This window comes from Rhineura floridana, chromosome 16 (assembly GCF_030035675.1).
Source record: "Rhineura floridana isolate rRhiFlo1 chromosome 16, rRhiFlo1.hap2, whole genome shotgun sequence".
NCBI classification, from domain to species: domain Eukaryota; kingdom Metazoa; phylum Chordata; class Lepidosauria; order Squamata; family Rhineuridae; genus Rhineura; species Rhineura floridana.
In genome coordinates this window covers 36,615,989-36,888,167 of record NC_084495.1, presented here as the reverse complement: position 1 = coordinate 36,888,167, position 272,179 = coordinate 36,615,989, and the positions used below count along the sequence as shown (strand labels likewise).

Below are 272,179 nucleotides of genomic sequence, written 5' to 3'. Positions count from 1 at the left end.
TTTGGGAACAGGGTCCCAGCAGGGCCTCCCCTTTCATGCTGATTGGCTCCCCTTATTCTTATTATCTGTATTTATACCCCGCCCTTTTTCCAAACTGGAACTCAAGGCGGCTTCCAGACAAAAACAAGTACACATCATGAAGAACCTATAAAAATATAAAACATATAAACATATAAAATCAGCATTTCCCTCACTAGGGAAAGTGAGAAGTGGGCTTTGTAGCAAAGCACCTTGGTCTCCCAAATTCTAGTCCCACACTGGGTTTCATTTCAGAATTCTTAAAATCAAAACCTTTCTGGCAATGTTTAGCCCTCAGAGAGGAGAGAGAGAGATGCGGGTGGGGAAAGCGTAGGCACATGGCAGTTTTATTCTGGTTCTGTCATTCTGAAATTGCAGAAAGGACGGTGAATCCTGGGGGTGTTGCTCTGAGGGGGCATGGTGTGACTCTCATGAAAGGATCCTGCATTTCTGAATTTGCCGCTACACTAGTGTTTTTACACCACAAAATGTCCAGGTTTATTTTTTGTCTTGCTTTTGTTGTGCTCTTGCACAATATACCCTCCCCATGTGGCAGTAAAGTGGCACCATCTTGTAACTAAATGTGGAATGTGATGTGTATAAATCCACCATGAATGCACAATGCACCAATGACATTTTGCAGAATGTACCTGCTCAAATACACCCATTGAGATGGGCCCTAAGAGGTCACCTGAGAGCCACCTTCCGGTCTTTGAAGGACTGCCACATACGAGATGGGGCAAATGTGTAGTCTGTTGCCCCAGAGGATAAGACCCAAATCACTGGATTCAAATTACAAGAAAGGGTTGTTGGGGGGGGGTTGACAAAATATTAGGAACAACTTCTTGACAGTACCAGTTGTTCAGCAATGGAACAGATGTGCCTCGGAAAGTGTTGGGCTCTCCTCTGTTGGAGTTTTCTAAGCAGCGGTCAGGCGGCCACCTGCTGGGGGACATGGATGCAGTGCATTTCCTGCATTCGTTGGGGTTGGACTAGGTTAGCCTTTCCCAACCTTTGGTTCCCCAGATGTTGTTGGACTACAACTCCCATCAGCCCCAGCCAATGGCCAGGAATGATGGGACCTGTCGTCCAGCAACACCTAGAGACCCCAAAGTTGGGAGCGGCTGGACTAGATGATCTCTAATGTCCCAATCCAACATTTATGATTCTGAATAACATTAAAAGCAATTTAACAAGGCACCCCCCAATTGGCAAAAAGATGGTCGAAATAAGGATCTTGACTTACCAAGGATGGACAACAGACAATAGGGACTTTGCCTGGTAAATGGTTAGGGACATTCGGAGCATATGCAATATTTTAAGTCTGGTCTTCTGTTTACTCTCCCCCCCTCATTCTTAAAAAAAATCCCATTGCTTTTCATTGTAATCTGATTACAGCCTCTCTTTTGATGTGTCCATCAAAGGGAAACTGCACCTGTCACATACGAAAGCCTGTGAATCAAATGCCTGCAAAGCGTCATCATTCACCTAGTAAATACCCAGTCCTCTGCTTACAAGAACCCTGTTTCCAGAATGTGGATCTGTTCACATTAATATTAGCAGTTAGGAGAGCAGGAAGGATCTGATTAAAAGCAGATGGTATTAATTTTCTGGCAAAAAAATTCTGGAGGCCCCCCCCAAAAAAAATTCATTTGTTTTTTTAAAGAGAGAGAGAGAATAAAATGTAGTTTGAAGCAAGAAAGGAGGGGGGAAAGGTCACACTAGGACTTGGCCAGCATAAAACAGGAAGATGCTTTTGCTTTTATTTTCTCACGAGAAACTAAACGTGCTCCACCTCACAGGGTTGGTGCGCCAGGACCATCTCTTGTGGCTTGAAAATGTCATTTGTGCACTTAAAGCAAGGACCACCAGTGAGGCAAAGGAAGACTTGATGGGAAGCAGAAAGTATTGCCTACATCTCCACCAGCCCCTTTGGTCTTCCAGAGAATACTTTGGCAAGAGTCTGGTTCACAGGGCCCAAATTGGGAAGAGAAAAGGAAGCAGAGTGCTTTCAAAGTGTGTGTGTGGGTGGGAGAACTGGGATAGTCGAGCCAGACTTAAGAAGGCAAGAAGAGCTTCAACCAGGCCATGTAGGCCAGGACTGTGGTCTCACAGTGGGCAACCAGATGCCTCTGGGAAGCCCACAAGCAGGATTTGGGTGCTCTCCCGAGCTGTGATTTCCTGCAGCTGGGATCCAGAGGCACCCTGCCTCCAGCCATGGAGGGAGGACACAGGCATGGTGGCGTTGTGTTTGAAAGACATCCGTGCTGGAGGCCACCACTCCCATCTGCGAGGGAGGGGAAGGGGCCACAGCAAAGTGGCTGAGCGTCTGCCTTGCATGCAGAAGTCCCAAGGTTCGATCTCCAGGTGGGGCTGGGAGAGCTTCCCTGCCTGAAACCCTGGGCAGCTGCTGCCAGTCAGTGCAGACAACACTGAGCTAGCTGGACATGTTCCTGTCTTGTGAGAGCAAATCCCACAGCTTAATTGTATGCTGTGCAAAGAAGCTCTTTCTTTTGTCTGTCCAGAATCGTTCAATGTTCAGCTTCACTGGATTTCCCTCCAGGGGTTCCTGAATTATGAGAGAGAAAAAGTCTCCCTAACCAATTTCTTCACACCATCCATACATCTCTATTAAACCTTAACAACAAAAAGATGTTTTTAAAGGTTTTTTTAAAGTGTTTTTAAAGATGTTTTGTTTTAACATATTTTAAAGTCTGCTTTTATGATGTTTTAAAAGTGTTTTTAGTGCTTTTGTTTGCAGCCCTGGGCTCCTGCTAGGAGGAAGGGCAGGATATAAATCTAAACAAACAAATAAATAAATGGTCCTCTTTCCTTGCCTTTTTTTTTCTAAACTAAAAAGTTGCAGACATTACAACCTTTCTTCACCAGAGAGCTTCTGAAACCCTGGGATGACTTCAGCGGCACTTTCCCCCACTTTCCCCAGCTTTACAATATCCTTTTTGATGTGCCCCTGACAAGAGATGGGAGCGCCCCTTCCTTCCTCTCCAAGCACCGCTGTGGTTGTCTGGACCTAATGTGAGACTTCACATGTGTTTCTGTCTCATGTTCAGGAGCTCCGACGGGCACACACAAGATTTCTGCTCAGCTGTCCTGAAACCAGATTTTACACAAATTCTAAATTTGGCAACATTTCAGAGATTCCCTCCAAGCCAACATTGGGCTGTGTGGGTTGCATCATTAATAGTAAAGTAGTAATTAATTAAGGCTTCCCCTGCCCTGCTGATCCGGGGCCTGATCAGGGAGTTCGGATCAATCCTAATGGAATATGTGCTCTTCCCCGCTCCCCTCCCAAGCAAACTGCAGTAAGCCTGAATGAGCCCCGCACTCATCAGCTGCAGAGAACATGCTGGCAGATCACACCCCTGCAGCCAGCAAGACATTTTGGGGCGGTCACACTGCATCATTCCCAATCAGTGCATATCCTATAACTTCCTGCTGAAATCCTGTAATTTTTTTAATATGTCAAAAATATTCCAGTTTATTTTTGTCCCACTTTTGTTGTGCTGTAACCACCTGGACACCAATCATGTGGTAGCCCTGGGGAAGCACTGCAGAACAGCTAAGAAAGCAGACTCAGTCCAAAGTCAGGCCAAGTTCAAGATGTTGGTTCTGGTTTACATAGCCCTACGCAGCTTAGGACCAGGATACCTGAACAATCGTCTTACCCCTTATACACCCAGTAGATCACTGCGCTCTGCAGGTGATGAGGGCCACTTGCAGACACTATCTTATGGGAGGTCCATTCTGCACAACATAGGAAGCGGACCTTTAGTGTTGTGGCACCGACACCTTGGAACCCCCTCACGTTAAATATTAGACAGGCACCATCTCTGTTGTCTTTTCGCCGCCTGCTGAAGGCCTTCCTCTTTCAACAAGCCTTTTAAGTAGAGCCCTGATCCCAGTCTGCATCTGTGCTGGAATTGCTGGCTGGTCAATTGACCGTAATAAATCTAATGAATGAAAAAGTGCTGGAATTGCTTTTTAATATGTTTTTAAAGATTTTTTATTTTTAAAATGTTTTAAAGATGTTTTGTTTTTGAGGCGTTTAAAGATGTTTTTAGTGTTTTGTCCCTTGTTTGCTGCCCTGGAGGAAGGGTGGGATAGAAGTTTAATAAATAAAATAAATAATAACTAAATCCACCACTAACGCACTATTATTGTGTGAGAAGAACATGATGCAGAATACGCCCGCAATCAAACACCTGTCTAGAAGGGACCCTAGTTGCTTTATGTGGCTCTTTGCATATCTGTTACGCTTTGCACCCACAAAGGTGTTCCCCTGAGTTTGCAGCTGCTGCAGCTGCAGTCAAGGTAAGAGTACGGGTGGATCATTTTCCAAATTCTTTCTCTGCAGTTCTGTGGCTAATTGCACAATCCTTCATATTATCACTCATGTGTCACTTGCTTGGAATGCAGCATCCCTTTGCAATTTGGGGGTCTTCTGATTGAACGCCAGGCACCCGTCCTTCCTGCCATCTCCCAAGACAGACATCATTTCTCTGTTGGCGTCTCTTTGCTCGGCTTGAGTGGAATCCAAACAGCTCAGTGTCACGAGATCAGAACGATAGGCGGGTGGAGAAGAAAGTCAGCCTCACCTGTTAGTGGTTAGTGCCCTCCCATCGCAACTCGACACAGTCCATTTAGGGTTACCAGAATGTAAACCAGAGCAGGCAGATATACTCCCTTTGCGCCTCTAGGTCCCCAAAACTGGAATGGAATCCAAAAGAATATGGTCTGTTGTTTAATTTAATGAACCCTGCATCAGCGGCTTTGACAGATGTTGGGGTTTTAGCTTATATGGACCAGAATGGATTCGTCTGAATTATTCCTTTGCTGTCCATTTGGTGAAGGGCTTCCCACCAACAGCAGATGGGGGAGAACTTGAAATTCCTTGGAGATGTTTCTGAAGCGGGTCTGTGGTGTGCTGCCGGGTCATGAGAACGGTTAACACAGAAGAGCGGCATAACTCATTGCAGGCTAGTTAAAATTAGGGAAGAGCTCTTGAGAAACAGATGGAAGGGAAGTTGCCATGAACGCTTTGCAAAGTGTCGTCTTGATTTCCCATTACGTACAGACTCTCCCTCAGGAAACGTGATAGGGGCTCTGAACTTCAGCAGGGAGATCAGACCACACTGGAAAGAATTCAAATGCTCTTGTTTGTTGAAGGAGCCTATAAGCATCTCCTCAGGCCCCCCGAGGATCTATTGTGTGCTAAATATATTTGTCACTTTCCACACACAGAAGAATGTGCCTCCTCTTGGGGAATATTTCACTCACTTTGTATCTGTATGGAGTTATTTAGCCATCAGGTTGTGGAGGGCCAGCATTTGGGTCTGTTTTAGATTCACTGGAGTGCTAGTTCAAGGTAAACTATCCTCAGAAATGTAATTTCCACCCCATAAAATGCAGCAAAAAACCCAACTTTCCTCTGGATCCCAAAGTCCATTTTGGAAAAGCAAAGAGTTGCCCCTTCCCACACGTTTGAACCAGCTGCAGACTGGGGACAGGACTTTTAATGGCCACCCAGAAGATGCCCCTGTTCACAAAATGAACTGTTAATTGACAGATAAATCTTCCAAAAAATTAGAAATATATATGATGACTCCATCTGGAATGCTGCTGCCCTGGGCTCTTTTGGGAATAATGGTGGAATACGAATTTAATAATTTGGGAGGGGGGACCCAGGAGGAGTAGAGCTTGCCTTCTGAAGTTCTTGCATCTCGATTGAAAGGAAACACAATGACAACTAACAAGTGTACTGGCGCAGAAACTTTTGCGGACTGCAGCCCATTTCATCAGATGCCAGGGAGGGCATTGGAGGCCGCTTTGTGTGCCAAGTTCAAGCACAGTATTCACACACACGTTGTCATCTTTCACCTCCACAGTTCTATATCTCCATTGTGCTGCTGCCTCCTTCTACTTCATCCATGTTCTTGCTCTCCGACTCCTTTCTCCCTCCACTCCATTCTTCTCCACCACTGTCCATTTTTTTGAACAATTGTTTTCTCCACTCCACCCCGTCTTGCTTTCCATCTCCTCCCTCGTTGCGTCCTACCCACCCACAGAGCACAAGGGAAGAGCAACACTGCACAGAAGCTCAGTTTGAGGCACATGAATTTCATCCACAAATCAGAGGAGCAGAAGACTTCCCCTGCTTCCCCCCCGCCCAAGTAATGCTGGAAACATTGCAATTACTCCACAAAAGCAATCAAATTACTCCTATTACAATTAAAATGTAAAGGAATTACCCACTCATTCCTCAAAAAAGTAATGAATTACAAGTAATTCATTTATTGTAACTAATTACTTCCAAGCTCTGAGTAAACCACCATGTAGATGAGCCCTTTGTCTACCTAGTCTACCTTGTCTACTACTACTGACTGCAATGAAGTTACTCCTGGGCAAGTAGGGTTAAAACTACAGCCTAATTAGCCATGTTTATGGAAAGAATGTCCCCTTGAGGTAAATGGGGTGTTTTCCCCAGTAAGGGGGTGCTGGACTTGGACGTGAGTGGGAGATTTTATTTATTTATGCAGCATACTCACTGTGCAGTCTTACCTACACTTCGTTGGTGAGTAAGGCCAGTTTGTTGGAGCTTGCTTCTGAGTAACCATGCAGACGATCGGGCTGTCTGAAGCAGCAATTCTATGCATGTGTAGTCCATAAAAGTTATGCCATAATACATTTGTTAGTGTTTAAGGTGCCACAAGGCTATTTGTTGTTTTTGCTGCAACAGACGAACACAAGGGCTTCCCCTCTGGAAATTTAACGGAAAGAATTGGAAAATCTGTGCGTGTGCCTGTCGATGGGGGAGAAGAAGGGGAGGTGGTCTAGCTCAACAGGGTTTTAACAGAGGCTGCCCTTATTTTGCTCCGTGCCTTTGCAGATACTGAACTGCAGCTGTTGTCGATGTGATTTGTCCAGTCTATCAAACATTAAGCCCATTCATTTAGATCAGAAACATAACGGTTCCATTCATATGAAGGAAATTCTGGCCGAGAGGCTGAAAGGGAAAATATATCATGTCATCAAGCAGGGTAGGTGATGGGCCGGGGGGGATGTCAGTGCTCCCGTCTGCCCCCCCCCCATCATTGGTCAGATTAACAGGAACTGGCAAACGTTTGGGACTCTGGGACCCCTTTCGGAGATCCTCCCTCCTTTGCCCCTGAGGTGACAGTTTGACCTCTTGGGTTGCTCTCCATGAATAATAGGATTTGCTGTTTAAAACAGTTCCGAATTTGTATGCGTGGGAACAAAAAAATGCAGTGAGCAGTTAGCATGTCAGAATCCATGTAGGCTGGTATACCCTTTTGATGTGTCACACTGCAATTGTACATTCCTGTGGCAGAGAGAGGGTTAAGAGGGCTTCTTGGTTTCCACTGAAAGGAGACCTGTTCTGCTCTGTTTAATGAATGGCCTGCCGCTTGGAATGTGAATGGCTCCTTCTTTAATGGATGCGTCACCCATTCATGGAAAGTTCATGTTCGTGGCACTGACTGAGTGCCTGGGCAATGATGTCCAAGGAAGCATCCATTTGGAAAGTGTTATATTGGGATTGATCGGCCTTGTGGATTTCTTTCTTTCTTTCTGGAAACCTCGGTGAGCAAGATACTGTATTCCTCTCTGTTTCCTATTTTGGGTTCTTCTCTGCAAAAGTCCCTTTGATTTCCCAGTTCTGGCCCAAGTACCTCATACGGTTATTTCCAAAAGAGTGCCTTGTGTGCAATTCCTATGTTGAAATTCACACAAAAGGGATTCGGCTAGAATTGGTGCTGCTTGCAGATGCTGGAAAAGGAATTTTCAAGGGGTTTTAAGGATCCTGAAGCCTGGTGGACATCAATGGGTCTTAGGCTGTTGTGTTTCCTTCCACAATCTTGATTTTAATTAGGGCTGAGATAGTGAGTTGCTTCCGGATGACTGGTCTATTGAGCATTCATCCTAATTTGTACACAGTTTGCAGGGACATTAGATGATGTTGGCTATTTAGAGAGCATTCATTCTGGGTTGTTTTTTTTTTGTGGGGAGGTTTTATGAAGTTGCAATAACAACCTGAATTTGCTGGTACAAATCCCACCCGAGAATGGAAACTGCCTAGAGGCCCCCAGTGATCACTGGGTCAGAGCAATCCATTCAAAACATGTTAATCAACCGAAAAGGTGCTCCTCCGGTTCAATAAGATGGAAGATTAAAATTTTAAAATTAGTTTTCATACAAGTGCTCAGAAAAACTGCAGATGGGAACTACAATCGTTAAAAAAAAAAAGAGGTATTCCTGCCTGTGCAAGAGAAGGGAATGCCTCTTGTAGTTGCAGGACAGCACATGTATTATAGAATTAAAGCATTGTAGAGTTGGAAGGGGCCTGTAAGGCCATTCAGTCCATCCTCCTGCTCAATGCAGGAATCCAACTTAAAGCATCCCCTACACGAGCCTGTCCAGCTGCCTCTTGAAGGCCTCCAGTGCTGGAGAGCCCACCACCTTCCTAGGTTATTGGTTCCATTATCATACCGCTCTAACAGTTAGGAAGCTTTTCCTGATGTTCAGTCAAAATCTGGCTTCCTGCAACTTGAGCCCATTATTCTGTGTCCTGCACTCTGGGACGATCGAGAAGAGATCCCGGCCCTCCTCTATGTGACAACCTTTCACGTACTTGAACAGTACTGTCCTGTCTTCCCTCAGTCTTCTCTTCTCCAGGCTAAACATGCCCAGTTCTTTCCGTCTCTCCTCATAGGGTTTTGTTTCCTGTCCCCTGATCATCCTCGTTGCCTTCCTCTGAACTCATTCCAGTTTGTCTGCATTCTTCTTAAAGTGCGGTGTCCAGGACGTAATACTGGAGATGAGGCCGAATAGAGGGGAATCAATCCTAATTTTAATGCCACTCAGGAGTTCTTAACCTCAGACCCACAGTGTAAAATGCAAAGAAGTTGACTGTTAAAGAGATTTAGATTTGGGGTGTCTTTCCCTTCTTGATGCTGGGATTTCATCATGGTTTAAGGAGACAGAAGCCCTCTCATGTTATGACACAAGCACTGGCCTCATCCAAGGCAGTGGCTCTGTTGTTGCTTCATCAGTAGCCAGCCTTAGATGGAGACTTCTATGGGAGCAGCAGGTCTATTCCAATGGCCTTCACTGCAAGGAACCTCTTCAAATAAAGGGATCCTGCCTGCTCCGAGGGAAGAGGCTCTGTTTGTCCTGGGGGCTTCTGCGATGGGAGGCCTCAGAGTCAGAGGATGGCAGTGCGACATCATCGAGCCAAAGGGGCACTGGTGCCACCAGGGGCTGATCTTGTTAACTTGCTTCTGGGGACGCAGTAGTGTAGTGGCCAATTCAGGAGTGCAGGGTCCCTTCATGATAGTCACAGCCATGGCCCCCCTTTTTTGCTGCTGGGTTGAGAATGAGATCCTTTTTAATGCCTTCTCCCACAACAACAGACATTCCTAGGAGCCAATAAGCATGAAAGGGGCGTGTGTTAGCTGCTGAGAAGAGTCTTCTCAGTAGCTAACTCACCTCCTTTCACTCTGATTGGCTCCAGTCAGTAGGAGAGGACAAAGAAGCATGTTAGGAGACTCCTCTCAGTGGCTAGCACACTCACTTTCAAGCTGATTGGCTCACAGGATGCTGGAGACATAGGGACCCTGCTGGGATGCTGCTCCCCAAAAAGTAAGGGGTCTAAGACCCCCCAAGACCCTGGATGACTATGCTTCTGCTGGAGAGTGGCCCTGTGTGCGATTCCCCTTCTGACTCATCTCGTTGACCTCATGCCGAGAAGAAAGGGGAACCAATCCCGGGGTCGTGATGACACAAGGCTTGATTCTTGTGTCTGGACCTCTGCCTGCTGCAATGGCTCATACACATCACTAGCTCAGTGAGTAGGGATCAGGGCAGGAATCTTGCCTCTGCCGTGAACATGCGTGGTGGCCTCAGGCAGACAGTTCAGTTGTAGTTCAGTGGGAGAGCACCAAAAGTTCTCTGGTTCAATTCCCGGCAGCATCTCCTGGTAGGACTCGAAGAGACTATTGTTTGAAACCCTGGAGAGCCCCTGTCAGTCAGTGTGGATAATATTGAGCTAGATGGGCCAACTGGGTATAAAGCAGGTTCCTTGGCTGCATGACTCTCATTCAGCCTCTGCTTTCTCCCCATCTGCAAATTCAGGATAATAGCGCTGTCCTACTTTACAAGAGTGTTGTCATTAGCTCAAGAATTACTGAGCTATGCATATGAAATTCTTTGATCACACAAAGTTCCTGTAAATTCTGCAATATATGTGACCTCATTACATACATAGAATTTGGATTGTGGGGGGTGGGGTCTCTAGCCATGTGCGTTGGAGACCTTGGGAGAAAAGATTTGGGAACATTTGTTTCACTTGTCTGGTTTCTGTGCCTTCGAAACCTAAGCTGTGATGTCCACCCTGAAGGCTGTCAAGAGGATTTGTTCACCCACACCTACCATAGATGCTTGATGACAGTGGCACAGCAAATTATATTTGATTCACCTGTCAAATCAATTTACTTGCCTTTGACCAAACCAGTATGATAGTGAGACATTTTGCTTTCTGGGGGGAATGAATCCCCTAACAATATTGACTGCGGTGCTGGTGATTTATTTTTTTTAAAAGACTTTCTTTTCAACAGTCTTCCATCTAGGAAGGAGTATTTTCTAGTGACAAATTTTTAAAAACAATGCAGAAAAGAGTATTGTAAATATATTAAAGGAACTAATAGAATAACTGATTAGACCAGTATGACAATGGTGCCAATGACCTGGGGAGGTGGTGGGCTCTCCAACACTGGGGGCCTTCAAGAGGCAGCTGGACAGCCACCTGTTGAGGATGCTTTAAGTTGGATTCCTGCATTGAGTAGGGGTTGGACTCGATGGCCTTATAGCCCCCTTCCAACTCTACTATTCTGTTTCCAATTGGGGTGATAGTCAACTAAGTCATACTCAAAGTAGACCTATTGAAATCAATGGACTTATTTTACTTAAGTCCATTGATTTGAATGGGTCTACTCTGTGTATGACTAACATTAGAAATCACCCATGGGGTGTTAACGAGAAGTCAAAACCTTTGACTACAAGCCTTAATCAATCAACTGATAAAATTAATTTATATTTATGTATTTATTTAAAAAAACCTTTCGATCAACTAAAAAGGTATCTTGATTAATCAAGCAGCATTTAAAAAAAAACTTAATTTTTAACTCAAGTAGTTGCAAAACCTGGAGATGGTGGACATCGTCTTAGAAATGGCCTGTCCCTCCCATCTCTCTTGCACAGGAGGGAAGGCAACTTTATGCCTGTTACAACACAATTATTTGTTGTTGTTTTGCGCCTTCAAGTCGATTACGACTTAAGGTGACCCTATGAATCCATGACCTCCAAGAGCATCTGTCGTGAACCACCCTGTTCAGTTCTTGTAAGTTCAGGCCTGTGGCTTCCTTTATGGAATCAATCCATCTCTTGTTTGGCCTTCCTCTTTTTCTACTCCTTTCTATTTTTCCCAGCATTATTGTCTTTGCTAGTGAATCATGTCTTCTCATTATGTGTCCAAAGTATGATAACCTCAGTTTCATCATTTTAGCTTCTAGTGATAGTTCTGGTTTAATTTGTTCTGACTCCCAATTATTTGTCTTTTTCACAGTCCATGGTACGTGCAAAGCTCTCCTCCAACACCACATTTCAAATGAGTTGATTATTCTCTTATCTGCTTTTTTCACTGTCCAACTTTCACATCCATACATAGAGATCGGGAATACCATGGTCTGAACGATCCTGACTTTAGTGTTCAGTGATACACCTTTGCATTTAAAACAAGATGTGTACAGTCAATTAAGGCTTATACAAATACTTGTTCAAGATTTCTACAGCCACGTGAAAGCCTTAGTTGAAACACTTCCCAGAAAATACTTCCCAGCTTTAAACCACTTAATTTCTAGATGCATGTTCCCTTAAGCAGGAGTGAGACTCCCCTTTGGCTGTGGAAAATTCTCCAGGCATGCCTGAGCAGGCATGAAGGTGTCTTTGAAGCCTCAAGGACTGGAAACGTGTGCCTAATTGTTTCTCATGCAAGCTGAGTTTCTTAAGATTCTGCACATCTGCTACACAATTCTGTGCTTTTTCTACACTTCTGTGGAACCACAAACTTATGTACAAGAACCTGGGAAGAGCCCAGCTGCAGGATCGTACCAAAGGCCCCTCTAGTCCAGCATCCTGTTCTCTGAGGGGCCAACCAGATGCCCCAAGAGGAAGTCTGCAAGCAGCACACAAGCACAACAGCAACTCTCCCCACTTTTATTTATTTATTATTAGTTATTTATTAAATTTATATCCCGCTCTTCTTCCCAGAAGGAGTCCAGGGCAGCAAACAAATGACAAAACACTAAAAACATCCTTAAAACATTTAAAAAACAAAACATCTTAAAAATATCTTTCTAAAGAATTCTTGAAACCATTTCAGCACAGTCTGGGATAAAGTCTCTACTTAAAAGGCTTGTTGAAAGAGGAAGGTCTTCAGTAGGCACCGAAAAGATAACAGAGATGGTGCCTGTCTAATATTTAAGGGAAGGGAATTCCAAAGGTAGGCACCACTACACTAAAGGTCTGCTTCCTATGTTGTGCGGAACGGACCTCCTGATGAGATGGTGTCTGCAGGAGGCCCTCACCTGCAAAGCACAGTGATCGACTGGGTATATAAGGGGTAAGACGGTCTTTCGGGTATCCTGGTCCCAAACTATATAGAGCTCTATACATCTAAACGAGAACCTTGAACTTGGCCTGGCAGCAAATTCCAAAGGGTAGGTGCTGGAAAACTTGCAATTCCTAACCACTGGCATTCAGAGTCATACTGCCTCCAACAGTGGAGGTAGTAGATAGTCAGCTTGGCTAGTAGCCACTGATAGCTTCATCCTCCATTAATTTCTCTAATTCTTTAGATTCCAAGTTGGTGGCCATCACTACCTGTTGTGAGAACAACTTCTATACTTTAACTACACGCGTCGGTGAGTGAAGATGTACCTCCTTTAATCTGTCCTGATTGTATAACCTCTTGTGAAAGGCCAGGAAAGAAATCTAGCTAACACAGGCCGTGGGCACACTTGTTGCCTACAGCAAAGCATTTCCCATTGGCCGCACCTGGAAGGGCAACAGGTTGATCAGCCAATCAGTTGCGAAATCTGTCTGAGACCAAAAAAAATCCAAAAATACCCGAGCTGATCCGACCAGGTTTTACAGTAAAAAGGGGCAGGGCAGGGCATGACTAGCGTTGTGTCATGCCCCTGTTTTCAGAAGAGAAACGTGCTGCTGGAACCAGCAGAACAGGGAGTTTGAGGCAGACTGATATGAAGTACAATCCTGTCTTTTGCTATGCCACACAACAGCTTTCCCCAACCTGATGCCCTACAGATGTTGCTGGATTCCAGTTCACATCAGCCTCAGCCACCATGGCCAACAGCCAATGATAATGATGGGGAGTTGCAGTCGAGCAGTATGTGGGGGGCTCCAAATGTCTTCGTCCTTCACAAGGTTTAAACTATCAGGTTTAAACTATCAGCTCTTGAGACCCTTCCTGAAACACTGCTAATGGTCATAATGATTGCCAAAGAACAGGGCTGGAATGATGGGATTTCTGGCATATTCTTAGCTTTACGAATCCAGGTTTCCTCTGTGCAAAGCTGCAGGGCAATCAAATGAAAGGTAAACATTTCATCTTCCGAAGAGAGCAGCACAATCTGTTCCAACAAGAATGCAAACGGCTATTGGACGCCAAACTAATCTGTGTGTTCATTAAAATTCATACAGAGTGAACTATCACAGAAGAAGTGGCTTACCTGGGCATGATTCTGAGCGTGCCATAGTCTCACCAAGCAAGCTGTCCTCATCCTTTTATTCAAGACCATTGGCCTTTGGATTTAAATGTGTGTTTTTATTAAAAGCTGCGCCCTGTTTGGGGGGTAGAGGCCTCTCTCTCTCTTTGTTTTTAGTTTTGTTTTCCATTAAACAGTGAGATTGTGCTTTTAAAAAGCAGATTAATGGAGTAAGTTGAAATAAAAATCGCTGGCCTGGTTTTTGAAATGTGAAGTCAGAATGAGATGCAACTGACCTTTGGAAAAACCTGTGGTGTCTGACATATTAAGGCACATTTTAATTTTTAGATATTAATTTTTCATAACAGACAGGGTTGTCGTCTGCAGTGAGCATTTGACATTCCAACACATCTGAAGGCTAAAGTGCCAACATTATAGAAGGGAGAATAATAATGTTAGCAGGGCAAGATGTTGCTCTCTTTCTCCCCCAGGTTGTGCATGCGTTGCACTTTAGAAAAACACACACGCAATTCTGCGCTAACAAAGGCTGAATTCTGCAACCTGCATTCCGTATGCAAATTAAACATATTTGCATAAATTCTCTCACATAGCGGACTCTGCAGGGGAATTTATTTTGCCCAGCTCTGCAAATGTCCATCGTGGGGAAGGCACTTACTGAAGCCCTGCCCGCTGGGAATCTTCTCCTTCAATTAGTGAGCCCCAGGAGGGGGCATGTTTTGTAGTGGATCCCCACCTTGGGAAAGAGCTAGCATTTGGGGTCTGCTCCCCATCATACAAGTCTTTAGGAAAGCCTTCAAGACCCATTTGTGGTCCATGGCTTTCTCTTGAGTAGTTACGCTATTGCAGGGACAGCATCCCTCAAGCCTGAGGGAGAAATGTCCCTCAGGGGGGCTCTCCCCAGGCCACACACCCTCTTCAGCCACACCCATAATTGGCCCTGCTTTACACATGCCCCCTCCACTGTTTTTGCCTGTGGCCTTGAATTCTGATCATGCTTCTTGCGTAACTGGGTGAGAGACCACCTTGACTGTAAGTCCTACAAGACCCTCTCCCTGCTTGCGGGCCTCTTTCCACCTGGCTCCAGTCAGCAGGAAAGGACGAGGAAGCATGTTAGAAGACTCTTCTCAGTGGCTAACACACTTCCTTTTCATGCTGATTGGTTTGTAAGATGCTGGAGACATTGGGACCCTGCTCCCCAAAACGTAGGGGGACTAAGTCACACACACCCAAGATCCTGGATGAAAACACCCCTGATGACTATTTTTTAAAAGTCCTCATGACTTGCTTGATATACCCATTTTTGCAAGCAGTTTTCCCCTGTATTGTTGTTATGTGCCTTCAAGTTGATGACAACTTATGGTGCCTCTATGAATCAGTGACTTCCAGTAGCATCTGTTATAAACCACCCTGTTCAGATCTTGTAAGTTCAGGTCTGTGGCTTTCTTTACGGAATCAATCCATTTCTTGTTTGGTCTTCCTGTTTTTCTACTCCCTTCTGTTTTCCCCCAGCATTATTGTCTTTTCTAGTGAATTTTTCCCAGTATAATGTATTTTAAAGGTATTTTCACAAGCATATGCATTTTATGCACACATCCCCTAATATACATACATTTTTGTATATATATTTGTATACATTTTTGTATACGTTTGCATTAAAATCTGAACCAATATATGTTCAATATATGCATCTACATATATATATATATATGGCAGTAAGAGCATCATGTACAGCCCATTTCCTTTTATTGCTCCAACACTGCAGAATCCTTCCCCCAAATCCTTGCAGAAAATGAACCTTGTGCAATAACGTCCCTTCCCCATCCACGGCCCACCGCACTAAAATAGCTCTTTACAATTGATGGATGAGCCACAGCCAAAGAGAAGGGCTTCTGGCTCTTTCAGCTTGTTGCCACTAAGTGGCAGTCAAGGAATTATTATCACCAGTGCCGAGAACTTCCCCGAATAGCGAGTTCCCTAATCATGATAAATGGCAATGCAAAATGTTAAACGGATGGCTCCTGCACCTGCAACTGCTGAAAAAGTAAAAGTGATGACAAGTATTATTCGCCAGTTTGAAACGGTGTGGTATCAAGTCTATCTATACAGAAGTTTTCTCTTTTTTCCAATGTTCTTGGATTGGATGGTATCTCTCTTGCGGTAACAAGCAGCCACTGCATCAGGTGATAGCACAGGGAGACAGGTGGGACTGCAGGGCCTCTCCATCGACTTTGCTGTACGGACTACAGCTCCCAGCAGCTATAAATGAGGGAAGGACAAACAAGCAAGCAAACAAATAAACAAATGATATGTCTTCTAAGTTATACCTTCTTGGATAGGGATGGGTGAGAATTTCAATTCAATTCGCATTTCAAGCAGAATTTATCAAATTTGCAATTTCCGAAACAGAACCGAACCACAGCCATCCTTTGAAATTTGTATTTATTAGAATTTTGGGATGCAGTTCATGAACTACAAAAATGCATATATTAGGGGAAAGTATTAAAGTATTTAATAAATGTATTTATTAAATACTTATACTATTTATTAAATAAAGTATTTAATAAATGTATTAAAATGAATACGTGAGTGAAAATAACATGGGAAAAGGCAAGAAATGTTAAGCAATGGCTTGCAAAAATGTGTCCCTTTGTGAAAACTGCCTACAAAAATGTGTTTATTTGGAGAAATTCACACTAAAAGGGTGGAGAATTTTCACGAGGATTGTTTTTTTAAAATTGCAGATCGCTGTAAAAATGTAGAGAACTGAATTTAACACTGGAAAAATGAGAAACTGAGAGAACTGAGACAGCAGATCTTTCCATCCCTAACCTTGGGGGAGGAGAGGGTAGATGGCATTTTCTCTTAGATACGCTGAATACTTAACCAGTAAAAGAGTTATATCTATGTGATTTAGAATACCTGCTGAATGCTATTGAGACAAATATGTATTTTATTTTGAAAACCAATAAAAGTGTTTATATATTCATAAAATAAAACCAAATCTATCAAACTTGCACTTTCTGAAACAATAAGAGAACTGAAACACAGCCATCCTTTAAAATTTGGACTTATCTGAATTTAACAATGCAGTTCTCCAACCCAATAATGTTTACAAAAATGTGTATATTAGGGGGAAATGTGCAAAAAAATGCATATATTAGTGAAAATAACATACAAACATTTATTTATTTATTTTATTTTATTACATTTTTAGACCGCCCTATAGCAATAAGCTCCCAGGGCGGTGTACAGCATTAGATCTAAACATGCATTAGATTAGGAGAAATTGCTTGAAAAAATGAGTACGTTAGTCAAAACTGCATACAAGAATGTTATTATTAGAATTTCCCACTAGAATGCTGAAGAATTCCCATGAGGATTTTTAAAAAAATAGCCAATTGCTGCAGAAAATTGAGGAACTGAATTTAAGATTTGAAAAATGAAAAATTGAGAGAACTTAAATTGACAGGATTTCCATCCTTACCTTCAAGAAAGTAAAGTAGACGGTTTTTACGTCAGAGGATCTAAATATGTAAACAAGAGCACAGGGTGATCATTTTCCATCCTGGTGTGCATGCATGCGTGCGCAATTACTGAGCCCAAACTTTTCTGCACTTCTCTTCTCTGCAAGTCAAAGCCCTGGACACTTTCTGCCCGCTGTCACCTCCAGCATCTTTAATGAACAGCCATCCATGTTTTTAACCTTGAGTAAAACTTCTCGTCATGGTAAGGCTTCAGATAACTCCCCTGTTCGTCTGCGGAGCTGCATCGGAGATGACCTCTTCAGGGAGAAATGATAATTGGAAGTGCCATTTATCCTAAACCTTTATCCTGAAAGGCATGATCCCAGGCAGGAAGCCAAGATCTCCATCTATTCTGAATATTTTAAATTATTTGAAGAAGGCAGCACAATGGCATACATATTAATGTTCACGGGACTTGAGAGAGAAAGAGACAGGTGCATATATATGGAACTCACTGGTAACTATGGACTACCATCACCTCTCTTTTTTTTCTTTTTCTTTTTCTCTTTGCTACCCATGGCAACCATTGTGTGCCGGCACTCACAACACTTTTATCAAGATATGTGTACTGGGACCTCATTCTCCCCTCCCTCCAAAAAGACACACACACACACACATATAGTGTCTCATTCCAATCTCATCGCACACTCCATATATTGGGGAAACAGCAAGAATCAAGGTCTAAACAGACATGATATGGTTAAAAATTGAGAATGGATAATAGAGCATATACACATAACTAGTAGTTGACAGAATACACAAAATTGCCCAGATAAAGTGCACAAGCACTTTAATAACAGGGTGTGCTATAAAAGGTTAACTCTGAAGGCAAAATATGCACATACCACCTGATATTACAATGGAATGTAAAAATGAACAATTACAAAAATATGAAGATAGCATAAATGAAATGTACACCAAAAGTCAAATAGTATGCCAAATATGCCATACGTAGATGAAATGCACAATAAAAGTCAATTGGTGTGCCAATTGTGCCAAACGAGTTTCGACTTAAGTTCAAGTCTTCATCAGTGGCTTTTCTTTGTGAGTTGGTTCAATTTGTGCAATACAGATGAACTATCCTGCTACTGCAGATGGCATATATCAATATTACAAGGCAATCCTTCTGTAAGGCAGCATGACATAGGCCCAATGATAATAAATTCTTGCTTATATAATATACAGCATCCAGTCAAAGGTCCATGCTCCATATATTACCCAAGACAAAAACAGAGTGGAGAAGGTAGCTAAAATGAGGCCCTTCAGATGTTGGGCTCTAGCACTCATCAGCCCCAGCCATCTGGAGGGCACCCTGCTGGCGACCCTTGAAACAGAGACTATGGTTTACCAGGGATAGGAGTCAGAAAAGTGGGGCTGTCCCCAGTAGGTATTGGGCAGCTTATTCTCCTTGTGGGTCCTCCTGACATCAGAACAGTTTGTGAAGTCTGCCTTCCCACCCTCCCTCAACTTGGCACCCTCCAGACTGCCAAGTTAGATTCCCGCTCCCATCATCGGTGGCCATGGGCCATGCTTGTTGGGGCTGCTGGGAGTTGGGTGCCAACCCCATCTGGAGGGCATGCGGTAGAGGGCAGCTGCCCTAGCCTAACTTCAGACACCACGTATTGCATTGATCATGCGTGGATTGTTCTCTTCCCCTCCCTAATCTACACTCCACGCTGTGCTTCACTTACGCAAAATGTATACACATAATTACACTTTCGCAAGAACTCTCCCACCCCATTTGCCCCCCTGATAGTAAATAGCTATCATAAACAAGCCAAACGAGGACAGCCGCCGTGCGCCTTTACCCTGACACTACGATTTCTTGTAACGTGCTTTGAAAAGGTCACACTGAGCGACTGTGTTTTCAGTTATAAGACCATTCATTTCCACCACAGTAATTACTTAACTTTGATTTCTTTTTTTATTTGACTTCATTTCAGAATATTACTTTCTTGGAGAGATTAAAATAATGCAACAGCAAACGTGGTATGGAATGAGTAATTAGGCTCAATGGAGCAGCAGGCATGTTCTCAAGGTCTTCAAGCTATGAGAGTTCCCCCAAGCGGTCAAGTAGGCTATCTGCGGCAAGTGACATTGGGCCTTTCCCAGCCTCGGAGTGGATTGGTTTGGACTAAGAACATAAGAACATAAGAAGAGCCTGCTGGATCAGACCAGTGGCCCATGTCGTCCGGCACTCTGTTCTCACAGTGGCCAACCAGATGCCCAATGGGAAGCCCACAAGCAGGATCAGAGCGCTCTCCCCTCCTGCGGTTTCCAGCAACTGGTAGTCAGAAGCATCCTGCCTCCAACAATGGAGGTGGAACATATCCATCAGGATTAGCAGCTGATAACCCTCACCTCCATGAATTTGGCTAATTCTCTTTTAAAGCCACGTACGTTTATGGCCACCACTGCCTCTTGGGGAGGAGGCAGATTCCATAGTTTAACTCTATGCTGTGTGAAGAAGTATTTTTTGTTGTCAGTCCTGAATCTTCTAACATTCAGCTTTAATGGATGTCCACAGGATCTGGTGGTATGAGAGAGGGAGAAAAATGTTTCTCTATTCACTTTTTTCCATGCCGTGTATAATTTTATACACTTCTATTATGTCCCCTCTGATAGGCTAAAAAGCTCCAAATGCTGCAACCTTTCCTTGTAGGGGAGTCGTTCTATCTCCTTGATCATTTTCTGAACCTTTTCCAGTTCCACAATATCTTTCTGGTGGTGAGGTGACCAGAACTATACACAGTACTCCAAATGCGGTTGCCCTGGAATCATAGGGTTGGAAAGGGCCTATGAGGCCATCGAATCCAACACCCTGGTGGCTGTCCAGCTGCGTCTTGAATGCCTCCAGGGCTGGAGAGCGCACCACCTCCCTAGATCATTGGTTCTCACAGTTAGGACTTTTTTCCTGATGTTCAGTCAAAATCTGGCTTCCTGTAACTTCAGCCTGTTATTCTGTGTCCTGCACTCTGGGATGATCAAGAAGAGATCCTGGCCCCCCTCTGTATGACAACCTTTCATGTCCTTGAAGAGTGCTATTATATCTCCCCTCAGTCTTCTCTTCTCCAGGCTAAACATGCCCAGTTCTTTCAGTTTCTCCTCATAGGGCTTTGTTTCCAGTCCCCTGATCATCCTCGTTGCCCTCCTCTGAACCCGTTCCAGATTCTCTGCATCCTTCTTAAAGTGAAGTACTCAAGAGGAGGCCTAACCAGTGCCAAACAGAGTGGAACTAATACTTCACGCAATTTGGAAACTATACTTCTGTTAATGAAGCCTAAAATAGCACTGGCCTTTTTTGCAGCCAGATCACATTGTTGACTCATATTCAGCTTGTGATCAGCAAAAATCTCAAGATCTTTCTTGCATGTAGTATTGCTGAGCCAAGTATCCCCCATCTTAGAACTGTGCATTTGGTTTCTTTTTCCTAGGTGTAGGACTTTGCACTTACCCCTCTTAAATTTCATTCTGTTGTTTTCAGCCCAATGCTCCACCCTATCAAGGTCCCTTTGAATTTTGTTTCTGTCTTCCAAGGTATTAGCTATCCCCTCAAATTTGTATCATCTGCAAATATGATAAGCGTTCCCTGCACCTCCTCATTGAAGTCATTCATAAAAATGTTGAAGAGCAAATGGTTTTCACTCAGATTAAAACAATTGTCAAATCGCCCTTAGACATGACCCCCCCCATTAGTTTTACTTAACATGTTTGATGGTAATATTGCAGATTAAAGATGCAAAGAAATGGTCAGACATTTGTTAACAACAGCATGGTTAATGATGACCAGGTTTTGAAGAGATCTTAATGGTGCCAGCTGATTACTGGCCCAAGAAAATTTGACAATTGGCAATGATGGAAAAAATCACTGCCAAATTAAAGGCACTAAGGGGCCAAGCAAAAAATGATTAGTTTGTAGCAGATTGGTATGATTTTATTTGTTTTGTTAATGATGAAATTAATAATTTGATTTCCCTAACACAATATGTATGATATTGCATGATATGCATGATAACGCATGATATTGCATCAATCACACCTGTCAAACTAATCCCTCAATTGCAATAATATGTATTAGGATGTATATGATGATTGGATATATCATGTTTTACTTTACTGTTTGGGATATAAGACTGACCCAGCATATATTAGAGCATTTGTCACATTGTAATCATAGGCTCTGATACTCAGTTGAATATTTACCTGTAAGGCTTCCTTTGCATGGTTTAGTCAGTTAGTTTTTGTTTTGTTAATATATGAAGAAAATTGGGAGGGACTCCAATTTTTGAAAGCAGTATTTGGAACATGGATTTAAGCGAATTGTTACCTGTGCGTGGCATATTCTGTAGAAATATGTCATGGTTGTTTGATGCTCTCCTGGAGTTAATGTACATCTTCTTTCTGGAAAAGAAAAAAATTAATAAAAAGTAATATAATTTTTCCCCCCGAAGAGCGCTGGGCCCAGGACAAAGCCCTCTACTAAGCCGACTTATTTCTTTCCATTTCCAATTTTCCCAATCTTAAGTTTCGGTTCTGCATATTTCCATATAAGTTTGCAGTTTTTGGGGGGGGGGAAGTCATCATGAGAATTCATCAGTATTTTAGTTCAAATTTATTCTAATATAAATATGTTTGTATGCCATTTTGCTCAATATACAAAGCAATTTCCCCTAATACCATGCATTTTTGGGGTATTTATTTTCAGTCATGTATGCCTTTTTATATGGGCACTTTGCTCAAGTGTACACATTTTTGTACACATTACACATTCAGAGAAGTGCAAATTTTGAAGGAAGGCTGTATTTTGGTTTGTGTATCATTTCGGAAGTACGAACGAGGTAAATTTGCCTCTAATCTGAATTTCTCCGCATCCCTAGCCTCCCTGCCGACACCCCCCCACCGCCTGGCTGTCGCTGCTCTGATGGATGGTGGTCCTCCCCTCCAAATGGCACCTGGTGCAACTGGAACTGGGAAACTCCTGTGGGTGTTGCCACCTGCTGCGCTCCAGGCTGTGGGGGCGCAGGAAGCAGATCTTCTGCAGAAGCTCTTAGGTTTGCACAAGACAAGAGTCCACCTATAGCAAGGATGGGAGAGGCCCAGGGGCCAAATAGGGCCATCCAGGTCTCTCTGCCTGGCCCTCAGGACTCCTCCCAGACCACACCCCATCCCAAGGCTCCTCCCTCATCAGCCCTCCTTTGCACACTTCTTAGCAACAAAGGAAGTTGCCTTATGCAGAGTCAGACCATTGGGTCTATCTGCCTCAATATTGTCTACACGGACTGGTAGCGGCTCTCCAGGGTTTCAGGCAGGAGTCCCTCCTAGCCCAACCAGGAGATGCCAACGGGGATTGGACCTGGGGCTATTTGCATGCCAGGCAGATGCTCTCCCACTGGGCTGCAGCCTGTCCCCTTGAGTGGGTTTGCCTGGCTGGAATGTGTCCCTTGCATTCTGCTCATGCCTTATGCTCGTCTGCATGGAGGAGAGAGAGGTGTGTGAGCGGGTGTAGAAAGCAGCCTACTGTGCAAAGGTAAAATCCACATGCATTGCTCTGACCACTTTTGCCTCTGCCCCCCCTCCATTGGCATGTGGCCCCTGGAAGGTTGCCCAGAAGGGAATGTGGCCCTTGGGCTGAAAAAAGTTCCCGACCCCTGACCTACTGATTGATTTGTTCTTTATTTGGAGGATAAATGATAAAAAAACCCACAAGATAAACATCATGCATTTAAAAGCCAAAATCTCCACTTCAAGTTTCTAGTCCTCATGGAAAGCAATATCAACATGCTAAGGCCACATCACAGCAAGAGCCACCCTGCCCCACATGAAGATTGACCCCGCACTATCAGATACGTCATAGAGAATCGCCTTCTCCACCCCACCAGACTGTGGGCCAACTATTTATTAGGACCTAGACAGTCTGAACCCAGTTCAGGGACTCAGCTGTTCTAGGACACTTGCTAAGGTGCCAAGTCTCTCTGCCTCAGCCTTCTTAAGTGGCATTTGGATTTTTATAGAAGGAGCTCAGCAATTTAATGAGAAGAAATAAGGTTTATTCGCTTAATGATCACCTTGGCGCTGGAATTTCTGGCAAGCTGTCTGGAGGTAGAGGGGAGATGAGCCTGTCTGGCTTCAGGAAGGGCTTGTCAGAAAGAACCGGGGTGAACATCCATGCCAAGGCTGATGGTCCAGAGCCACATGGAAGATGCCAGGCAGGCTTGGGCACAAATGAAGTGCCCCGTAGCCCAGTTCCCAGGGGCTGTCCGTCCAAGTGGGCAGAGGCAGGGACATGGTGGTCTGAAACCGACAGGAGGTTAGACTCATGAGAGGCAAGAGGCAGATGCCCAGTCTGGGAAGGGCCAAGAGCCAAGAGCCAGGGCACAGGATGGGGAAAGGGGCTTAGATCAGTCAGCCTCCAGGCACTGTGAGTGAGTCGTCGCCCAGACAAAAGACCACGCTCTGCAACAAGGGCTTTATAGGGCCGGCTGGGCTGGGATTGGCCCTGTGTGGGGTCAGCTGACGGAATGTTCAGGCAGGTTGGCGCTGCAGCCGAGGTGACGCCTTTGGGTGACAGAGCTCCATCTGCCGGGGAGGGACAGAGGCAGACAAGCTGACTGGCAGGAGTCCTGGTGCGCAACACACATGAATGCACGCACACACACATTTTATTGTTTTATTTATTTATTACAGTTATATCCCACCTTTCCTCCATGGAGCTCAAGGTGGTGCAGATGGGTCTCCTCCCTCTCCATTTTAGCCTCCCAACAACCCTGTGAGGTAGGTTAGGCTGAGAGGCTGTGACTGGCCCAAGGTCCCCCAGCGAACGTCATGGCGGAGTGGGGATTTCAACCCTGGTCTCCCAGGCCCTAGTCCAGCCTGACCACTACACCTGCCTCCTCTCTCACTTCCATCATCCCCTGCCTTTCCCTTCAAGCCTTTGGCACCGCCCCTTAGTCTCCACACCCCATTGCAACCAAGTCTGGAATAACTGCTGGCACTGTCTGTTTGCAGGCCTGGCATCAGCACCTGCCACCTTGCAGCTCATGGCCTGAGGAGGACTCGCTCCCCTTCCAGCGTGGGTGTCTAAGTTACACCTTGGTGCTCCAAAGAGCAGCCCTGGGCAAGGCAGCTACCATGGCCACCACTTTAATTTCCCCTTAATGCCTTTGTCTGGACCTCTGCCTGGCACTTCTCCTGGGGACCCAGGGCTGTGCACCCCGGCCCATCCCCATTGCTGTTTGCTGTGGGGTTGCCCCCTGGCAAGCTTATGGGGTGGGTGGGAGGCAGCATGCTGGGGATGCCCAGGGGCCCCCCAAACCTGGCACTGCCTTGTGTCTGCCCTTCCTTCTGTGTCCTTCTCTTCCGTGCATTGCCTCCTGTTTTGGATTCCGGACTGTAAGTTCCTCTGAGTTTGCCTTCGCATGCTTTGTAAAGGCTCGTGCACATCGATTGGGGTGCTGGTGGTGGTAGCATAAATGGTGCTGGGCTGGCATTGCTGTTCTTCAGGAGGTGCCCCCCTCCTCTCCTACTTTGGAGAAGGGTCCGTTGATCAGGTTTAAGGCCTTTCTGGCATTTACTCAGGGTGCATCTCAAGGTCGTGCTGATCTCTAAAGGACCGATCCGTTCTTAATGGAGCGTGTCTGCACTATGTGTCAGACTGCAACTGACTGCTGCCTTCCCATGCACCTCTGTGCAACAGAGACATCTTTTTTTCCCCCTCACTGACTTCTCCTCACCCCGCTGGTATTTATTGTGGTCCACTGTGCAAGGCAAATCCTATTCTCTGGCGCGTTCCTCTTCTGCACCCGACTGTGCCTATTGATGGATCTGAAGAATCATTGTACGCTGCCAGTCTTTGTTGATGCTATTAAAAGAAAAAGGTCCCAGTCAATCTGCTGAGGCCACTGAGCAAGTGGTAATGGGAAATGACGTTTTCTATCACATGAGGCTCTGAGCTCCAAAACAGATGTACTGTCTTCGTCTTGGTGCTGCGGCGTGGCAAGCCCTCCTGCGTTGCTTTGATGCCCGCAGCCACTGCGGAGGCTGGGAAGGTGTGGGGGCCATCGCCGTACCCATAGGGTCAAGACTGTTGTCAAGGCTGCAGACCCCTCTTCCACTCCTATAAAAAAGCAAATTCTTTTCCAGCGGCCCAAATGACAGAATGGAAAATAACAGAAGCCTGGAAGTTTTAGGTCGAGGAGAGTATTGTGCTGGGCCAGAAATCTGCATCTCGTACTGAGGCCTGCATTAAGGCCCCAGAAGTTCTTCTCTGGCCTAGGCAGTAGTGTAGTGGCAAATTCAGAAGTGGAGGGTCCCTTCATGATAGTCACAGCCATTCCCGCTCCTCCCCCCCCCCTTTTTTTGCTGCTGGGTTGAGAATTAGATCCCTTGTTCATGCCTTCTCCTACAACTACAGACATCCCTTGGAGCCAATAAGCATGAAAGGGGGAGTATTAGCAACTTAGAAGAGTCTTCTCAGTGGCTGACTCATCTCCTTTCACTCTGATAGGCTCCAATCAGCAAAAAAGACAAGGAAGCATGTTAGAAGATTATTCTCAGTGGCTAACACACTCCTCTTTCACACTGATTAGCTCATCAGATGCTGGAGACATTGGGATCTTGCTCCCCAAAAAGTAATGGGTCTAAGACCCCCTGAGACCCTGGACCACTACACCCCTGAGGCAGAGCTTGGAAAAGTTACTTTTTTGAACTACAACTCCCATCAGCCCCAGCCAGCGCTGGCTGGGGCTGATGGGAGTTGTAGTTCAAAAAAGTAACTTTTCCAAGCTCTGCCCTGAGGTTAAATTAAAACCAAACCTGGAGGGAGGCATTCCAGCCCACCCACTTGTCTCCCTTTCACTCACCATCCCACTTCACCTCCTTGTTGCTCCTCCAAGAGTGATGGAATGAAGGAAAGGAAGGTCTCGCTCTTGCTCTCTCCCCCTTCCTTCTTGGACACTTTGCAGACTCCTGTGGCAAAATGACAGGACGTGGAGAGCAAGGAAATCTTGGTTCCCCAGTGCCAATGACTCCCTCCCTCCCTCCCTTCCCTTACTGTGGCCACTGGAGCAGCAACAAAGGAAAGGGGGATTTGAGGAAGGAGGTGAATTGTTTAGAAAGGGTTGCCATAACTGGAGTTGTGGCAAACTAGGCTCAGAACAAGAGATAAAGCAAGCTCCCCTCAGAGGTTTGGGGAGTTACTTTGGTTTGTCTGAGTTCAGATCTAAGCCTGGCTGAGAGATCTTCCCATCGCTAAACCTGGTAGCATCCAGAGAACCGCATTAGTTCCTTAATTGGCACGGCACCTTGTGGTACCTACATCAAAGGGTCTTCAGCCAGGAGCCTGCCTGGGGGCAAGAAAAGACCTTGTAAGCCATGGGTGGAGAACCTGTGGCCTTCCTGATGGTGCTGAACTCCCAACGCCCGTCATTCATGATCATTGGCCATGCTGGAGTTCAGCATCTGGACAGCTACATGTTTCCCAACCCTGTTGTAGTCTCTGGGGAGGGGATGGATTGTTCACTGACCGTCCAACCATTGCACACTTCTCATAGTAAGAGAGAGAGAAGCCTGGTGTTGAAGAGTGATCTCCAGGAGCAGAAGACAGAAACCATCATTTTCAGAGTGATGCATAATCCCCAGGGCCTAGACCAGCACATCCTGCATCAGTCACTGTCTTCAATCTTAATTTTTTAAAAAAGAGATACATTTTCTAAAAGTGGTATTTCTGCTACAGAAATATTGTGCAGCTGGTAGATAGGTAAAGGCAGCCTTTTCTAACCTGCTGCCCCCCAGCTGTTTCTGGACTCCAGTTCCCATCAGCCCTAACCATTGGCTAAGCTGGCTGGGGCCAATGGGAGTTGGAGTCGAATTGCATCTGGGGGGAGCAGCAGGTTAGGGACCGCAAGAGTTTGCCTACACAACCCTGATGCACTTTCTGATTATTTCAGCATCACAGGAACGCCTGCTCTTGACCCCTTGGGAAGGGGGGGGCATGTAGGCTGCTGGGATCAGATGAAAGCCTGTTTTGATGCTAATTTGGTCAGGGCATCCATGCTCGGCTCCCTCCTGCCTCTCAGCTCTGTCAGTCCCCTTCCTCGAATCGAGTGAAATTTCTTTTTATTTTAAGGTACAATTTCCCCTGCAAATAGCAGTGTTAAAAGAGAATTCCTGTGTCTGAAGGACAGTCTGTGATCCAGTCCATTGACTCCTGATTTCATTTAAACTGCAATTCATTATTTTCTTCCTCTGCTCATTCAAGAATCCATTGTTCATTACTTTTTCATCACTGTATGATTGGAACAATTTGTATCTGTCGCTTGTACATTGGCCAGATAATGAAATAATAATTTGCACATCTACAATAGCGTCTTACATTTATTTTTCACAGTGCAATTCACTTCACTGGGTCATTTTATCACTCCGGAGCAAATTGTGATCTTGTTTTAGCATCTAGTAGTTGGTAATGGCTTGCAGCCGCCTGTGTCATGAGGACACATCGCTGAATGTTGCCATCCCTTAACCGTAAAATTGTTGTTGATGTTCTATTCAAGGAAAGCCGCAGGTGCCTGATCAACACACGGCATAGGTCGTTCTAGAGGAGGGGTGAGGGTGGAGGTGGACAATGGGAAGACCACTGATGACTTGAACACAAGGAGGATTGTCCTCTTGGAGAAAGCCCAATGAATGGATTGAGCAAGGGAGGAATAGGATCTTGCCTCTGCCTCAAACAACCCTCCACTGCTGCCTCAGGACTTCATAGAATCATAGAATCACAGAATAGTAGAGTTGGAAGGGGCCTATGAGGCCATCCAGTCCAACCTCCTGCTCAGGAATCCAAATCAAAGCATCAGGAGTCCAGCTGCCTCTTGAATGCCTCCAGATGCCTTCATCTGCTGCCTTTTCCTCTGGCTCTGGCCCTATGGTCCTTACCAGGCTGACATGGTGCCTGACCTCCAGCCCATCCATGACCACAACCTTGTGCCCTTTTGATCCTCATTCACCAGCACCTGAGCTGGACCCCACCTCAGAGATAGGCCAAGACCTGACACAAGTATGAAGAGCAGTAGAACTTTCTGCTAGGGATAGAAGGATCTGCCAATTTTAGTTCTCTAGTTTCCCATTTTTTAAAATATTAAATTCAGTTCACCATATTTCTGCAGCAATCTGCTATTTTTTTAAAAAAATCTTCATTAAAATTCGTCGGCATTTAAGTGTGAATTTCTCCTAATAAACACATTTTTGCATGCAGTGCTGATGATTGTGCACATTTTTGCAATGTCTCCTAATACAGTGCATTTTGCATGTTCTTTTCACCAATAATATTAATTTTTATGCAGGTTTGCCCCTAGTATATGCATTTTTGAAAATATGGTTTGGCTGGAGAACCAGGAGGATGGGGGGGGGATGCATCCTGGTTCCCCCCCCCATCCTCCTGTTTCGTTGGATGCCATCCACTGCTGCTACTTGGTTGGAGAATTGCATTGCAAAAGTCAGGTAAGTGTGAATTTTGAAGTATGTCTGTGTTTCAGATCTCATGTGAACTAGATTGAACTTCTCCCCCACCACTCATGCTTGCCAACTGCTCTGTCCTGTTTGCTCATGTCTTGACTTGTACCTGGGAGTAAGAGAGAGCATTCATAGACAAAGAACTGCCCTTGCTGTTCACAACGGAGGACAGAGTAAAGCACAGCGGGTCCTTTCTCTGTGTTGTGGTATTCGAGAGTTCCATGCTGACTTCACCAAATGTGGATTGCATCCGCCTTGCTGGTTTTGTAGATTCCCATAAGCCTGAGGTATCACCTGTACAGCCTGAACAGGGCTGGGCTTTGTACTGACAAAGCATGATGCACCATGGATTTACAACAAACTGCGGTAGCCACCAAGCCCATATAGACATGCTTTTAATTAATGCTCTTGGGTCGCCAGCTGGTAGCCCTCTGTTTCTGCTGCTAGAGGACAATAGAACCTGCAACAAAATGTTGCAGTGGGTTCCCTGGTGAAGCACCTTTGGACCGCCTCCCTCGCCCCTTTCAACCTTTTATCTTTAGCATGTACCTGGCCTGCTGACTCGTCAGTTGCCTTTATCTCTGCACTGCATCCTTGCTCTGAATGTGTTTTTCCTTGAGCTGCTCTCTCTCTCTCTCTCTCTCTCTCATTTGCCAATCCCTGGGTTGCTCTAGAGTGGCAACACACTCACTCCTTTTAGAGGTTCCAAACAGCTGGGACTCTGGAAACTTTCTTTCTGGGCTATATTCAGGCTCAGGCTCTCCCTTATTCCTTGCATATTCAGTCATTGTGTCATTTTTGACCCCCTATTGGAGGTACTTTAAAAAAAAAGGGTTTATGCTTGCATAACCAGGGGTTCACTCTGAGTATATCTGGAAAGCAAGTTCAGTACTAGAAAGGATGACTTGAAGATGGGGGCACGCAGGCACCCTGCAGAAAGCGCTCACACCCCATACCATAAGAAGATCCATGTGCACTTTTCCCTTAAAAAAAACTGAGTTAAGGGAGACCTATTTTCTGCATCAAGATTCTGCTCAATTCTGTGAGCTGTACCAATTATGCAAATTAAGCAATCTTCCTTGCATTCTTTTGTTTTTGCATAACTTATTCCGCCATTTTTATTGTTTGCTTTTGCTAGTCGCAGGGATGGGCATTGAAGCCATGTCCTAGGGTCATTGGAAATGTTTTTCAATTACTCTCCTGCCTTTCCAGATTTCACAGTGTCCACGCACTTTCACGGTTATCTTCGTAAGCATAAGGACTACTCTGGTTTCTCTTCAGATCGTATAAATCTTTCATAAGGACTAGTAACTTGACATTGTTTCAAAACAGTGGTTCCCAAACCTCCCCCCTCCCACACACAGATCACTTGAAAATTGCTTGAGGGTATTGGCGGACCACTGAATGATTTTTCCGGCCATTGTAGCAATTGCAATGTGCTGTGCTAGATGCTGCATGATTTTTTATTTTATTCTTATTGCTTCTTTTATTTCATATATATCCATGGAATTCAAACTGTAATGCAATAAAATACAATATAAGAAATGAAAGAAGCAATTAAAATGCAAATAAACATCAATATGAATGTTTTAAGCTATCAAAGTGACATCTCCCGTTTTCAGCCACAAACCTATCACTACGTTGCAGAACACTTCAATGAAGCTTGCAGACCACTGGCGGTCCGTGGAGCACAGTTTGGTGTTTTAAAAGAAAAGGTGATAGTCTCACGAAGCTGAATGCTCCCAGTATCCCACTCCATGGATTTCCTGCCACAGAATTCCCTGCAGAATTGTGGCAGAATCCCTTCACTGCCCAGAGGTGTCTGATTCTGTGCAGGAACCCCTGGATTTTTGTAGCCCAGTTAGGTTGCGTTTATAGCAAAGTCAACAGTCTAGACAGCACCAAAGCTGATGATTATGACATCAAACAGATAAGACGGTAGCACGCGATTGGCACATTCATTTGCTTCTGTAAATCTATTTCTAACCAATTAGTTAAAATGGCACCCTATGCGATGTTCTCCAAATATCACATGTATTATTATGTAAAGGTTGAATTAGTCATTATGTTCGAAAAGGTCAGGCCTTGAATTTAATGCAGAAGGGAGACAGTGTCTCCCATCAGCTCTCGGTAATTACTATGCGGCACATTAGCCGGACCTCAGTTCAGAAGGAAGAGGACATCCCCCTTGTCACAGGGACCGTCAGCCAGTTGAACTCAGTGTTCTGGAACCCTCTGAAGGGCAAGAAAAGGCAAAGGGTCACCTCCCGGCTGCATTTAAAGCACAGCATTAAAGCTGGCATTTTCTCTGGTCCATAAATAATTCTAAATAATTCTGTTACTAGTCAGAAGAGCAATAGATGGGAGTGAAGAACCCTCGATCTTGAAAAGAGGTGGTGGATTCCCTTTCAGCGCTGAGGGCCATTTCATGCCCGAGATATTTTCCAGTACAAATGCAGAGTGCAAGTTCAGAATCCACCATCAGGGGAGACCTGCCAGTCTGTTTTTATGATGTGTACACACAAATGGAAAAACCAGAGAATAAAAAACTCACACGCATTCTTTTGGGAAGCTCTTGCATCCCTCTGTTCCCGTTCTGTCTCTGGGCACCTTCCAGATTACTTGTTGATTGACATATCATCCTAATTTGTTTGCAGGGAGATTATACAAAGTTGGCTATTTAATTAGCATTCATTCTGATATGATTTCAGGGAGGTTAGATAGCATTGTACCAAAACAAGAGTTATCCCACACTTTCCAATGCATTTTCACTTATTGCCTGTGGGCTGAAACAGGTTTATGAATAACCACATGCAGAATTTACATGGACCACAAATAGACTGATTCATCCAACACTACATCAGCCTCCCCCCCCAACCTTGGCCAAAGGGAGTTGTAGTCCATCATCAGGGCCAGCACCAGAGGGTGGCCAGGTTGGGCCTTGACGAAGGGGTTCTGAGGCCCAGAGAGGCCCCTGAAGGGCTCCTCCTCAGGGTGGGAGGTTGGTGCTCCCTCTCTGTCATCTGCTGCAGCATTGGCTTCTGCAACTTAACCCTGCTGTGGACTGCGGAGAGGAAGCTCCCAGGCAGCCCCCTACTACAAGCAGCACAGGCTTCATGCTCCCCGCCCCACCTACCTCTCCTGTCAGTGTGAATGACATGCTCACTGTGCACACATGTCTGCCATCACCCAAGGTGGTGGGGGGGGCTTCCCTAAGGGGCTGATGCCCCCCATCTTGGGTAATGGCAGGCATGCACACTACATGTGCACATCATTCACACAACACGAGAGGTAGGTGGGACATGTGGTGGCCTTATTAGCCCTGCGCTGCCTGTATGGGGGGGGAGTTGGGCAATGATGCCACAGGCCTGGGGCAGGCTGGCACCTATGGGCACAGTAATGCCTGGCACAGACCCTATCCCTCATAACAATTGGAGGGGCCACATTATATGTGTGTGTGTGTGTGTGTGTGTGTTAAAAAGAAGAAAATGGGGGGGCTTGCACAAAATCCTTTCAAGATCACTTCTTGGTATAGCTAGGCAGAGGTTGTTCTTCACAGTGCAATCAATCATTATACATTGCACTCTACAGAGTTCTATTATACAACAAGGGCCAGAGAGACCCAGAGACATACCAATATAAACTGAGAGAAAATGTAAGGTTGGGATTACATGCTACTTCTGGTGTATTTTCCAAATATGTGTTTGTGAAGGTATCATTAATGCAGGGGTGAGAAGGCGGGCAACCATAAGGGTTAACTGGCTAGGAGGAAGGAAAGGTGTTCATGGCCCCTGAAGCCATGTTTCCCTCATTACAGCATACTTCTGGCCCATTTGGGGGCTGTGGGAACTGTTTGATGGAGGACAGCAAGGGCTAGTGGAAATGTGAAGAAAGTGGTAGGTCGGGTATCCAGAATGACTTGGAATTCAGCTGCTGTAAACTGGGTTGCATTGTCAGTCACAAGTGCATCTGGAAAGCCAAAGCGAACAAAAGGTTGTACAAAAACCACTGTGGCAGACAATGGCAATGTACCTGGAATAGTAGTCCACAGTGACTAAATAGTGTCAACCCCCCCCCATTCACACAGGTCAAATGGCACATCCTCTAGTCACCATTATGACTGTTCTCAAGCATAGCAACATTACTCATTGGGAAAGGATCACACATAAGCTATAGGCTGCATGAAGTGTGTGCGTTCGTGCGTGCGTTGGTCTGACATAGTTGAAGAATTGTGCTCCTTTTCCTTGATGTTAGCAATTTTCCATCATGCAATATTGTCAGTCACTGTAACTAATATACCACAAAATTCAGTTGCATAATGCAGTGTATGACCCAGCTTCCCATCTCAAAGGTTTGTTACCCATAATCCTGTATGAGTCATTACCTGTGTCAGTGAACAGGATGAAATTCTTTCAGTTCTGCCCCTGGCAAATAACTGACATATTACACCATGCCAAATTCACCGGAAATGTCTGATTGAGGCATGGTGAAATATATTTGCCTCCCTTATGGGCAATTGGTCTGCATGGGGATCGCCTAACAAGTTCATTGGTCTTGATATGCTTAGCCAGTTCCCATTTCTGGGACCTCCTGTTTAACAACCCAACGCTTTGACCAAGCACTCTTCTGAGAAAAGTCTCCACAACATCATTTTAGGAAAACATAACCTCATCATTGCTGCTGCTGCTGCTAGCATTGGCCTAGAAAATCTTGGAATTTGGTCCCTTGGTGTCACTTATCCTGGCTTCATAAAACCCCTTAAATGAAATAGAAAGCAACATTTCGGCTTAGGTATTGATTTAATTCAGAGCATGTCCTATCCCGAAGGCCCTTCCAAAAAAAGAAGAAAAATCCACACAAAAATGCATGCATTTCAGGTTGTGCTCAGGAAGTGTGAACTAGGGCAGATCTGCAAACCAAAGGAATGCCTTTCCCATCCCTCTCCAGACCCCCTACAGAGGGCACTGCAGTTGCATGCCTTTAAAGTGGGGTGTAGTAGTTGGACCAAGGCTGGAAAGAACTGAGTTTGAATCCTCATCCGACCACAAAGCTTATTGGGTTGCCTGGGGTCAGTTATTCTTTCTCAGCCCAGCCTACCTCACAGAACTCTTAGGAGGATGAATTGGAGGGGGAAGGAACTACATAGGTTGCCTTCAGCACCTTGGAGGAAAAGAAGGATATAACTGTAGCTAAATAAATATATATGCTCCAACACCCTCTACTCTTTACTGGGGCTACTCCTTAATTTCTATTATGTGTTCTTGATGAATCGCTCTCCTTATTTTTTGCCTTTCGGGAGGATCTCTCTCTCTCTCTCTCTCTGTGTGTGTGTGTGATTGAGGCTCACTAGAGTCCTCGTTCTTCAGCTTCTCACCACCACCACCGGAAGTGGGTCTGTGGTGCCTGCCCATATAAATGCATGCACACTAAAGTGCCGTGCAGTGCACAGCCTGGCCTTCCACGTACATGCGTTTGGGGAACCTGCTGGACTGCAAAGCTCTAGCCTTTGAGCCACCTAGATGTCCTTTGCTGGGGAGGGAGGATAACCCAGTGGTCGCATACCCCCTTTGCATGCAGAAGCTCCCAGTGTCATTTCTGAAAGGCAAGGGTCGGAATGGTTGGACGTCCACTGACAAGAGCTCTCTGGACCTGCTGCTGCTGCTCCTCCTCTTCACCACTGCAACCTGCTTGCTTCTTCAACTGCCTCTTGCGCTGGCCCAGGCAGGCAACGATGGCGAAGAGGAGGAGGAGGTGCTGGCACATTTTCAGCTCTCTTCCTGGCAAGCAAGCAGGTGGCCGCTGGTGATGAATGGCGTTGAGGAGGTTGACTCACTGGGAGAAGGGAGGCCCACGGAATGTGCCTTCCCCCGCCCCAAACCAGAAGACAACACTGATCCCTGGCATGGTCAGTTAAGAGCAGGTGATGGGAAAGGCCTCACTCTCCTCAAAGCCCCAGGAGGCCACTGCCATTCAGAGTAGACAGTACTGGTCTAGATGGAGCAATGATCTGACCTGGTACAAGGGCGAGAGGAGGAAGGAGCATCAGGGTTGTTTAAGAAAGGAAAACGGAGGAGCGACTGAACCATCCTTCTGCAACATCTGTTTTGTTTAATTATTGAACGTTGTTGTTATGGTTTTATATTGTATTTTATCATGTTATTGTACGTCGCCTAGAGTGGCCGTTAATTTGGCCAGATAGGCGACTCACAAATAAAATTTTGTTATTATTATTATTGTTAGAAGCACAGATTTGCTGGGAATATTTCCTTCTGCAGGTCTCTGTTTAACCAAGATCTCCACTGCTGCCATATAAATCTGGTTCTGTTGGTGGTAGAAATAACTTCTGTTGTGTGTAAATAAGATTTTGTGGCACGTAAATATTTGCTCTGAAGTCCTCTTACCATTTGGACTGTGACACATTTGTTCTCCAAAGAATAAGAAGCAGGAACACACACACACATGAATTTTTAACGTGTGATTTTCACAAGACAAGGATTCTTCTGCACCTTTTCAACACTCAACAAGACAGGAAGCAAATTGCTCAGCAGCTGGGCACCGTGCTAATTGGAACTAATTATAACTTTTTTAGCCTCCTCTGGTGGATTGAAAAACACTTCACTAAATACGTCTGGTTCAATCTCAAAAGGTGGCTGGGGGGGAGGGATTTGGTCAGGCTCCTGGGGGAGCAAGACAGGAGATGAATTTGTGTAATAGTGACTTCCTCACTAAGGTTACTGGGCCTCAATCCAGAGGATGTGTGTGCTATATACTGTGTTGGGGGTGCAGTCCAGATGGAAGAAGGGCTGGATCCAGTATGGGGAGAAGCCACGTCCATCTACCTCCTCATTAGGGACGGAAAGATCCGTCTCTTTCAGTTCTCTCACTTTTACATTCTTCCAATGTTAAATTCAGTTCTCTACATTTCTCCAATGATCTGTGAATTAAAAAAAAAAATCCTCATGAACATTCTCCACCATTTTAGTGTGAATTTCTCCAGATAAATGCGTTTTTGTAGGCAGTTTTGACAAAGGTACTCATTTTTGCAAGCCATTTCTCATCACATCATGCCTTTTTGCATGTTATTTTCACTCATATATTCCTTTTTATGCACACTTTCCCCCAATATATGCATTTTTGTAAATGCTGTTTAGTTGGGGAACTGCGTCCCAAAATTCTAATAAATGCGAATTTCGAAGGAGGGCTGTGTTTCAGAAATTGCAAATTTGATAAATTCTGCTTGAAATGTGAACTGAATTGAAATTCTCCCCCATGCCTACTCCCCATCTCCTTTAGGTGGAAGGCTGTGGCTCAATGGTGGAGCAGCTGTAGAAGGTCCCAGGTTCAGTCCCTAAGGCCATCTGTGGGTCAAGCTGGGAGAGTCTGAAACGCTGGAGGGCTGCTGCCATTCAGTGCAGAAATTATTGAGCTAGGTAGATCCGTGCTCTGACTCGGTATAAAGCAGCATTCTATGTTCACTGGTGAATTTAACGATTAAATAGACCTGGCTGTGTCAGCACATTAGCGTGCTGCATGCGCATGCTTGCCATCACTCAAGATGGTGGTGTGGGTATATTGATGCCTCCGCTGCCATTTTGGGTAATGGTAAGCATGTGTGCACAGTGCAGTGATGCACCAACAGGGAAAGTGGTGTGGCCAGCCCACGCTAGCGGTGGGGAAGGGTGTTGCCTGGGAGGGTGGCTCCCACTCCGCAATCCATGCCAGCATCACCCGCCCAGTCCCAGCTGAAGGGACCTGTCAGCCGCAGGGGCCCTCGGCCAGTGCCTAACCTGGCCACCTGCAGGTGCCAAGCCTGCTCTTGGTCTATCTAGCTCAGTATTGTCTACACTGACTGGCAGCAGCTCTCCAGGAGCCCAGGGCAGCAAACAAAAGCACTAAAAACACTGAAAACATCTTAAAAACAGGCTTTAAAATATATTAAAAGAAAACATCTTTAAAAACATATTTTCAAAAAGCTTAAAAAACATCTTAAAAAGCAGTTCCAGCACAGATGCAGACTGGGATGAGGTCTCCACTTAAAAGGCTTGTTGAAAAAGGAAGGTCTTCAGTAGGGGCCAAAAAGATAGCAGAGATGGCGCCTGCCTAATATTTAAGGGGAGGGAATTCCAAAGGGTTGGTGCCACAACACTAAAGGTCCACTTCCTATGTTGTGCGGAACAGACCTCCTGATAAGATGGTCTCTGCAGGAGGCCCTCACCTGCAGTGTGCAGTGTTCGACTGGGTATGTAAGGGATAAGAGGGTTTTTCAGGTATCCTAATCCCAAGCTGTATAGGGCTTTGTACACCAAAACCAGCACCTTGAACTTAGTTAAGAACATAAGAAGAGCTCTGTGCTGGACAGTAGTATAGCAGCCAATTCAGAAGTGTACAGTCCGTTCATGATTGTCACAGTCTGTCTCTCACACACTCACACACTTTTTTTTTGCTGCTGCTGCTGCTAGGTTGGAAACAAGATCCTAGGTTGAGAACAGACATCCCTAGGAGTCAATAAGCATGAAAGGCGAGAGTTCTGGCTACTGAAGAGAGTCTTCTCAGTGGCTGACTCACCTGCTTTCACTCTGATTGGCTCCAATCATCAGGAAAGGACAAGGAAGCATGTTAGAAGACTCTTCTCAGGGGCTAACACACTCCCCTTTAAAGTTGATTGGCTCATAGGATGCTGGAGACATTGGGACCCTGCTTCCAAAAAAGTAAAGGATCTAAAACCCCAGAGATCCTGGACCACTACATCCCTGGGGCTAGATCAAGCCAAATGCCCATCTAGTCCAACATCTTCTAGCCAACACACTGTCTATGTGGAGACAGAACATAGCCATCATGGCTAGTAGCCATCATGGCTAGTAGCCATTCATAGCCTTACCCCCCAGATTCAGTTCAGATTCTAACTTCTTTCTACCTCTAGAGCACTTCCTGTTGGGAATTATTGCAAGAGTATGGCAAAGTCCATGCCCTTAAACTGATACGGGAAAGATTATGGCTTTTGAAATAAGTGGCTTTTGTGTAATTAAAATCTAGATCACAAGAGCACAGCAGTGATTCTAATGCTAATTGCCAAAGATTCTCGGGAGACACAGGGAAATCAATGCAGTTGATGAATCCTCTTTTAATCTAACTGTTAAGGACAATTTCTTCTTAATGGTCCACAGTAATTTTTGAGTCTACAATAACCGAGGGCTCAGTCATTATGCCAAACGTTGTTGTTTACAAATAACAGGCGGCTCCAGGAGCATGATCTGTGCGGTTTTCATTCTTTGCTTTCCACTTGGGTGAATCCAAAATGGAAAATGTGGTGGTCATGACAGCTAGATGGAATCGGCATGCTTAGAGGCAGTTGTTGATGTTAGTATTATTTACATTTCTATCCCAACTTTCCTTCAAGGAGCTCGAAGTAGTGTACATGGTTCTCCCCTTTTTATCCTCACAACAGCCCAGTGAGGTAGGACAGGCTGAGAGAGAGTGACCTGCCCAAGGTGACGTGATGAATGGGGATGTGAAGCCTGGTCTCCTAGGTCCCAGTCAGACACTCTGACCACTACACCACACTGGCTCTTGTGCCCCTGAGAAGCAGCTGATTGGGTGAGACAACGGGAGCGGGGTGTTGCTTTCACGCCCTGCTTGTGGGCTTCTTGGATGCATCTGATTGGCTACTGTGGGAAACAGAATGCTGGCCTAGACGGTAAGTGAGAAGTGGGCTTCATGGAAAAATACCTTGGTCTCCCAAATCCTAGTCCCATGCTTCCCTTCATGTCAGAATTCTAAAAATCAAAACGTTTCTGGCCACATTTAGCCCTCAGAGAGGGAGAGACTGAGTGTGTGTGTGTGTGTGTGTGGGAAGCCTATGCACATAGCAGCTCTATTCTGGCTCTATAATTCTGCAATTGCAGACAAGACGGTGAATCCTGGGGGTGTGGCTGTGAGGAGGCGTGGCGTGGCTGTCATGGAAGGACCCCGCACTTCGGAATGTGCCACTACACATTAGGCTGGCTTTTGGGGCTGGGGAATCGGCTTTGGTGGGGCAGAGCAGTCCTCCCTATACAACCCTTTAATGACAAATCACTGCTGCTCATTTCTGTTATGATCTCCGGCTGCACACTGTCTTTACACCATGGAACCTGCAGCACGCAGCAGCTTTCAGGAACCTCTTTCTCTCTCCCCTGCCCTCCGCCCACTCCCTAGGCCTGGCTGTATTATCTCATTGAGAGCTGAAGTGGACATTTTCCACTTGAGGGTCTCTTCTAGAGCCTGCTGGGTCCCCACTGCTGCCGCTGTTTGCTGCCCCTTGAAGAATTGAAACCACGTTTGCATTTCCCCCCTCCCCCCACTTCAAAATTTATTATAAACACGGTGCAACAAATTGTACCTGTTAAAACACACACATTTTGAAACAAATTATGCTCCCACAATAGCTAATAATGCTGCTGCAGGAAGGCAATTGAAAAAAGCTGGGAAACTCATCCAAAGAGCTAAAGCGTGGGAAAACAGGGAATTCTCTGTGTTTGCCACAGTGGCCTCTTCCAATTATTTTGGCAAGTATTTGAGTTCGGGGAAGGGGGCGGGGAGAGATTTTTCTATGGACAGGCTCTCCTACATTACCAACAGGGGTAATTATAATAACAACAGCAATAAATTATAAAATAACATGGACTGCCTTCAAGTCAATCCCAACCTATGGCGACCCTATGAATAGGGTTTTCATGGTAAGCAGTATTCAGAGGGGGTTCCCCATTGCCTCCCTCTGAGGCTGAGAGGCAGTGACTGGCCCAAGGTCACCCAGGGAGCTCCATGGCTGCCTGGGGATCCAACATTCTAACCACTACGCCACACTGGCTCTCTATAAAACAACATAATTACTATTTATTAAAGGAATCCAAGGCGGCAATCAACACACTAGAGATAAAACAAGGAAAACTTCTAAAACCATTTCCAATACAGATGCAGTAATAATTCCGTAACAAGTCCAAATACAGATCAAATTATTATAATTAGCAGTAGTAATATAATACTTAACATTTATAGAGCGCTTTCAAAGGCTCAAAGTGCTTCACATGCATTATCTATCTGTGGACCTTACAACAGCCCTGTATGGTAAGTCAGGATCAACAGTGGCTGGTTCCCACTGGTGGGACTGGTAGGGCGGGTGGCAGGGAGGCCCAACTGTAGATAGAGCAAGAAGCAATGACAGGTGGAGCCAGCTCCTTCTAGCTTTGGCCCCATCCTCCCCCCCCCTGCTGAGTTCTGCAAGGGCGACACGCAGACTGCAGAGAATGGAGCTGGCATGCGGGCCACCGCCTGGAAGTAAGAATCAGGCAGATGAGGGTTGACTGAGGGCAGGCTGAGGCTGTTGGGCAGCACCCCATTGGCCCTCCTACAGCAGCCGTTCCTGGTCAGTATTATTTTCCCTGTATGACACCTGGAGTGGATCCCCTAAAGAGGCAGAGCCCCAGCCCGGAAGGACCAGCTCAAAGGAGGAAGGACCCACAGGCAGAGGGTGACTCGGCACAGAGGAGGAAAGGGTTAAGCCCCCCCCCCGAGCGTGGCCAGCCTAGGGGTAGAGATGGCAGTGGATGGGGAGATGGGAAGGGCAGCGGCCCCTGCTAGGATGGAAAAGGGAGGCCCTGAGCTGGAGACAGGCACAGGAGCAGGAGCAAGGAGGCGGAAGGGTGGGCTGGGGGGTGGACACTTGTGCACCGCACAAATAGAGGGCACCCATCGCCCGCCCACCCAAAAGGGCCAAAGCAGACACAGATTCGCCTTGCATTTCAATAGCTTAAGTGACATGCACACCATACATTTAAAGCAAATAACTCCCCCCCCAAGGAATCCTGGGAACTGTAGTTTACCCCTTGCAGAGCTACAATTCCCAGTACCCTTAACAAACTCCCGTTCCCAGGATTCTTTGGGGGAAGCCATGTGCATTAAATGTAAGGTGTGTATGCAGCCATGCTTGTACATTTTTATATGGGTCTGATGGTTCAGATTTAGTTAGAGATATAATCCACAGTGAACAGGCATCCTTTGTGTGTGCTCAGCCTGTTGCCCAGATACCGTTGACAGGCAACTTCAAAAGGCCCACCACCCTCTTTGTGTCCTTGAAATCAAAGTTGGGCTGCTTATATGCCATATTCCGAAAGCACGTTAAAGGATTATTCCCCCCCCCCGCAAATAATCCTGGAAACTGTAGTTTGTTTAGGGTGCTGGGAATTATAGTACCGGGAGGGGTAAACTACAGTTCCCAGGATTCTTTTGGGGTGGGGGGAAGAATATGCTCTGAATGTGCTTTAAAAGTATGGTGCGTACACACAGCATTAGACTGGAAAGCCCCTCAAACAGAGGATGTCTTCAAATAGAGGACTGTCCTCTGTTAAATAGGACGCATGTCATCCTAGCCAGAGAGTGGGATGGCGTCAGGAGGTGCGCAGGGGTGGGCGGGCACTGAAGGGAAGCTCAGGATCAGGCCTTGCTCCCCTATAGGCCACATTTACCATCAACAAATATGTGCATTATTTATTATTTGTTTATTTATTTATTTATTTAAATTTATATCCCATCCTTCCTCCCAGAGGGCGCCCAGGGTGGCAATTATGCCCTCTCTTTCAGGTTTTGAGAAACACCATGAACCCATCTTTTATTTCTTTGTTACTCAGTGTTTATTTGTTAATTTTCTTACATTGATAACCCACTTTCTTTCATCATGGAACCCAGAGCGCCAGAGATGTGATTCCCAAGAAATCTTCAGAGCCAGACCAGCATAGCTTCAGCAAGGAGGTGGCTTCATGTGCCATGCTCAGCTCTTAGCATCCGCAGCAGCTAACTGCCTCTTAAAATAAAAGCAACTTAAAACACTCCTGTCCTGTCTGACAATGAACAGCAAATTAGTCCATAAAACCTTTTTAAAATGCAATCAACTACTTTTCTTCCAGCAGCCCAAAGCTCTGAAGAGGCAACCCTTGGCTCTAGGCGTGACAGTCATCATTATTAGTGGTAAATGTTTATCTTACCCTTCATCTAAGGAGCTCAGGGTAGTTTAAGGTTCCGCCACAACATTCCTTTGAGGTAGACCATGCTGAGCGATAACAATTAGCCCAAAATCATGCAGTGAGCTTCATGGCTGAGTGTGGATTTGAACCCTGGTCTTCCCAGTTCTAGTCTGACACTCCTAACCACTATGCCACACTGACTTTCAGTCACACTTCCTGAGCAAGGATGTTCAAAACAGTAGGAGCCTTTTCCCCATTCTGCTCACTCCTTTAATTCATTGGGGGGGGGGAAACAGAGCACCATATTAACGTTACTTCAAGGAGCTTTGCAACTAAAATAGTTTGGCCTAGTTCCTAGCGCTTCCTCTCTCAGCAGGCGAAGTCTGCACAATGCCACAGATCTAGGGTGCGTGGGTTGCGGGTATGCACGTAGGAGTGCACAATGCAAGCAAAATTTATTCCTTGGGTCTTCTGTGTTCAGAGACCCTTTGCTTTCCTGAACAATTCCGCAAGGATTGATGGCTTCGGCGTGGGATAATTCCTCCAGATTCTATTTCTTGTCCAAATGCAAAGAAATTAATTTTCTGGTCATAATTTCAGGGCCTCCGGGACATTATCAGGAGGAGAGTAAAAATAGAAGATCATTACGGTGTCAGGTAATGCGGACAAGTGTGACTAATAACCGGAGTGTCATTGATTTAATAATCTAATATAACGTCTTTGCACACTCAGCGCTTGAGCAGATAAAGATTTAAGCCTGGCTGCGGCAGCAGATTAAAATCACCACCTCAGCTTACGGGTTTACTGTCAGATCATGGTGGGCGATAAGTAGCCTGTGGCCAGCATCCAAAATGAAGTATGGGGCAAAAGAGGAGTCAGGTGGCCCTTGCCCTACAGAGCTGCAAAGGAGAAGGGTCACAGCCCTCTTCTGCAGGCGCTTTTCTGAGATGTGTGGGGAGCATTCACAAGAACAAGAGGCTGCCTGCTTCAGCGGTTCTCCCTCCAACCCATGGAGGGCAACAGCATGGTTATGGGGTGTGGAGCTGGTGTGCTCGTCCCCACTACCCCCTCCTCACCCAACTTCACACCATGTGTTTACAACTCAGAGAAATGCCTCAAGAGGGTTCTTGTTTGCCAGTGTGGATCTGCAAGTTACTTTCCCTCTGCCGTGATGATGTGATGTCTGAATACGTAAACAGTGGTTAAAAGTTGGCTGCAAATCCTGGTGCAAGACCTCTAAGCAGAGGCATTTTTGTTTTTCATTTTATTTAAATTGCAATGAATTTTCAATTAAAGGGTCTTTGAGAAGAGACCATAGGCCTTGGTCAAACTGGTTTGAAGATGTAACTTAAAAAAAAAAGAAGACCACTTATTCCCTAGCTGTTAACCCTTTAGTGTGGTGGTGTCCGACAATTTTTTCACACTTGCCAAACAATGTGTTAACATTTTCACCACATGACAAAAAAAACCATTTTTGATTGTGTTTGAGATCAGAAAAATACACGTTTTGAATTATTTACTGATAGAATTAGAAATCTGACATATTTTTCCATTAAGTAGTGCAGTGAAATCAGGCGTAACATCAGTTAGACTGCATCTCATCTCCGCCTCCATAATTTTGTCCAATATCTGCAACCTGCATTTTCATTTCAGCATCTTTACCGCAGGAAAAGTTGATCTGCAGAGCCATGTTGAACCAAAAGCTGAAAACAGTTTTGGAACAACTATTCAGAACTGCGAACACATTTCAGTTTGAAATACGAGTCCACAGCATAAAAACTGAATCATCTATGAATGTTGAGTGTTTGAAGTAAAATTACATCCACCTCGAAAAGGTGCCTCTCCAAAGAAAGAAGTCTCACAAGCTCTTGAGGTAGTTGAGAATTGTGGATGTCAAAGTGCTTAGCTTATACTGCCTTCAAGTCGATTCCGACTTATGGCGACCCTATGAAGAGGGTTTCCATGAGGCTGAGAGGCAGTGACTGGCCCAACGTCACCCAGTGCGCTTCGTGGCTGTGTGGGGATGCGAACCCTCGTCTCCCAGGTCATAGTCCAACACATTAACCACTACACCACACTGGCTCTCTCAAAGTGCATTTTGCAGCATATAGAATCCAAGGACGAATCTGCGATATTAAAGGGTAGAGGGTGGATGCTTTTATGAATAGGTTAATAGCCATTTTGCCACATGTGGTGAATGGCAGCCATGCTGGACAACAGGTCTTTAGTGTTTTGACATCGTATTTTTAAACTTGTAACTACAAAAGCTACAAATGTATACATTTAAATGAAAGCCTGCCTGCATTCTTAGGGGCACAACGACAGCCCAGAGGCCCTGCAATGTTGCCTGTGAGCCAGACGCTGCCCACTTCTGCTGTCAAAGGTTGTTGCCATGGCTGGCTTCTCAAGAGAAGAAGACAGAATGGGTAGATAAAGTGCTGATCTATATTGCACAGGTTGGTAGAAGAGTCAACCACGACTCGGCCTTTCTTTCCCATATTCCTGTGGAATTAGCTCCCCAAATGTAGCAACTTCCAGTTTGTCATTTGGCCATTCCTTTCTCAGGCCACGTCCGCACTACACACTTAAAGCAGTGTCATACCACTTTCTCCAAAGAATCCTGGGAACTATCGTTTGTGAAGGGTACTCAGAGTTCCCAGGAGACCCCTATTCCCCTCACAAAGTTACAATTCCCAGAGTTCCTGGAGGAGAGGGAATGACTGTTCAGCCACTTGGGGAATTGCAGCTCTCTGAGGAGAATAGGAGTCTCCAAACAACTGTAGTTTGTGAAGGGTACTCAGAGTTGTTAGGAGACCTCTATTCCCCTCACAGAGCTACCATTCCCAGGGTTCCCTAGGAAGAGGTAAAACCACTCAGGGAATGTGAGCTCTGTGAGGTTTGCGTAATCTCCCATCCAAATGCCTGAGTGTGCCTTATCTTTCAGCGTAACCTACCCCACAGGGTTGTTGGGAGGATAAAATGGAGGAGGAAGGAGAGACATTAAAGGCTGTGTATAAATGGAGATGTAAGTGTAAAACAAAATAAACAGCCTCACAGAGGCCTCACCCATTTTAATTCCATGGCCAGCCTTGGGTTAAAATGATACAAAGAGATGTTCAAGAGACAGTGGAGAGAGGGACTGGGGGTACTAGAAATGCAAATGATTAAGCAGTATTTAAAGGTTTTAAATAAATACATTTTAAACAAATTTACAGTGCAGTCCTAGGCATGTCTGCTCAGAAGTAAGTCCTCTTGCATCCAGTGGGGCTTACTCCCAGGTAAGTGGGGTTAGGATGGCACCCTAAATCCTGCCATCCAAGCTGCGCTCTGTTTACCTCCCTGACAGAGCAAACTTACATGTGTCTACTCTGAAGTAAACACCACTGAGTTCAACGGGACTTACTCCCAGGTTAGCCTGTATAGGATTGCAGCCTGAGAGACTGGATGGAATATGAACATGCTGGCATTATCTAATCTCCTAATTTACCTGTCAGCTCCCAGCTTTCAAAATGATTGCCCTGTAGTTCTAGGAAATGAGCCCACGGGAAAGGAACTAATGCCATTATAAATCTCCTGGACAGGAGCAGAGATGCAATAGTAAAATAAACCTGGAGTAAATAACACCACCAGAACTCTGCCTCTGGTTTCCTTCTCCGCCATAAACTCAGGTGATGGAACAAGAGGCAAGTCAACATTTAGGGAGAGGAGAAGAGTAGGGGAGCCAGTTTATATATATATCTATATATCTATATATCTATATATATCTCTCTCTCTATATATATATATATAAACTGGCTCCCCTACTCTATATATATATAGTCATGTAAAGCTTATATGCTGTGTATATCACTCTGAGGGTAAAGTTATGGAATGGCAAATGGAAGCCATCCACCTAAATCCCAGCAGGCTGAGCTTGCCGTCTTTCTCAGGTTAAGCTAGTACTGTAGTTCTCAGGCCCCATCTGCACTAGACATTTAAAGCACTATGATACCACTTTAAACAGTCATGGCTTCTTGCAAAGAATCTTGGGAACTGTAGGTTGTTAAGGATGCTGAGAATTGTTTGGAAACCCCTATTCCCATCACAGAACCACATTTCCCAGCCCTGCGGTACCCCATTCGTTACCTTCCCCCAGTTTGAGAAGGAACCATTTATAAGCACTCTTTGAATATGATTCTGCAGCCAACTGTGGATCCATCTGACAGTTGTTCCATCCAGCCCACGTTTAGCTAGCCTGCTAATCAGAATATCATGGGGCACTTTGTCAAAAGCGTTGCTGAAGTTGAGATATATTATGTCCACAGCATTCCCACAATCTGCCAGGGAGGTTAACAGATCAAAAAATGAGATAAGATTAGTCTGGCAGGATTTGTTCTTGATAAATCCATGTTGTCTTCTAGTAATCACTGCATTGTTTTCAAGGTGCTCAGACTGACCACTTTGTAATCTGCTCCAGAATTTTCCCAGGGATCAATGTCAGGCTGACTGGTCTGTAGTCCTCCTTTTTGCCCTTTTTGAAGATAGGGACTACACTAGCCCTCCTCCAGTCATCCGGCACTTCACCTGTCCTCCACAATTTCGCAAAGATAATAGACAACAGCTCAGAGAGTTCTTTAGCCAGTTCCTTCAATAATCTACAATGCAGTTCATCAGGCCCTGGAGATTTGAACTCGTTCAAAGTGATTAGGTATTCCTTGACCATTTGTCTATCAATCGCAAGCTGCAATCCTGCCCCTTCACCTTCACATTTGCTAGGAGGGTCATAGACCCTCTTCTGGGAGAAGACTGAGCCAAAGTAGGAATTGAGGATCCTCAATTGCCTTTTCTTTGTCATCCGTTATCATTTTGCCATCCTCATTGAGTAGCTGTGCCACCATTTCTTTTCTCTGTCTTTTACTATGGATGTACCTGAAGAAAGCTTTTTTGTTGCTTTTAGCATCCCTCGCTAACCTCAGCTCATTCTCAGCTTTAGCCTTCTTGACACCATCCCTGCAATACCATGCTACCTGTCTGTACTCCTCTTTTCTGGCCTTCCACTTCCTGTGTGTGTATCCAATTTTAATTCAGAAAAAAGGTGTTCCTTAATTACTAGATGTTTGGGAAATATGGATTTAAGCATACCTTGCTGTGGACCAGTGCTAAATAGGAGCAAATCTCATCCAGCAATCTGGCTGCTAATCAAACACTGCAGCACTGCAAAGTCTATTTTGTAGAAAGCTCCCTGAGGGCCATATCAATATTGCATTATGTTGCATTTAATTAGCATGATTTGCATGTCATTTTCATGAACATGGCAGATACCGTGCCTTTCTAATGCAAGAAACATCATTGTTTAACTAGACACATCTGGGATGTACAATGTTTCCGTTATAGGTACAAATTGGGTACACAGCTGAAATGGTTCTCTGTAACTTGACAAAAAGTAAACAGCATACAGCAGGCACTTGTACATGTTTAGCCAGTGCAATTGATGGACATGATGCTACTTACCAGATCATAACCATGTTGCAACAATGTTATTGTTAAATCTGAAAAGCTCTGAAGCATTGAGAACTTAAAATTGCAGCAAGTTGGAGGCTGCAGGGTGTTCTGTTCACATGATTGGGAACCCTGCAAAAGTAGACCTCCTGATCATGAGGACAGAGCCTTCCACATGTACTGCTATAGGCCGGGGAACCCTGTTTAGTTGCTCAGTCAATGTACATAGACTGAGAATCCTGGTTCACACATAATGCTATGTTTGTTAACCAGAAATTGTCCTAGCTGACCAAACAAACCATGGCTTATTACTCCAGAGTTTGGTTTGTTTCCCAGCTACTCTTCCCTTGTGCCTCTGTAGCTTGGTGAGCATCTGGGGAGGGGTAACCAAACAAACCATGGTTAAGGGAGGGTGCTGGGTTCATACATTACGCCAAGCCATAGTAAAAAAAACACAAGATTTATAAGCCAACAACAAACCATGGTTTCAGATTCTGGTTTGTTGGCATGACACCAGGTGCAGGGAAGCTTTGGGTGTCACGTTACTGAACTAAAGCTCCCGTTATACCCTGGGTGGCTTCCCCACCCCTGCATGAAACAAACCATAGTAACCTGCTGGGCAGAGTTCGCACTTAATGGCTTAGTGTTATGTGCGAATCAAGCCTAGAGAAGCAACACCATCGTTCCAGAAAGGGGTGTTTTGTCTGTGAAATCAGGAGGATGGGCCATAACGCCTTCTATGTTACATTGTACCCTTGTAGTCCCCTTTAGTACCACTCCCTATATATACGTACACACACATAAAATACAATATACAAAACCACATAAAATACTATATTTATATATATATGGAGAGGGAGAGAGTATTTTATGTATTTTAATTTATTTTAATGTTTTTGTGATTTTATTGTTTGCAATTTTATTATGTATGTGTTTGATTTTATTTTTGTAAGCCACCTTGAGTGCACTATTACAGGGTAGAAGAGCAGAATAGAAATATTTTAAATAAATAAATAATGCAGAGGTAAACACCTGCATTGTATGGATGCATTTTATTAAATGTGTTTAATTTCCATCCGGGCAAGCAAAAGGCATGTTCAGAGTTTGACATATTCCAGCCAAGTGAAAACACTCAAGGGGGTGTGCAAAGCAGGGCTAGTGAGGGGTGTGGCCAGGAGAAAGGGGCGACTGCGGCTTGGGAGATTCCCGAGGACTAGATCCAGAGGGCTGCATTTGGCTCCCAGATCTGAGGTTCCCTATCCTGGTCTAGCAGATATAGTGCTTAGGAAAAAAGCAATATTCTAGTCCTCATGGTGCTGAATATGGGGGGTGAATTATACAGGAACGCTGGCCAGACATCTGGGCCATCTAGCTCAGTATTGTCCACTCTGAGTGGCAGCAGCTCTCCAGGGCTCTTCCCTGGCTCTACCTGGAGACTCCAGGGGTTGAACCTGGACAGTCTGCATGCACAGCAAGTGCTCAACCCTCGAGCCACAGCCCTTCCCCAATAGTCTGACAACAGCAGCATAAGGCACCTGCCTCCGTCATAAAGGACATCTCATGTGCAGCTCACAGGACCCCGGCAGAAGAAGCATCTCCTTTCTGCCTTTGGCAGGATGGGCTGCTGCTCTCATGACACCCTCCGCACAATCTGAAGGGACCGTTTCCTGTACAGGCGGCTCCAGCAGATTTTCCTGCATGTCAGGCAGTGGTGGCTAAGGCTGTTGTTACATCCAAGAGAGTTGGTAGCAGAGCCCCATTGATTGCAAGCGCTACTTAGCATCAGGCTGCCTAAAGTGTTGCTTCTGTACTACATGATGTGTGATTATCTCTTCTTCTTCCCCCACCCCCCACTCCAGTGTGTTTGTCTAAACCCCTCGGAGCAGCACTTTCGAAAGCACGGAGCTGCCAAAATGCTGATAGTCAGGTCTGTTCTCTCCAAGCCTATCGGATCTGTAACAAATGGCCCATGTACGGCAATTATTCCCCTTTATTCTTACTTATCTCACACCGACCACATATTAGGAAAATGGCACTCCCTTGAAGACAAGGATAATATCCAGAGAACCACTCTGGGATGGCTGCCATCCTCCCTCCCTCCCTCCCTCCCTCTTTCCACCACCTGGGTCTGTGTCAAACGTCTGCGGCTTGTGGCAGAGGTGCAACATTTATATAGGAGGCCTTCCTGCCAGAGCGACTGCAGCCCACATTTGTTTAAAGGACAATTTTGAGCCATCTCTTCACATTTTTAATAGTTGAAAATAAATTTTGCATACTAATCCAGCTTCACTCCACTGCCTGTAATCGTTATCTGCATGTCTCTGACGGATGCCTGTATTTGTTTCTGATGATTTACATGCCCTGACATCTTTTATAATGAGCTTGCCGGCACCAGACCCATCTGTGATATTCGAGGCTACGCTAATCTATCATGGGCTGACCTTACAACAGTTGGGGTCATGGATTCAATCAGTGAAATGTTTCAGGGTGTAATTAATTACATTTCTCCCCCACTGCTCTACAACTGTTCCCTTAAAACTTGATGAAAGCAATATTTTTGTTCCCTCGCAACATTTCTTCAATATGTACAGTGCTTTGTTTAAGATAATCAATCATAGTGTTTGGTTGTTGTTTTTATTTTGTAGCATTCATGAGTTTACCTTGCTCAAAACTTCCAAATGTTTATTGGCTGACATAATTTAATAGTTTAATTAGCTCAACAACAACAGAGAGTTGGGAAAGTACTCTCAGACCGTGATTTAATCATGCTTTTGCAGACAGAGATTTCTACCCTTTCCAACTGTTAAAAACATGACACACAGCTATTTCCAAGGCCTCGAGCAGGACCTGAACCTCAGGGATGGACACATGAAAGACACCACCATTTAACTGCTTTAATGAGGCCGTGGTAATGGCTTCGCTGGGAACCTGAGGATGTGGTCTCTCATCTTCCTGAACAGAACTATTCACATGTGGCCAGGATGATATTTAAGAAGCAGGTGCTTAGGTGAAGGATGGCTTTGAACACAGGTCAAAGTTCAGCATTGCCAAAAATAGTTGGGTTCTTGCAGGGAATTGATCTCTGCAAGGCCCTTGTGCCTTCCACAGAGGTGATGAGAGAGCTACAGTGGCCCTGAGCCCCCTTTAAGTGCCAGCTGAGAGCCCCGCAGCTAGTTTGCCAAGGCAAGGGGTTCAGTGACTCCAGACAAGAGGCCTTTCTTTCTTTCCTTCTCATTTTGGAAAATGCAAAAGAATTTACTGCTTACAACATAGCATACCAAGTCGCACGCAAGACGACTAAAAATTGAGCAACTACTCTCCGTGGTGAGAGGCAATATGCTTCTGAAGAGGAGAGTGCTCTTGCGCTCGGGTCCTGCTTGTGGGCATCCCATAGGCCTCTGGCTGGCCACTGTGAGAACAGGACGCTGGACTAGATGGGCCACTGGCCTAGTCCAGCAGGCTCCTCTTATGTGCTTATCTTCTTAAGAGATCCCAGAGGTCTCAGCACATAGAATCATAGAGTCATAGAATAGTAGAGTTGGAAGGGGCCTATAAGGTCATCAAGTTCAACCCCCTGCGCAATGCAGGAATCCAAATCAAAGCATTCCCAACAGATGGCTGTCCAGCTGCCTCTTGAATGCCTCCAGTGTCAGAGAGCCCACTACCTCTCTAGGTCATTGGTTCCATTTTCGTATGGCTCTAACATATCTTGGGTTTGGCTTCCTTTGAAGGAAAGTCCCCCCCAAGCTGCTCAGAGCAGAGTGCCAGGGCATCTTCCACTGTTGCAGAGCTGGGGGGACTCTAATCACAAGCTGGAAGAAGATTCACAACACAATCCTACGCTTGTCTCAATATAAGACCCACTGTCTCCCAATGAGGTAAGCAGTATCCCAGGGATGGGGAACCTGTAGCCCTCCAACTGTTGTTGGACTACAACTCTCATCATCCTTGACCACACTGACCACCTGGCTGCTGGGGCTGATGCAGACTGGACTCCAGCAGCATCTGGAGAGCCACAGAGGACTGCAACATGAGGAGCTAAATAATAAAAGGAAGAGAGTCTTTATCAATAGCCCCAAGATTCATTCCAGAGGATCCTGGAGATGTTGTTATTATGATGCTAACAAGATGCCACTTGCTGTTTTGCAAAGATGCCCAGGAGTTCTTGTACTGTCCATTAAGGCAAAGCTAGTGGGAAAACCATGTCGTGAAGCAGTGAGCTAAGTGTTCCCTGATGGAAAACCTATAATGTTTAAGTGAATCAATTTCACTTCAGGTGAGAGAGATGATTGCTCCAACAAAGCCGGCTGTGTCATTAAACTCCTGATGACAGCCCTTAGCCACCAGAGAAAGTAAGGTAACTGCCTTGCCGTCACTCTTGGAAGTGGTCTAAAAATGACACAGCAAAAGTCTATGGATGGAGGGGGGCGTAGCTCAGGAGTGGGACACCTGCTCTGTGTGCAGAAGTCCTAGGTTCAAATCCCAGTAAGTCCAGGTATGGCTCAGAGATACCCCCCCTTTGAATTCCTGTTGGTGGTTGGAATCCAGACGTGGGGTGCCTGGGGGTCTTGTGTGACCTCACCCTGTTGCTGAAAATGGTTTGATAAAAAGGGGCGTGCTGTGCTTTTAGCAATTTCATGTCATGCAAAACTCAACAAGTGAAGCTTCTCCCAGCATGGGGATGCAGCAATGGGCAGAGCTTTCCCTGTTGCCTTGAGTCTGTGAGGCAGTTGGATCCTTTGTCAAAATTATGCCAACCCAACACTCTGTTACTTTGTGATGACATATGGTATTTTTGCTTGCAATGTCTTCTGTTGTTCATGCAGTTTGCCTTACAGTAATTAGTGTGTCTTCACACAACCCACATTTTTGCAGGAGATGCTGCATTAAGCTAAGCCTCGAAAGGAGTTTTGGCTTATGGCATAGCACAGGAGTGGGAACCTTTGGCCCTCCAGATATTAGTGAACCAGAACTCCCATCAGCAAGCATGGCCGATGGCCAGGGATCATGAGAGCTGTAATTCAGCAACAACTGGAGGGCCAAAGATTCCCCATGCCTGGCATAGCAGGAAAAAGATAATTGATTAAATACGTAAATAATAAATAAACTCTTTTCAAAATTCTAGACTGCCCTTGGACCTACAACAATTTGTACAGTCACACTGACTCTTGCAACAGCCTGCTCAATGCCCACGTTGTGAGTTCATGGAAAAATTGGGTGTTGGGGAACCTTGGACTGCAAGGTCCAACATCCAATCTGCTGAATGTTGAAGTTTAGCTTAAGAATGGCTGATGCTGGCTTCCTCCCATTTTTACAAATATTAAAAGCCAAGAATGGTCCAACAAAGATTTAGGGCTTATTGGCAAGAACATAATTTTTCTATAGCTGAAGAACGGAAGAAATCTCTAAAACCGGAAAAATGGGATTGCTGCTCTTGCTAGATCAGCAAGCTTTAATGAAATGTGAAAGCGAGTTGGGGGGGGGAGCGGAGGGAGACAGCCGTTTCAAGTTTTGAACAGTGAGAAACCCTAAAGCATCTTCCAAGTAACCTTTGAAACAAGGAAGGAGCTGTAGAGCCTCAAATGGTATCTTAATGGTATTTAGCATTACAATATAAATACCCACAAATTTGCTTATGTTGGAGTCATTACAACAAAGATGGAAAGCACCCAAAACCCGCAAGATAGAAAAGTATTTAAGCTTTAAGGACAAAATCAGCTCTGTTGGAGAAGGAGGGAGCTAAGCATTGTTATGTTAGCCAGTTCAGTAGCCATGTTTGGATATCATGGTAAACCATAGTTTAGTGTAATGAGAATGAACCACAGGCTTGCACATTCCTCTGTCCCTTCTCTTTCTCCAGGGCTGCAGTAATCAATTAACAACAGTTTGGCATGTCTGAAACCTAAACTGTGGTTAATATTAAACAGCTGTGGTTTGTTTCAACAGCTCAGCTTCATAACCTGTGGTTTCGAGTTGGCTTGTTTCAAACAGACCATAGTTACAGTTTGTCAGATATGGGCAACATGACAAGCTGCAGTTAATCTAAAATGGATGCTGAAGCTTCCAAACTCCTTCTCATGAGCATGCACAAGGCTTGCTATGGTTTATTCTTATCATGCTCAACAGTGGTTTAGCATGATGTCCAAATGAGGCTGCTGTATGTTCAACTTAAGTCCAATATTATTTCTTAGAATCACAGAGTTCAAAGAACATCTAGCCCAACCCCACGGCTGATACAGGAAATCCATCACTACAACACCCCTGCTAGATGGCCATCCAGCCTCTGCTAAAAGGAAAGAAAATAAATCTCTAATAAAAAGAAACCTCCGCCTTCTGAGTCATGCCCATCCCCATGTTAAACAGGAAGGTTTTCCTAACATTAAGTCTAGATCCTTTTCCTGTTAATTTGTAAATGTTTTTAGATATATGATTTTTAGATGTTCTTATTTTATTTTTAATTGTATTGTTTGATGCTTTGTTGTTTGCTGCCCTGGGCTCCTTTATTTATTTATTTATTTTATTTATTAAATTTCTATACCGCCCCATAGCCGAAGCTCTCTGGGCAGTTCACAACAAGCAAGACAGCAAAAAGGAAGGAAGGGGGAATAATAACAATAACAACAACAACAACAACAATATCCGTTGTCTTTAGCCCTACCCTCTGGAACTCCCCCACTACCAAATTTGCTCCGGCATCTACGTGACAGCCCTTAAAATATTTGAAGATCACTCTCTTATCGCCTCTTAGTCTCTTCTACAGCTGAAACATACTCAACTCCTTTAAACTGTACTTGTAGGATTTTGTGTCCAGGCCCCCTCCTCATCTTTATCACTCTCCTCTGGACACATTCCAGTTTATCACTAAACTTCTTAAGCTATGATCCCACATCTAGACACAGTACTCCAGGTGAGTGGAACAGAGTGGCACCATTCCTTCTTGCGATGTTGACGCAACCTAGAACTGCATTAGCCTTTTTTGCTGCTGCATCACACTCTGCTGACTAATATTTAGTTTGTGATCACCTAAAAAAAACACCACAACCTTTTTGTATGCTGTCAAGCCAAAGTGCCACTCAACCTGTAATTGTGTATCCTACCTAAATGTTAAATGTTCAAGGGTCCTGTTTTCCTCCCAGTCTGATTAAGTCTGCATCTGTGTTGGAATTGCTTTTAAAGATTTTTTTTAGCTTTTTAAAAAAAGACGCTTTAAAAGATGTTTTGTTTTAATATATTTTCAAGTTTGTGCTTAAGATTTTAAAGTAATAATAGTAATAATAATAATAGCTATACAGGTAAATGGATTCACAGAATCAGTGTCAACAGTCACAAGAGATGCTCTGCTTAAATCACTTTGCTGGCACCCTGTCTTCCGTGCTGCAGAATCAATTTGGGGTGTATACCCCTACTATCAGAGTGATGGGGGAGAGGGGACCTTAAAATGTGAGGTGCTGATTCACCTGTGACTAAGCTGCTGATGTCCTGGATGCTTGCTGAGGTGATATTCATGGGATGTATGAAAATTCTCCCCAGACTGCACATGATTCTTTGCACCTTACAGAGACCAGCCTTTGATTGCCATATTCCATGTACCTTAAGAACTCAGCAAGGAGAAATTAAACAGAAAGGCACCCTGCCTATACAATCTAGATATTTCAAAATGCCCTGAGAACCTCCACCATCTCTGCATTTATTTTTATGTGTTCAGAGCAGAACATGGCGAAGGCGGAAAAAGACAGGACATGGAAGGTTGTGGGTTTCATTGTGCAGTTACTCTGTGTGTGTGTGTGCGTGTGTGTGTGCGCGTTCAGCCTTCAAGCCTCTTAAGAACAGTGTAGGAAAGTAATCTAGCAGATATTCCTAAGCAATTATACTTTCCCCTCTACATCTGGGTTTTCACAGAACAATTGCAAATACAGAATGCCCTGTGGTTTATGATGGGCATACGTCTCTCCCTGCTTTTGCTTTGGGTGGGGAGCGGGAGGAACAGAAGATGCCGTGGACTGAAAGGGCAAAATGAAGCTTCTGGCACTCATTTCAGGCATTCAGAAAAAAACAGCAGAGGGCAGTGTTGGTGTAATGGAGCCCCTGAACAAAGCTTCCACTCTGGATCACAGCCTGGCGGTGGATCTGAAGCCAATACATCTCTCCAGATGAGGCAATATTTGGGACAATTGAATTGTGTTATCGCACAAGAGGAAAAACCTTTGAGTTTCTCCTGCTCATAATATCAAAGAGTCTGACGAAGACATGCACGCGCACATGCCTCCCACATACCATAAGGAGCCTAGAATCTACAGATAACAGGGAAAACACTAAAAGCAAAGGCAGATGGCGGAAAAACATAAAATCCACATCAGGGTGATACCTTTTATTGGGCCAACCAAAGTGTCACAAAATAATGTGCAAATTTTGAGTTTTCCAGAGTTCTTCATCAGGCTAGATGTTAAACAGAACAAGGTTTGAGGAGGTGGTAGGTGGGGAGGACGTTGGACTTGTGGAGTCTACAGCTGCATTTACACATTTGACTCTAGAATCAATGAAGACTGAGTACTTGTTTCATTTTTTTCCCCCTATCTAGTCCACACACAATCTGGGCCTATTGCATATTTTATGCCCCTGGAAAACATTTCCCCACAAACTAGTTTCATTTTGAAAATAAATGAAAAGCTCAGTGCAGATGGAGTCTGCATTAACACCCCCCCCCAGTGTGTCCTTTGAAAATGGATATAGTCCGTCCCAGCAATGGGAGGGGAGGTGTATTCACACCTGCCCAATGATGTAGGTGGGCATATACCACTTCCTTCTTCATTTGCCTGGGGCATGTGTGGGGAGGAAAGGCATGGATGACCTAATTAAACTTCCCTGTTAGTCGTGACTTTAGGGGGTTTGTTTGCCATGCCCCACCCCCCGCCGAATGCACTGGATGCTGGATGCTGAGATCAAGAGGGGTTATTTTTTCGGTCTTGCATATGGACTATCACCCACACCGGTCTTTGTGCTAGGGTGATGAGCGACTAAGGAATCGAATAAAGAAATAAATAATCAAGGGGAGGCTTTTCAAATGTGTATTAAGTAACCTCCCACACACTTGTGGATGGCAGGATCTAGAATCAATCTAGACAGCGGCAGCTGGCGGCTCCATTATTATTATTTTATTATTATTATTATTAACACTTATACCCCACCTTTCTTTCACCATGGAACCCAAGGCGGCATACATGTTCCCAGGCAGTCTCCCATCCAGGCACTGACCAAGCCCGAACCTGCTTAGCTTCAGCAAGGTGGTGGTCTTATGCGCCTTCAGATCATAGCCTGGGACTATAGCCTCCATGGCAGTAGAGCAGTGGAATCCACTCTGGGTTTTAGTCCGAACTTTCAAGGTGCTGTCCGAGATGCTCTTGGACAGCTCCTTGAAATTTGGACTAAAACCCAGAGTAGATTTCACTGCCCCACTGGCATGGGGCCACCAGCCACCACTGAGCATGTTGAGGACAAGCATGAATGATTCCAGTTTGAGAAAAACTACATTTTGTGTTCCACAAAAAGGTTAGTGCTTATGCACCCTGCATCTGGCCAGAGTTTTAAGACGGAACATGGAAGGAGGTAGCAGACGTTAAAATGAGGCTGTTTAGGTGCTATGCAAGTTTCCCCTTGCAGAAGAAGGAACATGCCTCCTAATCCCTCATCTTTGGGAATATAAAATCCAACTGTTATTCAGGTCTGTCTCCATCCTCTGGTAAAACAGACAGGTTTCTTGATAGGTGAGAATCAGGAATTAAAAAAAAGTAGGCAGTTTTTATATTAACAAAGCAGGAGATTAATTTTAGGTGGTGTGCTATATTTATATCAGACACCAAATTGAGTAGCTTTGTCTAGCAGTTGGAGGGAATGTTCTCTCAGAGAATAAAGCAAACCTTGAAGCTTATTGAAGTGGTTGTTCCCTCTCTGAAGGCCATTTTCCCAAACCAGCACCATAATTAGTTGAGCTGCTGAGTTGTCACAGAATCTTCACAAACATCCTGTGCTTGGTACAAAATCCTTGCACTGACTCATTAGCCAAATAAAAACCCCTTTGACTCCCTCACTCTTGTGCATCATAACTAAGGAAGTGTTTGTAAAGGACTGTTCCAAAATACATAATCACAACATTCAGCCAAAATGTTGTGTTTAAAAAGACAGAAAGAAGGAGAGCATCCGACTTACACTGAGACAGCTCTAGGTGAGGTCATCTTCAGTAAAATGCCTAGCAACAAGGAATAGTCTCTGATGAAGATATTTATAGTGTGCACACCTCAGATCTTGTGCCAGCTTATTTTCTTTGGTGTTGATGGATTTGTATTCTGCATTCTGCCTTAACACTATGGTCACCAACCTGTGGGAGGTTGCCAGACCAGACTTGGGTAGATGCTGAGGAAATAGGTCGAGTCAATTCCGCCTGCATTTTAAAGCCTGTCTTGATTGGGCAAAGAGGCAGCTGGCCACCCTTTCCTCCCAATCAGCAATGTGGTGAGCTGATTATGGTGCAAAGGGCTAATTACTTCAGCAAAGAAGGATGCTGTTTTGATGAGGGCAATTTATTAGAAGAAGGGAAGTATTCAGTACCCAATACCTCGCTGGTGCTGACAAGTAAATAGAGAATGCCAGGAGGAGGAAGAAAGTCTTCTGTTTCCGTCGTAGGACAGGTTGTCTTTGGCATACAGTGCAAACTTAGCCAGTGGGGATGGGGTGATTTACCTAGGGCAACCTTTGTCTATGTGGTGCCCTCCAGATGTTTTGAACTCCAACTCCCATCAGCCCCAGCCAGCACGGCCTGTTCTCACCGGGGCCAACCAAACGCCAATGAGACACCCACAAGAAATTTGCAGTTTCCAGCATCTGGCATCCAGAGGGAGACTGCCTCCTCCCTTGGAGGAAGATCACAGGTTGCCGGCACTTTTGGCCTCGCTTTGAGAGAGTGGTTGTAGGGCTGTCATGATGAGCTCCTGCATTTCAAAAGGTACCACGACACACACTGCCTGCCACTTGATCAACGCGATCTGAGGCTGCAAACCTGTTCCCACTGACCGGTGAATAAGCCCCATTTAACTCAAAGGGATTCGCTTCTGGGCAGGCATGCATAGGATTGCACTGTAACTTGATTCACTTTATAGGTTTTAATTTTGGGGGTGGGGAAGCAGGTCTGTCCAGAGGGCCAAATCCAGAACTGGCCTACCCTCCGCGGTTCATTTTGCAAGGTGGGCAGGCCCACAGTGCTAAGATCAGAGATAACCCTCTGCTTGCTCTTTGAGGCTAAAACTCAGAAGCAAAGTCTCACTGTTGATCTTAACACTGTGATCCCACAGAGCTGAGATGGGAGAAGAGGTTTATCTCCAGGCTTAATGCCAAGCCCCACAGCCCTTAGGTTGGAGATAACAGATCCGTGTGCCTGACATCACGTGACATCAGGTGTCTCAAGTGGTGGCTGATGTCAGGGAGCCCAAACAGGAGGAGCCAAGCTAATTCTAGTCCCCCCCCCAATCCTCCTCCATGCTGATTGCTACAAGGGTCACAAGGAGATTGAGGAGGAAGAAGGCAACAGCCAGGGCCAACCCCTGGGCTGGTTGTAAGAAGGCAGGCAGGCAGGTGGAGGTTGGCTGAGGGCAGGCTGGAGTTGGTTGGACACTGCCCCCATTCACCCACAAGGACCAGCCTCCACTGGGTGAATGACAAGTGAGCATGGTTTACCCAGAAAGGCCTGGTGAGCTGAATTAGAGCCACAGCCAAAGGCTCCCCTCCTTGTTTTAACTGATTAAAATATAGGACTGTAAGGCGGGGTCACATCCACACCAGCCATTTAGAGAACTCTTATGCCACTTTAACAGTCATGGCTTCCCTCAAAGAATCCTGGGGACTGTAGCTCATTAAAGATCTCTGAGCAACTCCCAGCACTCTTAACAAACTGCAGTTCCCAGGATTCTTTGGGAGACGCCATGACTGTTAAAGTGGTCTAAGTGTGCTTGATTCATGGCCAACCCTACGTCTTAACTCATGGCTTCTCCATCAGATCCTGGCTTATCTCAGGCCACTACCCATTGGCCCTGCTGGAAACCCCAATGAACCCACTAAACTAGAGATGAGGAAATTCGTGCTCGCCAGATGTTGCCAGACTCCAGTTCCCACTGTCCCTGACCGTTGGCCATGCTGCCCGGGGCTGGTGGGAGCTGGAGTCCAGCAATAGCTGGAGGGCCGCAGATTCCCTGTCCCTAAACACTGCAGAGGTGAAATTCATTTGGCTACCACTTCTTTTTGTAGGAAGGCAATTTTTGTAGGGGGGTACTATGCAAACAGAGCAAAACACAGCTGATCTTACCTAACTTGGTGCCAGCTTTAAAAATGTCCGCACGTTCTCACACACCTCCTTTCTTCATGGGCCAGGTAAGGTTAGCTCCCTGATAGCTTTGACCTTCAAGGCTCACAAACCCCATAACAATTACGTTTTGACAGAGCAATTAGGAGGAATTAGATACCACTGCTACTTCTGATCCAGCAGGAGGAAGCCACAGAGGTCATTTCCAATCTAGGATTTTGTGAAGCATGGCCATCAGAACTACCTGGGGCAAGTGAATCAAAGGCAAGCGGAAGTCTGAAGGGGAGTGGGCATACCTGCTATCTATTGAGTTGGCCTTGCAGGTTGCGCCTCCTGACCCCAGCTCTAACCCCACAAGGAAAGTAAACCTGTATCAAACCAGTGGCCTTGACTTGCATCACTTAAGCTGTAATCCTGAGCTTTTGATGAGGGGCAGGAAACCTGGTGGCTGCATGTCAGTGGGGCAGTGGAATCCATTCCAGGTTTTAGTCCAAACATTTGGACTAAAAGTTCAGACTAAAACCTGGAGTGGATTCCATTGCCCCACTGACATGGAGCAACCAGCCACCATTGGGGAAACTGCAAGCCCCAGGGCCAAATGTAGCCCTGTAGGTCTCTCTGTCTGGCCTTTGGGGTTCTCCTAGGCCATGCCCCCTCTCCAGCCCTTCTCTCTGCCCTCCTAAAGTGCTTTTTCCTGACCCAAATGTGTCGTCGAACTGTGAAAATGCCTCTCGCTGGCTTAGGTGGAGAGATGTGTGATGGTAGGAACCTCTGGATTGTGCACAGCTTCCATGTAGTCTGCTGTGCAAAGGGGAAAGCTGCACCCGTGGTTCTGCCTGCTTTTTGCCTCTGGTCCTGCCCATGGTTGCCAATGGACCCCGCCTGCCACTAGCAAGCGCTCCGTGAAAAGTTCCCCATGAAGAAATGCAGCCCTTGGGCTGGGAAGGATGCCATCCTGGCTTCAGATGGTAACATGCAACAGCGCTCCACAATCCTGCTTCCAGACTGCCATATCCTTAGAATAGCAGGTTGCTGGATGCCTAGAGCAGGCAAAGCAAATGGCTTGTAGGAATGAGGAGTCCAGGCATAGAGAGCAAGCAAATGTGGGCATTTTAGACCTTAAAAAATTGGACTGCTCAGGTTAGGGATATGTACACACTCGCATGGAGCTCTGACAAAAATGTCCTGGGGGAGCTTGTCCGCAACCTGCTGCTTTCAATGTAGATTGATTGTAGATCCTGCTGTCCAGACAGGTGGGTGTGGTTTAGGGTTGCCAGGTCTCCAGTTTTTGCCCAGAGACTCTGGATTTTGGGGGTCTTCTCTGGGTCTCCCAGTGAGTCATCTTAATCTCCTGACTCTCAGCTTTAATTTTAAAAAAAGTTTCTAGGTGGTCTGGTTCATGAGATATACAGCAAAACATCAGCCGTCTCTCCTCCACAACTTCTGTTGCAGCTCTCTGGACGCCTCCCTGTTTGAGTAAGCCCTATTTAATACATTGGGACTTGCTTCTGAGTAAACAAACATAGGGTTCCATTATAAATATCTTTACAGGTTGTGGAAATAAACAACTCTGACAGTCATGCTTATATTAATATATCTTCATACTGTGTCCCAATAAATATTTGGTTTCACACCATCGTTGTAGATTATTATTTCCTCTACATGTTAAGAATGCCCTTCTTTCTTGGGGTGGTCATGTTTCCCTTCTGTTGCTTTCATCCTAAGGGGCAGATAGGCAGAGAGATGGTGAGTAGCCCATTATAACTCATTTTGAAAAATTAAAATGATTTACATGCAGGCAAAGTTTAGTAAGTAGATCCACACAATACATTTAAAGCACATCCAGCTTGCATTTACAGCACTTGACTTACCCCAAAGAATCCTGGGAAGTGTAGTTTTCCCCTCACAGTTATATTTTCCACCACCCTTGACAAACTACAGTTCCCATGATTCTGTGGTGTGATTCATGTATGTCAAATGTGTGCTGGATGTGCTTTAAATTAATGAAGAAGGACTTTCTTTTGTGTATCCTGAATCTTCCACTTTCAGCTGTGTTTGATGTCCTCAAATATTATGAGAGAACGAGAAAAACTTTCCACACCATACATAACTTTATACACCTTTACCATGTCTCCTCTTTCTTGTCTTTTTTTTTTCTACTAAAAACCCCAAATGTTGTAACTTTTCCTCCAGCGCCTTGTTCATTTTGGTTGCATAAATGCAGGCTCTTCAAATGCCATGGTCCATTGGTGACAGGGCTCACAGAGAGTGTCAAATCAAACAAGTCTTTAGATCTCCCATGGAATGGCAGGATAACCATTTGGATCCACCCTCGCAATGAACCTTTGCTGGCTCCAAGAACTTACCCCAAATGAAAGTGTGATGGACCAGAGTTGCTGCGTCTATTGACAACAATTTAGATTGCTTCTAGAATAGGCATCCCCCATTGTACCTAGCAAATGTCAGGTTGGATATTTTGTGAGGGAAATTCCCCTGCTTTTTTACCATAAAGGTTAGTTTAACCCCATCAGGAAAATTAATTGCTGGTTTAACTGTTACATGGGAACGCTTTGATTCTGCACCAGGGACAACTGCCCAGCTATAACTCTCTTCCTGGACACAACAGCAATGTTTGCTGCCAGGTCCATCATTATTGCTGCATCTGCCAGGGGCCTTTTCTTTCTGAAACAGAAGGTGCAGGAAAATTCTCACCAGCTGGATTGGGTCCATGGCTCCTAGGAGTGCTGCAGTAGTGGCAACAACTGTCTGAAGGAGCTGAAAATGCTCCCTTTGTCAATAGGATAGGGGGACTGCAGTCAGCAGATGATAATTTGCCTTACTCCACAAGAGTCTCTGTGGTTGGGTCAGGGTTTGAGCCTAATCCTGTCAGGGCTTCCATTCTCTCACCTCTGTACCCAGGTCACTGCAGCCTTTCTCCCTGTATGATGATTAGTCCGCAGCATGCTGGGAAAAGCTACTAGAACTGGCATTGATTGTTAGGGATGGAAGGATCTGTCAATTTCCATTTTCTCATTTTTCCAATCGGACATTCAGTTCACGTTTCTGCAGAAAACTGTGATTTTTTTAAAAAAGAAACCTCATGAAAATTCATCAATATTTTAGTGCGAATGTTTCCTAATGAACACATTTTTTCAAAGCACTTTCCCTTAATATAATGCATTTTTGTGTATTGTTTTCACTAATATATGCATTTTTATGCACACTTTAATATATGAGCTTTTGTACATGTTACTTGGCTGGAGAACTGCATTTCAAAATTTGGAGAAGGGTGGATTTCGAAGGATGCCTCCGTATCAGTTCCCATATTGTGTTCGAAAGTGAGAATTTGGTAGGTTCACCTTTAAATATGAACTTAACTGGATTTCTCCTCCATGCCTACCGTGGGGGCAGCCACATTATATAATATTTGATTGGAAGTATAGTACAAACTCTTTCCCCTAGAATGAGGCCAGATTAAAAACAATTTCCAAAGAAATGGATAAGCTGCTGACACCATTCCTGCTTCTTTCTATGCGAGTTGCAATCTCCTCTTTCCTGGCCCTTTTCAATCTCCTGGGTTATTGATCACTCAAATTAATTAAACAGATTCTAATATTGATCAGCGTGGCACTTGGCGCTGTGCAACCCAAAGTGCTTTTACTTAAAACTACTCTTTCTCATCAATATCTGAGCCAGTTCTTTATCTTCTAGAGCTGGGGCTTTGTCCAGACGTTTAATGACCTTAGAGGGCAGGTTCTGTCAAATGCTTTTGTGCTCCAAAGCCTCTGCTGAGGCTTTATAAGCAATGATTGCTTCCTTTGTTCTCCTGGCTGGCGTTAAACAAAGAGAGTGTGACAGCCGGACATGCTGCTGAGAGTAGGAGGCTCAGGAGAGGGGAAAGTCAGTCTGGACACAGCCCTGGCAAGCTCACAATTTTCCTGCAATTTTCCACTGACATTAGTGAGCCTTCTGGGTATGTATATCATTGAAGGTACTCTCTCTAGGGACAACAGTCTGGAGGTGCCGGTGGGCTGGATGGCAGCCAATGCGCTGAAGTGTCGTGATGGAGGTTGGCCCTTCTTACATCCAGGAATAAGGGAGGCAGACTGCTCTGAACATAAGAACATAAGAACATAAGAAGAGCCTGCTGGATCAGGCCAGTGGCCCATCTAGTCCAGCATCCTGTTCTCACAGTGGCCAACCAGGTGCCTGGGGGAAGCCCGCAAGCAGGACCCGAGTGCAAGAACACTCTCCCCTCCTGAGGCTTCCAGCAACTGGTTTTCAGAAGCATGCTGCCTCTGACTAGGGTGGCAGAGCACAGCCATCATGGCTAGTAGCCATTGATAGCCCTGTCCTCCATGAATTTGTCTAATCTTCTTTTAAAGCCATCCAAGCTGGTGGCCATTACTGCATCTTGTGGGAGCAAATTCCATAGTTTAACTATGCGCTGAGTAAAGAAGTACTTCCTTTTGTCTGTCCTGAATCTTCCAACATTCAGCTTCTTTGAATGTCCACGAGTTCTAGTATTATGAGAGAGGGAGAAGAACTTTTCTCTATCCACTTTCTCAATGCCATGCATAATTTTATACACTTCTATCATGTCTCCTCTGACCCGCCTTTTCTCTAAACTAAAAAGCCCCAAATGCTGCAACCTTTCCTCGTAAGGGAGTCGCTCCATCCCCTTGATCATTCTGGTTGCCCTCTTCTGAACCTTTTCCAACTCTATAATATCCTTTTTGAGATGAGGTGACCAGAACTGTACACAGTATTCCAAATGCGGCCGCACCATAGATTTATACAACGGCATTATGATATCGGCTGTTTTATTTTCAATACCTTTCCTAATTATCGCTAGCATGGAATTTGCCTTTTTCACAGCTGCCGCACACTGGGTCGACATTTTCATCGTGCTGTCCACTACAACCCCGAGGTCTCTCTCCTGGTCGGTCACCACCAGTTCAGACCCCATGAGCGTATATGTGAAATTCAGATTTTTTTGCTCCAATATGCATAATTTTACACTTGTTTATATTGAATTGCATTTGCCATTTTTCCGCCCATTCACTCAGTTTGGAGAGGTCTTTTTGGAGCTCTTCGCAATCCCTTTTTGTTTTAACAACCCTGAACAATTTAGTGTCCTCAGCAAACTTGGGCACTTCACTGCTCACTCCTAATTCTAGGTCATTAATGAACAAGTTGAAAAGTACAGGTCCCAATACCGATCCTTGAGGGACTCCACTTTCTACAGCCCTCCATTGGGAGAACTGTCTGTTTATTCCTACTCTCTGCTTTCTGCTTCTCAACCAATTCCTTATCCACAAGAGGACCTCTCCTCTTATTCCATGACTGCTAAGCTTCCTCAGAAGTCTTTGGTGAGGTACCTTGTCAAACGCTTTTTGAAAGTCTAAGTACACTATGTCCACTGGATCACCTCTATCTATATGCTTGTTGACACTCTCAAAGAATTCTAATAGGTTACTGAGACAGGACTTTCCCTTGCAGAAGCCATGCTGGCTCTGCTTCAGCAAGGCTTGTTCTTCTATGTGCTTAGTTAATCTAGCTTTAATAATACTTTCTACCAGTTTTCCAGGGACAGAAGTTAAGCTAACTGGCCTGTAATTTCCGGGATCCCCTCTGGATCCCTTTTTGAAGATTGGCGTTACATTTGCCACTTTCCAGTCCTCAGGCACGGAGGAGGACCTGAGGGACAAGTTACATATTTTAGTTAGCAGATCAACAATTTCACCTTTGAGTTCTTTGAGAACTCTCGGGTGGATGCCATCCGGGCCCGGTGATTTGTCAGTTTTTATATTGTCCATTAAGCCTAGAACTTCCTCTCTCGTTACCACTATTTGTCTCAGTTCCTCAGAATCCCTTCCTGCAAATGTTAGTTCAGGTTCAGGGATCTGCCCTATATCTTCCACTGTGAAGACAGATGCAAAGAATTCATTTAGCTTCTCTGCAATCTCCTTATCGTTCTTTAGTACACCTTTGACTCCCTTATCATCCAAGGGTCCAATCGCCTCCCTAGATGGTCTCCTGCTTTGAATGTATTTATAGAATTGTTTGTTGTTGGTTTTTATGTTCTTAGCAATGTGCTTCTTAAATTCTTTTTTAGCATCCCTTATTGTCTTCTTGCATTTCTTTTGCCAGAGTTTGTGTTCTTTTTTATTTTCTTCATTCGGACAAGACTTCCATTTTCTGAAGGAAGACTTTTTGCCTCTAAGAGCTTCCTTGACTTTGCTCGTTAACCATGCTGGCATCTTCTTGGCCCTGGCGGTACCTTTTCTGATCTGCGGTATGCACTCCAGTTGAGCTTCTAATATAGTGTTTTTAAACAACTTCCAAGCATTTTCGAGTGATGTGACCCTCTGGACTTTGTTTTTCAGCTTTCTTTTTACCAATCCCCTCATTTTTGTGAAGTTTCCTCTTTTGAAGTCAAATGTGACCGTGTTGGATTTTCTTGGCAATTGGCCAGTTACATGTATGTTTAATTTAATAGCACTGTGGTCACTGCTCCCAATCGGTTCAACAACACTTACATCTCGCACCAGGTCCCGGTCCCCACTGAGGATTAAGTCCAGGGTTGCCGTCCCTCTGGTCGGTTCCATGACCAACTGGTCTAGGGAATAGTCATTTAGAATATCTAGAAACTTTGCTTCTTTGTCATGACTGGAACACATATGCAGCCAGTCTATGTCCGGGTAGTTGAAGTCACCCATTACTACCACATTTCCTAGTTTGGATGCTTCCTCAATTTTATATCTCATCTCAAGGTCTCCCTGAGCATTTTGATCAGGGGGACGATAGATCGTTCCCAGTATTAAGTCCCTCCTGGGGCACGGTATCACCACCCACAACGATTCTGTGGAGGAGTCTGCCTCTTTTGGGGTTTTGAGCTTGCTGGATTCAATGCCTTCTTTCACGTATAGAGCGACTCCGCCACCAATACGTCCTTCCCTGTCCTTCCGATATAGTTTATATCCAGGGATAACCGTATCCCACTGGTTTTCTCCATTCCACCAGGTCTCGGTTATGCTCACTATATCAATGCTCTTCTCTAAGACCAAGCACTCCAGTTCTCCCATCTTGGTTCGGAGGCTCCTAGCATTAGCGTACAGGCACTTGTAAGCAGTGTCTCTCTTCAAGTGTCTTTGGCACTTGTGGTTAGGCCTGTGGTAATTTTGCTCTTCTGAATTTATATCCTGTGCCCCTGCTCTCACAATGCCTACTTCTAGGCCTACCCCTTTTAAAATTTCATCATTTCTTTGGTTTTATCCCAGGGGGGAGGTTTATTCCGAACCGGACCTTTCTCAGCTCCTGTCGGGTTTCCCCCCTCAGTCAGTTTAAAAGCTGCTCTGCTACCTTTTTAATTTTAAGTGCCAGCAGTCTGGTTCCATTCTGGTTCAAGTGGAGCCCATCCCTTTTGTACAGGCCCGGTTTGTCCCAAAATGTTCCCCAGTGCCTAACAAATCCGAACCCTTCCACCCGACACCATCGTCTCATCCACGCATTGAGACTGCGAAGCTGGGCCTGTCTGGCTGGTCCTGCGCGTGGAACTGGTAGCATTTCAGAGAAAGCCACCTTGGAGGTCCTGGCTTTCAGCATCCTACCTAGCAACCTAAATTTTGCTTCCAGGACCTCACGGCTGCATTTCCCCATGTCGTTGGTGCCAACGTGCACCACGACCACTGACTCCTCCCCAGCTCTGTCTACCAAACTATCTAAACGACGGGCGATATCCGCAACCTTCGCACCAGGCAGGCAAAACACCTTGCGGTCTACACGCCCATCACACACCCCACTGTCTATGTTCCTAATGATCGAATCACCCACTACAAGGATCCCTCCACCTCCTGGAGATATATCCTTGGCACGAGAGGATAGCTGCTCATCCCCCAAGGAATGGGTCCCTTCTAAGGGATCGTTTCCCTCTTCCTCAGCTGGATGCTCTCCTTCCCTGAGACCATCGTTGTTCATGATAGCAGGAGAGCTATCATCGCTGGAGTGGGACACAGCTATAACATCCCTGAAGGCCTCCTCCACACACCTCTCTGTCTCTCTCAGCTTTTCCAGGTCCGCCACCTTGGCCTCAAGGAAATGAAGTCGTTCCCGGAGAGCCAGGAGCTCATTCCACCGAGAGCACACCCACGACTTCTGTCCAACAGGCAGATAGTCGTACATGCTGCAGGCGGTGCAAAACACTGGAAAGCCCCCACACCCCTGCTGGCTTCTTACCTGCATAGTTTTGTTTAAGGTTTATTACATCAATGGGTTGGAGACTGTGGTTTAGTTGAGGTCAGGGAACAGACGGGCAGAGTGGGGGGCCCTGGCCTCCTCGCCCTGCTGCCAAACTCGCCCTGCTGCTTAACTCGCCTTGACGCTTTATCAGCTGGGGCTCCCTCTAGCTCGTGGAGCAGGCTCCCTCGCTAGGGTGCTCTGACTTTATATGTGTGGCTGTTTCCTCCCAGCTACTGCTGGCAGCCAGTGATGTGTTACTTGAGGCTGATGGCTATCAGCTGGGGCTTAACTCTTTAGTATTCTCTCAGGCTTCCTTCCTTTGAAGGCAGGAAGGCAGGCTTCCTTCCTGAGCGAGGGGCGGGGCTGTTTAAGCTTTTGGCTGCTTTTAATCTAAGCAAGGGGCTGCGCCTTCCAGGCAAGTCTTTTTTGTTTGTTGTTTTCCCACCTAGAACAGCCTGACCTTTCTTTAACCTAGGGAAACAGAGCTTGTGGTTGTGTTTCAGGAAGGCTGAAGCTGCCCTTTTTAGCAAGGACTGAGCTGACTCTCTCCCTGTATGTATCGGTGGAGTTTCCTTTTCCTCCTTCTCTCCGACTGGAATTTAGCCTTGTTTACAGTGTCCCCTGAAGCTTTCCTGCTAGGGTGGTGTTGAAAACTAGCTTTCTATGGGCTTCCTTCTCCTAGGATCTGTCTCCTAAGATATAGGTTCTTTCAGGATTTGGCTCCTAGCTCAGGGTGACCTTGGGCTGCCCTTATTACTTATTGCTCTGAGCTGTTTTACTTCAATTTAATAATGGAATAAATGGGAGCTACTTATCCTCTTTTTGCTCTGCTGCTTAACTCGCCTTGATGCTTTGTCAGCTGGGGCCTTGACACTTCGTCAGCTGGGGCTCCCTCTAGCTCGTGGAGCATCTCTGGATGGGATACCACTTCCCCCTGAAACATCAGAAGCATACCTTGGGAGATGGTCCTTGATTCCAAACTGTCACTGGAAGCCCAAGTGGCCTTAGTGATCAGGGGCACCTATGCCCAATTCCAGCTGTTTTACCAGCTATTTCTGGAGCAGGATAACCTGGTTTTAGTAATCCACCCACTGGAAACTTCCTGTATAGATTACTGCAATGCATTGTATGTGGGACTTTCCTTGAAGACAGTCTAGAACCTGCAGCTGATGCAGAATGCGGCTGCCTAGCTATGAGGGGCAGGAAGGAGGGATCACTCTGATTCTGAAGGTGCTCCTTTGGCTGTTAGTGAGCCACTGAGTCCAATTCAGTCATTTACTGTTAGTATATAAAGCCCTAAACAACTTGGGACTTGAGGGGACACCTCCCTCATTACTGACCAATCCTTCTATGTTCTACAAGAGCAGGAGATGCTCTGCTCATTTTCTTGCCCATAACAGAGGCTAGGAGGGCAGTGACATGAGACAGGGCATCTTTGGTGGCAGCACCAGAACTATGGAACTCCCTGCCAATTGACATTTGGTCTGCCCAACTATAGAGATATTTAAGAGGAGGCTTAAGACCATTTTATTTAGCCAGGCTTTTGGACCATGAGGAAAATATTATTTTCTGGAAGTGGTGGTTTTGTTGATATTATCACTGTTGCTATTTTTATAATTTTACTATGATTTTGTAATTTTAACATTGTTGTAATCTCGTATGGCTGTTATATTTATTCTTCTTGTTAGCCCCCTTGGGCTCTAAATTAGAGGAGGGGTTGGATAAAACAGTTTTGTAAATAAATAATATGTTTATTAATTGCCCATGTTGTTTTTTTGGATAGGTTCACTCATTCCATCTCTTTTCTGCATCCATCTGTAAATATGATTTTTTTAAAAATCCACATACACAAATCACATACATATTATTTATTTTAAAATATTTAATTACAATTTTATGTAACAAATATTTAATTATAAACTTTTGTAATAATTATATACACATTTTATCTCAAAATACACATTTCTTAATGTATTTTATCTGAAAAGGAAATGTGTTTCTATTTTATTTTAATTTTTTTGCACCAAGAACTGCATAGCAACATTCAGGAAGGTACAAAATCTGATGGTCACCTGCTGTCTGATTAGTTGAGTGAGTGTGGATCAGGCCAAACAATATCAGAATCTACAAAGATCAAATTCCTGAAACGTCCCTAATACTCCCTTCAACTGTCAAAGCAACAGTTTGGTCCACTGAACCCCCTACATATTTAGGGTAATCTCACTCAAATCATCATGATTTTCAAATGGCTATCACTGCCGTTGTGTTCTCTTTTTGCTGTCTTGGGTGTCCCAAGAGACTGTTGGGCGTCTCCTACCCTCTGTCTGCAGCCGAAAGGGAACCAAATGTACTCTTCCTTTCCCTCACCTCCCTGTTCCACGTTCATCATTATCCTGTGCCTTAGGACTGATACCACAAGATCTATTAAGTTCTCATGATTCCAATTTAATATGGAGAGCCCTGTTGTAACCTGCTCTGAATAACCTTCACAGGAGAATGGAGTATCCTTGCCAATTATTGCCTTGATAGCTTTATAAACTCATTCCCTCCAAGTATATGTTAGCAGCAGGGATAGCTCATAAGAGAAGAGGTTCACCTTCCTTTGAGCAATGTCACTTCCAGACACGTGGATTCAGCGGATACAGAAAAGCTCTTCTATAAAATCAGGTGTGCTACCTGACCGGTTCCTGCTTTTGCTTTCCACACCTCTGCTGCATTTGTACCCGGAGGGTGGGGATGGAGAATCTGAATTTCTAAGTCACTGCATCCTCTGACACCTACAATTTGTCTGCATATCCCTCCAGACCAAAGAATAAATGGGGATGACTTTATTATCTTCCAAATGAGATGTAAAACCAAGGTCCTGACCACTCGTGATCATTAAAGGAATCCCAGGGTACTTGGTGTGAAATGGAGTAAGGCCATTAGGCCTAATGTCTTGGCCAAGTTCCAATTTAGGTAATTATAATGACATTCCATATTTCTCAGTCTTATTCCAATTTAAAATAGATGGTGTCCACGTCCCCCACCCCTGCTTCCAGTACCAACCTTGCATGTACATTCTTGCAATCTGAAAGCCGCTTCAGCTAATAGGCATTCAATTAAACCAGCTCAGTCCCAAAAGAGATAAATAAAGGTGGAGCCCAGATTGTAAAGACTTGCAACCATACATTTAAAGCACATCCAATGCACATTTAAAGCACATGATTTCCCCCAACGAATCATTGGAACTGTAGCTTGTTAAGGGTGCTGGAAATCTGTAGCTCTGTGAAGGGAAAACTACAGTCCCCAGAATTCTTTGGGGAAAGTAATCTGCTTTAAATGTGCACTGGATGTGCTTTAAAGGTATGGTGTGGATCTGCCCTTGCTATAGTGTATCTAGGGCATTGCAATAAATGTTGATAGATGTACAATCATTGACACTGAATGTGAGTCCCAGGCTATGGTCTGAAGGCACGTGAGGCTGCCCCCTTGCTGAAGCTAAGCAGGTCTGAATCTGGTCAGTGCTTGGATGGGAGACCTCCTGGGAACTATATTGTTATGAGCATGGGGGGGGGCTGGAATGGATGATTTCTGTGGGTCACCTTTCCAGCCTCTGATTTGGAATCCTATGCCTGGGAGGCTGGCTCTGCTAGCCAGATGAATCTCCTTTGTTAATCAAATAGAGTGGCCAGGTAGTTAATGGGCCTGTTTAATTGCCCTGGCAACTGGTGAAAGGGCTAGGAAGATCCTTTTGTCTTTTTAAACTCTACTGGAGGAGAGTCTCTCCCCCCCACTCCTGGGCGGGCAGAAGTGTGTTTGTAGTTGGTAGTGTGTGTTCGGGACAGAACTAGGGCTGCAGGCATGCAGAGAGGCTGGCTCCCTGCATCGTGGCGATAGGATGCCCCTGCACCTAGATGGAAAAGCTGGATATTAGACTGCTGATGCCTTGAACCCCTCCATCCTAAGCTCAGGTTGGAATGTGTGTAAATAAATAAACCATATTTCATAAAGACACCGCAGTCTCCGCTGACCTTCTTCCCAAAGGAAACCAAACCCTGGATGGGCGCAGGGACCCCCTGAAATCTCACCGCTCGGAGATTGGGGGAGGCGCGCAACAATATGTAAGCCGCCTTGGGTTCCAGGTTGAAAGAAAGGCAGGGTATAAATGTAACAAACAAATAAATAAACTGTCACAGTGATTGATGTATGGCCTGACATAGGCACACTAATGCCATGAATCAGATTGAGTAGAGCTGGCTATGAGAACTCGCTTCACAAATTTCTGGTTAGTCTCAGTGTTTGGGGGTAGAGAGGAGCCATCATGGCTCAGGAGAGGTGCCATGGATTAGTGGCAGAGCTAGTGCACATATTTTGTATGATAAAAGGCCCTGGGTTCAACATGCGGCATCTAGGGCTGGGAAAAAAAGCTGTCTGAAATCTTGGGGGGGCACTGCTAGTCACTGTAGACCAGGGGTAGCCAATGTGGTGCCCTCTAGATCTTGTTGGATTCCAGCTCCCATCAGCCCCAGTCAGCATGGTCAGTTGTGAGGGATGATGGGAGTTGTAGTCCGACAACATCTAGAGGGCTCCACATGGGCTATTCCTTGTGTAGACCATTGGTCTCCAACTGGTGGGTCAGAGGACCCAGTACCAGGTCACAACCTGATCTGAGGTGGGTTGTAACAGCAACACTTCCACCACACAGCTTCTTGTCCTAACTATTTCTGGCAATACGTCAAACAGGAGTCACACCACTGATAAAGTCCATCCACAGCTGGGTTCTGTTCCTTGGCTTCTCTTTCTGTGTCAGTCACCAGAAACCCTTGCCCACTACCTCAAATATGGGATTTTATATGCATTGGTGGATAATGCATTCCTAGGAAAATCTGGACACTATAGCCCTCCAGATGTTGCCAGACTACAACTGGAAAAACAACAAGAATCAAGGTCTAAACAGACATGATAAGGTTAAAAAATATGAAAATGGATAATAAAGTATATACACTTAACTAGTAATTGACAGAATACACAAAATTGCCCAAAATAAAATGCACAAGCACTTTAATAACAGCGTGTGCTATAAGAGGTTAACTCTGAAGGCAAAATATGCACATACCACCCTATATCACAGTGGAATGTAAAAATGAACAATTACATAAATACGAAGATAACATTAATGACATGTACACAGGCTTGCCATCAGCGGTTTCTCAGGTGATCCTGCAAATGCACCCCGCTGGGTGTCAAGGGGCAGTGGGAACAGCTGGAGGTGCAGCTGCCAAGGGATCCTCTGTGGATAATCTGACCCTGATTGCTGGGGAGGGCGTGATAAACCACCCCGTCTTCCTGGCCTCTCTCTATAATTAAGCTCTGCAGAAGTATCAGATGAGATTAATGCCCCCAGCCTTTTTCCCTATTAAGTAAGTGGATGGGTTGCTCTGGGGCCTGGAGAGTGCCTGCTGATCTTGATGAATGGGCTGCTGGCGAGATTCTCAGAGTTTCCTTTGGAAACGAGGAAGAAAGTGCACAGTTGCTCTCCGCTTTGCTGATAAGGAAGGAGCGGCTGTTATTTTGCAGGAGGCCACAGCAGCCCATTTTCTCTGGGAAGCCTCCACTTGATTTGCATGGCTTTCTTAACCTTCTCTGCTTAGCAGGCTCGACTGAGGCGCCTTTTCTTCTTGAATTAAACGCAATCAAGCTGAGCAGCGAGGAAGAAATGATGAATGGGGGGCGTCACTTTGGAAAACAGTATCTTATGACCGCTTATCGCAGTGACATAAGAGGGCTTGACAGCAGGATGGGAAATAAATGCAAATAGCAGCCTGGAGAGTAAAGGCTCCAGGGACCAGCCCAGGCTCAGCATGATTTTTCACGAAAGGAATGCTTTTTTGGTCATTTGTAAAGATTAATAATTAGAACCAGGGAGGGGAAGAAACCGCAAAGTATTTCCAGCAAGACCAAGTCGGAACAGGACAGTTCCATCCCCTGGCTGTTGTGTGTGAAAAATACCGGCTTCCTGTAGCTTGGCAGTGATGCAAAAATGTTTTTACTTATTTATTTATTTAAAATAAATATATTTTGTGGTTGATCACATAGCCTAGTGGTTTACAAGATAAACCAGCTAAAAACAGCCATGCAAATCAAATGCATAAAACCCACCTCAAGGACCAGCAGAACCAGCCCAGCTGAGTGGCATAAACAATTAAAGACACTCTGCAAACAGCAAGGAGGAGAGAGTTCTAGAGTGTCGGGGCCACCACAAAGAAGGCCCTGCTGCTTGGACTACAGGCATGGGGAACCCGTGGCCCTCCAGATGCTGTTGGATTCCAACTCCCATCAGCCCCAGCCAGCATGGCCAATGGTCAGGGATGATGGGAGCTGTAGTCCAGCAACCACTGGTGGGCCATTGGTTCCCCACTCCTGTTGCAGAGGAGTCACAGTACCAAATGCAACGGAGGATGCCTGGAGCCTACAGAGCAGCAATGGGCTGAGCGACCAGAGCAGCATTGTATATCTCCCTCACAAACACCATGAGAGCGAGGCAGAACTCCTCAGGAAAAGAGGCCTGAAATGGAACATAGAGCAGGACCACTTCAGAAGAACACAAATGGCCATTGCGGGAGAGGGCAGATATCCCCTGCCGTTACGTTATAGCCAGACTCAGTTTGGTAAATCAGGTCAGGTGATGAGAAAGTCATGGCAGTGGTTTAAAACAATGTCATTTTCTGGATCTCATGGTTGCCAGTAAAACTGTAAAAGTGTGTGTGTGTGTGTGTGTGTGTGTGTGTGTGTGTGTGTGTGTGTGTGTGTGTGAGAGAGAGAGAGAGAGAGAGAGAGAGAGAGAGAGAGAGAGAGAGACTCTTTTTGGAGTAGACTAGTGCTTAAAATTTCTTAGCTTTTAGTCCGCACTGGATATTTGATAGGCTAGCTTTCCTGAATTGGAGCTGGTTTCCATTTTGTCCCGCCTTCTAGCAGCAAGCTCAGCTGGTGAGTGCTGACAGGATTTAGCCAAAATAGGACCACTGAGAAACAAGAGGGTGCCTTGGAAGCCTGGAGGTTACAGAAGTACTTAAAAAAAAACTCTCTAAGGGGGAAAGCAGACCTTAATGAAGACTGAGTGTGCTCATTATGGGTACCAACTGGGTTTTTTTGTCCGCAGTACAATGGAGAAGGGAATAGAGATGTGAAAAACCCCAGAAATATTGTGGGGCAGAGGAGATGAGTTTTCCCATTTTTTTTACTGGGGGAAAAGGGGGAAACAGGCAAAACCTTTTTTTCTCCACATGTTTCTTTCTGGGCCTTCAGATCTCTAGAAGGGAATTCCTAGTTCATTTTGGAGCCTTTATTTATTTATTTATTTATTTATTTATTTATTTATTTATGTCTTCTTCAGAGTATGTGTAAACTCTACACGTTAATCACAGCTGTGACCTCCCTCACTCCTTGGCCAAAAACAGTGAAAGGTGGGAGTGGGCTCACTTCTTGGGAAGCGAATGGTCAGAACGGCCCTTACACCTTTTGCTTGTTTCCTCTTGCTCTGCAAGGGCTACAGACTGGGCCCTTTGCTGCCTCCGGGTCTGGTATAACAGTACCCCCTGTTCTGATGCTCAACAGACACGGAGCATAGAGTGATGAGTGAATCCGCTCCGAGTTTTATTCCGAACTTTCAGGGAGCTGTCCAAGGTGCCCAGGATGGACTACAACCCCGAGCAGATTCACAGCCCCCTTGACATGGAGCCACCAGACTGCACTGGCTACCTCAGTTCCCTTGCCTGAAGGGCAAGAAAGCTCTTTCTGTTTTCACACTGATCTTTGGCTTGCATTGTACAATTGTGTGGTATCTTTTTCTTTTCTTTTGAAAATGTGGAATGCCCAGAAATACAATATCTGCTCTGGATCAGATCACAACCAGGATGCTTTCTAGCCACCTCCCATCCTCCCCTGCTCCCCAAGGAGCTGAGATTGGCAGTGCATATGAATGGACTTCTAATCCTCTGTGTGCCTCCCTGCACCTTCCGAGGTGCGGAGGGGTTGTGTGCTCAGGCAACAATTCTTTCCAGACTTTGTGAACATCGTTTTCCTTAAGCTGGGGTAATGTGCACCAAAAAAAAGCCTCCTTTGACTTGATGAATAGAAATAATAACATGGACCAAGAAGCTTCCTGTTTGCTCGCTTCTCTGCGGGGAGAGGCAGAAAGCGCCGCTCGGAGAGTGAGGTTGCACGGCAAGAGGAAGATTGGAATGGGCTTCTGTGGTTCTGAGGGTTTATCAAATTGATTGTGAGGCTGAAGGATTTAAACCACAAGGAGGAGTAGGAGCAGTGGCAGGAAGTCTGGCCTAATCTGTGGCTTCAAGAGGAGGCGGAGCAGCCAAGGGGAAACTATTAGCTGATTGAGCTCGCTTGCTTAATTTTTCTCATTTTGCATCATTTATTCTGGTTTAGTTCATCGTGGGGAGAGGCAAGGAGCTACACTAGCATTGAAGTTCTTCCTTCCCCCGTCCAGCCACTGAAAATGTTATTGCCAAGCTAGTATATGCCGCCCTGGGCTCCTGCTGGGAGGAAGGGTGGGATATAAATCAAATAATAAATAAATAAAATAATTAATAAATATAAGGCATTGGGGGGGATCACACTGGGCACCACTTTGGGAAACTTGCAGGCTGAAAGACGTACTGGCCTGACTATTCCTGTGTGACAGTGCCAACTGTATAATAGCCAGAGAGGGTACTGCAGCTTCTCAGCTTGGCTGGACCAGGTGACCTGAATAGCCAACGGGAGCTTGGCTTGCTCTATATAAAGCTTGTTCCAGACGTGGTTCCTCAGTCTGAACGGCTTGTCCACCAAGGCCCAGGCTATGGCCTGAAGGCACATGAGGCCACCACCTTGCTGAAGCTAAGCAGGTCCAGGTCTGGTTAGTGCCTGGATGTGAGACCGCCTGGGAACCACATGTATGCCGCCTTGGGTTCCAGGGTGAAAGAAAGGCAGGGTATAAATGTAACAAATAAATAAATAATAATAATAATAATAAAATTAAAATAAATAAATAGCGAAATAGGCCGCCTCACCTGCATAGTCTGGCACCTGGCCATCATCAGCCCATCTGTGGCCATGTCATCTTCTTCTGGCCCTTTTGACCTTGGCCTATTGTTGACAGAACCAGAGCCCCATTTTCAGCCTGACTAAAAGCTTAGCCAAGGCCTGAGAGCTGCCTCTCTAGTGTCTGAGATGTCAAATGTATCTTCACAGCAATAAGAGCAAAGAACTTGTGTTTTCAACAAACAACAAACAAGTGGCTGGTGCCCATTTGGACTGGTAGGTTGGGAGGCAGGGAGGCCAACAGTAGGCGGAGGCAGAGCCAATGACAGATTGTTTAGTAAGAAGGCTGGCAGTGGTCTTGGATTGGCTAGATGGACTGCTGTGCTGACTCAGAATGAGACATGTTCAAATGCTCAAGTGAAATTTAAAGCGCCATTCACCTCTTGGGATTTTGCCAAATTTGAAAATGCGTGTGAAAATTTCATTTCGGCTCCATTACGGATGTTTCCTGGACTCCCCTAATGTGCCTTCACATCTAGCCTCAACATTCTGCTGGAGTGGATTGTTTGTTTAGCCAATGATCCTAGCAAATTCCAGCTGAATATTAAATTATAATCATGCCTGTGCACCTATAAAGTAGGTCACTGGTCTTTTAGCTTAATCAGTCATAATGGCATGCGTCTCCTTTCATAAATCACCAGCTTTTAGTTGTATCCACGTGGATAATGGAGGAGCAATGTCTTGTTCTGATAAAACATGAGAGAATCACTGCCCTAACGTGGGAATACTCTGTGCTTCCTTGACTAAATTTTCAGCCACCGTTTGGTCAACCACAATCTATGCCCATTCATCTTTGTATGTTCACCACGTCAGAAAGTTAAATAATAATGGAACTCATGCCTAATGATTGCTGTACAAGGCCTGATGTCCAAGGACTGCATGCATGACATTTGTTCAATGGCATTTGGCAGAAATGCCTTTGTCTCCAACTCAGGCAGCAATGAGAAAACCAAGTACCAAAAGCATCTTATGGGTTTGGTCTGTGAATGCTTTAGTAAAATTGCTGGATGCATCCAGAGTGTGAGCATCCGCTGAGCCATAGATAATATGGCTGCTTTTGTTTCCACATGAGCTGTGAATTTGGAAGATGGGATAAATCAACACTCTACTGACTTCTATTTGCCCCCTATTTATATCCACTTACTTGTGGCTGGGGAGTTAAAATGTCCACAGCGGTATAATGATAATGATGATAATAATAATGATGATAATAATATTTACTAGGAGGAAGGTGTACAAGTGGACATGCTCATCATCTGACTAGCTTGGGTTCATAAAGCACGGATGCTTTTGAGTTGCCTCCCTGGATTTTGGAGTTCTGAGTTGCTTGAAGTTACCTGAGTTACCTGCCAATCAGTTTTGACAATACTGAGCTAGGCTCAGAGGAGGGCAACAAGGATGATCAGGGGACTGGAAACAAAGCCCGATGAGGAGAGACTGAAAACTGGGCATGTTTAGCCTGAAGAAGAGAAGACTGAGGGGAGATAGGATAGCACTCTTCATGCACTTGAAAGGTTGCCACACAGAGGAGGGCCAGGACCTCTTCTCGATCATCCCAGAGTGCAGGACATGGAATAATGGGCTCAAGTTGCAGGAAGCCAGATTACAAATGAACATCAGGAAAAACCTCCTAACTGTTAGAACGGTACGGCAATGGAACCAATGACCTAGGGAGGTGGTGAGCTCTCCAACAATGGAGCCCTTCAAGAGGCAGCTGGAGCACCACATGTTGGGGAGGCTTTAAGTTGGATTCCTGCTTTGAGCAGGGGGCTGTACTAGATGGCCTTATAGGACCCTTCCAACTCTACAATTCTGTGATACTATGGACCAAGGATCCAACCCAATATAAGGCAGCTTCTGCGTTCCTTTTGCTGCATGGTGATGAGTGCATTTTCTGTGCAGCTATTATGGACATTGTCCAAGTGTAACATTGTGATTGGTAGGTGAGCTGTGCATGTATTATTATTATTATTATTATTATTATTAATTATTATTATTCCACCCTTTCAGCAATAGGTCCCAGGGCAGGTTACAAAATCTAAAATGCAATATTAAAAAGAATTAAAACACATTTCAATCACAAGAAGAGGTGAGTTCTGAAAACATACATCTCAGGAGCTGAAGGCTAGAATAAAGAGGTGTGTCTTTAGCATTCGCCGAAAACTGTATAGTGAAGGTGCAAGACGCACCTCTAAATGGAGGGAATTCCAGCGCTTAGGGGCTGCCACAGAGAACTCTTTCCTGGGCCACCAAACTCCAAACTACTTTTTTTAAAATCATTCCATTTTTATTGTTTTCTTTTTTAAACAAACAAACAAAAATATAGTTAACATGACAACATACTACTGTGTACTACATAGTTAGCACATTTTGGAGCATGTAATAAGAGAATTACACTACAGGTAAGTAAATTATTCCGAAAACTAACAAGAACAGCTCTGGGCAATTATAACCATAACTTTTTTGGTAGAAAATCATACCAAAAGGATTTTATTTATTTGATTAATTTACTTATTAAATTTATATCCTGCCCTTCCTCCCAGTAGGAGCCCAGGGTGGCAAACAAAAACACTAAAAATACTTTAAAACATCATAAAAACAGACTGTAAAATACATTAAAACAAAGCATATTTAAAAGCATAACAAAACATCTTTAAAAACATCTTGTGTGAAAAAAAGCTTTAGAAACATCTTAAGAAGCAATTCCAACACAGATGCAGACTGGAATAAGGTCTCTTGTTAAAAGGCTTGTTGAAAGAGGAAGGTCTTCAATAGGTGCCAGAAAGATAACAGAGATGGTGCCTGTCTAATATTTAAGGGGAGGGAATTCCAAAGAAAGTGTAAGTGAATTTCCACCTGCTTCACTCCATATTGATCAGCTACATAATTTGTGAATGGGTGCCATGTACTAATAAATGTATCTTTAGTTTGTGTTCCTCTGTTGATTTTATTTGTTTCAGGAAGTTTCTCAGCTCATGCTAATATCTTAGAGCACGAACCCTGTACTGTGAAGGGAGAAGTACAACCCCAGTGTTTCATGATCTCAGGGTGCTCTGCAGCTAACATAAATGCTATCAGTTCTTTGTTACTAACATTGGTCATAGTTTCCGGATATAAGAAGACCAATAGCAAACCAGAATCCATTGGAATTGGTTGTACAACTGCTGAGATTTCTTGAAATACATGTTGTTATTATTATTATTATTTATTTAATTTGTATCCTGCCCTTCCCCCCAGCAGGAGCCCAGGGCAGCAAACAAAGCACCAAAACACGTTAAAACATCATAAAAACAGATCTTAAAATACATTAAAACAAAACAGCATTAAAAACGTTAAAAAAACAACTTTAAAAAAGGGTTAAAACATTATTAAAAAACATATTAAACAATTCTGACACAGATGCAGACTGGGATAAGGTCTCTACTTAAAAGGCTTGTTGAAAGAGGAAAGTCTTCAAAAGGTGCCGAAAAGATAGCAGAGATGGTGCCTGCATAATATTCAAAGGGAGGGAATTCCACAGGGTAGGCGCCACAACGCTAAAGGTCCATTTCCTATGTTGTGTGAACTGGACCTCCTGATAAGATGGTATCTGCAGGAGGCCCTCACCTGCAGAGCGCAGTGATCGACTGGGTATGTAAGGGATAAGACGGTCTTTCAGGTATCCTGGTCCCGAGCTGTATAGGGCTTTGTACGCCAAAACTAGAACCTTGACCTTGTTGCCAAAAAGACTGAATTATAGGGCAGTCCCACCACATATGAAAGTAACTGCCATGCATATTGCAACCCCTCCAACATACATCTGATGAATCATGATATGTTTGTTTTAACTTATATATGACTGTCAACACAGTTTCTTGAACATTGGCTGCAACAGGTTTCAGAAGACACTTAGTCCACCTTAGTCGCTACTCTAGCTCTTCAACCCCCAAACTTCTGAGGGTGGTGGAACTACCAAAAAGCCCCCTCTGCTGATCTCAACACCCGAAAGGGTCTGTAGGGAAGGAGATGATCTCTGAGATATTTGGAGCTTGAGTAATTTAGGACCTTAAAAACTAACACAAGCACCTTGAACTGGGCCCAGAAATGAACTGGCAACCAATGCAACTGTTTTAATATAACAGTTTTAATATAACAGGGGTTATACGAGTTCTAAAGGGAACCCCAGCTAGCAATCTGGCTGCTGCCTTTTGGACCAGCTGAAGTGGAACAGGTTCAGAAAGCTGGAACTGGAACGGGTTCAGAGGAGGGCAACAAGGATGATCAGGAAACAAAGCCCTATGAGGAGAGACTGAAAGAACTGGGCATGTTTAGTCTTGAGAAGAGAAGACTGAGGGGAACTGTGATACTTGAAGTACTTGAAAGGCTGCCACACAGAGAAGGGCCAATCATCCCAGAGTGAGAAAGTCACACTAAAATGCTGGACAATTTTCATTAAAAAATGCAGATTGCTGTAGAAATGTGCATAATGGAATTTAAGATTGGAAAAATTATAACGGAGAGAAGCAAAATGGGCAGGTCTTTCCATCCCTAATATGAGATGATGTAAAGGTGCTCTGAGCACTTCAATTCACTACCTAGATATTATTAAACATGGACATTCTTTTGTTTCCAGGGCCTGAAAAATTATCCTGTTTCATTTTCCACAGTTTGCATTTCCTCTGTGGTTTGCACTTGGAATGCCGGGAGGAATGCTCCAAAAGATATGCAGTATTTTCTATACTTAAAACATGACAAGTAATTAGTTTTCATTTGTTAAATGGGGGTAGGGAAGGGAATGGTTCAAATATGCTGTTCCTGGTTGGTTTTTAACAAAATATTGTGGCATATAATAGAACTGTGGCATATAGAACACAATGGAGAAGAGACTGAGTGCCCACTTGACATAACTGAATTGAATTTCTCTCTCATCTCTAGCTGAGCATGGTGAATTTTTCTACCTACTGAAGAACAGGTAAATGGTAAATGGAGAGCCCTTTGTGTGTGCCCTGGGATGCCAACCCATCCGTCGCATGAGGTTTATTAAACGCTGATATACATATATATATATGGTTGTATTCCTCAGCAGATTGCTTTCATATGTTTTCTTTTTGTTTTGTTTTTACAGTGTTTTGAACGTCGGGCGTTTCTTGAGAGGGCGCCAGATGGCACAATAGAAGTTCAGCCGACTTCTGTTTGCAGATGAGTTAAATTAATTAACAGTAATCTGTTTCAAATGGATGCTAGAGTAATGTCAGCCTCGTTCACAGCAGAGTTTTTGAGACCTAATAATGTTCCAGGAGTAATTAATTACACATGAACAACACACGGGGAAGGTGCCTTTTTCTGCCAATCAGAAGGTGAGATGATTGACGTCTTCATCTCACCTCCCAAGATGTCTGCCAGCACGTAAGCCTGTCAGCCGCTTTGCCACCAGGCGAAGGGGCCTGGGCCACCGTCAAGCACTCAGGGCGCTGTGACTGCCAGCTTCTGCTCCATCAGATAAAACTATTGGCACAAGAACAGGCTGGGATGCTGGAAAGAGACGACTGCTGCAGAGCCATCATTGCTATCAGCTCCCAAGGCCCAGCCAAAGATCTCTGCTCTTTGTTAATTTCAAACATCAAGGATGCTGCCCGTCCCACTGAGCCACCATCGTCATCCAGAGATGGATTGGTCTGGAGGTAGACCTGTGGGTGATCTGCTGTAGGTTTATTTATTTATGTAGTTATAATCTGCACTTTCATAAGAATATATCAAGGGAGAATGCAGCATAAAAAAATAAAATCAGCAAAAAGCAACAATAAGAGCATCATTAAAGACATAAATAAAATCAGTAAATGCAGATTGGTTGAAAAGAGAAAATTCAAATTGCAACGGCCTGTCTAAACAATGTAGTTTTCAAAAAATGTCTGAAAGAAGAGATAAAGGATAAGGAACTGCATCTGGCAGGTGGGTGACATCCTTATTTCCCCTATCCTTCATGGGCCAAATTTGACAGGTGGGTGGGGTTGACCTCACAATGATGTCGGGTGATGGGATGCTTTGAAGTCCCTGATATCAAGGACTTCAAAGCACCATGCAAGGCTTGCAAAAAGCTCTGCATGGTGTTTTAAAGCTCCACCAATCAGCTGATTGGCACTTTAAAGCGCTGAGTAGGGCTGTTGGGATGGAAAAAGGGGTTTACAAAGAGCCCTGCTTGGCTTTTTGCAAGCCCCTTCAAGGATTGGCTGGCTATGGAGTTTCCCATGGGCAACTCAATAGTGCAACTGATCCCAGGGAGCTTGAAGTGAGTGTCTGTCAGCTGATTGGCACTGAGAGCAAGCCTCCCTTGCCAAAGCGCAATCGGGAGCACACTTTAAGGCTCCCAGTTGGACACTGCCCACCATGTCTCCACTGCCCTTCATCTGACATAGCACATAATGCCAAGTGTGGAGCAAGTGGGATTGATTTGATAAAAACACGGCCTCGCAGGCCAAATTGGGACCTGTGTTGGGCCAGGCCGAAGGCTCTCCTCCCTTGCTGTATTGGGAGTAGTAGAACCTAAGGCAGGGAGGCCAACAGCCCTTCTCCGCCCTGCTGAGTTCTGCAAGGACAACGCTTTAGAATGAGGAGGAGGAATCTGACAGCCAGGACCACCCCTAGGACTGGTTGCATGAACAAAGGCAAGTGAAGGTCAGCTGAGGGCAGGCTGAGGTTGGAGGAACAGTGCCTCATTTGCCCTAATGGACCAGCCCCTTCTGTGGTTCTCAGTGGTTTAAGAACACCCATTGTTCTAGAAAAATGGGAGGCAGAAACCCTTGCTGATCTACTAAAACCCACTTGGAGATCTACCAATAGATCCGGATCTACCTTCTGCCCACCCCTGCCCTCCTGCTAATGTGACTTCTCAATTTATGTCTTGTTAAGAGTTCAGGGAGATGGTTTCCTGCACAGAGCAGGTAACCAGTGCCTGCATTTTCCAGATCAGCTTTTTATGATTGCACTATCTGTTTAGTGTCTTTTTCTTAAAAACAAAGCCAGGAGTATTTCTCCTACCCTTGTTACCTGATTAAAATAGCAGCAGCTGTTTCCTCTCCCCGGCTGCCACCAGGCCTAGGAGCTGCTGCAGGAGGAGGAAAGTCAAAGATCAGTGTGTTGCTTTGAAGATGCAAATAGACACTAGTTACAGAGACATCAGGCCTCTTAAAATGCTGCTGCAGGGCATCTGACCTGATCTCTTCAAATCTGGGATTAAAGGAAATCAGTTCATCTTCCCCTTGCCTTCTTTTGGCTGCTCATATGAGTTTTTAACAATAACATAGCTCTTCTGCCAATCCCTGCAATTTGCTTCTTTTCCATTTCTGGAAGTGCAGTCCTATACAAATCTACTCAAAAGCATGCCTATTGAGTTTAGTGGGGCTCTATTCCAGGTAAATGTGCATAGAAGTGTAGCCTAAAGGACTTTGTGACTTATTTTCATGGGTAGAAAATTGATATTTTAATTATTGATGAAGTCTGTCTATAGTACAGTGCTGAGATGTTAGAATCAGATACAAATATCCTGGGGATGTGTGAAATTCCTGGACGGGGCAGTGGGTGCGTCCCCATGTGTGGTTTCCCAACCCCAACAATGGATTTTAATGAAAAAAACATTTTCCTAACTGAAATCTGGCTAGTTTCAGGTGTTCCCGCCCTTCATTGCATGCTCAGTAGTTCATTGTAAATCTGATGGGATGGAGGCAAACCGCCTTATATTGCCGGATGGCAACACTTACCAGCTGTGACTGTTGGCCATGCTGGCTGGGGCTGATGGGCATTGGAGTCAAACAACATCTGGAGGGCCACAGTTTCTGCACCCCTGCAAAGTCACGTCTCTGGATATCTGACCTTATATGCAGTCTCAATAAGAACATAAGAAGAGCCTGCTGGATCAGGCCAGTGGCCCATCTAGTCCAGCATCCTGTTCTCACAGTGGCCAACCAGGTGCCTGGGGGAAGCCCACAAGCAGGACCCGAGTGCAAGAACACTCTCCCCTCCTGAGGCTTCCGGCAACTGGTTTTCAGAAGCATGCTGCCTCTGACTAGGGTGGCAGAGCACAGCCATCACGGCTAGTAGCCATTGATAGCCCTGTCCTCCATGAATTTGTCTAATCTTCTTTTAAAGCCGTCCAAGCTGGTGGCCATTACTGCATCTTGTGGGAGCAAATTCCATAGTTTAACTATGCGCTGAGTAAAGAAGTACTTCCTTTTGTCTGTCCTGAATCTTCCAACATTCAGCTTCTTTGAATGTCCACGAGTTCTAGTATTATGAGAGAGGGAGAAGAACTTTTCTCTATCCACTTTCTCAATACCATGCATAATTTTATACACTTCTATCATGTCTCCTCTGACCCGCCTTTTCTCTAAACTAAAAAGTCCCAAATGCTGCAACCTTTCCTCGTAAGGGAGTCGCTCCATCCCCTTGATCATTCTGGTTGCCCTCTTCTGAACCTTTTCCAACTCTATAATATCCTTTTTGAGATGAGGTGACCAGAACTGTACACAGTATTCCAAATGCGGCCGCACCATAGATTTATACAACGGCATTATGATATCGGCTGTTTTATTTTCAATACCTTTCCTAATTATCGCTACAATGGAATTTGCCTTTTTCACAGCTGCCGCACACTGGGTCGACATTTTCATCGTGCTGTCCACTACAACCCCGAGGTCTCTCTCCTGGTCGGTCACCGCCAGTTCAGACCCCATGCATAATTTTACACTTGTTTATATTGAATTGCATTTGCCATTTTACCACCCATTCACTCAGTTTGGAGAGATCTTTTTGGAGCTCTTCACAATCCCTTTTTGTTTTAACAACCCTGAACAATTTAGTGTCATCAGCAAACCTGGCCACTTCACTGCTCACTCCTAATTCTAGGTCATTAATGAACAAGTTGAAAAGTACAGGTCCCAATACCGATCCTTGAGGGACTCCACTTTCTACAGCCCTCCATTGGGAGAACTGTCCGTTTATTCCTACTCTCTGCTTTCTGCTTCTTAACCAATTCCTTATCCACAAGAGGACCTCTCCTCTTATTCCATGACTGCTAAGCTTCCTCAGAAGTCTTTGGTGAGGTACCTTGTCAAACGCTTTTTGAAAGTCTAAGTACACTATGTCCACTGGATCACCTCTATCTATATGCTTGTTGACACTCTCAAAGAATTCTAATAGGTTACTGAGACAGGACTTTCCCTTGCAGAAGCCATGCTGGCTCTGCTTCAGCAAGGCTTGTTCTTCTATGTGCTTAGTTAATCTAGCTTTAATAATACTTTCTACCAGTTTTCCAGGGACAGAAGTTAAGCTAACTGGCCTGTAATTTCCGGGATCCCCTCTGGATCGCTTTTTGAAGATTGGCGTTACATTTGCCACTTTCCAGTCCTCAGGCACGGAGGAAGACCCGAGGGACAAGTTACATATTTTAGTTAGCAGATCAACAATTTCACCTTTGAGTTCTTTGAGAACTCTCGGGTGGATGCCATCCGGGCCCGGTGATTTGTCAGTTTTTATATTGTCCATTAAGCCTAGAACTTCCTCTCTCGTTACCACTATTTGTCTCAGTTCCTCAGAATCCCTTCCTGCAAATGTTAGTTCAGGTTCAGGGATCTGCCCTATATCTTCCACTGTGAAGACAGATGCAAAGAATTCATTTAGCTTCTCTGCAATCTCCTTATCGTTCTTTAGTACACCTTTGACTCCCTTATCATCCAAGGGTCCAATCGCCTCCCTAGATGGTCTCCTGCTTTGAATGTATTTATAGAATTGTTTGTTGTTGGTTTTTATGTTCTTAGCAATGTGCTTCTTAAATTCTTTTTTAGCATCCCTTATTGTCTTCTTGCATTTCTTTTGCCAGAGTTTGTGTTCTTTTTTATTTTCTTCATTTGGACAAGACTTCCATTTTCTGAAGGAAGACTTTTTGCCTCTAAGAGCTTCCTTGACTTTGCTTGTTAACCATGCTGGCATCGTCTTGGCCCTGGCGGTACCTTTTCTGATCTGCGGTATGCACTCCAGTTGAGCTTCTAATATAGTGTTTTTAAACAACTTCCAAGCATTTTCGAGTGATGTGACCCTCTGAACTTTGTTTTTCAGCTTTCTTTTTACCAATCCCCTCATTTTTGTGAAGTTTCCTCTTTTGAAGTCAAATGTGACCGTGTTGGATTTTCTTGGCAATTGGCCAGTTACATGTATGTTTAATTTAATAGCACTGTGGTCACTGCTCCCAATCGGTTCAACAACACTTACATCTCACACCAGGTCCCGGTCCCCACTGAGGATTAAGTCCAGGGTTGCCGTCCCTCTGGTCGGTTCCATGACCAACTGGTCTAGGGAATAGTCATTTAGAATATCTAGAAACTTTGCTTCTTTGTCATGACTGGAACACATATGCGGCCAATCTATGTCCGGGTAGTTGAAGTCACCCATTACTACCGCATTTCCTAGTTTGGATGCTTCCTCAATTTCATATCTCATCTCAAGGTCTCCCTGAGCATTTTGATCAGGGGGACGATAGATCGTTCCCAGTATTAAGTCCCTCCTTGGGCATGGTATCACCACCCACAATGATTCTGTGGAGGAGTCTGCCTCTTTTGGGGTTTTGAGCTTGCTGGATTCAATGCCTTCTTTCACGTATAGAGCGACTCCGCCACTAATACGTCCTTCCCTGTCCTTCTGATATAGTTTATATCCAGGGATAACCGTATCCCACTGGTTTTCTCCATTCCACCAGGTCTCCATTATGCTCACTATATCAATGCTCTCCTCTAAGACCAAGCACTCCAGTTCTCCCACCTTGGTTCGGAGGCTCCTAGCATTAGAGTACAGGCACTTGTAAGCAGTGTCTCTCTTCAAGTGTCTTTGGCACTTGTGGTTTGGCCTGTGGTAATTTTGCTCTTCTGAATTTATATCCTGTGCCCCTGCTCTCACAATGGCTACTTCTAGGCCTACCCCTTTTAAAATTTCATCATTTCTTTGGTTTTTATCCCAGGGGGGAGGTTTATTCCGAACCGGACCTTTCTCAGCTCCTGTCGGGTTTCCCCCCTCAGTCAGTTTAAAAGCTGCTCTGCTACCTTTTTAATTTTAAGTGCCAGCAGTCTGGTTCCATTCTGGTTCAAGTGGAGCCCGTCCCTTTTGTACAGGCCCGGCTTGTCCCAAAATGTTCCCCAGTGCCTAACAAATCTAAACCCTTCCACCCGACACCATCGTCTCATCCACGCATTGAGACTGCAAAGCTGGTCCTGTCTGGCTGGTCCTGCGCGTGGAACTGGTAGCATTTCAGAGAAAGCCACCTTGGAGGTCCTGGCTTTCAGCATCCTACCTAGCAACCTAAATTTTGCTTCCAGGACCTCACGGCTGCATTTCCTCATGTCGTTGGTGCCAACGTGCACCACGACCACTGACTCCTCCCCAGCACTGTCTACCAAACTATCTAAACGACGGGCGATATCCGCAACCTTCACACCAGGCAGGCAAAACACCTTGCGGTCTACACGCCCATCACACACCCCACTGTCTATGTTCCTGTCTATGTCATGGGTTTTGTAGTGTTAAAGAAGGGAGTAAACAATCACTCATTTTTGTGCATGCTTATGTTGCTCATGGATCCTCCATGGCGCAGAGTGGTAAGCGGCGGTAATGCAGTGGAAACTCTGCTCACGGCCGGAGTTCGATTCCAACGGAAGGAGGAAGTCAAATCTCCGGTAAAAGGGGTCGAGGTCCACTCAGCCTTCCATCCATCCTTGGTCAGTAAAATGAGTACCCGGCATATGCTGGGGGATAAAGAAAAGGCCGTGGAAGGAACTGGCAATCCCACCCCATATATACGGTCTGCCTAGTAAATGTCACAAGACGTCACCCTAAGGTGAGCAGGGGGTTGGACTCAATGGCCTACAAGGCCCCTTCCAACTCTATGATTCTATGGTTCTATGAGTCGGAAACGACTTGCACTATAAGTGCGGGGACACCTTTACTTTTACCTTTATGTTGCTCATGATCACACTCCATCATGGGAGTTGAAGTCTCAACGCTGCTTTAAAGCAACATGAAGTGTTGACAATTTTAAATTGGGCTTCTGTGCTTTGGGACTACACCACTCTGCCATTTCCCCTCCAACCTCCCTCGGCATGTAGGGCAGATCCTGAAGAAGAGCCTGAATGGCCCGTGTACTAGATCACTCATTGGTTCTTTTCCAGACAGGTCTGAAAACTGCAGTCTCCTTATCACTTAATTTTGGCCCTGGTAGGAAAGAGTTTTCCCTGCAGTGTTGGAGAGATGCTGCTTAAATGGAGGCAACTCATATTTTATGAGTGTTTTAATAGCTTGTTTCTCTGATGTGATGAAATTACTGCTGAATGCAGTTCTCGATTATGCGAGGCTGGCTCTTATCTGCTGCAACTTTGCTAAGACGGCATTTTGTCTCAAAGTAGGCCAGGTGGAGTTGGGATGGGATTAAAAGTTTCATCAGGAAGGCCTCATGTTTATTGGACATGGAGACATCTTCTCTCTTTTTTTAGAGTTAGGCTGTTCTTTTGGCTCAGTGGTACAGGACTGGCCCAAGAAATTTAGCCACCGGAGGTGAAGGGCAAGATGCCCCCACCCCCTGCAGTTCTATGTGCAGATGCTGTCTAGACGGATGGCTGAATCTTATTTCAGCACTGATGATGGCTGGGATGGTGTCCTCCACCAGACTAGCGTAGGGGACACAGAGCATCTTCCTCCAGAGGCAGCTGCCTCACTCTGCCCAACAGGAGGACTGGCCCTGCTATTGTAACAGCTCTGGTGATGCTAAGCAAACACATGTCAAATTCATTGTTTGGATGGGAGATCCCTGGGGGGAACTCTATGTAGGAGCAGGATACAAGTGTAGGGTTGTGTCCAATGACAGTCCTAAGAGTAGTCCCACTGAAATCAATAGACATGGCTAAATTTGGCCTGTTCATTTCAGTGGGTCTACTCTGTGTAGACCTGCTGTGGATGGGGTCGTACTCCTTCTGAAATAGCAGGTCCGTAGTCTGGAGGTGCTCCAGGATCCACCTTTGTTGCTAGTGGCCCAGGTGATCTCAGTGGCTAGGAGGACCTTTTACCAGCTTCAGCTGGTAAGACCGGGATAGCCTGACCACTGTTGTCCATGGACTGGTAACCTCCAAGCTGAATTACTGTGATGTGCTCTATGTGGGGCTGCCCTTGAGGTTGGTCCGGAAGCTGCAGCTGGTGCAAAATGCGGTGGCGAGACTGCTCACTGGGGCAGGATAAATGTTACCCTGCTGCTGAATTTTGAATTTTGGTGTAGAAAGCCCTATACAGCTCGGGACCAGGATACCTGAAAGACCGTCTTACCCCTTATATACCCAGTTGATCACTGTGGTCTGCAGGTGAGGGCCTCCTGGAGACACCATCTTATCAGTGTTCTGCACAACATAGGAAACGGACCTTTAGTGCCGCGGTGGTACCTACCCTGTGGAATTCCCTCCCTTTAAATATTAGACAGACGCCATCTGTATAATATTTTCGGCACCTGCTGAAGAACTTCTTCCTTTAAGAGGCATTATCCCAGTCTGTACCTGTGTTGGAATTGCTTTTTAAGATGTTTTTAAAGTTGTTTTTTAAACGATTTGAAAGATGTTTTGTTTTAATATGTTTGAAAGTCTTTTGTTCTTAAGATGTTTTAATGTGCTTTTAGTGTTTTTCTTTTCTGCCCTGGGCTCCTTCTGATGTAAAATAAATAAACAAATAAATGTATAACTACATTTTTATGATGTTTTAAAGTGTTTTTAGCGCTTCTGTTTGCCTGGGCTCCTGCTGGGAGGAAGGGTGGGATATAAATCAAATAATAAATGAATGAATGAATGAATAAATAAATGTATAACTAGTCAGATGCAACCCATAGGGGTCTACTCAGAGGGTGGTATTCAGCTAAACTCTTGCACTAGCGGAACAACTTCAAGTTGTGCAAGGGGATTCCTTCCCCCTTGAATACCCCCTGCCATCCCCAAATCTGCACCAGATGGTCGGAGTAATTCCTAGAACAGATTTAGGGGGTGCCTGGGGGGCATGAGAGGTGGAGAATGTTCCATTGCACAAGGGAAAGTCCTTGCACTGATGGAACTGTCTTGGTCAACCCTGTTGGATTCAGACTCATTGATGTGCTTTTCTCTGTTAGGTTAAATGTAAAATCTCAGCTTACAGCACTTCATAGGTCAGTTTACAGATTATACAAAACTCTGCTTATCTACGCAGCATAACTAGGCATGACTACTGATGTGATGGCTTTGTTGCAGCAATTAGACAACCCCTTGAGACCCTTTAAGTAGGGTTGGGGGCCCTATTTGTGTGGGGAAGGTTTCTCTGAATGGGACTGCGTGAGGAAGTGAGCACTCCTATGGACAAGTGGAAAAGCTGGTGCCATCTGTGACCACTTGTGCATCTGTGTGTGTGCCCTTGGTGACAGTGACAGCACTTCACTGAGAGCATTCTCAGACACCCCTTCTGGTTGAGCCTCAGATTCTTCCTCCTTGAGAGGAGGCGCGAGAGGCGGCTTGGGTGACAAGGGAGGGTTGTGGCGAGGGAAAGGGGCTGGCTCATTGCCGGACAGTGCTTCTTCAGTTGTAACTGGAACTACAGGGGTGGAGCTGTCACTGTCTAAAGTGCTGAAGCCTTCTCCTTTTTCAGTCCCCTCCTGGTGCAACCCACTGGGCCCCTCTCCAGGATTGCAGACTTGCTCTTCCTCCTCCTGATCACACAGGAGCCTATCACAAAACTCGGCACAGGGCCCATAACAGGAACATGAAACTTAGTGCTACATTGAATATAACCCACAGAACATCAGAAGAGCCTGCTGGATCAGGCCAGTGGCCCATCTAGTCCAGCAACCTGTTCTCAGAGTGGCCAACCAGGTGCCTGGGGGAAGCCCGCAAGCAGGACCCGAGTGCAAGAACACTCTCCCCTCCTGAGGCTTCCGGCAACTGGTTTTCAGAAGCATGCTGCCTCTGACTAGGGTGGCAGAGCACAGCCATCATGGCTAGTAGCCATTGATAGCCCTGTCCTCCATGAATTTGTCTAACCCTCTTTTAAAGCCACCCACTGCTTCTTGTGGGAGCAAATTCCATACTTTAACTATGCACTGAGTTGACCCACTGAAATTAGTCATGCTCATTAATTTCAGTGGGGCTGCTCTGAGTAAGACTAACATTGGATACAACCTATAATAAATATTTATTTTACAAGGCTATTAAACACATGCACATACACAACCTGATTTAAGCCAGAGACCAGCAGGGCTCTCTTCTCTGTGTTCTTCTGATGTTAAAAGGCCAGGTATTGTGCCCCAGGCAGCTAGGTGAAAAAAAACCAGCTCTTTGCGGCGTCTGGGTTGTCCCTTGTCTGTGGCTGCCCTGCTAATCTGCTTTTTCAATCATCCCTTGCAGTGCTTAGTTGCTTCCTGGCGGTAAAGCAATGCAATATCCATAAGCCCATCCTTCTGGTGAAAGCAGCCTTGAGTTCCCACCTCCGACATAATGGGCATATCTAGGGGGGGGAGGATTTTCATTCCCTTCCCCTCCCCTCGACATCCTGCTTCCTGGAGCTGTCCTCATCAGAAGAGGCAAGATGATGTTTCAGCACTTTCGGCAGCCAATTTCATACCACCGTTAAGAACCGTGACTGACGAGATGGTCTTATTTATTCTGCCTTTGACTGGAGTCCAGGGGCTTGGGCCACATCCAAGAACCATCCGATCTCCAGGCCCTCCTACAGAGAGCAGAAATCTATGCCCAAAATGTAAATAACACTGATAACTGTAATCATGGTGAGGACTACAACGTTGCTGCCCCCACTGCATTTATGCCTTTTGGAGGGTAGCCAGATGGACCTTTCTCCGTTGGCCAAAGGACACAATCCATTGCAAGTGGAGTCAGACCATTGGTCTATCTTGCTTAGTATGGTCTACACTGACTGGCAGTGGCTCTCCAGGGTTTCAGACAGGGGTCTCTCCCAGCCCTACCTGGAGATGCTGCCAGGGATTGAACCGGGGGCCTTCTACATGCAAAGCAGGTGCTCTGCCACTAAAGCCTTCCCTGGCATCTCCAATGCGAGCCCTTCTGAAATGAATGGCTGCTATTCAAGAAGACGGTGTGTAGGAAGAGCCCTCCTGAGTCAGGCTGATGGCCCATCTGTTCAGCAACCTGCTTCCCGGCATGGCTGGCTGGACCAGGGAGCCCACTGGCAGGATGCAAAGCCTAATAGTCATCACTGCTTGTACTTCTCTGGCCAATGTGACTGGAATTTGCCTGGGGATCTATATATAACCTTCATGACTAGTAGTGGCTGATAGACCTCTCCTCCTCCGCAATGTTGTCTTAATCCCCTTTTAATCATCCACGTTGCTCTTGCAGCTGTGTCCTTGAGCTCCGCGGAGGCTGATCCCTGAGGGCAAATGGGGCACTGCCCCACCAGGTTCAGTCTGCCCCCACCTGCCTGCCTTCTTACTTACGACCAGTCCGGGTGGGTGGGTGGCACTGGCTGTCACCTTCTTCCTCCTAGGTCTCAATGCACATTCAACACACATTTAAAGCACATGACTTTCCCTCAAAGAATCATAGGGGAAGTGTAGTTTATTAAGGGTGCTAGGAATTTGTAGCTCTGTGGGGGGGCACATTCTCCAGGGTTCTTTGGGGAAAGTCATGTGCTTTAAAGATAGGGTGCGGAGCTGCTCTGCATTGCCTCTTGTAGGACTCAGCAGGGGGAACGTTGATGGTGGGTGAAGCTAGAGTTCATTGGCTCCGCCAACTGTTGGCTTCTCTGCTGTGACCCAATGGGCGTCACCACTGCTTTAGCTGCTCCCACTTGTGGAAGTGAGGGCATGTGCAGGAAAACATCCTGATTGGCTGGGTCCACAGGCCTATAATGTTAGAGGCAATGCATTCCTAAGGAGCAGATGCAGGGAACAAACAATCAGGGAGCATGAACAGGAAAGCTGCTGCTGTTTCACTCACTTTGGGAGCTTCCCAATGGAATAGCACAGCCGCTATTGGGAACAGAATGAAGGACTTGATGGATCTTCGATCCAGCAGGGTTCTTCTTGTGATGGATGCAGTACATCACACAAGGGTGTTGGTAGGGATGGGTCTGAGCCTCCAAATCTTTTTCTGGGTGTCCCAAGCATTTCTGGGTTGGTATTGTAAGGAATTCAGGGGAAACTGAATTGGGGTGTGTGTGATCTCAGTTACTGGGTAGGATACTAAGCTGGGGAAGTAAATTATTTTAAGATGACTTTATCTGGAGATTATTTGGAGGTAATGAAAGGGGGAATGTAATTAATTTGGTGCAGGATCTGTTTGGATGTTAATGGGGGATAAATGGATCACATGCAAATATGTGTCTATAGGCGCATGCCCCAAATCTTTTAGCTGTGTCCTAGACTTCACATTGCTTTCTGTGTACCAGGATTCACACTTAACCATAAGTTCCACTGAAAAAGCAGTTATGGTCTTAAAATCCACAAAGCCCAGTAATTTGGACAGCCATGACACTTGGAATATAATCTCTACTGCAGAATTTCTAGTTGTCAGGATTTTGAAGGGGAGGGAATGAAAATGATTGTGGCCAATTAAGACAAAACATGGAACTGAAATCAGTTAATTAATCAGGAGGAAAACACTTGTTTTCCTACTCAGTCTGATTTTGCCTTAGGAACACCAAGACCTTCAGCCAAATCACAGGGCTTAAATGCAGAGTGATCATTGTTATAATCAGTTAAAATGGGCCTGTGTACGAGTTCTGTATGCCAAAGACACAGCTACCTTTGCTCAAAATGAAAAGGATGACTCTTTCCCCTGCGTTCATAATACTGCTGTAATTATTATTATGAGGAATATGAAATAACAACAATAAACACTTTTGAAATATACTGAATTTTTGCAAATTAAACTAGAAATGAATCTATAAGAATGTCAGGAGAGCTTTGCTGGATCAGATCAAAAGTCCATCTAGTTCAGCATTCTGTTTCCCACAGGGGCCAATCAGATGTCTCCAGGAAGCCCACAAGCAGGGCACAAGGGCACGAGGGCCATTATCTGACATTCAGAGGTAGACTGCTTCTGAACATGGATGGCCCCATTGTTGTTCTGGTGATTCACAGCTGTTGATGGTCCTGTCCTCTGAATTTACTGACTCTCCTTGTGGCCACTGCTGAAACCAGTGGCCACCTCCACATCATGTGCCACTGAGTTCCACAGGTTAAGTTTTGCATTGTATGAAGAAGCACTTTCTCCTATTTGTCCTGAATCTGAATTTAATTAGAAGACCCTGAGTTCTAGAATGTTTGAAGAAAGGAAGTAAAGCTTCCAAGAGCTGGGCACTTTACCTTGCTGTGATTCTTGTCCCCATTGGGTGAGTTTTCTTACCCCTCCACAATCCCCCATTGATATCCAAAGTGGCACCTTACAATTCAGAGGCATAGGTAAAAGAATCACCTTATCTCAACAATAGCCAACAACAAAATAATATTTTATACATAGATTTGCAGAATGGAGGGGCCACACAATTCTACAATTAGGTGGCAGGCTAATGACCTTTATGTTTGGGGGGGAATTTATTAACATATTGCTGGATGAGGATTTTATGGTTGTATGGTTATTGTTGTTTTTTTAAAATCTGGTTTTAAATTGTTTTTATGTATTGTATTTTGGGACGTTTTAAAAACTGCATAAAGTGACTGATAAATGAAATAAATAAACCATAATTAAGTATGTGCGGAGACAGTGACAAAGTGATAATGGGTTTTGTGGAAAGTGGCTGCAGAGACCGAGAGGCACAAGCGAGCAAACCTGTTAGCACCGTGAGCGACTTCATTATACTGGAAGGGTTGCGCTCGTCCTTGACAGATAACGGAGGTGGTTTCGGCTGTCCTTTCCTTACAATCCAGAAGCATCCTTTGCATGTCATGCCTATAAAACAGATATTGTTAGAATGAATCAAACTTGCTTTTTGACACCTGCTTTTCTCTATCTCTCTTGCAATCTGCCTGCATTAGCCATTCAGCCGTGGACTGTTGCGTCACGAGGGATTATTAGTAATCTCCTCTCATGTTATTACATTGCTGACGAGTCCCTGTGGGTCGCCGAGTTCTGATGTCTCACTTTCTAATCACTCTAGCTTCTCTGCAGACAATGTCAAGCCCCTTTTGGGAACCCAAGCTATGGACTTGACACCCAGGTTTGCCAGGCTTAGCCCTGAAAAGTGCTTGCAATATTTGGGCTTCGGTATTTCTTAAACTTTTGATGTCTGGGGCATAATGTGGTTTTGTGTGTGTGTGTAAGTATATTTGTTCTTAAATTGGATGAACGCAACTCTTAAACTGAAGAAGATATACATACAGATTATCTCAGGGTGCTCTGGCCGTAATGCACAGACAGGCCTCTTCCTTGCAATGGTATGAGTGGGTCTTTTCCTCACCCCTTTGCCTAGTCAGTTCAGGGTGGGACCAAGCCTTCTGGGACGCTTATATACCTGACTCAACTAAGAACATAAGAAGAGCCTGCTGGATCAGGCCACTAGCCCATCTAGTCCGACATCCTGTTCTCACAGTGGTCAACCGGAAGCCCGCAAGCAGGACCTGAGTGCCAGAGCACTCTCCCCTCCTGTGGTTTCAAGCAACTGGTATTCAAAAGCATAGTGCCTCAGAGAGTGAACGTAGCCACCATGGCTAGTAGCCACTGATAGCCTTAAGCTCCATGAATTTTTAAAGCCATCCAAGTTGTTGGCCATCATTGCCCCTTGTGTGGGAGTCAGAGGCCAGTACTGGGGTAACCTGTAGGCCTCTAGATGTTGTTGGACTGAATCATATCAGCTCCAGGCAGCAAGGCCAGTGGCCACGGATGGCGGGAGGTGCAGTCCAATGACACCTAGAGGGCCACAGGTTCCCCATCCGTGGTCTGCCATGAGTGACAACTGCAGGGGCTCTCCAAGATCTCCGGTAGAGGGCTTTCACATTACCTGTGGCTACCTGTTCTTTCCAGCGCGAGATACCGGGGGCTGTCCCTGGGGCTTTCTGCATGCAGTGCAGATGCTGTGGCCCCCTCCTTGAATAGCAAGGCTTCTGGCATTCCCCTGTGCCTTTTGGGCTAAACCCGAGCCATTGAACTGAAGCTCCAAATCACAATTGGCAGAGAGGGGGAACACACCTGTGGCCCTCTAAATGTTATCGGACTACATCTTCCATCAGCCCCAGCTGGCATAACCAGTGGTCAGGGATGGTGGACGCTGTAGTCGTGACTCGTGCAACATCTAGGGGGAGAGGACCAAGGTTCCCTATTCCAGTTATATACAGATCCCTGGCAAGGCTCCTAACACAGGCTTTCTCAGCGAAGTAGGAGTCTGGGGTCTTGGGTGTGTGTGTCTTAGACAACTTACTTTTTGGGGAGCAGGGTCTCAGCAGGGCCCTATGTCTTCAGCATCTTACAAGCCAATCAGCATGAAAAGGGAGTGTGTTAGCCACTGAGAAGAGTCTTCTAATGTGCTTCCTTGTCCTTTCCTGCTGATTGGAGCTGATCAAAGTGAAAGGTGAGTAGGCCACTGAGAAGTCTCTTCTCAGCAGCTAACACTCTCCCCTTTTGTGCTGATCGTCTCCTGGGGATGGCTGTTGTGGGAGAAGGCATTAGCAAGAATCTCATTCTAAATGCAGAATAAAAGAAAATTATCTGACTGCCATGAAGGGACCCTGCATTTCTGAGTTTTCCTCTACATTACTGGGCCTGCTGCTTATTTTTTTCTAGTCTACAGGAAGAGAGGGAAGGGAGAGGCTGGAGGCCAGGTTGTCGTGATGGAGACAGTGAACAGTCAGCTTACTGTGCCTGAACAAAAGACACCAACCAGCCGTGCCATGTGGTACAACAGCACATCCCAGCACAGCTGCCTGGGGCTGATGGGAGTTGTAGCCCTAAACATCCAGCGGCCATCAGGCTAGCAGTGCAGCCTTACCTCTCCGTTGGGCCAATAACTCTGCCCATTTATCTGCAGTGAGTGGGTCCAAATCAATGCTGCAGAGCTCCCAAGCCCAGTAGGTATTTATTTATTTATTTATTTATTTATTGTACTTGTATACCGCCCCATAGCCGAAGCTCTCTGGGCGGTTTACAGTAACTAAAAACATTAACAACAAATATACAAATTTAAAACACATCTTTTAAAAACAATTTAAAACACAATTTAAAAGTTTAAAACAATTTAAAACAATGTTGTATACCACTTAGAGATTTTGAAAATATTTAGTGGTTTATAAATACTCCAAAATAAATAAAATAGCCACAATGACTATACCAACTCAGATTATACATTAAAATAACCAGCAATTAAAATCCTGTAAGCACACACATTCTAGAGAAGGATAAGCTAGAAGTCTTCATTATGATGCAGAGATGTGGAATCAATGGCCCTTCAGATGTTATGGGGCTCCAGCTCCCATCAACCTCAACGAGCATGGGCAACAGTCAAGGAAGATAGAAGCCATCATCAAACAACCACAGCTTCTCCATCCCTCCCATTATCAATTCTGTAGCTTGGCATCAACATGCAATGAGATTTTGATATGGAGGCGGATGGAGAGAGAGGACTGCAGAACAGGTTTTCTGAGATGGGACAATTGCCTCTTTCATGCAACTGAGGGGTGCCTCTGCATCCACTACCACAGTAGCCATCACATGCTGGATGATCCAATGTGGTGGCTTCATTTCTCAAGGTGCACTCCACCTTTTCTTGAGCTGCACACTTTGGGAATCACTACCTTAGCCTTGTGACATTGTATGAGGAGGACATAGGAAGTTATTTGTCCTTCTATAGCTGTTTGTCCATCTATTTGTCCAATGCTGTCTACCGTGGCTGGTAGGAGCTCTCCAGAGCCTTAGGAAGATAAAGGCCTTTCCCATCAATTATTCTAATTCAGAGCTGAGGAACCCTTGGCCCTCCAGATGTTGCTGGACAACAGCTCCCATCTTCCCTAAACATTGGCTATGCTGGCTGGGGCTGATGGGAATTGGAGTCCAACAACATCTGCCGGGGTCAAAGTTCCACAGCCCTGTTCTAACTGGAGATGCCACAGACTCCACCTGGGGCAGGTGCTCTCCCATTGAACAAATGCCCCCTTTCCTCCATGCTTTAAATGTGGTGCCTTCCAGATGTTGCTGGCCTACAGTGCCCATCATCCCTGACCTTTGGCCATGCTGGCACTTGGGATCCCAACAACATCTGGAAGGCCCCATGTTGGCTACCCTGGCACTTTTATCTTCTCAGCACCAGATCCTACATTTAAAAAAACTAAAAAGGGGATGTCATTAGACTGCATTGCAGGAAGCTGGATGGCAGCTTTCCCTGCTGTGAAGCCCTTCAGCCAAAACAACCCTGCCACCCCTGCGATGTTTGGGATACCCAGGCCTCCATGTCTGGACAGAGGTGGGGAGGGAAGCAGCCTTGGGGCTTGTAGCTTAGGAATGGTCCTGCGTGACTGTCAAGTAAATTCATGCCAAGATACTTTCGAAGCATGGAAGGAGGTGGGCATCACTCAGCGGGAGGACACCTGCTGTGCATGCAGAAAGTGCCAGGTTGTCTGTGCATCTCCCGTTGGATCAGGTAGCTGTTTATGGAAAGACTGGCCAAATCTGATGGGGATGTTCTAGCCTCGACGGAAGCCACACGCCCGGTTTCCTCCCCCAACTTGATCAGCAGCAACTGGCTTGATGTAGGAAGATGGACGATGATTCCTCAGCTGTGAAAGGCTGATCATTGTTTGATTTAGCTCATCCCTGCTAATGGTTTGTCGGGGAACGTTGCCCACTGTACACATCATGCCTTTTATGGTATATATTAATTTTGCATCAACGTTAGGCCAATAATCCCAGCTCCTTTTTAATTCCCTTCATGTATTAGCAGTCAAAATGTAGGGTTTTCCCCTTGTCCTTTGTGTTTGTGCTTTTTTAAAAAAACCCACTAGTGTATCATATTTCATAAAGTAAAAAGAATGGACCAAATATACTGTCCCCACCCCCACCCCCGATTGCTCTGGAATGAAGAGTGGAAAGACGTATTTTTTTGTGATTTGAACATTTCACACACAGCAGCTCCTGCCTTTAAATGGCGCAAACATTAATTCTGAAGAGGGATGGATGGAACTCAAAAATGGAAGCAAATTAACTTGATGGTTTCCGTGCCTTGAATCTTCCCTTGTTTTTGTTTTAGCAAAATGGCCTGCATCGTGGCTCACTTTCAAAATATGTGTTGGGAAAGTGGGGGGGGGAATCAAACATAAAGGTCCCCCTTGTCACCAAATGGCAAAACATGTAAGCTGGGGTTGCCAACCTTTTTAGGCTCATGTGCACATTTGCATTGTTAAACAACTGCAGCCCCCTCCCCCCACACACATCAAGAGAGACAGGTAGAGAGAAGTTGCCCAGGTGCAAGCCACACTTTTCCAAGGGTTCCTGGTTGAAGTAAGATCCAATAAAATTAACCTGAGCCTTGAAAAGCACATAGAACTGAAAGAGGAAGTGGTACAGAGCGCCACTCTTCCAACTTCCTCCTTCAGCTTTATGTACTTTTCAAGGAAGAAAAAGGTAACCACCTCCTGGTCAAGGGGGGGGCAGTGAGTGAGGGGGCTCAGAGGCACCAGGGAAAACCTCAGGAGCTCCTCTGTGCCCACAGGCACCGTGTTAGCAACCAAGTCATGGGAAGTTGGCGGGGAGTGGTGGCGATGGTAGGAAGCTCTGTGGCATCCACTTGCCTTTCAGGAGCCACTGGGTTGGCTGAATGCTGGCTCAGTTGGCAGCTGCGCATGGGGAGATTAAAGCCAGCTCTGCCAAATACTCCTTCCCCTGGAGGAAGCACTCCCCGCTGACTGCCATTGTAATTATATGACTACACTGGTCTTTCTGCCAGCTGAAATTTTGGGCAGATCAGGATCTGCGGGTGTACCCCGAAGGGGAGTTGGATATAGTGGAAGTCCGCTCCCACCGGCTCCACCTCTGCCACACCCCTGGATTGCCCTGTTTTCGGGCTTTCTGCTGACTACTGCCGGCTCTCCATCTGCCGGGCTGGGCTTCTCTGGTGGACCCTCAGCTCAGCTGGGACAAGGGGCTTTTGCCGGTGGCACCGGGACCCTGCCAGATCAGCCTGGGGGGGGGACCACTTCCAACTGTCCCCAGCCCGGCACGAGTACAAATTGGGTTACACCCCAAGCCTTAAATGATAAGGGATATACACCTGAAAATGGTACTAGCATTCATACATTTATTCTTGGAGGTTTGAATATTGACTGCAAAAAAAAGAAAAAGAGAGCTTAATTATTAGAGGGTAGATGAGACTCAGCTGCCTCTGGAACCATCCTGAGCGAGTCATGAAGACTAAAGAATGGTGCATTTCAGGCCCCTGACTGGGGTAAAATGTAAATGTACTGCCTTCGATTCCGACTTATGGCAACCCTATGAATAGGGTTTTCATGAGGCTGAGAGGCAGTGACTGGCCCAAGGTCACCCAGTGTGCTTTGTGGGGATTAAAACCCTTGTAGTCCAACACTCTAACCACTACACCACACTGAATATTCTTTTTGCAGATGACTTTAAAAGGGAACTAGCCAAATTCATAGAGGAGAGGTCTACTTGTGGCTGTATGGAACCTGAGAGGCAGAAGGTAATACTATTCAGGACCAGTAGGTCGGGGTGCAACAGCAAGAGCTGTTGCAACTCGCATCCAGCCTGTGAGCGCCTCCTGGGATCTGGTTGTTGAGAAATAGGATGCTGGACTTGATGGGCCGTTGGTCTGATCCAGCATGGATGGCTCTTCTTATGTTCTTACTAGCCATGATTGTTCATACTAGAACCTCCATATCTAGAGGCAGTGTACCTCTGAACATTATGCTGGGGCACATGGACCTATTGCCCCTCGATGTGAGGAACAGTTGGCCCTCCTGATGTTGCTGAACTATAACTCCCATCATCCCTGGCCTTTGACCATGTTTGCTGGGGCTGATGGGAGTTATAGTTCAGCAACCCCAGGAGGCAAAAGTTCCCCACCCCTTGCATTTGGGCTTCCTAAAGGCCTCTCTGGGTGGCCACTGCAGAAAACAGTCCGCGGGACTAGGGCCTTTGCTCGGAGCCAGCAGGGCCCTTTTGAGGTCTGCCTCGAAATTTGCTCACCGTAAGAGTGGCTCGTTTCCAGTTGCATTTGCCCTGTGGTGACCCCCAAGATGGGCCTTAACTTCACAGTTCTCCCCCTCCCCCAACAGCCTGCCCCAACCCGGAAGAACGTTTTCCAGATGTTTTCAATCCCAGCTCCAGCCTGCATGGCGATGGGCAGGGATGAGGGCAGTCGGAGCCCGGTAACATCTGGAGGCTGGCCAGGCTGCCGGCGATCCCGAGGGTGCGGAGTGCCCCCGAGGGTGGGAACAAAGGAGGCACACATGGGGGGTGGGGTGGGAACCACGATTGAGCAGGGAGACGAAGATGGCCTCGGAGGCACCCACGGGGTGGGGGAGCAGGGAAATAGCGAGAGGAAAGGGCGGGCGTGCCCAGCGAGGGTCGGGTCTTTTCGCGAGGGGGGCGCGGCGGCTTTCGCTGGGAGGGGCCGGGAGAAACCCAGTAAGAAACCAGCCAAGCGGGACGTGCGCTTGGAGGAGGAGCGGCGCGGATTGGGGCCCGGGCAGGTCTCCCAGGCCCGGATCGGGGAAGGTTCGGCTGCCTTGCCTCGGGCGAGGCGGCGGCGAAGGAAGCGCGCTGCTCGGGAAAGGACAAAGGCTTCTGCGGGAGAGGCTGCTCCTGGGCGGGGACTACAGCCGTCGAGGGGCGGGCCAGGGGCGGGCGCTGGAGCCGCAGCGGGCGGGCAGAGCGGCGGCGGCGGCGCTGGAGGCGGGAGGTGCTGGAGCAGCGAGGCCGGGCCGGGCGGATCGGCCGCGGATTGCCAGGCGGAGGCGGAGGCAGAGAGGCAGGCAGCAGCATTGTCGTCGCTAGCCTTCGGTCGGGAGGCGAGGCCGGCATGGAGGGACGGGCAGCGGCGGAAGCCGCCGCTGTGGCCAGGGGAACGCCGGTGGCGGGCGGCTCCGGGGCGGCGCGGTGACCGGTGGGGCCGGGGTCGGGGCCGGCCGGCGGCGATGCGCCCGCCCTGGCTATGGAGGAGCGCTGGCACCGCGTGCTGGTGGCGCTGCTGATGCTGCTGCTCTTCGGCGGGCTGGTGCTGCAGTACGTGTGTCCCGGGAGCGAGTGCCGGCTACGGCAGCGCCTGGCCGAGGGCGCCCCGTCCGTCTTGCTGGCGCGGCAGGCCGGCGGCGGGGGGGACCCGTACCGGGCGGAGGACGAGAGCCCGCCGCGCTTCGTGCCGCGCCTCAACTTCTCGGCCGCCGACCTGCTGCGCCGCGTGGACTTCCACATCGCCGGCGACGACCTCATCGTCTTCCTGCACATCCAGAAGACTGGCGGCACCACCTTCGGGCGCCACCTGGTGCGCAACATCCAGCTGGAGCAGCCCTGCGAGTGCAAGGCCGGGCAGAAGAAGTGCACCTGCCTGCGGCCGGGCAAGCGGGAGACGTGGCTCTTCTCGCGCTTCTCCACCGGCTGGAGCTGCGGGCTCCACGCCGACTGGACCGAGCTCACCAACTGCGTGCCGGCCGTGGTGGACGGCAAGAAGGACGCCCAGCTGCGCCCCACCAGGTGAGCGGCTCGCCGGGAGGGACGGGACCCTTGCAGGAGAGGGAAAACGCTTTTTGGAATGAACAGGGTTAGGATCTGGTGCTTTACTACTGAGGGTGGTAGCCAATGCTAGTCTTACTCAGAGTAGACCCATGGAGCGAATAGACATGGCTAACTTGGGTTCGTTGTTTTCAGCGGGTCTGCTCTGAATAGGAGTTAGTTGAATACAACCCTGAATTCTCAAAGCACTTTAAGATCCATCTGCCGGTCCTGCTGGATTAAACCCAGCCATTGCAGGCTGAAAACTTCCAACCTCTAAAAACTGCGTCGAGGGTAATACACCTCCACCTCCCCGATTTCTCTTTTTTGGAGAGAATCTTTTGCCCAGTAGAACATGCAACCTCTCCATCCCTTTCCATTCTCCCTTCACTATCCGTAGTGACAGCAAGGTGAGGATCAGGATCAGTGGCCTTGCCATGTTTCCAAGGCGTTTTTCCTCTTTGGGACTTTTTGACTTGGCTACTATGTGCTTTCCCCTCCCTCCCCTCCTGAGCAATTTTATAGCAATCTCTTATCATTTCAGCACATTACAGCTGTCCAGTTTGTAACCCAGGAGTTTTTTTAAAAAGTGCTTCGTTTTTCTTTGTTCTTTTGTGGTCCTCTGCTATGAGCAGTTGGTGATTAACGTGAATCATGAATGCGGATTCTTCATGTGCATTACGGGCTTTCATTTTGCTTTCTAAAAGTGACTTTGCTCATTTGGGTACGTAAACCCCCTTCCCTTTTCCCTAAATGCAAACTTAATTGCCCGTTGAGCTAAAAATGAAAAAAACACACAACTATTTAGTGAATCCCTTTCCAGCCTGGTGCCTTGCAGCGGTTGTGGATGACAATTCCATTCAGCCTGGCTGGGGCCCATGGAGTTGTGGTCCAAAACTCTTCAGGGCACTCTGTCTGGGAAGGCTGACGTAAGTGGTGGTACCGATTTCTCGTCCTTTTAGGCCTGGTCACACAATTTGCAGAGAGAGACTAGACCAGGGGTGTACCTGCCCCAGATGATGGACTACAACTCCCATCGCCCCCAGCCAGCATGTCCAGTTGTCAGGGATAATGGAAGTTGTGGACCCAGCTTCTGGAGGTCCCCCATCACTCTGCTGGGTGATATTACTGAGCAGGCTCAAAGTCCCAGACACCTGGGGAAATCATTGGAATATCTTCACAGCCTTATCTTCCCCATTCTCAGTTGCCTGTCCTGCCTCTGAGCTAATTTTGCCCCTCACGATCTTTTCCTCATTTGATTTTATTGACCCTGTGTCCAAAATAGGCTATTGCGTTCAGTGCAAAATTGTCTGAAGACGGAAGGGTTCAGTTGCTGCTTTGTAGACTGTGCTGTCTAGTACAAGGGATGGTTAAACATGTCATAAATTGGGGGTAGGGGTGAGGGAACCTGGTGAACTGTTTCATAGTCAGGTGGACTTGTAATTTCTGTATGTGCTTTCTCCATCAGTTGATGCCAGATGTGGTTGAGGAAGGTAGACTCTGCTAAGCCATGCAGGATCTTTCATTAGCTTTGAAAGTTTATGCATGTTTCCCTGATGCGTTTTCTTGCTTCAGGGATTGCGTAAAGCCATGGGAGCACCACGTCTTGTGGCTGGCGTGCTTGGGAGGGAGCAGGAAGGGAAGCCCCCACATCTTTTTTTAAAAAATGTGACATGGGCAGAGTTAATTTTTTTTCCTGAGTTCCAGAGATGGAGAGAAGATGTGTTGCCCGCTAACCTAAGTGTTTTTTTCTAATTGTGTATTTTGGCTTTGCTTGATTCCTTTAATGTGCTCTTGGTTGGCCTATCCGCAGACAGTTTACCTGGGAGGGCAGGAGAGACATAATGCTTGTTAATCTAGGAGTCCCAGCCGTCTCAGGAGCTGTGATAATGGTCTACTTTAATGGCATTTGCACTGCAAAAACATAGCTACTGCTTAGCATACAAAAAAAGCCATTTTAAATAGTTTAAGCTCAGTAGTTGTCAAGTGATCCAGTTTTTGGAGACTGATAGTATAAGCGCTCCTGAGGTTCCGGGTCTCTCCCAATAACTGAACGTTATATCTTTCTGTTTGTTCTTTGTTCTGGAGGGGTCCCTGTGGGTGCTTTTGCATTATTGAGGTTGGTCACTGATATAAAAACTCTTCTGGTTTTTTGGCTGGAAACATGTTTTGGCTCCAGTGAGAGAACCATGCCGGGAGATTGTCCAGGGTGCGTTCTGAGTTGCTCTCATGTGTTAAATGCCTTGGGAGAGTGCGCAGAGTGGTTGTGAACCCAGGGAAGCTCCGAATCCCAGATGCTCAGAGATTTGAGTTGCATATGAATTTGGGCCAACCTTATACCAAGCTTCTTTGCAGGGAGGACGTTACGGTGCAAGAGGTAGAGCAGGGACCCATCCTTAAAATGGCAGTTTGGAACAAAGGGTTATGCCTGCGGTGTAGTTTCTCTTGGGCCACAAGCATTCACCAAAACCTGGGATTTTCCCAAGTCATGGGCCTTTCAGCAGTTTTGTTTCTGGCAGCTGTGGAAGGAAGGCCTGTGGTTTGTGGGTCAATCTAAGAGACAATATCTTGTGCCTTCTCGGGGATCTTATTTGCTTTCAATCCCATACAAATAGGACTTGATCCTTCTGCACATTATGGTTTCATTTTAGGAACCTATTTGAAAAACAGCTACTCTGTGGCCTATTTCCAGGGTGGTTAGTTTGTGTGTGCGTGCGTGTTCAAATCTTTCCCTATTTCTTTTATTTTTTTTTTTTTCAATAATTTTTATTCAGATTTTCATAAAACATACAAGACAAAATCATAAAACATTCAAAGACAAAAAACAAAATCAAAAATAGTTAAACAAAAAGAAAAAAAGAAAAAAAAAACAAAAATAAAAAATAAAGAGTAAAATATTGACTTCCCATTTGTCAAAGATCAAATCAGTTATAAGTCTATAATATATAACAATCCTGTCTCTTAAGTCATATTATAAAATCACTTTCCTCCAGTAGTTATCTTACTTAATCATCAAATCTCATAAACATTACTTTATTCTTTCCACAAAAAGTCAAAGAGAGGTTTCAATTCTTTAAGAAATATATCTATCAATTTTTTTTTCCAGATAAGCATATCGATTAATCCATCTCATTACTAATTATGATAATCTTATTGTCATAACCATAGTCAAAATAAACATTTCAATTAATCCATCACATCAGAATCTGTTAGGTTCAATAATTTCAGTAGCCATTGTTCTATTATCTCTATTAGTTCCATTTTCCATCTTCCATCTTCAGTAGTCTTGTTAAGTCCAGTAATTTCAATATCCAATCTTCCATTATCAGTATTCCATAATAGTCTTGCTGTCAAAGCCATAGTCATATAGTAAGAGTCTGATGGGGATTACCTCTATCCCAAATATTTTCTTGCCATCCATTCTGAATAGGTTGCTGAAATACTGCTGTAAAATCATATCTCTGTTCTTTTTTTCAAAATACACTGGGTCATCTCTTAAAAGTTTTTCCATTGTCACATGGCTGCAGTTAATTCCATAGATTTTCTCTATATTGGGCTCCATCACATCATTCCAGTCCAGAAGATTATCCATGCCATTGATAACTTTATCTCTAGAATCTTCATTCATTTCTTCAGAGATAACATTGAGTTCCAAACAATAGATTTTATTTCTAAAGTCCATAGACTCCAAATCTTGTTCCTGTTCCACGTTGGTTCCAATCTCCGGGATCTCCTCTCTCACAGGGACCCCTATTCCAGTCTCCAGGGTCACCTCTCTCACAGGGACCCCTGTTCCAATCTCCGGGGTCTCCTCTCTCACAGGGACCCCTTCCAGGGTCACCTCTCTCACAGGGACCCTTATATCTTTAATCTCCTGCTTCATTTTACTCAATTCAATTTTCATTATCTCAATCTCATCCATTATTTTCTGAAACATAGTTATTTCCAGATTTTCAGCCACTTTCTTAATTGCCATTTTAAAAGAAAAATATAGGAAAACCACTTCTTATTTCAGCAACAATTGGGTTAATACTCCAAACTTGGTGACATCACAGTATAAACAGAGCAGACAGCCTTATCTCTCCAATAGTTAAGTAAACAAAATGCAGTTCCCAGGATCGAAACAATTAATGGCAATCGTCAAGAAACAGATTCGTCAAAATAAAATAGACCAAAAAGAGAGTAGTCTCAAAACAGTATAATATTTTTCAAAATAAAAATCTGGAATAGAAATCCCTCTTCTGTGTATATCTTTAGAATGCAAATCCAGGACAGCTTTTTGCAACAAAAACAGAGATAAGCTATTAATTAGTGCGTAGCAGAGAGAAGTTATGGCTCCCCAGTGAGATGTCCAAAACCGATCAATCTGGCAAATCTCTTTTAAACAGCAACAATTTAAGTCAAGTAAAAGAAAAATATAGAAAGAAGGGTGCTTGCCTGTTAATGCGTTCTCTCTTAGAAGATAAGATGAACGTTCGCTTTAACAGATAGAGCTTGCTGTTGAAAATCCGTCCCACCTTCGTCGGCTGGACCTCGTCCCATAAATTAATGAGATCTGGTCGTCCCAACAAAAATAGGCTTTGAGGTTAATCTCTTCGTTTCTCCCTACCCGGGAGAAGTTTAATCAGTCAAAAAAAAAAGAAAAAACTGACTGATATATCTGAATAAGCTTCTTTTGAGGCAGGAGCCCGTCTCAAAAGCAGGCACAGGCTAAGTCACCCTTCCCGGAAGTCATCTTTCCCTATTTCTTTTAGAGCTGTTAGCAGACCTAGAAACTGCACTGGTGGTATGAAATAAAGCCACTTGAGGTGCGTTTATGAACGGTGTTTTAATTTTAAAAAAAGGACAACCAGGAATTTAGTTTATTTTCAAATATTTACTGTAAGTAGTAATGCGACTTCTGCGTTTGGGGTTAACATTTGGCATTTTCTGGTACTTAAAACCGCTAGACGTGAGCAACTGTGCCATCAGTAAAACGGAAGGGAAAAGCCTGAGCATTGTTGATAAGGAGAATTGTTGATAAGGGGACTTGTTCCCATTCCAAACCGGCGCCTGGATGCTTCAAAAGAAATATTTGATTGCAGTAATTAGTGTTTGCATTTTAAAAAGCTGATACATCTGGGACAGAAGATGTTTTGTCTATGATTATCGTAATATACGTGGGAGCTAGTTAAGGACCAACATGAGGGGGGGGGTGGCATGAAAAGAGAAGCTGTGCGATTCCGTGGCTGCCAGACACGTTATCAGTGTCGCTCCTTAATATTTATTCTGTCCCACGCTATCTGAACCATGAGGTCTAAGCACAGATTTATTTGGAACCAATTGTGCGGCATCTTTCTAGAATTTCTTTTCTGCCGGTTGACACCACAGTGCCATCTACGGAGAAGGCTTAGAATAATTGCCCTCCCACTTTCTTTCCAAGATGAGATCCCAGACGGTTTGCCTCTTCCAGCCTTTCCTTTGTCTGTCTTCTGTGCTTCTTTTTGGAACTCTTTTCCTTTTTTTCTCCTTGCGAGTCTGCTTTCCGTTGAAAATCCCAGTCAAAAGAGTCTTAGCGGTGCGGATTCAAGCCCCTGCACCCTTTGCTTTCCACTCGTGCCCATGGTGGGTTTTATAGGCAGAAACAGAAGCAGGCAACCAAATGGGGCTCCAGGTTTGCTGTTTTGTCCTCCTCGCTCTGTTCCCCAAACTTGGTTTTTCCTGCAAGAGAGCGATAGCCGGCGTGTGAAATTTAGGGGGGAAAGGCCGCAGCTCACTGGCAGAGCATCCGCTTTGTGTGCAGACGGTCCCAGGTTCAATCCACGGCATCTCTAGGAAGGGTTGGGGGAGACTCCTTCCTGAAATCCTGGGGCTGCTGCCAGTTAAGGTAAACCAACCTTCCCCAATCTTTGGGTCCCCAGATGTTGCTGGGCTGCAGTTCCCATAATTCTTGACCATTGGCCGTTCTGGAGCTGCTGTCCAGCAGTGTCCGAAGACCCACGGGTTGGGAAGGGCTGGTGTAAACTGCTGTTCTTCAACCTTGGGACCCCAGATGTTGGTGGACATGGTTAACCTGGCTGGGGTTGATGGGAGTTATTCCTGCATTGAGCAAGGGGGTTGAACTGGATGGTCTTATAGGACCCTTCCAACTCTACTATGCTGTGGTTCTAGTCCGAGAACATCCGGTTGAAGAGTGCTGGTGTAGACATTACTGAGCTACATGGGCCAGTGCTCTGAATTAGCATCAGGCAGATTCTTGTGCTCCTAAATCCAGTGGCTTTTTCCTTTGCCAAAGCCAACTTGTTGATAAACAAGTGCAAGATTGAGGATCTGCCTGTTGTAAATGGGGGGGGGAGTTTTGAAACTCTTGAGTTGTATCAGAGCCTTGTCTGTTCCTAAGAATGTTTTAAAAAGTCAGAGTATATAAGTAGACTAGATGGGCTGTAAGTTTAGAGCAGAGCTTGAGTTTGAACCAGAAACCTCTAGCTCCTCGCTCATGTTTTCAACCACTGTGCTGCACCATTAAGTACGTCTGCTTAAGGGAAGTTCGAAAATAGTCCTGCAGCTGGTCACCTAAGTGTGGGGAGACAGACCTTCATCCAGTGATTAGGAAAATATAATACTTTGAGATGCAAAGCGTGTTTGCGATCAACATGCCACCGGTGACTGAGGCTGGGAAGACGCCAGGCATTTAAAGCACAGAACTTCTCCCAAAGAATCCTGGGAGCTGTAGTTTGTTAATGGTGCTGGGAATTGTAGTTTTATGAGGGGTAAGATACAGTTCCCAGGATTCTTTGGGGGTGGGGGAAGTAATGTGCTTTAAGTATATGGAGTGTACTCAGCCTCACCCTTGAACATTTGCCTCTTAGAAGGTATTTAAATTAAAACAACCCCCTCAGGTGTAACCTGAAGCTTGCATTGCACCTATGAGAGCCTAATCTAGGGATAGGGCACCTTGGACAGCTCCTTGAAAGTTCGGACTAAAACCCGGAGTGGATTCCACTGCCCCATTGACATGCAGCCACCAGCTGCTCCCTCTTGTCACTTTCTGTTTTAAGGTAAAGAGCAGTGCACCGTTCATGGCACATTCTCTAACCTTTTTGAGGGGGGTGCATACCAGTGGTGGGTATGGCCAGTGGCTAAAAGTGGGTGGGGCAACAGAGGTGACCTTTGCCTTTTCCAAAGTAAACTAGATTCAAGCCCTGCACAGTTCAGAGAGAGGTGTGTGTAGATATGCAGGTGTAGAGATGTGAAGGCCCAGGAAAAACACACATAAAAAATAGGGAAAAAACCCTTTTTTCCCATTTCCCCCCAATTTTTCAGTAACCCCTCCCCCCCGAAAAAATGAGAAACAAATGGAAAAACAAATGTTTCTACCTCAATTTTTTCCAGTTTTTTTCCAGGCCTACACGGCTGTGTGTGTTATATTGTTGCTATAATTAATTGTCCGCCCTTCATCCTGAGATCCCAGGACAGCACACAATTGTTGAAAATACATCATTGAAAACAATTGTGTGTGCTCATGCACAGACATACGCCTCTCTACCTACATTCAGGCAAGTAAGAGACATTTTCAGCGTTAATCTCCAGCCAGGCAAAAGCACTAGAGGGCCACATTTGGCTCCCAGGCCCAAGGTTCCCCACCCCCATCCCTGCTTTATGGCTTTAATAACAGTCCAGCATTTTTCACTCATGGCTGTTGAGCTTAATATCCAGCCTGATAAAGAGCTCTGGAGGACTCAAAAGCTGATGAAGGTATTGCCCTAATAAGAAAGATCATCTTACCCCTTATATATGCAGTTGATCACTGCGCTCTGCAGGTGAGGGCCTCCTGCAGATACCATCTAATCAGGTCCGTTCTGCTCAACATAGGAAATGGACCTTTAGTGTGGCGGCACCTACCCTTTGGAATTCCCTCCCCTTAAATATTAGACAGGCACCATCTCTGTTATCTTTTCGGCGCCTACTGAAGACCATCCTCTTTCATTAAGCCTTTTAAGTAGAGACCTTATCCCAGTCTGCATCTGTGTTGGAATCGCTTTTTAAGTTGTTTATAAGTCATTTTTAAAATATGTTTTTAAAAATGCTTTGTTTTCATATGTTTCAAAGTCTTGTTTTTTAGATGTTTTAGAGTGCTTTTACTATTCTTGTTTGCTGCCCTGGGTTCCTTCTGGGAGGAAGGGCAGGATATCAAATAAATAAATAAATAAATAATGGATTTTGTAAGAAATTTATTGCATTTCTTACAGTGAATTGTGTAACTTTTTTCTGTTTATGTTGTGAGCCGCCTTGTGCATAAATTGTTATGGAAAGGCAGCATACAAATAAACAGTGATGATATTGATGATTTTGGATTATTTTTCTGATGGGTCAACTTCTGCTTTTTGTGTTGAAAACAAAGATAACCTCAAGACAGTTTTGCTGCCTATGTACTCTTTAAAAAGTCATAGGAAGAATTGCACAGCTCTCTTAATAGCTGTGGTGATATTCTCTTTCTCTCTTTGCTCCCCCCCCCCCCCGCATTGCCTTCTTGATGAGAGCGCTTATTGTGATTGCAGCTTGCCTGTGCTAAAAGAGGAATCCTGGGTGTGAACAAAGCCTTCTCTTCCCTCCTCCTCACACCTGTTAGATGAACTTGTGTTCATTTCCTTTGTGCTGTCAATTTAACAGTCTCCAGCTGGTGAGGGATTAGTCAAAGTTCTTTCTGTTGAGATCAGGCAGAGATAAAACCTCCAAGAGGCTGCATGCATGCTCTGCTTATAGGCACAATATCTGCATTCCCATAGTAGTTAGTTGACAGCGCCCTGTAACAGGGCTTCCCCAACTTGGAGCCCTCCAGAAAGGTTGAACAGTCACTCCCTCTTCACAGGGAACTCTGGGAATGCTCTGTGAGGGGAATAGGGGTCTCCTAACAAGTTTCAGCACCCTTGAACAAACTACAGTTCCCAGGATGCTTTGGGGGAAGCCAGGACCATTTGAAGTGGTATGATGCTGCTTTAAATGCATTGTGCAGACGGGGCCTTCTTTTGATTGGCACCCAGTCCCTCAAAGCTGAGGGGGGATGCCCCTTTGGAGTGGCTTCTGCAAGTGGAAAGTGGGGGCTTGCGGCAGAAATCTAAGCAGCCTTAACTCTGGGATTCGGGTCTCCTTTGGAACAGCCCTGCGCCTGGATGTCTTAATTGCAAAAGAGCACCAAGGGGGTGGGAGAGTTATTATGGGCAGATGGACTTTCTTGGGTTGTTTGATTGATTTGCAGACATCACAAAGCCTCTGGCAAAGAAAGCAGGAAAGCATGTCCAGGAGAAAGAAAGGGGGGGGGAATCCACACACCTGCGCAAGAGAGAGTTGGGGGATTGAGAGCCTTCCCAGCCGCAGCTAATTATTATGGAAAGCATCTATCTAGCTTGTCTATAGCAATAAATCCAGGGGCCGTGTTGTAAAGAAGAGAAAAACGAATCGGCAGCACCACTAGAAATACCAACCGTTGTGCTTTAGCAGGAGTGCATAACCAACTATGCTGGAGGTTTTCCAGAAACCTCTGGCTCTTGCCAGGGTTCCTGTGGTTTTAGTTCAGTTTTTCCTTGAAAAACAAAACAAAGCCCAACCAGTTAACCCTGGCCTTCCAAAGATCAAGGGTGGGGAACTGCTGTCCCTCCAGATGTTGCTGGATTCGCCAGCGTGGCCAGTAGTCATGGAGGATGGGAGCGGCAGTCCAGCAACATCTGGAGGGCTGCAGGCTCTCCATCTCTGTTCAGAGCCGTTCATGCCATTGCTGTGGCAGTGCGCCTGTCCCTGGGATTGTAGCTGGCTTTGCAATAAATACTCACCAGTCACTCTCAACTTCCTGGACTCGCTTTTCTGACAGTAGTGAAGGGGTGCGTGCAGGGAATAGCTTTTAAAAGCCACTTCAGTTGTCATGAGTGTTTTCTCAGCCTTGTGGTAGATGTCATTTTAAGAGACCTTTTCCATCGATAATGCGCATGAGTCCCACGGAGGGGTGTGCATGATGAGAAGGGAAGAGGCAGCAGACTTAGAATGGCAGGAAAGCAGAGAAAATGAGCTGGGGCTCAACTCAAGCTTTTACTTTAGAATGTTCTACAGTCGCTGGTAGACGTCACACCAGCCATGCCTGCGTAAGCTACCCCTGCGGTTAGGAAAGGGCGCCAGAAGCTTCTTATATGCCGAGTCAAACCAATGGTCCATCTGGCTCAGTGTTGTCTGCACTGACTGGCAGCAGCTCCCTGAAGTTTTGTGCAGGGGACATTCCCAGTCCTAGTTGGAGATGTCATTGGGAGTTGAACCTGGGACTTTGTGCAAAACAGGTGCTCTACCACTGAGTTAAGGCCCTTTCATTGGGTCTGTTCTGCGGATGACTGTGGCTGCAGACCCATACACACTTTCCTTGGAGTCCCATTGAACCCAGTGGAGCTTCCTTCTGAGGAGGCATGTACTGGCTTGCAGCCTTAGTCGGGAACAACCCACAGTCTTCCTCCTGGCCAGACCCATGCCTGGCCTTCTCATCCAACCAAGCAAATCTAACCCTGTGAATAGGAAAACTCTCCAAGCCCGGCTACTCATTTGGGGTTGTTACCTGCATGTGTATGCATGAACCAGTGAAGTGGCAATGCCGCTACAATTCACAGCCCATATCTCAGTTGCAGGTATTCATAAGACAGTGGCTTTCTCAAATAAAACCTTGAAACCTCAGATGTGCACAAACCAGGAAATTATGGTTAACCACTTAGGATATGAAGCCAACTTCAAACCACAGTTTACTATCTTGATGTGTTCCAAAGTTAAGTGTAGTTTCTTGGTTCGGATCAAACAAGAAACTGCATTTAATGGAAGACTTCTGCTGCACAGCAGAAGTGGGAGCGATGTTGCCACCAGTACGCGCGCATGCACGCACGCGTGTGTGGTGGGTGAGCTTGTTTGTCTTTCTGGTATATTTGTGTTTTAATCTGTTAGTAGTGATTATGATTTATGATGTTACTTATTTTAGGTTATATTGATGTTTAAGATCTATTAAAATGTTTTGTGTTGTCTTAATTGTGTAGTTTGGTTTTTATGATGTTTATTGCTAATGTTAAGATGTTAACGTTTAAGATGGTTTCTTTTAAATGTTTTGTGTGGTTTTAAATGTGGAATTTTGTTTGATTGTTTTTCAACACGGTAAACTGCTTAGCGGCTTCTTTTCAAACATGAAGGGGTATACAAATAAAATAAATAAATAATAAAAATAATAAATACCTGCAAGGTCAAAAGGACCGTTCTGTTCCTTAAGCTAGGACATGATTGTCTGAATGTGGCCAGGGTCAGTCCCACAGGAAAAAATAGCACATGTTCAAAATTAGATATGTTTTTAAGTCTTGATGTGTTGATGGAATTTAGCACCCTAACCGTGTGCTGCACCACATTTTCTCCTTGTCCAGATTCTGACTGCAGAGTTAATTATTTAAAGGCATATTTTTAAAGCAGCTGTGTGATGATGGTGGAAAAGCACCTGAATGTTTTGTATCTATATAGTGGTAAAAGTGTTGGTTTATAGGAAGATACATTGCTGGTTGTTCCAAGCAAGCACGAATTATTCATTATGTTTCATTTCATCCAATCTGTCACTTGTGCCAGTACTTATTTAGGAGTGGATTATTTTCATGCATAAGCAAAGCTTTCTGGTGTTCAGCTAAAGCATTTTTCCTGTACATCAAGCAACACTCTTTTTGCCTTTCTGGGATATTATACATTTTAAAATGGTACTATAAACGATTGCTCACAATAGTGTTGAAATACATCTAAGCTGTTGGGGAGATTCATATTTATAACTTGTGACCTGTCCTGAACTTGGCAGTGTGTTATATTAAATTATCAAATATTGTTTGACTCGGGGAGAATTATGGGTGGGTTTTATGAAATAAAATATATAGGTGGTGGCGCTGAGGATTTGCCATGCAGGTTTTGACTCTTGTGGATTAGCTGAGGTTAATTTGTTCCTCATTTATTTAAATCGGAATTGTGGAGAATTGTGTTCTCCACTGATGTAAATGGCTGCAAGAAGAAGGTATTAGTAGACTTGATTGCTTTTTAAATTTGACTACCAGAGGTGCTCTGGCATGCCGACGAGAATTGCTCTGTTTCTCGCGAACAGCACAGCGCCTAATGAATCACTTCAATGTACTTTCGTGAAAGAAAGCAGAGCAATTTAAATGTGCAGTGCATTGATTTACATCAAATGGATGAGGCCTCTGTGTGCCATCCCTTGCATTAATTCTGTTTTCTCCAGCAACTATAATAATAAAGGCAGCCCTTCAACACAGTATCCGCTCAGATTAACTCATGTATATCGCTGCAGTTTTACATGGAAATAGGAAAGTTAACGTGCTGTGGAGGGGGACTCCATCTGTGGCTAAAACTTTTTTTAAGAAAAAGTAGAGGTTTGTGTGTGTTTGCAGAAAGTCATGCAAATAGATGGCCAAGTGAGGTTAGATGTCTGGAATAAAACTTAGAAACCAGAGAATCTCAAATTCTTATCCAGATAAATTGGAGTTACTGTGGGTTGGGAACCCTCTAGCCAATCTCGATGGAGGTTTGCAACTTAGACAGACAGTGTGGTGTAGTGGTTAGAATGTTGGTCTGTGATCTGGGAGACCAGGGTTTGAACCCCTTGGGCGACATTGGGCCAGTCACCATCTCTCGGTCTAATCTGCCTCACAGGGTTGTTGTGAGGATAAAATTGGGAGGGGGAGCACTATGTTAGTGTGCCTCCTTGATATCCTTGGAGGAAAGCTGGGATATAAATGTAAGACATAAATAAAATAAAGATAGATTTGGATAGGGCTGCGCTCCTACAGGACCAAGTCCACAGTTTGAGGGTTCTCCTGTTACTTTTATTAGCTCAGGCAGGTATGCCAATGGTGACTCTTTCAAGAGAGGGTAAGCTTTGCCTCTGTTACCCATGCACTAGTGATCACCAGACTATTGTAGTTACTAGACTACTGTATTGTATTACTTGCAGGGCTGCTTTTGCAGATTGTTCAGAAACGTCTAGTGGTATAGTCCAACAACATCTGAAGGGCCACATGTTTCTCTCCCCCCCCCAATAGTTTTGGGCCAGGTTATCTGAAGGATTGCCTACTCCTGTACAAACATGTCCATGATCTGAGATCAGCTTTGCAGGCTGCCCTAGAGCTCCCTTTCAGATGAGGCCATTTTGGTGGTGGAATGCTATGTCAAGTGATGTGGTTAGGGCCCTCTCAGGAGAGTCTAAAAGGGCATTCTAGGTTTATTTATTTAGAACATTCATAGATTGCTTGATTGAAAAATATCTCCAAGCAGTGTATAAATAAAATTGAAGGTAATACACAGCTTAAAAAACCTCAATCCACTAAAAGCAAAATACAATACATAAAACCATTGTCATTAAAAACAAAGCTTAAAATCCATAAAACCTTTAAAACAGACATGGGTGACTAAATTACATGTCTAAATTGTCCCCCAAATCCTATTTGTTTTGGTAGCATTTAAAAAAAATTGTAGTGCTGCTAATTGGAGTTGCGTTAAATGGCTTTTAGTTACTCTAATACTAATGCCATTCTGGGCTCCTGCCAAAGGGCGGGATATAAATAAATAAATAAATAAAGCTGGCCTGTTTATCATTTTAAACTACTTTTAAATTGTAGTTTTTTAATTTGTTAAGCGTGGCATAGTGGTTAGATTGTTGGACTATGACCTGGGAGACCAGGGTTCGAATCCCTACACAGCCATGAAGCTCACTGGGTGACCTTGGGCCAGTCACTGCCTCTCAGCCTCAGAGGAAGGCAATGGTAAACTCCCTCTGAATACCGCTTACCATGAAAACCCCATTCATAGAGTTGCCATAAGTCGGAATCGACTTGAAGGCAGTCCATTTCTATTTCCATTTTCTTGAAATGTGAGGTTTTTATATTCACGATGCTCGAGAACAGAAATCTGCGATTGGTGACTCAGGAGTTCAAGGCTTGTTGCCTGACCCTTGGGGATCTCTGGATCCTCAGGTGGTTTTCCCCATGCAATCTCAGGCAAAGGGTTCTCTTGAGGTTCTCACGCACATTGCCATTCATTCATTCATTCCCAGCTGAGGCTTGTAAGAGGAAATGGATCTGTTGCTGTTAGACGCTTAGGATGCTGCTGCCTTATACCAGGTCAACTTGTCTGTCTAGTCCAGTCTAGCATTGATTGGCAGCTATTCCTCAGAGTCTTGGGCAGGGCAGGGTCCTTCCCATCCCATCAGCTGCTATTAGAGATCCTTTGAGCTGGGGATGCCAGGGGTTGAACCTGGGACCTTCTGCATGCAAGGCATGTCTTCTGCCACTGATCTCTGGCCACTCTCTCCTCTGGCCACTGTAGTGGTGGGTTAAATTTATCTAAGACAGTTGTGTATGCTGCTTAATCATTTGCATTTCTCAGCGGTGTACATAAAAACAAGCCTTATACAGTGTGCTTTGTTTTTGTTTTAACATTGTGTAATTCACTTGGGGACATTCGAGTATCAAGTGACTAATAAATCTAATAGATGATGATGATGATGATAATGATGATGATAATACATAAAATGAAACAATAAAACAATTAAGATCATCATAAAACCAAACGCTACGTTACAATGCCTGCTGGAACAAGAAATCTAGTCATGCACCTGAAGTTCAGCAAGCAGGGTGCCTGTCTAATTTCAGTTGGGAAGGAGTTAGTTCTATGGGCTTGGACTCTACTGCGCTGAATGCACAGCTTATAGTTTTTACAAGCCATGCATCTGAGCCATAGGGGACCATCAGCAGAGAATCCCTCAAAGATCTCAGTGATTGGGATGGGATGTGAGGGATCAGGTGGTCCTTCAGGTATCCTGGACCAAAGTGATTAAGGGCCTCATAAATTAATACCTTGAACCTGGCCCAGTAACAACCATTTGGGGACGTATCTGAGCTCCCATCAGTGAGTGTAGGAGTGTTGCTGCCTCTCCAGGCTCTTTAAACATTCAAAACAGGATTCCTGAAAGAAAATTGCTAACTAGGGCATTGGAAATATCTTTTTGCAACCAGGATTCTCAGAGTGCTTGCTGATGCTGTCCAGTTACTTTTGGGCAATGGCAAAGGTGTAGCAGGAGTTAGGAGTTTTAAATGATAAATAAGTGATCTTTAAGATGGAATCAGCAGTGGTTTTACAGGGCTGTGTGTCAAAACAGTGGTTGCTTTTCCTCATTTGGGTTTTTATTTCCTTATTTGTTAGAACTGTGTTTGTGCAAATAAAACTTCTGTCTGTGTGCTTTCCCCTGTTCTGTCTCAGATTGTTGCACATCCATTGCCTCCTTTTGGTGGTGAAGCTGTTTGCACAATGCATACATACTGCTTGCACCTTTTGCTCAGTTCATCAGTTAGATTAATAGATTTTTTAAACCCTAAAAAGACTCCTGCCTTCATTCAGGTAGCAGATTATTGTTTTTTTAAAAAAAACAAACCTCTAAGATAAGAATACTTATAAAAGCTTCAGTGGACCATATTAGAAGAGGCATTCCCTCTTTTTCTGTCACAGGAGAGAATGCCTCTCCTAAAGTGATTCCTGTTACAGTAAAACAACAACCCAGTATTTTTACAACAACCCTGTTGTTTTTACTACATGCAGACTGAAGTAATCAGCTAAATCTTGTACAACTAAAATTTCTTTAATCAGGCTTCAGCCCTCCTCCCCCAACTCCAGTCAATTTTGTCTGCTTGAATTTTGCTTGGGTTTCTTTGAATCCTGTTTAACAACACACTGTTTAACAACCTTCCTTTTACCCTTTTATCAGTAGGCAGAGATTTTATTTTGGCATATTTGTATTCTGTTAATGAATAATGTCTTCCTTTTCTCCCTTTGTGTGTGTTTGTACATGAATTAACTTGAATTCTAAAGGTTCTTGCTAATTATTGAGTCCTGCAAAAATCTTGTCATGCCGAATGCTGTAAAAAATGTTGTCCATCCAGATCTACATATTTTTCAGTAAGAATGAAATTGCAGGGAGCCCTGTTCTACTTCCAGAGAGCGTTGAAAAGTCATTAGTGAGCCAATTACAGACCCAGATGTCCAAAGGGATCTGGGATGCGATTCAAATTGTATTACCTTTCTGGCAGCTGAAGGAGGTATACTGTAGATGTGATAGAATGGCATTTATATAGCTGAGAGAGGTAATTTTGTGGTATTATTGTCTTGTTCATTTTGGAATGGGTCATGCTGTGCAGGAGAAACTTTCTGCTTGCTCCTTTGTGGAGGAAACTTTCTTTAACTTTCAATTGGCTAACCAAACTCCAATACCTTTTGAAGCTCCTCTCCTGATGTTAATCCAGCTGGACCTTCCAGTCTTCATCCAAGGCCTCCTCTGGGTGCCCCCTTCTGACGGAGGGTTGGAGGGTGGGGAAGAGGGAGAGGGCCTTTTCAGTGGTGGCTCATCTGTGGAATGCTTTCCCCGTTGAGGTCTGCCTGATGCTGTCATTAACATCCTTTTGATGCCAGGTGAAAACTTCTTTGTGCCTCTTGTATCGGCTGGCTACTTAATCCACCTAGTGGGCTACAGGCCAAAGCTCCATGGAGCTATAAGCCTCGTGAGGAGCTTCGCACGTGGAGGTCTGCCTTGCTTTTTGAAGAGTTTGTGACGTAAGATTAGGACACCAGCCCATAGAGTTTTGCATAGCTTGAAACTTGCAAGGAATTGAGCAAAGGGCACCATCGGGAGCGGTGCTTGTGTCTTGATTTGGAATGCAGAACACACACACACACATCTAACCCTTTCTGGGCCCTGCTGGCTGCATGGACTGGGACTAGCCATGGGAGTTGTAGTTGGGCGATGTCACACATTGAATATTCTTTGTATGCTTTGTTGAATGAGGGTACAGGGGGTGTTCAGACAGCCCCCTCTCTACAGATGCACCTGGTGAATGGAGGGAGCAACAGGACTCTGCCTGCTGCCCCCCCCCAATTGCCCTCACCCTGGCACCTGTGCATTTGGCACAACATCCAGAAATGGGTATCTGTACACACAGAGAGACATATTAACGTAAGAACAGAAGGGGAGCCTGGCTGCTGGATCAGGCCAAAGGGGACCCATCTAGTCCAGCATCCTGTTCTCACAGTAGTTAACCAGATGCCCCAATGGGAAGCCGGCAAGCAGGACCTGATTGTGACAGTTGTACATTTGTAGGCTCTTTGCAGCAGTCGTCTTTGACTCTTTCAGACCCGGGACCACCATTCACCCAAATATGCCTGCCTGCCTGCCTACTTACTTACTTACTTACTTAATTGCTGTAAACCGCCCAGAGAGCTTCAGCTATGGGGCGGTATATAAATGTAATAAATTAATAAATAAAATATTTGTAGGGTGGCAGTGATGCAGTTGTGACCCCCTTAGATTAGGCGGCAACCCGCCAGTGGGTCTTCACCCAGCACTTCTTACACTGTTGGCACCTCCCCATCTCACAGGGTTCCTGATGGTGTATTTTGCTGCTTTCTTGGGGGATGGGGTGACTCTCCTCTCCCCTACCCTGGTAAGCAGCAAAATGCTCAAAGTTCCCTGATGTGTCCCTCTCCTCTCTGTTTGCAGAGGCCATCCTGGCAGCTTCCATAGTGTGGTGCGCTGTGGCCAGGTGGCATGTTTTTCTTGGGTTGCCTGTGGCTGCAGCTAAGGATGGAGGAGAGTGGTGGATGGCCTAGGCAGATACTGAGCTGATTGCCCCATGATCACTATTTTTCCTTCCGGTGGTCCAAGACTGTTCTCTGTTGAACATCTGCCCCTTGCAATGTAGGGCTCACTGGCAGAGCATTTGTTGTGCATGCTGAAGGTCCCTGGTTTAGTCCCCAACATCTTAGACGGTGCTGAGCTAGATGTGTCGGACTCTGTATAAGGCAGCTTCCTATATTCATAACGCATTGCAAGTAGAATTTTTTGATGCCCTAGTTCTAACCCCCCTCCAAATATTGGGAATTGTGTAGCTCTGTGTTTAATGTTGGAAGGCTTGGTAGGGGGTCTTCACACCCAGGTGTCAACTGGGCTCTTTGAGTGGGAAGGGTGTGACTTGAATCTTTGGCTTGTGTTGACTGCAACAGCCGTCCCCCCTCCTGAACTAGAAGCCTAGTCAGCATCTTGGGAGTGTGTGTGGGTGCGCGCAGGTTGCTGTGAATGAAAATGCAGCTGTAAGGGATATTTCTCACTTAGTGAAGTGGATACATCAAAGTGATACCTAAAAGACGGTCTCGCCCCTTTTATAACCAGCTTATCTTTGCGCTCTGCAGGAAAAGGCCTCCTGCGGATACAGTCTTATCAGGAGGACCGTACAGGTATCCTGCGTTTAGCACTGTGGCACTGATCCTTTGGAATTCCCACCCATGAAAAATTAGACAGGGCCTGCCTCTGTTGTCTTTTCGGAGCCTGTGAAGACCTTCCTCTTTCAGCAAGCTTTTCAAGTAGAGATCTTCCCCAGTCTGCATCTATGTTGGATTTTTTAAAAAGATGTTTTAATTGATTTATTGCTTATGTGTTTGCTGCCCTGGGCTCCTTTTGGGATGTAAATTTAGAAGCTGTTAAATAAAGCTACAGGCTATAAAATCGTAAAGATAGGCCAGTTTGAATCTGAATTTTGTAGTGCTGAACTGGTGTCAGGTTTGGATTGGATGAGAGTGAACAAAATTGAGACAGGATAAAAAGCTACTGTTGGTTTAGGGTGCTGGCTGTTGTGGAAGAGATGTACAAACCTGTTGTGGATGGGGTCGCACTCCTATTTAAAATGGAGAGAGAAATAGTTACAAAGTGTGACTGAATTAATGGCCCCAGCTATTTGACTTTTTCCTTTGGGAACGGCTGGTGGGGGTTCCCTTTGTGTTGCCAAAACTATCTTGATGCTTTTTAAGGGTGTTTTTATGCACTGGGAAGATGAATACAAACAGGACCACTGCAGCTGGCCACTTAGGTGGCTTGAAATGCGATGCTCATGCTTAGGAATTTGAGGAATTTGCTCAGCTTTGTGCTGGGCAAAGGCCTTAGAAAACAAAAACTTCTCCAAAATGGACGTGGGCCCCTAGGAATCTGAAACGTTCTTCCAGTCCTGAACAATGCAGGCTTTGCATAGAATATAGGCAAGTGCTTTTTGAAAGATTTAAGCCTGAATGCCAGCTCTCGGAGAAGGCAGCTTTCTTTGGGAGCTGTGATCTGTCCTGATGATGGATGACGGCAAAGCTACCATATGCTCCTGTCTCTTGGCAGGCGTCCAGGAGGAATACGACAGGATTTGGAGGAGCGGCTCTTATGCCTTCAGGATTGGCAGCAAGGGCAGGCAGCTGGCAGGCCAAGGGCATGCTGGCATGGAGGTTTGGGAAAGAGTTTATGATGCATTTGGCACACCTGACACCCTCTGTGTGTGTGTGTGTGTGTGTGTGTGTGTGTGTGTGTGGACACACACACTCATGTGCACATGGTGTGTTAGTTTACTGTCCATTGCTGGCACACCAGAAAAAGTGGTTAAATGTTAAGCATTTGAGAAATGTAAACAAATAAATACATACATTGAAAAATGGACTGCCTTCAAGTCGATTCCGACTCATGGCGACCCTATGAAGAGGGTTTTCATGGTAGCGGTGTTCAGAGGGGGTTCACCATTGCCTCCCTCTGAGGCTGAGAGGCAGTGACTGGCCCACGGTCACCCAGTGAGCTTCATGGCTGTGTGGGGATTCGAACCCTGGTCTCCCAGGTCATAGTCCAGCACTCTAACCACTACGCCACACTGGCTCTCAAATACATACATTGGAAATCTTTTTTTTTTCTTCCTATGGCGTATTTTCATTCAGTTCTTCAGGCTCAGTTATCAACAAAAGCAGGCCCCTGTCCAAGATGGGCATAGTTAAGGAGCAATGAGTAAAGGTGGACTATCTGCACAACCATCTCCATGGTGTTTTGGGACAGTGGTTGGCTTTTACAGTCTTAAGAATTACTGATAGATATCAACATGCACGTAGTTTCTAAGCGTCACTGTAACTCACATCCATTGTTTTGCGTCCTCTTCCCCCCCCCCGTTCATTTTAAATCCAGTGGTTATACAAAGCTTGAAAACTGCCCTGTGCATCGTCTGTGTCCCTTGGTTTAATGTCCCCCCCAAATATGTTCTGTTCTTTCAGCGTTGCCTCTTGTTTCATGCTCTCTAAACAGGCAAGTGCAGAACAGGTTGGCTTACTGAGCCTAGGAGGCTGTTCTTGCAGCACAATCATCTTTGTGGCAGAAGATGGCGCTTCTTTGGAGCGGTGTGCATCAGCATCTTTTGTTAATAGCAACTAGCTTGTGTTGTTTGAAAAATGGATAGCTCTTCCCATCATGTGCGCATGCAATGTACAGCACAAGGAGCGCTAACAGCTTTGGGTGAGTCTCCTGGCAAAAGAACAGAGGCAAACAGGTGAGGTTTTGGCATCACAAGCTCAACAGCCTCTTGAGCACGCGAGTGAGGCAGACATCTTGAGTTCTTGTCAGATTAATAAACTGTCTTCTGCGCCCTTGGAGGTTTTGAGCACTCTCTGAAGTGAAATCCATCACAATCGAGGGAATGTGAGCCTTCTGCAGCGTTTACCTGCGTGGCCAACCTGAAATCTCAGGATGCTGAAGTTGCTGGAGGTCTCGTTTGGATCTACAAGACGGGTACATGGGGCGAGTCATGTCTTCTGTGCTTATGCAGGTTCATCTCTTCCCCTGCGGTCCTGTTCCTCCACTCAGGCCAACTGTGAAGCTTTGTTTGTGTATGCATCCTGTCACTATCTGAATGCATTTGGTAGAAATGCATGGAAAGGCCTTCTCTGTTGCAGAGGCCATGCTATGCAACCCCCTGCCCAGGGAGATCTTCCCTGGCCCCTTCTTCAATGATATTCCAGCATCTTCCTTTGTCTTCTGGCCTGGTTCTTGGCTTTGTTCAGCCCTATCGTGCATCTGCTACTTGGATTACATCTTGTCAGCTCCTCTCAGATGGGAGGCTCTTCAGTCACTGGACTTACTGTAGTGTGTTTGTTTGGATGCCTGGGAATGCTGGAATTAAGAGACAATAGACTGGCTGACCAGGTTGCTGGGAGAGTAACAGCTTGCCATTTGAGACACGAGGGTCTCATTGGCCTGGCTAGCACAACATGCTAAACTATGGCTTATTAACCTATACCTTAGCATTACATGCAGACCCTGCCCAGTGCCTTAACTATGGTTTGTTTACTGCTGACAAACCATGATCTGATTGTTGTCGGCTTACAAGTTTTGGTTTGTTTGGCATTTTGTTTATGAACCCAGCACCTTTAACCATCGTTTGTTTGGCCACTCACTTGCCAAGCTGGGAAACAAACCAAGCTTTGCAACAAGCCGTGGTTTGTTTGGTTAGTGCTTAATTCGTGGTTTGTTAAACAAATTATAGTTTAGTCTCAGACTGCATTTTGTTTCTAAGCCAAGCTTACCTGGTTATACACTTGGTGCTTGTGATTTGTATCTGTAATTGTATTTGTATATTCATTGTTTTATGTGAACTCCTTAGATACTTTGGTTTAAAGCTGTATATTGTTTTTAAAAGCAGCAAACTCCTTTAGCTCAGAACAGTACTCCTGTTTAAGGTGCAATGCATCTCTTGAGAATTACAGGTCAGAAGTTGTGTTGGCTTAGCTGACATGGGTGGTGATGGTGCACTAACCAGTACTTGCTGCAGTCTACCCGATTGAAGAGTTCTGTGTTAACCTTGAAGTTTGCATACTCCTTTACTTGTGGCAGGTGATTATATAGTTTTGCAATAATACATCTTGTAAATATTTGCATTGTGAAGTCCTCAGTTGTTTGAATGACAAAAGGGGATACTTGTCTTTAAAGATAAGCCTGATCTTTTCCTTTTACTGATTCCCCCCCTAAAGCGGGTCGCTGGGTTTATTTCCACATGGGGCTGTCTTGTTATTATGTGACTTCCGTTTGCTGTAGCCATAATTGCAGTTAGATTTTCCGGGAAGATATCCTGAAGGGGCGGGTGATGTGCCTCCTGTAATTTCTCCTCTGTGGTTTCCTTAATTAACTTGCAGTCTTGGCTGGCATCACTCTGGCTAGCTACCTTTTTCTAACTCTTAAAAAGGATCTGTGTCCTCTTACTGCAGTGGTTCCCAAACTTCCCATGGACCACTTGAAAATTGCTGAGGTGGACCACTTAATGGTTTTGGGTTTTTTTGCACTGCGCTAGATTCTGTATGATTTTTAATTGCATGCCGTGGACCACCTGAATGAAGCACAGGTCACAATTTGGGAACCCCTGCTCAATTTTTTTTAAGTGTTCGCCTGCACCCCACTTGATTTCATCTCTTCCAAATGGTAACTTTCCTCTTGTATAAATTTAGTGGCACGTCTTTGACAAGAGAACAGCAAATTGATTTCTTTCTTTTTTAAAAAAAGAGAAAAGAAAAGAAAGATGGAAGGAAGGAAGGAAATATTAAGTATACTGTAACCAATCCTCTTGCATCGATTTCCTGTCTTCACCCCCCACCCTACCCCCAATATCAATTTGTCTTTACATCCATCTAGAGATCCAGCATTTTCAGAATTAAGGAAAGGGGAGTTTTAAAATAAAGATTTTAAGCTCTATCTGTAATTTTTTCAGGACTGTTTTTAAAAATTACCTGTATGTATTTATAAAATGTTTAGGCTGCCACATAAAACAATGTGCTCTCTAGGTGGTTTGAGAAATGGAAATGGACTGCCTTCAAGTCAATTCCGACGTATGGCGACCCTATGAATAGGGTTTTCATGGTAAGCGGTATTCAGAGGTGGTTACCATTGCCTTCCTCTGAGGCTGAGAGTCAGTGACTGGCCCAAGGTCACCCAGCGAGCTTCATGGCTGTGATTCAACACACTGTAGTCCAACACACTGACCACTACGCCACACTCTCCTAGGTGGTTTACAAGACTTAGAATTCAAAAATACAGTACAATTTCAATGTAACACAAGCACAAATTACAATAGCCACAGCCACAGATCAATAAACCTTTAGCCTACCATCAAAATAACCAACCAGTCCAAATAACCTGCAGGCTAAAACCAGTAATGAGAGGAAGCCCCAGTTTTGCTGGCAAAATAAACATTATGGAAATTCAGTACTTGTAGCAAATTCTGTTAATAAGATTCAAGTTTTCAAAGTATATTTTCCAGAGGGAAGGAGTTGTGTTTAGTCTGTTGCAGCAAAAGCAAGAAAGAGTGTTGTGGCACCCTGAAGACTAACAAATTTATTTTGGCATGATAAGCTTTTGTGGATGAAAGTCCACTTCATCAGATGCATGGTGTCATTGTTTTATTTTATTTTATTTTATTTTATTGCAGTGATTGGTCCTATTGATAGACTGCCCTGAGTTATTGAACTAGTCCATTTTTATCTTTTTTTTAAAAAAAGAAATTGCATCAAGAAGAATAAATCTGTAGCACAGGGTGGTATTCAGTGCTAGCTGTACTCAGAGTAGATCCATGCATTGAAGTGAGTAGAGATGACTAATGTAGGTTCATTAATCTGAGTGGGTCTGCTCTGAGTAGGACTTAGTTGAATATGTCCCATTCATTTTAACAGCATGTCCTTTGAGAGGCCCGTTTGGTTAAGCTGTTTTAAGATGTGTGTCACCCCCCCATCCAGTTTTGTAGCTGCCTGTTGATTCCCCTCATTACTGAGAGGAAACATTGGAATTTTGGATTTGTTGTACACCCTTCAAAATCTCTGTGCCCTGAAATATATCAGAGTTTGCAGGAAAGCTTTGCCAAATCCCCAGGATTTCTTTTTGTACTTCATAACAGGTTATGCTGCTTAAAAAATAAAATAAAAATCTCCCCTCTCTTCACCACCTACCCAAACATTCCAGTAATAAAACCCATGACTTGGACATCCAAGTTCTCTGAATCTTGTACTGCTCTCTCATTTAGAAAGCTGTTGTATATTTAGGATTCTTTTCCCCCTCCCCTTTTTAATGGGACTTAGAGAGGGTGATTTGAAAGTGCCAAAGATAGCTTCAGTAAGAAGGACCACCTTTGCTATGGTGCTGTGCAGGAACAAGCCTTTTAGGTAGTCTGCATCTGTGTTGGAATTGTTTTTTAAATATGTTTTTAAAGCTTTTTAAAAAAGATGTTTTGTTGTAATATATTTTAAAGTCTGTTTTAAAGATGCTTTAGAGTGCTTTTAGTATTTTTGTTTGCCGCCCTGGACTCCTACTGGGAGAAGGGCGGGATATAAATTTAAGAAATAAAGTTTGTTTGTTTGTTTCAGGGTTTTTCTGAGAATGAGAAGGGAGGCATTTCTGAACTTCAAATAAAGGTCCTCTTTCTTTAAATCGTGAATGCTGACATGAAGGTTTTATTGAGTGAAGCCCTTTCACAAGCCGAGCCAGCGACTTCCATGTGTAACACTGATGGGCTGTTCTCCAAGGCAGAAACCAAAAGTAGTTTTTTACGGTGAGGGGTGAGGGATTGCTTTGCTAGAGTATTTGTTAAGAACTATGGAGGCGCTGTGGTGTCTTCATCTCATCTGTTCTTCTGTGACATCACAGAAACCTAGCCATTTACCAGGGTTGATAGATCTTGCAGCCAGCTGATGAGTGACCCAGAATATCACTATGTGGTAGGCGGAGAGAGAGGGCAGAAGAGATAACAGGCTTGAGGGTTTATGTAGGAAGGAATGGAAATGGCGGGGGTGGGGGGGCAAGAGAAAGATTGTGTAGGAAGGTGGTGGGGTGGAGCTAGGCTGTAAGAAATCTGCCTGACTGCAAACTCCTCCTCTGCACTGGCTGAACTCCATCATGCTGAGAGAGAGGGGATGGCAATCTTTCAAAGAAGAGTGAAAATTGCAGAAGTGCAAGCACAAGAGAGCTGTACACAAATGCATCCACGGCTGCTACCGTTTCAGGCTGGTTTCCAAATAGGCTACTTGTAGCTTTAATTTTCAGGAGGGTTTCTCTACCTCACTCCTTCTGCCTGTTTCAGCTTTTTCTCTGCATGGCTGAACCTGGAACCTTCCCCTCCCTCCCACGAAGAAAAACTTGTTCCGGGGTGTTCTGTGTTTCAGGTTGAAGGGCATTGTGCTCTAGGAATGTGGAGCGCCAACCTGACAATCATATGTTGCTATGTGCTCATTTTTTTAAAAAAGTAATTAGTAATATTTGATCTCTTCCCCCCCGCCCCTATTTTTGATTGGTTTTGTGGAGCAATCTGTCAATAATGCATGCAGCTAGTGGCTTGCAATGCAGTCCTCAGTGAGGTTTATTAAATAAGTGCACTTTTATGACATTCTTCATCTTTAAAATGGGCTGTTTCCAGCGTTCTCTTTTAGTGTTATTGTCAGAGCTTTGCTAGCTTTGCCGCAGTGCATGGAGCCCCGTGTGGAATCTCGAAAAGGATCCTTGATGTGGCATTGTGAGGAAACAGCTGTGTCTACAATACGGTCTGGGGCTTTCAATCCTAAGCATCTCCTTTCTATTAAAAAGAAATATTTCTTCTTCTGGATGAACCTGGCCATTGGCTCTTCCATCATGCTAAGGTTTTTAACACTTCAAAATCCTGCTTGGGTGCCATTTTTGAAAAGGCTGGTTGGTTTGCTTATGGATGGTTTTAATTGCTAAATGCTCAGTCGTTTCCTATGTCATATAATTGCATCCGCCAACATTACACATTCATGCCCTCCATTAGCTGGGAGAGGGGGAAAGGCCATAACACAAGGGTTGTTTTTTCCCCTTTTGTTAATGTTTGTGCTAGCCCTTTAATGGCCGGCTGCTGGGACCACCAGTATTTTATTCATTTCAGTCATTTCTATACTGCTTTATATTTTAGGGAGGAAAAAATCTCAAAGTGGTTTACAGTCTAAATGAAAGCATCAAACCAAACATCACAAAATATTAAAAGAAAACCTTACAGGTAAAGGCCAAATATAAAAGACACATTCAAAGCAGCATTTGTGGGGATATTTGTGATGAAAATGTGTGCCCAGCCCTTCAGTCACATTGCTAGAGTGCCTTGCAATGATTTGGCAATAACTAAACAATGAATATATCGAAATACGCTGGAAATGAGTCTCTGTGTTCAAAGATGTTGGGAGCATGGGAAGCGGCCTTATCCTGAGTCAGAGCACTGGCCCATCTAGCTCAGTATTGACTACACTGACTGGCAGAGGCTGTCCAGGGTTTCAGGCCAGGAGTAGAGTGTAAGAAGAGCCTGGCTGCTGGATCAGGCCAATGGGCTATCCAGTGCAGCGTTTTGCTCTCAGAGTGGCCAACCAAATTCTCTCCTAGCTCTGGCTCCTGACTGTGCCTTGGCTTTGACCTCTTGACTTAGCTTTTGGTCCCTGGCTCCTCTTGAATAGCTGCCTGTGGTTCAGCCCTGAGATTCTGTCCATCTTGTCCAGAGATCCACAAGAGGCCTGCAGTCCAAGCCTGTCCTACCCAGGAGTTCCAGTGCTCCTGTCACCTGCTGCTACTATTCCAGCTTTACCTAATTTTTTCTTTCATGAAACATGCCATAGGCACGCAGTCACCTTTCTAAAGGTCTCCTACACCGCTGCTTCTCCAGAGACCTTGTTAAACAAATTATCTGGATGAGGTAAATAGACCCTCGCCACCTGCTCTTATCTGATGGAGGAAGACGGTTCAGCCGCCTTCAGCATTCTATACTTGCTCAGATGACATTGGCTCCAAAGGTATTTCTGACTTCCTCGGAAGTCAGGCACAGCATCTGATGAACATGCCGCCTTTCCAGGAAAGGCTACAACATTTTGGGGTGCATGTGTGCTAGTTTAGAAAAAATGCGAGGTTTATACAATTCTGCATGGTATGGAGAAGGTGGATGGAGACGCTTCCCCCCCAAATTCCATAATACTAGAACTTGGGGCCGGCGCATAACTAAGCTATGGGATTAGCACCATGGTTAGTGATGGCCATCAACTTGGACAGCTTTAAAAGGGTATTAGACAAATTCATGCAGGGTGAGGTTGTCAATGGCAACTAGCCACGGTGGCTACGCTCGGCTTCCACAGTCAGAGGCAGGATGCTTCCAAACACCAGTTGCTGGGAACAGCAGGAGGGGAGCGTGCTCTTGCACTCAGATCCAGTTTGTGGGCTTCTGTTTGGCCACTGTGAGAACAGGAGGATGGACTAGATTTATTTATTTATTTATTTATTACATTTATATACCGCCCCATAGCCAAAGCTCCAAAAATTAAAAACATTGAACATCGTTAAAAACAAATATACAATTTTAAAAACCATACACAGTTTAAAACCATGAAGCACAGATAAACCAGGTAAAAGACCTGAGGTCAGAGCTCACCACATGCTGTTAAAATGCCTGGGAGAAAAGGAAAGTCTTGATCTGGCGCCAAAAATATCGCAATGTTGGGGCCTTAGATGGGGCCCTTTGGCCTGATCCAGCCGCGCTCGTCTCTCCTCCTCCTCCTCCTCATTATCAACATCATCTGTTCACATTTTTGCACTCACTGAGTGCCTCTTACGTCCAGCTTTTTGGAGGGAATCTTTGTTACGCACCAGAGACAATTTCCTTCCTATTTTTCCTTGTGGAATCTGGGTGGTGCCTTTCGCTCATTTCCCCGAGCTTCCACTGTGGATCTTGACCACAGTCTCTGCGTGAATGGCGTAGCGGCTGACATGGGGGAAAAACAGCGTGGCAGCAAGTGGGGGAAAGTCGTGTTAGGCGGATTTTTCTTTTTCCTTTTTTGTCCTTTCTGCAGATTTTCATTCTCCTCCCATCTCTCTTTTTATTTATTTATTTTCAAACTGAAGTGCAGAAGAATACCAAGCTTGGCATTTTTATTGAATTGCGTGGCGGAGACCGGGATGTCTCCCTGCAGCTGTAGGCAGACTGCAAGTAGGCCAGAAGGGGGAGATGGTGAATCACCAGTCAGCTGGCGTGGGTTTGAGGCAAGAGGGCACAATGTATCTTGACTTCATGATTTACTAATCCATTCTTCATTGCTGGGGCCTGTCAAAACAGTAATTTTATCCTGCTAATTTTAGTGAGTAATTGGCTTAGTTTGGATGTAATGCTAAGCCAAACCATGGCTTACCTGGAATGTGTGAGCGTGCAGGGTCCCAGAGAGGAGATTGCGGCTGCTTTACTCATCCTTGGGTCCTGGTGCTACCAAGCTAAGCCATGGATTGGGTTTGCATGTTGTCCGAATCCAGGCTTGTGATTTATCTCCTCTTGACAAGCCATGAGCAGTAAGCCATAGAACAACCTATGGCTATACCTTATGGTTTATCTGGAGTGAGACAAACCATGAGCCTGGATTTGGGCAATGTTCTAAGCCAAACCATGACTTAGCTTTATAGCAGCACGGCAGCAGACCTTTGGAGGAGCAAAGCAGCCACAGTCTTCTCTTCCTGCATGTCCATGTTAAGTGATGGGTCAATGAGTCAGAAGCAAACTTTGCAAAAGATCAGGGGTGAAACCTACTTGTCTAGGTATGAGAGCTTTTCTCTTTGAAACAATTTTTTTTTTCAAAATTGGCTGAATGGGTGTAAAAATCAACTCAGAAATAAACTTGCAGTCAAAAAAAAGAAAAGAGTGCATGCCTAATTGCAGGTTTTGAGGGTTAATTATTCTATCTCCAGTCCAATATCAATCTAAAAATGTAGACTTTGACGCCATCTGCAATTGGCCTTTTAAATAAATAAATAAAGAGCATTTAAGGTCGGCGATAATGAAAGAGCATCCTGTGTTTTTCTCATTAACATCAGCAGGCTAATATTACTGTTTTGATGGGACCACAAGTAATTAAATGGATATTTTGAGTGTATTAAAAATGTTAATGAGCTGAACACTATGGGATAATGAGATGTGTGGGTTTTGTAAGGGCCTCAATGGGCAGCCAAGTAAGCAGTGAGTTGCGTAATCAAAAACCTACAGAGTTAAGAAAGGACAGCCACTTTAACTGAGCTGCTTCTTGGAGATAAAAATCTTTCACTGCTGCCTAATCTCTTTTTTCTTAAAAACAAAAAACAAATCTGGAGAGTTACTTAAAATATCTTTATCCTGCCTCTCCTTAAAGACTTAAAAGCACTGACCCTGGGAACTGCTGCATTCAAAACATGTGCTGTGCCACTTAGGTACGTTTCTGCCTCATAGGTATCCAGGGACAAGCGAAGGACCGTAGCTCTGTAGGAGGGCATCTGCTGTGCATGCAGAAGGTCCCAGGCTCAGTCTCTGACATCTTTAGGTAGGGCTGGGAAAGACAGAGCTGCTGCCAGTCAGTGCAGGCAGCACTGCACTTGATGGACCAGTGGTCTGACTTGAAATGAGGCAGTTTCCTACATTCCTATGACAATCCAAGGTCAGGGGACTGTAGGTCACTCCAGGTCACATTTTGGTGATAGTTTGGTCAGCATTGCTAAGATGATTACGAACGCCTGTAGCAGACCCGTTTACAAGAAACAAGGCTTAGGCAGCATGGATTTCCTGGCATTGGTAAGCTAATTAGCTTATGCCAGGATATCTGTGCTGTCTATGATTGTTTCACAAGAAAGAGATTCTGCCCCACTACATGCGTCAATACAACCATCTCAGCATTTGCCACTAATCTCCTTCTAAAAGGTGTGCGTGTTTAACATGCATTGAAGTTCTAATAATCACTGACTGTACATTTTACATCTCATTGCTATTCAACTCGCATCAGACAGTTTTCTCCTCTGTGCATCAGCCAGCCAACTAAGATTTCACTTCATGCATCTGTCTATGTGTAGCTTATTGCATATTAAGTTTGTTACTCTTTAATGTGCCACAAGAACCTTTGGTGTTTTAATTAAAAATTTCTTGTTTGCAGGTTCAGCCTGTTCTATTGCTTCTTGCTTAGTTACGTGTTGCCTTTTAATTGTCCCTTATTTATACTACAATCACAGGAACCCAGGGAGATGCTTTATACCGAGTCACAGAGTTGTGGGCTGTGGAGAGCTGCTACCAGCTAGTGTAGACTATAGATCTAGCCCGGGGTGGGAAACATGTGGTCCTCCAGATGGTTCTGGAATCCAGCTCCCATGAGCGCCAGCCAGCATGTCCAAAGGTCAGGGGCCCCTGGTGTAGATGATGTTGAGGTGGATGGACCAATGGACTGACTCAGTATAAGGTGGCTTCCTATGTTCCTATTTAAACCAGCCTTTTATTTGGAATAATGAGGACTAGAATCTTACTTTCTTTTTAGGGAAAGGACCATAGCTTGGTGGCAGAGCACCTGCTTTGCGTGCAAAAGGCCTCAGGTTCAATCCCTGGCATCTCCAGGTAGGGCTGGGAAAACCCTCCTTCTTGAAATCCTGCACCAGCTGCCTGCTAGAGTGGGTAATATTGACCTAGATGGGACTGACTCAGCATAAAGAAGCTATCTATATTTGGTCTGTAGACACCCCATGCCCCATCCCTCTTAATCTGTTTGCTTTCATTGGTTTTACGTTCTAATTCCAAATCTCATTGTAAGTTTTGATTTTTTTCCTCCCTTCTGGTGCTTAAAAAACCCCAAATCCTTGCAAAACCCAGAGTGTGAACACATGAGGTTGTGGGGGTGAGACAGCACACCCAAATTACTTTCACACTCAAGAATCGCTACAAGGAACATATTCCAAAGCATTACCAGTCCTTAGAGGAAACATGTAACACAGGCTGTTTTTAAAAACAAGACCACACTCTCTGCTTGTTTTTAATTTCCTTCTCTGCCATCCCCTGCTGATTTGCTGGGTTTTATCTGCGAGCCTTCGATAACAAGAGTGGGAGGAAAAAATGTAAGATCTCACAATCAATGTGTTTTTCCTGTTACCTAGTTGCTAAACCGTCCTTATTAGGCTTGGCTGTGCCAGAAATGGGGGATAGTTGGCCTTCTTCCCCAGCCATTCAAGAAAATGAGTAGTTTATCCTGCAGGGGGAAAGAAATGCATAAGAGCTGGTTCTCCCATTTCTGACTTTAACCTCTGAATTAACAGAACAGAAGAAGACAGCCATCTGCCGGGAATGCTTTGATTTGGATTCCTGCATTGTGCAGGGGTTGTACTTGATGGCATTATAGGCCGCTTCCAACTCTACTATTCTATGATTCTAAGAGTCTGGCTGCTGGATCAGGCCAGTGGCCCATCTAGTCCAGCATCCTGTTCTCACAGTGTCTGACCAGATGCCCATTATAGGAAGCCCACAAGCAGGACCTGGGCGCAAGAGCACTCTCCCCTCCTGTGGTTTCCGGCAACTGCTATTCAGAAGTATACTGCCTCCAACAGTGCAGGCGGAGCATGGCCATTATGGTTGTGAGCCAAAACCCCACTGCTGTATATGAAGAGTTATTGGACTTGTAGGAACCTACAATACTGACACTAGCATATATGTGCTGTGCAGGCCTGCTGGTATTTGGCATGCTCTCATGTTGCAGCTGTCACAGCTGACTCACCCATGTACAGAGGAATGCCACCTTGTAGCTCTGCAATAACGAAGTCATTGTATTATATTTTCCCCCCCAGCTAGATGAAAACCTCTGTTGTTTCACCTCGTGCGTTTGTCATCACAGGCACTGATGTGCCTTGGTGACCTGCGGCACAGGACTAGTTCAAGCATGTGTGCCAAACCCTGGAGAGGTGTCCAATCTGATCGGGTAACGATGGCGTTCTGACGTTTGTTTGGCCGGGAGAAGGAAGGGATGGGACAACTGTGTCACTGGCTTCCTGTGCGCTCATGTCAATGTCACGTATTAAATTCACTCTGGAGGACATCGGGAAATCTTGCTAAGGAGAAGAAGCCTCTTGGCAAATGTGCACTCTCTCTGCCGCGCTCTTTCAAGCACGTGCCCCATCAAAGGGGCATAGGAGGCTGCCTTTTACTGTGACAGGCCCTTGATCCAGCTAGCTCAGCATTGCATACTCTGACTGGCAGCAGCTCTCTGGGGTTTCAGGCAAGGGACCTTCCCAGCCCTACCTGAAGATGCTGCCAGGGATTGAACCTGGGACCTTCTGGAGGCAAAGGCGATGGTCTGCCCCTGCGCTGTGGCTCTAGAGCTGTAGAGCTGTGGCTCAGTAGTGGAACATCTGCTTTGTGTGCAGGATGTCCCAGGTCCAGCCTCTGAACCAGCTGAGTCTGGAGATTAAGGTGAGTCACCTGGAGAGGACCCCCCAAAACTGGAGTCTCTGGGCAAAAACTGGACACCTGGGAACCCTAGTTGTGGGAGAACGTCTATGGTTGCTGGAGGAGTGCAGGGTGCCAGATTGAACATTTGTTTAATTACTATATGCATTCAACTGTTAGCTGAAGGGAAAATGGATGCTTTCATGCAGAAAAAAAGTATTATCTCCTTTCCAGCATACCTTTAATTGCTCACAGTGAAATTATTAACTAAGCAGTAAAACTTTTACTGCAATAGGCTCAATAGATCCACAAAATGTGGCTGAAAAGAATGCATGAGGATGCCACAAGGTGCATCTTTAAGAGGAGAGGTGAGCCAGCCAAACAACTGGCTTGGCAGCCAGCAACTTCAGGTGAGGCCTTTTGGTGCACCCGGGCAGCGGAGGGGCCAGATGCTTCCCAGCCTCGCTGCTGCTAAACGGGGCCGCCGGCACTGGCGGGAGCAGTCTTGGGAGGCACCGGGCGGAGGTAGCAGATCCTAGCGGGACAACACGAGAGAAGGAGGGAAAGGTGGAGGAGAAGGTAGCCAAGGAGATCCAGGATCTGCACGGGCCTGAACCCTGGTTCAGCAAGTGGGAGCGGCAGTGCCTGACGAAGGCCGAGCAGGACAAAGGCGTGCTGCTGCAGCGCCCGAGCATAAGCAACAGAAGCTCTGGCACCTCTTCCAGAAGTCGGCCACGGTGCAGCTCTGCAAGGATTGCTGTGTGTCAGCAGCTGGGCCTCTCCCTGTGGCTTCCACTCCAGAATGCAGCCACTGCGGTCACCAACCTCTGTAAAGAGAGCGTGCATGCCATCAGCGGAGTTTCGATGTAGGGATCCATATTGGCTATCAGTGTCGTAATGAGGACTTGCTGGCTTGGGTTAAAAAGTGCAGAAGAGGAGAGGTTTGAAGCAAGCGCGTACAAAGCCCACAGGATGGCCAGAGTCACAGGGAAGGCTCAGCTCAGCAGCTTGCATTGGGTATGACAGAACGCTCTAAATACCCTAGTCCATGTCAGTGATGCCCTGTGCAGAGCTTTCCTGCAAAGAGTAAGTGCGCTCCTTTCCTGCCGGCTCTGCCTCAGGGTTTTTCTGGGGCGGGAGTGAAGGAGTGGAGAAGCCTTTTTGCAGTTCCCTTCCAGGACCTTCCCACGTTTCCAGGTAAGCAAAAGTTGAGGTAAGGGGGTCCACTGAATGAGGTCTGCTTCCCCATCTGCGCTTATCCCTTCAAGGACTCGGGATGGCTCCTTTCTTCACATGAGAACTGCGGCTCGCTGGGCACCCACGTCCGCCAGCTAGGAGTTTTCTCTCTGGCTTGATGGGACTCCAGCACACCCCTTGGACACTACCCTTCTCTCTTCCTCCAGAGCTCCTTTTGCAGAAGGCTCTGAGGCATTTTTCAAGGTCATTCTCCGCAGCTGCATCTCCAGCTATTTTCTATCGGAGTCCCTCCCAGCAACCCCCTCTGGAATGGGGCCCTGATTCTCTACCCAAGTAGGTAGGAACCATAGGGTGCAGCAGGGTGGCCCCTAGCTGTCCTTTACACCATACCATGGCAGATAAAGAAGACGTGAATACAGAATGGGGTGAGATGAGGATAGAATGCATATATTCAGGGGCAGCCAGTGTGGCACCCTCCAGAATTTGTTGGACTCCAGTTCCCATGATCCCTGACCACCAGCCGTCTTGGCTGGGTCTGACAGGAGTTGGAGTCCCAGCAACATCTGGAGGGCACCGTCTTGCCAACCCTTGGCGTATGATTTTGTGTAGCAAGGTATGTGGAGCTGTTGGAGGGTCACACAATGGCATTCTTCTGGAATGACCAGGACAACCACCCAGCAGGTCAGAATAATTGCAGAACAGATCCAGTGAGCAAGTAAGGGCATGTGCACGACATAATCTAAAGCATATGGCTTCCCCCATGGAATCCTGGGAGCTGTAATTTACTCTTCACAGAGCTACAATTCCCACAACAGCTACTGCTACCTCATATTAGTATTAATTGTCAGGCTTAGGTGGGCAACACAGCCAGTTCCAGACAAGACCGTTAGGAGTTAAAGACACAGTGAAGCCGGTAATTGACAGCACTTGGCAGAAACGCCCAAGGTCAGGCTGCAGCTGTAACTGATAAGTGAAGCAGCGATAAAAAGGCTTCAATGAGCACACAGAGGTGTGGGGGTAATAGGAAAGCATTATAGAGTTGGTTGGTGAGCAAGAGACCGAGCAAGGTGTGAAAACAGTAAAGTTTTGTTTTCTTAAAGACTTGGCTGATGGTCTATTATTTCGGTCGGCGACTGGCACTGATAAGCAAGCTAAAACGCTACTGGACTCTACTGGTTATACTGGTAAATTGGTGCTGCACTCTACATTAATTACCCACCCTTCACCCTGAGGTCAGTGGGAGTGGGTCACAGCAATTTAAAATGCAACGTTAAAAACGGTTTAAAACAAAATTACAGTTCCCAGCTAACACACATTGATTATCAGGACTACAGCGCTAGAAATTCCAGCGCGATTTATCTGGATTTAAAAGCGGTGTGCTTGTGAATGTGGGATGATGTGGTGCTCCAGTGGTGTATGCACACACCCCATAATAGGAAAGCTGCCAAATGCTAACTGGCTTGCACTTCCAGTCGAGCATTCTGCCTCCTCATGGTGAGAGGGGCTTGTTTTTCAAAAAACAATTGGTGAAAACCCAACGGGCTGGAAATGTGACAGACACAATGGAGTTTAGTTCCAGACGACCTGAAATAAATCCGTATCCCAAGCTAGAAACATCCTTAAGGGGGAATAGCTGGAGCCTTTCTTGTTTCTATTGTTGAGAGATTGTAGAGATTAATCCACAGTTAGATAGAAGTGAAGATTATTTGCTGGCTTTGTCTTCCAACAGTGCTCAACCCCCATATTGGGATCCAGGAGTGTGGAGTGAGTGATTGGTAGGCTTTTGCTTACTGTACTTTGTATTTTAATGTTTTTTTAATTTTTAGGGAGTTGGTGTTCGGACTGTGGAGTTAATTGTTTTAACAAGTTGTCACGTTAAGACCCAGAAGTATTTTGTCATGTGCTGTGAAAATTGTTAGCATTTGCCTGCTCGATATGTGGCTTTACTTTCTTGGTACCCTGAAGCTTTTGCATTTGTGTGTGTATTTAGGGAAAGGGCGGGAGCTCAGTGGTTACAGCATCAGGTTTGCACGCCCAAGGTCCCAGGATCCCAATCTCTGGCATCTCCAGGTGGGCTGGGAAAAGACTTCTTCCTGAAACCGCAGAGAGCTGTTGCCAATCAGTAGAGAGTCAATAAGGCAGCTTTCTTACACAGCCAACTGCTGGTGGTGAATACCATTGTTTGAGAGCCAGTGTGGCATAGTGGTTAGAGTGTTGGACTACAACTTGGGAGACCAGGGTTCGAAGCCCCACATAGCCGTGAAGCTCCCTGGGTGACCTTGGGCCAGTCACTGCCTCTCAGCCTCAGAGGGAGGCAATGGTAAACCCCCTCTGAATACCGCTTACCATGAACACCCTGTTCGTAGGGTCACCATAAGTTGAGATTGACTTGAAGGCAGGCCATCCATCCATCATAGAGCTCTATTCTCTAGAAGCATTTATGTAGCCAAGCCTTCCCCAGCCTGGTATCCTCTGTATTTTTGAACTGCAACTCCCATCAGCCCCAGACAGCATCGCAGCGTCATGGTTGGAGTTGATGGGAGTTGTAGTTGAAGCGTTTAGAGGGCACCAGGTTGCAGAAGGCCACATCACACTGATCCGGAATCAGCCCAGGTGTTGTTATTATCCTTGGTGAGTGTTAAAGCTCCCTGAAGAATCAACAGCTTGACTTCTGGAACAGGGATTGTTAACTTTAAATGTTAATTAAGATACTTTTGCCTGCAGTGTTGTCAAGGCATTTTTATCGTGGCAGGAGAGGGAGTGGTGCTTGGTTGATTGTATGTCAGCATTATCCTTCGGTGTCTATTTTAAAGTTGTGCTTACATTTAAAACTGAATTGGGCGAAGTTCCTGCATTTCAGAAAGCAATGCTTGGAAGCAGTAACTTCAGTTGGGGTTTTATGAGTCTCTCTCCAATGCAAGTCTTGAGCAAAGAGCCCCTCTTTTGTTGTTCATCTCAATGATTTCACTGATTTGTAATTCTGGGCAGAGAACTCTCCCACCCTACCCCGGCCTCTATGTAAGTAGAAAGAATGTTCCCAATTACACTTTTTATGAGTATAGATTTTTCCACTTTGCATGCTCCAGAGCACGGAAATGTGATTAATGGGAAAAAATTGTCAAACAGCATTAATCATAGTTGATTTCATATTGATTTTTTCCCACCTCTCCCTTACCTTAAGATTTTGTCGGCTGCATATGCTCTCTTGGTGAACTTCTGTGCAACAAATAAAAACAGGCCAGAAAGTGGTGAAAATAAATACTGTAAATATATAATATTCCAAAACAAATTAATTGGAAGGAGATCCTTTGAATGCGTATGAAGAAATGAGTCTGGGGATTGAGTCTGCTGGCCTTCGGAATGCAAAACCTGGGCTGCACCACTCGGCCTTGTTGCAGAAGCACATACTTAAACTATGGACTTCCCTCCCACAAGATGCCCACCAACTTGGATGGCTTTAAAGATGATTGGACAAATCCATGGAGGAAGATAAAGCCCGGGGCTGATGCCAGGCATGCCGGGAGCCTGCCCCAGGCCCCAGCACACACATATACACACGCATGCTGCACCTACTTACCTTTCCCTCGGTGAATGCTGCCCCTGCTGTGCGCGCATGCCTGCCATAAACCAAGATGGCGGCCGAGGCTTCCCTAAGGGGCTGATGGCTCTGCCTCCATCTTGGTTGATGGCATACATATGTGCTATGTGCCATTTTGGTTGATGGAAGGCTTGCTCGCACAGCGCAGCCAGCATTTACATCAAGGGAGAGGTAGGTGGGGCATGCAGGTGGGCGTTGCGGGCCTGCTTTACAGTGTGGGGGTGCTTGGGAGCTCCCTTTCACAATCCGTGGCAGGGTCAGGAACCGACGCTGCCATGGATCACTGGAGGGAATGCTACCCATCCACCCTAAGGAGGGGCCTTCAGGTGCCCTCAGCCAGGGCCCAACCTGGCTGCCATCTGATGCCAGCCCTGATAAGGCCATCAACGACTGGTAGCCCTGATGGCTCCATTCTGTCTCCTCTGTTGGAGGTTGTCGGTTATGCTCTTGCCCTGCTTGTGGGCTTTCCATAATGGGCATTTGGTTGGCCACTGTGGGGATGCCGAATTAGATGCACCATTGGCCTGATCCAGCAGAGTTCTTCTTACATTCTTATAATGCTGGACTAGATGTGCCCCCTTTTGGCCTCATCCAGCTTCAGGACTCTTATGTTCTTATGAATGCAGATGAATGCAAACAAAGGGGGTGGTGCAGTTGTGGTGATGTGATGAGTTGAGCGTTCACCCATTGTTATTAGTAAAAAACAAAACAAACATCAAATCCCAACTTTTAGAGCTTTCTTCATATTGCAGCGGTGCCTTTCCTCATAACCCAGCAGGCAAGGACAAGGGAGCTGTTTCTGGTCATGGAAAACTTTGCAGCATACATCTGTTTGCAGTTCTGCTTTAAGCTAGGAATGAAATAGCACCCCCTTCCAGACGTCTAGCACTGCCAAGAGGACAGCCCCACCCCAAAGATGGAGGGTCGGGGTGATTTTTCAGTCGGCCCATTATGTAAGGGAAAGCGTTAAATACTCTCCCTCTCACTGCAGTCTTGATCATGATCCCCCACACACACACACACACGATGGAGTTGAGGAAGAGAAAATAACATATAAAGGAAGTGCTATTTGGAATTGGAAGTGCTAAAGTATTATTATTTCCATTTATAGACCGCTTACTATCTAAAAGATCTCAAAGTGATGTACAATAGAATACACAAGGTTCAATATTCAATAAAAATATCAAATTAATTTACAAAGCAAAACACATAAACATTATCCATATACATAAACACAGTATAAAAGTCAGAATTCACCAAGGGAAGCCCGTAAGCCGCCCTCCCCACTCTATAAAGTAAAAGAGTTGATTTCTAGAGAGGCGAGACAGATCATAGAGAAGGAAATATCTAGAGCGAGGTGCACAGGCTGTGCCTAGCCGGAATAGCAATGCAACAGGCCATGAACACTTGGGGAAATTGTGCTTCTGTTCCACTGAGGTTTTTTAAAAAAGAAATGGGATTTTCCAGGCTCAAGGAAAAAATACTGGAGGCTGAACAGGGAAAACCTGATAGGTGGATGGATGTGTTTGTTCGTGATGCAGTCAGATGCTCTGTATAAAGGGAGTGATCAAAAGCATGCAGTGCCCATTGTGGAAGCCGCCAGGATGTGGGGCATGGAAGGAATTGGTGCTTTGTAATCACCACACAATTTATGTTCCCTTAAATGGCCAACAAAAGGTGAGCGGGTTTTACATCCCATACATATATCCGACCATGGTGGCCTTTGTCAAGAGATAAATGACATAAGGTGAACAAACTGCTTACGAAGGTGAGACAATGAGGGTCCCGTTTTTCAAAGGTTAAGATGTATTAGAAAGGACCTGTTCATCCTTGGAGTCATTAGCACTGTGTGCAATGCACAGCATGTGGTATTTGGAAAGGCCACAGTAACCTTTTCAAGTGTGGTGTATGCTAAGAGGAATATTATTTCCTTGTAGTTTCGCAAAAACAAAGAAAGAAAGAAAAGAGATTGCAGAGAAGCTAAATGAATTCTTTGCATCTGTCTTCACAGTGGAAGATATAGGGCAGATCCCTGAACCTGAACTAACATTTGCAGGAAGGGATTCTGAGGAACTGAGACAAATAGTGGTAACGAGAGAGGAAGTTCTAGGCTTCATGGAGAATATAAAAACTGACAAATCACCGGGCCCGGATGGCATCCACCCGAGAGTTCTCAGAGAACTCAAATGTGAAATTGCTGATCTGCTAACTAAAATATGTAACTTGTCCCTCGGGTCCTCCTCCGTGCCTGAGGACTGGAAAGTGGCAAATGTAACGCCAATCTTCAAAAAGGGATCCAGAGGGGATCCCGGAAATTACAGGCCAGTTAGCTTAACTTCTGTCCCTGGAAAACTGGTAGAACGTATTATTAAAGCTAGATTAACTAAGCACATAGAAGAACAAGCCTTGCTGAAGCAGAGCCAGCATGGCTTCTGCAAGGGAAAGTCCTGTCTCAGTAACCTATTAGAATTCTTTGAGAGTGTCAACAAGCATATAGATAGAGGTGATCCAGTGGACATAGTGTACTTAGACTTTCAAAAAGCGTTTGACAAGGTACCTCACCAAAGGCTTCTGAGGAAGCTTAGCAGTCATGGAATAAGAGGAGAGGTCCTCTTGTGGATAAGGAATTGGTTAAGAAGCAGAAAGCAGAGAGTAGGAATAAATGGACAGTTCTCCAAATGGAGTGCTGTAGAAAGTGGAGTCCCTCAAGGATCGGTATTGGGACCTGTACTTTTCAACTTGTTCATTAATGACCTAGAATTAGGAGTGAGCAGTGAAGTGGCCAAGTTTGCTGACGACACTAAATTGTTCAGGGTTGTTAAAACAAAAAGGGATTGCGAAGAGCTCCAAAAAGACCTCTCCAAACTGAGTGAATGGGCGGAAAAATGGCAAATGCAATTCAATATAAACAAGTGTAAAATTATGCATATTGGAGCAAAAAATCTGAATTTCACATATACGCTCATGGGGTCTGAACTGGTGGTGACCGACCAGGAGAGAGACCTCGGGGTTGTAGTGGACAGCACGATGAAAATGTCGACCCAGTGTGCGGCAGCTGTGAAAAAGGCAAATTCCATGCTAGCAATAATTAGGAAAGGTATTGAAAATAAAACAGCCGATATCATAATGCCGTTGTATAAATCTATGGTGCGGCCGCATTTGGAATACTGTGTACAGTTCTGGTCGCCTCATCTCAAAAAGGATATTCTAGAGTTGGAAAAGGTTCAGAAGAGGGCAACCAGAATGATCAAGGGGATGGAGCGACTCCCTTACGAGGAAAGGTTGCAGCATTTGGGGCTTTTTAGTTTAGAGAAAAGGCGGGTCAGAGGAGACATGACAGAAGTGTATAAAATTATGCATGGCATTGAGAAAGTGGATAGAGAAAAGTTCTCCCTCTCTCATAATACTAGAACTCATGGACATTCAAAGAAGCTGAATGTTGGAAGATTCAGGACAGACAAAAGGAAGTACTTCTTTACTCAGCGCATAGTTAAACTATGGAATTTGCTCCCACCAGATGCAGTAATGGCCACCAGCTTGGATGGCTTTAAAAGAAGATTAGACAAATTCATGGAGGAGAGGGCTATCAATGGCTACTAGCCATGATGGCTGTGCTGTGCCACCCTAGTCAGAGGCAGCATGCTTCTGAAAACCAGTTGCCGGAAGCCTCAGGAGGGGAGAGTGTTCTTGCACTAGGGTCCTGCTTGCGGGCTTCCCCCAGGCACCTGGTTGGCCACTGTGAGAACAGGATGCTGGACTAGATGGGCCACTGGCCTGATCCAGCAGGTTCTTCTTATGTTCTTATGAGAGGATCCCACCTCTTCCCCAACCCCATTAAAAATTGCTTTAGAAAAATAAACCTATTTATAGCTTAACAAGGTGGAGTAAATATATTAGACATTATCTTACAAATGATTATTGCAAGAAGATAACTAAACGCAAGACATTCCCCATTAACAATAAGGATAAAAAATCAAAGTGGTTTGTTTTTTAAAGGAAAAACAATATTGCACTGTGGAAACATAAATGCCATGTTGCCAAATTATGCAAATAGAAGAAATTGCTGTAATTCGGTAGAAGTATTTTGTGCAAGGTATTTTAGTAAGAGAGAGAGAGAGAGAGAGAGAGAGAGAGGAGGAAGGGTGAACTCAAAGTGGCATTTGGAATTATGGGGCAGTTCATGTTCTGGACTGCAGATTCCTTCATCCCTGGCTATGGTCTGTGCCTGCAGGGGCTGATGGGAGTTGTGGTCCTGAACATCTGTAGGGCAGCACCTTGTCTACCCCATGTATATATAGATAAGATTAGATGGTTTGTGGAATAAGTAGAAAACTGTGAAAGTCCCAGGAATGCAGCCCCAGATGATGGCACCATTGTGCAGATGCTACACGCAAATATGTCTGCTCTACTCCAGGAGGACTAGAAGCTTGGTGTGATTTTAAAAAAGAAAACTATAGGTTCTCTGCAATAGAAATTCTGTTTTGAGAAGCAAGAATTTGTGTTTCACAAGTTTTTTAACATTTATTTATTTATTAGATTTTATATCCCGCCCTTCCTTTAAAATATATTAAAACAAAACATGTTTAAAAAATTTTAAAATTTTTTTTAAAAGCTTTAAAAACACCTTTTAACAAAGAAGGTTTAAAGACATCTGTTTTTTAAAAAAGAAAGTTTAAAAATATATTAAAAGCAATTCCAACACAGATGTAATGTAAAAATCACATGTGGGAATCTCGCAAAAAAGAATTTCCCCCCCCAAAAGTAGGGGCAATAAAATTGAAGCAGTTTCTCTTCTTCTCCCCAGTTGCCTTCAAGGAAAGGGTTTTAATAAGAAAAGCCCTCTTGGATCTCCTCAAAGGCCCATCTATTTAAGCCAGCTTCCTGTTCCTGATAGTGGCCTGTCAGATGTCTCTGTACGGCTCATAAGCAGGGCTGATATTTGCCTCCCAGAAACTGGCATTCAGAAACATAGACTGCTACTGGCTCTGGATGTTCTATTTTCACCATGCCCCAAAGCCAAAAAGATAAATATCCATCACAGTTGTGTCTGTTTGGGTTTTCCTCATAGGGAACCCACCCCCAAAAGACACCCCCTCCAGTTTTGTTGCAGTATTCTTTTGAGATGGTGTGACCAGAACTATATATAGTATTCCAAAAAATGTGGCCCTGCCTTTGCCTTTTTGTAGAAATGCATTATGGTACTGGCTGTTCCAACTGCCAACCCGTTAGCATGGAATTTACCCTTTTCACTGCTATTTGCAACAAAAGTTGGCTTTACATCAGTTTATTACAGGCAACCAAATACAGGTTTTAGCCAGATAAAATACTAATATACAGAAGCAGTATCTAAAAACTTTAACAGTGGTATCTAAAACTGTACACAAAAATTATAAAAATTATAACAACATTTAAAAGTAAAACTCAGATCGCGAGGCAAACTTATCTATTTGCGACAAGAATTGGCACTCTCCTTGATGCTTCCACCCAGAAGTCTCCTTCAATTTCCCCCCACCCCCCACCTCAGTTCACTATCTGACAGGTCCATCTTCAGCTGCCATTTTCTTGAAAAATTATCGCAGCTTTAATAATGCATTTGGAGCTGGTGTCGGTGTCACCCGATTTCTGCATAACACGGCTTTGGAAATCTGACCGCAGACAAGGAAATTTAGCACATGCTTGCAAGGGACAAAGCGCATTTCCTTGCCAGCCTTCTTCAGTCTGCTGTCTTTCTTGGCTGAGGCTAGCCGGCATCGAGTTGCATTGCTGTGTGGAGGAACACTGGTTAAGCCCTGATAGCGATCGGACAAAGAGAGAAGCAGAGCACCAGGCATCCGACAGGATGTCAAACTTGTCACTTCTCAGCTGAATCTTTGCACTCTTCCTTGCAACTCTTTCCCAATCACCCTTCCTTGACAAGGTTAGCTGCTGACTGTCAAGGATTCAACTGGGTAGAGAGCAGGCAGTGGAGCCTTAAGTGGAAGGGTTTGTATTTGCAAGAATATCCACATTGGGTAATGGTGGTCTCATTTTTCAGGTGCCTTATTGGAGTGAACCGATTCTATGATTGATCCATCAGGATGTGATGGAGAGTTGCCAGGGTCCAGCTAGGTTATTCCTGATTTGCCCCATAATTTGCTTTCTCTCATGCACTTCTTTTTCCCTTTTCTTTTTTGCTCTTTCATGGGTTGGAGATGTGGGCTTCTCAGCCTGGATCTTTGTGTGTTGTGGGGAACGGACGTTCCAGGCACCTTGGACAGCTCCTTGAAAGTCTGGACTAAAACCCGGAGCAGATGCCACTGCCATGGAGCCACCAGCTGCCATTGGGGGAATGTCTGTGGCCTTCCAGATGTGGCTGGACTCCAAATCCCATCAGGCCCAGCCAGCATAGCCCAGGGAGCAGAGATGGTGGGGGTTAGGAGTCCAGCATCTTGGAGGGCCCCAGGTATGGAGAGGGCTGCTTGAGCCTTCCGACCGGTTTGAAGTGTGGCCAACAGGGTTCCCTAGTGTGGGAGTGTTTGAGCCGCAATTCTCAGCAGCCATAGACAGCGTAGCTGATGGTCAGGGATGGTTGGAGTTGGAGCCCAGTAACATCTGGAGGGCCTCAGCTGTTTCCCCCATCCTTGGTACAAGGGAAGCATTCTCAGTCGCTGCAAGCTCATGTGGAACAGCCCATTCTGCCACTTTTCCCTGCCTGGTTTCCACCTCATTCTGTTGCGTGTCTATACTGGTCCCACTGGTCCTCATGCTTCTCTGCCCAGGAGGAGAAGCAAAACCTAAAAATAGCACTGGGGAGATTTAAATTTTACAAAATGTAGACACGCACACACACTCACTCTTCTTTTGGCTTCCAAGCTCTCCCCGCTCGCTTTTCTTTTTGCTCATTTTCTCCACACCATCCAGAATTTTACAGTGACTACCCAGTTCCCCTTTCTTGCTCTCTCTCTATGCCTGCAGCTGAATAACTGTACCAGTGAACCAGTAATGTGGTTGTATTCTTCATTTTCTTCTTCTTTTTGGCAATGTGCATATTTAAAATGTTTGTATTTATTCCACATAGAATCATAGATGCATAAATGTTTCTCTCTTCCCCCTCCCCCCTGCAAAAAGTAAAACAAAAACACCAACGCTACAGATGATTGACAAGCCAAAAAAAGCAGCTCTGTTTCTTCTCCTCTGGTGTGCAAACAGGCTGTTTTCATATTCTTGATGGTTCTTTGCGCACCGGTTGACAGGTCTGGAGTTGCTCACAAAGAGAGGCATCACTTTAGTGACTTCTTGGGTATCAGTGGCTTGCTTGGAAAGGTGACTATTTTAACTTATAGAATCATAGAGTTGGAAGGGGCCTATGAGGCCATCAAGTCCAACCCCCTACTCAATGCAGGAATAACTTCAGAGGTGTCATTCAGCAGCATCACAGGAACATAGGAAGCTGCCTTGTACTGAGTTACACCATTGACTCATCTAGCTCAGTGCTGTCTGCACTGACTGGCAGTGGATATCCAGGATTTCGGCATCTTCTGGACCGCCTCTCTTGATATGCACCTGCCCGGACCCTTACATCTTCTTCTGAGACCTTTCTTCAGGTCCCTCCTCTGAGGGAGGCTCAGGGTGTGGTGACAAAGGAGAGGGCCTTTTCAGCTGTGGCTCCCCATGTGAGGTCTGCCTGGCGCCTTCATTGACATCTTTTCAGCGCCAAGTAAAGACTTAACATTTTTTCCCAGGCATTTGATAGACCAAGATGATGTTCTTTTGTACGAGTGTGCTGCCAAAGTTTCCTGTGGTTGTGTGGGGGCTGGTTATTGTTTTGTTGTTTGGTTGGAGACCTTAGTAACAAGTGACTCATAAATCTAATTAATCGTTGTCATCATCCCTACCTGGAGATGCTGCCGAGGATTGAACCTGGGACCTTCTGCATGCTCTGCCACTGAGCTATCATCACACAGTAGGAAAGGTTGCAAGCATCCCCCCCTCCCTGCTGACGAGATGTAGGAGTTGCATTTTGGAAGCACCTCGGGGGCAAGAACAACAGAAGCGGTGGCTGGTGGGGAGTTGCATTAATCTGGCTGAGAGGACTCCGTGCAGGGAGGGGAGGTTGACTGTGTGATGCTCTTAACAGCCAAAAAGTATGGTAGAATCATAGAATAGTAGAGTTGGAAGGGGCCTATAAGGCTATCAAGTCCAACCCCCTGCTCAATGCAGGAATCCAAATCAAAGCATTCCCGACAGCTGTCCAGCTGCCTGTTGAAGGCCTCCAGTGTCAGAGAGCCCACTACCTCCCTAGTTCATTGGTTCCATTGTCGTATGGCTCTAACAGTTAGGAAGTTTTTCCTGATGTCCAGTTGAAATCTGCCTTCCTGCAACTTGAGCCCATTATTCCGTGTCCTGCACTCTGGGACTATCAAGAAGAGATCCCAGCCCTCCTCTATGTGACAACCTTTGGTAGCAAGAGCACAAAGCAGTTTAGATGTGTGTGTTGGTAAGAGAGCAATCAGGAGAAAGGGCCTGCCCAGGCCAGGGCTGGGACAGCGGGCGCTGTGGCTCTGTGTTAGAGGACAGGCTTTGCATGTGGAAGGTCTCAGGGTCAGTCTCCAGCATATCCAATTAAAAACAGACAGGCAGACACAGTAGGTGCCTGGGGCCTTGTAGCGCTGCTGCCAGTCAGAGTGAACAAGATGGGGGTAGATGGACCAGTGGTCTGATTCATAAGAACGTAAGAGCCTGAAGACCTATCAAGGCCAGCATTTGATTGATTGATTGATGTGTTAGTTGCCTTTCTGGTCAAATATGTGCACTCAAAGCAACTTAACAGCTAATAAAAATTAAAAGTAATTATATATCTATATCGATATCTATATATCTATATATATCTCTATCTCTCTATCTAGATATATATATAACAAAAACAGTACATAAGGCAGTAGAGCAACCCTTCTTAGGGCTACAGAACAGAAGCCCTCCAAAAGCCCTCCAAAATTAAGAATTAAGGGAGAAAATAAATGTTTTTGTCCGGCGCCTAAAGATGGATAATAATGGTGCCAAGTGTACCTCCCTGGGGAGAGTGTTCCACAAATGGGGCGCCACCACTGAGAAGGCCCATTCTCGTGCTGCCACTCTCTGCACCTTCTTTGGAGGGGACACATGAAGAAGGGCCTCCGACGCTGAGCGCAAAGTCCCGGGTGGCACATATCTGGTCGGCCTTGTTCTCACTCACAGTGGCCAACCAGATGCCCATTACGGGAAGCCTGCAAGCACAGGACATGGGCACAGCAGCACTCTTCCCTTCCTGTGGTTTCCACCCACTGGCATCCGGAGGCATTCTCCCTTCGACAGTGCAGGGGTGGGTAGAGATGTTGTAGCTAGTTGCCGTGAACAGCCTCATCCTCTGAATTTGCCTGTAAGAATTTATGCATCTGATGTCAGCTTTTCAAGGGCAGAAACTGTAGCTCGGTGGTACGTTACATGCAGAAGTCCCCCTGTTTCTGGCCCTGGGGGGTGGGGGCATGCAAATGGACACGAGGTCAATTGGGGTGAGCGTGGCAGAGCGCCCGGTGTGTGCTCCAGTGCCAGTTATCACAGAGTGGAAGAAATTGATTGTTTTGTGCAGCCAACCAGCCTGAGAATCCCTCTGCCCTCTACCCGTTTCCCATGCAGAAGAGTGCAGCAATTTAAGTCTTCGCTTCCAGAGACTGGCAGAGTCGCAGGAAGCTGCCTTATACCAGGTCAGACTGTTTGCCCATCTAAAGAAGGATCGTCTCTTATTCTGGCTGCTTGTGGCTTTCCATGGTCCAGTGCTGGCAAGTGCCCATTGGGACTGGTGGGGCGGAAGGCAGAGAGCCCAAACAGTGGGCAGAGCCAGAGCCAATGACAGACAGGTCCACCACATTCTAGTTTGGTCCCTAGAAAGACAGGCAGTTGGGGGTTGGCTGAGAGCAGACTGCAGTTGGTAAGGCAGTGCCACATTCGCCCTAATTGGCGAGCTGCCACTGCCGTGGTCTCCGGTAGAGAGAGAACTTTCCCACCACCTGTTACCTGCTCCTTTCCACTGGAGATGCTGAAGGCTCTGCGTGTTGCACCTTGCATCTCCCTTGCTTGTTTGGGAAGCAACAATGTAAAATGTAAATGTACTGCCTTCAAGTTGATTCCGACTTATGGTGACCCTATGAATACGGTTTTCATGAGGCTGAGAGGCAGTGACTGGCCCAAGGTCACCCAGTGTGCTTCGTGGCTGTGTGGGGATTCGAACCCTGGTCTCCCAGGTCGTAGTCCAACACCTTAACCACTACACCACATTGGCTCTCATAAGCAACAATGAAGATAGGATAATCCCATACCTTCTTGGGGCAGATTGCATGAATAGAGTAATATTGGTTATGTCTGCCTGTCTGTTTTCTTCCTTGCCTCTTGATGTGACCCAGTTAGGCCTTGGTATGGCATAGCTAACTTTAATTAAAATTGCCTAGCATCATCAATTCCGTGGTGGCTAACCTCTAGATGTTGCTGGACTACAGCTCCCATCATCCAAAGGGGGCAGCCGAAATGATCAAGGAGCCAGGGCAACTCCCCTCCTACGGTGAAAGGTCACAACGTTTGGGGCGTTTCAGTTTAGAAAAGAGGTAAGAGGAGATACAGTAGAAGTGTATAAAAATAGGGACAGCGTGGAGAAAGTGGGTAGCGAGAAGTTTTTCTCCCTCTTTTAGAATACTGTAAGTTGGGGCTATCCAGCGATGCTGAATGTGGGAAGGGTCAGGAGAGACAATCATAGAATCATAGAAGAGTTGGAAGGGGCCTTGTAGGAAGTCCTTTGCACAGCTCAGAGTTAAAGAATGGAATTTGCTCCCCAAGATGCAATAATGGATGGCTTTAAAAGAGGATTAGGCACATTCATAGAGGAGAAGGCTATCAGTGGCTACCAGCCAGAATGGCAATGTTCTACCTCCACTGTTGGAGGCAGGGCTGTGGAGTTGAAGTCGTGGAGTCGGAGTCGGAAGCAATTTCGGGTGGAGTCAGAGTCGAAGTAGGTAGAAATGTACCGACTCCGACTCCTGCTTCAAAATAAAAACTTTCATAGGAATTTAGGAAAGTTTTCTTGTTCAGAAATTTTAATCAAATATATTTTATGTTCTATCAATCTAGCCTGATGATTCACATGGTGGTGATGAAATGCCTTGTGCTACCATTTTACTACAGTAAATTTGTTATTGCTAGTTAATATACATTTGCCATTTATGAAGGAGTCGGAGTCGGATAGTAGAGAAATAGAGGAGTTGGAGTCGAAGGTTTGGCGTACCGACTCCACAGCCCTGGTTGGAGGCCGGGTGTCTTTGGAGGCCGGTTGCTGGGAACCACAGACACCGCTGTTCCACTCAGGTCCTGCTTGCAGGCTTCTCATGGGGGGGGATCTGGTTGGCCTCTGTGAGAACAGGATGATGGACGAGGTGGACCTTTGGCCTGATCAAGGAGGCTATGTTAATTCCTGACTCTTACCTATGCGGGGTGAGACTGATGGGATCTGGTGTCCCAACAGCATTTGGAGGACCACAGTTTCCCCATTCCTGATCTATGCACTAGCTGAAATATCACACTTGTGTGGCATCACCCTGAAGATAAATGTAACAGTTTTTATGGTCTTTGTTGCATACGTTTATCACCTCTAAAAATTGACCAGGACTTGAGGGGCTGTTGTGTAGACTACCCTTCTTCAACAACATGACAGTATAGCTGTCAATGCCACCCTTGGAAGTTGACAAATGGTTCAATAATAATTATTGATATTGCATCCTATTTATTATATCATAAGCTTCTGCAGCTATTACAGAAAAGAGCCTTCATGAGTTCCATCTCCAGCCATTAATTAAGGCTTAAAGAAGCTACTTAATCATAAAATAAAACCTGTGGGAGGCCTTCAGAACTGTAAAAACTCTTCAGCAGGCCGGGGGGGGGGATGTTTCCTGAAAAGGCCTTTGAGCCAAGAATGGAAGGTGAGCATTTCGCTGACTTGGTTTACAGTCATGCATCCTTGCTTGACATCTACACATCAGTATAGATCTTTTGGGTGCGTTCAGAAGTTTTATGTGACTCATGCAATTTTGGTTCCTGTCACTTCCCCCTCCCCCCCATCCTTGGGAACATGGTTGGCAGGATGGGTTATGCAGGGCAAGCTTTTTTTAAAAAAATAGATAAACAAATTAAAGCGATCATTTCTGGAAACATGGTTGTTTTTAATGCAGAGGATCTGGTGGCATATGCATGTTTCTGCTCCCATATACAGGTGTGATCTTTTTACATTTGATTTTCCAGCAGTCAGCCTTGCAAAATATGTGTGGGATTCACAGAGTGGGGGGTGGGGCAGCTGTCAAAAGCTGCAGTCTCCTTCTCTTGTGTTGAAACTGCATCAGGCAGGGTTGTTGTCCTCTCTCATCTCTGCCGGTAGAATGTAAAACTGTGAAGGATGGAGGGAGGCTTTCTGCATCCAGAGTGCTTCCAGACAATCTGGAGTCCTGGGTCGTGAGACTTCCATCTTCACAGAGAAGCTTGCAGACATGAAGGCTCCCTTCAGATGTTTTGCATTCTATATGCCAGGGAGGGTTGGCAACAGTTAAGTAGAATGGCTGAACAGGGCCTTTGTTGGTGACAGCTTGCGGCAGTAAGTTCCACAGCTTAACTGTGCACTGGACGAGGAAGTATATCACTTGTTTGTCTTGAATCTCTTATCTTTCAGCTTCATTGCACACACTTTGCATGTGGAAGGTCCCAGGTTCAATCCCCCGCGTCGCCAGGCAGGCTTAGGAAAAGACTCCTGCCTGAAACCCTGGAGAACTGCTGCCTGCCTGTGTAGACAGTACTGAGCTAGGTGGACCAATGGATCTGACTCAGTATTAGGCAGCGTCTTGTGTTCCTGTTTAACGACCCCAGGTTCTAATACTGCAAAATATGGAGAGAGAGGGAGAGGGAAAAAAAGTCTCTGTCCAGTTTCTCTACACCACAAATAATCTTATATTTCTCTCTCATGCATGCCCGCTTGTGTCTGGCTCTGTGGTGTAGCAAGGCTCAAGCAAGGTGTAGAACAAGGTGAGGATCATCTGGACACGAGGCAAAGTGGGGCAGCTACAGGGCTGGGTTCAAGGTATGTTCTGGGGAACACTGAGCTCTGAAGTTGCTCCAGCAAGGAACAAGCTGAAACTGAGCCCTTATACAGTAGTATCAGCAGCAGCGAGTGCAGCCTAGTTGTTAGCACCACCTGTGCTACAAGCTGCTGCTTGACTTCGAGGGCCCCGGCCTTCTCCAGTAATCTCCTGCTGCAGGGGAGCCTCGAGGCCTCCTGGGTTTTCTTCTGTAGAAGTGTCAGAGGGTGGCACTGCCACATCCTTGTGATCGGGGGGGGGGCACTGGCCCCACAGGTTCATCGGGTAGCAGCGTCTCTGCAGCTGGCCCTGCATGCCCTTCCCCTTCAGGTTTGGAGTCCTTGTCTCCATCGCTGACAACTTCCCTTTTGTCTTTTTTTTTTTTTAAAGAAAAAGAACACTTAAGCATTGTCCTAGGGGGAGTTGCTTCAGCTGCTGGATAATTTTGCTTGCTGCTTTCTGCAGCTTTATGACAACATTACAGGAGCTGGTGGTCATTCAGCAAGGCCCTGTCTGCACGATACATTTAAAGCACTATGGTGATGCTTGAAACAGCCATGGCTTCCCTCAGAGAGCTACAATTCACGGAGTGGCTTAACAATCAATCCCCTCTTCCCAGGAAACTCTGGGAATTATAGCTCTGCGAGGGTGATAAAGGTCTCCTAACAACTCTCAGCACCCTGAACAAGCTACAGTTGCCAGGATGGGCTTGGGGGAAGCCAGGACTGTTTTTAAAGTGGTGCAATAGTGGTTTTGACATATGGTGCAGATAGGGCCGATTCCCTTCTTAGTTAATTCTTCTCTGTAAGATTTGCAGGGAACAGCAGTAGGGCAGAGCCAGGGAAGAAAGCAGATGAGGAGCCTCTGATGTGACAACTCCTACCTCTGACAGGAGCATCCTCCCTACAAGAGAGATTATAAACACTTTTTTCTTAAGGGAGAGAAGCACGGACAGATGAACAGAGATGAGTGTGTATAAATAATTTACCATGCTGTAATACGTGGTAAATAACAAGGCTCCTGAATTATGAATTAGCCCAACTGCTGATTCATAGGTAAATATCTCTTGTAAAGCCGAACTTTTTTTTTAAAGTGGACATTGCAGCCTTGGAATTACCTGACCATGTATAATTAAGAGGTGGTTCTGGTGAGCGATGTCTTTTGGGAGGTCATGCATAAATCTTTGGAAAGTGCTGGCTTGGGTTTCGTTGGTGGGATAAAGCTTATTATAGTGCAGATCTAGGTATATTTAAATAAATAAATGGTGTTACTTGGTTTGGATAAGCTATTCACAGTGGCTCTCTCTCGTTCCCCCCCCCCCAATCATGCATGCTCTCAAAGGGCAGAGCTATATGTTGATCTTAATGTATCACGCACAAGTTAGTTTGATTAATTGGTGTTGTCCAATTAAAGCAATCTTAGGCAATGGCTGGAATGAATTTTAATTGGTTGATTAAAACCTGAACAAGTTCGCATATGCCTTAAAGAGATCTCTTTAAAACAGAGACACACGTTTGTTTATTTTTAGATAGTGTTTATATGCCACAGCAGGTTCCACTTCCTAAGTGTGAGGGCTGCGTCTTCAGAGCCAACCTGGTGCCTTCCAAACTTCCCATCAGCCCAAGGCCACACAGCCACTCTGACTAGGGTTGATAGGAGTTGTAGTGCAAAGCATCTGGAGGGTACCAGTTTGGGCTAAGGCTGTTCTAAGACGGCAGCTATGCCTCTTTTCCCCAGGTCAGGAAGGTTGTAAGAAATTCTGGCTTCCTGGTCCTCCTTTCTCCCATCTGAGGAAGCCACACATGATTACTCGACAAACTCCCATCAGTTCCAGCAGCCAGAATGGCCAGTGGCCAGGGGTGATGGCAGCTATAGCCCAGCAACATCTGGAAAGCCAGAGGTTCCTCTCCTGCTTTAAATTAGCACACCTGGAGCATCAAGATCTTCTGGCAAACTACGCCTCGCAAAGAAGGGAGAGTTCCATTCTCCATCTCTTCTTCTCACTGCTTGAGCATCATCCAAGGAGCGGGGAGGGTGTTTTGGGGACAGAGGTGGCCAGGGCAGCTGAGAATTCTTCTCCAGATCAGATTTTAATGTGAACTGGAGAACAACACTTCAGCTCTTAACGTTCACTTTTCCTTTTGAAGTGGCCTCTGAAGGAGCATCCTAAGCTTTGACAACGTCCAACTTCATAGTTTTTAAGAACCATAAGAAGAGCCTACTCAATGAAGCCAAAGGGGGCCCATCTAGTCCAGCATCTTGTCCTCACAGGGACCAACCAGATGCCCACAGGAAATCCACAAGCAGGATCTGAGCGCAAGAGCTCTCTCTCCACTTATGCCTCCCAGCATACTGCCTCCAACAGTGGAGGGAGAGCGTAGTTGTCACAGCTAGTAGCCATTGAGAGCCTTTTCTTCCATGAATTTGTCTAATCCTCTTTAAAGCCGTCCAAGTCGGTTGCCATCACGGCTTCCTTCTGTGGGAGCAAATTCCAGAGTTTAACTCTGTGCTGTGCTGGGTGAAGCAGTGGTCTCTTTTATCTCTCCTGAATCTTCCAGCTTTCAGCTGCATTGGATGTCCATGAGTTTAGGGCCACGTTGTTGTCCACAAGTTAATTTGATTGGTAATTAAACTATAGGAAGTCAGTTTTCACTTGAACCTTAGGGAGAAATGTCTTGATAGTAGAGCAGTCTGACAATGGAGCCAATGACCTAGAGAAGGCTCCTACCCTATCGTCTGAAGGCACATGAGGCCACCACCTCACTGAAGCGAAACAGGCCTGGGTCTGGTCAGTGCCTGGATGGGAGACCACCTGGGAACCACATGTATGCTGCCTTGGCTTCCCTGATGAAAGAAGGGTGGGGTATAGATGTAATAAATAAATAATAGTGGGCTCTGGCTGGGCAGCCACCTGTTGGGGATTCTCCAGGTCTGGATTTCTTGTAGCAAACAGAAGGTTGGATAGTCTACAAGAGGAATGGGCAGAAATGATACTGAGATCTGTGTAGATCCTAGTCCTTAGTGTTATTCCTGAATTTCTGTTTTATGTGTTTTTATGATGCTGTTTTATATACTGCTTAGATTTTTAAATATTAGCGTTTTAGGCATGTTTTTCAATAAATCTCTGGTGGATTTGCAGTACATCGATCGGACTAACAACAGCAACAACAAGAATGACTTTTCCCACCGAAATTAGGCTGTGGAAATGATTAAAGTTGGGGGGGGCGGCGTGTGTGTGTGTGTGACAGGACTGTGAGCTCAGTTTAGTTCTGGTACTGAAAACAATTTGGTAGATTTGATAAGCATAAGAGCCTCAGAAGAGACCTACTGGATCAGGCCAAAGGGAGTTCATATAATTCAGCATCCTGTTCTCCTCCCCTTGGCCAACCAGATGCCCCAGTGGGAACTCTGCAAACAGGACCTGAGTGCAGCCGCGCTCAGGCAAAAGCTGGAAGTCTGCTGGCCTGCAAGGATCCCTCCACCTGACGCTAATACACGTGAAGGTTGCAGCAGCTGTTGCAGAAATGTCTCTGTGAAGACGTGTCAGCGTCATCTCATCTTATGGTGCCTCCCCAAGACAGGACCTACCAGGGAACATGACAGGCTGCTATGGATGTGATGGGGAATGGAAGTCCTTGCCCAGGTGGCCCTCTTGAATGCCGCACTTTGGGACTCAAGCTGTCGCAGTAAAGTCATTTTGCGCATGCTAAGTGCAGTATGTGTCTTTTGAAGATGGGCAGCAGTGGGTGAATACAGACAACTAAGCAGTCGCTTGCCATGATGCGGCTATCACTACTGGTCATTGGTATTGTCCTGTTGAGTGGCGAGAGAAATGTTCATACTTTTGCCACCTCATCAGAAATCTGGGGAAGCCAGATTTCTGAGTGGCGAGGCTTATCTCCAAAGGATCTTAAGGGGAGCCCTGCTGAATCAGACCAAGGTAAGTCTGTCTGGGTAGCCACCATCTGGTGGGAGGCTGCGGCTGCAAGACCTGAAGCAACAGAGCTGGAGGCCGGTGACTTGGAAAGGAAGCCATTAACTCTCCAAAGCGCCAGAGGAAATGGAGCGGCTTGCCTCTTCTCCCTGGTCCTCTGTTGGGTCATCGCTTGCAGCTGAATCTTCTGCTTCTCCTCCCAAGTAGACCCTTCCTCCTAATAGAACCCTGTTGAGAGAGCTCACTGGCATCCAAACAGGTGCTTCTCTTGCTTCCTGTCTGATCCACTGCCGTCTTTGGTCCTGGGACCTGGGGGTAGAATTGGGGATTGAGGCAGGTCTTGGGAGGGGGTTAATGTGTGTGTGTGCTGGGCAGGGCAGGGCGGGGTCAGTTGAGGCATCCCAAAGATGGACTTGCTCAGGTTGTCTTTGCAAGTTCATTCAGGTCTTCAGTTGGTATGAGGTTCTCCACAAGGCACAGGCCTCTTCCTCCGAAGACGTTTCTCCAGGGTCTGGGTCAGATGGGATCCCAGCACTTCTAGTCCAGCATCCTGCATTGTCACAGTGTGAACAAGGATGCCCCCTAAGCCTGATGAGAAGGCAGGCAATCTCTCCTGCTGTTGCTTTCCAGCAGCTGGTGTTGACAGCACAGGTGAACACTGTACCTGCTCCGTCCCGGGGAGGTACCACCAGCAGAGCTGGTGTCTGCTGGGAAAACAGTGCTCCTTTCTCCACCACTGATTTAAGGAGGAAGAATTTTGAGGCAGACAGAGGAGCAATTGGTGAGGTGGGATCTCGAAGGAGGGCCCCGCCGCCTTGCTTCTGCTAATAAATAATGCATCTTGGTGCTTTGTCAATGTGCTCTCGACACAGTGAGAATTCTTCTGTCTTCGAGGAGGAGGGATTTGAAAAGCAGCGTCTGAATGTGAGGCGGTGCTGCAGCCTGCTGGGTTCTTCCCCACTCCCCCTCCCACCCCTTGCACCCCGCAGCTTGGGGTGCCAGTTCTTAGTGTTTTGCGTGTTCTTTCAATCCTTGGAAGTGGGTTTAATGTTCCTATAGATGTTGCGTAAATGCAGGGAGCTGCACTCCCCCTGATAAAGACAGGAAATCCATTCTCTCTCCTCCCCAACTCAAAGCCATTTAAGGTACCTGATTAGGGGCCCTGTTCTTTGCCAGAGAGGCTTTTGATTGAAGAGGGAAGGTTCCCTGCTCCTCACCACCCCCACCCCCACACATCAGAAGAGATAACGCTCCTTGCAGAGCACAACCTGAAAGAGGGAATTTTAAACAAGGCAACATTCTCCCACTTGTGCTTCAAAGCTTTACTATGCTGTTTTTTATTCTGTTCTCTCTGGGACTGCAAGGTGGACTCGTGACGAGGGGCGACAGACACACTCTTTCCCTTTCCCCACCCCTCTTTTCTTGCTGAGTGTGGTGTGATGACCTCGGAAGCTGGACCCTGGTGGCTCTCCGTTCTGCTGAGAGTAGGGAGAGGATCTGACCCACAGGGCACCGTTTCCACACACGCATGCACACAAAGCAATGGACAGAAGCGGCACTGTCATATATAGCTTTTTTTTTTTTTTAAGTCACGGTCATTTTTTCCAGGTGGATTTTGCTCTCAGGAAAGTTATGGAAAATCAATAGCTCTGTGGAAGCATGAAATGAGATAATTTCCCAAAGTTTAGTTGAGCCTCGGCAGTGAATTAATCGGGCACGCTTCTTAGTGGGACGGAAAATAACACAGATTATATACAGCATGATGACTTAGACTCGTAGGATATTATATTCTCTTAAAGTAGATTAGTTACTCCTTAACACACTTCCAATGGAACCTTTTGTTCACACTCACAGGTGTGCTAAGATGATGGATTTCTGTGCTTTTTCAGTGTGTGTGTCTATTTGTGCATTTTTACAAATCCACTTTTGGGGTGTTTCACCCAAGAACAACGGGAAGCTGCCTGGTACAGAGTCAGACCATTCATCCGTCTAGCTTAGTATTGTCTACACTGACTGGTAGTGGCTTTCCACAGTTTCAGACAGGAGTCTCTCCCAGTCCTACCTTGAGATATTGGGGATTGAATCTGGGATCTTCTGCATGCAAACCAGATGTCCTATCACTGGTCTAGAGCCCTTCTCAACTAAACTGGTTTCCTGTGCATGCAGGAAAAGCTGCACAAGTCCTCAGCTGGTGTTACATTGCCCACATTATCTTGCCCTGGGAGATGCTTGTGCAGATAGTTTGTGTATGGATACCATGGGATTTCTGTAATGGTGACTCAGTAAAGCAGGCATGCCCCCCCCGTCGTGCTCCAGATGTTGTTGGACTTCCACACCCAGCAGCTCCAGCCAGCATGGTCAATGGTTAGGGATGATGAGAGATGTGGTAGAGGCAGGGGTGTCCCTTTGGGGCTCAGGAGAGAGGAGGCAATGGTGCCTGCTGCAGGAGTGTCATTGCCCAGGGTCTCGGGGGTGTGTGTTTTAGACCCCTTACTTTTTTGGGAGTAGGGTCCCAGCAGTTTCCCTATGTCTCCAGCATCCTACGAGCCAATCAGCATGCAAGAGAAGTGTGTTGGCCACTAAGAAGTGTTTTCTAAGATGCTTCCTTGTCCTTTCCTGCTGATTGGAGCCAATCAGAATAAAAGGAGGTGAAGTAGACTCTTTTCAATAGCTAACCCTCTCATGCTGATTGGGCTGCTAGGGATGTTGTGGAAGAAGGCATTAACAAGGATCTCTTCTCAACCCAGCAGCAAAAAAAAATGGGGCTGTGTCTATCATGAAGGGACCCTGCATTTCTGAATTTGCCACTACAGTACTGGCTTGCAGATTCACCTGGAACAGGCCAGACCTCGGCTCTAACTCCTCCTCGAAGCTGCAATTCCCGGAGGATTTTGCTTCTTAGGAGTCCTGCTTCAGAGCCGTGACACCTGTGCCCCCCCCCCCCGTGGCTCTGCACCTTGGCCAGCCCAGCTGGATATTTACACGGCCAAGCAGAAAGAGCTGACTCGCTCTGGGAGATTTTGCAAACCCCTCTGACCGCTAAAAGCAGGAGGGCTGAAGCCAGCCGAGGAAAAAGGTCAAGTGAGATTCCCCACCCCAAAACAAGGAGCCAGCCATGGTCAGCCCTCCCATGATACAGAGAGGTTGGTAATATTATGATTATTAAATTATTATTATTAAATTTATTTATATCCCGCCTTTCGGCCAAAGGCCCTCAAGACGGCTTACAAAGAAAAATAAACACAAGTATAAAAATACATCAATGAAAGCAATACAATTTACAAAAATTAAACTAAATAACAATTAACATTATTTTTTTTAAAATGTCCTCTTTGTTCTATGCAAGCCTCACAAGGGTCTGTCCTGTCCTTTTGACCCTCCAGCAAGAGTTTGTTGCCACATTCCAAGTGGGTGAAGTTGACTTGGTATTTGGACTCCTTGGCCACGGAGCACCCACTTGCCCAGGATGTATTCCACGTTGTTGTGCATTGTGTTGTCGTCACGCACCTAGTATGGCTGGATGTTGTGTTCTAATACAATCCTTTGACATTGCAACAACTCTTGTTTTGGGAGTGAGTTCCATTAAACTCAATGGGACTTTTTAACATGCTCCAAATCCAGAGGCATCTGGGAATCCTCCGCACTCAAGCCCGGCCCTTTCAGCATGCTGCCGCTCACTAATAGCTACATGTGTCGTTCCAGGGAAACTGTGTAAGGGACGAGACCCTTAAGGGGAAGGAGGAGCCCCCCCCTGACAAATCCCAGTGGCACCAGCAGCCCTGAGTATCTGCTGTTCCCGTTGAAGCTTTGAACTCTAAAGTTCCACAGCACCGGCAGTCACATCTTGAACACCCCACCCCACCCCACAGTCAACCACAGGGGCAGAGGAGATGGTGACCTAGGCAGGCTGTGAGGGCTGCTGGGGAAATGCCTGCCTACTTGCGTGAGGTTACCTTTCATGTGAAATTGCTTGAGAGAAGCTTCTGTGGGCCTTTCGCTGGGAGCGAGGAGGTTGCAGGCCCTCCCGGTGCTTGTGTCCTTTACATGTAGGATTTATTCTGACTGCAGATTACTGAGCTACACGTCTTGGCCCCAAAATCTGCCTGCTGTTGGTTGTCACCCACAGATTTGTGCCTCTTTCTCCCTCTGATGGAAAAATGCTCAACTAATTACCCTTTTGTTGTGCAGCGCAAACTGATACAATCTGTTCACTTTTTTTTTTTTAGAGGAAGTGTAATGCTGGGTAAAGCTTTTTTGCTTTAAAATAAAAAATCTCCCATCTCCTGTAAGTCATGAACTGAGATTTAAATGCACCTCTGAGCATAGAAGAGAGAGATAAAATAGACCTGTCACAAACTCTTACCAGCCGCAAGGAATAATCCTTTGGATTTAAAAGATACTGGCCTGTTCCTTTCAACCTTCAAATACCCCTCTTTATCTAGGTTTTTGTGCCCAGGCCTGGATTTATCTCTCTTACATCAGCCTAAAGCTGTCTTGAAGTAAGTGCTTTATACCTTTATATGCATGAGAAGTAGAATGATACCTTCCGGTTAATGTTGGGCTTTCTTGGTGCAGTGGTTTAGAGGGTTTTTTAAAAAAAATCTGCACAAAATGTCACTCATGACACGGTGTTGAGCATACAGTGGCCTTTCTTTGAGCTTGATAACCGCAGCACCAAAAGTCTCTCTCTCTCTCTCTCTCTCTCTGTGTGTGTGTGTGTAAGAGCAGCTTATTCTCTTGACTTTCATGGATTCATCTGTGTTCCTTTGTCTTAGTAAAAACATCATCTCTCCTCCAGGTTTATGGATCTGGAATAACAACCACCATCTGTTCTATATTCTTAAGTTGCTCTCCTCCGCCGCCTCTTCCTATCACTGTTATTAATGCTATTATTACAATAATTGCTGCCATTATTTCTAACCTACCCTATATATTATTTACTATTATTTATTAAATATATATATACCACCCTTCCTCCTGAAAGAGCCCAGGGTGGCAAACACATCAATAATAAAACATTTTAATAATTACAACAAGAGAAAGCTTTCTAAATACAATTAGTTACAGTTAAAACATATTAAAAATGTAGGTCATCAAGCAGGGCGACAAGGGCAGTCTCTGCCCCATGACTGGGCCTGAAGCCCGATAGAAAAGGGTCTAGATAATCTGATTCATCCAGGAAAACCTGGAGTTGAGCAGCCACCACCCTCTCAATCACCTGGCCAAGAAAAGGGAGATTAGAGACTGGGCGGAAGTGATTAAGTTATTTGAACATGGTTGAATGTTTGAACTTTCAAGTTCAGCACTTTGGACTGCAAGTTCAGACTAAAACCTGGAACGGATTCCTCTGCCCCACTGGCATGGAGCCACCAGCCACCACTGGTTAAAGTTGTCAGCGGCTACTAACCATAATGGCTGTGTTCATTGTCAGAGGCAGTATGCTCTGAACGCCAGTTGCTGGAAACCTCAGGAGGGGAGACTGCTCTTGCGCTCGGGTCCTGCTTGTGGGCTTCCCATAATGGGTATCTGGTTGGCCACTGTGAGAACAGGATGCTGGATGAGATGGGCCCCTGGCCACCTCCAGCAGGGTCTTCTTATGTTCTTAGGTGGTTCCAGTATAGAAGCTTCTCAGAAAACACTCCTCTAAGTTACTGTGGAGTGGGCTATTGATATTTTGCAGGGGACTTCAGGGTGAAACTCTAGTACAGAATGAAATGGTTCTGCTAGGTATATAAAGGATAAGGTGGTCTCTCAAGTAACCTGGCCTTGAGCTGTAGAAGGGCTGATCCTGTAGTACCAAAATCTTGAATTTGGCCCAGTAGCAGATTGACAGCCAGTGCAGATCCCTAATGAGTGTAGTCTCAGTGTAGGGGAAAAACAAATGGCAAAGAGTTTTTAAGGATTATCCGGCTAGCTGGAGACAGATGGGGAACTGATTGTTGTGATCCAGCAAATTAGTTCTTGCATTCTTATTCAAAACCCTGCATATCCAGTTTTCGTTGCCGGGCCCATTTCACAGGAGAAAAGCAAAGGCCAGGATTTGCTTTTAGAGATGCACAAGCTCATTTTAAGTAAGAGGATGAGTGTGTTTTGGAGATTTTCTCTCTCCCCCTCCCCCTTCTTTCTTGCATTTGCACACATTTAATATTGCTTATGACTTCCCCCCACTAATTTGACACTCTGGGATGCTAGTTTGCATTTCCTTTTAGTCTCTAATCACTGGAAATTATGGGCAGCCTTACACGCTGGCATTGCATTCTCGCCTCTCGTTTTTGTTCATCTGTACTGAGGGATTGGGCTGGCTGTATCCAGTCAATTTAATTCTCTCCCATCCACTCCCCTCTCCATAGCAGCATTAATTTCTAATACTCTGGAGTTTCATTACTTGGTACAGGATGCTAAATCCAAGGTTATCTGGTTTTTGAACTTTGGTGTGCTCAAATATACTTCCTATCTATTATTCATTTTCATTTGGGGGCTATTTTAAGGGGTTCTTTTGTTTTACAGAAAAGGAAAGATAGCCATGGTATCTCTCTCAGGTAATCTTGCAGACCCCAAGTAGTAATGAATCTGAAGTTTCAGACGTTTGTTTAAAATATTTATAAGCCACCTTTCCATCTTTATCTGAGTTGTTCATGTTGGCTAACATCATTTAAAAAATAAAAGTATGGATATTGAATAAAAACACAAAGAAGAGCCATTCACAATAAGCTTATTCTTTTTTCTTTTCTTTTCAAAAACATGTAAGCCAGGGAGATAACTAGGGCAAAGGCTGGTTTCACTTGGTGCTGAAATGCCTTGGAGCAGGCCAAACCTTATGGGCGCTAACACAAAGAAGGCCCTTTCCAGAGCTCTTGCCAGATGTGTCTCTAATGGTGATGGGACCGGAAGGATCCAATGGGAGGAGAAATCTTTTAAGTGTTCTCCTCCCAAGCCAGTTGGGGCTTTAAAGGTAATAACTAACACAGTGAATTGAGCCTGGAAATGGATCAAGATGTTTAACAAGAGGGACGGAGAGCCTGTGGCCCTCCAGATGTTGCTGGAGAGCAACTTTCATCATCCCTCACCATTGATCTTGTTAGCTGATGCTAATGGGAGTTGGGGGTCCCAAAGCATCTAGTTTCTCACTTGTAGTGTAAGAGATCCTCTGGAAATCCTTGCCTGCAGAGGCTGATGGCTGGCTTCTAGAGAGAGGGCCTTTTCTGTGGTTGCACCTGCACAAAATGTCAGAGCAGATTTTGCACCAGCCTTTGCTAAGGCTGGACTCCCCAATTCGCATCAGCCAACATGGGCAATGGTCAGAAATTATGGGAGTTGTAGTCCACCAACATCTGGAGGGCCATAAGTCCTTCATGCCTGCTTTATAGCCTGAGATTGGAAAAAAATATCTAAATAGCATTTCCTCCTGTAGTGATAAAAGCATCATAATGGACTAAATGATTGATCGCTTGCTGCCATTTGAATAATACCCCAGAATCTGCTGCCTGTCGTAACCTCTTCCACCTTGCAGGCTGGATCCTGCTGCTAAATGTGCTGTTGGCTTCATAAATCAGTGATGTTTTAAGCAAAGATGCTGCCACTTGCCCTACATGGAAAAGCTTTTAGAATGTTCCTTTGCAAGATGTCGTTGCGTTGTTAAGAGGAGCGGATGGGAGAATCTCCCTTTGGTTGTTCCCGGAGCATAAGAGCTGCCACTGTTTTCTAGTTTTACTTTAAACTTGGTTTGACATTTCGTTTTGGAAGTCTCTCACTCTCGTTCTCTCTCTCCTTGGGAACATGCAGCCTTTTTCATAGCATTGCTTACCACCTCAAATGTGCTTCCCACGTTTTGTGCTGCAGACACCAGCATTGGGAGAATTCTGTTCTTTGATCAGCCAGGCTGTCAAACAATGTTGTCTCCCTTGTTTTCTCACCATCAAACAAAAACATGTTCGGAGCCTTTTTACGGAGGGAATCATGCTGGCTTTCCATCTCTTAACTCACATTTAGGCCCTGTGTGGAAGTGGCTGTTAAACACCCTAACAGTTTTCTGTAGATGATGCTCTGCTGAGTTGCGCAGCAGTCCATCCGACCATCATCACACACATGCAGACCAAACTTGGGAGAAATCCTGTGTTTGTGTCAAGCCAAAGTGGGCAAGCCTATGCTCCACACACCTGAGACTCTTTGTTGAATTCTCCTTAGACCATAGAATCACAGAATTGTAGAGTTGGAAGGGGCCTATAAGGCCATCAGGTCCAACCCCCTGCTCAGTGCAGGAATCCAACTTAAAGCACACGCGACAGGTGGCTGTCCAGCTGCCTCTTTGAATGCCTCCAGTGTTGGAGAGCCCACCACCTCCCTAGGTCATTGGCGCCATTGTCGTACTGCTCTAACAGTTAGGAAGTTTTTCCTGATGTTCAGTTGAAATCTGCCTTCCTGTAACTTGAGCCCATTATTCCATGTCCTGCATTCTGGGATGATTGAGAAGAAATCCTGGCCCTCCTCTGTGTAACAGCCTTTCAAGTACTTAAAGAGTGCTACCACATATCCCCTCAGTCTTTTCTTCTCAGGGCTCAACATGCCCAGTTCCTTCAGCCTGTCCTCATACGGCTTTGTTTCCTGTCTCCTGATCATCCTTGTTGCCCTCCTCTGAACTAGTTTGTCTGTATCCTTCTTAAAGTGCAGTGTCCAGAACTGGACACACCTACTCAAGAGGAGGCCTAACCAGTGCAGAATAGAGGGAAACCAATACTTAATGCAGCCTAAAATAGCATTTGCCTTTTTTTGCAGCCACGTTGCACTGTTGGCTCATATTCAGCTTGTGATGAACCACAATCCCAAGATCCTTCTCACATTCAGCTTTTTCATTGCTGCTGCTGCAACTTAACATTCACTCCACAAGATGTGATAATGGCCACCAAGTTGGATGGCTTAAAAGAGGGTTAGATAAATTTGTGGAGGATAAGGTTATCAGTGGCTACATACCCTGATGGATATGTTCTACCTCTGCTGTTGGAAGCAGCACGCCCCTGGACTCCAGTTGCTGGAAACTGCAGGAGGGGAGAGTGCTATTGCACCCAGCTTGTGGGTTTCGCATTGGGGCAGTTGATTGGCCACTGTGAGGACAGGATGATGGACCCCTTTTGGCCTGATGCACTGGGACTTTTCCTGTGTTCTTATTATCCACTGGAAGCTGGGTTCTGCATCCACATTTTAAACACAAACCATTCTTTAGGTCATAGTGGTGTTCAATACATTTTAAGTTAGCCTAGAAAGTGCTTCAAGTTAGGGAAAAAGTAAACATCTTCCAGGGCTGCATAATTAAGGCTTCCAACTCTGGCCCCCATTACTGTTGTTACAATTGGCCGATGCGAACGTTAACTTCCAGTGCCTTAATGATCCAGTTGTAAACATCTTTACTCATAAGTTGGTTCCGCTTATTTCAATGGCTTGTGCACTGATATGAGGATGTCTTCCTTAAAGACTTTTATTTAAGGAGGTTGATGGTTATCTTGAAGAGTTTTGATTGCTTTTAATCCAGTCCACTGTGCAAACCCCTTTAAAATGACAGGGAGCTATATAAAGACATGCAGGGCTGATCAACCAGGACCAGTCTGTCTTCAGGATTTCTGGTGCAAACCCATTGAGATGGAAGGAATTATTGCTTTGCTTTTTTTGCACAGCTCCCGCTCATCTCAGTGTGCCTTGTGCAAGAGTACTTCCTGGTTGATTCGATCCTGAGTAGTTACTCCGTATCAGCCTTTGCCAACTGGGGAGTCAGTGTGGTGCAGTGGTTAGAGAGTTGGGCTGGGACATGGGAGACCAGAATTCAAATCCCCACTCAGCCATGAAGCTCAGTGGGTGACCTTGGGCCAGTCACAGTCTCTCAGCCTAACCTACCTCACAAGGTTATTGTGAGGATAAAATGGAGAGGGGAAAACCATGTACACCACTTTGAGCTTCTTGGAGGAAAGGTGGTATAGAAATGTAGTAGCAGTAACAATAAAACTTGTGCTCTCCTGAATGTTTTGAACAACATCTCCCATCAGCTCTAGTACTGCACAGCCATGCTGGCTGGGGCTGATGGGAGTTGTAGTCCAAAATACCTGGAGGGCACCAGGTTGGCAAATCCTGCCTTATGTTATCTATTTCTCTGCAATTTAATGCTTTGATGTGATAGCAGTAGAGAGTTTTCATGTAAGCCTTGCAAAGCAGAAAGCACCTTTTGTTGCTGCTTTTGGGCTTGTCTGACAAGAGACCTTATCCTGCTACTGTATATCCCAAGACCCCATCCGTTTCATGGCGAATTGCTGTTTGATGATAATAGTTTTTATGGAGCGGCTCATCCGTGAAATGCCGTTATGGCAGGTCGTTTTTTTAAGTGACTCTGAACAGCCTGATATGTTGCAAGTCTCCAGTTCTGGTCTGCCTGCATATGTGTGTGTGTGTGTGTTTGATTTCTTGTTAATTGTTGCTTTGCAAAACGCCTCTTGCGTGTGGAGGGATCTTGTTTTTTTATGCATCTCCGTCTCCAAAAGAAATTTCTGAGCATTTCATTTTACGGGCTTCTGACCCCAATCCCTTTATTCTTTGGAACAGAGCAACAACCTAAGCTACAATTAACAGGATGCAACTTTGATGGCTCACCCAAAAATGCAGTTCCATAGCCGGTAACGCATTAGAAGCCTGTAATTGCCAGAGGATGAGAGTCGAAAATTGTGCGCCTTTGAGTAATTATCTTAAACAGAATTCCTTCATAGCCTTGGATCAAATTGCAATGGGTTGGCATTTTGGGGGTCTAGCTTTCTGAGGACTGTGTGTGGGAAAACGAGGCACAAATACAAATTGTAGAATGTGCGGGTTTTAAATGGCTCAGTGGAACAAAAGCCTTCCCCTCCACTCGGTTGCCTTTTCTATAAAGAGGTCAGCAAGGAGTGTCAGTGGAATAAATTATGCCTTTAAAAAAGCAGTGCAAATGTACTTAATCTCTGTGTGTATGTTGTTGTTTTTAAATTCTTGGGGTGAGTTTGCAGAATGTAGCTGCATTCTCTTGAATAACGAGTATTCTAGAGCAGACACTCCCACTGTGTGTCGATTGTACAAGCCAGGATTTCATTCCAATCCCTGTCCCAAGGAGACCTCCTATTAAATGGGGTTTGGTGAGTAGAACCAGAGTTCAGAAAGACAAGATGGGATGGGGCCTACACTTGAGGCCTGGGTTCAAATCCTTGCAATGCCATGAATCTCCCTGTGTGATCTTGGGCCATTTGCCATCTCTTAGACTAACCTACCTCACAGGGCTCTTGGGAGGATAAAATATGGGCAGAGGAAGACCATACAGTAATAACCTCCGTTAACAAAGTAGATATGTTCCTGGACATTACTTCTTTAACAGAAACGTTGGTGTCAGAGGTAGGAATAGCAAGGAAAGAATAGGGATAGGTTCCTACACCCACTCATTGATGGTGGGGGCAGCTTCAACAGGGGCTTTAAAGGGTGCCTACCTGGCACTCTCCCCCTTTGCATCACATTGGACCTTCCCTCTCCATCCTTGGAGAAAGCAAGAGATCGCTGTAATGCAAAGCAAACACAGGCTTGTCAGTTTCACCTTAGCAAAGCAAAGGCATAGGCTTACCAGTTTTTTAATAGCAAAGCAAAGACACAGGCTAGTCAGTTTCACCTTAAAGCAAAGGCACAGGCTTGAAAGTTTATCCATAGCCAAGTAAAGCTGGTCAATTTCACCTTAAAAAACCTTCCTTAAAAGGAGATTTCTTACTGGAGGATTCCTTAACTGAGTTATTACTATATATGCCATCCTCAGCTCCTTTCAGGAAGGGTGGGATACAAAAGTAATTAAAAAGTAATAATAGTCATAGGTTGTTCCTTATAGAGAAGGGAAGCATGCTTCACATTTTATATGTGTATCACACTTTACACTTGTTTAATGTACATGTGAAATAAACACACAGGACAGTATTCAACTAACGCGTCTGGTCAGCACAAGGATTACCACTAGCTCAACAAGACTCCCCCCTCCTCCTCCCCTGCACACCCTGCGCCCTCCCCAAATCTCCTCCGGAGGGTCAAGGGGCCTTGGGGGGGGGGAAGGAGAGGTGGCAGTCCCATGACTTCAGGTGTAGGGCAGGTTCCTTTGCTGGAGCGAGGCATGATCCCAACCACCCATCAGCTGATAGGCGGTAGGCGCGCACCTTGCCCCCAAGGAAAGGGAAGTGGTTTCCATTCAATGGAAGGTGCTTCTCCCCTCCAGCGCTGCTCTTTGAAGCCGCCCGATCACTTTGCGGATAGAAAGGAGAAGCACGGGGACGCTTGCAAAGAGCAAGGGATTTTTGAAACCTGTCTGTCAATAGCTTGATGTCATCATGATATGTGATTGACAGGTGGGTTGCCCTGCCCACCTGTGAAAGTTGGGGCCAGATAAAGGCTCCGGCCCCCTGGAGCCAAAAAGGTTCCCTCTCCCTCTGCTCTTCCCTGATCTAAGGCTGACTTTTTGTTCTTATTCCTACCCCACCAATGGTAGTTTTTCCTCCCCTTCTTCAAAGGGGATTTTTCGCGTTCATTTCATGCAGTGAACAATGTTTCTTTTTTTTTTAATGCATCCTCTTGTGGTGAGATCTGGCATTTTCCCAATGGAAGTGAAGGGCATTTGCTTTGCCTTGACCGAGAGCAGATCTCAGTGGGGCAGCGGGCTATCCTAGCAAGGGACAGAGACCAGTGCCCAGTCCCTTCAAAGGTTCCAGGGATAAGGGCCTCTCTGGCCATCTCATCTGGCCACAACCCAGCGGCGCATTGTAGCAGTGGGAGCAAGAGCGCCTTTAGACAGCCAAACAGTAGATTCACCAAACCAAACACCATCTACTCAGACTGGAAGCAGCTCTTTGGGGTCTCAGGCAGGGAGGGGCCTTTTCCATCCCCTGCTCCCTGCCTGCTCCTTTCGACTGGAGATGTGCCTGGGATTGAATCTCTGACTTTCTGCATGCAACGCATGTACACGGCCTTTACCACTAAGGGAAACAATTTAACTTTCCATGGACTACGACCTGGGAGACCAGGGTTCTAACTGCCTTTTAGTTCTTGTGTTCATTATGACACTTTGAACTGCAGTCAATGTATTTTAAATGGTTTTATACCTGTAGACAGCCAGCGTGGCGTAGTGGTTAGAGTGCTGGACTATGACCTGAAAGACCAGGGTTCGAATCCCCACGCAGCCATGAAGCTCACTGAGCGACCTTGGGCCAGTCACTGCCTCTCAGCCTCAGAGGGAGGCAATGGTGAACCCCCTCTGAATACTGCTTACCATGAAAACCCTATTTGTAGGGTCGCCATAAGTCGGGATCGACAGGGGAGAAGCCATGTCAGAAAGTAATATGGGCAAGAAAAAAGCTGGGCAGCGTTGGTACCTCTCCTGGCCTGCCCCGTTGGAATCGGCGTGGACTCGGAGCCACTGGTGTGCTGCTTGCCATTGTGCAATTTAGCACCAAAGTGTTTCATAGATCAGCTTACAGATAACACGGGTCTCTGTGACAATAGAGGAGATTAGTAGGCATGGCTACTCAAGGCGACCCCCACCAGACCCGTTCCTCTCTCCTGGGAGGCAGCTCAGGAGGGACGGCTGTGTGGGGGGAGCCTCATCCGCCAGCCCTGCCTCTTCAACAGCTGCCAGTGAGACCCTCGCTGACCACACTGCTGAAGCCTCCTCTGGTTTTAGCCTCCTTCCCCTGCAGACCACTAGGGCCCTCCCCAGGATCTCAGTCCTCCTCGCTTTGCCAGGAGTTCTCTGTGGAGCCCTTGGCAGCACCCCTGAAAAGAGTGTCTGAGTTGGCTACCTGTGAACTGCAGGGTGAAGTAGGTCTGCGGATTTAGGTTCCAAGATGGAAATCCATCATCTCCAAGAGTTATTTTCAGGTGCTTCCTAAAGGTGGGGGTGGAGTTCCAGAACTGGCCTGCCCTCCGTGTGCATTTTTGATTTGATGCAGTATGATGTCAGCTGATCACACTTCAAAGGAAGAATCAGGGCTACAGTCAGTGCCAAAAGCAAAGCCCCACTTGCTGCTGGGATGGGCTGCACTCAGGAACTCCAACAGGAGCTCTCGAGTGCTGCTGATCCTAGTGGGACTTGCATTTGGTGCAGAGTTCAAACTCAGCACTGAAAGCAAATCTAGGTTCTGGCAGGGCTTGGCTGCTGTCAGGAGGTTCTGCATGGAATCCCAGTGGGGTTTGTCTTTGGCGCTGAATTTTAAAGTGCACCAAATCCAAGAGTGCTGTAAGACTCTTGATCGTTCCTTTGCAGCTGCAGCTGCATATAGGACAGTATGGTTAGTTATTTAATTAATTAATGTGGTGTTTAAGGTTAAGATAGGCTTCTAAGTGGTTTGCAAGGTATAAAAACTAAGTCACACAAACATTAGAATATAAATACCCATCATTAAAATACACAATAAAACAGTAACGTTGAAGCAACGCAGGAGTCAAAGACCAGGGATAGTCCGGCTGAATAATCAAAGGAATGCCTGCGCCAACAGGTGGTTTTATTATCTACTGCTTTGTCTCTTTTATATTTAACAAATTAAATGATGTGTGGATTTTAACTGTATAAATAATGTTTTCTTTCTTTGTGGTTATTTTGTTGTAAGGCACTTCCAGAGGCTCTATGATCCTGAAAAGCAACATAAAAGTAACTTAAATAAATTGACAGTTAAACAATTGTGAATTGTTGCTCAGTTGCACATACGTGCACCAGCCTTCTAGATGTCAGCCAAAGCCTCTGGTGCCCTCTAGCTGTTTAGGAATGCCAGGCCGTGGCCCCCTTCAGTCTCACATGCCCAGTTCTTTCACCTGTTCCATATCCCTGCCCATCTCAGTTGTCTCTTCCAACTGGCCTACATCCTTCTTCAAGTGCAGCAAAGGCGGTTGTTCCTTGGTGTGATGCGTCCTTCCCTGGCTCTCCCTGTCAGGTTCCTACCTGCTCGTGGTTACTGCCTGTCTCTAGGCACCACCAGGGACTCCACCAGTCCGGACCGCTCTCTCTTATGATTTCTCTCCCCGCTCTAGCACAGATCTCAACAGATCCCCCTGCTAGGCAACCACCAGTAACGTCCCAATACTAGTCTTCCCAGAGACTCTGAATACTGGTATTGTTATTCTCTTCACCGCTGCCACCATTTGTTACAGTTTCCCTTCAGCCTTGGTCATTACCTTACCCTCCCTTCTGGTCTGTGAAACCCCAGCCAAGGATCAGGCCTTTGGTAAACCAAATTAAGTATTTATTAAAGATAACAAAGCTAACAAGATTAACAAGATTTCTTCTTAAGGCACATAAGCATATGGTTTTACTCAATACTAATCCGAACTCCACCTCCCTCCTTCTTCACTCTCTCCTGACAAACAACTCTCTAAACCCCACCAAGCAACCCACTCTTTCTCTTCTCCCTCCAGATTCCACAATTCACCACCTCACATTCCCCCAGATTTACCTGTCATCCTTCCATTTATACTGTCAGCCATCTTAAACATTCAGCCAATCATCAAGCATTCTACTGCCCATTCACTCCCCCTCCTCTTTCACCACTTACCATGTATACTCTAAACAACCAGCACTTACCATATATACACTAATATATAGGAACATCACACTCTCCGCTCGCTGATCAGGTGATGTTTTGGGCAGAGCAGTGTTTGTGAACAGGAGAAGAGAGCCTTGTGTGTCTGGGTCAATGCGTTCTGGCTTCTCTGCTCCGCTCTTGTTTGACTTTCCCCCCCACTTAGCTGTCAACACCACTTTGGATGGAATTCTTAATGTGTCAAACAGGTGCTGGAGGAGTGGTGCCATCGCTTATTGGAACCAGGAAATTAATTTTAAAAGCACTGCATTTGTGGCTGACACTTGCTGTGTCCATGAATGCCAGCCACAAGACTGGACATAAAAAAACATGCCCTGAACGACACTTAATCTCTGCGTTGTGATGGTAGAGGAGAGCCTATCTAGCCTAGCGCAGCATTCTTCAACCTTGGGTCCCCAGATGTTGTTGGACTACAACTCCCAAGTCACTGGTGGGAGCCGTGGCTTGAGGCACCCTTCTGCACACCCCCTTATAGGTAGACTCAAACCTAACTGCCAATGGATGACCAGCAGTTGCATGCCATAAGTCTGGAGGAAGTGGGTGCCTCAGTCTTTGAGATCTGCCATTGTGAGTCCTGCATTAATCCCCCATCCCTTTCAATGGACATGCCAAGAAAGGTTGTCTGGTCAGCTACACCAGATCCTGGGAAATCAGAGACAGTGGCTGTGTGTCAGCAAAAGGACAGGAAGCAGAGTGTCGATTAGATTTCAAGGGTTTTTTTAGCCCCTGCTGTCAGTATTTCCAGACATGATTTGATCTTGAAGAAAGGGAGCACAAACCCCACTGCAGCCCTCCCACAACAATCTTGGACATTGTCATTTTTAAAGCAACTTCACGCCATAGCATTTTTTTGCCCTTCTGTCATCTCTTTGCTGCAAGTTGAAGGCCCTGCCTGGGTCAGCCAGTTGCATCAGGGTGCTTCTTGCCATTCTTTGAGCCTTTTCAAGCTGCGAAGTCTAAACGCTTCCTCCACCCAGCTTGGAGAGTATATGAAAAATGGGGTTGTTGAAAACCTGTCATACTGTCTGAAATATTTGTAAACAGTGTGTGTTTGCGGGTTGGGTGCGGGGACAAAAGCTTGCATTTCTTGAGCAGCAGAATTTAAATATGAAGTCTCCACCTGTCATCAGGTTAAAAAGGTAAGTTGAAGGATCTTCTCTTTGCCTGGCGTGTAACTTTATTTGCAAGGGTGTGTCCCAGATTTGCTTTCAGTCTCCAATGAAACCCTTTAGTTTGGGGTGTTGGCTCATATTTCAGTCACAGCAAGGGTTGTGGACCTCAGACCTAGGGGCCGAATGTGGCCCCCAAGCTTCTCTATCTGGCCCTCAGAACTTTCTTGAGGCCATACCCTTTGCTGGCACTGCCTCTCACTCCCGAATGGTTTTGCCTGACTAGGATGTGTCCTTTCATAATACCTCTTGCATGTCTGGATGGAGGGTGGAGAAAGGTGTGTGACTGTGTAGAGACTAGCCTATTGTACAAAGGTAAAATGTACATACGTTGCCCTGCCCACTTTTTCTTCTGGCCCTGCCCACCACTGACATGTGGCCCTCAGAAGGTTGCCCAGAAGGAAAGGCAGCCCTCAGACTGAAAAGGTCCTCCACCCTTGAGTTATGGGGAAGGCTTCACAAATTTGTCTGGCCTCTGTAGCCCAAAGCCAAAACTCATTGCCAGGATCTGCACAGGTCCTTGTCACTGACTGTGCTGCATCTTGCCCCCAACCCGAGTTTGGAGTGGGGAAATTTGTTTGCAATTCTGTACCACGTTTCAGCCCTGAAAAAGTGCCCCAAAGCGGTTTACAGCAATGAAAACATCAATATGATTAAAAAGAGCAATTCAAGCCGCAATGAGACAGGTAATTTTATCTACTTATGATTTTGTTTAACATACACTGAAAGCCTGGCTGAACAAAAATGTCTTCACCATCTGCCTGAAGGATAGCAGAGAAGGTGGCACCCTAGCTCCCCCCTCCCCTTGGAAAGAGGGCAGGGGTATTCTGCACGATTGATTCATAGACCAGTATGATTTTTATACCTCTCTTCCAACTGGAGCCCAGGGTGGCAAGTGATACAACTAAAACCATCATCATAAAATATTTCACAGTACTATTAACACGCTAAAAACACAAGTTTCTAAAACTGCAGTCTAACATCTACAGCTGTTGTGTATCTTGGTAATTAATTTGCAAAGGCGCCTTGGCAAATAGGCCAGTGTTGAACTGTCTCTTCAGGCCAGCTGCATTTCCCCAGATGGGGGGTCCCAGAGTATGGGAGCCACCAGTTAGAAGGCCCTGTCTTGCGTAATGGCTGCAAAAGGCACCCCTGCAGGCGGCATCACAAGCGGGGCTTCCTCAGCTGATCTCAGCGCATGGGCCTTCTGGTATTGAGGGAGGCGATTTGTCAAGTGCTTGTGCCCCAAATTGCTTGGGACTTGGTACATTAGTACCAAAACCTTGAATTGGGCCCACTATCTTCCGGACAGTGTTCAAGGGTAGGCCCACATGAAGCACATTGCAGTAGTCAATGTGTGAGGTTATGGGAACATGGGTTGCGAGGCCAAGCTATATTGCTCTAAGAATAGTTATGTTGGACTCTGGAGGGCCTTGTCAGATTTGCACCCAGATAGCAATCTCCAGCCTCTAGCTTGCAGGGTCTGGGTCTGTGTGTAGAGATCTTTACCATGGGTGTCCTTCACATCTGACTACAGCACACCTGTGGTGATTACCACCGCTCATTCCTTAGCTCTGAGCTGGAGAGGAGACTGGGGGGCTTCTTATTTGGCTCCCCAAAGGGCAGTGGGATACTTGCCATGGTGATTGATTTGCAGGTTTGCAGGTTCTTTATGAAACCTGCTGAGTTCCCTAGAATGTAGATGACAGCAGGGGAACAGTGTTAAGGGAGAGATGAACTGTGTAACCCAGAGGCCTCCCAGTTGCAAAACGTGTCCAGGGTGTCTTGTGCAGCCTCGTTAACTCACTGGGATCCCAGGTAGCTTAAATCCACAGCAACAACCCACCACCTAGTAGAGCCTCAGAGACTTAATTAAGCAGCCGCATGGAACACTTGTTTATAATGATATCCGTAACTGAATGCCGTGTGAGATGCTGTTGAAGACCCCCTTTTTCCTGCCTGAATAAATAGCATTGCCCCAGGAATAAAACATAGAAGGAGCCTCTCTGTTGGTTTCCTTCTTTTTTTAAGGGCAAGAAACTTATTCTAATTAATATCGAGAGTTTTGCCCCTATGCTTACTTGTGGAAACTGGGGCAGGCAGGAGTGGGTGGGAGTGAGGGCTGAGATGTGAAATTAAACAGCAGGCAATTTGATATGCAACAGGGGTGAGACAGGCCATTAATAACATTTGGTACTAATGAACTGGAAGCCCTGTATACTTCGTGACGAATACGTGCGCAGCCTTGGTGGCGAGGTGCGTCACTGGAACTGCTCTTTGGAGCGCATATACTTGGGATGGCTTAAATCAAATCAATGGCATGTTAATGCGCCTTTGCTCTGGAGGTACAATTAACTGCTTGCTGAGCTGTTGAAGGAAGCTATCCTTTTCTGTCCAAACCTCACTGGGTTGAGTTTTTATATTATTTATTTAGTGCAATTTGTATGCTGTTTAATTGTAAAAACCTGTAAGTGGTTTACCTAAAATAAGATATGCATTAATATTATTGATAAAAATCAGAGTTAAAAACAAGTTAATCTAAATTTAATCAAAATATAAATAAAGCCGGCAGTTTAAAAACTTACATTATAAGGTAAAATTCAAGCACATCTCCAGTTGATATGTCTGGGTAGGCGTGCTTAAACAAAAAGTGGTTTTAGCACAAAAGAGTACAGTGAAGGCCGCTGCCTAGATGTCAATAGGCAGGGAGTTCCAGAGTGTGGATGCAATCACACTGAAGGAGTGATTCTTTATAAGTACGAAGGAAACATTATCTGGCACTTGTAAAAGCGCCACTTCCATGGATTGAAGCAGTCAAGCGGGCATATATGGGGTAAGGTGATCCTTCAGGTAGCAAATTATATTTTGAAATCAGTAGCTGGGAACATACAAAGCCCAGCTAGACTGGCATTCTCTGTTCTGTCTGTCTGTAGCTCTCCAAGGTTACAGGCGAAGATCTTGCATACCCTCCATCCTTGAGCGTTTTAGCTGGAACTTGGGATCTTCTGCATGAAGAGCAGGTGCTGAGCTGTGGATGCTGTTGTTGGACATAGGGATCTGCTAAGGGATCTGCTAAGTAGTCTACCTAGCCCAGAATTGTCTAGCAGTCTGATTGGCAGTAGCTTTCCGCGATTTTCACCATTGCCTGCTATTTCATGCTTTGAACAGGAGGTGCCAGGAATTGAACATGCCCTACCATTGAGCAACAGTCCTCCTTTGAATCACTTGCCTTCAGGAGCATCCCCCCCCCATCTTCTGACATCCGCTGCCTGCCACTTTTTCCAGGGATGCCTAATTCTGTTGCATCTCCTGTATTGGGAGTGATTAAATGACCCAGTCATTCCTGATGTGGAGGAATTATCTATTGAGGCTGATTGGAATACAACAAATCCAGAGCAATAAATCCTATGGAGTTGTGGCTGCTAGCCTCCCCTGTGGATGGGATATTCATGGGAGAGTTTAAATACTTGGAGGATAAGTCTAATAAATCGCTCTTAGTCATGATATCTAGATGAAAGCTTCTGGTTCAAGGCAATCTGTCTCTGAATACCAGTTGCAGAGGATTGCAAGTAGGAGTGTGTTGTTGTGCTCAAATCGTCCCTGGGGGCTTCCCAGCAGGACCTGATTGACCATTGTGGGAAACGATGTGACACCGTGTGGGCCTTTGGCCTGATTCCGCTGCAGGGCTCTTCTTACCTTTTATTTAAATCAGTTGATTTCTTCTGGCATACTAGGATGTCTCTCATGGGAGGCTTCCAAACAACTTTACCAGAACAAGGGATAATCTAGTGCTAACGTTACTGTCAAGAGCCAGTATGGCATAGTGGTTAGAGTGTTGGACTATGACCTGGGAGACCAGGGTTTGAATCCCCACACAGCCATGAAGCGCACTGGGTGGCCTTGGGCCAGTCACTGCTTCTCAGCCTCGGGGAGGCAATAGTAAGCCACCTCTGAAGCCTGCTTACCATGAAAGCCCTATTTGTAGGGTTGCCATAAGTCAGAATTGACTTGAAGGCAGTCCATTTCCATTTTCAACATTACTGTCAGCCTTGCAAGGTGTTTTTGCCAGAGTCTCAGAAGATGAACTTAGGTTTTCAGGTCCTACTGGGGCATTTGGTGGTTTCCACCTCCTCAGCGATAGGAAGATGTCGTTGATTTCTGTGGAGGAGGAGAGGGGAGAGCAAGGCTTGAGCTCAAGGCTTACACAGGCTTCTTGGTGTCACTCTAAACTATGGTTTAGCATTATGGGCAAACACAGCCACTGTCCCAGTCTGTAGCTGAGAAATGACTTTACTTCCTATTACTGTTTTGGGCTCAGAAGCTGTTAAGAGCAGGCCTGTGCTAGTGTCTATCAGATTATAGACTGGTTCTTTCATCACAAGTGGGGCTGGGCGAATCAAATGTATTGTGTTGTTCTGGCTGCCAGAAGAAAAGGATTTGCTGGCAAGAAAGCGAGTCTCCAGGTAATCGTATCTCTCTTAAGGGCAGGCTGTGAATGCACAGGGGAGAATGACAGCTTGTCGTATAACGACTCCCTGCCCCGCTGTCCTATTAATGAGAGCCAGCCCTGCAGAGGAGGCAGCTCACCAGTGGGTTTGAATCAGAGTCTCTCATTGCGCTCTCCCCATCATTTCATTTACCAACTTTCCCTTCCCAGGTTCCCTGAGCAACGTGCCATGTGACGTCTGCAGGGGCTCAAGGCGCCATGTGTTAGAGCAGCAGAAACCTTGTTAGGTTTCTTTTTCAAAAACAAAGAAGGGATTGTCTTTCCAGAGGTTGCATTTGGTGAGACTCACCATCTTTTTCCCCCTGGCAGGTGGTGTTAAGTTGTCTAGCAAGCTATCAGCACGGGCTACAGGAGATTCCAGTGCAACTTGCTCAACAATGTGTAGTGACGCTCCTGAGTTTGCTTAATTCCTCCCTGCCCCCCCCCCCGTCGTGGCTCTTCTTCCTCCCCAATTTGGGCTTGAGAACATACAAAACCTTTTGGATTTTTAAATTGCATATCTCCATATTTACAGCCCACCCTGTCTTCACGGGCTGTGGAGGGAATACCTTTCCTAAAGTGAAATGGACAAACCGCATTCAGAGAAGATGACAAATGTGTAGTTTGTTTATTTAGAATGGTGTGCCCCGCATTTCTTTATAAAATAATCTCAAAAGCCATTTACAGAAATGTTTGTAAAACACCGTAAAAAGCAGTTTAGAGTTCTAAAATCAGTTTTCATATACTAAAACCAAGAATAGGATAAAAAACCAGGAGAACGGAATTTTAGCCCGTGCTAAAAGCTCAGGGAAATTAAAAGAGTTTGCTGATTGCTTGGACCTGTGTGGAGTGTCCCTTTTCTCTCTCTCTGTAAAGACCATTAAGATATTTATCCATCCTCACCTTACTAATTAAACAATAAAAAATACTCAAGTTAAAAAAAAAAGTCCCCAAAAGTGTTTGAGGGAGGGAGGTTTCTTGCTAACAGCATAGGCACTAGCCAATTAGCCCTGCCCACAGCTGACTTCTGCTGCAAATGTGGAAGTGGAAATGGAAATGGACTGCCTTCAAGTCGATCCCGACTTCTGGCGACCCTATGAACAGGGTTTTCACGGCAAGCGGTATCCAGAGGGGGTTTACCATTGCCTCCCTCTGAGGCTGAGAGGCAGTGACTGGCCCAAGGTTGCCCAGTGAGCTTCATGGCTGTGTGGGGATTCAAACCCTGGTCTCCCAGGTTGTAGTCCAGCACCTTAACCATTACACCACACTGGCGCTCGAGGACTGCGTTTCCAGAGCTCGTATGCTTTCAATCCAAATATAGCTTAATTGCAGTGAAGGTTCTGTAAGGGTGGGGACAGATGCAACATTATTAGGAGAGACAGCTGAACAAGCAGGACAGGTCCTAAAATCTGTGTTGAGCATGCTCTTGTGGCTGTGTTGTGGCATCTACAAAGAACCTTTCACTCTGCTAGTTAATCTCCCCTCTGGCTGGTTGTCCTCCTTGAAAGAGATATTTATTCTTCCTCTGTGGATCACACTTCAGTTCTTTCTTCCCTTAAACCTTTTGGCATGTCAGCAGTGAATCAGAAGCCACGTTCTCAAAGGCAGGCGAGTTCTTGTCCTTTGGCCACTAACTCTGGAGTAGCCACAGTGAAGGATTATCCCAAGAAAGAAGGTGTGCTTGGAATGTGCAGCTCAAATGGGGTTTTTAACCTCTGGTACAAAAGAATCAAACCTGAGATGCTGCATCCCTCTATTAACAACAAGAAAAAAGTCTGGGCTTTGATTTCTAACTTTAGATGCAACACATAAATCTCTTAGATTGGTTGTGGGCATTTGTAAGACTTTGGGAAAGGGGATCTCTTAACCAGAGATCCCAGTCATCGGACCCCTTGTGTGGGCCTCAGATGTAGAGCCCTTTCTGGGGACAATGGCGTCTGTGATATACCGAGGGGCAGTGTGGGCTCTTGGATTGACTGTCCGCTTCTCCTGGTAGCCTGGGGGCAGTGGTGAAGGCAGCCATCTGAACGCTCAGGCAGAAAATTAGCATTGGGAAAAGCTCCCATGGAGGGGTGCTAGCTCTTCAGTTCGGGGGTCTCCGAAAGCTGCTCTTAATGGACTCCTTTAGCCTGTTATGAGGAGGGCTGTGCTGCGCTGCGCTGAGCTGAGGCAGGACGCAAATCAAGGCAGGGTTCAGGCTTGAGGTGGGCTGGATACAAGCTAGGCTCTGGGAGGCACAGAACTCTAGAGGTGCACTAGCAAGGAGCAAGGCACAGCTGAACTCCAGTCAGCACCTAAAGCTTTGTCCCTCCTGTGCTGCAAGATGCCGTCCTACTTCAGGGGGCCTGGTCCTCTCCAGTAACCTTCTCCTGCGCTAGGGTGGTGGTGGGAGGAGGTTCAGATCTTCAAGGGCTTTTCTACTGCGGAGTCAGTGTATGGCACACCCTCAGGCTGGGGGAGGGGGAGGCAGTGGCCCCACAGATCCATCTGGTGGCAGCATGTCTCTGAGGCGGCTGCCCTTGTGCATCCTTCCCTTTCAGGTTTAGAGTCCTCACCTCCACTCCTGATGAAGAGGAATCCCACACACGGGCATGCAAAGCAAGGGAGAGTCTTTCAGGCCATCTTCAGACTTCCCCCATAGCAGGTCGTGACAACAGCGACCCTGTTGGGGCAGAGGGCATTTGCCAGGACCCGCCGTGTTGCTCTCTGGAGCTGACAATGAGGAATTTCATGCTAATTGAACACTGGAGGGGGGGATCCATTTTTCTGTTCTTTCTTTAATGCAACAGGGCAGATTGGTTTTCATTTTCCACAAAGAAAGCTGTTTACCTTTTTGAAGGTTGTGAAGTCCCTGGTTGCAAGAGCCCCTTTAGCAAGGCAGGGCTGCTGCTGCTGTGGTGCAACCGTGGCAATTTTCATTTTGCTGGTGCTCCCTTCACACAGTTAGGAGAGCAGGGCATGATCAGATTCCTGATTGCTGTGTGGTTGGCCGTGCCTCGACTTAGGAACTTTCCTCTCCTCCCACCCACAATCCCAGTCCTGCAAAACAAGATAAGAAAATTAGCATTTATTCAGGTTGGGGGGAGGAAATACCTCCAGGGAGAGTGTTGCAAGAGCATTCCTGCAGTGCAGCAGCATGAAGGCCATTGGTGGGGAGATCCACGGTTCCACCACAATAACAGTAGCCCTTACGGGACTCTTCTGAATTCAGACCATCTAGGGATGGGAGATGGAGGCACCACAGTGGCATCCTATGATAGATCACAGGCTAAGGGATGTCTTCACATCACAAAGAGCAGTAGAGACTGTTGCTTTTTCCCTTTGCTCATTAAAACATCACCTGACATGAAAGAATCCACCCACGCTTGAAGTGGCCACGTCAGTTTCCCACGTCACTGGGAAAAGCTAGAGGTTGGCTTATTAGAGCTGCCTGCACAGGTTCCTAATGTGGTATTGGACTCGTAAGAACCTAAGAAGAGCCTGCTGGATCAGGCCAGTGGCCCATCTAGGCCAGCATCCTGTTCTCAAAGTGGCCAACCAGATGCCTCCTCTGGGAAGCCAGCAATCAGGACCTGGTATTCAGAATTATACTGGCCTCTGACAGTGGCAGTAGAGCATAACCATCATGGTTAGTAGCCACCGGTAGCCACTTCCCCCATGAATTTGTCTAAGCCTCTTTTAAAGCCATCCAAGCTAGCAGAGTCACTGCCTCTTGTGGGAGCAAATTCCATAGTTTTAACTATGCACTGTGAACGGAATACTGAGAGCCTCTGTTTTCATTTAAAAGGCAAGCAAGTTTCTAACCCTCAGGAGTGCAGAGGATGGCTAGACAATGTGTGGGCCATGTCTAGTGAAATCTGAGATGCCCGAGGGGAGCTCAGTTGCACTTTCTTCCCCTTGGAGCGCCTCCCTCCTCCTGTAATGAGCAGGAAGTAGAATACATTTGTGCAAAGTAAATGAATGAATGGACACTTCTGTAACTCATGCTTACTTACAGAATTAAGGCTCTTGCTGTCTTTCATAGCAAAACCCTTAGATCAGAATCCTTAGGTCCTCCCCCCTTCCAATAGCCTAGAGTTCTGAGCACAAGGCAATTGTTGTGCTTGAACTGAGGCAATTGCAAGCAGCAGGGTTGGCATAACGGAACTGAATGGAACGGCCGCTTATATCTAGTGTAAGGCCAGGACAGATAGCAAAAGCCTCATAAAATGGATCTGCCTCCAGATAAATGGTGTGATTTGTGTGTGCGTGTGTGGTTTGCATTCTGTGGCATCGCATAGTGCTGGATATTTTGGCGTGTTTGCTTATGTATCGGGAGATTTTCCCTGCATCGAGGTAAGCTTAGTGCTCAGTTCTAGAGGAATTATTGTGGTCCTATCTATCCCTTTTCTATACAAGCAACTCCTGGGGTGTTCTCTGCAAGTCGGCACATGTCTCTACCCCACCGTGACTAGAGGGAAGGAGGCAGCCTTATCTCGTAGATGATAAGAGCACGGTTTAAATGTATGTGGCTCCAGGTTCAATCCCGGCATCTCCAGTGAAAGGGGCAGAGAGGCAAAGAGGAACAGAGCTCTGCCAAAAAGACTGGAGACCCACCATCTAACCTGTGGCCCTGCAGATGTTGCCAGACTACAGCTCCCATCAACCCCAGCCAGCAGGGCCAATGGCCAGGGATTTATTTTTATTTTATTACATTTATACCCCACCTTTCCTGCGAGGAGCTCAAGGTGGCATACAAGGTTCTCTTCCTCCCCATTCTATCCTCACAACAACCCTGCAAAGGAGGTTAGGCAGAGAGACTGTGACTGGCTCAAGATCACCCAGTGAGCTTCATTGCTGAGCGGGGATTTGAACACCGGTCTCCCAGGTTAGAGTCCAACACTCTAACCACTGCGCCACACAGGCTGTATAGTGGGGGTTGTTGGTTGGCAACCTCTGGTTAGCCATCTCTGGAATAAAAGATCCTCCCGAGGACAGCTTGGTTGGTGGCGCAGAGAGAAAAGGTCTTTTCTATATTGGCCTCACACTTCTGGATTGAATTCGACAGGCGCTGTCACTTTCAGGTGTTCAGGAAAGACTCACTCAGTTGCTTTGTGCTGGGTTGTTTTATTCTTCCACTCATAGTTTTGGATGTATTTTATTTTACTTATAGCATTTCTATACTACCTTTTGGCCAAGGCAATTAGTATACTATACAGTTATTACTGCTGGCTTTTATTGATTTTTTTTTGAGGCGGGGTTATACCATTAAACATGCCCTAAAAATACTGGCAGTCTGATTCAGTAGATTCTGCATGGGCATATCTTGATGTGAATTCCACCCCCCAGACAGGAGAGCCCTGGTTGGTTCCATCTGATTTCAGGATAAAGGTGGTGCAAACTGAGAGCGCCCAGCCTTGTCTGAGGCTGCAGATTCTGTGTATCATTCCATCAGTATGCACATGCACACTGCTTTACAAAGGACGAGGTGGCAGGTCCCTACCCTGAGGGGCTTGCAGTCTAATATTCAGTGCAGGAGTGGCAACAGTAGGAGTGGAAGGGGGGAGATGAGGAGAGACACATTTGCTTCATTTCCCCATGCTTTGTCTTGGCTGCAGTTGGGCAGGGGGTGCCCAGACTGCTCCAGAGTCTCTCTTCTCTGCACTCCCAGCAAATCCAGGTGTGGTTTATCCCAGGATCACTGGTGGTGCCAAGGAAGCCCTCTGCCAGGGTCAGCCCTGCAGGGAGGGATACGGAGGCAGCAGCCTCAGGTGGCTGATTCTGGATGCCGTTAAAGGCCGGCCAGCTGTCCAGTTTGTTTACCAGCAGAGGCTGCTATTTTGAATGTCTGCCTTTGGCTCCAGAGCATCCTTACCTCCAAGAGTTTATTCTCTGCCTCTCAAGAAAAGGAAAGCAATTTAGGCACGATAAAATAGATTATATTCTCTCTTGCCCGCTGCAGTTGTTGGAAGTCTCTGTCGAGAAACCCGGTGCTCTCTCTCTCTTTTTATGAAACTTTGTTTTTCATAAACTGCTGGCTGTTCAATAGGGCATAAAACAGCTGGTATGCAATCGTTATTTGCTCTACAAAACCACTGTGTTCCTCAGCTCCAATTTCACAGCAGTAACTGTGTTTCATCGAGTTCACCTAAAAAAAAAAGGGAAAAAATATTGCAAGGCACTGGATCTAACTCTTGCTGCCATCTAGAATGGCCTCCCTTCTCTCTCTCTCTCTCTCTCTCTCTCTCTCTCTCTCTCTCTCTCTCTCTCTCTCTCTCTCGGTTCTCCATTTTCAGCACCTTTGGGGCGATAGTGGAGTATGAAGGACAGATTCACAATAGAGGAGTTTTTGCCTGGGTGATGATTGATTGATTGATTGATTTAAATATTTATAAACCATCCTTAGATATAAAATATCGTAAGGGGGTATAAAACCTCAAAAACTGGTATTTGAGCTGGGCTGTGCAGCTGCATGCATGGGGCTCACAGAATTGAATGCTCCATCCAAAGAAGAAGGTTTCCTGCATGTAGAAAGCTAGCTCATCAGGGAGAAGGCTAGGCTTAGAATCCCATCTCCTAGAGGTGTTAGATTTCTATATGAAGGGGTATTTTTGAGAGTGGGGGGGTTATGGAGGAGCATTCAGTTATATGAGCCCCCTTCTGTTGCGAAATGGTGCAGCCACGGCATCTAAATTTGTTGATTTTACATTTTTTTACCTGCCTTTCCTCCAAGGTGCTGGAGGAAGCATGCATTGATCTCCCCCATCCAGGGCAGATCCACTTGGCAACATCATTGGCTGCTTTGCCCAGGCAGTTAAGACCTAATTATTTCAACTGGCATTTTGTTGTTTGAGCTTAGTGTGATTTGTTTTTGGGATTTTGTATGTGATTTCAGCAGTTTTAATGTGTTGTCTTATGGGATGCTGCGTGGGTATTCTTTTACTGCAAACTTGTAAGTCACTATGATTATCACCGGTAGAAAAGTAGGAGTAAAAAAAATTATTTGAAGTAAAATAAATAAATCTTCATTTAGCTATTATTAGCTTGGCTAATAATTATCATGTTGTTGAGCTAATATATGTGAAGTGCGTTGCATCCTTTATGTTTTATATCTTCCCTTAAAAAGTTGCGCCTGTTAAGGGCTCTTGGCTGGGACTGGGGAATTCAAGGGCTCTTGAGAATCAGGAGCCTGATGCTTTTCTCCAAGAGAGTTCCACATTTGCTGACCTTTAAGTGCTAATACCTACCTTTATTCATGATGCATGAGTCTGTCTCTTTGAAGTCTAGCCCCTGAAAATTGGTTTGTTCATTGAACATGCAAATAAATTACTTTCTGTGGGCTGATATTCGAATTGACATTTGGCTTGGGATAAAGTCTCTCTTTAATTATGCAGAAGGGCCAGAAAACTATTAGTAACCTTGAAACAGAGTGGTTAAAAGTGAAGTCCTCCTTGCAGTTGGAATTAATTTTAATCAGGTTTCACCTCTTCTTGTTTCTTCAGAGCGTGTTGGCTTGATAAAGAAGCACTGCTTGGGAAACTCTTCACAGACTTCCCTGGTATTTAATTTCTGGGGTGTGAAAATAAATGACAATCTCTCCAGGACTTACCATACCAGTGGTTGGGGCCGGCCCCTCCCATGAGTAGGGAAACCAGAATAAAACAATTAGATCGCATAACACTGATTCTGCACCATCTTCATTGGCTAGCTGTTTGTTTCCAGGCACAATTCACAGTGCTGGTATTGACCTTGAAAGCCCTTTGTGGTCTAGGATCTGGATGCCTTTTAAGAACCATCTGCCCCCATATGAATGATCCTGTCCCTGTTTTGGGGAAGAGTTTCCCAAAGTGAGCTTTATTCAGGTGGTCCACAGAAGTAATGGGACTAGGAGGTTCTGCCTGCAAGATGGGGAAATGTCCTGAGTGGGGAAAAGAGGCCAACAGGATGCTTGAAAGGAATGGGCAGCAAGAAAGAAGGGAAGCACCTAAGTGACTGTACACATGCATGCATAGTACATTACAATTCCTAAACAACCGGCAGAAAAATCATTGTGGTGCACCAAGACCCTCAGCAATTTTCACATGGTCCTGGGGGGGCAGGGAGTTTGGGAATCACTGTCATAGGGTTAGCTTTGGAGACTTTGCTGTGCCTTCCCATCACCCATGATGAGTGCAACTGATGGGGCCTTTTTGGTGGTGGCAACCAACTTGTGAAAAGCAAGAAAAGAAAGTGGCTAGCATCTAAAACCGGGCTTAATGAGGAGCTAGATTTTCTTCCTCTCTTATGAAGTTTAGAAGATATCCAGGATCCCTTGCAGGTTCTCTTCATTCAGGTGTTTGTCATATAATTTTTGAGTGGTTTTACCAGTATCACGATCTCTGGTTATATATATGTACAGGCCTAATGAACTCTTTTTTGAGGCATTTGTATTGGTGAAAGCAGTTTTGCTCATTGGAAGATACTGTACATCAGCCTTTACTGTAAGTGAAAAGATGTTTTATAGATAGATTTTATATGTATGATGTCATTTTATATGTTCATTGAGTGAAATTTGTCCCTGCCTTTTTATCTACAGCCCCTGATGAAAGCCTAAATATACAAGGCTGAAATGTGTCGGGTTTGGATTACGAATAAACATATTTTTCTAGCATCCTGGTTTCTCCTTCTCACATATCTAAATTGTGAAGCCATACCCATAGGTCAGTGACAGAGCATCTGCTTTGTATGCAGAATGTTTGGTTGGCCTGGGAAAATCTCCCTGCCTGAAGAGCTGCTGCCAGTCAGCACAGACAGTGCTGAACTAGATGGACCATTGGTCTGACTAGGTAAAACTCAACTTCCCATGATCCAAAGCAGATGCTTTGCTACACCCAAGATATTGCCTATGATCAGCGAGATTTTATTCCATTGAATAGTAGACCGCACCTACCCACTGTATGAAAACCTGCGTTTGAAATGCACTTCAATGTCAAAAATGCTTACTATTTATTTATTATTTTTACTTATTTGATTTCTTGCCCACCCTTCACAGTTATAACCGTAAATAAGAAAAAGTGTAGAAGCAATTAAAAACAGTCCTATATATGAACAATTTAAAAAACAATTCCGTGTACAAAACAATTCAAACTGAAACAATTCCATATTTAGAAACAGCTAACACATATGCAGACTGCACTTAAAAGGGTTGTTGGAAGTGGAAGGTCTTCAGTAGGTGCAGAAAAGATAACAGAGATGGCGCCTGTCTAGTATTTAAGGGGAGGGAATTCCAAAAGGTAGGTGCCACAACACTAAAGCCCCAATTCCTATGTCATATGGAATAGACCGACCTGATAAGATGGAATCTGTACCATAATAACTCAGTTAACAACATAAATGCATTTTTGGACATTACTTCTGTAACAGAAACTGTGGTATCAGAGGTAGGAATAACTTGGAAAAAATAGGGATAGGTTCCTACACCCACTCATTGATGGTGGGGGCAGCTTCAACAGAGGCTTGAAAAGGTGTCTCCCCAGCGTCCTCCCCAGCCCCCAGCCCCTGGGCCCTCCTCTGAACTGTATTGGATCCTTCCCTCTCCATCCCTGGGACAAAGCAAGAGATCTCTTTAATGCAAAGCAAACACAAGCTTGTCAGTTTCACCCTAGCAAAGCAAAGGCACAGGCTAGAAAGTTTATCCATAGCAAAGCAAAGACACAGTCTGGTTATTCCACCTTAAAGTAAAGACATAGACTTGTCAGTTTATTGATAGCAAAGCACACACACAGGCTGGTCAGTTTCACCTTAAAGCAAAGGCACAGGCTTGAAAGTTTATCCATAGCAAAGCAAAGCTTATCAGTTTCACCTTTAAAAAAGCCTTCCTTAAAAGGAGCTTCATTCCTGAAGGATTCCTTAACTGAGGTGTTATCTTATTAGAGAGTACACCTGATCATTCCCACCCGATTCCCTGGGACAGGAAGATCTCAGTGTGGCTTTTTCACCCCCTCTGCCCCTGAACCGTGTGCCCTTCTGCTCTGAGGAGGATCTCGATATGCCCAGGCAGTCATGAAGATGACAGTCTCTGAGGCCTGTCCCTTTTCATTCCCATCTCTGCAAAGTGGAAGGGTGACAAATACACAGTTTGTGAATGTTCACTTGCAAAATAGGATGCTGATGGGCCCCCGCTTAACGACGTTCCCCATGCAAGGCACGCTTGTGCTCTGAGGGGCAAAAGGAAAAAAGAGGGAGCCGTGTGAGATAGCGGATCACCTTGTTTTGATTTATTGGATCATGAATTTTTAAAAGCCTTTCTTTTGAGGGTTGGGGAGAAGATGGAAAGATTGTGCCACGTCTTTTATTTTTTCACTCTGAAGTGTTAACAATAATATTGCACCACCAAGGAATGTGTTGCTTTGAAAAGAGCAGCTACTTGCCCTTTTTGATACAAAGGAGGCAGTGGAACAGCAATAGCTTATTATTTTAATTTATAAAGGTATATTATTTATAAAAATATTTATACCACCATCTCTTGTAAAATACCAAGGGAGTGTATACAACAATATATGCAAATACAATGAAACATAAACATGTCATAAAAACAAGACAAAATAATCATTGAAATGACTGGCTCATCTTAAGAGGAAGATCTGTGGTTGCTGGGGCTGATGGGCATAGCAGCCCAAAATGTCTGGGGGGCACCAGGTTGGGGAAGGTGGGTTTGTCTAGTCCTGCCAGTAGCCAACCACATGGCCCTGGGAAACCCACAGGCTTGCATTCAGCTAAGTCCTATTCAGAGAAGGCCCATTGAAATTAACAAACCAAAGTTAGTCATGTCTATTAACTTCAGTTAGTCATGTCTATTAACAAGCACTGCCTGGGATTCTGGATCAGAGGCATTCTCTTTCTCTGGTTCCGTGTCACTGTTATAATGACTAGCTAGTGTATGACCTGCTCTTGTGTATTTGCCTAATCTGTATTTTGTTTTACTTATTTCTAAAAGTATTTATATACTTCACTCTCACAAGACATCAGGGCAGTGTGCAGCCACATTATTTAAAAAAAATCCTTTCAAAGGAGTATAGAACCATCATTAAAATGACTGGCTGCTCTTTTTAATGAAGCTTCTATATTGCTTATAAAGGTTTTTATGTTGCTGTCCATTGCACTTCTGTCTGTTTGAGACCACCGATAACACTGGCCGCAACTTCATAATTATGCTGTTCATGCTGTCTCTCTCTCTGCTTTAATTAACTAAAACTTAATTACAATTTTGTAGGCCTTTTTGAGGCAACTGTGTGTGTGTGCGTGCGTGCGTGTGTGTGTATGTGTGTAAAAACGTGTTTCGGGTGCCACATTCCCTGTCCCAGTTCTTTAGTTGGCCATCTCCAATTTAGAATAAACCCAGAAACACCTTTGGTAAATTCTGATCATGTTGTAAACCACTAAGCAAAAAAATACTTGGAAATGGGATTTAAGTACAAATTGATAAATGGTGCTTATTTTAATGCTAGGGACAAAGTCGTGTAAAAAAAATAGCAAAAGGTTGGTTTACAAAAGTGGATAGAACCCTTAGGTCAAAGGTCACTTGAGGGCATCATCGTAGTGTCAAAAGGTCACCCCTTTCAGCACTGAAATAATTCACGGCAGCAAAATTGCAGAGTCTAAAGCTAAAATTACTGCAAGGAAGCCCTTTTGAGACATTGCGTATCCACTAGCATGGCACGGCTAATGTTCTGATAGGTTAAAAATGCCACTTGCTCAGGATTGTTCTGTGATTTTCATCATCAAATCCACTTAGCTTAAAAAGAAAAAGAGGCAGCAAAAAAGGGTCTGTATAGTTGGGTGCCTTTCATTGAACACTTTGCGGAGTTTTGTTGAATACTTTGAAGTCAATTGAAAACTCATCAGAATCGCTGATGGCTTATCTCCGAAATCAGTCAGTGAGGTAACGTTTGAAGGGGTGAAATTAATACTGCCGGATGTGCATTATAATTTTATTGTACCTATAGGGTCAGCAAAGCAGCGGGGGGGCAGGGGGGGATGAGAATGTTTTTAATCTGTGAATGGGATTGTGAAGTTTGTGCTGTTTCTTAAGGAAATGCAGGAAGCTGCCTTATAACAGGACAGACTATTTATCACTCATCATTCATTGGCAATCACTCGTGACCGAGTAAGATTGTCTTCCAAGATAAGGTCTTTAGCAGTGGGTCCGTAAGTGACTGTGGAGGCCAATCCTGGATCCACACAGCCTCCCACAGTGAGGACATAGGTTTCCAGGTGGAAGACGGTTGTGATGAGGATTTGTTTGACGTGCCTTCCGCTTGTTCGTTTGTCCCTTTCACTCTGTATTCATGCTTCTTTGAAGTCCACAGCACCTTTGATAATAGCTGACCTCCATTTGGGATGCTCATGGGCCAAGACTTCCCAATTGTTGATGCTCATGTTACATTTTTTTAGATTATTTTTAAGAACATCTTTAAACTTCTTTTGCTGTCCACCGATATTCCATTTTCCATCCTTAAGTTGGGAGTAGCTGCTTTGGAAGACGGTGATCAGGCATTTGGACAACATGGCCGGTCCAGCAAAGTTGATGTTGAAGGATAATTGTTGCAGAGAAGGATCCTTCCCATCAGCTGCTGCTGCTACCTGATCCTTCCAAACTGGGGATGCCAGGAATGGAGCCATAAGCTCTGCTGCTACTGAGCTATTTGTGGGGCCTTCCATGTGCTGCTTGGTTTGAAGCCAGCCTTTAAAGGGGTATGTTAACAGTCGTTTAGGGGGTCGATGTAGGGTCAGTCTGCATGTGCTTGTATGGTGCATGGTTGTGCAACCGTTGACCCTCATGTGAATGCCTTAACTGTTTCTATGTGAGAGGGGAAATCTGTCTCTTGAGATGATGAGAGACTATAAAACAAAGGTCAAGGGCTGACTAGGGATCTTGGTTAAGCAGGGAAGGGCCTTGGGTCAGTGGGGGAGCATCTACTTTGCATGCAGAAGGTCCCAGGTGTGATCTCCAGCAGGGCTGTGGAGTCGGACTCGTGGTGTCGGACTCAGAGTCAGAAGCAATTTTGGGTGGAGTCGGAGTCGGTAGAAATGTACCAACTCTGACTCCGGCTTCAAAATAAAAACTTATAATATAACAGTATATGGTAAACAGGGCTGTAGAGTCGGAGCTGTGGAGTCGGAGTCAGACAATAGAAAAATAGAGGAGTCGGAGTCGATGTTTTGGCGTACTGACTCCACAGCCCTGATCTCCAGGAATGTTGCCGTCTGAAACTCTGGTCAGGGTTCAAATCCCCACACAGCCATGAAGCTCACTGAGTGACCTTGGGCCAGTCACTGCCTCTCAGCCTCAGAGGGAGGCAATGGTGAACCCCCTCTGAATACCGCTTACCATGAAAACCCTATTCATAGGGTGACCATAAGTTGGGATTGACTTCAAGGAAGTCCATTTCCATTTTTTAAAGAGAGGGACTGTCGCTCTGTTAGGGTGGCGACGTGACTGACTTGACAGAGGACAGTCGGCTCTTTGAAGGAATCCTCTGTTGGAGGATTAAAAGAGGATTAGACAAATTCATGGAAGATAAAGCTATCCATGGCTAACTAGCCATCGTGGCTATGTTCTAAGTCCACTGTCTGAGACAGTAAACGTCTGAATGCCGTTGCTGGGAGTCACAGGTGGGAAGATGGCTGTTGTACTCAGGTCCTGCTTGCAGGCTCCCCCATTGGGGCATCAGGATGCTGGACTAGGTGGCCCCCTTTGGCCCGATCTACCAGCCGGACTCTCTTTATGTTCTTATGAAAAACGGTGCAGTCCAAAAAGACTTAAAAGTGCTTAACCTGGATCTGAAACTTGGAACACTGATTAGCGTTACTAATAGTTAACAACAGTTGCTGTTATTTCCCTGAAGCATAATGTTGGGGGGGGGATTCGTGCTTAAGAGAGGAGACACTGCAGATGGGGGAGGGGTGGAAAGAGCAAGGGGGAAAAATCCCCTGGCCCATCCTCAGTCCTTTAATAATAATTAACGTATCTTCATCCAGGCATAGGCTTTTTCCTTTTTGAAAGAGCTAGAAAATTGCCTTTTCATAGAATCATAGAATCATAGAGTTGGAAGGGGCCTTGTAGGCCATTGAGTCCAACCCCCTGCTCACAGCAATCCACAGCTAGAGCATCTCCCGCAGATAGCTGTCCAGCCTCTGCCTGAAGACATCCAGCGAAGGGGATCCCACCACCTCCCTAGGCAGTCGGTTCCATTGCGGAACTGCCCTTACTGTCAAGAAGTTCCTTCTAATGTCCAATCTGAATCTACGCTCCTGCAACTTAAAACCATTAGACCTAGTCCTACCCTCTGGGGCAGCAGTGAACAAATCTGTACCCTCCTCTATGTGACAGCCCTTCAGGTACTTAAAGAGTGCAATCATGTCACCCCTCAGCCTTCTCTTCACCAGACTGAACATGCCAAGTTCCTTCAACCTTTCCTCATAAGACTTGTTCTCCATACCGGCTATCATCCTCGTCGCCCTCTTCTGAACCCGCTCTAACTTGTCTATATCTTTCTTAAAATGAGGCGCCCAGAACTGAACGCAGTATTCCAGATGAGGCCTGACCAATGCAGAATATAGTGGGACTATTACTTCCCTCGACCTGGAAACTATAGCTCTGTTTATGCAGCCCAAAACCGCGTTTGCCTTTTCTCAATGTGTTTTGTAGTCGGCACGTGTGCTGTTTTTTGCCTGAATATTTATGATTTTTAAACATTTTATTCATTCTGGTCCTTTTAACCTTTTAAAGAGGGGTGTGTGTGTGTTTAAAAAACTCTGTGCACAACTTTATAAAACAAAAGGACTCTAAAAGCCATTAACTGGAACTTACAAAAGCCCATTGCTGGGAATGTTAGTGGCAGCATACCAGCTCATCTTGTGCACCAAGAATTCACATTTCAAGTGCTGGCAAGATGCTGTTCCTGCAAGCCCATCTATGCCTCGAGGAATATTTTTACAAAGTGCATGCAGCTGGGAAGGACAGACTCTGGCTGGGTTGAATGCTAGATGGTCTACATCAGAAGTCTGAGCATTTTCTTTAAAAGGGGAACTTCCTTGATATTATATTAAGGGGTCAACAGTTCTCAGTGTGACACTAACAGAACAATCCTGTGTGTGTTCTTGGACTTAAACCCCATCGTGTTCAATGTGGCCTACTTCCAGGTAAGTATTATAGGGCTGCAGCCATAGGGAGCATATGGATGTTTGTTTAAATATATTAAAAGTTCTTCCCATTAAACAAATATATATTCAAGGTGCCATTTTGCTCCATAAGCAATGGTAGCACCTAGACCAAAATCACAACAGGATTGGACCCACCTGTGTTGGTGAGTGACAGTACAAGTTTTTGAACTGCACAGAGCTCTTTGATGGTTTTAATCCATTAAGTTGGTGATGTAATTGCAGAACAAAATAAGAAGACAGAGAGCTGCTGTGTACTGAGTCAGACTTGTTGGACCATTTAGCCCAGTACTGTCTACTCAGCTGGCAGCAGCTTGCCAAGCCTCAGCCAGAGAAGGATCTTTCCTGTAAAGTGATCCTTTTGAGCCCAGGAGCACCTATATCAAGGGGGGGACCTTTTTCAGGGCAAGGGCCAGATTCTCATCTGGGCAACCTTCTGAAGGCCACATCCAGTGGTGGGTGGAGCCAGAATGCAGATTTTACCTTTGCAGAGCAGGCTGTAGGCTACATACTCGCACGCCCCTCTCTGTCTTCCATCCAGACAACCAAGAGCCATGATCGGAGTTCCAGGACACATTCCAGCCAAGCAGAAACATTTGGGGTGAGAAGCAGAGTCAGTGAGGGGGTATGGCCTGGGGAGTGATGCAAGGGCCAGACAGGGAGGCTGGGAGGGCCACATTTGCCTCTCCCCCGGCCTGAGGCTCTCCAGCCCTAATCTATGCCAGGCAAGTGCTCTGTCACTGTGCTGTGGGACCTTGGTATGAGCAGCCTTATATCATCTAACCATTGGTCTGTCTCACCTACTGTGGTCAACTCTGACTGGCAGTAACTCTCCAGCGACACCCTTTCCATCCTGTGCTGTGTGATCCGTTCACTGGAGGTGCTGGCAGGGATTGCACTTGGGACCTTCTACATGCAAAACAGGTGGTCTGCCACTGAGCTCTGCGGTCCATCTTCTAATACCCATGACCTAAGCCGCAGTGGGTTAGACAGCATTGCAGTGACCCAGTAGCTCAAGATCTTCATCCTGTTGCCTTTTTGTATTGAAGAATTGTCAGGCATACTTTTCAGACAGTCTGGAAAAATGTTTGAATGGCCATTTTTTGCTTGAATCTACAGGTTGGGCCTTCTGGAGAGTAATAAAATAATCTTTCTAAATGACATTCTTGCTAATTTATTTTCTCTCTCTCTCTCTCTCTCATTCCCCCTGTCCCCTTAAATGTCTGGCTGACTGGGGCACATGTGATCCATCACCAACAAATAATTCTTCTCCGTTTGGAATTTCCAATGTTAAGGTAAGCCAAATACCGGATCTTTGGAAATACTTGATCTTCCTTTCTCATTTGATGCTGTGCTAATGAGCAAGAGTGACTGTAGTTTATGAAATTGGATGTTTCAGAAGTTAACGCTTTAGGGTAGCCCCAGTAACTTGACCTCAAGAGACTAAAATATTAAGTATTTCAGGTGTGATAAGGAGCTCTGATTTCCAAGAACACTTCATCTGTGGTGGGCCACCCCCATCACCACCATTACCATTTATAATATTTAAGAAATCCTTTTCAGTTCCACACCTCCAGCCTGCTCTGTCCCCAATGAATTTGGCATCAGATTCTCTGCAACTTTGGGTTGGTCTGGTTAACAGTGGGGCATAGTGGGTGAGATGCTTCAGAACCACAAGCTTTAAGAGAGCAAAGATAATAATTGAGTGCCAGATATATTGAGGCCTCAAGCCAAGTGTTGGAAACTAGACAGAAATAGCAATGCAACTGTGCATTATCACTGCAGAACAAAGGAGCTAAAAATTGCACTGAGATTGGAGCCAAATGTCAGGTTCTCCCCCATCCCACCCCCTTCTCTAAGTTCCTTTTTGTCTTTTTAACTGTTCTGAAATTAGCCTGAAATTTGTTGCCGATTTAAAAGGAAAAAGGTTCTTTACAACTTTGATGTAGTATACATCACTTAGGGAAAATGCTGATGTAACACTCCCAGCCCCTCAGTGTGTGGTTTAGGAATATGGGTTTACGTGCTCCATCCTCAGGCCTCTCCCTTCCTTGCCATCTGCCCAAGAAAACAGTGGTTAAGGATTATATGGGCATCACTGCTAACCAAGGTTAATGCTAACCAGGGTTAGCTCTCAGCTGGGTTTCACTGTTTTCAGATCTTGACTGAGTGAGCCCTAGTTAGCATTAATCATGTGTAGTATCACTGCTGCTTTAACCATTAATTAATTAGTTAATTTGTCCACCACTTTCTACAGCCAAAAAAATGACTTTACAATAGCATTAAAATGCAATACATAATAAATATATGAAAAAAAACAATCCTACATAATAAAAGTGTCTGTTCTTTAAGCATGATTATGGCTGGTTGGCAGGCAGTATTTGCAGCAAACTGTGCAGAATTTTCCTTTGTGTAGTTAAAGGACTCCTACCCGGAGGAAGGGCAGGATATAAATTTAACAAATGAATAAAGAAATTTAATTTGCAGTGTCCTGTTCAGCTGGGCTTTGAGGCTTGCACTAGAAGTGGAAGTAGTTGGAAAGCAGTGGCAGCTGGTGGCTTCTGGTCAGTGGGGCAGTGGAATCCACTCAGGGTTTTCATCTGAACTTGGACAGCTCCTTGAAAGTTCAAACTCAAACCCAGAGCAGATTCTGCTGCCCCACTGACATGGAGCTTCTTCCAGCAGATCTAATGTACCCTGTACAATTAAAGCAGTATTATACTAGTGTGGGAGAATGCTGGACTCTCACCTTTTCAATAAGAGGGACTCAATAATCAGTATGCTTATATCTGTCTATAAAGCTAAGAGGCTTTCTTAAGCTCACATGTTAAGGTGCATTTTGTTAAGCTACAAAGGAAATAGGGAAATGGCAAGCTATGCCAGCTAGCTCCTGGAAAAGGGACGTGGTTAGAGAAAGATTTCAAATCTGTTTTGGAACATTTTGAACTGGTGCTAACTAGAAATAGTAAGAACAAGTACATGTACTCCTCACATGCTCTGAAAACCCCTCCTCGCTCTTTATTTTGCAATGCTTTGTCATGCCTATATAACTGTGTGTGTCTATGTAACAGGCAGAGAGACTTTCTCTCCTGATGTACGTCAGTATTTTCTTTATTACAATAAGCTTGTCCACTTGACTGCTTCTCCTAAATTTGATTGGTGAAGTTATTTTCCTTCCACACTACTTTACACAGCCATGGCTTCCCCCACAGAATCCTGAGAACAGCAGTGTGTGAACGGTGCCCATTCGCCTCACAAAGCTACAATTCCCAGGATGCTTTGACAGTCACTCCCTCTTCCCAGGGAACTCTGGGAATGGTAGCTCTGGGAAGGGACAAAGGGGGGGGTCTCCTAACAACTCTCAGCACCCTAAACAAGCTACAGTTCTCAGGGTTCATTGAGGAAAGCCCTGACTGTTTATAAGTGGTATCATAGTGCTTTAAATGTATCGTGTAGGTGTGGCCTACATCAAGGCAGGCCAAATTGTCAGTTCTGGACTCTTTAGGCAAAGATCTGGCAAGTCAGGACCATGGACAGCTTCCAGGAGGCTCTGTTGGCTGACGCTTTCTTCTCTCTCCCCCCCCCCTCGCGTTTCCTAATCCGTTGTAGCTAGGAGGAGATTTGTCTGTTTTTTTGGGTGGGATTCAGTCACATACCAGCAATTTCAGTTTGTGCAGCAACACTTGATTAGGAGGTCTTGCACAACAAAACAACTTCCCCGAAAGCTCAGACTTTTTGCCATAAAGAAAGTGACAGGGAAATGTACTGGAAAGTGTGGGACAATACTTGCTGTGACGCAATGTTGTCTAACCTCCCTGCAAACAAATCAAGATGAATGCTCAATAAACAGGTTGTCTGGAAGCACCCGCTCTTTCAGTCGAGAACTGACCCGCTCAGTCCTGAAACCTCGTGTATGACTGTGCAGTCATCACCAACTTTAGATAAGCAAAATCTGCTGGATCAGGCCAGTGACCCATCTAGTCCAGCATGCTGTCCTCACAGTGGCCAGCGAGAGGCCACTTCTTGGAGGCCTGCAAGCAGGACATGAGCACAGCAACTCTCCCCTCCTGGGGTTTCCAGCAACTGGTATTCAGAAGCGTACTGCGTCCGACAGTGGAGGCAGAGCATAGCCATTGTTGCTGGTAACTATTGATAGCTTTATCCACCATGGATTTGTTGCAGTATTTATTTATTTATTTATTTATTATTATTTGAAAGGAAGGAAATGAAATTAAATCAGGTAACCACTGCTTTGCTAACCTCTGTTGTACACGTGGCTGCCTTAAAATTATGATGGTCTCTTTATTCGTAATTAGCCATTTGCATAACGGCTCGCAGTGAACAAGAAGTCCCATCAGTGCCCATGAAGGATTTATTTTGCTTCCTGGGATATATTTTCGGTTACGCAGAGCAGGAAGCAAACAATGGGAAATGGAAACTGTCCCAGAAGCCCAGCGTTATTTCTAGCACGCACACGCAATTAACAGCCGCGCTAATTGTTCAGCACCAGAAACTCATTTGCCTTTCTATAGAATGGGAAAACATTAATTTTGCAAGTGATTGTCTTGGGGTACTTAGTCCCATCACCCGCAGCCAGTCAGGGTAAACCTGCAGTTGGGTTGCAAGCAGATTAGTTGGCCACGTTTTCTCCATGTCACTTGCAACAGCATCCAGAGTTCTGCTGCAGCTTCCAAATGTGAATGCAAGGCCACCACCGGCGCTTAATTTTAAACATCACAACAAATGGCCTTAGGTATATTTTTTTGTTGGCTGAAGGGAGGGATAATGAGTCCCTCAGGCTCCATGCACAAGGCCACATAATGCCAGTGTTGTGTTATGATCATGTAAACTCATTGGCACCAAAACCAAGATGTGTTGCAGTGTGCCCACAGAGGTCTTGTCCGCTGCATAGGAGGGAGAGCCAATTCTAAATATTTATCTCTTGGCCCAGGGATGGGGAACCGACTCCTCCAGATACATATTACCAACACATTGCCGCTATGGGGGAGGGAGTGGATAGAGAGCAGCCATCCCCAACTTGGTGCCCTCCAGATATTGCTGGACGAAAACTCCCATCTGCCCTAGCCAGCATGGCTCATGATCAGGAATGATGGGAGCTGTAGACCAAACCATTCGAAGGGCATCGGGGGTGTGTAAGCCTGGTTGAAACGTTTGTTGTCCATATGCTTTCAAGGAAACAAATTGAGGGCAAGGGAGGCCTTCTTAACTGCAGTCCCCTTACGCTCCTGAGTTCAACTTTGCTTTTCAAAAGCGACAGATTCCCAGGGTCGAGAAAGGCTGCATTCCTGCTTCTGAACACAGAGCAGGAATAGAGAACTGGTGGCCTGTCCAGATGTGGCAGTGACAGCCTCCAGGTCTTGTTGGGCTCCAGCCTCTGTCAGGGCTAGCCAGTGTGAGGAATGTGGGAGACCAGCAGCTGCTTGCAGCATCTTGGGAGCACCTGATCGGCTGCTGTAGAAAACAGGCCGCTGGACTAAGCTGGGCCATTCATCTGACAGAGGAAGCTGCCTTATCCTGAATCAGACCATTGGCCCATCTCACTCAGTATTGTCTGCACTGACTGGCAGCATCTCTCCAGGCACTCGGACAGGGAATCTTTCCAGCTTCTGCCTGGCAGTGCTGCTGGGGATTGAACCAGGCATCTTCTGCATGCAAAGCAGATCCTCTGGCTCAGAAGGGCTTTTTATGTACTTACCACATGGAGGAAATAAACCACATCAGTGTGATTATGTTGACGTAGTGAGCTCCTTTAATCAGATGTGTAGCTCTTACAAGTGGCCAGGCGGTTTATTGTCTTCTCAGGAAGGTGGGGATCACACACACACACACCAGCCCCAATCTGTGTGCTGTTGGCTTCTGCCCTCAGCCCATGATCTCACAGCTTTGGGGAGGAGCCCATAGCTCCTCTGCAGGGTAGATTCCCTGCATGCAGGAGGTCCCAAGTTCAACGTCCGGCAGCTCTGGTCAAGAAAAGTTGTTGGGTAGCAGGCTGGGACAGACCTTGGAGAGCCACTGCCGGTCAAGCAGACTGTTCTGTCAAAGGGCTGGAGGTCAGTGGCAGAGCACCTGCTTCACACAGACAAGATCCCAGGTTCAGCACCTGGCACTTCCCATTATTCTCGGAAAGTGTGAAATCCTGGAGAGCCACTGCCATTCAGTGTAGATCAGCCTTCCCCAACCTGGCACCCTCCAGATGTTGTTGGACTGCACCTCCTAACAGCTCCAGCCAGCAGGCAGAAGGTCAGGAATAGTCGAAAATACCTGGAGGGCACCAGGTTGGAGAAGGCTAGTATAGACCAGAGGTTCCCAAACAGTTGTCCACGGGCTTAAGTCAGATGGTCTGCGGCATGTCCACATTATATATTCATAGTGATTTTTGATCATCTTTTTATGTATTTGTTATTTGATTTATATCACGCCCTTCCTCCCAGTAGGAGCCCAGGGCAGCAAAAAAAAGCACTAAAAACTCTTTAAAACATCATAAAAACAGACTTTAAAGTATATTAAAACAAAACATCTTTGAAAACATTTTTAAAAGCTTTAAAAACATCTTTTTTTAAAAAAAAAAAGGTTTAAAAACATGTTAAAAAGTAATTCCAACACAAACGCAGACTGGGATAAGGTCTCCACTTAAAAGGCTTGTTGAAAGAGGAAGGTCTTCAGCAGGTGCCAAAAAGATAATGGAGATGATGCCTGTCTAATATTTAAGGGGAGGGAATTCATAGTGTCAAGTGGACATAAAGCATCCATTCCCATTAAAAGAACTGAGAAAAAGGGGGGGGCAAGCTTCAATGAAACATTTTATTCATCATGCTAAAATAAAATATTCCATAATCCACTTTTTCATTTTTTTCAATTTTTCGGAAAAACAAAAAAGGCTTGGGGGGGGGGGAAGGGTTTTTTCCTAATTTTTCCAGGCCTTCACATCTCTAGTTATTTCTTATATTGTATTTTGTTGTATTACAATTTGAATTCTATGAGATGCAAAATTGCCGAACAGTAAAATACAACTGAAGAAATAGAAGAAGCAACAAGAATATAGTGAACAATTCTACAGTGTCCAGCAGAGCACATCGCAATGGCTGCAACAGGCAGAAGAATCATCAAGTGGTCTGCCAAGACCATCAGCAATTTTCCAGTGGTCCGTGAAGGAAGAAGTTTGGGACACACACACACCCCGTGTAGGAGTTTGAGGGACCAGTGGTCTGAATCCTTCCTCTTCCTCCGCCAGGCACATACACAGCCTTTTATTCCCAGCTGAAAACCTGTGAAGCAAAATCACCAGAAGAGAATCATGGCTCTTAAACACCCAACCAGCCCTTGAAATAATGCAACACCACTTTCTTTAAGCGGCAGGTTGATTTAGCACTGGGCAAGTGGAGCATCTCATTTAAATGCTTGCGCTGGTGCAGGCGTGCACAAATAATTCACCTTCTTTTTCCTTTTTTCTTTTCTTTTTTACGAGCGCCTTCCAGCATGGTTTTCACCCTCCTAATAAAATATGAACTATTAAGGGGTTTTTAATCCAATCAACATTTATTACAAGTTGAGTGTCAGGCCATAAATAGTGCTTTAGTAGGTGTCTGAAGTGGAGCGTGCCCTAAACGAGTGCCTCATCTCTTTTGGGTCTTGCCCAGGCACACCCACACGGCCCTTCAGTCTAGATTTCTGTTGGCAGGGAAGGAAGGAGAAGAGAGTTTGTTGGCATGCTGATGGGCAGTTAGTCAAGTCGGCATATTCTTTATTATTATTAATATTATTGTTGTTGTTGTTGTTATTATTGTTATTGTGGCTGGCAAATATGCAAATATTCAAAGAGATGATCACACTTTCCTTGCCTTGCTTCTGTAGAAATTCCCAAGCTCTCACTTGGTGGTGATTTGAAAAGGGATTCTGTAATTGTGAGAAGCCAATAGTGATGACTCTGTACAATAGTTAGAGATGAGTCAACTCCTCTCAGACTGATCTTGAACTGGGCTTGGCCAATACAATAGAAACACTTTAAAACATCATAAAAACAGACCTTTTAATACATTAAAACAAAACAACGTTAAAAACATTTAAAAAAAAGCTTTAAAAACATCTTTAAAAAAGGGTTAAAACATATTATTAAAAAAATCCACATATTAACAAGCAATTCTAAGCAATAGTGACAGAGACAGGCTCACCTCACCAGGGGAGGCATTCCACAAATGGGAAGCCACCAATTAAAAGGCCCTGTCATGGGTCATCACCAGCTGGGCAGCCTCCACCAAGGACTCACCTGCCAATCGTAAGGTCTAAGATGGTTGATACTGGGGAAGGCGCTCTTTCAGGTGCTTGGGTTCCAAGCCATTTAGGGCTTTATATGCTAGTACTGACACTTTGAATTGGGCCTGGTAGCTCACTGGCAGCCACGCAGCTCTTTCAGGACCAGTGACTCATGGACCCCTCAGGTCGCTCTCACTTACCAACCTAGCAGCTGCACTCTAGCTTCAGCCTCTGGACTGTCTTCAAGGGCAGCACCACACACAGCCAATTACAGTAGTCCAGTGGGGAGGTTACTAGAGCATGGACCTCTGAGGCTATCCTGATCTAGGAATGGCTATAGCTGGCAAATCAGCCTAAGCAGGGCATAAGCCCTCCAGCCACAGAAGCTGCTTGAGACTCTAGTGACAAGCTGGAATCTAGAAGTACTCCAAGTCTATGAACCTGTTCCTTCATGGGGAGTTGCAGCCCCTCCCAAAACAGGTTGTACACCGCAACTCTTCTCAGCCCAGCTGTCACCAGGTTGGTGAAGGCTGTCCTAACAAATGTGTTCTCACTATGGCTCTCTCTCCCCGCCCCCACGCCCCATTTTTTAAACGTTATCACCTGAGGCAATTTCCTCTTTGGCTAAATTTAAATCAACACAGCCGAGGAAAAGTTATTATCTGAGTCCTGGGAAATCATAAATCTAGATAAGATTTAGTTAGAAATAATTAAAACATCCATGCATTTAAAACTTTTTTAATCCATCCATGAAGTGTTATTTCCATAGCTTTCAATTTATTTCACTAATTATATATGTGTTTCTCGTGTGTGCCCCGTTAAAGAAAGTGCCTGCCCCTCCCCTGTTTATGTAAATATCAAGACAATCTATAGGAGAGTAATTTAACACTTGAGTTAGACAGAATCGATCTGCGTGAGGAGCAGAAGGGAATTTGCATGATTACACATAGAGCAGCCCAACAGTGCATGAGCACCTTCAGCTGCCAACGGGAATAGGCTGCTGCGTTGCTGAACACAAGAAGAGCCCCGCAGCTGGAGCAGACGTGGAGGTGCAGCTAGTCCAGCACTCTGTTGCTCCCGGCGGCCAGCCAGATGCCTCGGGGTGGGGGTGGGCTCACAAGTAGGGCTGAAGGCAAGAGCCCCCTTCCACTGCTGCTCCCCGATAGCTGGCATTCAGGGCCATGCTGCCACTGGGCATGGTGGTTCCATAAGAGGGGAGTTCCCCTCCCCCGGCCCCAGGGCCCGAATGTGGCTCCTCAGGCCATTCTGTCCGGCCCTCGGAAGCCTCCCTGCTGCTTTCACCTGACTGGAACATGCCCTTGAACGCTGATGAGGGCTCTTGCTTGTCTGAATGGAGAGGGGTGTGTGAGGGTCCATAGAAAGTAGCCTGTGCACAGAGACAAAATGTGCAGGAGTTGCCCTGCCCACACTTGCCCCCCATGAGTTTGTCTTATCCCCCTTTAATGCAAACTAAGCGAGTAGTCATGGCCACTTCCTGTGCAGCAGCACGTGCACTGAAAATAAATAGTTTGTGTGGTTTGTTGCGCTTTTTAAAATGTATTCACATTTTATTGTTGTGAACCATTTGGGGTCTATTTTTCAGAGCAGAAAGGCAGTCTAGAAATGTTTTAATGAATACATACTACTTAGCATTTTTTTATATATGTGCATCACCTTGTCTTGAAGTTCTTACAACAGCCCTGTAAGGTAGGTCAGTATTATCATCCCCATATCACAGATGGGAGCAGGAGAGACTGAGGCTGAGAGGAGGGAGTTGCCTGAGGCCACCTAGCGAGTGACAGAGTTTGGATTCAAACGGGGGACTTTCTGACATGCAGCCTGGTCTCTGAAATTGCTCTTCTCCCTTGCTCTCACTGGGGCCCTAATGGAGTAGCTTGTTTTAGTGCCGTGACTTTGTTAGCAAATCCCATGTTAAATAAAGTCATTTCCCCCGATTGAAATATTTGTTGTTTTCTTGCATAATTCTGGATAAGACCAGATCGATACTGTATTAATTTGACCTTGATGCTGCATCAGAGAAGCTCCTGGGCTAATTCAGTTTGAGATTACTGTCTTACTTCTCTGAAAGATGCACTTTCTCAGCCCTGATGAGGGACCTGCCTCCTCTTGCCCTTAAGGGAGGGAGCAGAGAAGCCATAATAACTGGGGGAACCTTTTTCTTGTCGTTTATAAAAGCTTTCTGTAGGTTTGTGTTAGAATGGCAGTGCTTAACATCTCTCCCTTGGGACAAAGGAACATCATCATATTAAATAAATTTATTTTTGTTGTTCACTTCTCACTTGGAATGTGGGACCTGAGGCGGCTTACATAGATCTAAAAACACAAAGCATACATAAAACCATTCAGAAATTTAAAAATGCAAAAACATACAAAGGGCCATGCCTAAACAAATCCATAAAATCCTTTAAAAATCTTTATAAACATCAGTACAAAGGTTAGCAATTTAGCCAAATGCTTGCATCAAAAGATGGGTCTTCAGCAGCTGTCGAAAAATGGGGAGAGAGAGGGCTGAGCTTCCCTCACAGGGGAGGGCATCATCAGGGGAACACCAGGAGCTACCTTATATAGCAAGTCAGAGCACTGATCCATCCAGGCCAGTATTGGCTGCATTGACTGACAGCAGTTCTTCAGGGTTTCAGACTTGGGGGTCTCTGCACCACTTCCTCAAGATTGAACCTGGAAACGTCTGCATGCAAAGCAAGGGCTCTTTTCTTTTAAGCTGCAGTTCACTTAAAAAGAAAACAAGATTCTAGTCCTCATGGTTCTGAATGCAGGGGCTGAATTAAACAGGAACGTTGGAAGCTGCCTTATACTGAGGCAGGCCATTGGTCTATCTAGCTCAGTAGTGTTTACACTGACCGGCAGCTGCTCTCCTCAGTTTCAGGCAGGGAGTCTCTCCCAGCCCTACTTGGAGATGCTGCCACGATTTAACTTGGGTCCTTCTGCATGCAAATCAGATGCTCGGCCACTGAGCTACGGCCCTTATCCTTACACTCAAGTCCCATCCAGCGTTGAGTGAGCTTGGGAAAATGTCGTTTGCTTCGTGTTTTTGTTGGTTCGCGAACCCAGCGTTGCCTTTTTTGGTTGGCAATGGCTTTCCAGGGTCTCGGCAGAAAATGGTCTTTCACCTCTATTTGAGACCCTTTATCCAGAGATGCTGAGTATTGAATTTGGAACTTTAGACAGCTGCTCAGCGCCAGGGCTGGCCTCAGGCACATGGCTGTCTGGAGTGAATGGCAAGATGGAGGCCCTCTCCCAGTTCCACGAACAGAAGCCTGCCAAACCGGCAGCTGCATTCTGCTTCAATGCCAGTAATAGGACAGTGCCCTTCACCACATTTTGGGGGCACAAGGCTACCTTTGCATCCCACACAGAGCTCTGTGCACAACACCTTACCAGAAAAAAGGTGTGGGGGAGGTGGTAGAGGTGTTTCAGGTTGTGCATGACGCAGAGGAAGTGGACAGGGAGGACGTCTTCATTGGCCATCCAGTGAAGCGGAATGTTGGGAGATGCAGGACAGATGTGATGGAATTGCTTTTTAAGATGTTTTTAAAGATGTTTAAAGATGTTTTGTTTTCATATGTTCAACAGGCTTGTTTTTAAGATGTTTTAAAGTGCTCTTAATGTTTTTGTTTGCTTCCCTGAGCTCCTTCTGGGATGAAGGGCGGGATACAAATTGAATGAGTGAGTGAGTGTGCAACAGTCCTTCTTCCCACAGCGCATAGTTGAGCTATGGAGTTTTCTCCTGCAAGAGTTGGCGATGGCCACCAGCTTGGACTGCTTTGGAAGAGGCTTAGACAAATTCATGGAGGAGGAGGAGGAGGCTAGCAATGGTTACCGGCCGCAATGGCTGTGTTCTCTCTCCAGTGTCAGAGGTCATCTGCAGTTATTTGTTTGTTTGTTTGTTTATTAAATGTATATCCCGCCCTTCCCCACAGCGGGAGCCCAGGGTGGCAATGATTGCCCGTTGCCTGGGAATCCCAAGTGAGGAGAGGCCTCTTGCCTTCAGATCCTGCTTGTGGGCATCTGGTTGGCCGCTGTGAGCACCGGATGCTGGACTCAATGGGCCCTTTTTCTGATCCAGCAGAGCTGCCCTAATGTTCTGTTGCACGTCTGCACCTGCCTTCCATCTGCCCCCTGAGGCATGTTCTTTACCACACAGTTATAAAGCCTTCTGCCAAAGGGATTGAGGGCAGCTGCACTTTCAGTCAGTCCTTGGGTACAATGGCACAAAATGTGCCAGGTTTTTGGATCCTCCTCGTGTTTTTTTCCTTAAAGGGCATAAGCTCTTGGAAGCAAAAATCATGGCAATAAACATGTAAGAGTACCAGGTTTTCAACTCCTGTATGAAGGATCCTGCTTGGACTGGGAACAAAACTGCGCTTGCGAGTAAAAAAAAAAGGACTTTGCTAAAATGCAGGGTGAGGGGAGAGATTAAATAAGCGCACATGTAGTCCTCCACCTCTGTTCATGGTTTTTAAATTAACACCTGTACTTTTCAAGCCTATTAAAATAATAATTTCATGCTCTGATGACTCGGTGCCTGTTAAACGTTGCAGCAGGGATTGCAAGCTCCCTCTCAATGCACTGGTTTGATCCTTGCCAAAAGCCTGATTAGCAGCGAGAAGCTAGATTAGCCTTAAGTGAGCTGCACCTCCACATCCCCTGCTAGGGGATAATAATATGAGCCTCTGTCATGCAGGGTTGTTGTAGGATTACACCGGAATGCTTACTGACGGTAAGTTGTTGCTGGTGGTGGTTTAGTCACTGATTTAGGTCACATCCTCTGCACGCATGCATACCACTTCAACAGTCATGGAGAATCCTGGAAACTGTAGTTTGTTAAGGGTGCTGTAGCTCTGTGAGGTCAGCACCCGTTACTGTCTGCATGATAGTTAAAGTGGTATAATAGTGGCTTAGAAGTATGGTGTGGATGTGGCCGTAAAAAGAGTATTTGCCCAGATTTGGAGCAAATCTTTGGAATATTTTATTTACTTACCTGCTATTTTATCTTGCTATCTGTCCCCATTGTTTTCTTCTTCTTTGTAGGCAATGGAATGGGTTTTATATTGGTTTAAAATATTTAAGGCTACTCCACCATGGGGGGCTCTGCTGCTGGCAAGGTGGGGTGCAAATGGTGGTTTGGAGGTGGCAGTTCAAAAAAAAGTAATTCAGTGGCTAGATTGCTAACTGCAACCACAGGTCAGGACCATACCTCACTCGTGTTAAAAGACTCTTTCTGGCAGCTATCCCTTTCCATCTCCCAATTCAAGGAACTGGTGTTTTCTGGAAAGCCCATTACAGCTTGTGAGAGGGACCTAAAGCGCAGCATCACATCAAACTGCCCGTCCCGTCTGCTGAGGTTAAGAACAGAGGAAGATCCCTGGCTGGATGAGGCCAGAGACCCATCATGTCCAGCATCCTGTTCTCACAGGGGCCAGCCAGATGCCTGTGCAAAGTCTGAAAACAGGACCTGAGTGTAGTAGCACTTGTCCCAATTGTTATTCTCAGCAAAACAAGAACAGAAAGAGAGCCTGGCTGCTGGATCAGGCCAGTGGCCCACCTCGTCCAGCATCCTGTTCTCACAGGGGCCCCACTGGGAAGCCCACAAGCAGGACCTGAGCGCAAGAGCACTCTCCCCTCCGGCGGTTTCCAGCAACCGGAATTCAGAAGCATTGTCTACAGATGCTCTTCTCTGGGTCTCCCCAAAATCAGAAGCGAGGCAGGTGTGGCCAGAGAGAGGGCATTGTTGACGGTGTGTCCAATCTGTGCAACTCCCTCCCCAGGAAGGCCTGGCTGCTGTCTCCTCTGTTACCAGGGTACCAATTCCGGACTTTGTGTGTGCGTGTGTTTTGTTTATTCATGCTAATGATTTTTAATAGGATTCTCTCCTCTGCTCTTTTCTTCTAGTTTTCGTGGGTGTGTGTTTACTTTTTATTGTGTTTGTAATGTGAGTGCAGACTCCCCTGAAATGAAATTGATATAGGGCAGTATGCACCTTTCTTTTTAGAAGTGCATTTTCATTGAATAAATGTTAACCACGACTCTGAACCCTGCGAATCATCTGCTGACCCTTGGTCTGTTCGCTCTTCCTGCAGCAGAAGAAAAGTGTTAGAGGAGGTGGAGGGGAGGGGAGGATCCAGCGCTTACACACTCAACGTAATCTGTGCTCTTTCCAAGCTCTGTTTAGACTAACCCCCCAAAGAGCGGTTTTTGTCTGGCTCCACCGACTTGCACGAGATTGAACTGTATGAGCCATCATTAGAATGATGTGGTGGCTTACTGAAGCAGAAGTGAGCTGCCAGGGGTCTCTGCTGACCTCTTTGGGGAGCACATTTGCTGCTCAGCCTGGCAAGAGCAGAGGTGAGCAAGGAGGCTTTCCCTTCTGGCACTCTGGGCCGACTGGCTAGAAGCCCAACCCAGCTGTCTGAAAATGGACTTCATTGAATCCTTTCCTCCTCTACGTTTCAATCTGGTTCTGGGTCCAAAAAAAAAAGAGGAGCTCCCAGCAATGAAAGAAAAACAAGCCCTCTCTAAAATCACATGGAAACTGAGGTCATCATACTTTGGACTTATAATGAGAAGACAGGATTCACTAGAAAAGACAATAATGCTGGGAAAAACAGAAGGGAGTAAAAGAAGAGGAAGGCCAAACAAGAGATGGATTGACTCCATAAAGGAAGCCACAGACCCGAACTTACAAGATCTGAACAGGGTAGTTTATAACAGATGCTCTTGGAGGTCGCTGATTCATAGGGTCACCATAAGTTGTAATCGACTTGAAGGCACATAACAACAAAGCCAAATAAGAGGTTGCATAGGAAGCTTCTTATAGGGAAGCCGACCGTTGGTCCATCTAGCTCAGTATTGTCTGCACTGACTTACAGCAGCTCTCCAGGGTTTCAGACGGGAGATTTCCCCAGCCTTCCCTGCAGATGCTGCTGGGGACTGAACCTGGGACCTTCTGCATGCAGGGCAGGTGCTCTGCCACTGAGCTATGGCCCTTCTCCGCTTTAAGATCAGCACTTGACATTTCGAAGAAATGCTGACATCGGAAGCTGCAAGGAAGTGCTTGGCAGAGCAATATGAATTCTGGCCTCTGCAGTTGTAAAATCTATCCTTGCCTTCTCCCTGGCAGATAAAGATCTTGCAGTGACTTTTTTTTTTTTAGGGTGGGGGAGTTACTTGCTCTTCCTTGGACTTCATGCTGGTAGAAAGCCTGTAACGCAAAGCTTGCTCAGTTGTCTCGGGAAGGGGAGCAGCGTCCAAGTGTTTATGAAAGAGGAAGTTGATGATTTGGTGAGTGGAAAATGCTCTCCAAACTCTCGTTACATGACCGTAAAATGTGCCAAGAAGCAGGGACTTGGGAGCACCCTGTTTTTACGAGGCGGAATAACTCTCTTAGGTTAGATTAATGGGGGGTGTTGAAAGGTTTTCTCCTCGCATATGGCTTGCTGAATCTTTTGTGTCTTTGGGACTCAACACGGCTTTGTAATTAAGTGAAAATTGAAGTGACCGGTAACCTCTGCATCTGCTGCCGTGACCAGTTGGCCCAAAGGAAACAATTGAATTCCTTTTTTTTTTCTGTTCCACTTGCTGCAACTCGTGTGCATCCAGAAAACATATTTCCCTGTTTTAATTGGTCTGTGTTGTAATAAATAAGCCCAGGAGGCCTTATTTATATATTCAGGGACTATAAATATGGACCTGCCTGCAGCCAGATGCTCATCAAGCCAATTGTCCTTGTTGAGAAGTGTGCAAGGGTAACCTTTTGGGGTGACACTCCTGTGTGGATATAGCAGGTCAGGTCAGGCTGACCCCACTGGAAAGGCAGATCTTGGGGGAAGGTCTTGAAGGGGGAGGCCAGCTCTGGGATTTGAGGCATTTCCCCCTCAGTGAGGCCCCTTCCCCTGGAAGCAGTGTGATGTGCAAGCCACGTTTTTGAATGCCTCAGGTTCAGTTGCTGGCATCTCCCAGTTAGCAATGGGAGAGACTGGAGAGCTGCTGCCAGTCAGTGTGCGCAATATTGAGCTAGATGGATGAATGGCCTGACTCAGTGTAAGGCACGTCCTACACGCCCATGTGGTTCCTGTCTCTCTTGCTGCCTCTCATTGCCTGAGTGGCCCTTTGTGGCACCTGGGGAAAACGCCTTGACCGTCTCACCTGCTGGCGCTGAGCTTGATACGGAGGAGAGAAAGTTGCCTCCATAAATGACGGAAGGAAGAACCCGGTGACCAACCCCCCACCCCCACCATCCCTCCAAGGGTATTGTAGAGCTAGAAAAGGTTCAGACAAGAGCAACCCAGATGGCCCTGGGGTGGGACAGCCCCCCTCTTAGGGAAGGCTGGGGGTTTATAGTTTAGGGGGGTAAAGGTAAGGGGGAACACATGATAGAAGCACATAAAATTATGCATGGTCTGGAGAAAGTAGAGAGGGAGAAAATCTTTATTGGTCATCCAGTGAATCTGAATGGTGCAAGATTCAAGAGAGATGAAAGAAAGTACTTCACACAACACATAGAGAATCATGGGATCATAGGCTAGTAGAGTTGGAAGGGGCCTATGAGGCCATCGAGTCCAACCCCCTGCTTGGTGCAGAGATTCAAATTAAAGCATCCCCAACAGTGGCTGTCCAGCTGCCTCTTGAAGGCCTCCAGTGTTGGACAGCCCACCACCTCCCTTGGTCATTGGTTCTATTATTGTACCACTCTAAGAGTTAGAACGTTTTTCCTGATGTTGAGTTGAAATCTGACTTCCTCTAACTTGAGTCCATTATTCCATGTCCTGCACTCTGAGACGAAGAGATCCTGGCCCTCCTCTGTGTGACAACCTTTCAAGTATTAGAACAATGCTATCACATCTCCCCTCACTCTTCTCTTCTCAAGGCCAAATATGCCCAGTTCTTTCTTCATAGGGCTTTGTTTCCAGTCCCCTGATCATCCTCGCTGCCCTCCACTGAACTCGTTCCAGTTTGTCTGCATCCTTCTTAAAATGTGGCGTCCAGAACTGGACACAGTACTCAAGACGAAGCCTGAACAGTGCCAAATAGAGGGAAACTAGTACTTCACACAGTTTGAAAACTATACTTCTGTTAATGCAGCCTAAAATAGCATTTGCCTTTTTTGCAGCCACATCACACTGTTGGCTCATATTCAGATTGTGATCAATTCCAAGATCCTTCTCACATGTAGAATTGCTGAGCCAAGTATCACCCATCTTATAACTGTGCATTTGGTTTCATTTTCCTAGGTGTAGGACTTTGCACTTATCTCTGTTAAATTTCATTCTGTTGTTTTCAGCCCAATGCTCCAGCCTATCAAGATCCCTTTGAATTTTGTTTCTGTCTTCCAAGGTATTAGCTATCCCTCCCAATTTTGTATCATCTGCAAATCTGATAAGCATTCCCTGCACCTCCTCATCCAAGTCATTAATAAAAAGGTTGAAGAGCACTGGACCCAGGACTGAGCCCTGCAGTACCCCACGCATTACCTTTTTGAGAAGTTTGAGAAGGAACCATTGATAAGCACTCTTTGAATATGATTCTGTAGCCAACTGTGAATCCACCTGATACTTGTTCCATTCAGCCCACATTTAGCTAGCTTGCTAATCAGAATATCATGGGGCACTTTGCCAAAAGCTTTGGTGAAGTCAAGATATATTATGTCCACAGCATTCCCACAGTCTATGATGCAGGTTACCCAATGAAAAAAATGAGATAAGATTAGTCTGGCATGATTTGTTCTTGATAAATCCATGTTGGCTTCTAGTAACCACTGCATTGTTTTCAAGGTGCTTACAGAGTGACCACTTTATAATCGGCTCCAGAATTTTCCCAGGGATCGATGTCAGGCTGACTGGTCTATAGTTCCCAGGATCCTCTGTTTTGCCCTGTTTGAAGATAGGGACAACATTAGCCCTCCTCCAATCACATGGCACTCCACTCGTCCTCCACAATTTCACAACTATCATGTCTCCCATAGGTCTTTTTCAGTTGCATATCAGATTATGTGCTCTGAAGAATATAGGAAAAGCCCTGCTGGATTGTACCAGACCAAGGGTCCATCTAGTCTAGCATTCTGTGTCCCACCGTGGCCAACATAATTCTTCTAAGAAGCCCCCAAAAGCGATACAGGGTCAAGAGACCTCCTCCTTTGTTGGTCACAGGAAGCATTCTGCCTCTGAATATGGATGGTGTATTCAATAAGTAACCCATAAATAAATATATCCCATAAATATTCTGTAAATAGGTAAATAATCTGTTGTAGGCTTTTTGCTAGGAATTTGCAGTTCGGTCTGTGTATATATATGCATGAGAGTGTTCTTCCCTCCTTCCCTCTCTTGACAAAATAAGGCGGGTCGATCGTTTATTATGTAAAGGGGGAATCATCTGCAGAGTGATGTCTACAAAAATGCCATCAGCGTGGAACAGCTTTTAGTAGCTACCATCCTGGCTCATTTTTTCATAGGCAATTAATGAATTAGCCAATTAATCACGCCAATTAATGGATGCTTTCAGCCCTAATCCAGATGTCCTATTCGTTTGAGGGCACAGGCTGACACTGAAAATCCATTTGAAAAGCGTGGGTGGAAATGGTTGATTTCCTCCCACTTGGCCGTGTAATTAATGCTAAGGTTCATCTAAGGCCACGGCTGAAGACCACGGTGGGACAAGGCCCCCACCCTCCACCGTGAGGCTGATGCTGCTGTTCAGGCATTCATGCTTCTGGTTTTTGAGATTTTTCCAGCTTGCTTTGATTACGCGTTCAAGGGCCAGTTCCTGCTGCTTCCTTTGGGCTCATCCAGTGAAACTGGTCGGTGGTAGGCTTGGGAGTGACAAAACCCCACAGGGCAAAATTAACTTGTGGAATTCACTGCCACAAGATGCAGTGGTGGTCGTTGTTTTTAACTGTTTTTAATTATGTGTTTGAAGTTGTTGTGACCTGCCCTGGGACCTTTAGGTGAAGAATTGTTGTTGCTGTTGTTGTGTCTTAAATGACTTTTTTAAATGCTTTAGACCAGCCTTTATCAACCTGGTAATGCCTTCCAGATATTTTTTACTACAATTCCTGTCAACCCCAGCCAGAGTGCTACGATCCTCCTTGAGATGCAGTGTTCCAAGTGTGGTTGCATGGGGGAGGGGGTGTGTGTGTGTTGCAAGACATGGATGAGGCCTCTGTCATTCTCTCTTGGCGCACATTGCAGCATTTACATTTTCCAGCAACTGATGGCAGTGTCCACACAATTGCTCTCATGACAGATTGGCGATTTAGCCCCAAACAAAGCCACAGCTTGTTGAGTTGATCTGATGGTGATGCCTTTTCATGTATTTGTTGGTTACAATGTCCTAAGGCCAGGTTTGGGTTCTGGTCAGCCATTCCTGAATCCTGAAACAAAGAGAGGAAGCTTAGAAGTGCTAATTTACATGCAGCTTTCTTATTTATTAGTAATCATAGCTTTGCAAAAGAATATTCAGAGAGCACAGTGCCTCTGAGGAAGATTTTATTTTAAACGTCTCCCATCGAAAACATAATAATTCACACACCTCGAGCAACCTTCCCGACCTGGTGCCTTACAGAAGCCCTTGCAGAAAATTTATGAGCAATGTTCCTTATTTGTTAGTAATCATCGCTTCGCAAAAGAATATTTGGAGAGCGCAGTGCCCCTGAGGAAGATTTTATTTTAAACGTCTTGATCCTAAAAAATAATAATTCACGCACCTCAAGCAGGCTTCCCCAACCTGGTGCTCTCCAGATGTTCTGGAATACAACTCTCATCGTTCCTTCCAATTAGCCGTGTTGGCTGGGACTGATTGGAGTTTTAATCCACAACAACTGGAGAGGGCACCAGGTTGGGGAAGCCTGAAGTAGAGGATTCCCTTGTTTCTACACTGATGCATTCCATCTTTCTGTTCTTCCTTCCCAAACCCAGACTTGGATGCTATTTGCACCCACCCAGAATCCCAGGCTGCAACCTGCAGCAAGCAGGTGGTCCTTCTCTGTTGAGCAGGGAAGGGTAGCAGAGGTCCAGGCTCCCAGTACCTCTTCCATACATACCCAATCCACAGGCTTCGTACTGCCTGCCAATCACAGAGTCCTATTCCTTCTGTGCCTGAAGAGGGCACTGCAGCTGAGCATGCTCTCTCCCAGAAAGTGCATTCTGCTAAGTCCCAACCATGGGCATCCCTGATGCGATGGGCGTGGAGAGGCATACAGGGTATGTTTGCTTAGTTGTCACGATGGACTCAGATCAGCTGCCTTTGGGCCGTTCTCCAGTGTGACATGTTAACCGTCAATAACCTGCTTTGTCAGCACACTCAGCTGCTCTTTACTGCTAGAGAGAGAGAGAGAGAGAAAAGGCGCACATCACATCTAAAGCTGCATACCCAACATACGTTTAAAGATAGATGCTGATGAGTTTTCATCTGTTTAGTTTTTTAATTAAACTTTTAAATGTTTTCAGTGATTTGGTTTTGATTGTTTTTATTAATAATTTTAATATTTCCTGTTCTGTTACCATCAAGCGGTATATAAATGTCGTTAAATCAAAAAAGCACATCCCTCTGGGAATAAAAGATCCTGGGAACTCTAGTTTGTTAAGCATGCTGGGAATTGTAGCTCCATAAGGGACCAACTACAGTTCCCAGGATTCTCTGGGGGGTGGAAACCTGCTAGGTGCTTTAAATGTACAGTGTGCTTGCAGCCTAGGAATCCAGTCTAATTGCTAGGTCAGGAGCAACTGACAGGCTTGTCTTATTTTCTTTTTTTAAGGTATGGCGGCTTAAGTTTGAGATTGATGCAACATTCCAGATTGGGGGGGGCAGAGCAGAGGAGTGAGAAGAGAGAACTTTTTCTCTACAGCTCAATCGGCCTTCAAAGCTACTAATGATTAAATAATTGTCCCTCTTTTCCTTCCCGTGTTCCACCTGTCAGAGGTGAGGGGAAGTGATGGAGTATTAGATTATTGCCTTCAGACTTCAGTTTGGTCCAATGTCTCTGGCGTGATGAGCACTGTTATTAAAACACTTACTTATAAATGGAAAGTTGGGTGCAGTTATAAATGATCTAAGCCTGGCAATTTAGCACTGATTGGTGTGTTTGTGTGCCAGACAAACTGTGCTTTGTTTTCCCCCTGATTAACACGCCTTCACGTACAAGATCTCCTCCTCCCTAGCCAGAAGTTGCTGACAGGTATTTATTAGAACAATTTTCGCTTAGGCTGACGGTGTCCTGACTATAGGAACAGCAGCATGCAGCTGAACAAATGCATGCCATACTTGCCCTGGGCGGAACTGGCACCCTCAGTATTAACTTTTAGATGTTTGCTGAAAACTTTCCTATGCCACCAGGTGTGGACAATTAAAAGGGGGGGAGCACCCTCTTTTTTCAGTTAGCCAGTGATTTGTTATTCTGGCTGTTTTTCTGTGGGTTTTGTGTGTGTATGTATTTGTTGTTGTACACCATGTTGATTTTTTAAAATAAAACGGCAGTATATTTTTATAAATAAATAAACTAAGTTTGACTAGCATGCCGGTGTCTGGAGCCAGACCCTAAATTGTGTTGCACTTGAGAGCTGAGAAAAGAGTTTGTGGATGTAGAGAGGAGGTGCACAAACATAGGAACATAAGAACAACTCTGTAGCTGGATCAGTCCAAAGTGGGCTCATCTCATCCAGCATCCTGTTCTCACAGTGGCCAACCAGATGCCTCTTGAAACAGGAACTGAATGCAACAGTAACTCTCAGCAACTGGGTCTCAGAGGCATCCAACAGGGGAGGTAGAACACCACCATTGTCACTAATAGCCAGAGACAGCCCTTTCAGACTCTTCCTTTGCAGGCTTCCTATGATGGGCATCTGGTTGGCCACTGTGAGAACAGGATGCTGGATTAGATGGGCCACTGGCCTGATCCAGCAGGACTCTTCTTATATTCTTACAAGACCCAGAAGCGTGTAGAGTATGTGCACAGCAGTCTTGCTTCCTGTTCCGTCACTTCTGGGCAACGTGCAAAGCAGCTGAAGGCAATCAGTTGGTTCATTTCACTCCCTTTTGATGACTGTTTTATCTCATATTTCTGTCAGTGATAATCAAAGCTCCTTACAAGTTGCAATAAACAATATAAAACAACATCTATAAAACAGCACATTCAGGCAACCAACTAAAAGAGCACAACATAAAAATATAAAGGCAACTGCATCAGGAGCATCAAACAAATCCTAATAGTATTTTTAGACTAGATGAGTCTCAACTGCTCTGCAAAAAGCAGTGCTTCATAATTTGGGGGCAACTACAGGTAAGACCCCATCTCTCAATCCCACCTGCCCACCATCTGTGCAGCGTTGTGGCTGGGCAGAGAAGAGAACTGCAGATGTTCATGTCAAAATGTGGGCAGTCTCACAGAAGGTAACTTGGAGGTCATCTAGCCCAGCACTGCTCAGTGGAGGATCTACAACACAAGAACACCAGAAGCGTTCTGCTGGATCAGGCCAGTGGCTCATCTAGTCCAGCATCCTGTTCTCACAGTGGCCAGTCAGATGGCCTGAAGGGAAACCCTCAAGCAGGATCTGAGAGCAACAGCTTCCCCATTTGCAGTTCCCAGCAACTGGCCTCCGTCAGTGGGCAGAGCATAGCCGTCGTGGCTAGTAGCCACTGATAGCTTTATCCTCCATGGATTTGTCTAATCCTCTTTTAAGGCCATCCAGGTTGGTGCCCATCACTGTCTCCTCTTGTGGGAGCAAATTCCATAGTTTAACTGCAGTGTGTGAAGAAGTCCTTTCTTTTGCCTCTCCTGAATCTTCCAACACTCCGCTTCGTTGGATGTCCATGGGTTCTAGTGTTTATAAGAGAGGGAGAGCAGCTTTTCTCTGTCGACTTTCTCCACACTGTGCATAATTTTATCCATTGGTGATCACTCGTGGCCGAGTAAGATTGTCTTCCAAGATAAGGTCTTTAACGATGGGTCCATAAGTGACAGTGGAGGCCAATTCTAGATCCACACAGCCTCCCACAGTGAGGACATAGGTTTCCACATGGAAGACAGTTGTGATGAGGATGTGCTCGACGTGCCTTCTGCTTAGCTGGTTTGTCCCTTTCGCTCTGTGCTTGTGCTTCTTCAAAGTCCATAGCACCTTTGATAATAGCCAACCTCCAATTGAAACGCTCATGGGCCAAAACATCCAAGTTCTTGATGCTCATGTTACATTTTTAAAGATTATCTTTGAACCTCTTTTGCTGTCCGTCGATATTCTGTTTTCCTTCCTTAAGTTGGGAGTAAAGTAGCTGCTTTGGAAGACGGTGATCAGGCATTCGAACAACATGGCCAGTCCAGCGAAGTTGATGTTGAAGGACCATTGTTTCAACACTGGTAGTCTTTGCTTCTTCCAAAACACTAGCATTAGTCCGTCTGTCTTCCCAAGTAATTTGCAGAACTATCCGGAGGCAACGTTGGTGGAATCTTTCAAGAAGTTGGTAGTGGTGTTTATAAATGGTCCATGTTTCACAGGCGTACAGTAAGGTTGGTAGTACAATGGCTTTGTAAATAAGCATTTTGGCCTCCCTGCGAATATCCTGATCCTCAAACATTCTACGCTTCATTTTAGACACCTCTATCATGTCATAAGAAGAGCCTGGTTGTTGGATCAGGCCAAAGGCCCATCTAGTCTCACAGTGGCCAGCTAGATGCTCAGATGGCTTTTTAGGCCATTAAAATTAGTGGCTCTTGTGGGAGCGAATTCCGTAGTTTAATTCTACACTGTTTGGAGACATGCTTTCTTTTGTCTGCCTCGTGGGTGTTTCAACACCCTTGACAAAGGAATTACTCTTCTTTACACTGGAGCAATGAGAGATGAAAACACAGGGGGATCATCAGCCATGTTGTTAGAGCAGACATCTCCAACCTGGAGACCTCCAGATGTTTTGGAGTTGAGCTGCCATCACCATCAGTTTGCATGGTTGTATGATGCTTGGACTGATGGGAGTTGGACTCCAAAATATCTGGAGGGCACTGTGTTGGAAAAGGCTGTGTTAGAATACTGGGCCTGGGAAGGAAGTTCTACAATTTTCCACTGAACTTGCTTTTGTCCATTGATTGTTAGGCCGGCTCACCAGTTTAGAACTGGTTTGGTTAAATTAGATTCCTTCCAGGCAGGGGTCTGCACCTTTCTATGGATTGTAACACAGAGGACTGTTCATCTGCATTGACTATTGAGTAGTAGCAAAGAAGAATAGAGGGTGAAAACCCCATTATCAATGTACTTGTTAAGCCATCGACAGTTCTACCTACATCTTTGGTGGTGTTATTCTCTCCCCCTCCCTCCAGTTCCAATTTAGTGATACTGCCGGAGGCATGAGGATTCATGCGAGTCTTTTAATTATTTCTTTTTGAGGACCTTTGGAGGTTATGTCTCGTCCCCAAAGCCAGCTTGTTTTCTCCGTCGATAACGGCACGAAGTGTTTGGGCTGTGTGCCTGGAGATCTCGGAGCGGATTTGTTTCCCGGAGTATTTCAAAGAGCCCATAATGTATAGTTTTCACCACAACGAGCCTCCAGTTGTGAATTTTTAATTCTGCCAGATCATTTTCAGTAAATGGGACTTCAGGCTCAATTAGGGCTGTCAGCTCTAATTTTTCACTCACCTGCTATTGAGCTCTGCTCTTGTGGTGTTTGCAGTAATTGCCAAATCCACAGGAAAGATGAGACCTGTGAAAGAGGGACGTCTGCGGCATTTCCCCTTCTGCCAACCTGTCTTTGGCATTTCGGAGATGAGCGATGCAACAAATTCAATGAAAGAGAAGCGACTGAGATACAGATGGAATTAACTGTTGAGAAGTCTTTTCTGTCAAGCAATTATTTTTTTAAAAAAGTGGATCTTTCTTTTTGCAAGAGGAAAAAGTAATGTGTGCAACCAACACCACGCACAAGTGCATAGAACAAAGCTCAACAATGCCTGTCAAGATCAGAGATGCACTTGTCTGCATGGGCTCAGTGGCAGATAATCTCCTTTGTTGCAGAAGGTCTCAGGTTCAGTCTCCAACATTTTTAGGGATAAACTGCCTGCCTGAAATTCCTGCCAGCCAGTGCAGGAAATACTAAGCTAAATAGACTAGTGGTCTGACTCAGTGTAAGGCAGCTTCCCGTGTTGCATGTGAAGTGCATTCTGCCAATGGCCCATCAAGTCCAGCACCCTGTTGTCCCAGTGGCCAACCAGATGCTTATGAGAAGCCTGCAAGAAGGATCTGAAGGCAACGGCACTCTCCCTGCTTAGAATTCCCAGCAACTGCTGTTCAGAGGCATACTTCCTCCAGCACAGGAGGTAGACCACAGCCATCGTGGTTCGTTGCCATTGATAGCCTTATAATTTGTCAAATCTTCTTTTAAAGCTGTCCAGGTTGGTGGCCATCACACTGTCTACTGTGGGAGCGAATTTCATAGGTCGACTGTGCGTTGTGTGAAGAGGACTTTCTTTTGTCTGTCCTGAATCTTCTAGTGTTCAGCTTCCTTAGCAATCACCCTGTTTCTCCTTCATGGATGAGGATATGATAGCAAAATGCATGATAAGGGCCTTCGTCGCCTCTTGGCTTGCGTTAAATAATAGCTTGAGGTGTTGGAGAGAGGATAATTGGTGGAAACTGGTCCTTGATAAACCTGACACGTTTGCCCAAGGACCCAGGTGGGAACAGGTTGGCAGCTCATGAAGGAATTTGATTATTTAGGATGGATTTGGAGGAATGTTCCAGTGATAAGACCTTGAAGACAAATCCATAAGTAGGGAGGCGGGAAGAATTGGAGCTTGTCAGCCTAGACCAGGAATGGGCAATTGGCCCAGTTCACAGGCCAGATTGGGCACATGTGGACAGAGAGAGAGAGAGAGAGAGAGAGAGATGTTTTCTGGGGCCCTCAAGCCCTCTATTAAAACTTAATTAAGGTGTGGCAGCCATCTTGCCCACAATCTCACAATCTCAGGTCTGGAAAGGACTGGTGCACAACGCACAGGCATCTGGGCTGGAGTTTGTTGATTCTAGCTGGGATAAATTGGCAGGGATTCCTATAGTCCAGCTTGGAGGGGTTGTTCGTTTCTATCAAAATTTGCAATTAAATACACAACTCTGCTCCCACATTTCTCTACTATCCATCCTGCAAACCCCCCCCCCCAGTATAGACACGCATCAAGAGCCCAGTTGCAAGCACACACCCATTAGCTTAGCCAGCTTCAGCTGGCATGAATGTTGCCTGTGAAGTCAAGTCAACGCACTGTCTTGCCGATTCCAGTCTTGGTGGATTTGGCCAAGAGGAAGCTAACACTCGCCAACCTGTTTCAGCTTCTTGGAGTCTCTGCTCGGCACCATTTTTCTGTGCGGTTCTAGAGGCGCAGTTTAGAACAGGGACAAAACAAACTGAGCAAGAGCTGTACACCTCATGATTGGAAACTGAGGCTGATGGATCGTCCACCAACCAACCATTTTAAGACCTGGCCTGAAACCTGCAGGGGTTCACAAGGGTGTGTATGTGTGTTCAGAGTGTGAATTTATGGTAGGAGGTATGGTGTAGGTGTTGGAGTGTGTGTACGGGCTGACATCCTACCACTTGAATCCCAGTAAAATTTGGGTAAGTTCTGGTGGTCTTTTACAGATAAGAGCAGCCCTGCTGGATCGAACCAGAGGCACATCTAATCCCATATTCTATTCTCACAGTGGCCAGATGCCTACAGGAAGCCCACAATGGACCTCTCCCATTCATGATCCCCAACAGCTGGCATTCAGAGGCACATTGCCCATGATCCTGAAGTGCAGCATACAGCCTAAATTCATCCAGTCCCCTTTAAAGCCTCGATGGCACTGCACATATTGTGGAATGGAGTTCCATAGTTTAACCATGCACTGTGTGCAGAGGTACTTCCTCTTTCTTGTCCTGAATCTCCCAACCTGGATGCGTTTGGATAGCAAAACTGTAGGCTGGGTCTTCTCTCGGGCAGAGGTGGCTTCAGGCGGTCAACTTGAAAGGGCCTCTTCAGCTTAGAGGCAAAACATTTGAAGCCACTCCTGGAAGAGTTCACAGCACACGACCTGTTCTAGCCCACAAAACTGCATGGAGGTTGAAAAAGGAAGGTGGGCCGTAGAATGGCCTGGGGTGCTGTGTGTTGTTTTAAAGAGCCCTCTCCCAAGCTCGTACCAAGAGCATTTGTCTTTGTCTCTCTCTCTCAGAGGCATCTGTATCGCTTGCTGTTCCTGGCGCTTCCTATTTACAGTAAAACCTCTTAATGGAGCCCGAATGGATCAATTGAGGAGCGCGGTCACCAGACCACTTACCGCAGCTCCACGTCAATGCCCTTGTAGCTCCTTGGAAAGCTAATCGCTCCATCCAGCAGCGAAGAGCGATAGCCATCCGAGGTCGGAGCCTGGCTGTGTGGAGCTACAGGCCAATGCGGCCCTTGGAATTCCTAGCACTGGCCTTCCTCCCAGAACTCTCTTCCTCCCCCGTGCCACGTGCTGGTCATCTCGTGCTGCTTGCTGTCTCCCACGCGCAGTTGCCTTTTTGGACCCCCAGCTGCATTGTGCTCTCGCGTTTCCGTCTTGCGTCCAACAACGTCATCCCTGTCGCCTCCGCCTTTGTGCTGCTTCCCGCATTACCCAGAAGTAAGCTTGGGCTTGCCATCAAGGCTACAAAGAGCTGTGAGCCGGCCTGGGCACTCTGCTGTTCTGTTTCTGTAACAAACATGCTTCCGGATGTCTGTTGGTCCCTTTCTTATTTATTTATTTATTATTTAATTTGTATCCCACCCTTCCTCCCAGCTGGAGCCCAGGGCGGCAAACAAAGCGCTAAAAACACTTTAAAACATCATAAAAACAGATCTTAAAATACATTAAAACAAAACAGCGTTAAAACATTTTTTTTTTAAAAAAAACAACTTTAAAAAAGGGTTAAAAACATTATTAGAAGACATATTAAAAGCAATTCTAACACAGACGCAGATTGGGATAAGGTCTCAACTTAAAAGGCTTGTTGAAAGAGGAAGGTCTTCAAGAGGTGCCAAAAATATAATAGAGATGGCACCTGTCTAATATTTAAGGGGAGGGAATTCCACAGGGAAGGTGCCGCCACAGTAAAGGTCCATTTCCTATGTTGTACAGAGCGGACCTCCTGATAAGATGGTATCTGCAGGAGGCCCTCACCTGCAGAGCACAGTGATCGACTGGGGATATAAGGGGTAAGACAGGCTTTCAGGTATCCTGGTCCCAAGCTGTATAGGGCTTTGAACACCAAAACTAGAACCTTGACCTTGGCCTCTTGTGTCACTGTTTCGCACAGTGGCACACAGTTTAAACGATGGAATTCGCTCCCACAAGATGTATAACGGGCTACCAGCTTGGGTGGCTTTGAATGGGAATTGGATTCATTCATAGAGGCAGAGGCTATTAGTCATAATGGCTGTGTCCCATTTCTAATACTGGAGGTAGCAAGTCCCTGGATACCAGCAGCTGGGAGAGAAAGGGCCACAACTCAGTGGTAGAGCACCTGGTTGGCATGCAGAAGACTCCCATTGCGATCCCTGGCAGGGCTGTCTGAAATCCCAGAGAGCTGCTGACAGACAGCGCTTAGCTAGATGGACCGATGGACATCCGACTCAGCACAGGGTGACGCCCTCTCTTCCCGTGAGGGTGCTGTTGTGCTCATGTGGTGCTTGAGGGCTTCCCATCAGTACCCAGTTGGCCACCTCTGAGAACAGGACACTGGCCTACATGGACCTTTGGCCTGATCCAGCAGCCAGGCTCTTTTTACGCACATCAGTCGGCTTAGGGATACCCCTAAACAATGTGGCTCCTGATGCGCATCCCGGCCTATACTCTGCGTGTTTGTCCTTTTTGCATACTTTGCACACTGCTTTTCGGTTTCCTCTCCGCCTGGAGGCTTTTGTTTTCTCAGTGTTTAGCATGTACCATGAGAGGTGCAGACGTTCACGCCTGCCCAGGCAATCCAGATCAGGACTACTTCCACCATTCCTCTGCCGCGGTGCTGCATTAGCCCTTGTGGTAGCTTCCTGTGGGGGCTGTTCCTGAGGGATGTCGAGCGCAGGCATTGCCTACAGAAAGACCCTCTGGTCTCTGGTTGAAATGGATCTTGGATAACGGGGCTGAAGAAGGCCTTTCCCTGCGCAAGACCCCAGAGAGCCAATCAGAGAAGATGTTCCTGGGCTAGATGAGCCAATTATGTGACTTCGTATTGGGCAGCAGCTTATATCCCTTGCGACTCTAAAAGGAAAAGATGAGGCGGGAGGCCCTGAAATACAGGATGAGCGTTTTAAAGTTGCAGCTTTTTCTTCCCTGGCTGTTGCACCGTGGCAGCTGTAGACACAGGACCGTTGATCTACCTGCCTCAGTATTGCCTATTCCAGGTGTTAGGATCCGCTCTGTTTTTTACTGGAGCCCCAAGGTCCACCAACCAGAGCCTGCTGCAAAAAGGCATGCACGTAGAAGTCAAGCATTCTGAGAGCACAGGAATTTGTTTTGAGCACTAGAACTGGGTGGAGCTCACAGTCCTTCCATGCACAAAATCCACTCCAGGTTGCCCCCAAGCTTTTGCATTTGCTTTGGAGCTGGGGGGATCATTTTGTTGCTGTCCTTGCTGAACAAGTACAATAGAAATCCTTGCCTATCTACTGCAAATCATCCAGACATCTAGCAATAGATCCAGATCTACCTTCTGCCAATCCCTGGTCGACACAGTTCCGTATGATCTCCCCCATTTATTAAGGTCAACTCCAGAGCCTCTCTTTGAATGTTCTCAAGTAAGATCTATTCAGTTTGCAAGCACAAGGGACAAGGCCTTCTTGGGCGTGGCCCCACAGTTACGGACCTTTCTTCCTACGGAACCAAAAAAGGCCCCTTCAGCAACAGCTTTCAAGCATGCCTCATTTGTTCTAGTCTACCTTTCTTTGAGAATGCTTGTTATGCCACGGAATCCTTACAAGGCTTCCTTGTGAATCTGGATTCTTGCATGTTTTTACCATTCAGATGTATCTCAGTTGGACCTTGCACACTGTCTTGGGAGGGCTATGCCCTAAATGGTGGAGCATGAGTGCTTTAAATAAACAAATGCATACTCAGGCTGGCAGCAGCTCTCCAAGGGCTTGGCAGACCAGAAAAGGCCTTTCCTCCCCATCCCTTCTTACCTCCACCCCCAATCCGCCGAGAGATGTCAGGGACCTTGTGCAAAGTGTGTGCTCTGTCACTGAGCTATTGAACTGGCTCTGGAGACTGGCAAGTTCAGGCATTTGATACAGGCCACCATCCTGACAAAGCTGCCATTTTCAGTTTGCACAAGCATCCAAGAAAGGAAGAGAATTCTCTGCTTGTGCACCCCGCCTCTTCCAGATGAAGGGGGCCCACTAATGTGGTCAACCTGTCTCTGGGCTGCACTGTACCTCTTGCAATGGCACGTGGGGGCTCACAGCAGACTGAACGCTCCTCCCATAGCAAAAAAAACAAAGTCTGTGCATTGAAAACTAGAGCATAAGGGGAAACAGTTCTAAGCTAGCTTCTTGTCCTGACATGCTGCATTTCTATGTGCAGGGGTTTAGGGGTTCATGGAGGAGTGCTCAGCCCTGTGCGCCCCCTCCCCCAATGTAATGCAGGCCTCCTGCCTCAGTAGGAACTATGCCTGAGGGCCCTGCCAAGTCCCAGGATCCGGCCCTGCAAGAGAGGTTTTTTTTATTGAGCATTCAGGAAGAACTACACTTAACGCGGCGAGACTGACAGCTGCGGAGGCGATGCGCAGGAGCAGTCTGGTATTAATTAACTCATCCTGCCAGGAGCAGATATTGATTTGTTTTTACAGATCTTTGATGAGCCCTGATTAAGATTCTATGGCAGTAGGCCGTTTCCCTGCCCTCCAAAGACGAGAGCTAACCGTAATTATAAACTAATTGTGCTTCCTTTCTTCGAAAAGGAGTATACTTTTCCCTACTTGATGAATTCCTTGTTTGTACATTGCTGACAACCAGCTTCCCAGAGTGTTTATTTGTCACACTTTTTTGATTCAGATTTCTCTCTTTCTCTCTCTTTAGAGCGATGGGTTGTGGGGTTTGGTGTCTTGGTTTTTTCCTTCAAATGCTTAACCCACCTGTCTCCTCAAGCTCAAGTACGAATCCAAATACAACAGAAATAGGCTAGTCCATATGTTCCTAACCTAGTGGTTCATGGGGGAAAGCAGTGGTTCAATGGCAGAGCATCTGCCCTGCATGTAGAATGTTCCAGGTTCAATCCTCAGCATTTCCTGGTTGGGCTGGAAGACCTGTCAAACCTTGGCGAGACTCTGCTGCCATCCGGTGTAGACAACACTGAGTTTGATGGATCCATGGTCGTCTGACAATATCAGGCAACTTCCTGTGTTCCATATTTGTGGGATATCACTGATCAAAAGGCAGACATTTGGGGAGTTGGCCGGTAGAGAGGGCAACCAGTTTTGGCAGTCTTTGACTTCCAAAATTTTGAGACTGCAGTGCTCATCAGCCCCAGCCAGCGCAGAGATTTATACAGGTTCTTCAGAAACACACAGCTCTTAGTCATGATGGCTGCGTAGAACTTCTACATGCAGAGGCAGTCTACCACTGAGCAACAGCAGGAGAGGGCTGCCACCCTTGAGCCATGCTTGTGGGCTCTCCAGAGGCTTCTGGTCGGTCATTCTAGTAACCAGGATGCTAGAGTCAACATATCATTTCTTTAGGCCTGGTGTGCAAACTGCTTTCCCCTGCCTGCACCTCCAGAAAAGGCCTCATGCCTTTTGCAGGAGAGGGCTGCCACCCTTGAGCCATGCTTGTGGGCTCTCCAGAGGCTTCTGGTCGGTCATTCTAGTAACCAGGATGCTAGAGTCAACATATCATTTCTTTAGGCCTGGTGTGCAAACTGCTTTCCCCTGCCTGCACCTCCAGAAAAGGCCTCATGCCTTTTTCAGTAGTGATGGATTGACTGGTGTCCTTCGCTTCTGCTGCTTCCTTTTGATTACACTCCTTGTACTTTTGGACTATTTATATTTATAAGCAGACATGGAAGGATGTGTTCATATTTAATTTATATTCTGCTTTTGCACAAGAGGAAAAAGAAACATCTCTCTGGCCAAAGAAGCAAATGTTGCATGGATGTTTGGGGCAATGATGATGCAAGTGCACTGGCAAAAGCCCCTTAGACTTTGTGCTCTTCCCCTGGGAGTGAGAGTCTGTTGTTGCTTTACTTATTAAATTTAAATCCCCCTCATCCTGTTGTTTTACGACGCTACTTTGTGTCGCTGCAGTTTTTAATTTGCTATAGTTTTTGTTAAGTTGATACTTTTTTATTTCTGTGCACACACCCCTGTGAAGGTTGGTATACAAATATTCATCTTAATAAATAAATAAAATTCTCTAGGCTTACAAAAGGAAGACCTGTGGTATTTTGAAAAAAATACCAAATGCAATAATTAAACCAACAAAAATCAATTGAAAATAACACCAGCCTTTCCTTAATGGAGACAAAATAAAACGATCAGCTTATAACCCTAACCCTTTTGGCACTCCCTGTCTTTGCACAGGAAATACCACCAGGAACTAAGGAACTCCGGGACTTGTTATTTTGCAGGGTGACCCACATTATTCTCCTGTCTCTTTAACAGAAAGTCCTAGAGTTCCCAAGCAATCTCTATTTCTGTATTTCGGAGAGGTCTTGGGCAAGCAGTTATCTGTTCAAGAGTGTTGCTTGTGCTGTTCATACAGGTTCAAGGAAATGCATTTGCAGAAACATGGTCCAGAATGTGGTAACCTCTTGTTCTGTGAGAATGGGTTTTGCAACCCAGATTTTGCAGCCTATGCCGGGCTCTCTGGCTGCAGGTAAGGCAGGGATAGCCAGATGGTGCCTTCCAGAGGCTATTGGATTCCAGCTCCCAAAAGCCAAAATGTCCAATGGTCAGGGATGATGGGAGATGTTCAAAACTTTTGGAGGGCACCAGGTTACCCCTGAGATAAGATTTCCTCTTTCTCCAGACTTCCACCAAATGCTTGGGTCCCGACTAGACAGAATGCAGCTTTGATCTGTACTATTCTTGTGTAGCTTTCATGTTTCTAGCTGTCATAGTGGCAGAAGCAAGCTTTTAAAAATGAACTGTTCTCACTTTAGATACCAACTTAAACTGCATTTTTGAATGACATGCAAGTATTCAGATATTTAAATGCGACGTACGTGTGTGGCAGAACTTCTCTTTCATAGTTTTAGTCTGTTGGTTGTTAACCTGGTAAGAATTTGGCAACATTTCTGTCCTGCTATTCATGCTCACAACCTGTAACATAATTTTTCAAGTTGACAGTTTCCCTTTTTTAAGGGTGAATTTGTTTAGGGATGTGTGTGTGTGAATGAATCTAACTAGGCATTTAGCCTACATGTTCTGTGAATGTAGGGTTTTGTTTCCAAAGCTTAAATGAGGTGAACACTCTTTCCTTTAATGTGGATTCAGGGGAGGGGATTAAAAGCATTGGGTTTTCACACTGCTGCCAGTGCTACGGACCCAACTTGGATCTTGCAGTTCAGTGGCAGAGAATATGGTTTGCATGCAGGAGGATCCCAGCTTCAAGCCCTTGCATCCCCACCTAAAATAATCAGGCAGCAGGTAATAGAAAAGACCCTTCTCTGCCTAGGACCCTGGAAAGCCCCTGCCAGTCAGAGTAGACAGTATTGGGCTAGATAAGTACATAGTCTGCTTTGGTATAAGGCAGTTTGCTAACAGTCAAGCTGGCTGGGGCTGATGGGAGTTGTAATCCAGATGGCTGTGCTGGCTGGGGCTGATGGGAATTGGAATCCAAGTGGCTGTGCTGGCTGGGGCTGATGGAAGTTGTAGTCCAAAACATCTGGAGGGCACCAGGTTGGCGAAGGCTGGACTGGAGGAAGATAGAGGATCACATTCCATCAAAACGTTTGGGGGAATCTTTGTGGAGAACTTGCCACTTTAACAGCCTTCAGCACAGCGTGGCTGATTTTCATGGGAATGCATTTTCTCCTCAACCCACCAATTTATCATAAAGATTTCCCCCCCCCCTTTTTTATAACTCTTGCCTTATCGGCACATTAGGGATGGTGTCTTCCCTTCCTCGGCTTACCGGGGATAAGAGTGGTGAATATTCTTTTCTGTTTTGATTCAATAGCACATGACAAGGGAATCCAATTTGTTCAGATTTAGATGACATGCCTCCAATTACGTAATTCCATTAGTAGCTGCCGGCAGCCATGCCTGGGCACGGAGTCTCAGCCGGCGGAACCGTTATGGGACGTGTTGCGCCTGCCGTGTGGTGAGCACAGTGCTGATAGGGAGCATGACCTGCCTCGCCGAGTTGTGTTTGTGGGGATGGAGGAGGTGAAAAATGGCTCTGCTGTGCCGAAGGCTGTAATGCAGCAATAAGTTATCTTGCGGCAAGAACAAAGCCTCCCGGCGGAAGTCGAATTTGTAATGGTCGTCTGTTTTATGTATTCAGGATTTTAAACTGTGAATGCCACCGTTCTGAATATGCTCTTCCTTTCCTCTTCTGGAAATGAATCACACACAGACACATAGGGCACTTTTATTTTGGGGGGCCCTCATAGCCAGGACGGGGTGGTAGTCCTGAGCTTAGATGGCTTTTAAAACAAGGATTAGTCAAATTCATAGAGATTAGGTGTACAAGAGTGCAAGAGCAGCCCTGCCCACTCAGACCAAAAGGGGACAATCTAGTCCCACATTCTACTTCCCACAGTGGCCAATCAGATGGGTCTGGGAAGCCCACAAGCAGGACACGAGTGGAACAGCCCTCTCGCCACTGTTCTGACCCAATGGCTGATACTCAGAGCCATGCTGCTTCTGATCCTGGAGGAGGGATGGAGAACGGCAGGCCCCAGGGGCTAAATGCTGCCCTCCAGGCCTCTCTACCATGCCCCCCAGGCTGCACCCCTCACTGGACCTGTTCTACACCCCTCTCCAATTATTTTATGCAGCTAGAATGTGTCCTTGAACTGATAATTCCTTGTGCTTGCCTGAGCAAAGAATGGAGGGTGGTGTGTGTCTGGTTACACACAGTTTGGCCACCCCCACTGTTGTGCGACCCCTGGAAGTGAATGCGGCCCTTGCCCCTGTTCTTGAGCCTCCATCTAGCCATTATGACTCACTGGACTCTTCTCTCCCATGCATTTGTCTAATCCTCTTGCCATGGCTATCCAGGGTGGTAGCCCTCACCACGTCTTGGGCCAGCAAATTTCATGAATTCATTATGCCTTATTGTATGAAGAAATTACCTTTTTCTTATTCTTTTGGTCTGTTCTAAATCTCCGGCCCATTGCATTCTCTGTCCACCTTCTTCCCTCTCCCCCCCCCACTTTCCTTTATAAACCACAGCTGTTAACGATCAGCATAATGGTTCCCTCCATTCCCGAAATTCTGGCTGTGATAATTTAGCCAAAACTGCCCCACCCAGAGACAAAAGGGAGAGAATTGCAAAAGTATGAGAAATCTTTAGAAACAAAAAAAACCCTAAGCACAAAACATCCCTTCCCCCGCCTCCACCTCCATAAGTAGAAGGACTGAGTATCTCAATGGGCACATGAAATGCTGGCTGGCTGGTATTTGGGGGGGGGAGCAGAAACACAAGGGAGATGGAATGGCATATCCTGGGAAAGGGCAGAGCTGGCTGGAATCTGGAACAGGAGTATTCCACACCACAGCATTTAAATGGATGGATCGTTCCCTGGTGAGGTTTGGATTGGCTGTGGCTCCCCATTGGGAGGGGCTATTAAGATGGTCCACCCCCAAGAGACTTATGCTCCTTAGTTTTCAGGCAATTTAAATAGGCTGGGTGACACCTGGGGCATAGGCAGTGGTGAGGAGCACTGCCAAACACAAGTGAGTGTATATAATTGTGCCTTCCGTGTGGCAGAAATCACTGCGAGGAACGTTTGCTTCTCCACCTTCACTCCACCCTCAGTGAACCACCCAGCAGGGCTCCTTCGAGTGGTGAGCGGACTGACTAAACCCAGTCCAGAGGTGGAGGTGGTTCATTGCTCAGAGGTTTGGGGAAGCGCTTTGAGGATGAAGTCGCTCACGTCTCTTCCAGTCTGGATATCACCATTGAGGCAGGTCCTGTGGAAGAGTTCAGGATATCGTCAGACCGTGGTTTACGGGATCCGTTTTGGTCATTGTGCACTGAGGGCTGCAGGGCAGGATGCTTGCAGGGGTTAGTCCGGCCACGTGCCTCTTCGTCCGTGTCCATCTTGGCTTGTGGGATCTAGCAGGGAGGGATAGACAGGGCGTGTTTCCTGCTTTATTACTGGTGGGAGTGGCTCCACACACATGCATGCACAATTGACAAAAGCCATGATACAGCCCCTACTGAAGAGGCTCTCACTGCACCCTGGGGATTGTTTAGCTACTGTCCAGTCAATAACATCCCTGCATGGTGTTGCTGCATTCACAGACCAGCTCTGTCTGGGTGGTCTGGCAACCGAAAAGTGTTCTGTTTGAGGCATTGTAAACGGTTCTGTCGGTGGTATCAGACCCCTTTCACACATGCAAGCCATCTGTTGATGCTGCAGTCGTCACTTGGTGTGCAAGTATGTGTGAATCTGAGCAGCGTTCCCCCTTGTTTCCCTCCTCTTGGACTTGCGTGGCAGGGTAGGGCCGTAGCTCAGTGGGAGAGCATTTGCTTTGCATGCAGAAAGGTTCCAGGTTCAGTTCCTGGCATCTCCAGGAAGGGCTGAGAGGGAGACCCCTGAAACCCCGGAGAGCTTCTGCCAGTCAGGGTAGCCACGACTGAGCTAGATGGGCCAGTGTAGGTCAGCCCCCTATGCCCCTCACCACAAAGGCTGAGATCTGCCCTTTACATAAGCTGATCTTCCTGAAGACTCCACAGCATAAAATTGAGGGGAATTGGGATGGCCACCTGATCGGTTTCCAGAGAGAGAGAGAAGATGTAGCCGTGGGATGTGTTCCCAGAAAAACTGAGTAATTGCCACAGAGATACCCACAAGCCATTTGGTGGCTTTCCTTTTCAGTTTTATACTCGCGGTAGTGAAGATGGATGAAGGCATCCGACAGCGAGCCTTGCAGAGGTTAGGTTTTCTTTTCCCACAGCCCATTTGAATGAGAGCCATTTTGATTAGAGCAATGGTTACTGTCCATAACAAAACGGAAATGACTTCATTAAAATGGAATGTAGGCAGGCTCTTCTGCCATCGTGCACTCTCGGTGTGCATTGTGGTATTCCTGAGCCAGATCAGATAATTTTCATGCACACACACACAAGTTGCTGCTAAGCATAATGTGTGCTTGGCTTAAGTCTGTGAGGCAGATTTAAAATGCCCATTTTGTTCACCTGACAGTAGTGATGATCACATGATAGCCTTCCACAACAGCAAGGCAAATCTTTCCGTCTCCAGCTGCTGACTCTTGTCATCAGCTGCCTGCATGTCTTATTTGCCTCTTCACAGTTCTTCTGGTCTCTGTGCACCGATGCACTCTACTTGTAGTCTATGAACACAGCCTACATCGGGGCAGAGCACACAAGAGAACAATGCCAACTGCTTGTCTGGGAGCTACAAACTACAGAGCCCACGATGCAGTGTGACAGGGAGCAAAATACGCGTGCACAGAGACATCCGGTTTTGAACAGTGTTAGCTTCAAAAAGTACGACGGCACAACAGGGGCCAGCTGAAACCTGCTTTAGCAGTGTCGGATGTTCCACAGAAGCTGCATTTCTCTCCCAAGCGTCTCTGTGTGTGTGTTTGTTCTGCTACTACTTGGAGATAAATTTATTAGCAGACTTCCAGCATTTTCTCTCTGCTTCCAGAATGTTTTCACCGTGTTCTCTTATGGTACCTGTAATTAAGTTGTCTCTTTATGCCTTTGCTTTTAAATTATTTTGCTGGTGCACCAAAAGAAAGCAGAAGATACTAATAAAATAAGGTCAGCCATCTGCTGCAGCCTGAGCTATTTTCAGCAGAGCATTGCCACCTCTGAGGATGGAGAAACCAATCTTGGCGTTCCCATGGCTGGCCCCCACAGAGAGTTCAGTTGCTGTACATGGTGGACGTCTAAGGAGAACTCCTTTAGAACTTTTCAGCTGGAATAAAAGGATGTTGGGTCCCCCAGGGTAGCGGGGGGCGAGGCAGAAGTGCAACAGGAGGATGCTAAGCGCTCCTCCCGAGTTGCAGCTCAGGTATGCAGATGGATTCCCCGAAGGGCCATTTCACAGTAAACAAGTTTGCTAATTGAGTTTCCCTCACTGGGGTGGAAGCTTCAAGGTCACCCTGAGGTCTTCCTTATTCAGCTCTCTAATGCTTGGAGATTGTCTGTGGCAGAAGATCTGGGTTATCAGCAAGTAAGGGATGCTGTCTGGGTAATGTCCAGGAGAGGATTGGTTCCAGTAGAGGGTGTCCAAACCCAGTTCTGCTACAGGCTGTTTGTGGTCTTGGGCATGTCCAAAGGGCCATTTTGAAAACAAACACAGTGCTATAATGCATGTAGCATTTTCATGTTTGCAGTATAAATGGTAAGCATCACTTGTCGTTAGAGCTGCAAATTTTAATGGGTAGGTTAATTGCCTAAAAGCAGGGATGGGCAATTTGCAGGACCTTGGGTCTAATTTGAAAACCCCTCTGTAAGGTAATACTGGGATAAGATCTCTACTTAAAAGGCTTGTTGAAAGAGGAAGGTCTTCAGTAGGCACCAAAAAGATAACACAGAGGGCGCCTGTCTAATATTGAAGGGGTCCTGCTGGTTCAAGCCAAAGGCCCACCAAGTCCAGTATCCTGGTTCCTGCAGTGGCCAGCCAGATTCTTCTGGGAAGCCCACAAGCAGAAGCTGTGCACATAACCATCTCCCCACCTGTGATCCCCAACAAGTAGCATTCAGAGGCATACTACCTCTGATACTGGAAATAGCATATGGTCATTGAGACTTCTAGCTGTTCATAGCCGTTGGGTTTGGGGATGCTTATCTACAGCAGTGGGAAAGCATGCATTTGTGTGTGTGCTCACCCTTCCACCCTGCACATGCACATGCCTGTGCACATGCATCCTGCACATGCCTACAGGGCAGGGCTGGGCACACAGCTGACAGACAAACAGCATAATCTAACCGATGGGATTCAGGCGGATATTGTAGAGCAAGGACAAAGAAGAAATCCTGGATTGGATAGCATTGCAGGAAGGATAGGAACCATTGAAATTTAATTGAAACCACAGTAGAGAGTCTGAATCCAATTGGGACCGTGGCAGGCAGGAAGGAAAGGCTTAACTTTTTGCATCTGTGCTCTTGTTCCCATTTAAACAGCCTTTGCCAGCCTGGTATTTTCCAGATGTTTGGGACTACAACTCCCATGAGCCCCAGGCTAGCAAAGGTTGCATTAAAAATGTTTTTTTCCTCATTTGTTCTTAAAAAATCTGTTGATTTTATCTATAGATCATTTTATTATGTCTCCTGAGCCTCAAGTGACAGTAGTGGATCCAGACGTTCTCCCAAGCTACTTACCTCCTCCTTCAGAGAGGGTGTAATTATCAGTCACTTCAGGATGCCCATGGCTGTGTGAAGTAATATATAAATACGATCAGCTGTATCAGGGATAGCCAACATTGTGCCCTCCAGATGTTGTTGGACGTCAGCTTCCAACAGCCCCAGCCATCGTGGCCAATGGCCAGGGATGGTGGAAGTTATGGTCCGTGAACATCTAGAGAGCACCTTTTTGGCCAAACTCAATAAGCCTGTCTTGGTTGGCAGCCTTTATTTTGGCAGGCAGCTTTGGTGAGTGGGAGGTGGGCTCGTGGCACTTCCTTCTCCCTTTGAGGTAGGCTATTCCCCTTCCATGATTCTGAAGCTCAAGAGTTGTGATTGAGAGACCTTCCTTCAGCCCTGTAGGAGATCCTCAGATTGAGCAGGGCAATGGCTGGTGCTTCAAAGCTGCTTGCATTTCAAATATGTGGGCAGGAAGTGGCAATCAGCACTTGAAATTGGTCTGCAGTGCCAGAAACTCCGGGTGGGCTGGTATCCCCTGTTTTAAGGGACATCCCTTAGACTAGAACTTCACAATTCCAGAGAGAGGAGAGAGAGAGAGAGAGAGAAATCCTTTCCTTCAAAAATGCTGTAGCTCTCCAGAACTCTGTTGAACAGACCCTTGCAACCTAGCTGTCTCTTCCTCCTGCACACACACTTGGAGAGCTTGATTTGGTAGCCTTAGAGTTGGCGATGCAAGCAGACCACAGAACAGAACAGAGCCATAAAATAGAGTGGATCTGAAAGAAGAGGACTACACAGGGGCTCAAGGTAATTATCTCACACATACCCCACGGCTACAGACTAGACAGTGTCTCTTTGGCTTCGTGTGAGCTTGTCGATGTCATTTGCACCCCTGTCATATCCAACTTGCGGCAGCGTGTGATGGGTTTTGTGCCATAAAATGGCAACTTTCAAAGGCCTGGAAGAGTTAGAGGCTCCATCTCATCTCAGCTGTGGAAGTGAGGTTTTGTCTTGAAAAAGACCCGGGTTTTAAATATTCTAATTGTCTGCTATAGAATTTCAACTTCCTCCCTGAGGGGGATGAGTGACTTTAGATCATTAACACTGCAAGCCTCTGCGATGATTGCCAAACTGTTTGCGAGTGACTTAATCAGGATGGGTTGTCTGACTACCCCATTTTAATTCTATTGCACTGATTAAGTTTCCTTAGCTAATATGTGTTGCCTTTCCAATTCAATTAAACCAGAATCCCCTTCCATTACTCGGTAATACCAGAGTGCCTTGGTGGGTTCAGGCTACACTCGGTATTTTCAGTTCATACCAACTCCCTCGTCGCAAACCCTGGCTGCACTAAATGAAATCAATGGGAGCTTAAATTAAAATTACAGGAGGCTGAGCTGGAAAATACTTTGCCTGTTGCTCTGTTAGTCTTTCGTCACCAGGGTAAAAAATGTTAGTATTTATAGTACGCTAATTAAACTTGCCAAATCATCTTCTGTAATAATGTCCCCTACATTTCTGAATCCGTTGCTCTCTCCACTTTCTGACATGGGCTCAAGAGCCGTCACTGAAATCCTGAGAGAGAAGGGAAGACGGCAACTTTTCATCTGGCTGGGAGATTTCAAATGCCCCTTTGGCCCAAGGTCACAGCTTCCCTCTGCTTTAAGGAGCCATCATTAACTAAAAACCCATTAAAAGCAATACAAAGGAATCATTAAAATGGCGGGCTACTCAAGGAAATATTTAAACAACTGCAAAGACCTGTCAGCATAAAAAAGTCTTTAAGAGATGCCTAAAAGTAAAAACTGAGGGTTCCTGCTGAATCTCTGCTGAAAGCGTGTTCCAGAGCATGTGACTGGCAGCACCCAAATTATGGTTGAGGCCAGTTGGGCCTCTTGAACATGGGGGACAACTCTGGGTATTCTCAGTGATGAGGCTTGGATATTTTGTTCTTGTTATGTGTCTTTAAGTCTATTACGACTTATGGCGACCCTATGAATCAGTGACCTCCAAGAGCATCTGTCATGAACCACCCTATAAAGGTCTCTGGCTTCCTTTATAGAATCAATCCATCTCTTGTTTGGCCTTCCTCTTTTTCTACTCCCTTCTGTTTTTCCCAGCATTATTGTCTTTTCTAGTGAATCATGTCTTGGATATAAGGTGACCCTTTAGATATCCAAGACCCAAGTTGTTCAGGCCTTTGTATATCAACACAAGCGACTGGAACCTGGCCTGGAATTGTAGTGCAAAACATCTGGAGGATGCTAGGTTGGCAAAGGCTGACCTGCTGAGTTCATGGCAAAGGTGAGGTTTGAACTAAGGACTTCTTGATGCATAGCTCAGCCACTATGCCACTATACGATGCCATCTGTTGCCTGTGAGTAGGTTCCATAAAACACAGTAGAACTTGCTTCTCCATAAACATGCAGTATCTCACATCTCCCTTAAAAATGCTCAGAAATGCAGAATGCAGTGTATGCTAACAGTGATTGATGCACGACACAATTTCTGGGCAAGATAAAGTGTGTGTTTAGCATAGTAAGCTGCCTTATGCTGAATCAGGCCATTGGTGCATCTAGCCCAGGACTGTCTGTCTGCCAAATAGGTACTACTGATGAGTAAACTACAGTATTGGGAGGAACACCTTTGGAATCCCATTGCCAACCACCTCTGCCCTAATAACATCCCAGCATCCAGCAAAGGGCCCCTCTGAGAACATAGACTGGATAGGCTGTGACAATAATTCTGATCTTAACAAGGGATGCCTCAGTTTCATGCTGCCTTCTCACAGTGGCTGACACCTTCAGAACTATTGTATCAGCTGCCCCTGGTTTTATAACCTTCTTTTAACCTTAACAACTGTAGAATTTTTTATTTCAGAGTCTGACTTTTCCACCAAAGGAATTTAGCTTTTGGTAGGCTATAACGTAGCTGTTAACCTCTGTATTCTGTCTATGTAGCAGCAATGCAAATGCTAGCTGTGGCATATCAGTCGTGTTTTACAGATGACTGTAATTTCCTGAATGTCAAAAGCACCAAATTTGTCTCCTGGAGCAAACTTTTCAGTAGGCGAAATAGATTTGCCTTCATAATATACAACTCTGTGCAGGCTTCCCATCTCCTAGCCGCCGCCCCCCCCCACACCCCCCAAATAAAATCTTTATGTGCTGTGTTATTTATCAGTGAAGCATTAAAGACTCTTGGGAGAGTGACTGGACTCTCAAGAATGAAAAACAGCCACACTCCTTGTTCTGTAAGCTGTTGCATGTGGAAGGGGAGACTTTGGAGGCTTTTGCAGGTCACGTGCCACCAAAATGTCAGTGATTACCATCTGAAACTACTTCCTGCAACTCCTTTTAGATAGCATCAGTGTAGCCTGTAAAATATTTGTGTATGTGTTGTACGGCTATAATGTCCGTTTGACCAGTGGTAGGGGCAGTAACACTTATCCTGTCAGGTGGTAATGTGAGAAGCCTCAGGGATGTGGGAGGAGCTGACAACGTGGCTGTGCCCCACACCAGCCCTAGCTCCCCTAGGTAACCACTAAGTAACCGGCCGCAGTTATCCATTCATTGCCATCATTTTGTTGAGACCAGGGGTTCCCAAACTGTGGTCCGTGGACCACCAGTGGTCTGCAAGCTTCATTCAAGTGGTCCGCGGTGCATCCATGTTAAGCATTCATAATTATTTTAATTGCATTTTTATTGCTTCTTTTGTTTCTGATATTGTATTGCATTTTATTACTAGAGGGCCTCTGCCTGCCAACCTCCGGCAACTCCACTCCCCTTGCCAAACTGCTTGCCTTGCCTGTTCCATTGCCACTGCCCCGCACTGTCCCTCTCCTGGGCCACCCTGGACAGACACTGCCATGGCATGATGCACCTAGGCTGCACACCGGACTCCAGCCCACCTATCCAGGCTGCTGCCGCTGCCCCCCCCAAGAAACTCTGCTGCAGAGTAGGCCGCACACTGGCCTCCCACCTGCTCTGCCCTCCCACCCATGCTGCCACTGGCACATGGAGGCTGCCTGCCTGCCTGCCAGGGAGCCACTGCCACCACCTTGTCTGCTTGCCAAGGTGGGCAGTGGGAGCGGCAGGTGGGGGGAACTGTTCACCCTGCAGATTGCAGAACCACCAGTCTGTGGCGATGCAAACTGCACAGTGTGATGCTTACATTTGTATGGCTTAGACTAATTCACTGTGCTGTATATTAGACTGCCTTTTTGATGACTGTTTGAAAGCTGTTTATTATTATTATTATTATTAATAATAATAATAATAATAAGTTCAGTTTCAAGTCACTTAAATGTAAACTAATTACTGAATGCTAAAAAGGTACATGCTACTCACTAACAAGAGAAAAGCAAGAAGAAATATTTACAAAGCATTTGATACTACTAATAATATCCCACCCTTCCTCCCAGTAGGAGTCCAGTGTGGCAAACAAAAACATCAAAACACTCTAAAACATCATAAAAGCAGACATTAAAACATATTAAAACAAAACATCTTTAAAAACATATTTTTATAAAAGCTTTAAACACATATTAAAAAGCAGTTCCAACACAGACGCAGACTGGGATAAGGTCTCTACTTAAAAGGCTTGTTGAGAGAGGACGGTCTTCAGTAGGTGCCAAAAAGATAACAGAGACGGCGCCTGTCTAATATTTAAGGGGACGGCATTCCAAAAGGGGAGGTGCCACTACACTCAAAGTCTGCTTCTTGTATTGTGTGGAACGGACCTCCTGATAAGAGGGTATCTGCAGGAGGCCCTCGCCTGCAGAGCACAGTGATCGACTGGTGATATCAGGGGCACAACGGTCTTTCAGATAAACTAGTTCTGGTAATTCGTGTAAATTACAGCAGCACAGTTATTAGCTGGGACTGGATGTGTAGAGAATATTATGCCAGCTTCAGAATAGCTACACTGGCTCCTGGTCCATTGCAAAGTGCTGGTTTTAATCTAAATTGCTTGGGTCCAAAGTACGTGAAAGTTCACCTGCTCCTACATGAACCTGCCCAGAGAATCCCAACGCTGCATCTTCTTCACTGTCATCAGGCAGATGGTAATGGGAGACAAGGACTTGGTTCACTCTTTGGGAGTTGGTGGCCATCGCTGCCTCCTCTTGTGGGGTAAATTAACTCTGCTCTTCATGAAAAGGTACTTTCTCTTGTCTGCCCTGAATCTTCCAGCATTCAGCTTCATTAGATGCCCCCTACTGCTGTGAAAGAGGGAGAAAAACCTTTTCTCTGTCTGCTTTCTTCATGCCCTACATAATTTTACACACTTCTCAAAATCCCCGAATACTGAAACCTTTCCTCAGGCTTTCCAATGAATCTGGTAGCACATCTGATCCTTGAGCACAAAGCCCCTTTCCACATTCCAGGTTGTTTTCGCAGGACAGCGATGCTGAGGTTTGGTTCATAACACGAGACTTTAATTCACTAGATGCTAACAGGAGGAAACGCAAAGGACTCCTCAAAGGCACTTGGCATTTGTGTTCGCTAAAAGCATTCAACGCTTAGGGGGAAATGGTTTCTCTCTCTTCTTAATGGGCTGTGACTTCAAACTGGGGCTTTTACAAGTCTCTTGTGCCACCCGGAATGGAGATGCAAGACCACCTGATACTAGCTCCTTCTGCCTGGGAGGAAGTGCAGCTTTCCCCCCCCTTTGAATCCATATGCTTGACCTTGAAAACAACAATAAATATGCATTCAAGACACTCTGGTGTGGTGCATTTCCGCTGGGAATAGTAAGATAAGAAATTACACTGTAATGTATTAATTACGAACAACAGAAAATGGGCTGTGGCTAGATGTTGTTTTTTCTGCAAGCAACTTTTCTCCAGAGTTATGCAGCCACTTCCCATCGCCCAATATACAGTAATTGTGATATAGTGGAAGAACAACTTTGGTGACTCAGAGCAGTATTCCTGTCTCCAGCTGTAGTCAGCTGTGGAATGGTTTGGAGCCCAAACTGCCGCTGTGCAAACAAACTTGGAAAACATGGGGAGGGGGATTTTTTTTGGTTTAGAGAAAAGGCAAGAAAGAAGAGACATTATAGAGATGACTAAAACTATGCATGGTGTGGAGGAAGTTGACAGAGAAATGTTTTTCCCCTCCTGTCATCATCTAGAACTTGTGGACATCCAATGAAGCTGAATGTTGGAAGATTCAGGACAGACAAAAGAAAGTCCTTCAGTGCATAGTTACACTCTGGAATTTGTTCCCCCTAGAGGCAGTGATGGTGCCCAACTTGGATGGCTTTAGAAGAGGGTTAGACAGATTCATGGAGGAGAAGGCTGTAAATGGCTACTAGCTATGATGGCTGTGCTTTGAATGCTTTGAAGGGAAAGTGCTGTTGCGCTCAGCACCTGCTTGCATGCTTCCCACAGGCATCCGGTTGGCCACTGTGAGAACAGGGTGCCGGACTAGATGGGCCACTGGCCTGATCCACCAGGCCCATGAGCATCCCAGTTGGAGGACGGCCATTATCAAAGGTGCTGTGGACTTTGAAGAAGCACGAGTACAAGGAGAACGGGACAAATGAGCTAAGCGGAAGGCATGTCAAGCAAATCCTCATCGTGACCATCTCCCGTCTGGAAACCTATGTCCTCGCTGTGGGAGGCTGTGTGGATCCAGAATTGGCCTCCACAGTCACTTACGGACCCATTGTTAAAGGCCTTATCCTGGAAGACAATCTTACTCGGGCCACAAGTGATCGCCAATGAATGCACCGGCTGTTCTTATGTTCGTAACATGCAGTCAGCATCTCCATCACAAGAGAATGTAAAATCGCCACTTGGCAGGCAGCTGACAAAATTTTGTCTCACAAATTCTATCCAAGGACTTGGGGCTGGAGCTGTGCATGAAACAAATTTGCAGATTTTTAAACAATTTATTCTTCGATTTTTAAAACAGATTTCCACAATGGATTTAAACTCTGCTCATCAGGGGGAGGGTCAAAGATCTATACAGGGTACTTAAGGCCCTGAGCACTGGGAAGCATCTATTGAGAGGGGAGCCATTGTGATGACCTCCAGACATTGTTGAACTCCAACTCCCATAAGCCCCAGCAGAACTGGTCATGTGTCAAGGATGACAGGAGTTGCAGTCCTGGTCCTACAACATATGTGGGGCACCACATTAGCCACCTCCTGATCTGCAGCAACAATAGCCTAGAGCATGGACCCGGCTCCAATACCTCCTTAGTCACACTAGGATCCCTGGTCCTCTTCTGAGTGAACCATGGTGTGATTTCCCTCACCACCGCTTGCGGCCGACAGTCTTTTTAGGAATGATTGGTGTGGTTGTTCTCCTGAATAAACAGTTCAGTTGTAAGGATATCTGGCTTCTCTTACAAATAAAGAAAGCCACACTTCTACTCCATCTTTATGTAGATTCTTCCTGTAAACAGGTGGATAGAGAAAATGGATAGAAAGATGTTTCTCTCTCTCTTTTGTAATACTAGAACTTGGGGCCATCCAGGGAAGTGACATGTTGGAAGCTTCTGGGCCCACAAACGGAGGTACGTCTTCACACAGCGCATCCTTAAAACAAGGCTGTCTTTCGAATTCTCCTTTTGTTGCTGTTGCTAGTGTATCTTACCATTTGCTCCCACTAAATACAGCGACGGTCACCAAGTGGATTTAAAAGAGGGTTCCATAAATTCAGGGAGGATAAGGCTATCGGTGGCTACATACCCTGATGGGTATGTTCTACCTCTGCTGTTGGAAGCAGCATGCCCCTGGATTCCAGTTGCTGGGAATCACAAGTGGGGGAGAGTGTTGCCCTGTTTGTATCCTGCTTGTGGGCTTCCCATAGTGGGCATCTTGTTGGGCGCTGTGAGAACACAGCGCTGGACTAGGTGGCCCCCCTTTGGCCTGATCCAGCAGCCAGGCTCTTCTTATGTGAGTGCTGAAATGTATTTATTTATTACATTTATACCTCCATGGCACAGAGTGGTAAGCAGCGGTAACGCAGCCAAAGCTCTGCTCACGGCCAGAGTTCGATTCCAACTAAAGGAGGAAGTCGAATCTCTGATAAAAGGGGTCGAGGTCCACTTAGCCTTCCATCCATCCGTGGTCAGTAAAATGAGTACCTGGCATACGCTGGGGGGTAAAGAAAGGCCAGGGACAGAACTGGCAATCCCACCCCATATATATGGTCTGCCTAGTAAACGTCGCAAGTCGTCACCCTAAGAGTCGGAAACGACTCGCACTACAAGTGCGGGGACACCATCACCTTTCTTTCTTTTCACGCTAGAAACCCAAGGCAGCTTCCATATGGTTCCCAGGCGGTCTCCCATCCAGGCACTGACCATTCATTCATTGGCGATCACTCGTGGCCAAGTAAGATTGTCTTCTAGAGTAAGGTCTTTAACGGTGGGTCCATAAGTGACTGTGGAGGCCAATTCTGGATCCACACAGCCTCCCACAGTGAGGACATAGGTTTCCAGATGGAAGATGGCCGCGATGAGGATTTGTTTGATGTGCCTTCCGCTTAGCTCGTTTGTCCCATTTGCCCTGTATTCGTGCTTCCTCAAAGTCCACAGCACCTTTGATAATAGCCAACCTCCATTTGGGATGTTCATGGGCCAGGACTTCCCGGTTGTCGATGTTCATGTTACATTTTTTTAGATTCGCTTTAAGAACTTCTTTAAGCCTCTTTTGCAGACCTGACCTTGCTTAGCTTCAGCAGGGCGCTGGCCTCATGTGCCTTTAGACCATAGCCTGGGACACGAGCAGTTAGACTGAGGTGACCAGCTGATGTAACTGGAATTGCTGTGCTCAAAGGATAAATGCATACGGGAATGGTGGCAGCGTCCCTTTGGCTCACGTGTCCTTGCGCTTTGCCAAAGATGATCATAAAACAACAGATGATAATGGAAAAACCTGGCTAGTCTGCACCACTTTCTTTTCGGGTAGCTGTGCTGCTGATGCCAAGTCATCAGCCATCTGACACTCCCTGCCTGCAGCTCTCCCTCTCGTTGCTTTTGACCATCAGCAGATCCCCCAAAGTGCTGCTTTAATTCCATTTCGCATGCCTCAGGAACTCCAAATCTCTGCTCTGGGCTTTGCCTTTCCCCGCTCAGTAGCAAATCCTTGCTTCCTCCCACAGCTTTCCTTTCCTCTGAATTGCCGGCCCCTGAAGGAACACGGAGGCTCTTCTGGAAACTTCTCTTAAGCCTCCGCAGATGCCAGTTTGATCTTGAAGCTTAAAAAGTCTGAATAGGAACTTCCCAGCTCGGTCCCCAGAGTCTCCAGGTAAAGCACCTTGGATCGCAGGGCTGAGAACTTTTTGCAGCCCTGGGGCCGCGTTCCCTCCTGAGTAACCTCCCAGGGGCCGCATGCCAGTGGTTGGCAGGTCCAGAGGCAAAAGTGGGCGGAGCATCAAATGTAGATGTTACCTCCACACAGTAAGCTCACTTCTACACATACGCTTGCACACCCTACTCTGTCCTCCATCCGGGCAAGCAAAAGGCATTGTCAGACTTCAAGGACACATTCTAGCCAGGCAGAAACACTCAAGGAGGCTTTGAATCAGGGCCACTGAGGGGTGTGGCGAAGAAGGGTATGTGACCAGGAGAGAGTTTCGAGGGCCTGGATAATCATAAAAGAGAGAGATAAGTTTCTAGAACTCTGGTTAGAAGAAGTGCCCATGCAGTCTTAATGGGTCCAGAGCTGACCCCTAGAGCACGACAGGAGAACGTAGACCAAAAAGGCCCTATTAATTTGCTTTCTTAAGCTTGTGAAAAGACACACGCAGAGCTGGAAACCCTACACATCACAACAAGAGTTCACTTTCCCTTCATTTAATTGTTAGCATTCTCAGCCCCCCAACACAGCAAATGTTCCACATGTATCTGCCCCCCCCCCAATCCACCTCAACAACTCACATTGTTGCTCTGGAAATATTATCGTGGTCCTCAAGCCTTTATTTCTGTTGTTTTTGTTTTTCTTTGCCTGCCTGCTTGGCTCATAGCACTGCCGTTAGTTAACTTGCATGATCCATCTGCGTTCTCTCCTAAAAAGCCATTTCCACACCAGCGATTCCTGCACAGTTGCCAAGGGTGCCTTCATCTCGGAGAGAAGTCATTTCCGATGGAAGAGGCCCTGCTACTTTGCAGAATAAGTAGCACTCTTTCTCTGAACCCATCTGTGCCTCCTCCCTCCCTCCCTCTCTCCCTCCCTCTCTCACTCTGTATCTAACCTCGGAACCCCCTTTCTGCCATCAGCTCCAACCCAAGGCTATAAAGCGGAAAGGTTAAAAGAATCTGAGCGCTCTGGTGAGATGCACGCTGCCTGCATCGGTCCTGCCAAAGGGCATGTTCCTCTTTCCACGATCTCTCCTTATCGATTGTCACAGTGACCGTTGTCTTTGCGATTCTTTGCTGGCTCCTTGGCTGCCCCAAAGGGAGGGCCAGTCCCCCTTTGCGCAGACCCGGCTCTCCTACCCAAACGCAGAGGGACCCGGGAAGCGGCCTTAGACGTTGGCCCATCGACCTCCAGGGATGGGGAACCGGTGTTGTTGGACTCCATCCTCAGGCACCGCGGCCAGTGAGCAAGGATGATGGGAACTGGAGCCCAGCGACATCAGGAGGGCCACAGATTTTACCCATCCCTGGTCTACACTGACTGGCAGCAGCTCTCTGGGGTTTCAGACGGGAATCTTATTTCCAGTCCCACCCGGAGATGCCGGCGAGGATTGAACCTGGGACCTTCTGCGTGCAGAACAGACGCTCTCCGGCTGAGCCAGTGCCCTTTCCCCGTATGTATTGTTAAGTACATACTTACCACCATCTGTGCCTTTTTGTATTACATGGGTCTTTCCTCTCCCCACATGCCCACCCTTGCAGCTCATAACTGTCTGCGTTCTTCCACTGAGCAATGCCATTTCCCACCTATGCAGGGGAAGGTGAGAATGGGGGGCTCTGCCCATGAGGCACAGCCAGAATGAGCAGTTTGGCAGCTAGAATATTTGGGGACGAGATTTGGATGTGGTGCAGGCCGTGGCGGCGGGTGGCTGCATGTCAGTGGGGCAGTGGAATCCGCTCTGGGTTTTAGTCTGAACCGTCAGAGAGGAGGTTCGGACTAAGACCCTGGAGCAGATTCCACTGCCCCACTGTCATGGAGCCACCAGCCGCTAGTAGGTGAAGGTAGTAGTTTCTGGGATGTGGTGCTTCCCACACACACACACACGCCAACCCTTTGAAAGTGGTGAGAGAGAACTGATGAGAGACAGACGTTGGCAGAGGCCACCCAGCAAGGGCAACATGTCTGCAAGCACCCTGTGTTCCCCCGATAACATCCAGATAAAGAAAACTGGGAAGCAGCACTGGGCTGTGTTCTGTGTTCATGAGATGTTGCCAGGAAACACGTGAAGGAGACAGCGTCACCTGCAATTCACCATCCCTGGGGCCCCCCAGTTGTTTCGGACCACGGTTCCCATCATTCCCAGCCAGCACAGCTGAACTGGCTGGGGCTCGTGGGAGCTGTGGTCCAAAACATCTGGAGGGCACCAGGTTGGCGATGAGCTGGCCAAACCCAACCCAACGGTTGTGGGGATAAAGTGAGACAATCCCATGTTGCCTGCCCTGAACTCTTTGGAGGAAAACTGGGGTGTACATCTGATAAAAGGGGAGGTCTTCAACTTGGTCTCTGGCAGAGTCATACCCAGTCCAAGGTTAAAATGTTCAGGGGTCTGCCTTGTGTGTTTTCGAACCTCTCCTGCTGGCGTTCTGTCTGTCATCTCTTCTTCATTTAACTTGTCCCTTTTTGTGTTTTTTTCTCAGGATTGTTTTTTTAATGGAAAGAGTGTGGCTGTTGTGTGTGTGCACCTGCATGCACATGTCCACACACGCTGCAGTTGGTGTCTTCGGAGCAGCTGCTCGGCTCCTGTTCTGCTCTTAAAGCCTGTGCATCCTCAGTTTTTTGTGGAACAGTGACACCTTGTGGTGTGTCCAGCCATTGGCAGCAATTGGGAAGAGACTGTACAAATTAAAGAGAATTGTTTGCAGCTTTCCTTCCATGACCTCTAAGGTTTTTTCAGTAAGAGTTAACGGAATTCCCCTTCCCTTTGGAGGTCTGGTTGGCCCCATTTGTGTATTGCATCCTCTCTTCGGGGAAGGCCCATAGTTCAGTGATAGAGCATCTGCTTTGCATGCAGACTGTGCAGGGTACAGTCCCTGGCAGTATCTCCGGGTAGGGCTGGGAAAGACCCCCTATATGAAACCCTGGAAAGGTGCTGCCAGTCAGTGTGGACAGTAGGAAGCTGGATGGACCACCGGGGCTGACTCCGTATAAGGCAGCTTTCTATGCTCTTAGTTCATTCAGATCCTACCTTTCCCACGAAGGCTTTGGTGCAGCCTTCTTGTTGCCCATGCCCTCCTTAAGTCAGCCTCTACGCGTGCCCCAGACAACCTCCTTATTGAGTGTTCATCCCAATTCACTTGTACGACGCTTACACAGAGTCTGGCTGCACCCAGGATGTATGTATGTGTTATCATAACAGCCTCCACCTTTGTTCCAAAACAGTCAGCGTGCATGGGGGTCCCAGGCAGTCTCCCATTCTGGCACGGATTGGACCTAGACCTGCTTATTACCTTTGGCACGATGGCTGCCTCATGCAAACCAGACCCTGCTCCAGGACCTGAAAGCCCCTGAATAGCCATGAAAGTCATTAAGGCTGTCACCCTGTGGGAATAAACCTCTTTGGACACAGTGAGATGTGCTCCCAAGCAGTGATGTGATGTGGGAAAACTTGCCAGTGCTTCATTTTTCCACTGAAAGAAACCTTTGTCATTACAAACAACAAATGGATGCTAATTACAAAGACAGCACTAGGCAAGTTTGGCAGTTTTGACGTTTTTACCTTTGTTTACTAAATACAAGTAAAATAAGTGTGCTAAGTTAGATCACTTTGATGCAGATTACCCAATTCAAAATTTTCCAAAGGGGAAAAAACACACACGACATCACTGTTTCCAAGTAAAGTTGCATAGAGATAGCGGTGTCAGTCAGCCATATGCCTGCTGAAAAAGAAAGCTCGACACCCATTTCTAAAACCGTAACAAGGATTGTTGAGCCTTCTTCAGCAGGCTGTTCCAGAGCTGAGGGATCTGGAATGCAAGCCTCTCTCTGAGATTGTTCTGCAGCGCCTCAGAGCCCAGTGCACCCCCCGGTGGGTGGAGTCACAGTGAGGGGTTTGGGTGCTGACCACGAGGGTCTCAGCAGGTTCCCAGCTCTGCCTTTTTGCCTGGCCATCTCTGCTCTAAGCCGCAGCTGCTCCGCCCCAGCAGTCCTCCTTGACATTTGAGTCTATATGCTGACAGCCTGAGTAGCTGCTCCCTGGAGCAGCCCTTGAGATCGATGATGCTGTGAATTTTACAAAACCACTGACTCACTCTTCACAGGCAAGTGGAGCCGGGGGGGGGGGAGAGAGAAATCTATGGCTTTTCTGTTTTTTACGCAAAACGCTTTGGACAAGAAGATTCCGCCTTCAGGACTTCATTTCTGTTTACCTATAAAACTGTTCTTTTCATGCTCTTCTATTTCATTTTTCTTCTTCCTGGTGGTTGTTTTAAAAACTTTGCTAGAAGATACAGGTTTGGGGGGCAGAGGGCTGGCTTTGTGGCCTGTGCTGTTCTCTGTGGTGAGTTATGTCATGCATGGCACATACAACTGCCGTTCTCAGCCCCCCGTGTGTGAGTTCATAGGGTGAGGGGCTGAAGGTGGCCCCCAGGCTTCTCTGCCAGGCCCATGGGACTCTCCCCAAGCCCCACACCTCCTTCAAAGCCACAGCCCTTGCCACCCTTGCTTTGCACCTTCCTTGCATGTTTTTGCCTGGGTTGGGACATGTCCTTGAAGTCTCATAAATTTATTTATTTATAATTTCAAATAATATAAAATATAAATATATTTATATAAATATAAAGCGAGATATAAATCAAAAAATAAATACATTTTTCTATCCCACCCTTGTACCCTGCAATAGGGCACTCAGGGCAGCTACAATAAAATTGCACACATATATAATAAAATACACAATAAAAACACAAACATTACAGTAAATTAAAATGCATAGAAATAAATACATGCCTCTTGCTTTCCTGGTTGGAAGGGGGGGCTGTGCGGGTGTGTAGAAACCAGCCTCTTGCACAGAGGTTAAAGTTCACATTCATTGCACTGTCCACTGTTGTCTCTGGCCCGCCCATCACTGGTATGTGGACCCCGGAAAGTTGCTCAGAAGGGAATGCGGTCCTTAGGCTGAAAAATACTGCCCACCCCATAATAGGGTGACTGGTGTGTTGCGGACCAGCTAGGGAGGATCCAGCAGCCTGTTGGTATGCCTTGGGCCTAGGGGGAGTTTCCTCAGTTACGTGGTTTGCTCTTTTTCAGTTATGAAGTTTCTGATGCTCAGCTGGGGCCAGTTCAGGGCTGCCGTTCCAGCCACATCCCTCCTGCTATTCGGTCTCAGAGAGAATTTAAAATAACAAATCAAGGAAGTGCAGGGAGCCACCAGATATTTTGGACTCCCAACTTCCATCAGCCCCAGCCAGCATGGCCATAGGAAACTGGCGCTGATGGGAGCTATAGTCCAAAATGTCCAGAGGGCACTAGCCCGGGGAAAGCTGTTTAAGTGTTTCCATTCTGGTAGCCCTTCCCAAATGTGTCATCTGGGAATGGGGAACCTACGGCCCTCTAGAAGTTGCTGGACTTCATCACCCGTTGGCCCTGGCCACCACAGCCAAAGGTCGGGGTGATGGGAGATGTAGCCCAGGAACATCTGAATGGCCACCAGGTCCTCCATCCCTGGTACTGTCGAATGAAGGAACACACATTGGTGTGGTTTTAAATCTCTCTTTGCCCTCCTTTTCATTCCCCCTTCAGGAATTTCTACTACATCACGATCCTCCGAGACCCGGTGTCTCGGTACTTGAGCGAATGGAGGCATGTCCAAAGAGGAGCAACCTGGAAAGCTTCGTTGCACGTTTGTGACGGAAGATCGCCAACTTCCGAAGAGTTGCCCAGCTGTTACTCGGGGGACGACTGGTCTGGCTGTTCTCTGCAAGAGTTCATGGATTGCCCGTACAACCTGGCCAACAACCGCCAAGTCCGCATGCTGGCTGACCTCAGCCTGGTGGGATGTTACAATTTGTCCGTCATGCCAGAAGAGCAACGGAACCAGGTTCTTCTGGACAGCGCCAAGGAGAACCTAAAGCGGATGGCCTTCTTCGGCCTGACGGAATTTCAGCGGAAGACTCAGTATCTCTTTGAGAAGACGTTTAACATGGTCTTCATCTCACCGTTCACGCAGTACAATAGCACACGGGCTTCCAGTGTGGACATTGACAAAGAGACTCAGAAGCACATTGAGGCTCTCAATTTTTTAGATATGGAGCTCTACGATTATGCAAAGGATCTTTTCTTGCAAAGGTACCAATACATGAGACAGAAGGAGCACCAAGAGGCCAGGCGTAAGCGTCAGGAGCAGAGGAGGCTCTGGAGGGCCAGGCAGGTTCACAGCAAGGAGCAGAGCAGCGCAAATGCCACGACGGACTATGTCGGGAATGTGGAGCAGTGGCGATAATGACAGGGGCTGGCTTTAGTTTTTAGAAGGGTCCTGATTTCAAAAAGCAAGGGCAGGATTGCAAAACGCAGAGGACAAAATAACCAAGAAACCTTTGCTTCTTCGAGGGTTGAGGAATGGACACAAGGGCCTCCGATGCGTGGCCTTTGCCCAAATGCTCTTTGCATTAAATGTTGTACCGTATGTGGGTTGACCTTTTCATATCTGTGTGTCTCAGATTTAAAAAAAAAAAAAAAGCTGGCCTGTTTAGCAGAACAACTAAAACTAGTAATCGCTATCAGAAAAGATTACTTGGGGGACAACAGAGTTTAAAAATTGGATGATGTGGTTGTTATGGTTACAGCCAAGGAAGTTGGGGGATTTTATTGCATTTTCAGGTGGGGAAAGTATGTTTATGATGTGCAATATGTGACCAGTGCATTGCGAGGGGACCATCAACCTTTTTTTTTTTTTTTACAGCAGGGATGGGAACCCTGTGGCTCTCCAGATGGTATTAAGACTACGATTTCCATCATCCTTGACTGTTGGCCGTGCTGGCTGCTGGGAGCTGGAGTCCAGCAACATTGGGAGGGCCACAGGTATTCCCCCTCCCTGATCTATATAGCCTTCCAGGGAAATCTTCAAACTGTTCAGCCAAAAGACCCGTAAAGATAAGGGAGGGAGAACTGAGCGGCACACAGCCTGAACTTCCAGTATTGAACTGAAAGCTGTGTCGATCCTCTGTGGGTGTACTTGCCTCTTCTTTCGTCTCAAGGGTGAAAGCCCTGTAAGGTAGGCAGTAGCAGAGTGGTGACTGTTCAATTTAATACCAGATGCAGTGAAGCGCAGCCCATAGGGCCTGTGGCCAGCATGGTCCTAGCCATTCCCATTGAACGCTGCCCATTGGGGGCCGGAGCAGTGATCCGTTGAGAAGTGGATGTTTGCGGCAAATAAAATGCTTGTTTCCAGTGCTTAGAAATTCAGAGCATAATGGTCATGATAATTTTTCATCAGCTAGTTTCCGTGTGGGGAACACACAGAGAGCAAAGCATCCCCCAGCCACTCTTGATCATTTTATTTTATTTCGTTAATATATTTTCAAAAGCCACCAACTGCTTTTGGTACATACCAAATATGAGTTATAATTAATGGGACAGTAAATGTCCGAAGAAGAAAATATTGCCAAGTGTCTGTGTCTATCGGCTTTTAAACAAAGAGTAGAAGGGATTTGTCTATAAATATTTAAACTTTTTTTAAAAAAAAAAATCCTACTGCTATTAATGGATTTTAAGCTTGTTTAATTTCATGTTAGTGGTGAGTGGGAAATATTATCCCAGTGACATTTGGAGGACGTTTAGCCTAGCTTAATACAATAACAGAAAATGCGGTTACAGAATTCTTTGGGGCAACTGAATTGGAATGGGTTTTGATGTCTTGATGTTTTGAAAAAGAGAGAGACTTGTTGAAATTACACTCTTGTCAAATCTTTGAGTTCGTGCATTGCTGTAGCAGAATTTGATCGTTAGTTTTTAACCTGGGAGAGTCTGCCATTTTGTGCTTTCTTATCCAGGACATTTTCAATAGAAACACTATTTATTCAAGAACTTCTTAGCAATTGGAGGGGACATGTTTGGACCTGTGGTTTGCTTTTCAGTCTACACTGTCTGATATGATGCAAAATTTGGGCTATTCTTTGTGCGCCACCTTCCTCCATTATGGAACCCAAGGTGGCATGCATGTCGTTTTTATGAGTTTTCCCACCCAGGCAACTGACCAGACCTAGACCTGCTTAGCTTCAGCAAGATGGTAGCCTCTTGTGCCTTCAAACAGTGACTTGGGACCTCAGGGTCCTTTTTGAAATCTGTAGATTTGAGACAGTGAGAGGAGTCTGAGACACAGACTGGAAGGTAGCCATTGTCTTACACTTGTGGCTGATTCAACATGATATGCATTTGCAGATGCCAGAATCACTCTTTCTGCTATGGCTTGACACAGTTGCTCTGTACTAACAAGGGGGACTCATGTGTAGGAGAAAGTCTGAACGTGGATCTCCCTTGGTTGGTTTGGGAATAATTTGCACAGATAAGGTGCACGTGCATGCCCAAGTGTGCAGTCACTTTGATCCAGGTGCAAAGCAACCAATGGCATGATGAGCAAAATGACAGATGTCTGTATCTATCTTGCAGTGAGGATGGAGATAGGTATGCCTGTGCATCATCTCAGGTGCCATGGAACTATCTCAGGTGAAAGAATATTAACCCCTACCCAGGTATGCAGGTGTGGAAGTGATCCCCTTGTCTGCAATTTTTTTTTAAAAAAAGTAACATGTATTATTATTAATAATAATATTATTATCACTACTATTATTATTACTATTACTATTAGAATTTATTACCCGCCCTTCACCCAGAGGTCCCAGGGCAGGTTACAACAATTGTAAAAGACATAATTAAAACAGTTAGAAACAACCTAAACAACATCACCAACATAATAGGGTGGATCATAAAAATGTACATCTCAGGTGTCAAACACTAGGGTAAAGAGGTGCGTCTTCAGCATTCACTGAAAGTTGTACAGTGAAGTTGCCAGGCGCACCTCGGTGGGGAGGAAATTTCACAACTTAGGGGCTGCCATGGAGAATGCCCTCTCCTGGGCCACCCCCTGAACTTCCTGGGGGGTGGAACTACCCAAAGGGCCCCCTCTGCTGATCTCAACACCCGAGAGGGTCTGTCGGGAAGTAGGTGGTCTTTCAGATATTTGGGACCTAAAGCATTTAGGCCTGAAACACTAGTGTGAGTGTCTTGAACTGGGCCGGAAAACGAACTGGCAACCCATGCACCTGTTTTAAAAGAGGGGTTATATGAGTTCTAAAGAAAGCCCCAGCCAGTAATCTGGCTACTGCATTTTGGACCAGTTGAAGTTTCTGAGTCGTCTTCAAGGGCAGCCCCATGTAGTGCGCATTGCAATAATCCAATTTACCAGTGCATGGAGCACTGTGGCCAAGTCTTCTTTGTCCAAAAGGGGCCGAAGGTGGAAAAAGACACTCCGAGCCACTGAGGCCACTTGAGCCTCGAGTGACCGTGATGGATCAAGGAGTACCTTCAGGCTATGGACCTGCTCCTTCAAGGAAAGAGCAACCCCATCCAGAACAGGCCGTCTTAATCAGTCTTAAGAGACAGTTGAACAGGAAAAAGGAGATTAAGCTGATGACCCAGGAAAGATGACACTGGAACGTTGCATTTGAAATCTTCCAAAGGCAAAAAGATTCCTGTTGAACATTTGTGGAAACTTCAAGCTGAACATTTGTGGAAAGTCAGTGCTAACCACAGGTATCTAAAATAAAATATCACCAATGCCACCCATTTTGTTTTAGTAGTCCCAGACAGCAAGCAAACCAGGAAGCAAGCAAATATGCGCATATGAAATGAGAGATCGTTTGTTCACCTGCCTGCTCTGACAGATTGTGGCTTCCCATAGAAATCTGGTTGGCCACTGTGAGAACAGGATGCGACACTACAAGGGCCTTGGGCCTGTTCTTAGTCTTCCTACTTGAGAGAGATGGTGGTGGTGGTGGTTTTTAATGGCCACGGAACCTGAGAACTTATGTGGGAAGGACCGTAGCTCAGTGGTGAAGCACATGCTTTGCATGCCAAAGATCCCTGCCTGAAACCCTGGAGAGCTGCTGCCGGTCATGGTTGACACTACTGAGCTAGATGGACCAGCGTTCTGACCCAGTATAAAGCAGCTTCCTATGTTTCTTGGGTACCCCTGAGCTATGCCTTCCTGTCCCCACCCGCCAAATTATATACTAACATGAGCTGGCAGGCAAAGTGCTGTAATAGGATCTGGGATCAGCATCCATCATCATGGCTGATGGTCAGTTTTGTTTGACTGCATATTTCTGCACCTAGCTTTGTATGATCTGGCCCTGCCTGTCTCTTACCTGGGACGTTTCTCCTTGGGAAAGACATTTCCCAAGGGAGCTGAACTGTGCCGCTGGCTGTAGATGACTGTAGGCTTCTAAGCCAGCAGACCTCAACATGCTACACTCTGTGGAATTGGCTTCCATGTGACACATTTATATCTTACAATAGGGGCACTAGTGCCATTTGGAAATGGGCCCCAGAAATTTTGCAAAATGTTTACCTGGCACCCGTCTGGAATAGTCTCAGCTGTCTTGGTGTCCTCCAGAGGTTTTGGACAACTCCCATCAGCCTCCAGCCAGCACAGCCTCTGGGGGCACCAAGTTGGCCAAGGCTGTTCTAGAACTCTCTTCCATTGAGTCTCGTCAAGAGAAGATCCAATTTCTGGAAGGCGATGGATATGGCAATTTAATGTGCTTGGACTGTGTGAATCTCTATGCAAAATTCTTGTGACGATGATAAAAGAACAGACTCTTCTACCTGGCATTCTAAGGATAACTGATGTTAATTTCCATCTATGTGCTTGGTAGCTGCATTTTTTTTAACTGCTTGGGATGACATAACCTTCCTTCTTTTCATCAGTGGAGCTGGAGGCATCTGGGGATGGCATTTCCTTATTTCATGCATATTGAATCTTAACAAAGCTCCGTTTGCACTATAAGTCATTTATCTGTGACATTAATCAAGTAAGGCTGGAGACTCAGACCAATGAGAGGCTTTACCAAAATAAACACTGTGGGGGGGAAAACCCCTACCTGTGTCTCCCTGCTTGACAGAGCAATCCCAATGTCTACTCAAAAGTAAGTCCTGTTGAGTTCATTGGGGCTGACTCCCAGTAAGTGGCGATAGGATTGCAACCTAACTTATCCAAAGTTTGTCGCATCCAGCAATCTTTTGGAAGCGTAGAGGGTTTGTTTCAAAATTTTAAGAGCGGGGAGAGGGGAAAAACCAGCACTGGCAAAATGCAAAGAAAACCAGTGGTTTAAAATACCAGTCTAGCATCTCCAATGAACAGAGAGAAACACTCACCTCTTGAATTCAGAAGGCACCTGTCTGCTCTTCATGTTACTTCAAAGAGCCCTGCCTGATGCAAGAGATGCAATTTTGTTTTTATGCTGTTGTGTGCATGGTTTACAAAAAAAAAATGAAATAGTTTCTTTTTCTTTGTGTATACCGTTCGTTGTATATAGGGGATGTATGCATATAAGGATTCAATTTTGTCATAACCATACAAATTCTACTGATTTCCACTATAGGCTGCTATCGTACTATGTAGATTTATAACAACAGAAGGGGTGTGGGAAGGAAAGAGGTTGGTCTGACTTTGATTGTGTAATTTAACAATAGAGTTGATAAAATAAACTTTAATTACAGTCTTTGTGGGTTGGTTATTTCAACAGCAAATTTAGCTTTGGGTTTGCGTGCATGGTGAAACCACTTTTCAGCCACACAGCCTTCCTTTCGGACAAGAGGGAAATAAAGGCTCACGTCGTTATCCACGCTCAAAAGGAGTTTTATTCTGAACTGGCAAATGGAAATCTGCCAAAGAGGCATGGAAGGGGGGGAAATGGCGTCAAAACACAGGAAACTGCCTTGCACCAAATCAGGGCATTGTTTAGGTCAGTATTGCCTGCCCCGGGGACAGGAGGACACCTGTGCCTGCCCCAGATGTTACTGGACCCCCAGCAGCCAGCAAGAACAGAAGTCCAGGAGTGGCTGTCCAGGATGTGGCCTGTCTGCCTGTGAGCTCTGCTCCTCCAGCTGTTCAGATGGCCGCTGCTGCTGCTTCCAATAGTTCTGCCCTTTTCCCCTTCCTGCCTGGGACTGCCTCCCAAAATGCCCTGGTGATGCCCCCTCTTAACTTTGTTCCAGTCCAAAGTCAGACTGCCTGGCACAGAACCTTACCCTCTACCCTTCAATAGCTAAGGCTAAGCACCTGTACCTGAAATAGAGGTGCCTCTTTCCCCCGCCTCCCATTTCCTGTTCCTCTTCTCTGTCCCCTGTATTGTAAACTCCTTCAGGCAGGACCTGTCTGCTTGTACTTAATAGACAACCACATGCATGGGTGGCCCTACTGTGTACCATCATAATATCTAATCTTCTTGAGCAGGGGTGGAGAGCCTCAGGCCCAGGAGCCAAATGTGGCCCTATCCTGAGTCAAACCTTGTTCCATCTAGCACAGTATTGCCCGCACTGATTGGCAGCAGCTCTCCAGGATTTCAGACGGGATTCTCTCAGCCCTACCAAGAGATTGATCCTGGGACCTTCTGCATTCAGCTCTGTCATTCAGCGAGCCAACCTTAGACAAACATTGGCTGGAGCTGATCCCTTTCTGGTGCTGCTCAGGCATTGCCTGAGATAACGTGACATGCCCCCTTTTAAAAAAAAATTTTTTTTTTCTCCATTTGGCCACTGAGCAGCTGGTATAATTACAGCTGCTGGAGGTGAACTGCTAAACTGATTTCTGTCCACGACGAAGCTTCACGGATCATTTATTTCTCTGATACTAATAAAGGGCAACATACGCTGATGTTGGTGTGTGCTGTTGCTTAATACTAATGACCTGACCAGTTTACTTCTCCTTTCATCCCATTCCAGGCTTTACACCGTTGTTAATCAGAAAATGTAGTTAGGAACTGATAAATGTTCAAATGAGCGCAAGCTCGGCTGCAGGGCAAGGGGAGGGGATAGACCGCCTTTATTTTTTAAAGAACCAAACATTTCATCAAGTAGCATGCTGGCAAAAACCAAGGAACCCAGCTGCATAGCATAGAAAATTACCTTATTCCAAGTCAGACCCTGGTCTGTCTAGTTCAGTATTGTCTACACAGATCGGCAGCAGCTCTCCAGGGTTTCAGGAGGGGAACATTCCCAGCCCTACCTGGAGATGCTGGGGATTGAACTTGGGGCCTTCTGCATGCAAGGCAAGTGTCCTTGAACTCAATTACAACTCTCCTACTCACCCTTATGTTGGTTTTCTGCCACTTTAACTGTCATGGCTTCCCCCAGAGACTACGCATTTGTGTATGTTTGTCCATGCATTTCCCCATAAAATACACCATTTTTGAACCGAAACTGCGTTGCAAAATTCAGAGAGCTGAGCAATCCAGGAATAATTTTGGTTCACTTTAAAATGTGGAGTGGACCAACATGAAATTCTCCATCCCCTATAGAAATTAGTCTTCACACACGCTGCCAGCACCTGAGCCAAGAACCTCTTTATAAATCTCAGCTCACCGTGAGGGGGAAGAGAAGATCTCTACGTTCCTGACAGTGTGGGGAAAGAGGGCTGGAATAATAGATGTGGACACAATCTCCTTGGTGAAATGACCTTGATTGCTGCAATAATACCCGGGCAGTGGTATTATTATGCAGAGACTGAATCAAAAAGAGAAGCCTTCTTTCAATGGCGAACTGTTCCAATTTACTCCACAGGCGTTCACGAGGCATAGAATCGAATGCGGATTTCAAGTCGATAAAGGCAGCAAAAAAGGAGTGCCTATGTGCCAAATGAGCCAATACCAGGCAATAATTAACCCAGAGCAGCCCGCTTGAAAGCCGATCTCCCACGATATTATTATCATTGATCCACGTCTTTAATTTGAGGCCTGAGAAGGTGGCATAAACCTCACCATCAATAGATGATTAACCATCCCAAAATGTAGGAAGGCCTTTTCCCTAGCAAGGTTTAATATTCTCCCTTCTAAATTACTTGATGGCAGATATAATAAAACTCCCATTAATTCTAGATGTTGCTCCTGTAACAATGCAGAAGTTGAATCCGTCCTGCATTCGTCTTTTGTATTGCAGTTTCTATCGGGGCGAAGAAAGACTTAATCTACCCTATTAGCCAGTCTTTCCCTGGTCGTTCTAGCGAATCTCTTATGATTATACTTGTTCAAGGTACTAACAGGTCAATTACATAGCAAGTGGCCAATTCTTGAACTTGGCTATTCGTATTGGACCAGTAATGATTGTTTGATAGTCTCCAAACCATCTGTGTGTTCTTTGGGTTTTTTTGTAATTTTTTTTAAAGTTTTATTTCACTTACATATATTCCATTTATTTATTTTTTAAATGAGGTTGTAATAATATCTGGTTTTATCTGATAATTCAATGTTCTTTTGACTGTAATAAAATTTGATTGATAATAGATGTGACCCTGTTTGAATGCAAGGCAAAGGCAGTACCTGAATACTATCAATTATTGAGATTATATTACACTAAAATTGCAGTAAGTCACACATTGTGGAGATGCTTCAGAAAAAGCAGGATAGAAACCGGAAGCTGCCTTATACAGAGTCAGACTATTGGTCCATCTAGCTCAGTACTGTCTACACTGACTGGCAGCAGCCGCCCAGGATTCAAATGGAGTCTTTCTCAGCCCTCCATGGCGACGTCGGGGATTAAACCTGGGGCCTTCTGAATGCAAAGCAAATGCTCTACCCCTGAGCTACCGCTCTCCCCAGGATTTATACAGATATAAATGTATTGAACAAATACCAAACCAATTAAACATTGCAACAGCTAGAGAACTCTTCTCTTCCTTCGAGAATTCTTGCATACAATACTGCTCAGATGGCCTGCACTCTTCTTATTTACTCTGTGCCCTCTGCGGGACATTGTGTTCAAAGGAGTCGTGGGCAATCCTTTATTTTGAGTCGCCGCTCAGCCACGTTCCCTCACTCTCTGTCCCCCATCTGTAAAATGGGAATAAAGCCAAGTGCGCTGTCTGCCCATTTGCTTAATGGGTGCCATTTTTTTTATTTTTATGTTTATTAACAAGGGTACAGACCGCTTTAAAGCATAAAGCCATCAGAGTGGAGTACACGATAAAAACAGATTCTAAAAACAGCAAAATAATTTCAAGACACTCTTAAAAACAACACAGCCATTTCTGCAGATTCTAAAAACTAGTAGAGTCCTTAATAGAATTGTTTCAACCTGACTTTGATCACTGCTCTTTCTTTATGCGTTACAAGTGGGGAAACTGACCTGCCATATTGGATCAAAGGACCATCTAGTTCAGCACCTGGCCTCCACCACCAGCCACCCAAAGGTCCAGTGCTGGCTCCGGAGTTTTTTGGGAGGAGGATGTTTGGGCAGCAAGAGACACCCTCCATGGGACTTCCTTCTAGGAATGAGTCTACCTCCTCACTGCCATTAATCACCAGCTGCCTCTGCTCATTTTCTTCATCGTGACTCCCACCTGCTTACTTGCCACACAGACAGCCAACAAGGAACAAGGCGGGCTGCGTAGCCACTACTCCTTCTCACCACCGCCTGTTCTGTGTTTGGTTTTTGCTCACCCCCTTTGCTCACCAGAGGGGTAAGCAAGCAGGTTCCAAGAGAGGGATCAGTCCACAGGGCTCTTGTCTATTCCCCCCCCCGATGGGATGTATGAAGACCCTTGGCAACTTTGACACGTTTTTCCAAGTTGAAAACAGCCTTTCTAGTTGCTGCAACAAATCACAATAACAGATCAGGTAACTCGAAACCAAGCCCTATGAGGAGAGACTGAAAGAACTGGACGTGTTTAGCCCTGAGAAGAGAAGACTGAGGGGAGATAGGATAGCACTCTTCAAGTACTTGAAAGGTTGTCACACAGAGGGCCAGGATCTCTTCCCAATCGTCCCAGAGTGCAGGACACGGAATAATGGGCTCAAGTTGCAGGAAGGCAGATTTCGACTGGACATCAGGAAAAACTCCCTGTTAGAGCCATACGACAATGGAACCAATGAACTAGGGAGGTGGTGGGCTCTCCAACACTGGAGGCCTTCAGGAGGCATCTGGACAGCCACCTGTTGGGAGTGCTTTCATTTGGATTCCTGCACCGAGCAAGGGGCTGGACTGGAAGACCTTATAGGCCACTCCCAATGCTACCGTTCTATGATTCTATGATTCTGCTCTCCTGGCCACATCCAGATGGTCGTCCTCTGTAAAAGGAGCCCCTTGTCCCTTTCTCACAGTGAGGTAAGATGTGGAGGGGGTGGTGTAGAGTAGCTAGTATGTGGACAAAACCCATCATCACAAGGGGAACTGAGGGAGTTCCCTGATATGCCAACAACTGCATGACTCTCAACATTTCCCAGATAAAAACAGACATGTCTGTCTGTGCTAGTGAGATCCCAGCCCCCCCACACACACACCCCTTGATTTTTCCACAGGATACCTTGTTATTTATTTACTACTTTACAGTATTGCCAAGGTGGCTGTTTACAAGTATAAAACCAATAGCAATGCACATAATTAACATTTGCAATTAAAATGTAAAGTAAATCCAGGCAGTTGAAACAGCAACAACAATTCAAAGATCCCTGAGCAGAGGTGTTATGTTCTGACAGGGCCTCACTCCTGTCAGCAGTTTAGCTGCAGCATTCTGCACTAACTGCAGTTTCTGGGTCCAGCGCAAGTTAAGCCTCACATAAAGTCCTGTGAAGTAACCCAGTCTTGAAGTCACCAATGCTTGAATTACTGTGGTCAATCCATAAATGGTTCATTCCATCTCTTTCCTGGACTTCGTCTGGCTACCCACCAGCGCTGAACACCATAAGAGAAATTCCCCCTTTAAATCTCCACCCCACAACAAAAGCCTATGCTTGTATTTGAATAATGTGTATACTCAGAGAATTTCTGCAGTTACAGGAAGTCACCTTTAGGTGGCAATCATGCCATGCGTAACATGTTCAGAGAGGAACAATTTCTATGTGCTGCGCTGTCTCCCCCCCCCCCCAATGATAGCATTGCAAGATTCTAGTCCACTCACAATTGTCCGAAGATACATTTCACATCCAGCTGCTTCCATTGTTACAATCTCTGTGGCTCTCTTAAATGCAAGACTTAAGTGGAACTGCAGATCGGCCCAGGCCCTGCAGCCGTCACCTTCAAAATGTTGCCCATCAGTCTTTTAATGTGACATTTGAGAACTGACAAACACACTTGAGTGGAACATGGCTCAGAGGTACAAGATCCCAGGTGCAATTCCTGGCAACGCCGTTTAAAAAAAAAAAGAACTAGGCAGCAGTTAAATGGGAGAGATATCCTGCCCTGGAGAGCTGCTGCCGGTCAGAGTAGACGATACTGAACTAGATGGACAAATAGTCTGGCCTAGTAGATAAAGGCCATTTGTTGGATTGGGTGTGCAGTTGCCTAAAGGCCACTAACTGGGAAAAGAGATTACCTATTAATGAGGCAGACGGCTGAGAGCTAAGGCACATCCTTCGCTCAGAAAGAATTAGGAAGTTCATCAGAGGTGGAAATACTGCTGCAGGGATGAAACTGCTGGGACCATCAAGGGGCTAGTTTTCCCACCTGCCTTGCCCCACCCCTCTGCCTGGACCATATCAGGAGGAGCTGCAGACTGAGAGGCTGCAGGGGTGAGAGTGTGCTGGGACCATCAAAAGCCAAGCTTTTCCACCTGCCTTGCCCCCTTACCCTTGCTCTCAGTGACATTTTTCTCGGGACTGTCCTTTACCAGGAAGGGGAATCCTTTTGGATAGCTGTTGATGCTTTTCAGAAATGCTATAATTTTGTTAATTTGATTTTTTGTAAATTGTATAGTTTTTATTTGTATTTTGTATTTGTGTTTTTTATTTGTGTGTAAGCCGCCTTTTTTGGCCAAAAGGTGGCCTAGAAATAAAACATAACATAACAGATAGAGGGCTTGTCCGCATTTGAGCTGAATCTTGCTTGGAGTCTGCGTTTTCACCACTCAGATTTGGCCTCGTTTGTCAGAAGCATACAAGAAGTGCCAGGCAGCCGGACCAGGCCGAAGGGGGCCCATCCAGTCCAGCATCCTGTCCTCACAGTGGCAGCCCAGATGCCCCAATGAGAAGCCCACAAGCAGGACCTGAGTGCCACAGCACTCTCCCCACTTGTGAATCCAAGCAACTGGTGTTCAGGGGCATCCCGCCTCTTGACAACACGCACACATTTGGAGTTGAAGTTACCTGTTCCTGTCCATACCAGTAGGCATTCACTTTTGTTATTGTTCCCTCCATCCAATTTGTTGAGTTGAGTGAGTCAGTTGTGCACAAGCAGGGCATACCTGCCGGAATCAGCTGAGCAGTTCATGCATCTTTTTAAAAAAAGTTGTGTCCACCCAGGAATTGCACAATAGCACACATCAGTGCGTTCCCAATTCAATACAAGCAGGCACATGCACACTTTAGGTAAAATCCTACAACAACTGGCATTTCCCATTCCAAAACAGGAAGATCATTGCTTCCCAGTTTAAAACAACACCACACAAAATAAATTCAAATCCAGTTAGGGATACCAGCCGGGTTAAAGACCTCCCCTTTAGAAGGCTTGTTGAAAGAGGAACCTCTTTAGCAGGTGCTGAAAAGACAACAGATATGCAGTGGGAGGGAGTTCCAAAGGGTAGGTGCTGCCAACTGAAGGCCCACCTCCAACATCATGCAGAATGGACCTTTTCTCAGGATTGTATGTGCAGGATGCCCTCTCCCGCAGAGCACAGTGATCGGTTAGGTATGTAAGGAGCGAGAGAATTGTTTAAGTATCCTGGTGAATTCAAGAAGACTGTCTGGAGCTGAAAGTGACACACACTAAGCTCCACAAGGGCTCTCCAACTCATATGGAGCTCTTTGCAAGCAGAAACTCCTTTTGTTAGGGACTCCACATCTGTAATGGATCATTTTTCCTGATAAGAATATGAGAAGAGTCCCAGACTGGATTACACCAAAGGTCCACCCAGTCCAGCATCCTGTCTCCTGCAGTGGCCAGCCAGGTGCTTCTGATAATCTTATAGGCAGAGCATGAGGGCAATAGTCCTTCGCCATTGCTTGATTCCAACAACTGATACTTAAGAGATAACTGCCTCTACCTGTGGAAGTTCCATTAGTCAACATATAACACCTCTGCTCAGAGATCTACACAGATTGCCAAGTTGCTACCAGGCCAAGGTAAGACATTACTGTTAGTACATCAAGCCCTTAACAGCTTGGGACCAGTGTGAAGGCTTGCCTTACCCCATATGTGCCTACTGAACCACTTTGATCTGTGGAAATGGCTCTGTTACAGTGCCACAAAATGCTCATTGCACACATGTAAGAAATCAAACTTTTAGCATGGTAGCACCTACAGCTTTGAACTCCCTTCCTGCTGACATCAGGGAGGCAGCTTTGCTGTACTTTTCCCAGTGCCTGCTTAAAACATTTTTGTTTAGGCAAGCCCATCCAAACATGTAGAAGGTGAGGTTAAAGCACATGTCTTTTTAGCTCATTGTTGATTTTAATTATCTTTGGAATGTTTTTAAATACCTGTTCTTAACAGTCTGTTACTGATAATTGTAATGTTTCATTTTCATTTCTTAGAGGTTTCATTACAATCAATAAGTGATATAAACATTTTGTTAAGATAGTAATAAAACAATAAATAGGCCTCTCCTCTCCCAGGGATTTGTCTAATCCCTTTTCTTTCTCTTTTTACAAAGCGAATTACATATCCCCCCTTGGGCAGAGGCCTGCGCATGAATCAAGAGCTGCCATTCCTCCTCCCAGAAGCTGTGGGCTGGGGGACCATGACTCTTTTTTCTCCCCTCTGAAGCACATCCTGCCTGCTTTGCCACATCGCATCTCCAGGTGCGCCAGCTCAACAGGTGAGATTACCATCTCTGCCTCTCGGCCTGTCTTCTTGAATGTTTCCCCACATCAAGGGAATGTTCTCTGTGCAGCAGCTGGGGCAGTTGGGTTGGAAGCTTCCAGTCAGAGGAGGCAATGCTGCCCCTGGGCATTGCATCACCCACACGAGAAGCCTTGCCAGCTTTTTCCAAGAGGCCTGGCTTGCTCTCACTCGTCCCCCTCCTCAATAGTCAGTGTGCTTTCTGCTGCTCTCTGCAGTCTTCAATGCGGCTGTTTTTGCCTGACCCAGCCTGCCTCCCCATTAAAGATGGGCAATCCTTGGCCCACCAGGCGTTGCTGAACTTCAACTCCCAGCATCCCTTCCCATTGACCACCTGGCTGGAGCTGATGGGAGTTGGGAGTCCATCAACAGACATTCCCCATCTCTGTCCTAAGTTTTGGGACAGCTTGGAACCACAATACCTGACAAAACGCCTCTCCTGACATGAGCCCACCCGTACACTACGCTCAACGTCAAAGGCCCTCCTCTGGGTGCCTACTCCAAGGGAAGCTCGGAGGATGGCAACAAGGGAGAGGGCCTTTTTAGTGGTGGCTCCCAAATTATGGAATAATCTCCCCAATGAAGTTCGCCTGGCGCCAACATTGTTATATTTTCAGCGTCATATCAAGACTTTCCTTTTCTCCCAGACATTCTAACAGCATGTGCTGAGTTCTGGCCCCAGGTCTTTTAACTTGTTTATCTGTGCTTCATGGTTTTAAACTCTGTATGCTTTTTAAAATTGTATATTTGTTTTAATGTTCAATGTTTTTAATTTTTGTAAACTTCACAGAGAGCTTTGGCTATGGGGCGATATATAAATGTAATAAACAAATAAATAAGTTTCACAAATAGTGGGGGAGCTGGTGAACCAAGGGCTGGCCCGCTTCATACCCCTGCACGTGTGTGTGTGGGGGGGGGGAAAGGAATTCACATGACTAAAAATATATATGTTAGAAATGTGCACATACAAAACCTGCATGTCAAGGGAAAAGGGGTTCTAAACCACCCTTTTCCTTAGAAAGCTGGTTTTCCCTACACATAGGGCACATTTTGCAGGATGGGAGATTACACCATTACGTGACGACAACAGCTCTCCCCCCAAATCTGAGGTAGTGCAATCGAGGCAAAGCTGTGCCCCTTCGTCTGTTGTTGCCTGTGAGATTCTTTGTTGTAGGTAAAGAAGAGGAAACTTAGTTCCCTGAGCAAATAACTACACCGGGCCATTAACTTTATTGCTGGCAATTTTAGGGTGATTCAGATGCTGTAACCCTTGAAATGATGATGATGATGTTGATGTAAACTTAGCTGTGCAAGCATAATTTATTGTTGCTGTTTGTTATTATTTTGCATGCTTTGCTTAGCATGCTCCTGACAGTTCAAGGGGCAGCTGAGACCAAGAAAATTTATGCACAGCTTTGAATGTCGCGCCAATGGCGACCTTTCCTGGAGAAGGCAGAGCTGGCCACTATTACACACACTTTGGTTGCCTCCAGCTGAGGCTCTTCCGCTCTGTTTGGATGCTACAACTGGGCAGAATGTGCCTGCGAGGGTGTTGTCACTCTGATACGATGTGAAATCTACTCCTGGCACAGAATTTCCAGAGGGTTAGATTCATTCGTTCGTTTGCTGTGTTTGTACCATCCTTCAACTCGTGCTGTTGTTATGGGTGTTGTTATGGGTGTTGTGTGGGGGTGGAATGATTGTGGATGCTCCCCAGTGAGAGGAGGGAGCTCCAAGGGTGGGGAGTATATTGGGCTGCCCCCACCTTTTGGTGAGTGCGTAAGTTGGGGTGGTAGCAGCAGAAGCGGGAGTGATGCTGAGACCTATACACACAGACTCGTGTGTTTGGTGGGCGGGGTTGTTTTGTCTTCCTTTTAATCTGTTACTAGCGATTGTGATTTATTATGTTAATTATTTTAGGTTATATTAATGTTTAAGATTCTTTTAATGTTTTGTACTGTCTTAAATGTGTAATTTGGTTTTTATGATGTTTATTGTTAATGTTAAGATGTTAATCTTTAAGAAGGTTTCTTTTAAATGTTTTAGATTGTTTCTTTTAAATGTTTTGTATTGTTTTAAATGTGTAAGTATGAAGTGGTATACAAATTAAATAAACTAAATAAATAATAAATAATAATAAAATAAATCTTCCTGCCTATGATGGTCTACACCAGGGATTCCCAAACTTCCCCCCCCCATGGACCACTTGAAAATTGCTGAGGGTCTTGGCATTTTTCTGTCTCTTGCAGCAATTGTAATGTGCTGTGCTAGATGCTGTATGATTTAGAATTGCATTTGTATTGCTCGTTTTAGTTCTTGTTGTATTCCATAGATTTCAAACTGTAATACAATAAAATGCAATATACGAAATAAAAGAAGCAATAAAATAGAATTAAAAACCAAAAAGAATATTTAATGAGGATATGCCACGGACCACGTAAATGAAGCTCACTGACCGCTGGTTGTCCACGCACAACCACTTGGGAACCCTTCGTCCATAACAATAATAAACATAAGATCATAAGAACAGCCTGCTGGATCAGGCCAGTAGCCCACCTAGTCCATCCTCCTGTTCTCACAGGGGCCAGCCAGATGCCCCCATGGGAAGCCCACAAGCAGGACCTGAGCAGAAGAGCATGCTCGCCTCCTGCTGTTCCCAGCAACTGGTATTCAGAAGCATACTGGCCTCCAGCAGTGGAGGCAAAGCATAGCCATCAGGGCCAGTAGCCACTGATAGCCTTCTCCTCCATGAATTTGTCTAATACTCTTTTACAGTATGGACTCCCTTCAAGTTGATTCCGACTTATGGCGACCCTGTGAATAGGGTTTTCATGGTGAGCGGTATTCAGAGGGGGTTTAACATTGCCTTCCTCTGAGGCTGAGAGACAGTGACTGGCCCAAGGTCACCCAGTGAGCTTCATGGCTGTGTGGGGACTCGAACCCTGGTCTCCCAGGTTGTAGTCCAACACCTTAACCACTACACCACACTGGCTCAATCCTCTTTTAAAGTAATCAGATTTGGTGGCCATCTCGCTTCTAAAACAATTGAAATGTAAGTGCAAAATAACTTAATAAACTAAAAGCCACGAAGTCATAAAAGCAGCGTAAGGGTTGAAATTGTCTCTAAATGGCTTGGGGAATATAGGAAATGGACACTAGCCAAACCTCTCTAGACAGAATGTTCTATAACTGGTCTGGTCAGTGCCTGGCTGGAAGACTGCCTGGGAACTACAGGTATGACGATGTGGGTTTCTACGATGAAAGAAAGGTGAGTATAAATGTAATAAATAAATAAATAAACGGGGGGGCCACCACCGAGACATTCCTGCTCCGGCAGCCACTTGCCTCAGCTCAGATTGCAGAGGAACCTGCAACTAACCCTTTGTTGAAGGTCTTAATGTATAGGTAAGTACATATGGAGGCTAAGTTGTGACAAGGACAAGGAGCAGGTGGCCCAGCACAGCCGTATTATGATCATAATTTTTATATTGTCTTATGTGAAAGGCTTAAAGGGTTTGGTTGATTAAGTGATATATCAGTCTTGTCAAATAGAAATAAATAAATAAAAATCCCTGTCCGTTTGGAAATCTAGCAGCTGTAATCTGCGCTCACTCTAGTTTCCACACAGCGCTCAAAGGCAGCCCCATCTATAGCACTGAGGCTCCTCGGCCGCCTTCAACAGCTCCTCATCCCTCCCTCTCCACAACAGCGCTGCCGGAGTGGAATAATAAGTTATGCAGTGCTGAGACTTCTTGGCATAATGTGCTTGGCTTGCCAAACCTCTTGCAGTCCCAGCGACTTATGGTTTGCTGTTGCTGTTTTGATGTTTGAGCACCACACATGCATGCACGGAGCTAGACCAGGGACTCCACATTCAACTGGGCCATAGGCTTTCCTTTAACAGAGAGAAACCTGTGCAAGCCAGACCTCGACTAGGGCCCAATTTCCATAGCGTGTCTTGGAAATGAATGCTCAACTGACACAAGTTGTGGTGCTTTCGCTGTTCTTCCCTGCATCAGGCGCGCTGGAACAATCTTCTTCCCTGCATCCCCCTCTTTGCCATATCTTTGGCCTCTGCTCTGTTCCTCGACCCTTGTGGCAGCTCTCCCGACCAGCCAGACTTGTTGTGCATGTTGCCAGGACAGAGCCACCTCTTTGACCAACCCTCCCAAGCTGCTTTTCTTTGATCACCTTGTGCTGGGGTCAGCCATTCACTGGCCTGTGGCTCAGCAAGGTGTGAAGAACTCTCACAAGCCCAACCCTGCCGGCTGTGTCCTTGTTAAGGGAGAATTCAGACAGGAGGTGGAAAGGACAAATGCAAGTGCAGGTGCTTCTTGCAGCTGCTTGCAATGTGTCCGTTCACAGGCTGCTTCTAGGATCGGAAATATTGACGTGGTTTTATTTGTTTCTGAGCATTTCAGCCCCACTCTTGAGATCACCGGGAAGATGTGCAAATTTTCAAATGAACAATAATTTTAAAAAATATTTATTTATTACTTGATTTATATCCAGCCTTCCCTCCCAGCAGGAGCCCAGGGCGGCAAACAAAAACACTTTAAAACATCATACAAGCAGACTTTAAAATACATTAAAACAACACATCTTTAAATAACATTTTTAAGACAACTTTTTTTAAAAAAAGGTTAAAAACATATTGGTTTTTTAAAAAAAGGTTTAAAAACGTATTAAAAAGCAATTCCAACACAGACTGGGGTAAATTCTAAGGCACCCTTCATCCGGTGGATCGGAAGGCAGGATATAACAATAAAAAATACATATACTTATAATAGCCTGTTGTTCAGCTCCAGCTAGACATGTAAGACCCTCAAGCAGCTCTCTCGTAGGAACACAGGAAGACGGTTTAAACTTACTGAGTCAGACCATGGTTCATATCGCTCAGTATTTCCCGCACTGACTGGCAGCAGCTCTCTGGGGTTTTAGGCTCTCCGCCCTACCTGGCGATGCCAGGGATTCAGTCTGGGACCTTCTGCATGGCAAGAGGTGCTCTGCCACTGAGCTACGACCCTTCTCTCCAGACTCCACTTTATGCCCTAATTTCCCTGCTAAGAACAGCCTTGCACTTCCTCCCTTAACAGGCGGCGTTTGTTCCAGACCTGGTTTCCAGGGTCTCTACACATTTGGGCAAATATATAGGTACTCTGTGCATTTAGGCAAATTCCTTTTAAGTCTCTTGCCACACCTCTGTTGCAGCGCCTCTTAAATGGACACACAGACAGTGCTGTGTAATAGCTGCTAGCAGTAACCCTCACAAATATTATATAGATAATATTATAACAATATAATATATTATAATATAATATTATATATTATAATATTATTATATAATATTATATTGATAGTGGTTAGAGTGTTGGACTACGACCTGGGAGACCAGGGTTCGAATCCCCACCCAGCCATGAAGCTCCCTGGGTGACCTTGGGCCAGTCATTGCCTCTCAGCCTCAGAGAGAGGCAATGGGAAACCCCCTCTGAATACCGCTTAGCAGGAAAACCCCATTCATAGGGTCGCCATAAGTCGGGATCGACTTGAAGGCATTCCATTTTTTTTTCCAAAGAGTGTGAGACCCTCACAGTGAAAAAGTGTGTGTGTGTGTGATGCATTAACACAGCAAAGGCCTAACACCTTACCTTACCTTGCCCTTTAAGTAGGCCCCAATCCACACTGGCGAGCACCAACCAGGCACTGGCTCCTGAGGATACCATATGGGGGACAACATCTGGAGGTTCCACCTGGTCTAGAAGAAGAAGTTCGGCGGGGGGGCTCTCATTCCTCTGCTGGACAGGAGGGAATAAACAGCCTGCTTTGTCATATTTTGCCATTGCTACCAACCAATATTATTGCTGGGTGCCACCTCAATCTCCGAGCGGTGAGAGACTTCGCTGGGTTGGCATTATGCCACATCTTTGCCCTCCATCATGACTTGAGAAATGATTTCTCCAAGAACTAATGAAGGGCTTGGATGCTTTAATTTGTTTTCTCAGATTAGATTCTGAAAATAACCTAAATTACTCTAATAAGCAGTTAAGTCCCTGTGGAGGAACTGGATAAAATGGAGCAAAGGCGAGGAAGCAAAGGTGATGGGAAGGAGCTCACTGGACCACGGGGGGGGGGGGGGGAGAGTGATAAATATTGTGGTTCTGGAAACCTGTCTTTCTGGAAAGACAAAATGTAAAGGCTACATGCGTTGTATGTGGGGCACACTTTTGCCTCCTTGACCCCTGATAAAGAGCACAGCGATATAAAGCTGGTGGGGATTAGGCAGTTCTAGCCTGCAGGGAGTTTGGGCCCTCTGAGAGTTAGTTTGTGCACTGTTTCCCACTAAGAGTGAGGAACCTCCAGCCTGCTGTCCTCCCCCCCAGTCCCGCTCTGCTTGGGTGGGTGGGGGTCACATCTTTGCTCTGCCCAGTTTCCTCTGGCATCGCCCAGACGGTCCGAACATATAAAACAGATTCTGGCCTGCTTGCATTGGCTGCCTGTATGTTTCCAAGCTCCATTCAAGGTGCTGGTTTTGACCTATAAAGCCTTACATGGCTTGGGACCACAATACTTGATAGAACGCCATGAGCTAGAGGGAGCCCCAGCTGACAAAGCATCAAGGCAGCCTCAAGGCGAGTTAAGCAGCAGAGCGAGTTCGGCAGCAGGGCGAGGAGGCCAGGGCCCCCCACTCTGCCCTTCTGTTCCCTGACCTCAACTAAACCACAGTCTCCAACCTACTGACGTAATAAACCTCAAAAAACCTTGTTTTTCCCAGCATTGTCTTTTCTAGTGAATCATGTCTTCTCATTACGTGTCCAAAGTATGATAACCTCAGTTTCATCATTTTAGCTTCTAGTGAGAGTTCTGGTTTAGTTTGTTCTAACACCCAATTATTTGTCTTTTTCGTGGTCCATGGTATGCGCGAAGCTCTCCTCCAACACCACATTTCATTTTTTCTTATCTGCTTTTGTCCCTGCAACTTTCACATCCATAGAGATCGGGAATACCATGGTCTGAATGATCCTGAGTTTAGTGTTCAGCATTACTAAGTGGAAGAAATCAATCCCGACATTGCCTGGAAGCAGTAGAGAGCTACAAAGCAGGCAGCTCAGAATCCATTAATTTGTCCAGTGTGAAGGGGGAACAGCTGTCCCTGGGACCGCCTGTCCCAGCGTGACCTCTGCCTACGCAGGACAGGAATTCCAAACAGTGACTAAATTCTCCACAGTCGGTTGCACATGCCAAGAAGTAATCTCATTATGCTTTATGTCAGCAGTGTTTATTAGCATGCCGTTTCTTTCTTTCTGGAAAGCAATCCATTTTGCTGCATGGCATCTGGTATTAGGGGTTCAGTGCACGTACCTGGTATATGTTAAGCCTGGTCTCACTCCTCTCAAAGATAGTTTTTGAATTCCTGCTGAACAAAAAAGGTTTCAGGCCCAAAGGATTTTGGTATCTTGACTGAGGAATCCTTTGGGGGAACCGAGGTACATCACCGTGCGGAGAAAGATTAGCGCGGTCCACTCAGTGAACCATTTGCAGTTGCTGCCAAAAGCACACGACTGCGTGGAAAAACTTAGCTGTGCAAACCAGACAAATGGATGGAATCTCTAGCAAAAAGCACAACCCACTTTTGTCACTGAAATCACCAGAATTAACTGGTTATTTCCCCAGGCGATGTTTAGAATGTTGCTAATGTCTGAAACACTTTCACTTGTGAAAACTGCTATCACTGGATTAGATTTTAGCCAGTTTTAGTTATAAAGCTAGGAATGTCTTCTAACATGAAACTGCTGATATACAATCTATTAGGAAATTTGATTCTGCAGAATTTGGACTCAATCAAGACTGGGAGAGTATCATTTCCATTAAAAAAAAATAAGGGTGATTCTCCCTCTTTAATAAAATAATAAAAATTTATTTAGCAGACGCCCATCTGTCCGACTGAACGGACACTCTGGGCGACGTACAATATAAAATACAATCTGCTCATATACATAATCATCACATTATTAATATCATAACATCTCATCTGAAGACCATCTTACATTAATACAATGTAAAACCTAACCCACCCCAGAGATCCCATAGGCCTGCCTGAAGAGCCAGGTCTTCAAGGCTCGGCGAAAAGTCAACAGGGAGGGGGCATGCCGAAGGTCAAAGGGAAGTAAGTTCCAGAGGGTGGGGGCCACGATCGAAAAAGCCCTCTCCCTGGTCCGCACCAACCTAGTTGTCTTAGTCGGTGGGACCGAGAGAAGGTCCTGTGAGGCTGATCTTGTTTGGCGGCATATTTGGTGATACTGGAGGCGCTCCTTCAGATAAACTGGGCTGGAACCGTATAGGGTTTTAAAGGTTAAAACCAACACCTTGAATTGGGCCCAGTATACAACTGGCAACCAGTGTAATTCAATCAACACTGGGGTGATATGATCGCGGCGGCGGGTCTGCTTTATTAAGCTTTAGGTATTAAACTAGCACGGCAAGATAGTATTACCCCCAATCACTGTCTTTTTGAATGTTTGAATGGACTACTCTTTTCTAATCCTCTATACATTTGGGCTTTACATAAGTCAGCTGTTACTCTTTGCATTTTATTGCCTTCAGTCCTCACTATTTGCAAACTGCCTTTTCAAAACTTACCTTTGTATGTGTATGTGTACTTTTAACCCGCCAAAAGATAACCCTTGATGCATCTGATTAAGTGGGCCTTTCCCCATGAGAGTCAATGTTGCATGTTGTTTCCAATATAAGTCCCATTCAGAGCAGACCCATTGAAATTAACGGGCCTAAGTTAGCCATGTCTACTAATTTCAATGGGTCTCCTCCAAGGAGGACTTGCACTGCATACAAGCCATTGCTTTGTCTTCAGGTGGTCGCAGGACTCGTTTAGTTGCAGATATCATAGGAGCGTAAGAGCCTGGCTGCTGGCTCAGGCCAAAGGGGGCCCACCTAGTCCAGTGCTGTGTTCTCACAGTGGCCACCCAGATGCCCTAATGGGAAGCCCACAAGTAGGACCTGAGTGCAAGAGCATGCTCCCCACTTCTCATTCCTGACAACTGGTATTGAGAGGCATACAGCCTCCAACAGTGGAGGTGGAGCATAGGCTTGTAGCCATAGCCAGAATACACACCACTTGGCTAGATGGTCCAGTGATCTGAC

The 272,179-nt window shown here is 45.8% G+C and overlaps 1 protein-coding gene across 1 annotated transcript; it reads left to right on the top strand.

The window, feature by feature from the left end:
* The first annotated feature begins 102,883 nt into the window (after window positions 1-102,883).
* Window positions 102,884-250,030, top strand: HS6ST2 (heparan sulfate 6-O-sulfotransferase 2). Its single transcript, XM_061598210.1, has 2 exons — window positions 102,884-103,698; window positions 248,780-250,030. Exons 1-2 carry the CDS (start codon window positions 103,160-103,162, stop codon window positions 249,477-249,479), a joined length of 1,239 nt encoding a protein of 412 aa, XP_061454194.1. The 5' UTR covers window positions 102,884-103,159; the 3' UTR covers window positions 249,480-250,030.
* Window positions 250,031-272,179: the final 22,149 nt, after the last annotated feature.

Coding starts and splice junctions, on each gene's coding strand:
- HS6ST2 (XM_061598210.1), top strand. CDS start 103,160: ATGGAGGAGCGCTGGCACCGCGTGCTGGTGGCGCTGCTGATGCTGCTG. Junction 103,699..248,779: donor GCCCAGCTGCGCCCCACCAG/GTGAGCGGCTCG, acceptor TTCCCCCTTCAG/GAATTTCTACTACATCACGA.